The sequence below is a fragment of the Tachypleus tridentatus genome, chromosome 8 (genome assembly GCF_004210375.1).
Source record: "Tachypleus tridentatus isolate NWPU-2018 chromosome 8, ASM421037v1, whole genome shotgun sequence".
NCBI classification, from domain to species: domain Eukaryota; kingdom Metazoa; phylum Arthropoda; class Merostomata; order Xiphosura; family Limulidae; genus Tachypleus; species Tachypleus tridentatus.
This window is the reverse complement of record NC_134832.1, coordinates 86,726,879-87,015,236: the sequence shown is the minus strand read 5'-3', so window position 1 is coordinate 87,015,236 and position 288,358 is coordinate 86,726,879. Positions and strand designations below refer to the sequence as shown.

The 288,358-nt window shown below is 33.5% G+C and overlaps 5 protein-coding genes and 1 long non-coding RNA gene across 20 annotated transcripts in view; 2 read left to right on the top strand and 4 right to left on the bottom strand.

The window, feature by feature from the left end:
• The window catches only part of Coq6 (ubiquinone biosynthesis protein COQ6, mitochondrial), a 58,311-nt gene extending 46,537 nt beyond the window's left edge, over positions 1-11,774 (top strand). For all 7 annotated transcript variants that reach the window (XM_076449955.1, XM_076449953.1, XM_076449957.1 and 4 more), the window contains exons 9-13: positions 153-231; positions 419-542; positions 5,496-5,611; positions 6,427-6,593; positions 10,846-11,774. In XM_076449955.1, coding sequence (XP_076306070.1) covers positions 153-231; positions 419-542; positions 5,496-5,611; positions 6,427-6,593; positions 10,846-10,875 — 516 coding nt within the window. In that variant the 3' untranslated portion in view covers positions 10,876-11,774. The remainder of the gene's footprint in view (positions 1-152; positions 232-418; positions 543-5,495; positions 5,612-6,426; positions 6,594-10,845) is intronic.
• A 606-nt stretch (positions 11,775-12,380) lies between these two features.
• Positions 12,381-48,768, bottom strand: LOC143222857 (uncharacterized). Of its 4 annotated transcripts, none has more exons than XM_076449949.1 (10): positions 48,057-48,768; positions 36,462-36,594; positions 35,641-35,788; positions 26,608-26,822; positions 25,887-26,057; positions 24,933-25,031; positions 24,424-24,686; positions 18,415-18,709; positions 15,293-18,216; positions 12,381-15,013 (listed from the first exon to the last, which is right to left on the bottom strand). In XM_076449949.1, the coding sequence occupies exons 1-10, from the start codon at positions 48,062-48,064 to the stop codon at positions 14,932-14,934; spliced, it is 4,338 nt and encodes a 1,445-aa protein (XP_076306064.1). In that variant the 5' UTR covers positions 48,065-48,768; the 3' UTR covers positions 12,381-14,931. The 4 variants fall into 4 exon arrangements, with proteins under 4 accessions (XP_076306064.1, XP_076306066.1, XP_076306065.1 ...); XM_076449951.1 differs by having other exon boundaries at positions 15,297-18,216; positions 48,057-48,764; XM_076449950.1 differs by lacking the exon at positions 48,057-48,768 and adding an exon at positions 45,738-45,996.
• Positions 48,769-67,604: 18,836 nt separating this feature from the next.
• On the bottom strand, positions 67,605-94,402 carry LOC143222856 (protein FAM98A). Of its 2 annotated transcripts, XM_076449948.1 has the most exons (12): positions 94,154-94,371; positions 91,659-91,714; positions 89,713-89,861; positions 87,030-87,086; positions 86,475-86,552; positions 83,937-84,019; positions 76,946-77,056; positions 73,358-73,555; positions 70,729-70,828; positions 70,285-70,367; positions 69,730-69,823; positions 67,605-68,206 (listed from the first exon to the last, which is right to left on the bottom strand). In XM_076449948.1, the coding sequence occupies exons 4-12, from the start codon at positions 87,061-87,063 to the stop codon at positions 67,893-67,895; spliced, it is 1,095 nt and encodes a 364-aa protein (XP_076306063.1). In that variant the 5' UTR covers positions 87,064-87,086; positions 89,713-89,861; positions 91,659-91,714; positions 94,154-94,371; the 3' UTR covers positions 67,605-67,892. The 2 variants fall into 2 exon arrangements, with proteins under 2 accessions (XP_076306063.1, XP_076306062.1); XM_076449947.1 differs by lacking the exon at positions 91,659-91,714 and having other exon boundaries at positions 94,154-94,402.
• Positions 94,403-102,185: 7,783 nt separating this feature from the next.
• On the bottom strand, positions 102,186-200,353 carry LOC143222853 (inactive tyrosine-protein kinase 7-like). 4 transcript variants are annotated; one of them, XM_076449944.1, is made up of 14 exons: positions 199,864-200,253; positions 196,546-196,609; positions 190,585-190,899; positions 142,855-143,142; positions 142,028-142,175; positions 134,441-134,577; positions 130,608-130,904; positions 121,700-121,987; positions 118,806-119,075; positions 117,852-118,124; positions 117,361-117,546; positions 115,519-115,737; positions 107,033-107,265; positions 102,186-105,594 (listed from the first exon to the last, which is right to left on the bottom strand). In XM_076449944.1, the coding sequence occupies exons 4-14, from the start codon at positions 143,129-143,131 to the stop codon at positions 105,022-105,024; spliced, it is 2,901 nt and encodes a 966-aa protein (XP_076306059.1). In that variant the 5' UTR covers positions 143,132-143,142; positions 190,585-190,899; positions 196,546-196,609; positions 199,864-200,253; the 3' UTR covers positions 102,186-105,021. The 4 variants fall into 4 exon arrangements, with proteins under 4 accessions (XP_076306059.1, XP_076306055.1, XP_076306056.1 ...); XM_076449940.1 differs by lacking the exon at positions 196,546-196,609 and having other exon boundaries at positions 199,864-200,353; XM_076449941.1 differs by lacking the exons at positions 196,546-196,609; positions 199,864-200,253 and adding an exon at positions 195,736-196,038.
• On the top strand, positions 170,766-220,298 carry LOC143222855 (uncharacterized). Of its 2 annotated transcripts, none has more exons than XR_013012540.1 (2): positions 170,766-171,216; positions 219,908-220,298. It is a non-coding gene; the product is annotated as an uncharacterized LOC143222855 (long non-coding RNA). The 2 variants fall into 2 exon arrangements; XR_013012541.1 differs by lacking the exon at positions 170,766-171,216 and adding an exon at positions 213,269-213,938.
• On the bottom strand, positions 218,557-278,917 carry LOC143222854 (E3 ubiquitin-protein ligase TRIM9-like). The gene is made up of 8 exons (XM_076449945.1): positions 278,080-278,917; positions 229,014-229,109; positions 228,260-228,493; positions 227,891-228,047; positions 227,167-227,306; positions 222,360-222,498; positions 220,925-221,152; positions 218,557-220,186 (listed from the first exon to the last, which is right to left on the bottom strand). The coding sequence occupies exons 1-8, from the start codon at positions 278,839-278,841 to the stop codon at positions 219,873-219,875; spliced, it is 2,070 nt and encodes a 689-aa protein (XP_076306060.1). The 5' UTR covers positions 278,842-278,917; the 3' UTR covers positions 218,557-219,872.
• Between the last annotated feature and the right edge of the window lie 9,441 nt (positions 278,918-288,358).

The following is a 288,358-nucleotide window of genomic DNA, read 5'->3' as shown; positions in this document are numbered from 1 at the left end:
TAAATTCGTTATTTTTGTTTGCATTTTCTGGTTTTTCATATTGTATATATAAATATCTTATATTGAAAACCTCATTGATCTATTGGAAATAGGTTTGACTAAAACATTATCCATTTAACTTGCATACTATAATCCTGGTTTATGCATTTCAGTGGGATGAAAGCAAGAAAAACCCAATTGTTGAAAAGGCTTTAGGAACACTGAATGGCTTTCTGAACACATTGTGGCCAGGTGAGTTACACTTCTATATTTGCTAATAACTCTGATAGTAAAAGACATTTCATAAGTGTCTCAATGCCAGATTTTGCAGCACACAGAACTTTTAATACTGAGTACAAGTTTCGGTATGTGTTTGCAAATGAAGGAGTAAATAACTTATTCTTTGTTTTTCGATTGAGACTATTTGTTTTAATCTTAGGAGAAGGAAATGTTCAACAACTGCCTCCTAATATTATGTCCATTGATGAAGGAAGTAGAGCATATTTTCCTTTAGGACTTGGTCACGCTGCTCATTATGTGGCTCCAAGAGTTGCCTTGGTTGGGTAAGTTTAAGTTTTGTTAATGTGTTTTCCTAAAATTCTGTGTATCTAAGTGAAGTACAAAAATAATTTTTGAACTAATTATCAAAGTGCAATCATCCACATTTGAAAAAATAAATAAATAAATTATTAATCATAATCAGGTTGACAATTATTAAAATTGTGGTCAGAGGAAAATTTATAAAACAAAATATTCTTTCAGTTGTGAAAATAGAGCACTCAGTGTTTTTGAGGATTCTGTTCAGCTCTTGTTGGATTATTCAGATTTTATCTCAAGTATGTGATGTTTTTTATCTATAGCTGCTATTTCTTATAACCTAAGTTCTTCCATTTTAAATGATTCTGCCTCCCAACCTCGTTTAAATTTTCCCTCATCTCTTGGTAATCAGTTTTACATTGAGGGTTTTACCTCCCAGTTTGGTGACAGCATTAATGTGCCCCATCCCCACAAGCTTTGGGCCAATCTGCTCTCTTATCAGGACAAACAATTGTTGGGTTAGGTTTTCCTGTTTGGTTGGGGGCAGGCCCCAAATCTCCCATTCATGTAACAGATGCCCATTATTCCTGTCTTTGTCTGATTATGATGACTGTGTTGCAGTATTTTACCTCAATCTCTCTCCTGTTTGAGGCTCTTCACAGGAACCCTGAGAGGTTTTCTGGGACATATGTTCACTTTCACATTTTCCCATCTGTCTCTAGCCTTGCAAATGTTGTTTCTTAGTTGTTGAGACATTTTGGGTCATGATGCCATGTTATTGGGAACTTGTCTTTCAGCTTCTTATCTGTAGGACTTTTATATAGCCTCATTTTTCAAACATTATGTGTTTGACACGATGCCAGCATCAAGGGCCGCTTTAGTCCAACAACAATCTACCCTTTTTCATCTCGTGGCCTGTTTGTCCCAGTCAGAATTGAGTATGGCACTGATTTCTGTTTACCAAATATTTCCTTCCCAGCTGTTGCCTGTATTTTCTTTCTGCAGTGTTACAATTTGTTGTTTTTTTGTGATGACACATGATGACTATACGGTGGGTTTGGGTTCTGTGGGAACTTGTCTGGTGGTCTTTATTCAGTGGTGGAGCTCTTATGTATCCATTGTTTGGGTTACTGAGTACTGTCAGAAGGTTTTGTCCCATTTCTTACTCCTCCTCTTTAGGAACTCTTGTTGTGATAGAGTCTATCTGGGGTGGTACAAGACCTCCTCACACAATAGGCTATCAAACCTGTTTCACACAGTTTGGGAAGATTTTACTTCTGCTTGTTTATGGTCCCCAAAATGACTGGTCCTTGATATGTCCCATCTCAATCAATATGTTCATGCCCCACGATTCATCATGGAACCCTATCTTATTTTTCATTGAGGTTTTTTTACTGGGTCTCTTTAGATGACCAAGATGGATTTCTCCAATTCTTATCTGTTTATTGCCACCTTGGAGCTTTTTGTTCTTATATGTGGTTTGTTTATTGTGGGGCAGTGTATCAATATCGCACTCTACTCTTTGTGCTAGCTTTGGCCTGGGGTTGTGTTTTTACTTCTGTGTAGGTAACTGGCCTCTTCTCACTCATTCCAAATGGAAGTTGGCCTGTCATACTCATCAGCTCCTTTGTAAAGCTGCTCGAGTGGTTTGGTTGAATATAAAGTGGAGAAGTCCTCCCTGCATCATATCCAGTAACTCATTCATTTGGATTTTTTCTTCAACACTCATCTCATTTGGACCCAGCCTGTATGGCTTTGTTCTATGGAATGCCCTGTCTGCTCTGTCACTTTCTGCTCATACATCTCAGTTGGGCTCATGTTCAGTCCTTCAACAAGTTCTCCACGACCCATAGGATACTATGGGCTCACCCAGCACCATTTTTCCCTACATTATGGACAATTTCCAAAAATGGTTGGACGAGGCTTATACTTTAGTGTGTGTCCTGCTTTCTTCTCTGTGGGCAAATTAATATCTGTTCACAGATACATCCCTTTAGAGCTGGGGAGCATGGGTCATCCTAGTCATTCCCTAGCATTTCTCTTTCTCTTGGGATTTTTTCCCATTTATCCTTACTAATTGGGTTCATAGGTTAATCAAGTTGGCTTACTCTTCTTTCTCTCCTTCCTAACATACAATATTCCATGTTACCTCCCATCAAGTTCATCACATCATTTTTTCCCTTACTCCTCATCTTGGTCAGCCTTTGGAGGAAATTCTGAAGTTGGATATCTTTCATTATATCCATCATGTCACAGTTTCTGTATCCTTGGGGTATCTCCTACCACTTGTGGCTGTACTTCAGACTTCATTGTGGCTCTGACACTAGGTAAGTATTTATTAATGATTTCCTGGCAGCTCTTGCTTCAAATTTCTTTATTGGATCCCACTCTGTGCTGAATAGCACCTGGCCAGGTATTCTTCCTACAAATCTGTGCTATACACCGTGTTGATTCATATGCTTTTTTCATGGTTCTACCTGCTTACCTTTCACAAGATCACTAGAGGACCAAAAACCTTGTGATATATGCTTCATAAATAGGCCCATACCAGACTGTACCACCTACGTACAGCATTGGTAAAGCAGAATAAGACAGTTGCCCATCCCTGCCTTACCTTATTTGAAAAATTAGTTTGGTCTGCTTTTCAAAATAAGGTATTGTGCTCATCTATTGCAATGTCTTGGGTGTATCAGTCCCCTTAGACTTTCTGATGCTCGTATTTTCCACCATTCTTCCAGTATAGTATGGGAAATCTTCACAAGTTAACTTACAATTTCGAAGCCACTAGGGTGGTTGACAGTAGAGGCATCCTACTGGATGGATTCCAAAGAGATGGCTATAACCATTCACTTTAAAATAGAGCAGTGGTGTTCTGTCAGTGTAGTAGGTGTACCATTTTGTGACTTTAATAACACATTAAAGAGAGTGAGATGTCTCAATGCAGTTCACCTCTTTAAATGGGCACCTCATCCTACTTTCATACATATATCAGTACCATCTGGGCTGGTTTTGGATATTTAATGAATTAATCAACATAAGTCCTCATACAGGTTTGAGGTTGTCCATTTTCCTTCCTTGATTTTTCCCTCTATGTCATGGATCATGTTTCTATCTCTGTCCTGGGAATTTCCTCATTTTCTCTTGCAACAGTGATATTATTGACCTTTGGACATTTCAGACCATTCTTACAGCAGCAGGGGTTGATTGCAAGTGATGGTCTTCTCTCAGATACTTGATAAATCCTTGGCTTAATCCCACTCCTGCCCTGTGTCATGCCCTGGAGTTGGTCATTTTCTCACATTTCCAATTTTAGGGCTTCAGGTAAAGACAGGATGATCTTCACCCTACCCTATCAGATGTCATTAACCAGCAAGGAGGTTTAGATGTTGGTCTACCATGCCCTAGCCATTTTATACCATGGATGCATCCTCATTTTTTCACTTTCTGTGAAATTGAGTGATTTATTCATCTGATTGGGATCACTTTCCTCTCCAACTCAGATGTGCTTCTTTCTTTTCTGCCATGTGTATTAATTTCTGTTTATGGCAAAGAGATACCTGGTTCAGAAGAGGTGTGATAACCCTCCTCAGATTATCTGATCTGTTTCTCTCATCGATGGAGATATTCTTCATAAGTTTTCAAGGAGTGTGTCTGTTGTTTGCTTGCATCGATCTCTCCTTTTTTCAGTAACGGGTTTTAGCTAATCTTGTGAGTGGAGGAAGATACCATATTGGAAGTTATAATTTTCCTATACTGAAAATATATTTACAGTTGATACTCCTCTCTCACACTTTTCATCCTTCTTCCCACAATTTTCTGGTGCTTGTGTCTTCTGCCAAACTTTGAAATGATGGTTTGGTGCATAGAGGGAGTCATGTGACAATGGTGCTCTCCTATCAGTGGAGAGATGATGCATGTTAATTTGCTTGTTGGAATCTTGCAGAAAGCTTGTGGTATGTGCTATACAAATGTTTATGTCTAGATGGCAGCAAAAATAAAGCTAATCTTGTGAGTGGAGGGAAGTACCATTCAGAAGTACAGTTTTAGTATTGAAAAATTGTGACCTTATTACTTATATCTTGCACACTTGTTTTTTTTAGTTATTTGTTTTGCTGTCAGCCTGCCAATGAAACTTAAGCCTACTTTTTTTTGTAGTAATGGCACTAGTACACTAAATAATTTTTATTGATTCAAATATATATTTAAGATTATCAAATTATAGCAAGAATAAATCCGATAATTACTTAGCTGCTCTTTCTGAATTTGGAGATAACATTTTGTAATCTGTAGACAAAGCAAAAAATCTCAACTGAAAACAATGTAGCATTATATATCATTTGTTAAATTAGAACTTTATCTTTCTGAGAGAAATATGAGCAGTTTGTGATATGACAAGTGGGCATGGGAAGTGGGTCTGACTTTTCAGTTCATTTTTCCATAAACAAAAATAGAAGACTATAAAAGCTAGACTTTACCTTAGTAATATATATATATGTGTAATTTATGTTAAATTCAGGACATCAGAGTGGGGTGGTGAAAAAAATATTGGTTGGGCAAATCAAAGTGAATAAATATCATGATTCACATGCAATTGAGAATTTATTTAAACGTTTTCTTTTAAAATTAAAACTCATAATATCAAATGTTGATTTATTAACTACACTTTGATGTTAAGTGTATTAAAATATTTATTTTGTAGTTTAAAATTTTGAATGTATCTCTAAGACGTTCTTACATGTACACTTTGACCTATGGCAAGATGTTTAATCTTAAAATTACATGCATCATCAGAAAAAGGCAAACTTGAAGAAATTTGGTAAGAATTTTTTTATATGGTTAGTTTTTCTCATGTTACAAATAATAGTACCTGTATCATTATTAATTGTGGAGAAATTTTTCCTCCCTGCACTATTATTTGGAACATTGGAGTAATGTTAGGCTTCTTATCATCCAATAGTATGTGTTTCCTTTCTTTATAGTGATGCAGCACATAGGATTCACCCACTTGCAGGACAGGGTGTAAATCTTGGCTTTGGTGATGTTCAGACTCTTACTAGACTTCTAGGCAATTCTGTATATAATGGAAATGATATTGGTAAGTATATTAAGTGTTTCATCTCAAGGTGTTATCAGAGAGTTGCAAATCATAGTTGCCTTTATTGAAACTGGATATAAAGTTAGGTTGATATAAAGATGCACGATTAAAATGTATTGTTGTTGTTTTATGTAGGTATTAAGCATGTAGTGTGATTAAAGTTATTGGATATAGAACATAATTTAATACATGAGACTAGATTAGTTTTTTGCTGTTAAGTTGAGCTAATGGTCTCTATACCAGGTAATTAAACATGGCTTATTTTAACCACCAGTGTCTCAGTGTTGTCAAATAAACTTGTAACAAAAATGAAAAGAACTACAAAATGTTTAACAAATTCCATGATTATGACTGAAGCATGTTCTTCTTAATTACTTTGAGATTGATTTTCATGTTATATTAGAACAAATTTTACTCAACCAAGATTTTTTATAGAGAGAGTAAAATAGATTACAAACAGCAGTGAGGTGATCTGTTTTAGTAAAGTTAGAAGACTGTTCTTTAGAAATGGGTTCTATGCTTTTTCCAAGTTATTAGTTTTAAAGTACACTGTAGAAATAATAAAACTAAAGTTCTGATAATATATAAATTTATAAAATAAACTGTTTATAGTAAAGAATTATTTGTAAATATTATTATTATTTTTCCTGTCTTTTTTTCTGAAGAAAATAGGAATAACGACATCTAACAAGGTATTGAAAACTATATTCTGTCTATTGGTAAATAATGAATACAAGAAAAACTAAACCAACAAATTGAGAAAAGTGGTTAGTTTTAAGGTAAGTATGTTGAGAAATGTTCTTATTTTTTGCTAGGGACACTGGAACCACTTTTGGAATATGAAACTGAACGACAACGTCATGTTGTGCCAACCATGTGTGTTATAGATGGTCTAAATCGACTGTACAGCACAGACTTGTTACCAGTTGTTCTTCTTCGTAGCCTAGGCCTACATCTGACAGATACATTTAGGCCTATTAAGGTAAAGACCTATTTTCCATTATTACTAGCAGTTTTAGTTTGAAATTAAAAACAAATTTCATTCTGTAGTCTTTTAGCAGATTACTCTTAAAACTTAATCTAAACAGAGAATAATTAATACTTTTCTCAAGTATTTAATCCTTTTTAACCCAGTGGCATTATACTGGCTACTCATACATTAGCATTAATAAAAAGCAATAACTCATAAACAACAAAATATCTGAAATGTACACATCAGACATATGGTGTGATAACCATGAGACATTGTAAAATATATATTTTATTGGTTTGGGCAATTTATAACTTGTAATGAAATAAGAATCATTAACCCTATCATGATGGTTCACGTATGAAAGGCCATGTTATTGTGTTTGTTGACTGGCATTTCAAATTTCATTGAACTACTATTTTATGCACTTACCTTCTTAAGTTTGGTATCAAACTGTAGGTTATAATTCATATTTTCTTGTTATACATGATTTAATTTCTTAATTTAACAGTAAATATTAAACAAGCACACCTAATATGAATTTTTGTTTCATGTGGCACTGGTTCACATTTGGTGTTTGTGATGTCATAATTGGAAGTCTATAGTTCTGTATGATTTAAGAACTCATGTTACCAACATTGACAGGCCAGAATGTAAAGTAAAACCCTTTTTATGTTAATGTTTGTTGAGCTTTCAATATATTTGGTGAATCAAAGATAGTGGCACCTGCTCTCCTCTTTCCAATTTTGGAAATAATCCTTTATATACACTTACTTTTATATATGATATGTGAATAGCCTTTAGAAGCTCAGAATGTACCCTTAGTGATTTTCTCAGTCATTTTCAAATATAATAGCATTCTCTTGTTTTTGAGATAAACCTTTGTGTTGGTAAGTTGAGTCTTTAGCCTTTTCAAAATCTCATATTTTTTTAGATACAAATACAGTTTAGTTATTAAACTTTAAGTTATAATGGAATCCTATGATATTGATGAAGTAATTTATAATTATTCATTATTTTTTTTCACATTGTCCATGTGCAAAATGTCTTGAGACTTAGTTGCTGCTTGTCGTAGCTTGCTGAGTACAAAGGTCATAATTAGAAAAGATAAGTGTTTGCTTTATCTTCTTATTTTTCGAGAATGACTTCAAATTATAATACAAAACCACAAACAGCTAAAACCTCATTTATTTATGTTTATTATTTTTGTTATATTGACCTTTCACTATTTCATCAGTGTGTGGTTAACATTACAGAAGTTGCAATGACGTGACACACGTGCAGTCATCTTTCTGTACTCATGTTTTGGCTGTATTTTAGTGGACTAATATTTTGTAAAATACAGTCACATTTCAGTTATAATAAATTGTATATTTATATACATTGTTACTATTTAGAAATGAGTTCTTAAATTTATTTTTCTTAAATCATACAATAGTAAATAAAAGAAAAATAGCAAACAATTATTCTTCTAGTCATGAACTTTGTACTTGTTTGCTGCTTGCCATAAGTTGCTAAGTCTTATCAAATTTCACACATGTAAGATGTGAAATAATTTTTTTGTTTTATATGCACATTTTGAAATAACCGAAAATCATAAATTACTATATTAGTACAATAGAATTCCACTATAATTTGTCAAACTTAGAAACTAAGCTTTATTTTAGGGCTTACTAAAATCTTACCTTACTGCTTGGAATCTAGCATGAAAAGAAGGTGAGTTGGGCCCCTGTGTTTTATTCAGTATGTGATGAACATTAAAACAGAAAAAAGATATAAGGTTCTTATTTGATATTCTAGCTTACCAGTATTGGTAATTTGAGTTCCTAATTTGTAAAAAAAAAAACTATAGACTTAATGTTTGGACAGCACAAATATGTGATTTGAATCAGTGTTGCATTTAATGTCAATAACAAATGGATGATACTAAAATTTGAAGTATAATCTACAATTTGACACAAAACTTATTGACTTAAATTTATAAGATACTAGTTCAATAAAATTTTGAATGCAAGTCAACAAACGCAATGATATGGCCTTTGTTTGACCCATGACCTGTTGCAGAATGGCAAGATCAAGTTTATTTGTTTTAGTTTTTAACCTTAATTTAGCCTCATTACTCTATTTAGCTACCTTATTTGAGAGTTTAGTGACAAAAACCAACTTATGAAAATTTTCCAGGGATTTATTGGCAACTAAGATGAAGTTGCATTTGTATTGGTTTTTAATAGGCCTTTGTTTGAAATCCATATTCATGTTTTTGACATGAAAACTTTAAAGAAATAAAAAAAATTCCATGCTGAATGGAATGTAAGGATGTATCTAGTTATACATTCAAAGAAAAATCAAAACTGTCATTGTTATGTTATATTAAAATGTCGTCAACGTAGCTAGTATTCTGAAGCAGAGAATAAATATTTTAAAGCATTTGATAGTTATGTTTAGTTATGAAAAGATTAGATGAAACTGGTGCTAGTACTGTTTATAATTTAATTAAAGTTTTGTTTTTAAACTGAGCATTAGTATAAATGTTAGCATATTCAAAGAGTTATAACAATTTCTCTGATTTTGTGTGACACCAAAGGTTATCATCACATTAAACAATTAACAGTTGTACTTATTTCATGGCTGGCACCTCCTTAAATAGTAAAAAATGTCACAGATCATCTTGATCATGATGTAAAAAAGAAAAAACAGAACAAACTCATCAGGTATAAAAGGAACTAAAACGTTTAATTGAAAATTTCTTAGTTATAGTTACAACGTTCTTGGAAATACAAGTCTTAAACAGCATCTTCTTTATGAATTTTAGAGGAATGATGCAGGGTTCTTCAGAAAACTAATTTTAACTTTTAATTCAATACATATTTTTTCTTTTAATACGGATTTATTTGATGTTTCTATAAATATATATACATATACATACAAATATTTTGTTACACTGTTGTCTACCACTTTAATGTGATTTATAGAAAATTTAAAGTATCTGTTATAGTCATGTTTACTCAAAAGTAGTACATTTTCTTTATTTGCTTTAACCAATTTGCCACTGCAACACTTTTGGTCCATGTGCCAAGTCACATTCATTACTGTAGAAGTATCAAAACTAACAGTAGTTCAAAACAACCATGTGGTTTAGCAGTATTGACAAGCATAGTAGCCAGCTCTGGATCATTTGACCAGTAATCCTTTGTCTGTGGTTTCTATATGATGTCCATGACAAAGAGAATACCAAGAAAATTCCTTCTTTGAGATGCATCAGTTTCAAAATACTGATACATTCTGCTTTTAGGCTTAAGGTGGTTTCACTTCCAAGAAGGTTCAACAAACCTGTTTGCTTCAGCAACAATCATGTTCACATCTTCCATCAGAAAGAGTTTGAAAATTTCAACTGAAATGTTTTCAGATGGCAAACTTTCAAGCATTTGATGTTGTATAGTAAAATAAGTATTAGTTGAACTAACATGTATAGCCTGGAGAGTCTACCATCTATTGAGTAATGCCAGTGTTTCAGTGTCATCATTTGTGTTTGGATAAGCAGTGTCAGCTATGAATAAGTCAACTTGAACATTCACCTGCTCAGTAAATTACAGTTCTCTCATCATCAGGTTCAGAACCACTGGGCTAATAATTACTATCTTCATCTGCACCATCCTCCTTAAGTAATCCTGGATTATCTTATTGTAAAATATCAGTAGTTTCATTCAGAATAAAATGTTTGCACAATTCTGTCATCTTGTAGCTATATGGGTAACTGAAACATACCACTGCAGAAATCTTGAGTTAAGTGGCATGAGATTTAAGTGAAAGAAATATTTCCATTATTCACAAGAGAGCAAGGACATCTAATCATTGTACAACACTGTTTACATGCAGTTATAGACCCTTTGCTGATTGATGTGTCAACAGCACCTGAATAATAGAAGTGATCAATACATTAACATGTCATTAGTAGTGAATCCATAAGTAAGAACCACTTCCTTTATAATTATGTATTATTGATTTAACACTAATTTGAAAAGAACTTTAAGCATGCTACACTAAAGTGATGAAAGTTGATGTGAAAAACCTACTTTCCTGTTGTGAAATCATTAAATTGTAAATATTTTGAAGTAGCTGATTTTAAATGTGTTTGTAATCAAGTTAATGTTTAACTTAATAGATTGTTAATAATGCATAATAATAATAATAAACAGTTTGATAATATTTGATTCTTTTTAACTCTGGAGTATAATATTATACATCATTTATTCTTTCTTTTCAGGAAAGAATTATATCACATGCATCATCATGAACAGCATCTTTTACAGTTTGTAATAGTTTTTAATATTAACATCTACTTTTATTGTCCAGTAGATGTAACATACCTACCTATAATTTTAAGTTATGATAGTAGATTATGTTTTTGAAAAAATTGAAAACCAAAGACATTTTTATGAGGCTTTTGTACTTAACTCGTTTTAAGGTGCCTTATGCTCTAGGATGAAGTTCATCAAACTAAGTTAAAATTTTGTAAATTGTTTTTTGAAATAAGTAGTTCAGAAAAAGTAACTAGATTTCTTTTATTTTAATGTTTTTGAAATTAGTGATGAGTAAATACAGAAGTTGTTAGATCATAAATTTCAGACATTGATTCATATAATATACCATATGCTACTAGCTAACCTTTTATATAATACAGAATTATATTGTTAGAACTACGTCTATTAAAATAATGTCCTGGATTTCAGAGTAGATATTATTTTGTTTGATTTTGATACAAAACAAACTAATAAACTTGTGAAATTAATTGTGTAGCTACAGTTACCACAGTTATTGAGAGCCAAAAACAAATACACTAATAAATACTACATAAAAAGGTTTATTGTACATATTTGAATAATTCCCTACAACAGATAGTAATTTTCATATAGTAAGAGATGACTTTTTCAAATATTGGTCTTTTTGGTGTCAAAAAATTAAAAGAAAGAAAAAGAAACCCTTACTAACACTGGCATTTGAAATGCAATTGCTTATACATTTTTTTCAGCTGGCTGTTAGTGGATACTACTATATTTGATACCTGTCATATTTGTTCAGAAATGTACTGTAGCTCATTTGACTGTTTATTTCATTTATTTGACAAAAAAGTTTTGTTGGTTAGCTTGAGTATTTGTAATTATGTTGAGTACTATAAAAATGTTTTTAAGACAACAGGCGAATTTCTTTGTGATTATTATGCGATTACATTTAAGACAACAGGTGTATTTCTTTGTGATTATTATGTGATGTACATTATAAACATTATGTTACAAAAACAAATTAAATCACAGCAGAGACTTAGAAATATTTAATTTGCTGTATTACTTAAAGCTTAAACAAAAAATGTGGGCATGTTTTTTAATGGTATTTTCTGTATAAAATGAGAAAAAAATGTGTACATGAATTGTTTTTATTTCATAGGTGTATATTTGGTCTGACTAGTAGTGATAAAAAATTAAATTTAGGGGATAAAACAAATGATCTGGAGTGACCGACTTTTCTCTGATTTTTTAAAAAAAAATATTTCAAAAATAATACATTTTGGAAGTTAATGTTTAAAAAAAGATAAAAGCATGGAGATGATATGACCTCCTGACAAGACATGAATTTCAAATTATGTTTCAATAATGTGTAATAGTAAATAACAATGAGCATAGCATGAATGTTAAACAACTTTTTGTTGTGAGTTTAATAACAAGAATTTTTCAGTTTCAGTTCACAAGTATTATCATCTTGTCTGTGAGATGAGAGAATGTAACAAAATTTCCTTCACACATATACAGACACACAACTTTTAATTGTCAATCAAATGTACAAAATAATCCCTTTTCCATTGGCCTAGAATAACTCTGAATGTTCTTATACAATTACAGACATGATACATTCACTTTCCAACTTTGCTGACTGTGTACATAGTCAGCAGAAGAAAAATCTCTAAATATTTGGACTAAAACATTTTTAAAATTAAGTTTAGCAACAAAAGACATACTATTATAAGAGTTAACACACGACTTTTAACTCTATCAAGCTTGATCATAAATTCCATAAATGACCTCAAAGTATCAATAAATTTTATTCTAGGAAACAATTTGTGATATTACTTATGTTTCCCCTCCTGAAGAACTGTTGTCATTGGTGAATATTGAGTAATTATTGCATTTTGTGACTTATCAGAATCAAATAGGTTCACTAGGCCTGGAGCAAAACATTTTATACAGAATTAATATTTCTGTTATACTAGATCTTCACTGTATTTTTAATGACTATAGTGTTGATAGAAAATCATTTGAAAACTGGTGGGTAACATTTGTATTCCATAAACCCAAAAGGTTGAGTAAACTTGTGAGCACTGTCATCTGTAAAGTTATATATCTATCTATAACAGAGTGAATAAGCTTTCTATTTAGCAGATTTTACAACAAAGTTCAAAATGTTTATATACTAACACACCCATAAGGAAAAATGACATCACTGGGTCAGTAGTGTTATGTTAAATCTCTCTGTAAACCAGCATCCAACAACTTGTGTAAGAAGTCTGCTTCAGAGTTTATTATATTTTCTATATGCTAAACTTGGGGTTTCTTAAAACTTGTATTCCTGTTCAATACCAAAGATTATAAGGAGAGAAGTAAATGATACCATTTCCTGTGAAACAAACTACTACCTGTCATATATAATACATATTCTCCACTTTTATGTTTAAAGGCACATAGTTTTATTATTTTCTTGGATCCTGTTTGTGATAAATGGTTCTAAATTTTTACAGAATTCCTAAGACTTCGAGCTTGTTGTGTGTGTGTATGTATGTATATCTCCCTGTCGCCCACCATCACAATCCTCAGTTACCTTGGGATGAATCAAACAAAGAAACATTATTAACAATACATGGAAATGTGTTAGCCTTTCATACTTGGTAAGATTATCTGTAAAACAAGGAATCTTGACTATTAAATAAGTAATATACAAAACACTAGTATTAACTTGACTTTACAGCAAAAGTGGTTACCAACTATTTTTGGAAAAAAAGCAGCCACGGAGTAAGTAAGTTTCACATCATCATTTACAAGAATTTCCTTTGTATGACATTAATTACAATACAACATAAGGTAAATAGAAACTATGTAAATGAAAAATAGTAAGTACCTAATGTTAAAGATAACCCATAACATGTACTTCAGCCATTCCTTAACTTTGTGAGTTAAACATAAATAAATATGAACAATTATTACAACAACAAAATATTGCTGTAATGGAAAAAGTTGCCACAAGTGTTTTTCTTATAGCACAGCCGTGTCAGACTATCTGCTGTGTCCACCAAGGGGACCTGAATGCCTGATTTTAGTGTTGTAACTCTGAAAACTTACTGCTGTCCCAGTGGAGGACAGTTGCCACAAATATGGACCCTAAAAAAAATAATTATGAACTACATAAATAAGTAATATGCCTGATATTCACTGTATTCAGTATTCCAGGTGTTTAAAATTAGGAAAACTATCCAAAACTTGTACATCATTCATTTCACACTAATATTGACACTAAAACATGCTCTTCTAAATATATGTTCTTCCTTAATTTATTTCTCAATATTTAGGTATTTTATTCTCCAACACTCTTGCATGGACAATTAATTCATATATCTGGGACTAAATTTTCACTCTTAACGACACAGTACTATTGAGAACTGGTTCTTTTAAAATAAGACGTAAAAGTTATATTACATGTTTCTTTAGACATCACATAATAGTTGGTAGTTAAGAATAAATTACAGACATCTCCAAGTGTGACCATAGCTCTTGCAACCAACTAGGATTTTTAATTTCCCAGAAAATTGGGGTGCAAATGCTTTAAAGGAGGAACTAAAGTACACAAATCTTAATGTGCAGAGGCCATAATTTTGGGTTATTTACCAGTAGTCCCCATTAGGCAGTATTAGTGCTACTGCTAATGTTTTGCAGGAATTAAAATTAAGATATGCTACTTTGAAATCCAATAATGCACTAAACTTCATATGTGACTGAACAATAAGTTCACATTTCTGTCAAATCAATTCCAAATAAAGTTATAATTTAACAATCAAAACAAAAAACTAGAGGCTTACATACAAATATGTTTCTTGAAACATGCTTTTGTTCCTGAGAAACCTTATGACTAGATGTGCTTATTTTAAAATAGTGTAATTTAAAAAATGTATAACACCACTCTTCTTCTGTAGACCTCATGTTTATATCCTTATTTAACATTTTCTAAAGAAAGTATCAATAGCAATGTTTGTGTCACCAGTCCTGCTGGTTTTGAACTTTATTCTCTCCACAAAAAATGATGTGCATTCTCAGTCAGGAGACTTTCCTTGGGAAGAATTGTTCCCAGTTATTGTCGGGTCACTTGGTGAAAACAGCTGATATCCACATCGCCTGTCAGTAATAAACCAAACAACACTAAAATAAGGTTGTAGTTGAGAAAGTTTGATGTAATATAAAATAATGTAGCATCATCTAAAGCTTTCCATCAAAAATGTATGTTTACAGGAATGTTATTAAAACACAAAAAGTTACCATACAGTTTGTTGATTAATTATGAAACTTTTACTGAAATAACAAAATATCCTTAAATTTCTTGCCAAATTTTAATTTTCAAATTAAAAATCATACTAATAGTACAAAAAGAGAAAATTGCTTGCAACTTTCTACTACCAACCTTGGTGGAATGCAGTTATTTTGGGAGGATCTCCTGGTAGTGGTGTAGTCCCTCTAGTAACAGCATTTTGGACATCTGGAGTTTTAGATAACTGCTCCATCTTATCTACATGACTTTGCAGAAGTTTGTTTGAGGATTGGTGACTATCTGATGAACTCTTTTCATAAAGTTGCCTGTTGGATTCTGAAACTGACTGTTGCCCTCTTTGTACTGGAATGCAAGATTCTTCACATATTGTGGCAGGACGATGGCGCCGATGGCGTTGGAAGTTCAAATTCAATTCTGTTTCATTTTTAACATACTTGTCGTCAGAGGTCTCTCTGCGGCGTCTTACCACAGGACCTTTTTCATCTATATCTTGTTGTTCAGAACTCTTGTATTTGTCACCAACTTCACAATTTTGTACATGTCTTATTTCTTCTCTTGTTGTCTCTTGTTTGTAAGGCTGGGAACTCCTGTTTTTTTGTCCTGTTTTTGAGGCTCCATTATATGCTAGACTGGTGTTAGTTATGTCTGCTGGACTTTCAGATAAATGTTTTGAAGAGAAGTAGTTGTTAAATTCATCATATACATATTTGCAAGTCTGATTGTTGTACTTCTCACTTCCATCTCTAACATTACTCTCAGTCGTTGACTTTGGACGTCTCTGTTCTCTGACAGTCAATTGAGGTTTTTGATAAACTTGAAAGGGTGTTTGAGAACTTTCAAATGTTGAATAAATATTGTTATCCTTCTGTGACTCAAGCAGACAAACAGGAATATGAGAAAGTTGGTTTACTTGGGAACTCCCCAATGAACGTTTTTGAGTTATAAATTCCTGGTTACTTGATTTAATAATGTTTTCTTTGCCAGAAGACACTTGGTCACACAAATAATGAAATCCATTTTCCTTATTTTCAAATAAAGATATTTTATGTCCTGAGCAGTGTGGCTGTAAATCTTTCATCACTTTTTGTTGTCCCAGTTCATAACTGTGTGCTTCTAAAACACTACACTGCTTGAAGCCAAGTATTTTTTCAGGTTCATTTTTAGCATCAGGAAGAGAAGTGTGTCTGTTTATATCAACAGGAGTATTTACAACATCAGAATGTTTTACTCCCAATAAGTGGAATGCTTCTGGAAGTTCACTCAGATTTATCACTGAAATCTTTTTCTGTGGTACAGAATTAAGTGGGATTTGATTTTCTTTTGCTAGTGTGCCAAATGTCTCCTTAGCAATTTCTTTTGTCTCTTCCCTTGATGGAGTGTTAACTGCTTTTCCTCTAGAGCTCTTGTTTGATTTTTCCTTTGTTATAACTTTTTTTCTATTAATTTGCTGCATTTGAAAGGATTCTTCATCAAAGTAAACAGGAGACTTTACTGCTTGCCCTTTTTCTTGATCATTCCCTTGAATATCTCTTTTGTGGCAAGTTTGTGAGTCTAGCTCCAAGTTTCTGAAGTTTTGAACATTTTCCTCTCTACAGCTATCTCGAGAAATAGATCTTTCTAGGCCAGGTTTCTTAAGAATTCCCTTGGAAGGAAGAATGTTTAATTTCTGAACAACTTTATCTTTTTTATTTTTGGAACCATCAAGATTTTGCCCATTATTAGTTTTCTGTGTATGCTTTTTAAATTCTTCACTTTGGTTTTTCACATTTTCATCTGATTCTGAAGACATATCTTTTCCTTTCATTCCTTTTGCTCTCCATCCTTTTTCTTCTTCACAAGAATTTAGATGAATAAATGGCAGTGAAGCTCTTCTGTCTCCCTTGTTTTCATGACCACTTTCATCAGGTGACTGTTTAGCAACTACATTTCTCATAACATCTACTTCATAAACATTTTCATCAAATGATGCTTGTTGCTTCAGAGGAGGCTGAAGATTAGAACGTATATGGAAACAAAATGAAGGGCAACTCCAAACTCGTGGCAGACCAAGAGGAATTGGTCCAGAAAAGGGAAGGCCTCCTAAACTTACATACTGATACGTACCTTCAACAGAAATGTCTGAAGGAAACCTACTAGGGTGTGAATGAGAACGCTGTATTGGTCTTCTTCGTGCTAGTGACTTACAAGTACCAGAATCTTGTTGTGACTGGTCTGTTGGTTGGTATGATAATTGTCTTTCTACAGGTCTCTTTCTTTCTCTTGGTTTACAGGCTTCAGATTTCTGTTTTAGTTGATCTGTTTGTATAATTGAAACTTTATTTTCTAAAGCTTTCACCATGTCTTTTTCTTTTGTTTTAAGTTTGCTGGATTCTAACTGATTGCCAGTGTTTCTTTCCTCAGTAGAGGAACTTTTATTATGTGATCTTCCATTTTCAATACAGGCTGAGAATACTTTCTTCTGAAGTGAGGTACCTGAAGAATCTCGTTTAATAGACCTAAGTTCTGGTGAAGTTACTTGAACATTATCTTCCATTTCATTATCTGTTTCTTCACTGTCATCAAAAGACACCTGCCACTTTGACACCAGAGTCATAGCAGCTGTTGCACCTTTTGTGACCTGTTGCAGAGCTGATACATTGTCATCTTCTGCTACAGCAAACTGAGTGAAGGAAGAATCTCTACATCGAGATCTGCTACCTGAATGGTATTGTTGGTCTTGCAGACCCTCTTCTTTAGTCTTTTGTGTTATTTGGATGTTGACTGTTGGAGTGTATTTGTTCATTTCATTCTGTGTTGTTACAACTCGAATATTATGGGCTCCATCATCTTGCTGATTGATCTCACCATAGTGTGCATGGATGCTGTCCCTCTGCAGTTCTGGTTGCTCACTGATGAATTCATGTTGCTGAATAGGACCAATCTGCAGCTTGGGGAGGTCTTTTCGTGATCGTGAGCTCCTAGAGCTAGGCCTTTCCTCTATCTTCTCTTCACTGACTGTATGAGCATCTCTTGATTTAATGTTTTGTACCTCCTTCATTTCACCATCCATTCTCTGTTAAGAAATAAATAAAAACTTATTAAAGTTTTAAGTAGTTGAATTATTTCCACATTTCAAAAGAAAGTTAATTTGCTTTTTCATTTTTTGAAATGTTAATTTTTATATTACATTCATACTTATATTGAATATTTTTACCATTTAGATAACAATATTTCTATTTATTTTTGAAAAAAAAAACTGCTGCTAACTTACTTCTATTAATGGTTTATCCCTGTTCACATTAGCTCCAATTTGTTTATCATTAATGTTGTTGTTTTCAGTTGATGATGTAGGTTGTACAATTGCCACATGACAAATGTTGTCAGGAACAACACTTTTATTGTTTGGAGAAGGAGATACAAAAACATGAACCTTTTGATTTTCTAACATATTTCTGACTCTGCTGGTACCATTATAACCATCTTGTCTGTAGTTCTCAGCATGATCTTCATAATTGATGTTGTCTACCAATACATGATCTGTTTTAACACTTCCAGGTGAGGCATTTCTATACAAAAGAAACAATAGTTTTTGGTATGCAGATATTTAACAGATGACCAGTTCAAGAGTATACTTCAAAATTGTTTTTACTTTTTTAAGACAAAACTTCATCATAAGTCCATATTAAATTGAATGTGTGTTACATATTATACAAAATATGTAAAGAAGGTTCTTTACAGAAAATGCTGTGTAACTACAATAAATATTCTGGTGTCACAACTCCTGTAACAGAAGTTCATTCTGTAACATGTTTCAGTACTGAACATTTAATTAAAAACCCAACACAGAATATTTTAGCAAATGAGATAATGTCTACAGAAAACTAATTATTAAATATTTATATTGTTCTCTGTAAAGTTCTCTTAACAGGTATTTAAACTAACTTCTGTAGAATATTTCTAAGAAAATAATGAGACCAACTTGTTACTAGAAATACCACAGAAATAAATGGATGGCCCTTTGCATGCTCATCTCTTACATGTTAAACAACTTCTACAAATATTTTTGAGGTATGATCAAAATCTCAAAATAAGAAACATTAGAAGCAATTAATAATGTCCTGTACAATAGAAATTATACACAAAACATATGACTTACTCTAACTGCATAAAAGTGTTTCAAGTTGAGAAGTTTCGTATAAATTATGCATGCCCCTTCTATGTCTGTGACTAAGCTTTTAGCTTTTTGTTTTATTGTACGCATTTCTTTAAGGTATACATAATTATTTTCTAAACTGAAAATACACTACATGGCCAAGAGTATGTGGACACCCCTTCTAATTAGTGGGTTCAGCTATTTCTGCCACACCCATTGCTAACAGGTGCATAAAATCAAGCATAGATCCATGCAATCTCCATAGACAAACAATGGCAGGAGAATGGGTCATACTGAAGAGCTCAGCGACTTTCAATGTGGAGCTGTCATAGGATGCCACCTTTCCAACAAGTCAGTTCATCAAATTTCTGCCCTGCTATAGCTGCCCCGGTCAACTGTAAGTGGAAATGTCTAGGAGCAACAATAGCTCAGCCATAAAGCAGTAGGCCACATAAGCTCACAGAATGGGACTGCTGAGTGCTGAAGCTGTGGAGGCTGTTGTAGCAGCAATGGGGGACCAAGTCCATATTAGAAGTTGGTTTTACAATGAGATGTTCAACAAGCACATATGAGCATGATAGTTGGGTGTCCTCATATGTTTGGCCATGTAGTGTATATTTCCAATAGGTGCTTATCCTATTTCATGTAATAGCTTTTCTTGTTCAATACTGCTCTCTATAGGCAAAATTTTTTCAAGTATATAAAAGCCTCGAATCTTCCACCTAACCCTTTATCAACATGGTTTACTGTGTTTTTCTATATAAATTACCATGCGACAACTCTGCAACAATAGGAGTGTGACACATCCTCCTCACGCGTTACTCCCTCTTTTCAATTCCACCCAACCATCACTTCAAGATTTGACAGAAATTAAACACCAGCAGTGAGAAAGAAGGGTAGAAGAGGTAATTACCATTAAGAAATGTATTTTCAGTGTACAAATGTAATAACCTCCTATAAAGTACCTTCCATCTAGTTACATAGTAGCTAGTCCTACACTAGAAATGTGGAGGGATCAAATAAATATTCAAAGAACATCTATGAAATGTGAACCCTTGTCAAGAAGAAAACACAAGAGATTGTACCATTTCAGTACTGGATTTACTCAGTATGGTAGTAAAGCAGAAATTGTTAGGAGCACATCAAAAAAAAATGAGATAAAAATTTGGAATGGTCCAACTCCACATCTTATTGAAATCTCCAGAATCACAGTACAAGAGAAGAAGGAATGTAGGGTCCCCAGCCAGGGATAGATGGTGTGAAAGCTGAAAAGAATATGCTTCTAGGTGTAGAATGACTAGTATGCAAGAGACAGTACAAGGTAGGTCAACTTCAGTCCAAAACTAGGTGGCACTGAACATGCATCTTCCAACCTGTGGTAGAAAGAGGATCTATACCATCTTCAGCTCTGAATTTAGTAGAAAATTCTGTACCAGTTGACAGAACAGGGCACTTGTACAAATACATAACCAACACCAGCCATATGGGAACATGAGATTACAACAACAGTTGAAAGGAATGTGCCATTGTGGCAGTTCACTTCAAACCTAAAACTAACCATAGCAGTTCCATTTTACAAAAAATTAGCTTCTTGGAGTAAACCTGAGTTTGTGTCAGATGAACTGCATACGTCCTGTGCAACATCATCTTCCAGACGGTACCACACAGAAGCTGGAGCACATGGATGACTGGCTGACTTCCTGAGGAACCATATACCTGGGGCAAATGAAGCTAGATCCATGCAACATCAGTCTCCAGGATGCACCACATGGAGATGAAGCACATGAGAAAAATTCCCATGACTGAGGAAGAATAAGAAATCATAATCAACACGTGAAGAATTATGTTGGTTGGTTCTGCTTGAATCCAAAACCATTCACTGTGAATCAATGTCCAGTTAATGGTATAATGAGGGATCCCAACCAGAGAGATGAACTGCAGTTTGGCAGATCTATTCTGTCTCTCTTATTATTCAACAGTGATTTACATGAAGAATCAATGCCACATATATCTCCAGAATACCACTGCCCTATTCTCTGCTGAATAGGAATTTAGTACAATCATGGAGTTGCCTCCATGGTCCACCACTCCAACAGCTAGGAACTGGTAAGTGGTACAGACTCCCATACTCCATTAGAAGGGGGAAAATGTGACAGTGGAGGCAGTGGAATGGGTGACCTCAAAATCCCTCTTTTGAAAAGCAAGATGCCCCTGATTTATTCAGTCAAAGAGATCATAGGAATGGGCAGCAATCCCCATTCACTTTACCATGAAAGTCCAGTCTGGAACAGGCATTTTGTTGAAGTAAAATATTGTGAGAAAAATCTATCAGCAGCCTTGTAGAACATCCCACTTCAATAGTGTGAATTATTGGCATTGGTTACACACACCAAGATTGGTTGTATCATCCTCTACTTGAAGACAGGTTTGATGTGATGTCTCATACAGCCCTTGTGATACTGCCCTGTACAACATTATACTCTCAGGCTCAAAAATTTGTGAATTTCCCCTAGTGTGAGAAAGGTGACAAATTTTCTGTAGGCATCCCATCTTCCCTATTTTATTCACCACCTCCTCCAATAAGTCTTTATAGCCTTCAGTCTGGTTTGGTTACAGTCATTAAGTAAAAAATCAGACCCCTCTTGTCTCACCCACCTGTTACATCCTCTCTTTCAGGATATGTTAATACTTCTTACATACATTCAATTCTGTATTATGTATAATCAATAGAAAGCCAAAGACTTCATCTATCAAATGACACATCATATTACATTTTTTTCTGAACAGAGAATTGTTAATTTATCTGTTAGTATAAGCTTTGTTGCCAAGAGAAACATAATTACTGGCTTGGATGAATTTGTAATGCCTCTTGTCACATAGTTAGAAATCCAGAATAACTGTGATAGTTAAGGAAACTGTCTGCTTTTTGTATGTTATTATTCTATGTTCTTTGGTGGATTATTTAATTCATTACTACCATTGGTGTATTAAAGTAGTGTTAAGTGTCATCAACATGAAAAAAAAAAAACTGGGTAAGTACTTTATTTCTTGTTTTTCATATTTATTATAAAAGTAAATGAAATGTAAAAATAGGGATCTCTTTGGGTTAACTTAGGTAAAATAATATAATAAAAATGTTTAACAAGGCACACATGTGAGCCTCTCATAGTAATGTAACTGAATAGCATAGCATGAGCTTCCCATTCCTCAAGAGATTTACAACTTATAATGGAACAAACAGTATCAGATATGGTTCAAAGGATAATAAAATGTAAGTATAAATATACAAATATTGTGACAAATTTAAAGCTATGCAGGATAAAAGAATGTAGTTTCATGTTACAATTAGAAGTCATTCTTAAAAAAATAAGTTAACTTATTTCAATACTTTTTTGGTGATCGTGAGGACACTCAAACTTACCACTCTTGTATTGAACTGAGGTAGAAAAAATAACAGTGAAAATATATTTTACTGAAAACAAGCATTTAAAATATATTTAGGTTTCAACAACTATGCAAATAGACTTTCATATTTCTGATATGAACAAAAGTATTTTTAATCTTAAAAAAATGAAATTAAATTGGCACATGGACTAGTCAAAACAAATACTTAATATATTCTTGGAAACATCTTTTTGTAGTTTATTAAAAATACTTCACTAAAAATATGTTTTTTCATAAGTGAAAGACTTATAATGTTTACTGAAAGTTTGTTAAATTTTGCAAAGATATACATACTATATTGAAAGATAGCAGTGTAAAAACTATAGAGACTTAAACAAGTACAAGTACAAATTGATCGAGCCCATATTCAGAGAATTAAGCTAATATTCCATAAATACTCTTTAATTATGAGAATTTCATAAAAGCTGGCAATGATAATAACCATTCAACTGTGTAATTCTTTTGGAAACTAGAGATAGAAACTGGTTTTCTAATTTTCTTGGCTTAACCAATACCTATGTATCTGCACGTGCTTACACCCTATAGTTTTGCTACTATAAATCAACAGTGTTTAATCTAAATGACTGAAAAATTAAAAACTGTCAACATTTACTCTTCGGTGAAACTGTAGAATAAATTTCAGACAAATAGCTCATATATAAAAATATATTTTTTCTTAAGTGTGTGCAAAAACATTTTAGTCAAAATTGAGTTTTGTTGAATAACTTTGCAGATGTGATTTATATTTAGACCAAATTTGATACCTAACTGTAAGTAGGTTGTAAAAAGCTATCAGTGTAAAAATGTGAAAAAAAATCCTCTTATATATGTTTTTCCATCAAATATAGTTTCTGTACTTTCAGTGCAAGAAAAAAAAACAGAAAGTTGGAGGTCTTATATCTTGTGTATTTCTTAATGGATTGCTTTGAAATTTTGTACATGAAGTAAGTGTCCAATAGAGCACATCTACAGAAAATATGTGATAGTCTGGGTTGCCACAATCCAAGCTATAGAAAGTGGAAAATTATTAAACTACCACTCCTATTAGTAACATTTGGTGTGACATGCAGATTGTTTTGGCTGCACAACACACTACAGTGTGTCACAATGAAGATACTACAGTAAAGTCACCAGACACTGTGTTTATAGATTTCTTACAATTTTGGATGTTGAAACATACTCAGGTAGACTATCAACCTTGTATACTACATGAAGTACACAAAATCATGCAGGGAAAAATTTGTGTTGTTTTACAATAAAATGATACTACAGTACTATTTTCAAGATGCAATATACATCAGATAGAAAATGATGACATGGACTTAACAATGCAGTGAGGATTCAAAATCGTTTTTATATAACATATTCAACTTCTATAGAAGATAATCAGTAATTGTAGTCTCATGAAAATTACCTTAACTGAAATGCAAAATACAATGTGGATTTGTACAATATCTGCAAACTTTTTTACTGCCAGTTGTACAAATAGCCTAAAAGGCAATATGCTTTCTTCATAGTAAACAGAATTTCAAACTTAAAGGCAGTACTCTAAAGGAGTACATATATGTATTCATGGCAATGACTTGAAGTTAATCAAATAGGAATATTGTCTTTATATTAGAAAACTACCACATATTAAAGTATGTGTAATCTTCTTATTATACAATTTTTATCATAACTTACTCTGGAAGAGTTGGTTTGGATATAATATCAGGAGATGTGGTGGTCGTCATGGAGCTGTCTGTATAGTTTTTCTCCCAGTCAAACGGATCACTGTTTCTCACACCTCTACGTTTCATGGATCTTTCAAAAAGTCCAGCCAGCATGGTATAATCTGGACATTGGTAGTAGTCTAGGTTCACTATGTGGTCCAAAAACTGAGAAAAATCTGATGGCAGTTGTTTTAAAAGTAACTGATGATCATATTTTTCTTTCATCACACCAACCTGAGAGAGAGTACAAGCTGAGGATGAAAGATTTTGTAATTCTTTTAAAATACTGTTATAAAAGAGAATATATATAAGCATAGTTCTATCACTTATCCCACCTTAATTACCAGTGATTCATAATTACAATACATATTGTTCAGTATTTACTACGCAGAAGTCTAGAGTGAAGTCATATACATTTATGATCTCAATGTGAATTATTCTAGTTACATTATATACCTATTATAAAGTTTTCTGACTTACCTGCTCCTTATCTTTAATTTTTCTCCAAGGTAGTTGTCCATTCACAAATTCCACTATCATATAAAATAATGACCACAAATCATCATGACGACCCATCTCCTGCCAAAGGAAAGAACTAACAGTATTAATAGAAGAAAAAAGAAAATACAACAAAAATAATTTAAAATTCGAACATCTAAAACCAAATACAGTTTTAAAGTATTTAAAAGACTCAGGTATTCTCAACCACAGGTTGTAATTTCAAATGAGTTAAAATAACACAAATACATCATCAACCCTTGTGTGTAATATTTTAACATGCAGTCATGTGTAGTGCTATTTGTTACTCTTGAAGCATGTTGGAATAGATTTGTTGAAATAAAAGTCTGAAGATTACCCATATGTTACTTAACTATATATGTAAATATCTCACATCATTAACCTGATTCAAACTGTTATTTAAAACTAGATGGAATACCCATCCTTAGGATGGGAGTTATATAAATTCATGATTAATGAAAGATTATCATAGAACATTGAAAGTTGCTTCCCTTATATGTAACTACTAAAAATACAAAAATGCCTATAAAAACTGCCAAACTCAAAATGTGAAACTTTGTGTTTGCATATATTGCTGCATGGACTCAACCAACCTTCATGCCAGATTTGGTGAAGATCCATCCACACTCTGTGAAGTAGTTATATGGATATAAAACAAACAATATTATATTTATAGAGATATTACATGAAAGAAAACGGAAAAACACAAAAGTATTATAAAAACCTTTACAAATTTCAGAAAACAAAATTTACTTATAAGAGAGAAGTAAAATGTATATAAAATAAGAAAAAAACCGTGAAGTAAAAAAAGTCTATTTATAAAATCATGGAAATGCAATATAAAAGGAAAAATCAATTTATATATGTAAATCACAAACAAATACATTTTACAAATAGAAGACTTCAATTTCTTACTTTGTTTTTATGTGCATTGATGGAAGCATATCGAACAGTTCCTCTGAAACCAGCTGCCACTCGAGGAGAACGCACCTCCCCAGATGCTGTTACGTATTGTCTAGCCAATCCAAAATCTAGCATGTATACTTTTCGACATGTCTGAGATTGATGTCCCATTGCAAAGTTAGACTGTTGAATTGAACATACTTTAAATATATGACTTACTTAAAACTACATAAAAACACAAAGAAAAAAGTAAAATTTGCTGACTTTCGAATGTTAATAAAATTTTTGACCCAAGTTATGAAAAGATTTGACAATGAAAGTTGAATTTTTAGTTCAGTGCTTGTTACTATCAAAAGTAATACAGAGAAATATCACTTATTATTAAACAATTTCTGGAATAAATATTTCACATTTCATAAATTTATAATAATAAGGGAAAATTACTACTTGAACTAATTTCAAGCAACTTATAAAGATAATTTCTTTAAATCATATTGCAGTATAAATACTAATGATCACTACATGAGATACAACATTTCAGAAACTATAGAAAATCTGTGTTTGTACATATATAAAAATGCCATTGTTGTCTAAAAACTTAAATTTTAAGAATTTTATAATTAGAAACAATAACGTCCACATTACACCCTAATTTCTACATATATAATAGCAATCCAAAATGAATCTCATAAAAAAATAGTAGTATCGATGCCAAAACACCAGAAGCACATACAGGCTTAATATCTCTGTGAAGAAATCCAAGTTCATGTATAGTTTCCATGGCTCTTAAAATCTGCATACCCAAACGAAGGGTGGTACTCAAACTGAAAGCTCCACGGGGCTGGCTCCGTCTAAGTTCTGCCAGGTTTCTTCCTTGAAGCTGCATCACTACATAGTTGAAGCGATCATTGCGTCCACAGCCAATGAATCTGCATACGTGATCTTTGCCTGTTATTTAAACCAACAATTAATTATTTGATATAACTTGAAATCTAAACAAAGATACGTCTACATTGATTCAAAATGTGCATTCCTAATAACCTTATTTACTAATATCCAAAGGGGATCAGTTCCTTCCATTCCTCAACTACAATCACCATTTGCAATAGTTTTGGTAAAATAGTTGGTAGTAATGAAGCTGGAGAGAAATAAAATTAAAATTATTAATAAATAGAAGTAGTTGTAAAATATAAATAGGTTATTTATATGAGATAATGTTTTTTCTGGCCTGTTTGTTTCATGTGTTGCCTGTCTATGCATACACTCTCTCTTAAACAAGGTTAAAACTAATTTCAATATTTGAACTATTGTAAAATTTAACCTTAATGCAAATAACTAACACACACATCCTTTGAAGTTAATTTTCTTTTGCACAATACAGTGGTACAAAATAAATAATGTTTAGACTTTTTCAACTTGATTACTCAACACTACATCTTGTTGTTATACACCTTTCTATATATGAAATCTACATTAAAATATTGGTAATTCTGATGTAAGTTTAGTATGTACAAAGATTCAGAGAAAGTAATTTATTTTTAGCCCAGCAGCACTGAAATAGCAACTTATATTTGGCCTAGCTAATTCAAAAGTAATTTTCACAAGGGAAGTGGGTCAAACACTATTTTAATCAGAACAAATAGAATACACATCAAACCTTTGAAGAATAGCCTACATGTAATGCTAGGCATTTAAGGCCCTTAAAATCCTCAGGGTCAAAAACTTCCCATTTTAGATAGTGAAATAGGTCAAGGCAAATGAATAAAATGTATAAGCAATTTGAATGCCAAAATATTCTCATGATATGGCTATTCTTTCCGAGTTAAAGCTTAATTAGTCTTCAAACACTCCAGAGTTAGGCTTCTTTTACCTACATATTTGTTTTTAAATTTTTATAGAAGCCATGTGTTTCTTTGTCTCAGGATATTGGACCTAAGCCAAAATACATCAGTATACTAGTAGAAACTTAATCTAACCTCTTACTTTAAAAGTTTTGTTCAAAACTGTCTCTTAATAATCTAAACTTCCTGGTTTACAAAGAAGTAAAATATTCTATACATTATACAGTGAACATTTCAAGCAGTTAAGGCATTTACAGTTTAACTTTCATAAAAATCACAGATTTGTTCTTCCAATATTTTTAATGAAAATATTGATTTCTTCAATTACAATAAAATATTAAATGGACATAATATTTGATGGAACTTACAAAACTCTTATCATTCTTAAAGCACTTTACTGCACATCTTTTTACATAAAGTAATTTCTGAACACTTTCTAACTGCATGTTTTTAAGATGACTGTGTATTTTCGTTTTGAGTTTTATTTATTTGCAAAATACTGGGTCACCAAGTAAACTTATTTAAAAAAAAATACATAGATAAAGAATTTCACAGTATGTAGATAAAGAGGGTGAATTGTTACAAAATGGAAAACACTTTCCATTTTGATGTGGAACTAAAGATGGTTATACAGAACTTCTTAAAAGGAGAATGGGACCAATAAGTCAATTCCTCAGCAAATGGAGGCTTGCTTAAGCAAAAAATGTAATAAATCCATGCTTTGGACAAACATAAATGCAAGGAAATAACATTAAAAAAGACAGTTATGGAAAATTTAATTTCAGAAAATCCTTAAATGGAAGGCTTAGTTAGAGAGCAATAATGTGAGTTAGATAAGCATTATTTTGGAGAAGACTAAAAATAGAACAAAGAATAGGGATCTGCAAAGTGACTGACTATTCATGCTTCTGTTGCCTAGAAACAGAAAACATTATAGTGATCTTACTTTGTGCAAGGTGTGAACATTAAATCATCCAATGAACTCCAGAGATAAAACAACAAGCACTTCTTCAATGTTAATAAATAATATAAAACTATGTATTTCTTAACAACAGTTTCATATGCTTTATCATATCACCTTATTGATATTTAAGTTATATGCTAAAATGAATGTCTTTAATAATACTTGAAACTTATATTAATATAATTATTTGACATAAGCTGAAGTCAAAATAAGTTACAAATAAGAATATATCACTTTCAATAGACCAATCATTTTATTTTCTTTATTGAACAGATATTTTGTATCAAATGATTCTTGTATAATTCTACACAAAATATTTAGTGTACTTTGATGAGTGTTCATTTATTTAACAAATTCCAGCAGTTCGGAGTCAATACAATGAAGTTACTTACATGTAACCAGGATACACTCAACTAAGAAATATCAATATGACTGGAATTATAGTACATTAATTTCTATATACACCATACAGCTTTAAATACTTTTTAAAATGTTCATGAATGAGTAATATTGTTAATATTTTACAACAGTCAGTTGAACTATGCTTTGCCTATGTTTTAGTTTCTTAATTTTAATCTGTTTCAGCTTATTAGAATTTAACCTATAATGACACTTTCAAATTTCAGAGGTGAAAACAGTTGTTTTCTTTCTATTGCTGGTGGTAAATCATTTGTAACAAGATAGAATTTGAGGCAACTAAATATAAGAAATACATATTAAAACCTCATTGCAGTTTAAATTTCATGAAGTTCAAAAAGTGCCTTATAACAGATCATATGCCTACGAAATACTGGCACGTTAGAAATTTTGTATTAATAGTAAAAAAAATTACGAACTGTGTTCCTTAAAAAAAACATATTATGTTCCCTTATTGAAACTATACAATTAATTTGGTTCATCCTTTAGCTCCTATAGTACAGGGAAAATATCTTACAAAAAATCTCTCTGTCTCATTGTACAATACAGGCAAACACAAAGCAAGAACCTAAACTCTTAGCTTACACTTGAAAAGCTGCCTTTGTGCCAAGACAAGAAGTACTACAGAAACTCTGGTTTCTTTATCTGGCAGTATCTCAACAGCCTTGAGGCTGACCTACAGCATGAACAGTTACACTGATGTGGGCTGAGAAGGGCTACATAAATACATCAAAGCTGTTTACCACACTTACAATTTTAGTAAAGTACATGTATGGATAACAGACACTAAAATATACTGATATTATAAACTACAGAGTTGGATTTTAGCCAAGTTATAATGGTTAGATGGTCATAAGAGAGAGATCAAGTGCATGTATAAAAAAATCATAAAGCAGACAGGAAATAAAAAACTTTATTTTTAGAAAATCATCAGTGAAAGTAATTAAACATTAAAAAAGATTACCAATAAACTTGTCATGAAATAACAAAATATCCCCAGAAGCTACAAGAACATGTGGTTTACTAAAATATATATGGTAATAACTTTTGCAGCTTAAGCAACTCTTATCAATCAAGGACTGTTTCTCTGCATATGTATTATTCACTTTGTAATTGAAACTAAGACATAATTTTAAAAAATTACAGTATATATGTACATAAGATAGTAAATTTATATCTTTATACACACACACACACACTTGTATATATACACACGTAATACTTAAGCAGCATTAGCTTTGACTTAAAAAATGGGGAGGCATTTCCTTTTACTTATAATTCACTTATATTGTGAAAGTTTTAAACAGTGAGCAAATTCTTTAATTAATCATCATAACAATTCCCCTTTCTGTTCATAATGCTTTCTGAAAAAAAATAACCAAAAGGTGTAAACTATTGTTACTTGCTAATTGGAGTACTACTAAAAAACTTATATGTTAATAAGTATATATTGTATGATGATAATAATGCTGCTAGTTTATCCAGTAACCATAATCAAGCTTGTTATTAATACTACAAAATCATGTGAAAAATTGATTCTATACCACCTAGGACATTACACATGTCATCAACCTCATTGCTGTTTATGATATTAAACAAGCAATAATTCTATTTCACCTTTTTATATCTCATGAACTGAGTTAGTTTATAACACTGAAACAAAATGACAGAACTGCACTTCACTTTGCATGTTTTGTGAGCTAGATACATGAAGAGCTTTTACATGGGTTATATATTAGTTTGCATAATTTATTCATACTTATATATAGATTCAAATATCAATTTATTTTTACAGTAATGTTTACTTTAAATAAGGATCAACTTTAAAAGTTGTTTCAGTATACAAACAAATCAAGGTATAATACCAAATGTTCAGGAACACTGTTAAAAAACACTAGAACTAAAATATAGAAATGTACAAAGGAAATATAATCACAATTTAAAAATAACTCTCAAGAGTTCTCTAGAATTTTACAGAAATTATGGGATTGTATCAATGATGTTCTAATAAGAACAACAGATTACTATAATATTTATTTTTCAAAGTGTAGGTATGCATCATTTTGAAAACACAGAAAGTTCAATGTGTTCTCTTTTTATTTATTTTTTGTTAAGTTTTAATGTGGGAGAGTGTATTCATGTAGAGAAAGTTATATTTAGCCTTGTTACAATGAACCCAGTGCTGAACAGACCAAGGCTATGCTAGCAGGAAACGTTGGCAGTAGGCCAAACAAATTTAATTCCAAATGGTGTCTTTAAGTTCAAGAGTGGGTTCTTTGACCAATATTATAACAACTATATCCTTACTACTGAAATAACACATTAAGTCACAGGTTGTACTGGGTTAAGTTCAACTGAATATTTTTAAACTCAAGAGATTCCATATTGCTCATTAACAGCATGAAAAATCTTTTCCTTGAAACAAAGAAAAAAAAAACAAATAAACAAAGAGTAAACTTAAATGCTTAACATCAAGTTTGAACTATTATTAATCCTAAATTGAGAATTTTATCTAAGCTGAATCAAGCAGAATATGACAAGCCCTCACATACTAAAAATTAATTTTTCTAAATAAATGGAAAAGTGAAATTGGTTCTTTAAAAGTGGAATATACAATAAAGTTAATAAATCATCAGGGAAAAGGTTAAGAAGGATTAGCCATTTAACCAGACAGAGAATCAGTCATCACAATGTTGAAAAACATCCAATACATTTGTAATGAATGTCACATCATAAATTCAATTTTAAAATGGAGAAATACACATATGTATAATAAGTGCAACTATGTTTGTCATTCAAACCCAAATTTCAGGAAGCAGCCTTATTTCAACCTTAAAGGGACAGTGACATCTCAACAATTGTATACTCTCAAAAATCACTGATCAGGATAAGATCAAGTGCCAAAACTAAGCCCACTCACGTGCACCTATTATGCATAGTTAACTAACTACTACTGTAAAATCATAACATACAGTACTGGCAACATTATCTGTGTATGTTAAGAAATGTAAGAAAACTAAATTTTGTTCCTTCCACCTGACTGTCAAATACTGTTCTTTTCATTAAATTTCTTTTTAAAATGAAACAGATTGGAATACATTTTCAACCCAACAGACTTGGAAAGTGATAATCCTACTAAGTAGAAATTAGGCAACACAGAACATTAAGTTTTGTTTCTATGCTTTGTTGCTTTTAACCAACACCCAATACTACTTCAAAATTAACAATTGCATATACATTTTGTTTTCTCTCTATACTTTTAAAATAAATATTTAAAACTGTTCTTCTAAAGAGGCATTAAACAGACATGTGAGTTAAGTTTACAAACAGCTAGCCTAAAAAGTAGGCAAAACAGCATAATGTTAAACTAACTTTACAATCAACAATCAAGTTTTTAAATTTCAATGAATCAGTGAGTTTACACTTCATTGTTTGTTAGATTTTTGTTGCTTGTCATTTTACAATTAAGTTCAATGTTGTCAACAAACCTTGCTTTATTAACATAATGAATTAATATAATACAATGTTAGTTTACTTCTAAACTGAGTAATGGGTGAGTGTGGTAAAAGGAGATTTGGTTTAAGAAAATTACTAAGATCTTATAAGAAAAATAATATTGTAAACTAATATGTCAAATATTGGTATAAAACTACCATATAAATACAGACAGACATCTTGTATGTTTTAAACATTATGGTTCTGCAAAATAAAAGTATTTCCATGTTGTTTTGTTGATGTTTTTCTGTTTTTCAGATAACTTGAAGAGATAATTTTATGCTTAATGGGTCCATTTATTTTTTCAATCTTGGATGTTTTCAGTTTTTAATCAACTAATTTATTGCAACTGTGACAATATAATTGTCATTAGCTTGTCTCCACTGTGATATCTTTAGAAGCTAGCGGCACTTTGGGATTTTTTTTTTTAAGCTCTACACAAATCAATCCTTACACTGGAGTTATGCCAGTTTTTAACAGATAGAGTTACCCAGGGTGCTGGGATAACCTCTAAAGGGCTCTGGTGACAATCAAGTATTGTATTTTTAGATGTAAAAGCATCCACTCTGAAATCCAATGATAGATACACTTAATTTCAAATTTGGTATGGCAAGTTCCATAGTATCGACCATAAAGAATCTCATGACTTTGTGACTTCATTAATTACAATAACTTCTTCACGAATATTTGCTTTTACATCTTACATTTTATAAAGCTACATTTCTGGTTCAATGCCAACTGGATGGATGAAGGTAAATCTTTTCTCATTTAAAATACCACTGCTTGAGGCAAAGTTACATTACAGCAGTTTACTTGTGGTTCAAAAAGTACTTCACTTTGAGAAGTCTTTGGTGCTTTCTGATACACTGAATATATGGACATCAATGACAGAAACAACAATCCAACAAAGATTAAAAAACACAGAAGCACATTAATCACGGTTAGCAAACTGAACCAGATGAAGAGAAACAAAAGTAAGAAATTTACAATTTACTTATAACAATATTTAACTTAGTAAACTAAGAAAAAAGCCAACAGAAACTAATGACTTCAACATTACCCGGCAGGAATAAGATACTTAAAGAAGTCCAACAAAGACTAATAACTAAAAATTACATAACAAGTAAATTAATGTGAAAACTAACAGAAACTAGTAATTAAAAGCAATTACTTAACAAGAATTAGCAACATGAAAACCAACAAATTAGTAACTAAAAATTATGTAACAAAAGACACCAACATTTAATTATTATGTCCAAAGTAGCACATCATTCATCTTGTGTGTATTTATCTAGTAAACTTCTCAGTACAAGAAAAAAACAACTAATACTCCAAAAAGAAGTTCTGTAAATGTATTAGAGCAATAAGGTTTGCTATATTTTTCTGTACAATTTTCTGAGAAAGTAATTTACTTCCATGAAAATTTATTGAAATAATGAAAATTTTATTAACTCCATAAACACATATGTAGTAATTTAGGTAGAGTTACAAGCACAATAATCTTTAGTTTTACAGCCAATACTGTGAAATAGTCATAGTTAATACTCAGATATTTTAAAGATGATTTTAAATGACAATTTTTATAGCCACCATTTTGTTTTATCACAATCCATACATTAATTACTACTGTACTTAATAATATATACTCTAGATTTTCCAGTTAAGTTGTTTTTGTGCAATGCAGTAACTTTTGGCAATGCAGGACAAAAGCAGCTTGATTCTTGCATTTAAAATAAAGAATCAGAGATGTCATCAACGAGTATTATATAAATGTTCTGAGATGTTATCAACGAGTATTATATAAATGTTCTGAGAAGAGTAATTTGCTTTCCTTGATAATTTATAGAGAATAATTTATAGCTCCTGTAGTATTTATTAAAATGGAGCACTGCAATATGAAGGCCATTAGACTAGTAACTACAAACTTACTTAACAAGAATAAGGAAGATGAAGAACTTATGAGATCTATTAACTTAATTCATACCAGAAAGAACTGGCAATATGAGAAAACTGAAACAAAATTAATAACCTAAACAACATTAATAAAAATTAGACAAAAATAATAAGTTACATCTTTGGAAAGATTACAGACAATTCATCAAACATTCTAATTAAACAACAGTTATTGAAGCTAAAAGTTTGTGAATAATCACCTAATTATAACTAATTTAATAACTACATATAACTATTTGTCATATGCCCTTATTACCATATCATTATATGGTAACCTGCATATTAATTCTTATTTTTAAAGCAACATAAATGTTTTCAGAAACAGAATGCATGTATCTAAAATTAATTTATACTTTACTAATTATACACTCAGTTCTATTGGAGAATATTAGTTACTTTATCTCCCTAAATATTCCATTTCAGGAAATATTTAGTAAATTAATTAGAAAGAATTAGCAATATGAGAAACTAACAAACATTTTCTATTTTTCCACATTTTCATACTAGAGTTGAAACTAAAAATATTAATTTATAATAGTTGTAAAAATAAATAATTCTCTAATGTTTTCACAAGCATTATTATTACATTATTGGATATTTAATTACTTTAAAGGAGCTATTAACTTGGTATTAAGCATAAACAAAACAATAAATATATTTTTATTTAGGCTGAGGAAAGTATATAAGCACTAAGTCTGAAATGCCTGGGCTTCAAGTTGAGTTTGCATGTGAAACTAAGTCTTAGAAGCACAGAAGGAAGACAACCTATAATGTTTAAAAATGCACATATTATTGTCCAAAGAAGTGCTTATTTTTCTCTTGTGATTCTATAAAATAACTATTTGCTTTGTAGAATCTTTAGTTCAGCACTTGGTAGTGGCATCACGAATATAAATCTTTCAATACAACTATCATCTTAGATTTTACTTAATTACTATGTATTTACATGTTCCAATTAAACTAATATTGTTCTTCAATATTTATAATCCAGTTTCTAGTTGAAATATCACTAATACCAATCCTCTAGTACACACAGTGAACACTTTGAAAATATTTAATATATCACTCGACACCTTAGTTTTCCTCTTGAATTTACCTTGGAGTTTTTTCAGTACAGCCACCTCCATTTTTAACACCTGTTTTGCTTGCTTTGCTGACTCTAGTTTTAGTGCTACTAATTCTTTATTAACCAGATCAAGACCTTCATAGATCTCTCCAAAACCACCTCCTCCAATCTTCTTCACCTTGAAAACAAATGAAGAATAGTATGAGTACAATAACACTACACATCCAATACTTACTTAAAAAATTGATTATTTTGCATTAGCTTTAATGGTTATCAACAGATTCTTCTTAGTTTAATGTTAATTCTCTTGAAACAGTTGAGTATACTATAAATGTAAAATGACTTTTAGATGTACTACACTCACTACACCTGAACAACATTGATATTGTGATGTGTCTTTGAGCTTAAAAATTTCAAGATGGTGTTCAAGCTCAAACCTGAACAACCTCAGTATAGCTCTATGACTATAAATGAAATGTAATATTTAACAAATAAAATAGTTCAGTTACATTAATCATAAAAAAGAATAACACCTATGAATATGGCATTTAAGTGCATTGTCCTGTGACCTCAGTACATAAACTCTGACCACAATATTATATGTATCAACCAGGAAAGTTAGAATTTTAAAAGCAATAATTACTGATACAAATGCATTTCTCAGTTACCTTTGTTAGTCTTGTTAAAATGTAACATGTAAAAGCTAGTAGATATAAATTAAAATATAATGAAACACTGCCTTGTATGTTGAAGCTCAAAATGAAGAGCAAAAATATAAGATAGCCTATTATACTTTTAATAGGTACACACTCTGACAAACAGTTTAATAGCAAAGACCAACATTTACGTACCACTTTCCATCTTTCTTTTACTACATGACCTGGTTGTAGCAAGTCTTCACTCGTCATAGTGATGGGACTGCTTGAGCAGTTCTCATCCTTCTCATCTTCATCATAAGCAGAGCCATCATCATAACAAATGTATCTAAGAACAAATAGCAATTCATTAGGCTTTACTCTGCTGAAAACATGATTGCCCTCTGAATACATATCATTACTCATCCTTGAAGTAAGCACAAGACACAGTTGTGTAACACACAGCTTAGAATTAATATTTTCATAAGTTAATCTTCTTCAGAAATACAGTTAATATTTCTTCCACTTGGAAGATTAGACTAGAAACAAAACCATTTCTTCTTTTCCTTTCAAACTTTTTATCTTGACTTGGTAAGACAATTATTTTTATTTAAAATACAAAAAAGATGCTTAATATTACATGTATGCCAACAAACCTTTTAAAAACATGTTTATATAATGTCCATAATCCCTCATGAAAATGCTTAATACTATGTTCACAAATCTGACCACATTGCTGTTTGTGTTACTGTCCATGAAGAAACTGGTTATTGTTTGTTTAAATATTTTAAAACAGTAGGTTAATGTGTAACAATGTTCAAAACATTCATAAAATTTTGTCTTCCAGTTTCCAGAAAAAAAAAAAAAAACTTCTGACTAATACAGAAGTGTATTACAATACAATTGTAATACAATCCAAACACAGAATTTTCAGTTCTCATATAGTTCATCATCATTGTTATTGCAATAGCTTTAACTTCTACACAGTATCCAGGGTTTTAACATTCAACAAATAAATATGGTTGTAAGGGTTGGCAAGATAATCCATCTGCATTACTGTGTTGCTTCATTGAACAACGTTATATAATGAAGTTGTACTCTTATAACATTTTTTGTCCAAAATGTAATCATGCCTTCTGAATTTTTAAAATTAATTAGCCATTTCAATGATACATGTTCTACACAAATAGTAAACTCCCAATAAGCAGTGACAAAATGGTTGACAAACATCACAACACAGAATGCACTCAGCATATGGCTTTGAACATGATCATGTACTCCATACCATCTAGTAATTAACACAATCATAACAATTCCACTACCATTGACATTTGTACCTATGATGAATGGACAGTCTTCAAGAGGATAAGCTAGTACTGATACTACAACCAAGGTGAAATTCAAGGGTTGGAATATCCAGACAATGCATACTCCAACCTTAGTTAATGTAAACAGTGCTGAAACTATTTTGAAGAAATTAGCCACATACTATCAATGAAAAATTTGACAGGTACAGATTTATCATTTATTATATGGTAAAGATCAGTTATTAATTACTGCAATATTTGCATGATCAGTGAATGATGCACGTGTATCAACTTTGTGACTGAGAAAATGCACTTCAAATTACTAGTGTGTACTTTCTAGGTTTCAATTTCATGTCTGCATCCTTGATATGCTAGAATGGCACTCTTATGTTTTAAGCTATAATTTGACACTTGTGACTAAAGACAAGAATGTTACATACACATATGAGACATTTTCACACTGCAGTGTAACCTCCATAAACCTTTTGGAAATGTAAAGTACATTAAGCATTCCAAATGATAAGATTTTGTACAGTTATTCAAAAATATAGAAGGAGATTTTGGATATACTTTTACCATTCAGTTCAAATTTGCCAGAAACCAAAAGATAATCTAGTGTACTGAACCAACAGACACTTTCACTGTGCATGGTAAAGTAGAATCTTTGTTACTTGAAACTGTATTCACCCATCTGAAGTTCACATCAAACCTTTACATTCTTCCTCTCTTTCTGACCATTACCACTGGAGACAACACATACACTCTTTGAAGGTTGTACAGTCTTGTCCTGAAATATTAGTTTAGTTTCAACAACTAGTTTGGTTGTTTTATTGAATGCACATCAGTTATGTGATGATGTGCAAGTTTTGTCTGACTCAATTAACCATCATATTGTGCAAAGACATCAGAAACATCCCTTAATAAATTACTGTTTTAGGTTCAAAATGTTTGCATAGTTCTCAACTAGAAATTCCATATGCTTTAGAAGTTGAGCATTCATTCTTGGACATGGTACAGAAACTGCAACACCAGCTACTTAGTTTTTGTCACTTCTGCTTCTATTACAATACCAATAACAATTCCAAATGAAAGTTGAATAGTCAAATTCCTATAGTTGTAGGTTTGTAATGGTACAACATCCATGTTCAGACAGATTACTGATCAAACAAGTGCAGCCTACTTTCCAGAGAGAAAAAAATTATCTGAACTAGCCACCATGACAATGAGTAGAAGCTGACTGTTGCACTCATTCAAGATAGCAGATGGACCTAATCCAAGCTCCATTAGCTTAAGAGGAAGTAGCTGCAATTATAGCTTGTGGTTTGATGTGACAATTGAAAATGGCTCCAAGAAAGATCAAATGTCCCTCACACTCAAATGGTGCATCATGGTATTATTCTGCTCTTCAAAACTGCACATAAATAATGTCACAAAAATAATTAATTAATCAAAAATTAGTGTTTTCAATTATTACTTTTTGATTATTCTAGTTATTGAAGTAACTGAAATGTTGTTATATTTGCTTGCTGTTAAACACAAAATTACACAATAGACTATCTAAGCTCTGCCTACCACAGGTATTGAAACCCAGTTTTAACATTATAAGTTTTTCAATCCACTCATGCAAGTATAATTGATATATTTGCACTTTTTTATAAATCCCATGAAAACAATCAATTTGTGAAAAGTGATTAATGAGCTTGATGATTTATTGATTAACAAACTTCACTAATTACCTACCTTTACTTAAAACTGTTTTCATTTAAAAAGAAAATTTTACACCCTTTGCATTTATTCCAAATATATACAAACATACACACACATTCATGTTCATATATACACATATATTTATATTTTTAACTGGCTCATATTTTAAATTGTTATTTAGATTAGAAGTTAATATCCTTACTTAAACACAATAGTGTACAGTAAAGTACAAAAGTTTATTATTCCTACACAGCACTCCAATAAAACTGTCAATAGAGAGTAAGTTTATTATTTAAATATAACACTCCAAGACATTGCATGTGTTACTTTAATTTTTAATTTTTTCACACAGCACTAACAGTGTACATGCTAATCTACAGTAACCTTCTTTTTGCTCTCTAGTGTTCAAACATAGGGAATCATAACCTTGTTACATGACCTTTTGAGAAGTGTAACAGATACAGAGGGAAACCAAGTTCATACCAGTGTGTCATCAGTTTTTAAAAAACAAGATCTAATTGTTATAACACCAATACACTGAAAGCTTAAACTCATGATACCCAGAAAAATACTTGAAAAAAAAAAAAAAAAACAGCCAGCATAAACAGTTTTGCCCCTTGGGAAAGATTAAGCATTTCAAAATAGACACTACCACAAAAGGGTTTCAGACAGTAAATCATCTGGTGTAAAAATTTACTTAGAATATGTTTCAACTTTTCCACCACTCTTAACAAGGAACACTGCCAACAAAGTATTTTTAAAACACACACCTTTTGTGATTTGTATATTCAATATATTTCACAGAGGTTTTCTTAATTGTTTTAATTAGTCTAGAAAATAAAAAATTATTTCAGTCTCAAACAAAGATACTGATGGAAGTGAATATAAAGAGGAATGAAATGTGCCATAAACCTTTAATGAAACAGATTAACCTGATAGCTACAGGGATTAGCTCAATGAAAGAAAGTAAAGCAAAATGCAGCCAGGAAAACAGCAAAATGAGAAATACAGACAACATATATATTATGTATATTAATGCATGTGTGCTGGAAATAAAAAAATAATGCAACAAGAAGTACACACACAAGCACACAGGTTTAATAAACACTCTATCATAAATACTTTTTCTTCCAAAGTAACAGAGTACATTAGTACAAAGGAATGTTTTCTTATTCAGTAAAAAAAAAAAAATGAATACAGTAAAAACATTATTGAAGTGAACATAAGAATACTTGCATTAATAACCTTGTACAATGACTGTCTGCATTACTGCACATTAGATGAAAAACATTGTACAGCTTTAACAATGCAACAAAACCTTATGGAATAAATTAATTATTCTTTTTATGTGTATAATTTTTATCCATCACTTCCAAATAGCATGCACATTGAAATCTGTACTTCTATAGCAAAAACAAAACAAAGCTTATTCAATTAAAAGTCAATGATTTTCAACAAAATTAATGCCAAAATAAATAAATTTGTTGCATGTAGCATACAGGTATAATCACAAATGGATTCAAGCTGGGTGTGGTTTTAACATGCTTCATTTAAAACTAGGCCTATGTGGACTGATAAGTATTAACACTCCTACGAAAAGACGTTTCTAGTCCTGATTTCTCCAAGCCCGTTCCCCTGGCTGTGGTTTTGCTAGATAGTAGATAGGGACAGTGGGAATCTCGTTAATCCATTCATTAATGGATTTAAATGGCAATTTCATTTAAATACAAAATTATTATCCTAATATTAATAACCTTTCAAGTTGCTCTGGGGCCTATTAGGCCCCACTTTTCGTAGGAGTGTTAATAATAAAGTAACTGTACTGCTTGTAACTGAAAAAATTACTTATTTTTTGTCTAATGAAACAGGCAGTTCACAAAAATGTTCTAATAAGCTGATAAACATTTGTGATAAATCTTAACAAAAGAAAAAAATAAATGCATGAAATGAACTTCAAGCATTAAAAAACTGTTACAATATGCACATGTTTATACTATTACATGTATCATTATCATGTTTGTATTGTTCTTTTTTTGTTCTTCCATAAATATTCAATTAAAGATTAATCAGTTTGGGTAAAACATTCTTTCAAGTCTAAATTAAGATCTGGTTTTTATAAATCAAGGTTTCTGTTATTCCTGTATTCAACAGCACACCATGTTCAATATTTTTAGTATCTCTATTTATGATTTCTTCCTGTTAAATATACAACAGAGTAGTTTTTTTTATGATTCACTTTTAAGATAAAGCCTTTCACTTCGGATAAGAACAGAAACCAACTTATTCATTATTTTGCCTAGGGTGCATTTTAAATATTAGTTTCTTCCAGTGCTAAACCTTGTTGAAAATTACTAAACAGCAAAAAAAAAGTATTTCTTATTTACAAGTTGTTAATACAGGTGGCAACTCTTAACTAACATATCACATTTAGGAACTTTTTCCAACACAAGAAGAATATCTAAATTAAGTTTTAATATTATAATTATTTTTTATTATTGACATTATCTTTCTTTCATTTACATTTTGAACAGCTGGTTTTTAAACCTGTTTATGAGATGATTGGTATAATTCCAATTTGAAATCTTTTCACTATTTCATCAAACAAAAATAAGTTTTTAGGTGTCTTTCCTTTTCTCTATATATATTTTACCCACTAAAATTTGTCCTAAACATACAATTTACTTGTTAATGTACTCCTTATAATAGTTTCAATCAAAGTTCTCAAAACTTCCTTCAAGAAATTAGTTTAAATGACATGCAACTGCCTTCCATATATTTTTATTTCATGACTGTCTTCCAACTGATAGTCTTTGAAAGTACAGAGAGCCTTGTTCAATAACTATAAAAGTAGTTTTGATTAACTGATGAAAAAGAGTGTGTATTCTTCTTGAATATCATTTAATTATAATCTATACAACTTAAACTAGAAATGAAAAAAATGGAATATTCACAAACAGATCTTTTAAACTAGTGAATATAAGAATAAAAGTCATGATATATAATACCAAACAAATAATTAACTTCAAGAACAAGAAAAAAATAAATGATACAAAAATGAAGTGAAACTAACAGTGCAGAATGACAAATGAAGCAGAGCTGAGTAAACACAACTTTCAACAAAATGGATTTTGTGCCCCTTCTGCAAATATTTAGAGATCACACACATACACATTACATTCACACAGTTTATCAAACTGACTGTGAAATGAGAGATCTACAACTGTTCTCAGGTGCTTACACAAGGATTTTGGGCAATTTACCAAGCACATTCAAGGCCTCATTGTATTTTTCTTCATGGAGAGCCATGTGGACCAATTAATGTCAATGAGATTATTTTATAAATAAAAATAATGCTAAAACTGAGTAATTTATGTTTATACAGTCAAGAAATATTTGGTGTTAAAAGCCTAAACTAGACAGTTCTCTGTTTATTGATATTCTTTAACACAATTTAAATTGTTTTAACCTTCGCTACAGCGATACACATAAGCTTATAAAACATCTCCTCCATGTTTCATGATAAAATAAAATCTGCAAAAAAAATCATGTTTTATAACATGTGACTCATGAGTTTTATATACATATATAGCAGCCATCAAACATTCAACATTTGAAATTATTATAAGATGCTTTAATGCATCTACACAGCATTTTATGTCGCAATATAATAGGACAAGTGCATCACAAGGTATATATAACAGAGAATATTTAACTGAATAAATTATTTTTCCTCTGTTTTGATTGCCACTGTAAAACAAACAACTTTCATCTTGTTTGTTTGAAGCTTTTTTTATACTATAATTACAACAACATTCCTAAATGTTTCTCTTTCCTTTTTTTAAAATATATGAAGCAAATAAACCTTTCTGGAATTTAGCCAACAACAAAAAAATAGGTTAGCACTGTGGGTTAATTGTCTAATTTAATTTTTGTTTTAATTAAAAGAAAGGAGGATTTTGTATTATAACACTTACAATGTCATAGTAACACATTAAGTACTAGATACCCAAGTCAATCATAAAACCTAACTCTGTGGGTTTATATTTATACAAAACAGAAATTCCTGAATAATGACTAAAGTGCTGCATATAAGATTTAATTTAGCTTTCTTTAACTTAACTATTAGTATGTATACATGCAAGTGCTATGGGATGATAATTACACTATAAAAAGTTATAATTAAATTCTCTCAAATCCAACTTCTTTAAATATGTGCTATATGAAAGTCTCCAGCAATCAAACCAATATAAATTCAAATATTTTACAAAAGTTTTATATTTGTTATGAAGAACTAAAAAATTTGCGCTTTCCTGTATGCTATATATGTATTATAGAGTATTTAAACAGTGATTTACAGAATGACAAATTGACATAGTTGTCTTTTCCTTTATCAGATAATAAGGTTTAACCACCTGGCAGACATCAACAGGCCAGTACAATAGCTTCAATCAGAAAGGTTCAAAGTAAAATGTTAATTTAAAGTCTGTGAATTTTAACAAATTTATAAAACTGTTGAACTTGTTTAAGCCCCACATCTCTCTTGGTGAATATGTAAGAAAATGTGGCATTAAAAATGCCATTTCTAGTGAATTTGCAATGAGATAATGAATAGTGATATGGTCTGGCAATGGACAAATGTTATTTCTTAGGTTAGAATCTCCTAACAGAATCTCAGTTTTGGGTTTTATACAGGGTGTTTGGAAAGTCACTGTGCACTTATATATTTATTAACATACAAAACTGCACAGTGACTTTCCAAACACCCTGTACAACTTCCATCATTGTTGTTATGCGACACTAATGTCATTGCTTATATAGAATTAATAAATTATAAGTTATTGTATAAGAGCTACTTACAATATGTATTTACGTACAGTAAGTCTTTATAATTTGTTCCAGTTGGATGCTCATAAACCATTTAAGATAAATTATATTTACAATATTTATAGGTTCCAGTTATCTTAAATATTTTCTTAATACTTATTTCATACAAAAAGAATCCAATTTATTAAACCTAAACCTACTGACCAAAATATGTTTTGTGTATATATATACACACACACACACACACATATGTACCCATCACACATGAGCAAATATCCTTGAATAGTTGAAGAGTACTCCAAACAAAGTTTATTTTTCAAACACATTTCACCTATACATCATTACCCTCAATTCCCTAACAAGCTAGTTCTTTCTCCAAAAAGACCTAAAATCTGACTAAACCAGGTCAGCTCCAGGTATACAGTACTATTGCTGGAGATGAAAATACACTGTATTATAGGTACAGTTTGGCAATCCTATGCTGACAGAAAGGTGTCAGGTGGAAAGAAAAATTAATTGAGGCCAAGAAACTAAGTGATAAAAGAAAGACTGGAAAAGTGGGTCATACTATGATATATCCGTATATCAAACAAATATGCATTCAAATTAACTAGCAAGCAATGTTTTAAACAACTTCTATGGAAATTGGTGAAAATCTTATATACAATGTATTATTCAGTTTATAACAGTTAAATGATGTACTACAAAGGTACAAATAACTAAAATGTTTTTATTTATTAAGTTATCAAGTTTCAGAAATGATTATTTAATAATTCATATCTTTTGAATGTGCCTTCACAATTCATTTTAGTTAATTAATGAATTTCACAACCATGTTGTTTATTATATAAATGTACTATTTTACACAGTTCAATAAACACATTATGACTATTTCCAAATTGACATTAAAAATAAAAATAAAATTTCGTCAATATAATTTCTGTCCATCAACCTCAGAGTTAACTTGTTTGTGATGCACACTATAAATTATGATTTGGTCAGTAAATTATTCAAGCTATGATTCAATGTGGAATAGAAATATGTATTATGTAACCAGTTATTTTGAAAAACTACTAACAACAATGCTATACCATAAATTTCGAAATAAAATGTAGAATTTTTACCCATAACGACTTATCCCGAAGTCTTATGATTAACTTTTGTAACTGCAGTTTGACCTGGCCTGGCATGGCCTAGCGCGTAAGGCGTGCGACTCGTAATCCGAGGGTCGCGGGTTCGCGCCCGCGTCGCGCTAAACATGCTCGCCCTCCCAGCCGTGGGGGCGTATAATGTGACGGTCAATCCCACTATTCGTTGGTAAAAGAGAAGCCTAAGAGTTGGCGGTGAGTGGTGATGACTAGCTGCCTTCCCTCTAGTCTTACACTGCTAAATTAGGGACAGCTAGCACAGATAGCCCTCGAGTAGCTTTGTGCGAAATTCAAAACAAACAAAGCAGTTTGACCAGCGTTATATAGTCAGGGCTTTGCCTCTAAGTGTAACTTGTAAAGTAATTTATGCTTAAAGTAAACTATAAAATGTCAATGAATGACAGACTTTGTCTATAAGAGAACGGTAAAAACTAAATTATTATAATGTTTATTAAAATAAACTTATAAGCAGATTAATAATAACAACTACAGTTTAAACTCACAACCTCATAAGCCTGGCAAGGCCATGGAGCTCGGATTACGGGTTTAATCCCTGTCAAACCAAACATGTTCGCCCTTTCAGCTTTGGGGCGTTGATAAAAGAGCAGCCCAAGAGTTGGCGGTGGGTGGTGATGACTAGCTGCCTTCCATCTAGTCTTACACTGCTTAATTAGGGACGGCTAGCACAGATAGCCCTCGTGTAGCTTTGCGCGAAATTCAAAAACAAACATATTCTCATAAAACGTTGTTCTACGCATTTTGTCCGTTTCACATATTCTCATAAAAAACGTTGTTCTACGCATTTTGTCCAGATAGCCCTCGAGTAGCTTTGTGCGAAATTCCAAAACAAACAAACAAACAAACAAACCGTTTCATAATATTAAAAATAAAACTTAAGACCCGAGATACAACTTCACGCACACATGACAATACTGTAAGTGCGCCATCTATGGACTGATTTTTATCTGTAAAATATTTTAGCTGAAGTCAAGAGGACATTAAAAAAGAGTGTGCTAAAAAGGTTGTTTTATTTTTAATATTATTCTAAAGCTACACAATGGTTATCTCCACTAGTTGTTACTGATTTATAATTGATAAACTAGAGGCCCATGTTTTAAGCTTTTCTAACCGAATTGTGGAATTTGATAACGCTGCCACAGCTTAAGCGTGGAGCAATATTTTTTTAACGGCAACAGGATGCGCTAATCATGGTTTGTTTGTTTTTTATTTTTGCGCAAAGCTACACGAGGGATATCTTCGCTAGCCTTCCCTAATTTGGCAGTCTAAAACTAGAGGGAAAGCAGCTAGTCATCACCACCCACCGCCAACTCTTGGGCTACTCTTTTACTAAAGAATAGTGGAACTTACCGTAACATTTTATGCCTCCATTGCTGAAAGGGTGATCATGTTTGGTGCGACCGGAATTCGAACCCGCGACCCTCGGATTAATAAGATTTACAATTTCTATGCACAGTATAGCTCTTTGTCATTTTTAAACATATCTTTCAGGTTACTAGTTAAACACAAAGCTACACAATGGGATCATCGCGAGTGTCGAAACCTTCTTTTAGTATATAAGACCGCAGACTCGCCGCTGAGCCACTGTGAGCATCTTATATTGAAATATTTAAAATAAAGATATATATATGCAGTAAATATCCTTGCCTTGAAAAACATCATCTTGAGTTATTGATTTTCACTCTTCTCATAACAAGTTTGTTTTGGAATTTCGCACAAAGCTACTCGAGGGCTATCTGTGCTAGCCGTCCCTAATTTAGCAGTGTAAGACTAGAGGGAAGGCAGCTAGTCATCACCACCCACCGCCAACTCTTGGGCTACTCTTTTACCAATGAATAGTGGGATTGACCATCACATTATAACGCCCCCACGGCTGGGAGGGCGAGCATGTTTGGCGCGACTCGGGTGCGAACCCGCGACCCTCAGATTACGAAGTGCACGCCTTAACGCGCTAGGCCATGCCGGGCCCTCATAACAAATATAGATATATTTCAAAATTCATGTTATTATTAAAGCAGAATAGTTTAAAAGAGACTAGTTTTATCTCTTCATTAGGAGTGTAGCACTTTCGTCAGTTTGTTTTGTTTGTAATTAAGCACAAAGCTACATCACGGATTATCTATGCTCTTTTCACCACCATTATCGAAACCCCCTTTTTTAGCGTGTAAGTCCGCAGGCATGTTGCTGAGTCATAAGGGGGCAACATTTAGACTTACAAAGTTAGTATTACAAATGTGTTTTTTTAAACACCAAAGCCCCCTCTCCAGTACAGCGGTAAGTCTACGGATTTATAATGCTAAAATCAGGGATTTGATTTCCCTCAGTGGGCTCAGCAGATAGCCGAATGTGGCTTTGCTATAAGAAACACCACACACACATTTAAACACCAAAAGATAATTTTTAAGCTTAAAAAAAATTGGACTACCCGTCTCCTGAACCGAAGTTATGTAAATTCATGATTAATTAAAGGTTTTATAAGACATAAAAAATTGTCTCCCTTATATATAATTGTAAATAACGCAAAAATGCCCATAAAACTGCAAAACACAAAATGTGAAAACGCAAATTTGCTTGTAACTCCGCACTAACCCAACAAACATTCAAGTCAAATCTGGTGAAGATTCATCAACAGGGAGCAAAGTAATGGTAAAAAACTCAAAAATAGCAAAACGCAAACATGAATTTTTGTTTGTATCTCACCTGTGATCCAATGAATCTCTATACCAATTTTGGTAAAGATTAATCCATACCATGCAATGTAGTTACATGGACATGCAACATGCAGTACTATTATTAGAGATACTTACAGTTTCATGTTTGTAAATCTTTCGATGAAGCGTTAAAGAAAACTTTCTGGATGATTTTCTTTACTTTATCTTCAGTACCTTAGAACTTTTTCCCTCACTCTTCAGAGTACTGTTTCAGCAACGATCAATTGTTAAAAAAACCACAATTAACTTTGAAGAAAGTTAGTGCAATGTATTGATTTCTTTCACAAACAGAGAAGGCGAATTATAAGTTAGATGATTTGAGTAAAAGTTCAGTTTGTTTCGTTGACGCAAAGATATATTGTATGAAACTGAAAATCAAAAGGAAATCACGATGATAAATTTCTCATTTCATTTAGTTTTGTTATACGTACAACATTTGGTTTTTTAGGTAGTCATCTTGCATCTTATTCATAGATGAACATGAAATGAGGAGCCAGTATTTATGAAGTTTCAAAGCACAGTCATTACGTCACTAACACATTTCCCGCCTTCTGGGCAATCCACCAGACAAATCTGGGAACATGTACTGTTTATAGAAAGAGAATATAGTTTAAACCCTCTTTAACAGCGCTCGCTATACCGCTTTTCACTAGCGACGAGCGAATTTTACGACAAACCGAACCACGTGGTTTCTTTGCCCACGAAGATGTTGTTTAGATGACGAATGGGCCTCTCATCAGTCAAAGCAAAAACATAAGGTTTCCAGATTTTTGTAAGAAACTTCGACAGTAAACTGGTTTATGTAAGATAGAATATATGAGGTCATAAATGCGTTTTTGTGTTGTCTTTTTTTCAAACTATTCTCAGTATAAGCTCGTTCTTCCCGGTAAGTTAAAGGAAAATAGAGAGAGTGACGCAATTAACGGCTAAGTGTTTTGCAACTGTCGATACGTTAAACATTCTTGACATCAGTTCATGGAATGTTATTGGCATATATTCATAAGGGAATGACTGTTCTAAGGAAAAAGATTAAAATGGTTTTCTGCATGTTATGTAACAAAAGTATGATACTACCTACATCAGTATAACTTATTGCATACCTACCTAATCAGGCAGTTTAAAAGATAACATTTTAATGAAACCATCGCAACACGCCGCACTAATCTCGAACAATGATTCAGCACTGTTCAAATAATATATCCATACGTAATAATTTATTTATTTACTGTCAGTAAAATGAACAGCACTTCCACATTAAAACGTTAGATCTCACCACTATCATTCATATATTATTGCAGGATTTTTCATTTTTAATGCCTTTATAATGTAATTAGCATTTCCTGAGTATTTAATGATAAAAAGAAACATATATCTCTTATAACTAAAACTAACGTGCTATACTCGTCTGATTTTTTTTTCTTCTTAACCTGTAAATTTTAAGGGTTTTTCGAGGAAATTGTTTTGCACACGCACACATGCATAATATATATATATATGGGTTTATGTCATTAAACTTTGGTTTTACACAATAGAAACAAATTTTGATAATTTGGAATATCAGATACTTAATATGTTTGAAATAAGAACGCGGGGTTTTAAAACAAATTTTAGACGATCCTCGTAGTTCTGTTTGTTTGGTGACACTCATCTTGTCAGTTGTGTCCTGCTTTCTCTAGTTTATTCTAGCTGGCTAAGTGACAGAAACTTCTCACCTTTATAAAGATTCACTTTAACAAGCCTTTTGAAAGTTAAGCTCCACGGATTCCTATACACAGCTTAAAGTGATGTGCCCTAAATATTTAGTTTTTACTTCACAAACTCCTCTCCTAAATTGCTTAAACTTATTACACTAAAGAGGATATCGAATTCCTCTTTTTTTTCTGTACTTTCGAATATTCCGTGAATCTGTTCGTTTTATGATTCTGTTTTGTCAGCAGCTGTTGTGTTTTCTTATAGCAAAGCCACATCAAGCTATCTGCTGAGTCCACCGACGGGAACCGAACCCCTGATTTTAGTGTTGTAAATCTGTAGGCTTGCCACCGTTGTACTAGCAGGGGACTAGCAGCTGTTAAGATACAGCTCTTCAAAATACATAAGGCACACTCATTCAGAAGCTGTATACACACGTCAATAAATTTTTGATATAATATTTTAAATGACTATAGTCTTAACCAAATAAAAAAAATAAATCACTATATATTTATGTACACCTTTCATTATGAAAACACAAATTTGAAGTACCTAAATATACTCGATCACATAAGCGAGTAGTTGGATTAACTGGTAGTTTTAAAACGAACAGATAGTCCGTGATTTTAGATCATTTGGTTTATGTGTGTTGTTAAACCTAATTAATTAGCTATATATGAGCTCAACAAGTCACGCGGTAATGATAGCATGTTACTCGATTTGACGGAATATCGAGTTTGACTATTTGTTTCTCTGAAGTCAAACACAAAGTTACCCGAGAGCTATCTGCGCTAGCCGTCCCTAACTTTGCAGTGTGAAAATAGAGGGAAGGTACCTAGTCATCACCACCCACCGCCAACTCTTGGGCTACTCTTTTACCAACAAATAGTGCGATTGACTGTTATATTATAACGCCTCCACGGCTGAAAGGGCAAGTATGTTTGATGTGTCGAGAATTCGAACCCGGCACCCTCAGATTACGAGTCGAGTGTCTTAACCCACCCGGCCGATAAATTAAGAAAAGACAGTAAATTTTAATACAACCTACCTAAGTTTGTTGACAAAGTCGTGCATCCATTAATATGAATAATAAATTAAGACTAAGAGGGATAATTTTGCATAGTTTTAGTGAAAGCACATTAATCACTTTATTTATTTCTCATAAAATACATTTGTCGTTCAAAACGTTGGTTAGTGTTTGTGGGATTAATTTTAATTTGATGAAGAACTTTATTTTTATTGCCCTGGTGGGAAAGAGGAATATTGGTGGGCTGATAATGGTTTTATTTGACATGGATTTTGCGCAAAACTATTCGAGGGCTGTCTGCACTAGCCGTTCTTAATTTGACAGTGATAGACTAAAAAGGATACAACCACTCAACACCACTCACCGCCAACCCTGTGGGCCCGGCATGGCCAAGCGTGTTAAGGCGTGCGACTTGTAATCTGAGGGTCGCGGGTTCGCATCCCGGTCGCGCCAAACATGCTCGCCCTTTCAGCCGTGGGGGCGTTATAATGTGACGGTCAATCCAACTATTCGTTGGTAAAAGAGTAGCCCAAGAGTTGGCGGTGGGTGGTGATGACTAGCTGCCTTCCCTCTAGTCTTACACTGCTAAATTAGAGACGGCTAGCACAGATAGCCCTCGAGTAGCTTTGTGCGAAATTCCAAAACAAACAAACAAACAAAACCAATCCTGTGGCTCCTCTTTTACCCATGAAAAATGAGATTGACCATCACATTATAATGACTCATGGCGGAAAGGGCAATCATCTTCGGTAATGGGAAGTCGAATCCTTGCATACTGCATATCAAGCGCCCTAACAAACAGGCCATGCCGGATAGGCTGACAATGGAAATTTCAGCTATGTGTGAGAAACAATTTTCACCAGAAGGGTGTGACAGGTTAACTGATGACATTATTTTCTGGATCAACAAGTAAAATCCTAAAGAAATCATTGAAGTTGAACTTACAAAGAGAGAGAGAGAGAATGAAACCATTACTCATTGTATAATTTACTTGCCCGGCATGGCTGGGTAGGTTAAGGCGTTCGACTGTTGTAAATTAATCTGAGGGTCGAGGGTTCGAATCCCCCGTCACGCCAAACATGCTCTCCCTTTCAGCCGTGGGGGCGTTATAGTGTGACGGTCAATCCCACTCTTCGTTGGTAAAAGAATATCACAAGAATTGGCGGTGGGTGATGATGGCTAGCTGCCTTCCCTCTAGTCTTACACTTCTAAATTAGGGACGGCTAACGCATATAGTCCTCGTGTAGCTTTACGCGAAATTAAACCCTTTAATACGACTTACATTACTGCAGTACCAATTTGCAATTATTTCCTGTACAATCCACATGATATTTCGTAATAATTGGTAGAATCCTCGCTATTATCTGTTTTTATCACAAAAAAATTAAAAAATGAAGCTCATACAAAGAATATATATTATAAATAAATAACAAGCTTTCACTTTTCTCTAATTAATATTATTATCTCCACTAAAAAGAAGCCCAGTAGCACAGCGCTATAAACCAGGTTTCGATGCCTGTGGTGAGTGGGCAGAGTGCGTGTGTTCTCTTATAACAAAGCCACGTCGGGCTACCTGTTCACCGAAGTAGAACCCTTGATTTTAGTATTGTAAATTCCAAGACTTTCAGCTGTCTCACCGGGTGATTAATGGGCAAAGCATAGATAGCCCATTGTGTAGCTTTGCGGGTGGGTAACTGCAAACAAATAAAGGACTGAAAGTTTAAAGTACTAAAAGGCAGTGGAACGCCGACTATTGTGTGTAATGCATGTATTGCATGCTATAGAGTTGACACACACACACAAAATAGCATTTTTAAAAATCGAAAATATATATTGTTCTACATATAATCATTTTACTAACGTCAGCTGTTTATCTGCACATCTAATGCTCCAGGTTGCATTATGTTGCCTAGGCAATATTAAACGGCGTATAGCTGGCCTTCCAACCAATCGAGGATTGGAAAATACAACTTGTCATCAAAGGCAGCAAATAGATCAACTTGTTTGCAGCTGATTAGTTGCATACCATACGTTACGTAACCACATCAACCAAAACAATTCTCTTTTACTCATGGTACAAAACTTTTCAGGAATTACATTCTTAATAGCAGGGTGTTAGCTATTCATATATTTAAACATTTTATAAAAATATTACTTTCTTCATAAAATAAAATATTAAGAAAAAGAAAAACGTTTAAGGAATTGTACAGGTATATATATGAAAAAGTTCGTTTATAATAAATTTAGTAACGTACTTCGACAAAAGCAAAATCGTCAAACTATAATAGTATCATCGATCCAACCATTATTAAGCTTGGAAGTTCTTATTTGAATCGTGTCCATATTGTTGTAAATTATGTTTCAGTTAAGTCGATAATAATACAGATATCCCTTTTTTCAGTAGTGGTAAAGTTAAAAATGTAATATATGTTGTATTTAGAAGCCTAATATATTCTTTGATTCGTTATACTCTCTGCCGTGGAATGCAGTTTCTTTGACGACTTGCTTGAGCACGAAACAAATAAATACAATAATCCTCTTGTAGTGGTGGTATGTATATAATACTTAAAGATTTTTAAAGTACTATTAGCTTACCATTTAGTTACCCAAATTACTTTAATTTAAGCATATGAATATTACTCTGTTGTTCGATCAAATTGATTATTTCGTTGTATACAGTGGGCCAACTGTTTGATAATGATATCATAGTTTGTTTGTTTTTTCAAGGTGATAACTAAAAATACATTAGATCTTCCGTCACAGTTTATATTTTCAATTTTACTTTTAGTAAATATAAATGTGCATCATCAAACAATTTGTTTGTTTAATATTTACAGGATTTTAAGCCTTTTTAAATTTACCATATAGTAACCTAAGTTAACTTTTGTGTATGTGTGAATAATATTATGATATTTGCCAAATTAATTATTCGATATTATACAGTCCAGTGACTGACTGTTTAGAAATTATATATGTGTTAAAGATTTCTTTCTCACTAAAAGTAAACTTTCAAAAGAGAATCTGTGATATTAATCACATACACAAATTGATTTAGGTCACCGTATGGTTAACTAAAAAGGACTTGAAACCTCATAAATATTGTATACACTTTACTGTTATAAAAGACCTAACCCTATTTCATTGGTTTATTTATCCAAGCTACGCTAGTGAGCCGTAAACAGCGAAACTGCAGTTCATAACAAATAATACGGCCAATCAAGGAATATCTTACGCCTTTGTATCACAGTTTCTCTTTTCAGTTTTATGATGAAAAAGAAAAGAAACCTTCAGCACATATATATATAAACAGTTTATGTGTTTGTTGTGAAATACAAAGCTACACAATGTACAATCAGCACTGTACCAACCACAAGTGTTGAAAACTGATTTTTAGTGATTTTAGTTACTTTAAATTTAACGCTGCGAAACTGGGGACTTTTCAAATAGTTGGACTACTATATACGAATGATAAATTTGATGCACTGCCACAATATTGGTGAAGTAATAATCTAGAAATTTCGTGGAATTTGGAAAAACGAGAGAACATTCTAAAAATTATCAGGGAGAAAGTATTCAATGAAAATTCTACGGAGTATTTTGAGAATAATTCAATTCACTGTTTATAGTGAGAGTTGTCGCGTATATCAAGGTAATCGATCCATTAGCAAAGAATTTTTGTTACTGTAGGTAAGTTTATTTGTAAGTTTGATACAGTATTATTAGTCAGAAATTTCTTTTGAACGTTGTATGCAAACGTAGGCCTTCAATTTATGTCAAAGTAAACATAATCTGCAAAAACATTATAGTTTAGTTTGTTTTGAATTTCGCGCAAAGTTTCACGAGGGCTATCTGCGCTAGCCGTTTCTAAGTCTGGAGTGTAAGACTAGAGGGAAGGCAACTAGTCATCACCACCCACCGCCAACGCTTGGGCAAGTCTTTTACCAACGAATATATTGGGATTGACCGTCACTTATAACGCCCTCACGGCTGAAAAGGCGACCATGTTTGGAGTTATGGGGATTCGAACCCGCGAGTCTCAGATTACGAGTCGAGTGCCTTAACCACCTAGCCATGCCGGTCCTAAATGTTATAGAAGAAATAAACTAATTAATTCTCGTCACGTGAACTAAACTTACCACTATTTTTGCTAAGTTATTTAAATGTTTGTTTGCAATTAAGCATAAAGCAACACAAAGGGCCATCTGTGCTGTTCCCATCACAAGTATCGAAACCTAGTTTGTATCCTTGTAAGTCCGCAAACATGTCACTGTGCCACTGGGATCTTATCAAAAAGAGTCAGTCCTCGTGTAAAACACATTACAATAATATGTATAGATATAAGTAGACTACACAGTTTTTAACTGCCATTGAAAAAGTTGTTGCATGCCTAGCTAAAAAGTCAGGAGATGTAACTACTAAAAGGTAATAAATTACGAAATGAAATATTTCTATCGCGGGGGGAAAAAGGAAATTTATACAATATTTTTTTTATAATGGGATTTTATCTTCAACTATATTTCCAAATGTATTTTGTTTTATGGTAGTTGACATTTTCTAGGTTTCATTTTTATAAGTAGAACATTATTTTTGTTCGAGTATAATTAGGAATGTGTTTCAAAATATTTTTATGCAGGTGTTCTGCATTTGTATTTAAATAATCGTACTCTTCCTTTGATTTTTGCCACCGATTTATACTCGTTTGGCCAAGCAGCCGTTGTATCTTTTCTCCTCTGAGTGTATAGGTCATATCCAACTTAACACATGGTACAGAGGTGTGTACAGGTTAATATTAACTGGGAGTTAATTTCCTTTTCAATATGTATAATGAGAATGGTTATTAACATTGATAATCTTAAATTGTAGAATACCACACTGGAGCTTCAGTCTGACTTACACGTGTATTATATTTCTGTAGCGTAAAGACACAGTAATCTTTCTTTTGTAGAGTGAAGACTTGTTTTCTCTTTCTTCCTCAACAGCTAAAACAGTAACAGACAGCATTGAAGCCAGTCAGCTACAAGAATAATAATAAACTTTGTTTTTAAAAAAATCTACACTTGTGTTTGATACTTTCTTCTGGTGTCCTTTTCAAATTATTTTCTTTAAGCGAATGTTTTTAACTTTATATGTTGTAAACTTAATCTATTGGCATGTGTTTTATTTGAGAACATTATAACTTTTACATTATTTATGGTCCATAATCGTCTAATACGTAGGGCAGAATAGGCACATGCCCGCCACTTTATCAGTTAGTGTACACATACTGTTATTTACAACTATGTTAGGTTGACTTAGCTTTTCCCACTCCCACTTTCCAACAAAGTCAGGAAGTCGTAGTCCTGTAACCTGATTACTACTGCTAGCCGGAAAGTAGTTACTATTTACAAACGATTTTACGCTTGTGAACTGCACAAGAAAAGTTACACTCTTAAGTAAATTTATACTTCACAGACAAATTACTTGTTGACAATCTGTGACAAAATGTGTTATTTCTATTCATTTATACGTGGTTGCGATTATATCATTTCTAGTGAATAGCTGTTTAGCATTATATGATTATTTTTGTTTGTCTGATTTCAAAAGGCAATGTTATTATGTACATTTGAATCCGCAAGCACAGTAAGCAAAGTGATTTTAAACAATTTATTGCTTTTCAAAATAAATGCCTAAATTTATTCATTATTTCAATTGTATATAAAAATAACTATTGATAAAAAAACTGCGAAAACAGTAGCATTCTGTAACATGGAACGTGTTTAAAATAAGTGGCTATAGCTTCATTGAAATATTGTCACTACTGCTAGAAAATTCAACTCAGTTTTGGCAGCACATTTGTATTGATCGTGTGGGTTCTAATGTAGAACATGAAAATGAAAAAAAAAATCATGGAAGTCTGGACAGAACCAGATTTCACAACCTAATTATTGTTGTTGAGATACGTTTGTTTGGTGGCTTAAAAATGTAATAGAGATTTTCTCCTAAAGCTTTCCAACTTCATGGGATTTAACAAACTGCTGTTATTTCTCTTTCTTACGTATAGTCTCAATATGGTATGTAAACCTACGACGAAAGGCTATTCTGGGACGTTCAGCCCCAGTTACTGCGGTCCGCTTTCCAACATTACAATTGGTGGCCCACATAAGTAAAGTAAGGTGTCGAGCATGTGAAAGCACATGTTTTATCGCCAATAGTGTTATATCGTAGTTCTTTACAGTTTTCCGACAGCTTGCTTTACTGCTGGCTCTAAAGAACAACCCATTGTTTAGATTGAATAGAATTCATGGAACCTGGCCTACTGTGATAGATCAAAAAGTATTTGGGGATTCTAAAATATTTTTCACTAATTAACGAAAAACAACTTTTGGTGTTAATATGAGGCGGTTTTTACCGTAGCTTCAAGTTGTCAGGTAATAAAAGTGACATAAAGGCTGTTAATCGCTGCCATATCAGTTTTAGGTCTTTTTTATTTTAAAAGCACTATATCTGTAATTATAATATTTTAAGGAAAAGTTAGGGATTAACTTTGCCCTGAATCTGTTTCTAAGCACGCTTGAAGTTGTTAAATTTAGGTCAGGAAGAGCTAATTTCTTATGTTGAGTTTTACGTAAGTATAATCATACCTTTCAGTTAAGTCTAATGTGACCTAGTTTCACGATCTACTCCTAATGATGTGTAACATAAAATTAGTGCAGGATAAATAAATAGAAATATATTTTTATAGGCTTATAATCCAGGTATCAGAAACAGTAGATGTCAGTTTCGAGAAAATGTCTTTCATTGAATAATTACGTGAGGTAAACAATATGAATTTGGCGTGATATCAGAAATAACTTGTCCGTTGAATGATGCAAGTACCATCATGTTTGTCATTTGAAATTCGTGTATTTTCTATAGTAAACCGTTTTGTTTTGTATGTAATAAATCTTAACACCAATTAATTGTAATATACATTTATTTATCATAATAAGTTCAAGGTCATAAGGCATAATTTTATTTAGTTGTCACTATTAGTTATACAACTTTGGAAAATTGCTCACAATATACATAATTTTAACTTTCTCGTTCTCTTTCTCAGGAGTTTTTATAATGATTCTTATCGACGTCTGTTGCCAATTTTTTATTATTTTAGTACAAATCAAATATTTGTTTTTGAGATTTTATTTTGTACTACCAGAGGGCTATAGCATAGCAAAATAGAGAAAAGAGTGTCACTATTATAACTGTGGAAAAATATCTATGAATCTGGACAGATCCAGATCTGTTCTGAGAACAAATATCGTTGAAAGGATATTTATTAACTACTCACTATAGGTAATAAAGACAAAAAAAATCGTTAATTTCCGACACAACGCACTTCGTCAAAGCAGTTGGGCGGCTTCAATAAACCATATTAAAAAAACAACTAGTCTCACAAGCCGCTCGAAAATATCAGTAACACTAAACCGAAACATAAAAATAACTCTCAAATAGCAATTATTTCTTCAATATTCCGTCAGGATTTGTAGTTTAGAAAATGTGATATTCAATGTTAAGTTTAAAACGTTCTGTAGATATGGTGTTGTTATTTTTTTCTGCATAGACTACATTTTTTTGATGTACAATTACTGCTGACAAACTTTTCAGAGAATTGGGCTGCTACTACGTAAGGGTTGAAAAACATTTACATGAATAGTTTAAACATTGAACAAATGGAGGCCTTAAATAAATTATTACAAAAACTGTGTGAACCAAACAACTATTGTATCTCAAAATTAGTTTATTACTGTTATTATTATTCATTTGTGAAAACAGTGTAAACTACATGAAACAAACATAAAATTTACATACATTGATTTATTATGCTGCATACAGAGAATTTATTGCAAATCGACAATTCTGGATTAGTGTAAACCATTTAAATTATAACTGATATACACATACAAAAGCTAAATCTCTTTTATATATACGCAAGTTTACATGTATTAAATGGGTGTCTACAGAATTTTTTTTTGGTCCAAACATGTATGTTAAAAATAAGCTTTTGCGGTGTGAACACAAATTCACAGTTTTAATAAAAATTACTAAAAATATTTCGTTGAACATGGTATGTACGTAAAAACGGCTCGTTTGGGTTGAGAAATTTTTTTACGTAGAGGAGCGAACAACAGGTTCACGAAGAAAGGAGGAGGTAACTGACCGGAAGCTGACCACATGTTTGAAAGAGGTTGTGTAGAGGGCGTGCTTAGATGTTTGAATATATAATTTTATATTATTTATTTTATTATTATTATCTATTATATTATTTTTAATTTTGGTATAAAGGTGTTCCTTTGTATTGGTTTATTTTGGGCTTGAGTTGTTGTATAAGTAAGCCGTTTTTACATATATATTTTTCTCTAAAAGTGGGTTCTCTCGACATCACTTTAACATGATGTTAAGTTTATGTCATAATACGAACAATTTTCGTGAAATTTAAGAGGGGCATTTGCTCCCTCTTGCAGACACTTATGTATATTAACACTGTACTTACTATGTTCGAAAGCAAGCTTTAAAGTCTAGACTCGTATTAATGTAAACCTAAAATAGAGTCAATATTTGATTATTGTTTATATATATATTCCTGATCTGTTGTTCTCAATTGTAATTCCTAAAAAATATGTACTTTTACCAAATTCGTGTTTTAATCTATGTGCTGGTACTGTCGTGGCGTTTTGTATATATACTCTTCAAAAAAAGAAACGCAAAAGGGAGATTTTTGTTATTTTAAAGAGAAATATATGTGATAACGTTACAAGCTCAGAGTTTGTGATGTTACACGTGTTAAGGCACTGATTGTCAGACCAAAATGACAATAAAAGTTGTGCACTTTGAAAACGGAGGAAAACATCGGATTTTTCGCCCAAACGCATTCGTGTCCAATAAATTTGTTTGAGAGATCTGCATGTTCTGCAAGTGCAACATGTGCAAAATCCCTATAAAAGTGACGGGTTCTCGGTTTCCATAGCTCAGTGTTAAGCCACCGACACGCAATACAGTTACGCCAAGACTGACTGAAGCACAACGCAACAACGCCATTGGTCGAGGGAAGCAGACAAATCTCGATCAGATGTTGCCAGAGCTGTGAATGTCCATCCAAGCACCATCACAAGGATATGGAATCGTCACCAACAACATGGATCAACTTGTGACCGTCCACGATCTGGCAGACCTTGTGTGACCACGCCCGCACAAGATCGCTACATCCGGTTACGTCACCTTCGGGATAGGACCACCACTGCGACGTCTACTGCCTCAACCATACCAGGGCTGCGTAGGATTTCCGATCAGACCGTACGCAACCGTCGACGAGATTCTTAGGCCCCATGTGCAACCCATCATGGTGAACGTCAACGACGTTTTTCAACATGACAACGCCCGTCCTCACACAGCCCGACTCACCACTGTCTTCTTGAGACACCACAACATCAACGTTCTTCTCTGGCCCTCCAGATCACCAGATTTAAACCCCATCGAACATCTTTGGGACGAGTTGGACCGACGTCTGCGACGGCGACAACATCAACTGCAGACTCTACCTCAGTTTGCAGCAGCTTTGCAGACTGAGTGGACAGCCATTCCACAGGATGTGATTCGTCATCTCATCGCTTCCATGGGCAGGAGATGCCAAGTAGTTATTGATGCTCACGGGGGGCATACTCGTTATTGACGTTGACGTTAAACTTCAACTAGTGTGCGTTGACTTCGCCTTTGCAGACTTTGGATGTTCAGCAGTGAATGTGCAAAGTTTCACACATGTCATACAGAACTACCCGGAATAAACTTGTTAACAATATGTCTCAAATTTTGCCTTTTGCGTTTCGTTTTTTGAAGAGTATATAAATAGTATATAAAGTAATGTTTGTTTTAGTGTAAATCCACACAATGAGTTATCTGTCATCTGTTCACCATAATGAATCGAACCTAGGATTTTAATGTTTTAGGTTATTGAACTTACCACTGATTAACTGGGGTAAAACATATAAATTAATATTGTCTGGAATTGCGATGGAAGTAACAAAACTGCAAAGCGTTACGGAAATACTTAACATGAATAAATTTCTAGAGAGTTATGCTCTTTGGGCTAAAGGCTGGTTAGATATAGTTCTGTTTACTATAGGAAAGTAAATGTTAGGCATTAGTTACGAAAAACAAGTTTCATATGAAATTTAAACATGCAACAAAACACAATGTATATGACAGAGAAAACAATATTACTTAGAATAAAGGGTTTGCAGTTCGTGAGATTTTAGTAATTTTATTTGGTATAGTTAAATGTGAAAGAGTTTGGGACAAAAATATCTGAAAACATTACCAATTAATGGCACAGTGCAAATCGCACATAACAGTTATGTTTAATATTATAACCCTTGTAAATGTCAGAGGTGATACAAATAGTTTCCATTAGGCAACACTTACTTTGTAGATACAGAAATAGTTCGATAATAAAAAATAGAATAATAGATGTCAGAATAGAAAGTTAGGCACACATCAAATGGTCAAAACGAAACGTGGAAAAAAGAATATGGTGGAAATACGAGATTTGCAAAAACAAAATAATTCAATCCTGTTTGGAAGATACTTATTCCTAAAGTATGTAATGTATACACCCTTAAAATATCACTTGTTACCCTATAACTTCATATCGTTTGAAACGTTTGTTATAACCTTTTTCTCCCAAAGTCTGTTGAGTTAAAAAAAAAAAAACACTTTCCAAGAATACTGCAAAACTTACTTTTGTGGTTCAGTTAAGAAAACCCGAAGAGTTTACTGAAACTTTTTTATTTCTTCGAAATCAAAATAATGTTTTTTCTTTCAATTGATATAATCAATATTCAACTGATTTTATCTGTTTTTGCTATTAAAATTTGTCATTGTCATTTAAAGAAATTTTAATTTTTTATTTGTGTCAATAGATAACGCAATATAATTTGTTGCTGTTGAAATGTTATTGGAATACACATTTTAGACCGATATTTAATGCATTAAAATAGCAATTACCCAGTACTGAATTTTTCATGTCCGATTTCTAGCTTCTTAGTTATAAGTAACGATGACTTGTGCAGGTTATCTTGTATTGTCTATTGTAGAAATTAAATAATTTCCACGTAATATTTAGTTGTAAAACCTCAAGCCCTTTGTACCACAACGGTATGTTTGCGGACTTACAACGCTAAAACCGAGTTTTGGTACCTGTGATTGGACAGAGCACAAACAGCTCGTAGTGTAGCTTTGTTCTTTACTACACACAGGCAAAATAATGTTTCTTAGTACTGGATTGCGCTTGTTTTGTAGTTGAAATTTAGAAAGGGTTTATTTGTTTTCCCAATTTCTAAACGAGTGTTACCGAATACGTTCCAGCTAAATATTTAATCCCATACATATTGCATAAATTTATGCTTGGATGTTCTATTTTTACCGTGTTTAAATATATATATTTCGGCAAAAAGTGTATATATCTAACTCAGCGTTTCTCAAGCGGATTTGCCAGATGACCCCCGCATCCGGGATTTGGTCGTCGCGACCCCTATTACCCTTACAAGAATGAAAAACACTGCAATTTTATTTATTTAAATAAAATTTTGACCCAATGTTTGAAAAACACTGATGCCACTCATATACTTGTCACAATTATATCTAAGATAAGACATTGATATTTGGCCTATTACACTTTAAAGCGATATATTATTAATCTAGTCGCTAATGTAATAGGCTTAATACTAATATCTTAGGGCAAATATAATTGTAATCGTTATTTACCGATTTGTAAACGACGTGCAGACCATAACAATTGCCATCTATTGATCCATGTGTAAAACTTCTTGGCAGCCAGAAGTCAATAATTTCTTAAAGTTAAAAGTTGAATTTATTTTTGATTACTTCCCGCCTTACCTCAGAGCTACAACACGAATGCGTATATTCCAGCATTTTCAACTTGTAAGACGCGACACCCTAGGGATCACGTACTTGTGACTGAGGAAGATTTTGGCGGGAGAGCCTAAAAATAACGACGAAAAAAACAAAAACAGAGGAGTTAAGGATGACATTAACCTAATAAAACTATCATTTTTCTTTTAAAGATTTTTGTTTTTTTTGCTTTTGCATTTACTTACTTCTTAGAAGCATTTTTTTATTTCAAAAATTATTAAAAACGGATAAAGAAAAGTAGGTTTCGCTGTTATCACTTGTGAAAATTATTTGAACGTGAAGAATATTTTATTGACTTAGGAAGTTCCACTAGTATTTTCTGATACTACATCGCTGTTCAGTTGAATTTTTAGTATAAATTACATAAAAAAGGGAGACGGACTGAAGCAGGATTTCAAATATAAACCAATAACACTCAAATTACTAGTTAATATTTAAAATAGAATATGCATTCTTGAGACCTGCATTTGTACCAGCCTCTCTTTGGAAATACTCACCCCCTAGCGCTGTCATTATTTGTAACATAGAAACCAAATCCTTATATTTAATCATCTTCAGTTTTAAATAATTTTTGTTATATTATCTGTTGTTCTCTACCATGTTGATAAGTGATTTTGATTGTAAATCAACATCAATAACTTCATTTATAACAAAGAATTTATCATTTATCATGACAGAAGTACGAAGTAAAAGTTTATTAGATGAGTAGTTGAAAATTAGGAACAGCAGCGAACTTTGTTAGAAATACAAATTACAATATAAACATTTTATATATAATGCTGAAAGGGTGTTCCAATTTGGACAGTAAATCATAATAAATACAGAACTAATCTTAAAACCTAGAACATAAAATAAGTTTTATAAAATTAATATTTTAGCCATTCTCTGCGCCCAATTTAAACATTTAATGTAACTATACAGTTAATGTAGTATGCAGTGTTTCTAAAGATTGGATCAACGGGTTCCATGTTTTCAATGCTAATATTTGTGTTTTTTTTATCCAGTTATGGACAGAGTGCGGGTAGCCTATTATGTAGCTTTGCGTTAAACAACCAGCAGCAATATATAAGAGTGTGGATTAGTTAACACATGACGATTAATAAAAATGCATGTTGTTGTAAAAAAAGCAAACAACCTGGGAGATTCTCTTATTTGTCCCTCGCTAGCACAGTGGTATGTCTGCGGACTTATACCTTTAGAAACTGGGTTTTGATATTTGTGATGAACAGAACACAGATTGCCCTTTGTGCCTAATAAGAAACAAACAATTCTCTCATTTTTCCAACAGCTGCTTGTTACACGCTTTAGCAAGACTTTTCAATACAACATACTACATTTGTGTCCCAGAATGTAGTGACAAATTAGTGACGAAATAAGGAAGCATTGTTCTTTGTTCTCTTACTAGCTACATATTCAAGTTTTAGGTTTATGACTTGTGCAACCGATCTATGTTGACTAAGTATAGCTCTCAAGGCTCATTCACACTCTTGTCGCATCACTCTGTAAGCTGTATCTTAGGGAGCTGAAATATATTTATAGCTTTTAGCATCACACTGCACTGTTACCGTCCGGCGTGTTATACCGTCCCGTACCGTTATTCTGTACCATTATTTATATATAAAGTTTTACCTATGGGAGGGTCAGGTATACTTCGAACCTGTTCCTTCCTCCTTTATTTCCCTTTTTCCTCTTACGGACTGCCTTTTAGGTAACTGTATTTTTTATAGATTAGCTCATTGGTTTCGATAAACATGTATTCAGCAACAGTACTCAAGAAATTACATGTCCTCACCTTTTTCTGTCGTGTTCATGTATTGGGTACAATTATCGCGTCCCTTCACACAAAGTTTCGTACTGTTTTTTGCATATAGAATTCTTTACACAGTCTCGTTTACAATTTTCTACATTACAGATAAATTTATATTTACACATAAATACCATTTATGTACAACCAAATGTGTGTCTAAATGTTAGCAAAACACTAAGTGGCTTGTATAGGTTATTTAGAAGTTAATATTTACCTAAATTATTCTTGAAATATGTCCTTGAGCTAGTAAGGAGTCTGTCTCACAATAACGAAATGTGGAGTATTTATGTAGAAATGTAATTTTTTTGTTCATGACACTGTATACTTTTATCAGAAAGTAGTTTCGTGTTTTATATAATTACTAGACGTATTTTAGAGACTTTTAGAAGTATATTCAACACATATTTTGATATGTGTTTTCATTATTTCTAGTTAGATCCTTTATTTGACCACCTCTTTGTTACGCTTTTATTATAATACACTCAAAATATTCATACCGGGTAATTTGAAATCCTGTGTTAGTCTTAATAATTTGGCTGATGTCGTTACCTGGAGTAGGATTCTGTCTAAATATGGTTTAGATTTGATTCTGGTTGTTTTCACTGATTTTGTAAAGCGTGTTTCTTTTGTTTTAGAACATTTATTTTACTTCTCTATTTGTTACAAAATTCTTCTCTTTTGTCTAATGATGTGTGAAGGTTACATGCTGCTGTTATCGTATTTAAAGAACTCTTTCACACTGAAACATAATTGTGAACAATGAGTAGCAGCTTGAATTTGGATCTTTAAGAGACGTACATGATAAAATAAGGTTAACTACCCATCCTTGAGGAACGTTTGCTTTAGGAGTAAAGTACACATTTTTGGTGCACTTATAGAATTTTTGTTTTCTTTAAAATATTAGACATTTATTTTCAAGTATTTACTGGATCTTGAAGCCATTATAGTACTACTAAAAATATCTGAAACTTGTATTACACAAGTTAATATTAATTGGTAGGATACACAATGAGTTATCTGTGCTCTGCCAACTATTGGTATGAAACCCGGATTTTAGCAGTGCAAGTCCACAGACATACCACTGTGCCGGAATAGAGATATGAACTGTAGTCAATACTGAAAGTATAACATGCATTTCAAATTACAGTTACAATAAACCTATCAAGAGTATGCTGTTTTAACTGGATTTGTTATGCTTGGTCACGTGCATATGTGTGAATGAGCCTTTAAATCAGAAATATACTGTACAGAAAATGCTGGATTTTTGCATCTCTAACTTCAGGGAGAAGAAATAGTTTCATGAAATGCAAATGAATGCACACACTGATTTATCAGTGAAACAAAGAGTTGCTAGAAAATCAACAGCTTCTTTTCATTCATATTAGACATATAAATTTGGGTCAAAATATATGGAGCTGACCACCATGTTGTCATTATTACACACTATCTGTCAGCAAAGAAAAAATATTTTGTGAATAAATATAATGATATAATCATTAAGATCTTGATTTCACAAACTGAGTCAAGAACAATATATTAAGTAAGGAAGTAAAATTCAGTTTAATACTTAAGTTTCCACAATTTTCTTAATGATTGAGACTTCATGATTTTACCACATATTATACAGATTTAGAATTTGTTCTAATCCAAATGTTCTGTGTGCTCTTCATGTATATTTACCTAATACAATACAGATGTTATACAAATATATTGTAATTACTGAAGAATATTTTGTTGTTTCAAATCTATCCAAAATACTTCCTTTTGAATATGAAGCTTTCACAAAATACGTGAAGTGACTAGTCTGTGTTATAGGTCTGTATAAACATTACCAAATTCCTTCAATTCAAAAACAGTTGCAACAACATATGCCTTGCACCTTCAAATCTTCTCAAATTTTAACAGTTTAGTAAGGAAGATTTCAGGAACATACTGTTTGGAAGTGGGGCATTGTGGGGTTCCTGGATGCTGTGTCATTTGTTAGTTAGTGAAATAATACAACTACAATTTCTACTACTTAGCAATAGAACGAGGCTAAGTTGTAAGGGTGCTCAACTCTCAGCCTGCAAGTAAATTGTATTTGTTATTTTTGACTAGAAACAACAGGCCTTGTTTGTCACTGTTGGGAAGAGGGCAAGCAATTGGTTCCAAACACACAAGGAAGTAGTGCATTATTTTAATTCTTCATATTACGTTTTAATCATAGTAACATGGATAGGTTATAAACAACCTGTTTCATATATTAAGTTTATAGAGAGAAACAGTTTGATGTTACGATTTCTCTTTTGATAGGTTTCATACAGCTATTGTAAAAATACTCCTCATATTGACACAAGTAAAAAGGATATTTTGTACAAAAGGCAGTGATGAAATGAAAGTTTTAGTTTATTAACAGTATATCTGAATTGAAAAACAGCTTGATTTTCTATGTAGAACTACAGGAGGTTTTCAGGAAAGTTTAAAGTATGTTAATTTTGTACGAGAAAAGTTTGCTGTTCTGTTCACTAGTTAATACACTGACTTGCTAAACAGAATAAAAATTCAAATCTGGATTATAGTTCATATTTTGTTATTTTTTTATTGCATGTATAGATGTACTTTTATTTGAAAGTATGCAAAACGCTTGCATAAAAATATTCACTTCATTTACTGGTTACTTAAAACTATTCTGTACAGTAGTGAAAAAAAAGTACAATACTGATAATGTGGCAGAATTAAGATTATTTTAGAAAAAAGAGAAATGAATAACAGGCATACAGATATTGTTTTGGTAGAAAATGTATTTGAAAACATAACTGGAATCAAATAAGGTTTGCTCAAAAATGTCTGTACACACAGAAAACACTTAAAAATGGTATGGGTTGACCTACCAAATCTATCATATCAACTAATTTCAGAGAATAATTTACTTCCAAGACCTGTTTTGCAGATTGAAACAGAGCAGGTGACTAATGTAGTTGGCTGTAAGTTAAGTTCCTTCAGTTGTACCTTGTTCTGAAATGTAATATTTTGTACATGCTTTGTGAATCAACTTGTTTAAAATAGTCTGAGAAAAGTAATGCACAACAATAATTTTAATTCACACATGCATTTTTCTAACAATGTTTTATGAAATAAAACTTTAAGCAAGGTGTTAATGCATATATGTATGCAAGAAAAGAAAAAGGTTACAACATTATTTCTTTATGAAAAAACTTCATTTCAAAGTTTTCTTTGACAAATAAATGGCCCTTACAGTTAACATTCAAACATAAAAATCAAATGGGAAATTAGAAGTTTACGAAAGTAATCTTAATTCTTTAATAATTATGCAAGCACTGTTAGTCATCAGCTACTAATGCATGACAATACATCCAGCTGGAAATGACCTCACTGCATTGGTGAATAGTACGTGATTTTATTCTTGCTGTATCTTTACCACTAACACTTGCTGGTTGTTTCTCAGTTGATATTGAAACTACATACATTAGTAGAAATATGGTTGTTGTTGATAGCCACCAAACTGGCCATATCCCCCAAAATGACCACTGTTAGGTGTTTGCTGTCTGAACTGTGGGGGTTCCCCAATTCCTGCTGAATAGCCACCTCTATTACCACCTCTATTTCCATAGTTTCCACGAAATCCACCATCTCTTTGACCACGACCTCTGTTGTCAGACCAGCCTCCCTGAACTCTGTTATCTACCCAGCCACTCTGACCTTTATCTGACCAGCCTCCTTGTACTCGACCACCTCTGTCACTACCTCCTCCTCCACGACCACCTCTTCCACCAGAAAAGCCTAGAATGAATAAACATCAAAACATTTACTTCTGTCTGTAGTTTACATTTCATAATAACAGAAAAAAAAGGCACATTTTTAGTTACTGCATAACAAAAATTAGGTCAATGGATTAAGATATCAATGTTGTTTGAAGAAATCCAGTATGTAGCCATTCTTCAGTGAATGCATATTTATATGAAATTCATAAAACAGATGATTATTTTTGGAGAAAGTTTTAATACTGAGTTTAATCCAAATTTATACAATACATGAGAACCATACATTTACAAGTTAAACATAGCTGCCACCAATATGGAAAAGTGGTGAAAATAATTGTCCTGTATAAACTTACATTATGTTATTAGTTTTAATTTCATACTTTTCTCATCATATATTGAAGCATCACTCTTTACCTAATTAACATGAATTTTTCTATTTTATGCTATGTATGCTTTTATGCCAACAAAAGTGTAACTTGTTTTCACTGTCGATTCAAATGTCTGGTCATTTGATAATGACTGAACAGCTGATATTCAAGCTTCCCGATAACCCTTCTTGGTTGTCTCAGGGTTAAGATTTGATAACTGGGTTGACTACTCTCAGAAAACAATTTTTCTTTAAAACTGGACATAGGTTGCAGTTTCTGGGAAGTGAAACCCTAATTAAAGAATTCTTTGGCCTCTTTACTACAAAACTCTGCCATGGCCTCTTGGATGAGTTCAGATATCTGAATAAGTAATTTAACACAAATGCTCTTCACAGACAGTTCTAACATCCAAATAACACCACAACCACAAAGTTTTGCAGTTAGCACAACAGAATCACAGTCAAACTGGTTACCAACCTATCATAAAGCTCATTTTCAGTTAATAATTCAAAACTAGATGAAGCAACTCTCATCAAGGTTTCAGTGCTAATGTTCCATAATATGTACTCTCATAAGATGTAGTGATGTTAGTATAAATAGCTTGCAAATAAATATTTTCAGTAATTTCCACAATCTCAACAAGTAGACATTATGGTTCAATGATACTTTCAGCAAACTATATTGCTTTACCATACATTTTTACCACATAAAATCTTTTACACTTAAAAATAAACTATTTGTATTAAAAAACAAACAAAGTTTCTATAATTCAGCTTATTGCACAGCAGTGTACCAAGATGAAAAGTAGTATGCACCTTTGAGGATATTTTTGGGTATCAATCAATAAAAATATTTACAGTACTTTCCCACACCTTAAAGCTGTGTTTACCACAGATTAACTACTACAATGAAAATCCAATGTCTTAGAAACTAAATTAACCATAGAATTCAAAAGGTCCAACTGACAAACAAAAGTAAAGGAAAATAATAATTATTCATAATTTTCACCCACAAGATGTACACTGTACAATTATAATTATCTCATAATGCTGTTATATTTAAACTTTACTAAAGCATAACACAAAAAATAAAAAGTATCAAACCATCTCATAGTTGCCAAATGTCTAGTATGAAGTTAACATTGTGCTTATACCCAATACTATAATATACCCACTTCCACCATGGCCACTGTCACTTCTTTTCTGCCAGCTTGGCATTTCTGGAGGTGGTGGCTGCTGTTCTTCTGGTCTTCCTCCACGATCTGGTACCTGGTGAAGTAAGATGATTGATGAAGAGTTACTTTTCACAGCTGAATGTCTACTTGAATTAATTACCCAAACATTTTCCACCCTTCATCAATTTGAAATCTTGTTCCTTCGTAACATAATACTTGGACACTTTTTTTCTAAGATCAACTATATTTAATGAAATACACCAAATTTTTATAATGTCTCCACATTCTTCAGTTTTAAATGAATTTCATTTTTAATATGAAATTACATGGCTACAAAGATATACCTTCCTATTTTTTTTATGCCCACACATATGTGTATCAATCTATTTTCTCACCTTTAGTTCTTATCAAGTCAGCAGTAAGAATTTGGTTTTAAAATTGTGAAATTCAAGAGTTGATTCCTTAGGTTGAAAAGACTCTAGATACAATGTATAGCTTTATGCAAAAACATAATGAACTTAAAATATATATAATTAATAATTTGTTTCTACTTACAGCTCCAATAAGAACTTTGTTGATTGCTGTCTGGGTGTTCTTTCGGACAGAAGCAGAACTTGTTTTTTCAATTATGGCCAAATCTACAAATAAAATCAAATATTTCCAACTCACTTGTTTACTGCCAAAAACTCAAGAATTCATATATTATATAGTGTGCTGTTTTGTTTGTTTTTATAAGCTGATAGTTTAAATTGCAGTGTATCAAAAATTATGTTAGATGGAATTAACGTGTGTTTTAACTTGTTACAAAAACTAGTGACCATAAATTGAGTAGACATTTTCTATTAAACCATTCACTTGTTCCACCACATGATGAACATGAGCTAGTTCTGCATTAATTAGATCTAATTAAAAATAACATTGATTTCCAATTTGTTTCTGACATTTACTCAAGACATGAAAAAGCATGAAATATGAATTTGATGAAAATGATGGGTTTACCTTCCCTAGCTGCCAAGAGATCTGACAAATCAACAGCAGGCTCAATTTTCATCAACTGCCTTCGAGGTTGATAAGTTCTTGAGATAAGGTCCTCCTTGCTCTTTAAATACAAAACTTTAGTGTTGTCACATTCAAGTAATTGGTAATGTGTTAAAATCAAATAAAATACATTTTTATTTAAACTGAACATGCTTGATACAGGAAGTAATGTATTCCACATACATAGATGAAACACAAACAGGAAAGATATTAAACATATGTAACTCATTATGCTTATTCCAATCTTGAGACACTCAAACACAAAATAGTTTGAGGTTCAAAATGCCAATCAACAATTGAAGGAATATGTTACTTGTGTAGGGAGACATTACACTAATACAGTAGTAAAGACACTATTTATAAGCACAATGATTTTATTGTTAAAAACAAACATGTACAAAGGCAAAGGTTCTGTCAAAACATGCAACTTTTATACAATAAATATCATTGTGTAACAATTTTCCAAAAAATATGTCAAACATTTCATATTAATCCTTCTCAGTGTGCAGGAAGGGATGTCACTCAACATCCCCTTTTTCTCCTTCTCACAGTAGAAATATTTAACCAAATTACATGAAACTTAGAAAACTTATTATACAGTATGTGATTTAAGTTACAAAATTCATATAATTTTTTATTTTATAAAATTCCCAGAATTATGTTACATTTCTAAAAAACTATAAATATATAGGCAACTATAAGGCCTAATATCAGTCAAGCAGTGCATTAGGTCTCTACCTCACAGATTCTCCTTCCAATTTCACCTCTGGTGGAAAAGAAATATTCAACATATAAATTAATATACACATATACACAACTGTTAAACAGTTGGTCTGCTGCAAATCCAATAATAAATCCGACAGAATGTCATAACATTATTCACATAACTAAATTAATCTTGGTCACTATATGGTAAAGTCAAATGGACTCAAAACCACATAGATAAAACCTTGTTTCACTTTAAAAATTGTTTTTTTTTTAATGTCACCCATAATGTTTCATTTTACATGTCCACCCAGTTTCAACTCGAATGATGTTAACATTTATTTTGATACTTTATTTTACAGACTGCACTATTTTCAGCTATAAATTGTGAAAAACACAAACTGATAAAAATACATTACTGACCGACAAATGTTACCTGTCAGGATGGCATCAGGTCAGACTAAGTAACAAGATATTTGCTAACAATATTGATAATCAAGACAAGTTTACATATAAAAATATACATCTTCTTTTCAACAATTTATAGATTATTTACACAGATTGTTCTGTATTTAATAAAATAAGAATTCAAGTCAGGTTTGTATCAGTGGAATAATTTGACTTTCATTCTCTAAACCTAACAAGTCTTGCATGTTTTGTCACAGGAAACTTTGAAAAAAATATACTTTAACATTAAAACATTTTCAGGAACAGAAAATATATATAAAAAAAAGACAACCTACTGCATTTTGTTATTATTAGTATTTTCTCACTTATCTACAAAGTCATAACACATTATTCATTCTACAACTGACTTTATTAGTTTATCATGTCCTCTACTATACAGTATTTAGTTTTGACTTAACTATTTTAAAAGCACAACTACATTAGAAGTTGTTCTCATCATATTCTCTAAGGTTATAAAAAAACAGTAGGAATGACAGGCTGTCCTAATGAAATCAAGTTAGAGTATGAAAAGGGCAATAACGTGAGAAAAAACTTGAGAATTACTTTCTAAAGGAAGAATATTTTTACCAAACAGAAACCTATGCTTTGAGATAAGCAGAAGAATTCTAACAAAAATTAATAAATGTATCACAACCAGGAAAAGCTCCTCGGATGCTGTATAAAAATAAATTTGAAATTGTTTCAATTTTTCTTGGCACATTACACTAAATAAATGTTGCAAATTAACTATATCAATAATAAAATAGTTGTGAGCACACAAATTGTTTTAAGAGTTCGAATATTTTATTGATATTTTAAAATTTAATAAGCAGGTATCATCAGGTTCAGAAAAGGTTAAATTTACATTTGTTACAAAAAATAGATTTTAAACACCACATATGTTGTTTTTTTCAAGTATATTTTCACTTGTTACAAGATGATGTCTATTATTTCAAGGATAATTCTTATAAAAGATACAAACTACATTTAAGTTAATCCTCAGATGACTAAATACACTTTTGTGATCTTACATGTAACTGGAGCAGATATTTCAAGAAATATTCAAGTGTTCATGATTGCAAAGAAATATTCCCTAAAGGTTTTTTAACACACCAGGAAAAAATATGGTGTCTACGATTTTCATTACAATAGTTTTCAGTTTCTTTTTATTGTATTTTTAGAAGATAAGAATGTCTTAATGATTATCACCAATATCAAAATATGATTTTCATCTTTCTCATGAAATTAGGTATTCATTAAAGTTAAGGAATACCAAGAAAGAAAAGCTAAATGGTATTACAAGAAAAAGTTAATTCTTAAAGGCTTTTAAAAAAATGTTTTTGTTCTATGTTTGCTTATCTACATGTAAAAGCAAAAGAGCAAATAGTTTTGATTTTTGCTAATACTCAAAACAAAATTAAAATTTCATTTATACTACCTTTAATCTGTCTGCCCATTTGAAAGACTGAATGGTTACATCCAACCTTTTTAGAAGCACTTCTCTCCGCATCATATACTCTTCATACATTTGTTTTTGAAGTTCTTCTAGAGACAACCATTGTTTATCTGTCAAAACGCCCATAAACAAAGGTTTTCCAACTTGATCAGGTGAATACTTGTTTAGTACTTCTTTGATCTAAAGTATGGTGAGAAGACAGATTTCTAAACAACTGTAACTTTGTTTTATGTAAGTTTACAAGTAACTTTAAATTTCTGTTGCTTTTACTGAATACTAACATATTCTAAGCCAATTTTCAAAGGGCACAATACATTTTCATAAATTACTGAAACTTTGATTTTCTTAAACACAAAGGGCTATCTATGATTTTCTCACTCCAGGTATTGAAACCAAATTTTAGCATTATAAGATCTTAGACTTACTGTTGAGCAACAAAGGTGAGGCATTAGTGAAACACTTATGAGACACAGAACCTGTACACTCTGGTTAACATTATGTAGATGTGCCTTAACCCCTTAGCTATGTTCAAATAGACCAGGTTTATTTTACATTTCTGTATGCAAGTTATTAAATATTGAATGAAGTAAAGATGTTCAGTGTACATCCTAAAAATTATTACTGTACATTAGGAAAAGTAAACAATATTTCATATTTAAGTTTCTCTTGACAACTTCATGCTGTTTAAAATATTTACATACTGCTTAAGTACTGTAACTGAAACAATTTAACTTCATATGAACTTTTAGTTTGAGTTCACTAGCATGTTTGTATTTCAATGATATTCATGTGTGTGTGTGTTATTTTTGGGAAGGTTGTGTCAGTATAAATGTGTCAAAAATTGTTAATAATTTCCATTAATGTCTGATAAGAAAAGTTTCACAAAGTAATTTACACTGAACATAGCTTCACTAAGAGGAAATCCTATCTTTGTAATTTTTTGACATTCATTAAAGAAGTCACTGCTTATATAGGTGAGGGTAAGAGAGTTAATTTGATGTGAATTTTAACAAAACATATGAAAAAGTGCTACAAAAAGACTTGTTAAAAACACAAAAAATATACATGTGGGAGAATACGTTTGGTTATCAGACAAAAAATAGCACTGGTGTAAGAGAGCGTAGGATTGTTACAAGTAGAGTTCAGTCACACTGGATTAATATCACGGATCACAGATGGGGTTCCTCAGGTCTGAGTTGTTTGTTTTCATGAAGATGTTGATGTTTTACAAATAATTTAAATTATTTGGTAAGGTAGACTAACAACTGGCAGATGGATTTTAATTATAATAAATGTAAGGTAATAAATTACGATAATTCCTATGCAAGTTACAAGTGTATCTTGATAGGAATAACCCAAACAGTGTTATGAAAGAAAACGATATTGGAGTTCTGGATGACCAGTCTCTTAAGCCATCCAAGCAGGGTCCTGTTGCTAACGGTAAAACAAAAAGGATTTGAGGTTGAATTTACAGAAGTTCTAAATACAAGCCTAAAGAGGCTACATTTACATTTTAGAGGTCACTGGTTAGGCCTCATTTGGATTACTGTAGTCAGTCTTGAGCTTCTTACCTTATGAAATACACTGAAATGTTAAAGAGTTCAAAGGAAGGATACAGAATGATACTTTGGAAGGAAAGGTTGTTATGAAGACAGGTTTAGGACTTTGATAGTTTTCTATTGAAAAAAGAAACTAGAAAGAATCCACTTGAACTGGTTGAGATTAAAAGAATTGATAATGTTGATGGATAATTTATAATTTTTTTGTATGTAATAGCAAGGTAGGAGTCATCTTTATCTAAAACAGTTTTATTTTTATAACATAGTGGTTGGTCTTTGCCTTCGGATGTGGTGGATGTATAAAATGTAAGAGAGGACATTAAGTAGTTTTGACTTTTAGCTTTTTTTTTTGTTTTCTTGAAAGATTTTCCTGGATATGGCAGCATTAATGGATCAACAGTCTCCTTGGTATCCTTAAGTGTTATATGTGCTATTAGTGGGACTTTTCATTACTTTATGCATATATCTTTGTTGAGGGTTAAAATAAGTGCATATATACTACTATTAAGAATTTCCACTGTTATGCATTTCTACTTACATATTATTGTTTGGCATTTCCACTATTGTGTACATACACTTATGTACTACAAATTATAATTTCCACCAGTATGTGTTTTAATATTGTTAAGCTACAGGTAGAGTACCATGATAAATCAAATACATTACAAAGAAAACATACATTTTTACCAATCTGAAATTGTTATCCTTAAATGTAAACACACTGACAATTTAATTAGTATTAATCATGCAGTATTAAGTAATAACATAGGTAACATTTTTCCTTCAGTTCTGTTGATTAAGAACAATTTTATATCCTGTAATAAACTACATTATTAAGATTTAGATATTAAGATAATCAATAATTATTGTAATCTTAATATTTGATAAAAGAAATATTTAAAATATATGGACTTCCTCTCCAAATAGTAATGCACCAACAAAAACCACAAAGTATTATATAAACATTCAAAGGCTTCTTAAATATTGTAAAATTTTAGCACTTTTTGATATATAATAAACACATTAGGTACAAAACTGATCTTTAATGGTTTTGATGAAAAAATTTTAAATTATTTTATAATACACAAAAGTATTTGCATGGGTTTGAAAATTACAACAAACTACAGTATACACAATAAACAGTAATTTATAAAATTTACTGAGGGGGAGGAAATAATCATGATTACTTATATGGACAATTTTATATATTACATAGGATGATTATGTAGTTATATCACATAATCATGATTACTTATATGGACAATTTTATATATTACATAGGATGATTATGTAGTTATATCACATAATCATGATTACTTATATGGACAATTTTATATATTACATTGGATGATTATGTAGTTATATCACATAATCATGATTACTTATATGGACAATTTTATATATTACATAGGATGATTATGTAGTTATATCACATAATCATGATTACTTATATGGACAATTTTATATATTACATAGGATGATTATGTAGTTATATCACATTCCCTACAGATGACTTGTTTAAAAGAGAGTGACTGATAAAAACAGAGAAAACAAGATTCATAAAGAAAATATATTAAGTGTCACACAAGGGGAAATTCAAGATTTGTTTTATAATGCCTTGTGCAATTAGGAACTTAAAACTTGTAAACTATTACAATATGGATTATTAGCTATGATTTTATGTTATACTAACTGATGTAACAAACAAAAAATAAAGTAATAAAATTTTGAATGCAAGAAAAACTTTGTTATGCATAGTAAAGGATACTTGGGTGATAGGGTTAAAGAGTAAACTATTATTAAGGCTTTAGCCTTCAACAGTGAAATTGTATTCAGAATTAAAGGCTACATGACATAACTTCCGAAGTATTGTTTTATCTTGAAGAATGGTACAGTTCAAGCCAAACTTATTCATGAAAAATATCAACAAAAAGTTATTACAACAATGTTTATACAAGTAAAATGGAATTAAAAAGTAAAAACTCTCCTTAAATTAAAGATATTTAGTTACCTTTGCTTCTGCTTTGCTGAACAACATGGCAGGTGTGATATTAACAGGAGGCTTTCCAAACCCTAGAGCTATCAGCATGCTTTTCATGTCTTTAGCAGTAGAACTTTCTTGCTGTAAAAATCAAGAATGGTTTTAACTTCTACTGTATGATACTTTTTGGCATGTGTTAAGATATTAATTTCATTATAACAAAAATTCATACTTATGGAGTACTAAATATGATATTAAAACCACCAGCATATCAATCAGTATATCGTTTTCCTTTGTGATGCCAGATTCACCTGACGAATCATTGTATTATTCAGTACAGCCCATAGTTACCTTAATTTTATCCATTCATTTGTTTTCAGAAATAAGCTCCAAATGTAGTTATAAAGTACAATGATAATTTTTTTATGTGGACAGCCATCTTCATGTATAGACGTGGATGTCTGAGTTTAGAACCATCACATGTCTAGATGGTAAATACAAGATATTAAAATAATAATAGTAACAGCTGCATAATACACTAACCCCTTTGTAACCTATCACATATGGACTGTGATAATAATGGAACAATACATGCAATATGCTTACTGTATCTTCATAAAAATTGGGGAAATGTTAATGATTACACATATTTTGTACATTAAGTATTTCTACTAAAAATTTCTTTTTGTAAGTATTTGAACTCAGATTCCAAACAGTTTGAGTGCAAGATGATTTTCACATTAAATATAAAAATATTTTTTTCATCTTATGCAAATGAAATCTATAACCAAGAACTTAAATATTTTTCAAGGTAAATTTTTAAAATTCATTTTCTCTACCACATTACTAGCTGTAGCTATTATGCACATTAAGTGCAATAAAATATTTAAAATTAAAGAAATAGAAATATGCACATGCCTTTTAATTTTGCATTGAATAACCTTAAATTATTTTCTTTTGACTGTATTGTAATCTTACATTTTCATTGTTTATTTTTAATGTTTTGTCTTTCTTTCCAGTCCTTTCCCATTTATTATTCATCTCACACAGGAAATATTACAGTATTATTAGCATATTCTTTAGCCTTTGGCAAAATGTTCTTACATTCATGTACTATTCCAGCCCCCCATGAACCAAAGAGAAGTTTGAGTTATATAAAACAAATGATTAAACCTTCCAAATATGCATTTTAAAACAAATACTATATTATCAATTAAAAATCAAAACTTGAATACAAATAAACTGTATCTAACTAATAGGTACTGAGGTAAGAAACAACTGAAGGTACTACTGAGAACAAAGCAGCAAATAATCCTATCAGTAGTTTAATAGGTCAAACATCAACTCTAAGAGGAGAGCATGTTTTATAAATATCCATGATCATTGCAACTCTACCATGAGACTTAGGGACTGATTCCAGATGTAGGAGGAGAGCACACCTCTTGTGTATTAAGAATTAGCACTGAGTGTGGTATTCTCAACTCTACTGAACACAGTGGCTTGCAGGAGGACTCCTGATATATAGATATTTATTGCTTTTGTACAGCATGCTCATTTCTACTCAAATAAACAGATTCTATGGAACAGACTATTTGCAGGAGGAGGGCACAATATCACGTTGCATTAGTCCAAACGTAATGCTTTTAACTAGATAGGTTCTAGTTATACGAGAGGGCAGATTTGTGTACTGTGTTCTTAGATCAACTACAGTAAAATGGTTGTAGCTGCAGGTGGCCAAGTGATGTATCTAAGTGTCTCATCTCACTTCTCACCATATTTATACTCCTTGTTTTAAACACAGAAGTTGAGTTTCAATTTGTGATCATTCTCCATAATCCACCACCCCAGCAGCTTGGAGCAGGTTGAATGGTAAGGGTCTTCTCAACTCCACTCAACAAGATTGGGGAAGGAAAGGGATTTCTGAGAAGGTTTCTGAATTATCATCATTCCTCCTGTCCTGAAAGGTCCTTTTACTGGGAGCAGTAAAACGGGTGACTGTAAAAAACTGTTAAAATTGAGTATGTACAATCCAGAGTAGTGAGCAGAATAGTCTGCTAATGGTAACTATTCCATGAGAGTTTATGGAATAGGTGTAGTTTGAATTAGACAACAGATTAAATATAGACATACAGCAACTCATACCAAGAGATTATCTCAAATGGCCTTGCACAACATCCCATTTCACAGTAGGCACAAGTACAGTTACAGTAGATGGTAAGAGTGTTTTCCATTAATCTAATTGATACAGGTTTTGGATAAGTATAATCTGGGAGGTATCACCAATCATCTTCTATGGCCCTTGAGAATAAAAGAGGGTCAGAAAAATAGTATGTATTCCTCTGAAAGATGGTGATTGAAGAATGACAATCTGTGAAACATAAAACTTTCAGGAAAGAAAACAACCAAAAGGTAAAGAAAAGGAGATAACAGTGGCAAAAAGGATTAAAGAAGAGCATGTCCAACCAAGAGTAAACTCTGCCACTCAACTGATATAGTGTGGGCTAGCCAAAGAAAGCAGCCTGTCACCCAGATTGAAGCTTCCAACAAATATACACAGTCTCAAGGGTATAATTATTGCCAAGAAAACAAAAAGCCTTCAGACAGAAGCTTCAAAAACAGTTCAACCAAAGAAAAATGTGGAATAAACTAAGTGGAACATAATCAAGTGAGCCACAAGTAGGGGTAGAAAAGAGAACATGCCTGATGAAGAGAGAGATGGTCAATAGCATCGACTCGGAGTAAGCCCTTGCTCAGCATTCAAGTGTTGGGAATCCTACCCTCACTGAGAAAAGTACCTCAATAAAATAAAAGATAAGCATCAAAGATTAGAGAAATATAATGTGATAGGAACTAAGGAAATGCAGGAAGAAAGACAGTTACAGTCCAGGCATCATGACTAGTCCTAAGAGAGGCTCACAAAAGAGGATAAAGGACCACAATAAAGCAAAATCATAAAACTTTGATAAAGTAATTTTTGTGCCCTTCAACTTCAATCATAAACTTGGAAATCAAACCCCTCTTGTCATTTAATACTATACTGTTTATAGTCAATAAAAAGCAAAGGTTTTAATCTATCAAATGAAGTATTAAGTTACATTATTTTCCATAGAGAATTATCTATTTCACTTCCAGATCACATTTTATTCCTATGGAAAACACATCAATAAGCATAACAAAATTTTTAATAACTTTTGTTACACAATTAGAAAGTCAGAAAAATTGTGACAGCTACAGGACATTGCTTTCTGAACATGATTATGCTGCATTATTTAATTAAATCAAAACTATTATGTACAGTATTATCATTGGTATAAAAAGTAAGGTTAAACTGTATCAACAGTCAACAGCAAAATATAACTATAAAAGAAGACCCAAGTAAGCAATGTATTCTTTATTAATTACAAACATTTTAGGTCAAATGAGTTAAAATAGTAATAAACATTTTTTTAAAAAGGTATGCTGTTGAGTAACTTGCAAGCAGCCAAAGGTGTTATGTTGTTCAATGTGGTAATGTAATGTCAGCAGTATGTTCTTGTGATTTACAACTTGCATGGTGAGAGTGTTAGTTTCAGACAATTCAAAAACCAGTAAAATAATACAATTTAAGTATAACCAGATTATATCTATTATAAAACTATTTAGGATAAACAAATGTAGTTCCACATTAAAATTTAGTCATTTTAAAAAGAAAAATTTAGATTTTTTTTTAGTGGTTACAAGGTCAAATTGACCAACCTTTGAGTTATGGTAAAACATTGAGAGATACAAAAGTTTTATTGAAAAAACACATCTGAAATTTACTTAGAAAATTTTATATATCATGCAAATGAAATTTTTCAGATGAATATTTTTAACCTTAACAAGAAAGTCACCTTTGTACTGAGAGCAGTCAACACTTTGGTTCCATTTGTTTGGAGAAATTTTAAGTGAAAATATTTCATTAAAAATTCTGATTTTTTTGTCTATAAAAATCTTAATTACTGAAAGCTTGTAAACATTTTTGAAGATATGTAAAACATACTAGAAGTTATATTATGGAACTATAAAGATTAATTTGGAGTCACAAACTCAGACAATGTGGCTCAGCCCATAGAGAGTGTTAAATACATTTTTATTTTAAAGAAAAATGTACCTGTACCTTTGAATATGTTTATGTCTTAATGTCTAACCCTATTACAACAAGAAAGGGTTCAAAGGCCATGTCATGGCATTTGTTGACTTGCATTCAAACTTTTATAGAGCTCCTATTTTATGAATTGACATCAATAAGTTTAGAATCAAATTGTAGATTATAATTCAAACTTTAATAGGAGTTAATTTCTCAATTTAAAAGTAAACATTAAAAACACATGTAAATACAGATTTTGAGTCACATAGTTTGTGATGTCAATATACCAAGCCTATAATTTTGTAAAAATTAGAAAAAAATATTGATATTGACAAACTAAACAATAAAATAAACCTTTTTATTTTGCTGATATATGGTGTATATACTGAATTAAACACAGTGAACCTATTCAACTCTTTCCATGTTTTTTGAAACAGTCCCTCATATACTCTTACTACAGTATATGACATGTGAATAACTAATCAACAGCTTTGGAATGTCCCCAGAGTGGTTTTCTCAGCCATTATAATTTTTGAAAAAGTTACTGTGTTCTTTTGATCCAAGTTAAGAAGGCTGGTTGTGTCTTTAGTCTGCTCAAAGTTTCATGTTTAAAATTTAAATAAAATATCAGTTATTAAGCTTAATAACTTAGTGGAATTCTATGGTATCAGTGAAGTTATTATTTTGGGTTCATTGAACTGTATATACAAAACCTAAAAAAAATCTGACATCCTCCAAGTGCAAAATGTTAAAAGGCTTAGCAAGCTATGTCCAGCAACAATGAAGTGTAAAATTCATAGCAAGAAGAGATAATTTTTTGCTTCCTGATTTGTTTTATAGTTTAAGAAAAATAAGTTTATAGTAATTTATTTATAAATAGTAATAATCTATATACTATAATGTATGCTAATTGAAATGTGACTGTATATTACAAAATATTAGTCCAATAAAACAATTTAAGCTACCTTTTGTTTATGTTATACCAATTCATATAGCATAAGTCTGTAGCTAATAATCCACATTTTAATAATATTTAAGTTTTAAGTTCTTAATTTTATTAAGCAATATTAAAAGAAATTTTGAAATTCTCCTAGTGTAAGAAATGTGACATTTTTCTCTAGGCATTTCCTCTTCTTTAATTTATTCATCACCTCTCCACCAAGTAAAAAACTGAACTTCAATTACTTATTACAAAATCATCATTGCTCAGACAAACCACGATTTTTATAATATCTTTCAATCTTGTTATAGAACCATCAAATCGAGTATCAGACCTTTCTTTCTACATCCACCTGTCACACCCGCTTTTTCAGGATTTGCTAATAGTTATTATAGATTTAATATTACATTATTTATATCAAACATCAAATGACATATCATATTAAAGTGATTTCTGAACAGAGAATTGTCAACATCTCTATTAGTATAAGCTTCATTCTCACAGAAAACACATTTACTAACTTAGATAAATTTGTAATGACTCTTTTGTATAGTTAAAAAGTCACAACAATTGTTACAGTTACATGAGATTGTCTGTTGTTTGCATGTTATTTTCTTTTCTTTGGTGCATTAGTTAATTAAATAAAAAATTAATGCACTACTACTATTAGTATAAAAAGGAAGGTTTAAATGTCATCAACAACTGACAACAACAAAAGGGTCCAAGTGAGTTACTTTATTTCATTGTTTTTTTTTAAACAAGTGTTCATTATTATATAAAAATAACTAAAATGTAAGAATAAGATTTTTTTTAGGTTAGTTGAGGTTAGATTACAGAAAATAAATAAATTTTCACGAGGCACACAGGCAAGCAGCTTGTGATTAATGTGATTTGATAGCATAATATAAGCCCCACAATTCCCCAAATGATTTACAACTTATGACAGTATTAATAGTAGTTAGCCACAGTTCAAGGGCCAATAAAACAATAAAATTTAAGTATAAATTGATGTATACTGTTACCAGTTTTATGTTATTAAGGATAAATGATTGCAATTTCCTGCTACAATTTGAAGTCATTCTAGATAGAAAACAAGGGGTAATTTAGATTTAGATTTTTTGGTCTTCAAAAAGTAGTTCAAACTGATCAACCTTGTATAAAGTTGGGGATAGATGAAACAAATAAAACAGTTTTAAAATTTATTAAAGAGGTTTTACAGATTATGCAAAAGAAATCCGAGATTTGGGGGAGGAGGAATAGTATTTTTAATCATGACATAAAAATCGCTTTGCACTCAGACTAGTAACAAAACAGATTAGATAGTTGCAAACAAATCATTAGTGGAAAAATACTCCATTAAAAGACTGGGTTTTTGTCTACAAAAGTCTTGTAATCTTTCCAAAATTCTATCAAATTTTGTGAAGATACAACATACCGTACTATTGGGTTGAGGAATAATTCGTGAGCGTTTTTTCAAGTTAAAAAAATATATTCATAAATGAAATGCTTTCGCAAAATATTTCATGTCATTTGGTAGATAATTCTTTGCTCTATTAGATGGTGTGTTTGATTTTCATATGTCTTTAATTTTTGCTTTCATTTTCAGCTCATTAAATGGAATGTCAAGTGGACAAAATCGAGCGTTTTCGACACCATCTGCTTTTCGCATTTAATATCTTGCAATTTCGTTTACAACAATGCATACTATATACCTAGGTATTACATGAAATAAAGTATCATAAATGTTTTGGGTGTAATGTGTTCATGCATTGAAGTATTGTATAGTCTTGCATGTAATGCTTGAATGAAATTATTTTAAAACGCTCACGAATGATTCCTCAACCTAATAAAATTTATAGTATAAATATTTAACAAGTGCAAACGTGTATGTGGTTTTGGTATATTATAGTGAACACACTGCAAAAGGGTAAATATTTTATAAAATGCAAAACGATGTATTTTCTTTTACTTACCATTTTTACCTGCATACCACTGTTCTTTCCCCCACTTTGCACATATATCATTCGAGCTGCTTGGACTTCAGAACAAAGAAAATCTAAAGGAAAACATTCCATTTAAGTAAATAAACATTTTTTGGTTTACACTGTGAATTAAGGAAACAAGGTAATAGAACAAATATGGAGTAAAACTGCTCACAAACTAAAACTTCATGACCTGAAAACAAAATTTTTGATACTACCTTTTGTAAACTTATTAGAGTTTAAAAATTACATTTACTTCCAATTATCAATACGTGCATAAGTAATACCAAACATCTAAATACACTGCTGGCCAAAATCTTAAGGACAATGAACATAAAGAAAAAATATTCATTTTGCATCGTTAGACTCAACCACTTATGAGTAGAGCTTCAAAAGATGAAAATAAGAAAAGGGAAAATAAAAATAAACCTTTTAGCATTTAATAGGGAAAATGTGAACACTATAAAATTAGCCTAACTAAATACTAGCCAGTCAAAAGTTTAAGACCATACCAAAAAGAAGTCCTAAACAGGGTAGGAAATACCCAACAAGAGGTCTCAGTAGTGAGTTGCACAGCCGTCATTGTGAATAACTGCAAACATTCACTTTGGCATGGTTGATATAAGCATATGCAGAAAGCTGAATGGAGTGTTATTCCAAGTGGTGAAGATGGCTTCACGAAGATCATGCACTGTTTGGAATTTACATCCATTTCTATAGAGTTTCCTTACCATCCACCCCCAAACATTTTCAATGGGGTTCAGTTCAGGCAAACATGCTGGATGGTCCAAAAGAATCATGTTATTCGCCATGAAAAAGTCCTTTGTCCTGCAGGCATTGTGGATTGCAGTGTTGTCCTGCTGAAATATCCAGTCATTTCCACATAAGTGAGGGCCTTCAGTCAATAAGGATGCTCTCTCCAACATGCCAATGTAGCCAGCTGCTGTTTGACACCCCTGAATAACCTGAAGCTCCATTGTTCCATGGTAGGAGAAAGCACCCCAGATCATGATGGAACCTCCTCCACTGTGTCGTGTAGAAAATGTCTGCGATGGAATATCCTTATCGTACCAGTAACGTTGGAAGCCATCTGAACCATCCAGGTTAATTTTTTTCTCATCAGAGAACAAAACCTTCGTCCACTTTTCTACGTCCCATGTTTGGTGCTTCTCAGCAAAGTTTAACCGAGCTGTTTCGTGGTGTGGAAGGAGGCGTGGCCTTTGAAGACGTTTATGGTTTTTAAAGCCTTTCTCTTGTAGATGCCACCTTATTGTTCTTGAGCTGCATTCTGCATCCGTAAGGGCCTTAATCTGTTCGACAATCGGCTGGTGTCTTGCTGGACAACCCATCAAATCCTCCTGCTTAATGCCAGTGAAATTTTCTTAGGTAGACCAAGTGGAATTCTCACTTCAGGGTCTTTTAAGACATTTGCAACAGCAGTTTTACTATGCCCAATCTAACCAGTGATGACACATTGAGAGAGACCTTGCTTTTGCAGTTCGACAATTCTGTCACGTTCAAACTCTGTCAACCATTTTAGCCTTTGCCATGTTTTTACCTAATGTAACACAGGAGATGTCAGTAGGAGATGTTGACAATGCTAATGCTTGAACACAAATGACTAAATTTCGTTACATGTTTACCGATTAACGCTTCGTTTCTGTATGGTCTTCAACTTTTGACCAGCTAGTATTTAGGCTAATTTCATAGTGTTCACATTTTCCCTATAAATGCTAAAAAAAATTTTTATTTTTGTTTCCCCTTTTCTTATTTTCATCTTTTGAAGCTCTACTCAAATCAGTGGATGAGTCTAACAATGCAAAATGCATATTTTTTCTTTATGTTAATGGCCTTAAGATTTTGGCCAACAGTGTATCTTTATTGTTAAAAATATCCATACAAATACATATTTTGAATGTACAAGTATTGCTATTTTTAATGTGCCAGCATAACCCACAGGCAATTAAAGTAATTACTGTGACTAGTTGCCATTTTCTTAACAAATTTAGGCTCAAAACATGTAGCTAAATACAAAAAGGATACAGAAATCATTTTTCACAATTACAGTTATATAATGTTGGGTGATGCAACTGAGTAACTTTAGGCTCATTGTCAAATGGCTGCTAGTTCAAGGATGACCTGTGTCATGTGCTTGTGCCAAATCAGGAATTTAACTTAATAGCTGTATTTATGTAACCTTTTAAAACTTGGATGTTTAAATAAAGATATAAAGTGAATTGAAATAGTTATTTGTAACTTTCTGTTTGTAACAAAATATTCTATAATATTTGTGTACTAGATCAAAGTAAATGTATATTCAACAAGAAGATAGCCTGGAAAATAAGGGTGTGTCTTGTACAGTCAAACTAGTAAAACTGATAAATTACTGGTTATAAATTACAGTATTTTTTGGTGTGTAAGACATGCTTTTTTTTAATTGAAAAAAAAATATGGTATTTTATTACAATACTAGAATCATATCCATAAAGTACATTTACTACATTGTAGATGAAAGTAATTAAGTCTTACCTAAAAGAGTAAGTCTACTCTCTTTTGTTAGAATCCTTTGACTAATAGGTCCTTCCACCATTGACTGGTATGGACAACCTATTTGGGTGAAAAGGAAAAAATTGAAAAAAGCACTTTTTAAGTGATACAAACAGACAATACATCTATGCTGGTGGTATGTAAGATTTTCATAGCACTTCCTGTCCCATCTAAACATGCAGTTTGTTGCACCTCTCAACTCAGTATAACCTATGTGTTAATTATTCTTAGAATACTACTTAATTAACATTTTTAAAGTTTTGAAACTTTAGTTTTAAATCTGTACTTTCAGATATAATTTATATGTTCCTATAGTCATATAAAATCTCTTATCTGTTACTGAATAATTTTGTGAAGAAAAAATCTTTTTTATTAAAACCTGCACATTTATATCTTACATTAATAAACAGTCTAAATAACAACAGTAACTATTCTATCCTAACATAATTAAAAATAATAAATGGGGTCTAATTTTATATACAGAAGAAAAATTAATAATAAAAGCTAGTTAAAAGTGCAAATACTTTTGAAACTTACCAATTTCTTTCAAGAGTGCACTCAATTCCAACATGAAAGAACTGGCATCTTCTGGATCTGTTAATACAGTTTTCCAGGATAAAGAACTATACCATTAAATATACAGTAAGCCTATTATACATAAAATTTTTTGATGTCACACATTGTTTCTGTGCTTACTGAACTGTTTTTACAATTACTTTTATCCCAAATTATCAACTTCATCTAACTCCAAATTTAGGTCATTTCAAAATTTTACCATAAACCCAAAGAAAAATGAAGTTAGATGTTTCTTCTTTCAATTTAAATGTTTGAATATTTCAGAGTAAAAATATATAAGAATGCTCTATACTGCTACATTTACCTGCATCTAATCTACTTAACATAAATAATACAAATGTTTGGTATTTAATAAAATCAAAACTAACTTTTTTTTTAGCAACAATTAATTTGTTATGTGAAAGATAGTCACAAAATGTCAGGTGTTTTAAGACTTTCAGTTATCAAGTTTAACAAGTTTTTCTGATATTCTGTAGAGAAAACACCATCTTATGCTCATAATTTCTTTGAAACAAAACAGTTACTAGAATAATTTATACTGAAAGATGTTTACAACTTTTTAATAACCTGTTGTAAGCAAAACTAACATTTTCTTCACATACAATATAATATAGTATGTTCACTGCAATTACTACATCCTGTAAAGTTAAAAACAATGACTGGTCCAGGTGATTGCTGTATTATTAGCAATCAGAATGATTTTGAATAAATATTTTTTATTTCTAAATCACCAGTTATTTTATTATTAAGCCTCAGAAAGAATACATAATTTAATACCTTGATACAAGAAAACATTCAGTCAAAAACAATGGAAGTACACACACAGTCCACATGATGAATTTATCATCTAAAAATATGCTGCCCATTATCTGTTTCTTTCATGAAACAAGTGTCCCTGATTAGTATAATGTGCAAAAAAACACAAGCCAGAAGGTAATATATGATCACCACCAGAACTTAAAACCAAAACAAACATAAATGAAATAAAGTAAAACAAATAACTTCTACTTCAAAATCTAAGTTTTATAGATTCTAGAAAATCCACTTAATTAAGAACACCCAAGACAGCAACAGGTATGTTCTTACAATAGGTGATGCTGTAAAGACAAGATAAACATTCATTGTTATAAGAACTGCATGAACCATAAAATACATTTTATATATGCTGCAAAACTCAATTATTAAACAGAGGATTGATTCTTTTGGATGTAACTCAAGTGAAAGGAGCAATAAGATAACACAGACTAGTATATTTTCAAGCATGTCTATGATATTAAACAAATAAGGCTACCAATTGAAATTAAAAAAAATATATCGTCTGCAGTCACAACAGTAACAAAACAAAATTAAACAGAGCAAAATGTGAAATATTAAAGAAAATTGGTAGGAAAAATGAACAAATTGAAAATATTTGAAGTATCATTATTAACAGTCAATATTTCAAATGTTTGTTGCACCAAAGCCTGATGGATAAATTGAAATACAGAGAATAGTGTGCAGAATAATATGGTTTTGGTAATAATGTTTCTAAATACTGCAGCTCCAAAGGTTACTGGGACAAGTTGCAGTAAAACCATAATAAAAGTTTAATCTGGATTTGGACTGACTTGTTCTCTTCAACATTTTATTAATACAGGTATAAAAAGATGGAACAAGTATGCAAAAAATGAAGCTCTGGTGCAAAGACAAAATACAAGTGGAAAACCTTTAAAAGAAAGACTTAAATCTAATCAGGTTTTATTTGAACCACTCTGTGTGAAGTTTTTTGAAACACATTTACATAATTGCTAAGTTGAACTACAGTACTGTCAGCTTACCAAAACACATCTTTACAAAATGCAGAACAACAAAAACAATTGAAATTGCAAACTGTATTACAATTTTCTTAAATACAAAAGCTGGCTCAAGTTATATCCTAATGTTTTCATTTAAAAGACAAGACTTTCCTTGTCTTTCAATCTTAAGCACATAAAATTAATTATGGTGACACCTACAACAGATGATTTGATATTTCTAAAGAAACAATTATTTCTGCCTCCAGATTATATACCAATTCCAACTTCCGTTACATCATACTGGCTTTCTATGTGATTGAATCTAAAGTGAAGATGGAAAATTTGAATATGAATCAATAACACTGAAAAAAAGATCCTTCATTGAAGGTAAACATGCATGACAAAGAGCTTAAAGGTGAGAGTTTTTTCAAGTGTGGTATAAGTGCAATTTTAATTCATTCAATATAAAAAATACTATCATTTTTAAGCCTGTTGTAACATGACAGAAGCCTAACACGTTTTATCAGTAATAAAACAATTATTCCTTACAGCTGTTAATTACAAAAGTCTTGTATACACTATTTTCAATGGTAAATTAGTGATTGAGAATAGTATCAGGACTTTTTCAGGTATTCTTTCATCAAAATTATGTAGAATCCTGAAATTAGGTAAATAAATTAATTTTTATAAAATCCTTTGATTAGAAATATAAAATTGATAGCCATAGTGAAAGGCCTAAAGTAAGGTATCCTGCAGTGGTTGTTTATTCTGGGCAACATTCTGAGGGCAGATGAACTCGGTTTCCTGCGTTGCTAAATATTTCTTTAGAAAGACCTGTTTACTCTTGCAAAACAAACAAAAAAACTTACCTGTTATAGCATTCACATGTTCTTCCAACCTTGAGAGAATGTTTAACTCATTTGACAACCATGCTACAACCTGGGTAAACTCAATAGACTTTGGACCTCCTTCTATAGCTTTCTGTAGATTATCACTCTCTAGCAATGGTCCAGAATACCTGTTCAGGTAATTTTTAAAATATGCAAGATACTATGGTACTAGTATTTCTAAATTGGACTATAACAAAAACCATTTCAAACAAATACAAAAGTATCCAAATAATAAAAAAAAGGAAAGTTAATTATTCACTTCACATACAAATTACTCTGATAATTAAAAAGTAAAAATCACTATCACAATGGTGAATGTAACAAGGCTTTCAAATATAAATATCAGGTTTTTAAATTAAATATTACAAGTTTTTGTCAATTTCTTTCAGGATATTGACTGTCCAACACACAAAGTAATTTTAATATTAAAAAACCTTCATGCATCAAAACATTTTCAAAATTCAGATGCAAAATATTTATAACCTACAGTTAATTATCAATTTTTTTTAGAAAAACTATATTTGTTATTTTCACTTCTGTATCTCTGTAAGGATTGGTTCAATTTGACCTACTTGTATAATCTCCATACAAAATTAGGAAATAAATATATTTTGCAGATTATAAGATACTCCAATGCAAAAGACACACTGAAATGTTAGAAGGTAATATTCAGAAAAAAGTTTGAAGTGGAATACTACAATATTTATGCCAACAAAACCTAACCTTTTCTGTAACTTTTTTGCCCAAATGATAATATTCACTGAAAAAATAACACAAAGAAACAAGTTTTAAATATACAACAAATCTGCTAATAGATTTAATTCTCTACCCATCTTCAAACCTGGAAAAGTAACCAGTTTTGTCATCTATCTAACAATCACTATTACAGTCACTGATACCATCAAAATCATCAATGCTATTGCTCCACTTGTAAAGAAGGTCATCTTCTGTACTGTCCATTGCATTACCAATAGCACATTTCTTGAAGGACTTGATTGTATTTGCCTTTACTACTTTTCCATGCAATTTTAAAGATGTGACACACCTTTGCAAGTTTTATTTCACACAACCAGTGGATGTAAATCCATGTGGAACCTTTACCTATTGACCCCATTTGTCCTTCATAAAAGCTTTGAAGAGCTTATTAATCAATACATCCAGTGGTTGTAGTTGGTATGTCAGACCTCCTGGAATGACAGCAATTTGTATTTCTTGTTACTGTACTTTTCTCTTCATTACCTCAGTTTTACAAGACCTAAACTGGCCCCACACAACAGAGCTGGTTTCCTAAGCTAACCACATGATCTTCTTTCCCAAACTTTAAGCCAAAGTTTGACTCTATCTTCAACACTCACCCTTTCCAGTGAATGTGAACAAAGATTCTCACTGGAATTTTATCCTTTGGCAGTTTTTTTGTTTAAAAATCAGAAGTTGTGAGAGTTAAGTTCTATCAACACAGCATTAAAGAATGGTAGAAAGTCCTATACAATTGCTTACCAATTAAGTGAGAAAAATTAAAAGAAAGTGATCTCAGTATCATGTTAATCAAAATAGGTTTAGGGTAGACCTAGGCTTAGCATAAGCTGAACACCGACCTTTGCTATTTAAGACACATGGAAATTTTGTATTTTTTAAAAATTAAGTGTGTCTTACAAGCCATAAAATATATTGATTTTTACCTTTCTAAAATAACTATAAATTTAACACAAAATTGAAAATGTTTAGCATAAATAGCTTAAATGTCATAAAATAATGGAGGGCATGAAACAATATTTCTTTAGGTTTTGTGTTTTTTATATGTTTGAAATAACCAAAAAAATAATAAATTACTATATCAATTCCATTATAATCTAAAAGCTGAGTAAATAAGCTGCATTTAGGTCTAAAAAATATGAAATTTTGACTGGACTAAAAATGCAACTTACCAGTTTGGAAGATTGTATTGTAAGAACTAATATGACATCACAATACTTGAAAACATCTGAAAAAGCCACAAGTGTGAGATTCAATTAGTTATTCAAATGTCTTAGGCTGAAGTGTATCTAAATGGAAAGAGGTGAGTAGGGCTTTTCAGGTGATGCACGTATTTCACACTTGAAGTTAAGTATATTTAAGACCATAACAAAAAGGCTGGATCAGTATGGTTTTGTTAGTGAATACACGAGTAAAATCTTTTAACTGGAATTACATAAGACCTGATCAGTTTAATGAGAAGATCTGTAATGATTCAAGAGTGCAGCAGATAAAATTTTAATCATATCTTAATTTTAGACATTTACATTTGGACACTTTAGTGTCAAACAGTGAGGGTGATAGATTTTAGGAAACTGTTCAAGACTGTTTTCTTCATCAAATGGTTTGAGAATTGACTTGAAAGAATGCAATATTAAATTTATTACTGACCTACAATGTGGATATGGTCAAGGGGATAAAGTGGGAGAAACTGAGTACAAGTTGTCACGAGGGTGGTATTGCATATTGAGATAAGAATAATGGTAGTTTTGTCCCAATTTGAGAGGATGAGACTGGGTTAATTGGAAATGCTTCCAAGATGTGGGATGTTTTTGAAAACAAGTTGTTCCATATTTAAAATAAGCATGTTTCACAGAGTTATAAAAAGAAAAGGGGGTTATTGCAAATTACAGACCAGAGTGACTCATTGGAAGTATTATGAAACAAATTAAATATACTAATCACAAATTTAAAAAGTTTTAGTTAACAAGTAAGATAGAAGACTTGAAATATTATAGAAAATCAAGATAGCTGGTTAAAAGTCTACTACAAAATAATTAAAAAAAAGACATTAAAAAATTAGCTGAAAATATTAAAACAATGAAGATTTCTTTGAATACAGTAAAGGTAAAAATATTATTAGAATGGTAGTTTAAGAGATTCTGAAAGAAAGGTTATTACAGCAGATAACAGGATGATTGAGTTCCTAAATTTATTTTTCAGTTTTCACTAGAGAGAAAGAGAACAGCATTCCAAATCTTTAGAAATTAATTGTGGGAAATATAACATATGTATAAACTGTATATCCGTTTCAAAACTGTCAGAGTTTAAAATATGACAAGGCTCTCCAACTAGATAAAAGTTTTCCATGGATATTAAAAGAGGTTTAAGACTGCATTAATAACATCCTTACCAAATGTTTTGAGACCTTGAGTAGTTAATAGGCAGATACTGGAAGACTGGAAGTTAGCTAATGTTACATCTGTTTCCAGGGGAGAAAGGGGAACAATTCAAATAATGTAAGGTAAATTAGTCTTACTTCTGTGTTGGTTAAAAGTTTTGGACAGACACATACTAAATCTTAACTCATAAATCTTGAACTTTTTCAAGGTCACTACTTAGGTTGATAATCATAAAACTGTAAATTTGTTGTAGCTGAATTTCAGAAAGCTTTCACATAAAATAACTGAGTGTAAGTGATAAGTCAGCTTAAAGAATAGAGTTTGTTAAAGAAAAAGAGTTATAATAACTGGAACTTAGTTACACTGTATTGGATTTGCAAGGGGTATCTTGGAGTTTATATTAACAATAATGATTAAAGGGTGGTCAACAAACAAGAAGTTTCTTGGTATTATAACTGTGTTAGTAATTAACATTGAGGAAAATACTACTGATTTACAAAGTACTTTAAATCAATATAAATAAATACTATAATATAAATTTATGCTAAGTATCAATTAAATTGGTAGTGCATATAGGCTACCTTAATTTAAACAATAATTATCACCCTGATGGAAATGAACTATTGAAGAAAAAGTTCTTGATATTTTGGTTGATCAGTCTCACATATTCCAGACATTATGCTAGTGCCAGTAGAAAGGTAAATTAGTTTTTGTTGTAATCTAAAAAAACAGATATCTCTGATTTGGCCTAATTTATGTTCAATCAGTTTTGGTTGATCAGTCTCTCATATTCCAGGCATTATGCTAGTGCCAGTAGAAAAGTAAATTAGATTTTGGGTGGTAATCTAAAAAACAGATATCTCTAACTAGGCCTAATTTATGTTCAATCAGAAACCTTCCTGTAAGAGTGATGTCAGATTGTTAGAAAGCAATGAATTACAGGAGAGTTCTCAGATGTTTACTGGGATAAGGCAGGATAGATTTTTTTTATAAAAGGTAACGAAATGAAATGATTCATCATCTTTTTTCATGTTTAATGGAAAAAAGAGGTGAGACTATGAGGCATATATTTAAAGCTTGGCAGGATTAGAAGTAGTTGGCAAATAATGTAGTTTTACTTTTCAAAAAGGTAGTTAGCTTTTGGAATATACGACCTTTAGACATAGAAGATGCAACAAGATTAAGAAAAGACTTCATGAGTATTTAAAAATCAGGGCTGGATATAATCAGATTCATAGTATTATTTGATTGATGACTTAGGCCTAAACTAATTAGCTAGCACTCACCCAAGATCGTTTAAAGACCCCAGAACATCATCAAAAACTGAGACTGTATCCATTATATTATTATGCTTTCTATTTAGAAATGAGATAAATTTATATTATGTTAAAAATGCAATCTCTGTGCTTTAAATTTTACACCAATCTATTTCACAAAATTCATATATAAACCCCATCTCTACCTATTACTAAACATCCAGTGCCAATGCTACACGGATGACACTGATCTTTTCTAGAAAAACTCCCCCACACGTATACATACGAAAATAACGTAATAAGATATATAATATTAACAAAAACATATGCTGTCTGAAAAGTTAACACGTATAAGTGGGACAGATTTACTGTTTTATCAAAATGGTGAAAAAATGAAGTTATTAAATTTGGTTATCAGATTATGTGGCAAACATAAATGTTGGCACAATGGTTTGTTCAAACTTCTTGCCCCAAGAGTTAATTATTATTTCTCTCAATTTCCGAAAACATATTATCATAAGATAAACTACGTTTTATTTTTCCCAATAATTAATTTCTATTTTAGTGCTTCATTCTTTCGTTGTTTAAGATATCATTGTTTAATTGAAGTTTTAATCAACTTCTAACTCATTTAATTTCATGGTCCTTTTTTTTTTGTCTACTCAATTACCGCTAAAAATCGAGTTTCGACATTCGCCTTTGGCACAGCACAAATAAGTCATTTAGTTTTGCGCTCGACAGGAAACAGTCTATTTAATTATTTTTGTCTTACAAAGCCATATTTGATAAAGCTCCTCTAATTGTTAAAGATATATTTTTCGTGAATTGTTGTAGGTTTCTAAATTGCATCGATAATATTTATCAACACTTCTGATTTCGATTTTAGCTCAGCTTTCCTCATATATTTTTAACTACTATTTTTTTTATCACTAACGTTATAATGCACATTGTAAATGACTCCAGTTCCGCATGGTCAGGCAGATCACTTTTCATTAGATCTAACAAATAGGCTAAAGAATAACCTTTTACCTCCAGATTAGATTTTTCATCAAATAGAAATTAGAGATTTACAGAAAGCTAGATTAGATGTTTTACAAATGAACAGTGAGTACCTTTCATCGTGTACGAATATAATTTCAAACAAACCTTTTTCTATCAAAATGAGCTGATAAGTTCTGGTGTGGAGCAAAGTATCTCTTGGAATATAACTTATGACAGAAAAAGAAATATTTGAACACTCTGGGCTAGATCTAGTGGGTTATTGATAGAAAATCTAAGAATGGTACAGCAATGCTGCTAGAAATGCTTTATGCTTCCAAATATGGGGAGTGTAAAGTAACATTCAGTATAAGCATTCAATTCAAAAACCAGAAACAGACTATGTAATGGCAGGTGACATTGCTTACCATCTGGACAATTGCTTAGAATAAAGGGCTGCTATACTGAACTAACTGAGGCTATGGATCTCTGACTTGGCCATTTAGTTCAAGTGCCAATAAGGTACTTTTTATGTTGGAAATCGTAGTTCAAATTTCTTTAAACATTTTGATCTGATAATAGACTAATTTTGCCCTAGCACGCTGTAAGATTCGAACTAAAGTTTCTGAAAGGATATATACAGTAGTATTATTAGGTTGATGTATTCTAGATCTTCATGTTATTGGTAGTTATAGATGCCTCTATGTGCCACATTATCTATGTAAAAGCCAGTGTGTGTCACGTCGTATCACGCTTGATTTTAAACTTAAATCGTTTCTGAGGTAAGATATTTTCTGTTATATCACCAACGTCTTTAATAAAAAGAAACTTCTTTGATCAACGGAATATCTAAATTAAGTTTGTTTTGGATTTCACGCAAAATTACTCGAGGGCTATGTGCGCTAGCCGTCCTTAATTTAGCAGTATAAAACTAGAGAAAAAGCAGCTACTCATCACAACCCACCACCAACTCTTGGGCAACTCTTTTACCATCAAATAGTGGGATTGACCGTCATATTATAATGCCCCCACGGCTAAAAGAACAAGCACGATTGGTGTGACGGGGATTCAAACCCACGTCCCTCTTGTTACTAGTCGAGTGCCTTAACCATCTGGCCATGCCGCACTTTATAAATTAAGAAATCAACAATCGTTTTCAGTTTTACAATTTTTACATTTCATTTTATACTTTCAGTCTATAGAATGACAACAGTATTAAGTTATTCTTTTTTAGCTATGCAACAGGACATAAAAACTATTTTTGGAACGCATTTTTACTAAAACACACTTTTTTCTATGTATATTAGATGTTGTTATATCAGAAACTATCTCTTTTCAATGTGGTTTTTCGCTGACTTGCCTCATTATAAAGATGTGCATGCAATAGGATAAGATAAGTAATACCCAGGTACGTACCCTCAGGGCACACTTAGTATGGATGGAAAATTTTAGGTTTCTAGGTTCTTTTCTCTTGGATCTATGATGGACATACTTCTTTTCTGTGTGTTTTCTAAAGTAAGCCTAGTTTTGAACTTCAACAGTTTTTTTTTACACTCCTCGTCGATCAGTAACAGAATGGCTGGCTTTATAATGAACCACTTTGCCCGGCTAGATCTCAGTGACGTACTGTTGTTTTCTTCAGTTTACTGTAGTTGTTTATTCGCATAAATAAAATACTTTTGTTCAGTTGAAATATGTCTCATCCTTTCTTATTCATTTTTGTTATGTTGATCATGCTTACAAACTTGCTTAAAACCTAAAACCTGATTTAATTATAAAGTAAATGTGCATTAATATTTTGACTTAAGATATTGCAGTATTACAAAATCACATGTGACTTTTTGCTACACATTGTTTATTTGTGTTTTAATCAATTAATCAAGTTTCTAATGTGGTATTTAAGCATAAATAATGTGCGACAGGTAAACAAATAAAACAAATTCTTTACTTACAGTAATGTACTCGTCTGATACTAATACCAAAGTCATCGATTACTCCAAATAACATATACAAAAGAGCGAATCCCTAACTCAGAGTAACAGAGGTGGACTTAACCAACCACTGAGGGTAGACATAGCCACAGGGCCAATCTGATACAAGTTTCTATATGTTTGCAATTGTAATACGAAATCTTTAGATAATCATATTGATAGTTGCGCGTATATACGCTTTGTACAACTAATTTAGAACAGAACACTGCATGGAAAATTAGGGATATAATTTGAATATGTCGAGATAAAGGTTTATTCTATAGTAGTTATGAAAGGGTGAAACTAGCACCTGTTCTTTTTCTCAAGGTTTTCCGAGATATAAACTTTAAAATGAAGCATTTTAAAGCAAAATTAAAAGATTAACTAACGAGTCATAATGTACAGTAATCCTTCTCCTCAAGTGATACAGAAGACACATGATATCTCAATTAAGACAGTAAAGGGGTACATTAAAATTAGGGTCCAATGAACAATTGAAGTGAAATAGCTAAGACTAAAAGTTAAGAATAAAAATAAAATCAGGAGCAATATAATATAAAACCAAAGTTACAATACCAAATTATAGGATAATGGAATATAGTAATTATAATGACCATTAACATATTACATTGCATATTAAAAATATAAACTATATTTTGTAAAAAACTACAAATCAAAACTTTAAAGTGTGAATTAGAAAATAACAATAATAATGAAAATATAGAATACATTAAATTTAAGAATACATATTTATGTATACAATTCTGCAGTTTCTGCTGCTGATATGAACCTTTCTATTGTATGGATGCAAATCCAGGATTTAATGGATCTTCAGCATTTTTCAACATCGAACTAGATTTTTTCATTTTTTATATCATCCTTGACATTTGCAAAATATGCCTCCAGTAGTTTATAAGGCTAGTACTGGATGATGTTCCACTGGTAACTGACTACAATGTTGTTTTTGTGTTGTTGATACAATCATGATACATTGACTGGTCTTCAAGTACATGTTATGGTTCACAGTAGTCCTCTCACGAATGTCATAGACTGTCAGACAGTTCGTGAGACACATGGTTTTATTTACAGTTGTAAAATTGTGGTTGAATATCAGGTATCAGAAATGCATTTTGATGTCGTTTAATATTCTTTAACCAGTGAAAATTGATTGGTCTTGTGTTTGTCACGTGACTTGCTTGTTTGCCTATTCAAAACCATTTTAATATACCTCACTAAACTCTGTGTATAACATTTTTTTGGTATGAGTTGTATTATTTCACCAGTTCAGGCATGCACTGTGCATCACAAGAACCAGCTTCTGCACTTTGGTGCAAGGGCAGCCTAAGAATAGTTGCAAAGAAGACTGACAATTTTTACATATTTTCCAATAATAGGGATACAAGTTGGTAAATACCATGCCTAGTATATTTTATTATTTTATGTCATTAGTTTTCACAACTCAATACACCTTCATGACGAGTCTTGAAAGACTGAATTCATTTTTAGGATGTTTGTTATACCTCTTTAGCAGAATGAACAGTATCTGGATTTTCACGCAGTTGTTCGATAATTTCTGCAGGCCTGTCCTACTGGACTTTTCTACTCCAGCAATCTTGCAAAGGTGCACAAATATTAAAATTCTCTTTCTCTTTTTTTGTCAGTAAGAGATATTAAATGACTTGGATGACATCGCACTTTGAATTAACTGTATCTGAGATTGAGCAATACAATAAGTAAGTTTGGTTTTCTCAAGATGGTCATTGTAGTTTATCTTGTGTAAATATCTTTATTCAATACTCAGAACGTGTGGCTGTTGTAGTAATTAAAAGCTGAGTGGGTTCTTAATTTAAAAGGTGTACTTGATATCTACTGTAGAGATTTATTTGCATTTTACTACAGTGTATTTGTTTCTCTTTGAAGCTTTCAAAATTTGATTCAGTCAATTCAGATTTGATAATGTTATACTTTCTTAAAATCTCTTCTCAGAGCAGCTTTATTTCATTTTACCTGTCGTATTCAGTGTCTTTGAAAATATCATGTGATCTTCTAGCATGTAAAACAAAAAGGTTTGAAATTGAAGCCAGAGAAACGTTACTTCGTACATGCTTAATTCCTATAGTCACAGTTAGTAAGTACGAAAGATGTACAGAGTTGGCTGAAACTGACTTGAATGCTGCTATGAATAAATAAAGAAGACAACATTTCTGTGCTGTACATCATACTAGAAATATTTAGTGGCCATTTTCTGTATAATTATTGTGTTGCTTCTTGATTAACTGAGATTTATTTCAATTTTTGGTAGACAAAAACCTGTACTGTCACTGTCGTACGAAGCAATAAGACCAGTTAGGCCACCTCCTGAGCAGTTTTCAAGGCATGTATAGCTACAACTTATGTTATTAAAACTTGCTTCTTTTAATTCAGTACATTGCGTTGTGTGTATGCGATTTTGTAGTTAAAGTGGCCCAAAGTTAAACTCATAGTATTAAACTTTAAAACATTATCTGGAGAAGAGGACATACCTCCAGACCACATTAGAAATGACAATGTGGCAATGGCCTGACTACATTGAAGTAACTAAAATGTGCCTTGTTTGATGCGCCATTGTCAACTTATCTGAAGTTAAATATTCTACTCATAGTTAGTAAAAATGACCAGAGGCGTTTTAACATTGGTGCAATGCACTAACGAGTCCCTCTTATCACGGGCCTGTAATATCACAAATAACAGAATACCAGACAGGAAGATGTTTCCTTATATATATATATGAACAAATTGGGATGCAGCTTTTACAATCCACGACAAGTGCAGTTCCTGACCTATAACACAATAAGCTTTCAAAAATATCTGACAAATGAAATTCTTTAAACTCACAGAATGTGATAATTGGGAGTATCTCACACTCCAGCAAACCCCAGACTTTTTCTGGTTGCCTCCTTTAGAGATGAATAGCAAAGGGATAAACACCATACTGTATTATTACTATGTTCATCTCAGGAAGAAACAACAACATGCACTTTAGATTTAAATTGTAGAGAATACATTTAGAGCTGAACTGTATGCTGTAGTTAGTATACCTGCCAGACAATTAATTATGAATTACAAGAACACTACACAACTTTCCTTGAAGAACCAAAGGAGCTACATTACTGATAAAGTAATACATTTAAACTCTCTACAGTTTGCAGAGTTGTTTAAGTTATTGGGTGTTGTGAACCATCATATTTCACCTTATCTTTCTTACCTGATGGCTTATTTGAGTAGAATATCCAAATTGTGACGTGTAATACTATCTAAGCTTGTGATCTTTGATTGAAGTGACTGGGATGATCACCTGCCACAAATAAAGGTAACAACCCGAACAAGGGTAAGCTACTTATTCTTCACACATATTAATTTACAAAAAGGTTGCATCTTCATACATTTCTTGTTACAACTGAACTTCTATGAGAGAGTCTGTAAACGTCCTCATAGTGTTATGTGTATTAATTAGAAAGTCAATTAACAGATGGAAAGTTAGTAGAAGGATAAAACATGAGTCATCTTTAACATTCTTTAAAATCATTTGGATTGTTACTTTAACAAATGCTAATGACACTCTTAAAGTAAGGAAAAAGTATTGAGATTTACTAGTCTTTAACGAATTTAGTATAGAAAGCATTTTATATAATTTCATATCATATCGATATGATTTTGTTTCTAATTTCAATGTTGTAGTCTTATTTCTCAATTTTACTTTAGATATATTAGAATAATCTAGGAATTAAGTAGAAACAGACATTGAAATTAAAAGTAATTAAACATTTACAGTTGTTATCTTTGTTATAAGATCAATAAAGAATTAATGAGCAAAGTTTATTTTTTTACCAGCTGGAGTATTCGTCTCCTGAACGTAAGCTATGAAAATTCGTGATTAATGAAAGGTTTTCTTATGACATGAAAAGACATATGTAACTATATGTAATTGTAAAATGCACAAAAACAGCCACAAAAACTGCAAAACACAAAATGTGAAATCGAACATTTGCATCTATCTTCACATGGAACGAATAAATCTTCATGAAGAATTTGAATATCTATCAACAGGAGGCAAAATAGTAGTAAAAAACGTAAAATTGAAAATTTGTATATATCTCCCCATAAATTCAATGAATATTTATGCCATATTTGGTGTAAATTCATCAAAATGGGTCGAAGTAATGGTGAGAAACACCAATAGAAACCGCAAAACGTAAAATTTGGATCTCCATATCAATTTCAATGAAAATGAATCTAGAGAAGACCACGTGAAGTAGTTACATCGACATATAACAGACAGTACTATTATAGTTATATTGATTTACCAGGCTTGAGATACTCAAAAATAATGGTACATAGTCTTTTGAACTGTATTAAGCATTACTGAGATCATTTCTCACTTTGATTTAGTTATCTATAAAAAATGTTAATTGATAGTACGGCTTGGAGTCATGCTGATGATTATATGTTAAATTGTTTCCAAGGCATGCTGAAACACATTCACTTGGGTTTCAGTTTGCTTTATTTAAAATCAAAACATAACATTTATTGAAAGTGTCATATCGGAGTCATCAGTTATCAATTATGTTTTGATTTGAACAATCGACACTGAAATAATACAGTTTCCTTATATAATAAGTGAAAAATTAATGAGTTTTATTGTACAATGAATAGTGGGATTGACCCTCTCAGTATAACATCCCATTGCTGAAAGGGCAAGCTTGTTTGGTGTAAATGGGAACCCTTTATTTTCATATTACGAGTTGGACACTTTAACCGACTGGCCATGCCAGGCCTAGCATAAAAAGAACCTGAGACACTGTCAACATGTTTCATTTTCAGTGAAAACTACAAAAAAACTTTTTCAAGGCATGGATCAACAACTCATAGTAGACTTCGCTAACATTCTTCTTTTTCCTTCAAAAATCACCCTAACCCTCTTTAGATTGACTATTGAACTGTTAAATATGTGGGAATACACATTTTCTACAATTAATTTTTATTGTTTATAGAATTGTGATATGTTCTTGAAAATCAGAATGAGATACTGATGAAGAAGTGTATTATAAAACTTACACATCAAAACAGTGTGTAAATTAATGTTTGTATATAAAATTTATTGTGTACATCAAATGTAAAAAACAAAACAAAACACTAAGACATACATGTGATATTTAATAACACTATTCAGAAACGCTTTAAGGTAAAAGATTTTTTTTGCCAAAGAAAAACGAATCTAATCTGTTTTTGTAGAGATAGAGAACAAAACTGTTATATTTGTTAATGAAAGAAATTAATAAATATTTGTTGGGTTTTTTTTTTCACCTCAAAAATCTCTTAAATGTTTATATACAAATCACCATTTGGTTTAATTATATTTCATGAAACAGTTCAACAGATTTGTCATTAGTGCACAAGGTTTCTTAACATAAACTTTATAAACAAATGATTATTATTAAAGATGTCTACAAGCTGATATGTTTTATGACATGGATGATTTAATATATCTTTTTTATTCAGTTACTGTACTTGCAAGAAACTGGTTAATACCCAAACAATTTAAAGAACAAAAAATTACATTCTGAAACTTAATAACTTCACAGCTGCATCGCTCCACTGTTCAAAGCTTTGAGAAACTTAAATATCAAAAACCTTACACTGCTCAAAATTTCACATTTTCTGAAGCACACGAATAGTAGGTTTATTTAATTTTTTATACATAGAGTAAATCACTGCATATCTAAGGTAAACACTGGCTAACTCTTTTTATCAGATTCATGTAGCTAGTGGATAAACATTCTGGGAGGTTTAACTTGATAAAGTTTTCCATTCTAAAAATTATCCAAAATGACTGAATATTGCACAAAAACTGTTCTTGCTCAGAGTAACAGTATCATGTGTAAATTTTACACAGCCTGGACTTTGAATTTTAAGCAAATATTAAATCATAGCAGTTCACCATCACATATCATAGAAGCTCATGGAAGTTCAAATAAATCTTTGTTCAGATACTGTAACAGTTTACACACATTATCCTATTACAGTTTTGCAGTTCCTATAATGCAATCCATATCCACACATTAATTGCCCCCCCACTTCAGTAGCAGTAATTTTAAGATTCAGCACATCACACAACATGATTAAACCATCTCATCATAATTCAGATTGCTTTACTGCTTCTTTTATTATTTCTTAACACTTTTCAGTTTAAACATGCATTAATATAAGATTTGTTTGAGAAGTAAATTAATTTCAGGTACAAATGTACCCATTAATTAAACGTTGATATTAGAAACCTTATCAATTTATACTGTATGATAAACAGATGTTGTTCCTCATATCAGGTCTTGACAAATAGAAGAAAAACCAATGATGCATTTAAACAGAGCTTTATAAACGTATGTTTACTTTGGTTTTGTTTTGGTATTTTTATTATGAGTTAGAAGTGAAGTAGAAGATATTATAAAAATGAACCAAATATTTCAATTTGAAGAAAAAGTGGAATATTGAAGTATGTTTTTTTAATGTTACTAAATTTTTGCTGAATGATATCTCTCTACAATAATGGCAATAAGTCTGAATGAGGTTAATTTTATAATACATAAAGTGAAATGATTTTTGGGACATTGAAATGTATATTACAGAATGTTTTTTAACTTGAGTATTAACTGTCTGGCTTTTCTGTAAGATGTACATGAATAATGTAATTTGCTATTGTTTGCTCACTAAAAAGAAGCTTTACTTTGGTGTTATCTTGATTATTAAGTCTACTATGAAGAGTGTGTTAACCTAATTTGTACCTTTACTATAAATAGTGTGTTGTTCTGAATAGTACCTCCACTGTAAAAAGTGCATTGTCCTGATTAGTATCTCTATTTATGCGTAGAGCTATCCTGATTACTGCCTCTGCTAAGAATAATTTATTATCATGATTAGTATCTTTACTATAAACAGATCAATATGGGAAGTACCTCTGCTATGAATAGCGTTATCACAATTAGTACCTTCGTTATAAATAGTTTGTTAAAATTAGTACCTCTACTATGATCAGTGTTATCATGATTAATACTTCTACTATGAATATTGTGCTACCATGATTATTACCTCTACTGTGAATAGTATTTATCCTAATTAGTACCTCAATTATGAACAGTATTGTTATACTCTTTCATAATTTAGTATGAATGATGTTTCCAGGATTAATGCCTCTACTATGAAAAGTATGTTATCATTATTAATACCTCTACTATGAATAGTGTGTTATCCTGATGAGTACCTCTGCTACGAGTAGTGTGTTATCATGATTTATATTTTTAATATGAATAATGTGTTATTTTGATTTGTACCCTTACTATGAAGAGTTCAATGAAAATAATAATCTTCCTTCAGATTGAAGCTCAACATACTATGACAACACTGTTCATACACACACACACACAAAGCATGAAAACAAGTAACAAGCTTGCCAATTTAATGGTAACTAAGACACAAACTGAATGTTTGATAAACCATGGTAACAAATGCCTCTTAATAAATATGCAAGTTCTAAATACTCATGTATAAGAGTTCATGAGATGGATCAGCACTGCTGGCAGTGAAAATGAATTATAAACTTTCCCACATAATTTAGATAGACATTAAGAACAAAAAACAACAACAACAAATATTTCTTCAGATCTATTATTTTGTTGAGTGTAGTTAATTCTTTTTATTAAATACCTCTTTCTGACATAATAAATTCTTGACTAACGTTTGATATAAGAATTTTTGTTTTCTGTATGCCTAAACATAACTTATAATACATAAGACTGAAGTCTGCTCAAGGTAAGGCCATCCAGCCAGCAGAGGCCAGAATTCCAAAGGAGCATTCACACCCAAGAAGATTTAACAACAGGGAACTCAGTCTCATATTCTGCCACTTTATGGAAGTATTTAGTCATCTATTTTTATTTCTGCAATTTTAACAGCAATTTCACTGAAAGTTGGCCTGTCTTTTGGACTTTTGTTCCAGCAGGAAAGAAGTAAGTTTGATAACTGTTGAGGAGCTCCATCTGGTGGGTTCCACTGCAATTCATGGTTTTTCAGAAATTGCAATACCTCTTCATCTCCCTTGTTACTAAAAGGAAGCTCTGCCTGCATGAAAACTTCCCAAGTGAAAACAGCAAAAGACCAAACGTCACTCTTGGTTGACCACTCATCTTCCAGGACTGCTTCTGCTGGAGCCCATCGTAAAGGAATATTTTTGAACTGGAAATAGCTGTATTCCTGAGCATAGGTGTCCTTTGAAAGACTTGGGCTACTTATCTTTACACCCAATTTGGAAGTGATCAGACAGTTTCTTGCAGCCAAATCTTTGTGGACAAACCTGTGGTTTGCTAAGTTTTCCATTCCGAGTGCCACCTGGTGGCAAATACTTATATTTTGACAAGTAGTCAATGGTGGAGGTTTAGGACTTTTACGAGTTGTATCCTTTCGAGTTGCTAACAAGAACTGCTTCAAATCACCCTATGAAATTTAAACAAGAGTTTAAAATCCAGTTATTCTACAAATGAAATACTTTAGTATGCTCCTTATCAGTGATGAATTATCAAATTATCTACAAGTATAATTTTTTTCTTATGCAATTACAAACAAATGCCTTTCATTAAAAATCCACTTGTTTCATATCTAATAGTAAAAAGATTATTTCAGTTTATGTTTCAGGAAATAATTTTCAGTTTTGGGCTTCAAAAATGGCATTTACCTACATTGAATATCTCTGTGTATGTAAAAGTACAAAAAAAATTATCAGAAATTAATTATTTAAAAATTTTGTATAAACTAATTATTTTTAAGAGTAATTAAATCTCAAGGTTAAAAAAGGCATTTGTATCTTTTGGAAATAATACATGGCTGAAATGAACTTGCTATTAAATATACTTTAAATTTTTATAATCAAAACAAATATTATAAAATAGATTAAGTGTCCCTGAGAACTCTTTCAATACCTTCAAGAGTCTACTGAAATTAAAAACAAAATGTTTTTGTGCATTTCAAGTGCAGAATTAAATATCTTGTTAACCTTTCACACAACTTTCATATAAAACTCACTCATTAATGATGCTTTTAAGAGACTTGTACAGATACTTTCTTGGCAATATTGTAGCATTTGAACACACCATGAATTTAATTTCTTGTAGCATTTTCATATTTCATTCTGAATTCATTCTTTGTTTTGAATATGTGGAAATTTCACATAACACATGGTCAAAGAAAGCATTAATTTGATCTTGTGTAAAGTTACTTTTGTTGTTCTAAAGTAATTTTACCACCACCAAGGGAACACATTGATTGATGGAACAATAATAATTGCCAATAAGTGTCTTTCAAAGGTTGTTCAGATGATATCTAGAGGTTAGAGCCACGCCTATGTTGTAATGAGAATGATTAGTCACAGGGACAGCATTTACCATGGGTGAATGAGAGGTTTCTTTCAAACTGAGAAACCTTGGAGTTAGTGAGTCTGGAATGTTTTTGTCAAACAAAATCAATATAGTCTAAAAATTGATATTCATTTATAAAGACTGATACAAGGTCTCATTGTGATAGATTGATAAAAGAATCAATAGTTCAATGCATTTAAAACATCCAATCAGATAATCACATTGTGTTTGCTTTTCATGAGAGAATAAATATTGTATATTTTATTTTGTGTTCAGTCTTTTTATTTCATTTAAAACAGAGTCATTAGTAAGAGTATTATTATTACTCCATAATTGATATATTGACCAAATCTTCAACTATCAAGTGGGTCTATCAGGTGTAACTCTAGGATTTAATTCAGTTTTTCCTAGATAAACCAAAACATACAAAAATATGAGGTTTTAACACTCGTTTATTAGAGATAAACTTCTTAAAAACTTTGTATTACTAACTTCTTATGGATTTTTTTAATGTAACTCACCCAGTCACTATATTCCACAATCACGAGAAACGGTTCCACATCTCGACATAATCCTAGCAGTTTCACCACATTCTGGTGATTTAACTTGTGAAAAATATCCATTTCTCTCTTGAATTCAAAGTGATTATTTTCATCTCTAGTGTGAAGTGACTTCACCATCACCAGGGTTTCAACTTCATTTTCTTTTATTCCACGAGCCTTTGCAATAAATACATCTCCAAATTCTCCTCGTCCTAGTGAAAATAAGAATTGGTTCAGAAGATATTAGGTATTTACTCTATAATTATTGTGGAAGACAAAAATATTTTAAAAGTTTCAAAGCATCTTTATATGTGTAAGCCAATAACTTTTAAGAAATACATTTCAAGTTACAAACCAAAGCAAGCTTAATTAATGCCTCAACTCCATGACCAATGGTTGAGAGAAGGCTCTATTGACAAAAACAGTGATTGTTTCTTTGAGCATAGATGGACTTTCAACAACGCAGATTTGTAGAAGAAATAATTTTCACCAGTCCACCATTACAATTGACAATTATGTTCTGAAAAGCATAAATATGCATAAATGTTGACTGCAGTGGCGGCGCCAAATGAACCAAGCCCCCAATATTGTTATCTACATATATTCATAAAATATGGAAAACACAATCGTCGTTGTTACTTAACAATTAACATCAAAGAGACATAGATCTGTAGAACTCAAAGTCTTCATTAAGACGGAAGTATATGTCATGCGTCCCACAGCAACGTACTGAATGCACTGAAACTTATGCGCTGTATTGCCGCTCTCTGTGTAATGCCATTCTATCTTAAGCTTTGACGAAGATTAGCCAACCACGTTGATTTCAAGTTACAACAGATCATCAGGGATTTTACTTGATAAATCAAAGGTTTCACAGGTATTTACCCATTAATTTAATTTATCTTTTGTTGAAAAGTAAAACATAGCATGCATGTATAAGTGTATTGCATATAGGTCAAAACTATGAAGTATTTAGCCGTGTTGTGTCCTTTGTCAGATCATTTTGCATTGTGTATCAGCCATCCAAAATTGTATTGATGATTGTGGCATACACTTAAAATTGTGACTTACAATCCAATTAATGTTAAACTTATGATTAAATAATAACCTTACATGTTAACTGACCAAATAATATTTCTAAACAATTCTAGAATGAATTTTGAAATTGTCATTGGGCTATTTAGAAGCGCCTAATTTAATGTAATGTAGTAGTTACATTATTATAACAGGTGCTTGTCACACTTATGATAATAAGAACAATATCACAACCACAGTTTGACCTGTATGAATAATGTGAACTTATAAAGAAACCAGCCTTTCTGTGAAGGTCAACTGCAACTTAAACATTTTGTTTTGGTGTCACTATGACCATTCAATATCCAGGCCGCAGGTTTGCATTGTTCAATGCACCATTCCTGCCTCAAACGCCTTAAGCGTATGATCACCGAGTTGCTGATCATGGTGTACGTGCTGCATATGGCTAACGATCGGCTAACTCGATCGAGATCCAGATGCCAGCCGTACGCCACACACTCCTTCCCGCTCACTCCCATTAGCTGCCCAAAGTTTTACAACATGCCCTATCAAAGCTGTGTTTGTGTTCCCTAATTAGCCCAGTAATTTTACATTACCACTATCCTCTAATTAAGTACTTGTGCTATATGGTTAAAGATAAACACTTTCTCGAACAGTATTTCACGGATATGTTCTGGAATTTCATGTGCTATTAATATAATTTGGTAATCTCAATGCTGCAGAGCAGTTGTTCGTAATCTTGAACTATGTTTAGCTGTTATTTATTCCTTATTCATGAAATGACCCAATAGTATGTATGTTATATCTTTATCCTTAGATTTCGATGTTTAAGTTGAATATCCTTTGTAAGCCCTAATGCCAATATAAAAAGAGAAATTCCCATTCGTTTCATATAAACTAACACAACTTGGAAGCAAGAAGTGGTACTAGCAGTCAGCCGGCTCGGGGGTCACTTTGACGTTCGTGCGCTCTGTATAAAAGGGAGTTATGTTTGTTTACGTGGCTCTCGCTCTCTCTGGTACTCAGCCTCACACTGGAACACACTCAGTTTGGATTAATAAAAAGAACTCAAAATCAGTGACTCAAACAAGAACACCAACACACAAGACAAGAGTCAGACATCACCCACCAAAACATAAACCAGTCATACTACACATAGGGTTGAATACGCAACACTACCTGCTACTCAAGAAGAGGCAACGAGTAGATGGTCCTACAAGCACATGTGGTGCAAGTGAGGACAGTGGTGATCGTGATGGTGAGAATGCAGACACGACTAGTGCTGAACCCCAGCCGCAGGATGGCACCACTCAGGAAGGCAGGAAAAACTATCACCAGGACCCAAGGATCTGAGCCAGCTTCCAGATAGTGGTTCTACCTGTCCAGACTTGATGAGATACCCGGCCACAGAATACAACGGCCAGTCAAGGTCATTCAACAAGAACTGGCGTGATCAGCACTCGTGGTTGGAGTACTCTGTGACCCAAGATGCTGCATTCTGCTTCGCATGTCGTCTTTTAGTCACACACACTTCAATAAAACTGAGAAGTCCTTCACCAATAAAGGCTTCTGGAACTGGAAGAAGGCGACCACATCACTGAAGTCCCATGATAACTTTGCAGGACACAAGTTTGCCATGCAAGCTTGGGCAGAGTTTAAATTGCAGAAAAGAAAGGGTGCAAGGATCCAACATGCTCTCGATGCAAGCCATGCTAAAACTGTGGAGGAAAACCGACATTACATCAGAGCCGTAATAGATGCACTGCTCTACACAACCTGCCAGAATGAAGCCCAGAGAGGTCACAGGGAAGGTAGTTAGTCAGATAACAGGGGAAATATCCTGAAACTTCTTGACATGATTTCTAGGTATGATGAAATTGTGAAGAAGAAGCTGAGTGATCCTGGCAATGCCAAGTACACGCACCATGATATCCAAAACGAACTGCTTGACATCATAGCTGGAATGATCAGGAAGGATATCAGCAAAGAGTCATGGAAGCTGAGTATTTTACTCTAATGGTGGATGAAACAAAGGATATGAGCAAACAAGAACAGCTGTCCATTATGGTGAGGTACCTCCACCAACAGAGCCTTCACGAGTTCCTGAACTTCACAGCTTCTGAGGGTCTGGATGCAGATTCATTGTTCAAGAAAATCATGGAGACTCTGGCTAAACGTGGTATTGACCATAATGCCTGCATTGGCCAGTGCTATGACGGAGCTGCAGTATGTCAGGGCACATCAGTGGCGTACAGGAGAGGTTCAGGAGAGAGGTGTCTCAGGCTGTGCATGTCCACTGCTATACACACAGGCTCAGCCTTGTGCTAGTTGATTGTGTGCACAACGTCCAGGCCGCAGCAGAGTTCTTTGTGACAATTCAGAAGCTGTACAAATTCTTCTCTACATCGGTTGTGCATGAAGAATTTTTGAAGGTGCATCAGGAAAATTTATGTGCTCAGATGTCTAAAAGTGATGAATTGAAAAAATTCATAGACATTTCGGTAAAATTGCGAATTATATTAGAAGTGGAAGCTCTCTCATACATCGACAGTTTGTTGAGTTTTTGGAGAAAAGCAGTGACTGTACTTTTGATGATCCTACTGATTTTGATGGTTAAATTGAGGAAAAGTCTTGGAACGATTTACTTCCTTATTTCTTCAAATAAGAGTACCTTCTTGAAAAAGTAAGATTGAAAATTTCCCTGAAATTAAAACTTTGTCATGACAGTGTGATTTGCACTTTCTGTGCGACATGATAACTCATTTGAATATGAAGCTTCTGGGAAGAAGTAAAATAATAAGCGAACAATCACAGTATATTCATGAATTTCAATTAAAGCTGAACCTTCTTGTGGAACAATTACAAAATGATTTGACAAATTTTGCAAAGATGAATAGTTTTCTGGTAAATAATAATGATTTCTCTGATGCTAATGATGATCTCTGGATCAAAACTCTACCTCATAAAGTTTAATCATGTTTCTCCGAATTTAAAAATTTGAAATTGATATTTGAATTTTTGCATGATCCATTTTAATTTGACTTGGGATACTTCAGTAAGGAAATTACATCTTTTTTGTCTTTGGATAAGTGTGGATTTGAAGACGAGATGCTTACCCTGCAAAGTGTAGAACACACAAAAGGTAAACAAAAATGTTCTATCAGAGAGGTGTGTCACACTATTATGATAAATGAGAGTCTTCCAAATTTAAAGATAGCAATTTCAAAATGATTTTCCATGTTCGGATCCACATGGGTGTGTGAATAAACACTTTCTACGCTAGATTTTCTCAAGTTTAGATACAGATCTCGGCTTACTGACATAAATTTTGAGGCAGAGCTAAGACGTTTATTAAGCATAGATATTAAGCCAAATTCCACGAAACTTGTTGATGAAAATCTCCAATAATTTTCACATAGAAGATTAATTGAAATGCAATTATTTTGATTAAATTAACATCTTTCAATTTTTTTTTAATAGTGTAGCCAACGTTGTTTTCATTAGCCACAGTTGTGGCCGCTATGAAAAATAAGTTGCCCACCCCTGTTGTAGGAGATCTTTCATATAGCCACATTATAAGCAATTTTGGAATAGAAGCATTAGTTTGGATCTAATAGAGGAACCTTAATCATGTACATGATGAATAGTGGGGTGCTAACTATCCCTCCGTGTGGGACAACTGCCTCTGTAGTATAATAATCCGAGAATGTGCTAGTTTTTCTGTCATCTGGAAAGCTGGAAAGTCATCGAATAATACCTTGCGGTAATTTCGCTTGAGAGATTTGGAATTTTAACCCACTTTACCATACACTGTCAAAGGCTCTCTCAACATTGAGAAAGCCAGCGAAAGTGCATTCATTTCGATTAAAGTCATTTGTTACGGTTTCTGCGAGTTGTACTAAGTGGTCTTTTGCTTATTGTATGAAAACAAATTTTGAATTTCTTGTAATTTTCCTGTCAGTTCAAAGTACTGGTATTGAGCGTGTGTCTAATCTGCGTTCGGTAGTGTTGTTCACGATCTAGAATGGTCAGGTATTATCTGAATCTCTTCCTTCTTCCTTTACGGTTTCTATTTTCACTGGTAAATGCTATATGATCACTTCACGAAATCAAGATTCAAACACTAAGTAAAATAAAATAATTCTATTACCATCTTCATGGCCATGTTCATGATTGTTAAACTTTTAGCATTTAGTACCTCTTTGTCCCTTCGTTTGATTGTGTAATAACACTTTACAAACAGTTCATTGGTTAATTATCTTTTTTTTTCACTAGATCAATTTATAAGACGCATATTCCATGCAAATGTCCCTTATGTACATTTTTGATATAATCTAAGTGATATTGTAAGATTTATTTGTAAATGACTTATCTATAATGCTTTAAAATAATAATATTCACCTCCCCGCAAAGTTCCACATTTTTTTGCCGTCTGAATTTGAAACAATGAAATTTACAAATGGAAAGTTATATTTAAAGCCTATAAAATCAACTCCACACTGAGAAAGCTAAAAACCAAACGCAGATATTATTTAAGTTAAATTTCCAAAGAAACTTAGAATATTTTCAATTCCATAAGTACTCAACCCCTTTGCTACGGCAACCTTAAATCAGTCCAGTTGCAAAAGCTTAGTTTGAAAGGTTACCAAATTAGTGTAATGATCTCTTGCTTGTGTGTAATCATAGTGGTTTTACTTAACTAGAGTGCATCTTTTCAAGTTACAACTCACATAGTAATATGATAAACCAACCCTGAAGACCAGGGAGCTTTCCAAATAAGACAGGTATAAAGTAGTAGAGAAGCACAAATCAAGATAAATTATAAGAAACTTTTAAAATAGCTGATTATCACTTTGAGTATGAAGAAGTGGGATGCGTTTCATAGTACCCAGTAACTACCCAGATCAGGCGACCCTTCCAGACTAAGCAACTGGGCAAGCAGGAAACTGAATAAAAGGATACCACTGTGAAACCAACAGTGACTTTGAAAGATATGCAAAGTTCCATGTCTACAATGGGAGTCAGTATTCATACATTGACAATATCTCAGTCCTTATATAAAGCTGTTCTGTGTGGGCGAGTGGCAAGAAAGGAGTCATCACTGAAAAAGAATCATTTTGAATCTCACACAGAGTTTACGACAAAGCATGTTAATGATACTACAGACATGTAGCAGAAGGTTTCGTTGTCAGATGAGACAAAAATAGATCTTTTTTGGTCTAAAGCGTCACATCTGGCACAAGTCTAACACAGCACATCACCTTGTCAACATCATCCTAATTATCAAACATGGTGTTGGCAGCATCATGTTATGAGAATACTTCTCATAACCACGGACTGGGAAGCTTCTCAGGATTGAAGGGAAGATGAAAAGTACAAATTACAAACCAAACATAGAGATAAACCTGCTTGAGTCAGCCATGAATCTAAAACTGGGTAGAAAATTCACATTTCAGCAGTACAATGACCCAAAGGACAAGGGCAAAGCCAGACTTGAGTTGTTTCAAAGTAATTTTTCAGGAAGAATGAACAAACATTACACCATCATATTGTGCTAAGCTAGTAGAGACCTATCCAAAAAGAGAGACAGTAGTAGCTGCCACCAAAGGCCCTTCCACCAAGTTCTGACTTAGTGGGCTGAATACTTATGCAATTAGCAAATTTCAATTTGTATATTTTCTCTGCAGGTTTTGCTAACATTCAACCACCTTCATACATAACAGTGTGAAGTTTGATCATTAGGGTTTTGAACAAAAATAAGTTCATTAAACAAATGTTTTCATTATTGGTAATTCATCAAGATGTGACATTATTGATAGGGATGAATATTTTCCCAGGGCACTGTATATGAACTATGTAAGGAATTATACGGGTAAGATGTTTCTTAGCTATTTCAATGAACAAAGTAATGTTGTATTACTGATTTTCAGGGGTTTAATATTCTTTGATGACATCCATAAGCCCCCCATTGGCTTAGTGAGAAATCTGCAGACTCACACCAATAGAAACTAGGTTTCGATACTTGTAGTATAGCACAGATAACCAATTGTGTAACTTTGTACTTAATTTCAGACAAACAAATAGACATCGATAAATATGAATTTGGCTACTTCTATTATAGAGCTGTTTTCTGTATTTGTAACAATGTTTCTGATATGTCTGAGTGCTGGATATTGATCGAACATTCATTTCATTTTTAATCATATTACAGTACTATTCAGTGGTACTTTTCAATTGTGTCGGTGTTTGTTTATTTGGATGCGATTTTTGTTAATTGCATTTGTGAGCGTGCAGCTACTACGAGTACCTAAAACTGTCGACTTTGTTACTGGTATCAACAGCACTGTGGTTGATTTTTATGCGTGATATATTTGTATATTTGTTTCTGTGGTTCTGATGTTATTGTGTATTTTGTAAATTCTTGTTTTGATATCCTTGGACATTCTTTGCATTTTGTGGCGTTTTGCTACTCACAATACAGAGGATTTTCATGTTCTTTAGGACAAAATATTCTGGTGGCCTCCACCACAGCCTACACATCGCGGGAAACACTTACAGGCTTCTGCATCGCGCTTGTGAAATAAGGTTTTGTCATGGTTGGTGTTCGATCATGTTGTACACGACCTGGAAGGGTCAGGAAATTTAGAACCCTTCATCCCTAGGCATGGGATCTGACTGGATGGCAAACATTGGAGCTGAGGCTTTGAAGAGCTGGGGAGTCAGGTTCTAGTTGACCTCTTCCCCCTGACATGGGGTCTGAATTGCCTTAGAACTACTGATTAGATCGCGCGCCACAGAAGTTGCTTTATTTTATAAATGCCTAAACAGCTTTTCTCATACGATTTTAATTGTTGAAATATAGATGATTGTACACAATACATGAACATATATAAATAACTGTATTGAAAAAAAAACTGACACGAGACTCTGGGGCGCAGCAGTATGTCTGCGGACTTATACCTCTAGAAACCGGGTTTCGATATCCGTGGTGGGCAGAGCACAGATAGCCCATTGTGAAGCCTTGTGCTTAATTACAAATTAACCGACTGTTTTGCGCTTATTAATTTCCTCGTGAAATTGTTTTGAAATTTAAAATATTATGACAGATTAATTACAGACCCTATAATAAGCATTCAGTTTGTAATGTGAGGATTTGTTAAGCATTCTACTAGCTAACGTGCGTGTAAATTGATTATCTATAACAAAGTATTGATGATCTAATAATATTGCAACTATAATACAATACAGAGGTAGAAATATAACTTTAAGCCCTATTAATGCTTATGAGATTTGACAAATAACGGCATATGTTTGCCACTGATAGTCACAAGTAAAATTACCAGACGTTACCAATCCGTTAATCGAATTATATCAATTGTAAAATAGCAAAAACTCAAATATTAAAACATTACTACAACTAGTCTTCTCACCTAAAACCATGATAGTCTGAAGGTCATGGCGAGGAAACAGTAGTCTGTCATACGAAGTCCTACTACGCTTGGAATGGTGTGAATGAGAACTGGAACTGTACGAATGGCCCTCTACATCACTTTTAGTTGACCTATCATGTTTACGATCTCTCTTAATAGATCCATTTTTCTCTTTCAGGTCTGAGTTTTGTACAACTATCCCATTTTCAGATTTGATCACTATAAAAAGAAAAAGAAGAGAAAAACCATTACGCTCCAGTAATTTGAGCAACAACATTTTTATTTGTGTAATATTTTAACAGTTAAATGTGTATTAACAATTAACCACATTTGCACTTGTTTAAGTGTTTATTAGAAGCACTGATTTATAGCAATTGGATATGACAGTTCTTTGTTTGTTTTTCTGAATTTCACGCAAAGCTGTACGAAGGCTATCTGCGCTAGCCGTCCCTAATTTAGCAGTGTAAGATTAAGCTACTCATCACCACCTGCCGAAAACTCTTAAGTTACTCTTTTACCAACGAATAGTGGGATTTACCGTCACATTATAACGACTCCACGGCTGAAAGGGTGAGCATATTTGGTATGATGGTACAGCTCTTTTATGAAAATTCACCTTTGATGACATTATATACAATTTTACATCTGAACACAAGTTTTTAATGGCTATCAGTCCAATATAATTTTATAACAAACAGAGGCATAGCCAAAGGGGCCCTAGTTCCTTGAAAAATCTTGGAATATTGATAACATATTTTTCAGCTTTTATATGCAATAAACACTTTTTGTATTATTTAGTAAAAAATAAAACTTGTGTAAACTGTTACATTTGGTTTTTAGTAATGACTATTTTATTAACAATTAAGATCAATTTCAGATTTTTTAATTTACTGGCGCTCCCTTAAAATTTTATGCGTATGGAAAGCCTGGTTACGTCACTGGTTGGCCTGGCATGGTCAAGCATGTTAAGGCGTGCGACTCGTAATCTGAGAGTCGCGGGTTCGCATCCCCGTCGCGTCAAACATGCTCGCCATCCCAGCCGTGGGGGCGTTATAATGTGACGGTCAATCCCATTATTCGTTGGTAAAAGAGTAGCCCAAGAGTTGGCGGTGGGTGGTGATGACTAGCTGCCTTCCCTCTAGTTTTACACTGCTAAATTAGGGACGGCTAGCACAGATAGCCCTCGAGTAGCTTTGTGCGAAATTCAAAAAACAAACAAACAAATACGTCACTGATAACAAAGGAATTTTCAGTTTGAGTTGAAAGTTAAAACTAATTCAGTTAGAACTTTTCATGTTATTTTAAACTATATTTTTCATATTTTAATCTAGACATCTGTTTCTTAGAGGGAGTTCATTATGGTGACGATATACTATATCCAAAAAATTAAGGCCTCCGTAGAATCGAGTAACTTTCGGCAATAGGTAGAAACAATGGAACCACGTAAACACGAGACTCAGGGAAGCAATGAGTTACTGAGTGTTCAATGAGTGAAGTTCGGTTCAGCGTTAATCGTGGGAGTTATCGTTTCTATTAGGAAAGATATTCTGTAAGTTAAAGTTTATTTATGGGTTAGGCGTAGATACCATCAGTCACACAATTTGTAATGGAACGTTGTTTGTGAACTTAGGTCAACAACCTGTGTCAAAATGAACGTGGTTATACAAGCTGCTTATTAAAAAAAAAATTTGTGTGAACATCAATTTTCTTAGCTGCTTATGTATTTTTAATGCAATTTTTAGTTTACTGAAATAACATGAGAAGCACATTATACACCTATCAATTTAAGTACGATTATTCAGTCTATTAAACTGCTTTTCTCTAACAAAAATATAATTATACCTTCGTTTTTTGTCTGAGCAAGAAGTAAAGCCTTTTGTTTTGCACGTCTCAATCGACACCAGATCATTAAGCCCATAACAAGCACCATATAGATTGCTGCAGCACCAAGAGTTATAGTAACTGTTTTGGTCATAGTGTTCTCATTCAATCCTGCACCAATCTGGTTAGGGTTGTAATTTTCTCCATCTAAAGAAAGAAGGCATTTAACTAAATCAAATATCATTATCATTTTATTAATTCTGAAATGTGTACACACATAAAAACAATCATTCAAGCTTATAAGGAATACAGACCATTCACTGATTTGTTGCATAATACAATGATAACTTGCTCATCTTGAAATTATAGTTTACCTAAATGGACTATAGTACGTTTAATTTTTGGATTTTTATAATGACAGTAAGTGGACTTTACAACAAAAAACAATGATACTTTAATCAGTCTAACATATAATATACATACAGTTATATCCATAGTTATTGAAAACTTACTTTCAACAAACAGTTTCACTTCTGTTCTGCGGAAGCCCCCACTATTTCCAGCAGTACACCCATATTTCCCTATATCATCCATGTGAGCTTCACTGATATAGAGAGTTCCATTGGGCAGAACTTGAAACCGTTTTTTGTCAAAGCCATTAAGTACATTGTCCTTGTCCCACTGGATGCTAGGTTGCGGATCACCTGTGGCTTTACAGTGAAGCATGATGGGATATCCTTCATAAGCAATGGTTTCTGCTGGCCTTACGGTAAAAGTTGGCAGAACTAAAGATACAGTAAGAGAAATAAAAATCTAACAAAAACAGTGATATACTTGTGCTGAAAAGTGTTTAAAACAACAGGAATGTATTTTTCATTAGTTGCAATTCATCTTTAAAATCTTTAAGATGTGTCATCGTATTTGAGATGTATTGTTTTTCATACTATAGTCACAATTTTCACGAATACAGTTTTTACTTCAACAATATAACATTCTACAATAATACAGCCTACTGTTTGAAGAGAAGCACCTAAAGTATTGTTCAAAAAGGTTTCCTAATGAGAAAAACAAAAACTTGAGAATTAGCGAAAGAAATATTACAGCATTGTCGAGTGGAATAGAAATACTATATATATTTTTTCATTTAATAAATGTCGCAACTTCACTGTTATAGGTCATACAGTGCGTTCTGAGGTATGTGATCATAAACATGTCCACCTCTGTTTAACATAGGTGCTAAATAGCATATCAAACATGTTTAGATGGGCATCAGTACATCTAAATATACTGACAATGTGAGCTTAAAACTCAAGAAAACGGTTATTTTACTGTTTATACATATAGATATACATTTCTTTAAATCAGTTTAGTGATAACATAAATCAATCTATTTCAAGCCTTGCTCAAACAAATTATGTTTTCTAATTTTCAGTTTAAAAATGTTATTCAGTATAATTACCACTTACCGATAACTTCAACATGTATAGTGGTATTAATGAAGGCCTGAGTGCTGGATGCAAAACAAGTGTAGTTTCCTGCATCAGTCTGTTGAACACCATTAAAATACAGGGTTCCGTTTTCATCTTTAATATGTGGTGGCCACTCAAAATATTTGCTCCCCTCCTTTGTCCACTTTACTGTGGGTGGAACAGCTCCTCGTGCTTTACAGTATATCTTGGCATTAGACCCAAGTTCTAAGTTTCTACTGACTGGAGGAGGTGCAAACTTCAGCTTTTCTAGATGTGGAATTAAAACCGATGATATTTATTTTAAGTTAGCTGTTACCTTTTTAGTGCAACAATAATTGCTATTCTTCATTTGGTTTCAACACTAATAAAGATATTAAACTTGACGTGATAGCATTTTCATGAACATAACTGCATCATTAGATTTATGTTAACTGTTAAGGATGACTTATTATATTATCCATACATGGTAAGGATTTAAAGAGAGAAAAAAGTTTGGTTTGTTTGTTTTAAATTTCGCGCAAAGTTACACAAGGACTATTTGCGCTAACCGTTCCTAATTTAGCAGTGTAAGACCAGAGGGAAGGCAGCTAGTCATCACTACCAACCGCCAACTCATGGGCTACTTTTTACCAACGAATAGTGGGATTGACCGTAAATTATAACGCCCCCACGGCTGAAAGGGTGAGCATGTTTGGTGTAAAAGGGATTCAAACCCGCGACCCTCAGATTACGAGTCGAGTGCCTTAACCACCTGGCCATGCCAGGCCTGAGAAGGAGGGAAAAAAAAAGATAGGTTAGTGTGCTGCACATGTCTTATATGCTTTCAAAGTAAAACTGAACAAATAAATAGAAAAATAATTAATATTTTAATGGAAAGCAGGGACCATTGGTTATTTGTAGAATTGTATAAGAAGTATTATCCGAAACAAAATAATGCAATAGAAAATACACATGCAAGCAATGCAATACTAGTTGGATGGATGTTTTAAACGATTTTTACACTCTGCTTTGGTTGACATTATGATTCATATAGCAAAATGAAGCAGTCTAAATTAAGTAGGGTTTGAAAGTCGTTTTAAAAATATATCCAACTAGTATTACTTTGCTTGCTTGTGTGTTTTTTATTGCAAGATTTATTTTGTTTTGAATACTTTTTACAGCAATGCTACGAGTAAGCAACGAGATCCCTCTTTTCCATTATTTTTTTTCTATTTATATAAATAAACAAACTGGTTGTCATTTAGGTAATATGATTATCTTCTAAAATCAGAAGCCTGTCACGTGAAACGGGTTAGCAAGTCCGGTTGTCAGTCTTACGTCTAAATAAAATTAAATATTAAATGACATCACGAAAATGATACCTTAAGAAAAGTATAATTTTAGCCGCTAGGTATTATTCCAGTGATATATTGCTTTTATATACTCCAACTAAATGTATCTTAACATTTAGCTCCCCCTGCTGTAAAACTGGAGACTTACACCGCTAGAAACCGGGTTTCTATACCCGTGGTGGGCAGAGCACAGGTAGCCCATTGTGTAGCTTTGTGTTTAGTTACAAATAATCAATCAATCAAAACTCTTAACATTGATCTTTTCTAAGAGTCCTCTTTGAATATACTCGAAACGTAATGAATTTTAATTTGTGTACAAAGCAGCGATACAAAGAAGCGATATTGAATTTAATATAGTCGATTAGTCTTGTATACGATACCTTCTGAGACTTATTTAGTATCAGATGTTTGTTTTTATTTACATAAAGGGAGCGACAGTTATTAGAACGGTCTATATTAATACTATTAATATACGTCTAAGTTCCTTCCCTCGTAATGATAAGAAGTGTCATAACATTTTACTATTGCCTGTCTATCAAATAACTGTAGTCAGCCGTATTCAGGTAGTCCTTATAAATTTTTGTACAACATGATACTGGATCTCTTTTTAATACTTGTGGCTGTCAAGTATAGACGTGTTTTGATCCTGTTTTCTACCCCTGCTGTCAGCTGCAGACTTAAAGTTGCTGTGCAGGTAACATTTACCATTATTTTTTATATTATAAATACACTTTTATTCTTTGATATTCTTCTGCTGTTTCTGTACGAAAATATTTTCTATGTAGCTTTTCTAAATACTTCATTGGCTACCGTGCTTTCGTTGTGAAACCAAGTGTTCATGATTGGCTTTCTGTTACAAAAAAAAATAGAAAATAATGAAATCCACATTTTAGAGTAGCGGATGCATTATAAAAGTGATACACAAATCTCATTGTTTGATGAGACAAAATAACTTGAATATGTGGTGAGTATTCTAACTTAATGCATTCCTTCTAGTCAATTAGTTCAAAATTTGAGACAGCTATATGTTCATATAGCCCTAAAACACGTTTCAAAGGCCAAAACATATATTGTGACAAATACAGAAAAAACACTTCCTACACAAATAGCAAAACATTTTCCATTAAATCTGCCGAAAATTATAGAGGAAGATCCTAATATATTAACATAGTTTAAACAATGTTTCCTCTTGTGTTTCTTTATACAAACTCCTTTAACCATTACTTTTCTGCCTAGCACCTTTTTGAATATCAATTGTCGTCTGTACTCTTGCCTCACATGTGGACATGGTATTGGTCGAATTGTAGGCCTACATTTGCCAAATGAAATTATTACCAACTGAATAATTTGTGAGCGGCTTGTTGTTTTCGATGCACAGTATCAACTAGATTGCTGCGCATACGCGCAGTTTTGAGAAACATTGGACTCTTATACATCCTACAATAAAGCTAGATAAAGAGACAGATAAAAAAATAAACAACGATCAATATGTAACACATTCTATCTTAACCCACTTTACCCAATCAGCAACAACTGTATTTCCAAGTAAATTAATCATACCTTTGACAATAAACGGGGCATTTGAGGACCGAATGGAAGGAAATCCTTTAGTTTTTACTTCACACTGGTACATTCCGGAGTCACCAGGCTGAATACCGTGGATGAACAAAGTTCCATTGTCCGGATGAACAACAAAGCGAGAACGGGACGTCTCTACCCTTTTGCCGTCCTTGAGCCAGTGGACAGAAGTGATGGGGAATGGACTCCCGAGGTATTCACAGAACAGCTTCGCTGTTTTGCCTTCATCTGCCTGGACTCTTTTGGGGTGAGACTGGATTATGGGTTGAACTGTATAAATCAAATGAAAAATATGCATCTGATCATCAACTACGTTAATCGTGCTTTAATTCTAGTGATGCATACAATATAATCTTTGTATTGCTATACTATGATGAGAAACCCAGTTTTGGACTGTAAAAAGTTTGGAAATGGATTAAATGGATAACGAAAAACTTTATTATACAGTAACAAATGTACAATGTGTATACAAGGTTTTGTCATCATCTTTTTAGGAAGTTAGCTAGAAACTAGGATATGTATATATACATCCACATATTCGTACGAAGCAAAGAAGTGATATGGCTGAAGATTGCTTAATAGCTTAGCAAAGGCATATTTGTTCCTTCAGATGTTTTGACGAGTTAGTGGTTATTATTATTATTATTTGGTTTTTGACCTGTAGATAATAATATTGGCACGATATAGTTAATTTTTATCCTTTTTAACAGTGAATATATTGTTTAATAAAATTTGTAAAGACATAAACGTTTAAAAATATTATGTTCTTTAAACAATTTTAACTATCGAATTGATGTTTGAAGTACATATTTGTGTATGTGATACGCAATTGTACATATATATCGTATTAAATTCAGAATATATATATATATTATTAAGTTCAGTGTGTATATATAGTTAAAAGTTGCGTTTCAGAATTTATTATATATTATGGACAACAGTCTTTATATTACGAGAAACTGAGCCCCCCGCTAGTACAGCGGTATGTCTACGGATTTACAACGCTAAAATCAGGGGTTCGATTCCCCTCGGTGGGATCAGCAGATAGCCCGACGTGGCTTTGCTATAAGAAGAACATACACTAGCAACTGACGTGAGCTTTGTTTTTGTTTTGTAGACTGTCCTTGGATGTATCCAAACACTGCATGTACAAGTTACACATTGTTGTATAACATTTGTTATTGTGGGGTCACAGAAAAGCTATATAACAAAATAATGTAAACATTTAATTATATAGTTATGTTAAATAGTTTGAATACGAAACCTTTTAAGACAAGACTGTAAATATAGGAATTGTGTTGTGTCAGGTGCTCGCAAAAGTATTCCTATGTCTTAGAGATAAGAATTCGATAAAAAATACCAAGCGGTTATCGGAACATCGAAGAAAAGAGAGGAGTACTTGATTTAAAAATAGTTAAAAATAACGTTTTGAAAGCTATCAAAACAAAACTAAAACCCCAACAAATCATCGACGACTGGGAATGAACGTGAATAACCCGAAAGTTAACACACGTGTAACGATCCTGATTTCTTTGTTGGCGATAACATTGGATCTGTGATACAACTTTATCTTGTCAATGTGACTCTGACACGTAGAAAATTATGTCAGAAAAGTATCCCTGCAACAGATAAAGTGAATTTACCTGTAATTATCCTTGCATATATATATATATTCCCCTATTCCTTTCTCTTTGTTAACATGTAATTAACAGACAAGGAATTTCCTTGTTCCTATCCTCAATAATAGATAATTACAGGGAAGAAGGATATTGGATTTTTCTGTTCATAATGAATATCCGAAGAATGAAATAATTATCATAGAACCAAATAACCCATTTCCGGAACAAGACCAATAGTAAATAAAGTGTTATCATGAACTTGTATACATCATCACAACCAAGTCAGGACTAACACTATCAATCATTGAACTGTTCATACTGGAGTCGTGCGACTTTTCGCTATCAGAGGTAAATTCTGCATAACAGAAAAAAAACTTGATGCAAAAGGCACAAGATAATGAGGGTTCTAGAATGCATACTGTCGTGTATAAACAACGAAGGTAGCAGGAAACAGTTGTCAATGGGCTAGAGCACGAATAAACTTTCTGAGGCAAATTAATAAAGAACTGGTGAAATTAATTTTTATTTTGGTTAGAAATGCCACGAACACAACACAAAACTGTTCGAAGGTTAAATAACTGATGTTCAAATCACTGTATACCAAAATGATAGTCCTAAGGAAGTTTGGTTTGTTTTGAATTTCGCGCAAAGCTACACGAGGGCTATCTGCGCTAGCCGTTCCCCATTTAGCAGTATAAGACTAGAGGGAAGGCAGCTAGTCATCACCACCTACCGACGACTCTTGGGCTACTCTTTTACCAATTAATAGTGGGTTTAACCATTATATTATAACGCCCCACGGCTGAAAGGGCGAGCATGTTTGGTGCGACAGAGATTCGAACCCGCGACCCTCTGATTACAGGTCGAGTGTTTTAATCACCTGGCTATGCCGAGCCCTTAAGGAAGTAAAAACAGTCGAGAACTTTCTTTATTTTTATAAAATCAACTTCCAGAACGCTACTAACATTAAAACTGAAGTTTTAAAGCTTAATAATAATAATAATGAACACTTTTCTTCATGGCAAATGATATGTTGCGACCCTGAGCAAAACATTATTTTGTACTGAAAAGCATTGAATATAAGGAGCCATCTTGAATATTGTATACAATGACAGGCATGCCAATGATATTTAAGAAAAAAAGAGGAAAAGGTATATAGCCTGGCGCCAGAGGCGCCACAGCGCGGCGCAGCCGCGCCTGACTAGGGGTCCGGGGGCATGCCGCCCCGGGAAATTTTAAAAAAATGGATGCTATTTGGTGTGATTTGGTGCAATCTGGAACATAATTTCTTAATGTTTTTTGACATTGCAATGTTGGAAAAGTACACAATATATATCATATAAAATAACAAAAGGAAATTAAAAGACTAAATCAAACTAATAAAAACTATAACTTTCATTTACAGTTTTTAGCAGATTGATTTATTCTTTTAATTTGCATTCATTTTTTAGAAGATATATCAAAATATCTAAAATTAACAAATAAAATAAAAGTAAATAAATGAAATTTAAGATTGTTTATTTGCTATTTATTCAGTTTAATTTTTCTAAATCAAAATATATTAGTAATATGAGTTAATAAAGCCAAAATAACTCAGTAAATATTTAAAATACAAATCATTTCATTATTATCCTTTTTGTCATCAATAACATCATCATCATCAACTACTGGTATGCTGCCAATTAAATGTTTTACAGTCATTGCCAATAACTACTTCTCTGCTGCATATATTCCATACAATTTTCAAATCCCATAAAATTACTCTTTTGACTAATCATGACTACCTACAGTTCAAATTGTTCATCTATGCAATATTGTCATTACACTACTGGTACCTTAATGTCAGTGAATTTTCCATTCTTTCACAAATTGACAATACAAACTAAACAGCATATGAAGGAAAGCTATGACATTGCTTAAAAATTCAACTACAGATATGGTTCAATATTAAACTACTGATATCAGTGATATGCCTCAGAACTTAAATTTTGTACAGTCACTGACATCAACAACTACTGCTCTGCTGCATGTATTCCATTAAAATTTCAAATTACTTAAAATTACTCTACATGACTACCTACAGTAAAACTTGTTCATCTATACAATCTTGTCAGTAAATTACTGGTGCCTCAATATCAGTATATTTTTCATTCTTTCACAATACAAACTGAAACAGCAAATCAAGGAAAGCTTTGACATTGCTTCAAAATAAAATTAATGATATGCTTTAAAATAAACCACTGGCACTGTATGCTGCAGATAATAATAAAATGTTTTCAGTCACTGATATCAACTTCTGCTCTGCTGCATAAATTACAGTCAAATTTCAAATCACTTAATTTCCTTTAATCAATCTTGGTTACTTTCCTCTTTTTCGAGACAAGGGTTTCCAGTGCTCTCTTCCGAGCTTTTTTCTCTCCTTCTCTGAATGAGCAGCTCTCTGTGCCTCTGCGCCTTTCTGGACTTTTTCTTTAGCCAAGGTGGCTGGGCCAGATTTCACAGAACCATAGGCCTCAAGCCTTTCTGCCCTTTTCTTCTGATTCTCCCTCAGCTTTGAGGTATACTTTGAAGCTGCTGATCTAATGTCCTTACACATTCTCTTGTCTACAGGATCAAAATGAACATCTTTCCTTTTAAACATTTCAATCGCTGTTGTTTCTTTGGAGCGTAGAGAATATTTTATCGTATGGTATGCACACGATACCAGACCACGAGACCTGCAACGAGACGAAACAAGACTGCCTCCAAGATGGCGGTCAGATTTTTTTTTTCTGCAATAAACATTGAAAAAATACGATTTCTCCTGAAAACCACCTACCCGGCCCCCAAATCGCTCATATTTTCTCCTCGAATTTATACGAATCTCGTGGGTGATCGTTGGCCGTTTGAAAACCGCGGAAATTCGCGTTTCAGCGGAAAAATGGCACGCATGCAATGAGGTGTTACGTAAATTAATGCTACTTCGTTTTACGTTGGTTTCGGAAATTGGCACATTTTTAGTTAAAACATTAACTAGGGTATGTTGTCATTATCTAGGTGTAAACCAGAAGCTGAATTTTATAGGTTGAATTAACTAATTTCCTGATCGATGTGAAATCATGCTATGTGGACATCGTGAAAGTCTGTACTAAAATCATTCCGACAAGTAAGAAGAATGAATAAGTAGAAACAACTAGTTAATTGAAAAAGCTGGAAAAAAAATTCGTTGTTTGTGATGTTAGTCGTTGTTTTGATAAAGTCCTTGATGCAACGATGTGGTTTCTAAACCTTTGCAGTGCAAAGATGTAAACCTCATGAGAATCACACAGACATCCTCTTCAAAATGCATCAGAGATGTTATGTTTTAAAACCAGCTTAATGGAGATGTCGTTCTCACTAAAATATGGGAATATTTAACTCAGAATCATTGAAGTTATGTATCTACACCAGTTTAACGAAGCTGCCAGTCTCACCCATATATGGGGACAATAAGCCCAAGTTTGAAGGGGAACGTATAGTTTTAATACAATTTCAATAAATTAGAAAAAAAAACCCGCGTGGCCAGGTGGTTAAGGCATTCTACTTGTAATCTGCGGGTCGCGGGTTCGCATCCCTGTCGCGCCAAAGATGCTCGCCCTTTTAGCCGTGGGGCATTATAATGTTTCGGTGAATATCACTATTCGTTGGTAAAATAGTAGCCCAAGAGTTGGTGGTGGGTGACGATAACCAGCTGCCTTCCCTCTAGTCATACACTGCTAATTTAGGTACGGCTAGCGCAGATAGCTCTCGTGTAGCTTTGCGCGAAATTCAAAACTAACCAGCGATTACTAAAAGTATACAATCTACAGCATAAGTCTGTAAATAAAACTAATGCAGAAATACTTAAATTTTGTCATGTATTTTTGTTTATCTTATAGTACCGCTATTACAAGTATTCGAAAATCTGTTATAAGACTTTTATTATTTTCACAACGAAATTTAACAAATTAGCATTATTAGAAAGCAGCGTTACGAGTTCTAATTACCATGTGAGACGACGAAGGAATTATTCGTACTGTTAGGCACTTCTACATTAAGATTAGCCGCATGGGATTAATAAACTTAATCCATAATTTGATATTGCTATTTTTAACACACTTCTTAGGCTTACTAAATTTACCACATTATTTGAAACTGCAAAATGTACCCAATTAATTGAGCCCTCGTGTAGTTTTGTGCGTGATTCCAAAAACAAACAAAGAAAAAAGAAACAAACTCGACCCCAGTGATTAGAAAAGTTGAAGTTTGTCTATTCATTTAAATTATGTCAAGGGCTTTAACAAGGTTAATTGTACTGCACTCTCGGTTTCACTTAGAGCAGTGGTTTCCAACCTTTTTTATGCCCCGCACCCATAAAACTTTTTAATATGTTCTCGCACCCCTTACAGTAATTATTTATTTGAGAATAAAGGTGAAGGTGGCCAAAACAAATGCTATCTCGCACCCCTGGTTTGGAACTACTGACTTAGAGCCAAAACTCTAAGCTACTTGTGCCGCCAACCGCGAAAAGTAATTGTTGAACATTTCAGTAACATGAAGAGCCGCTCAACAATGACATACGGTTAATATACATTTTTATTCTTTAAATTACGTTACGTTCAGAAATGTCAATAAAAGCGTAATTAATTCATAAACATTTAGCATAAAAAATCATGCTTACGAAATAAAAGCTGGCATCAACATATTTCACACATGTTCTCCTGTCATTTCCAATGTTAATGTTGAGCTCTGTTTACGTAAACAACGTTAAGAGTAAAGCGGCTGCCATAAATGAGAGACGGATTAACTCTCGATTAGACACCAAGTTTCACAATATATATGAGGAATCAAAATTGTGGGGACCGAAAAATCGGTTCAGAGTAATCGTGTTTAGTGTTACTGTAGACGATGTGACTGTGTAACTATCCACAAATTCGTTGTTCTTAAACCAGTCAATTTAGGCAGCGTGAAGACAAAGTACTGCAGTACTAATGTTTATCTTATTACCAACTAAACCAGTCAACTTTGGCAGTGTGAAGACAAAGTACTGCAGTACTAATGTTTATCTTATTACCAACTGTTCTCTGTTATTATTATTATTACCAACCAGTCTCTTTCTGACTATCTTTACAGCTAAATGATTTTATTTGTTTATTTATTATCAGTTGAGTGCAGAGCCACGTGTTGAAATTATACTGATGAGTACACTGTCTAGTTGCTACTTCCAATGCTACAAGCGATATTAGCAAGAGATTCATTTGCAATGAAAATGATTACTGGGAATTCAATAATTGAGTTAAAGACTCAAAGATTGCTGTATATTGATTCTACACGTGCTAAGAAGATGAATATGCTGTAGTTACTCTACTGGTACTTACATGCTCTGAAATAATAAATAAATAAAAGCACAGACTAGAACGTTGATGATATTCAGCTTTCAAGACATAGGAAGATGTATCCGTAAATCCGTCGTTATCAACGGATGCGAATTATTTTTGGCAAGACAATGATAAACAATATTTTACACGTGTTCACCAAGTTCCGTCAAAATCCGATAAATTTCAACTAAGTTATAGAAGAAGAATTGTCTGAAAAAAATTGGTTCCATATTAACATGTAGGGATATTTTGGATATTTCGTAATCTCGCTGTGACTTTGACCCACCAAAACTAATCATTTCTCAGTTTTGCCATAGCTTAAATGTATACCAACGTTTCTCTAAATAAATTCAGTCGTTTTCTAAAAATCTGGCTGACAAACAAAAACACACACACACACACAGGGGCGGAAAATACATAAGTTCTGTCCATCTTCGGTGGCGAAGGTAACAAATATCTATTTGTATGAACCTTTCATACAAAAAATTCAAAAAATAAAAATCTCCGACTTCTCATTCTCTACTGACTTACTGGCACACTCTAACTAACTGCTTATTCATATTTATAGTAAACGTAAACATCTCGATTTTAATCAAATTTACTTGATCTTAACCTCACGCGCCCTCTTGCAAACAATTAAATTAAATCATTGAAAATATAGTTTACAACAATATATATATATATATATATATATATATAGACAGACACATGTGCACACAGTTGTTTTTCATACCAAAATGGAAATCTGTAAGTACTAATAAGTATAAGTTGGCTAAGCAGCATCAGCTCAGCGTATGAAACATTAGAGAAAAGTGGAAAATAAAATTATGAGTGGGGGTGTTATTTTTACGTTTACTACAGTAGTTTTAACACTAAGTCATAATTTTCTGTCCTGTTGTTATTGATCTATTTTAAAATCTTACATAGAAATATAAAGTTTAACTGCGCTATGTATAATCTAACATAAAATAAAATACAAAACAAATCATTGTTTTATAGACTTAAATATATCTGACAAAATACTTAAACTAGATTCGGACAAGGAATATTAAACTAGATTCGGACAAGGAATATTAAACTGGATTCGGACAAGGAATATTAAACTAGATTCGGACAAGGAATATTAAACTAGATTCGGACAAGGAATATTAAACTGGATTACAACAAAAACTACTTGAACACTCAACAACTAAGCTCCAACAAACAGTATTTGAACTAGAGTACACCAACGAGTACTTAAACTAATCTACAACAGTGAACACTTAAATTGGATGAATAAACGAATATTTAAACTAGATTACAACAACAAGAACTAGAAGAATAAATGAATATTGAAACTAGATTACAACACTCAACACTTGAACTGAAGAATAAATGAATATTTAAACTAGATTACAACAAGTACCAGAAGAATAAATGAATATTTAAACCAGATTACAACACTTAACACTTAAACTGGATGAATAAATAAACATTGAAACTAGATTACAACACTCAACATTTAAACCAGAAGAATAAATGAATATTGAAACTAGATTACAACACTCAACACTTAAACTGGATGAATAAATGAACATTTAAACTAGATTACAACACTCAACACTTAAACTGGATGAATAAATGAACATTTAAACTAGATTACAACACTCAACACTTAAACCAGAAGAATAAATGAATATTGAAACTAGATTACAACACTCAACACTTAAACTGGATGAATAAATAAACATTTAAACAAGATTACAACACTCAAACTTAAACTGGATGAATAAATAAACATTTAAACTAGATTACAACACTCAACAGTTAAACCAGAAGAATAAATGAATATTGAAACTAAATTACAACAACGAATACTTAAATTAGATCCTAATAAAGTGCATTTAATGAATTTACCTGAAACATACAGGTCAACACTGTATCGCTTTTGGCCTGCTATATTCTCTGCCGTACAAGTGTAAAATCCTGAGTCAGACACGGCAACAGCATGAATTATTAACCTAGTTCCATCCACTCTGACATGCCCTGCATCACTAATTACCTTTCCATCTGGGCCTTCCCACCAGATTCGGGGCTTTGGATGACCAGCTGGATGTTTACATGCGATTTCAAACATCCCATTTTGAGGAACCACGTTCTTCTCACCTGATTTCACAGGTGGTTCAAAGGAATCCTCTTTGATGTCATGTAGGACTAAAATAAAGTTATCATATTAGTTAACTTATAACGACAAAAAAGTATGAATTAAACTTTGTTGCTTCCATAAAAAGCCAAGTTTTAATCGCGCACAGTGTCTCATAGAATAACTCTGAAATTTTCAAGTACACATATATAATTCATAGCTCCATCATCTCTTGACCGTTTAAAATGTCATTACACTTTTGGATTCAGAAAGTCAAACCTCTTCGAATGATATGTTTGATCACGCTCAAACTCTCATAGATTAATTTCCTCTATTCGTATCTAAATTAATTTCAATTTGAGGTCAGGATGGTAGAGATCTCGATGAAAAATAAAAGTGAACCGGATATTCGTGATACCTACACTTGATATTTCTGGTGCACAAAAACGTGGATAATAAATAAAGGGGGGGGGAGAAGGTCTCACGGACTATTCACTTTAATCATTCTTAACAGAATTTCAATTGCCCGTAGAAACGTTTAGCTCATAGCTCCATCTCTTGACTGATTTGAGATTCAATTACAATTCTGGACTCAAGAGTTCAAACCATTTCTATTTATTATTTTACTGCGCCCAAAGTCTCAGAGATTAATTTACTCTAATATTGCCTAAACGAACTTAAATTTGAGGGTAGACTTGTAGAGATCCTGATGAGTAATAAAACTGAATTGGTATACGCACAACCTACGCTTGGTATTACTGGCGCACAAACACATAGCTGATAAAAAGGAAAAATGGTCTCATAGTTTAATCTACTCTAATTCTGCTTAAAATAATTTCAAGTATCGTGGTTCTTGAAGATTCCCTCTTGTTTTAAATTTATTATAAATTTAACGACTTATCGCTTCACTCATAAGCCAGCAGCTTTTACTTAAACTAATATTCTAAGTTTACAAATGGACTGATCTTGTTACTACATGAAAAATTGAGTCTTAATAAACACAAAATAGTTCACCTAATATCAGGCCACATACTCCTCCATAAATTCTTTGAACTCTGTTTGAGAATTTGAATTTTTTTTTTTTATGTATCCAGTATCTTATTGTTTTTACAGTGAATGAACTTTTGTGCAGTCAAGTTTAAACGCCGCTCAAATTGACTCCAATAACGTAGTTACAATGTACGCTTTAAGAGCCATTATTTTAATCATGGGAACAAATGTAACTACACAAACTTTGAGACTAGCTCCACAATACGTTTATTTAATGACTCTTTGTTATGAAGGAGGCAATTTCAATGTCGCTCTCTTTTTTTTGTTATAATAAATCGTTTGTAGGGAAAATGGACAAGTTATTAAATTTATAAGACGCGCTATTTGTTGTTTGTTTTCCGTTTGGACATTTAATGTTAATTTTCAAATTATACCTCGCCTGTAAAACAGCTCACAAGCCCATGTTATATAAATAAATTAAACTAACAATAAAGTATATTTTGTAAAGTTGTTCCTGGTCAGAAGAAAAAAAACTGCTGATTTTAATACCATAATAACACTATAGGTGACTTCGTAAGTGACATTTAAAAAGGTAAAATACAATTTCAACTCCTAGACACAACACCTTAATGTAGTAAACAAAACCAACTTTCTTTGTTAGATATGTCAGTGAAAATGGGGAAGTAGTTAAATATTTACTAGATATGGTAATGTGCTCTGATACAAAGGCAGCAGGCACGTTAAACCTATTGCAGGATCTTTTTGAAAAGCATAATTTTCCATTTGACAATTTATATGTTAAAAGATATGGTGGCTGTTTTGCTTTACCTGGTCTTTACATAGAACTAAAGGCACATGTGAAAATTTTAGTTCCAAAGGTATATTTATTGCTTTGCACACTGTCTGGATTTAGTGGTTGTGAATACATGTACGAATAACAAAACTACAATAAGTTTCTTTAAAGCAATACAGGAACTATATTCTTTTGTTAAATGCAGCAAAAAGCTACATGATCATCGAACAACTTCTGCAACCTAAAGGAACTAGTACTTTACAGCCACTGAGCACAACATTTTTCCTAAACTAAGCTGCAAGTAGTACCTTCCTTGTCAGCGCAATAACCGTTATGAAGTTTACCTTAGGATCTATTGTGGCCAATGGTAATTGACTGTAAAACTACTGATAATACGTGAACTATCTTGAGAGTTTTAGACTTTGAATTCTGGCTCTGTCTGATCACTATGAGTTAATTTTTAAAATTATGTGATGTGACTTTCAAGTATCTGCAAGATGAGAATATGGAAATTGCTATAGTAACATCTCAAGTGCAAGTGATGGTTTCAAAAGCACGAGCATTGAGGAAACGTTTGAATAACGTATAGCAATCCTTGAAGGAACAGCACACAAAATTAACTTTTACTTTCTCGGAATGCACCCTCCCGCTGACACAGTGGTGTGTCTGCGAATTCACACCGCTAGAAACCGGGTTTCGATACCCTAGTGGGCAGAGCACATATAGCCATTGTCTTTAATACAAACAAACAAACTTACTTGGAACCTTGGATTAGAAAGGTTTCCTATTCACTGGATCTACATTTTAAAATTGAAGTCATATTAACTATAAAAGATCGTTACCGAGTCACACTGTTTTATGAAATATCATATTTGGGTGTTTATTTGTTTGTTTTTGAAATTGCGCAAAGCTACACGAGGGCTATTTTCGCTAGCTGTTCCTAATTTAATTAGAACTAGTGAAGTCGATGTTATTCATGTAGCACCGTCTCAGTTACTTGATGGTGCTGTAGGTTGAGTTAGAACTAGTGAAGTCAATGTTATTTTGTTTATTGAATGAATCTGCTGTTGATTGTTGATGGAGAGAGTATTTCACATGTCATTTACATAATGTTTTCACTGCACATATTGGATGCCTCTGTCACCTGGTATGTCTTGATGGTTAGAAAACTTGACTCGCAATCTGCAGGTCATGGGATCGAAATCCAGCGTCAAAAATATTTACTCTTTCATTTGAGCGGGTGTTATAATATATAATGCATATATTGTATATACTATATACTGTATTATAATATATCGGCAAATCGAACTATTCGTTTGTTAGAACACAGTCCAAGAGGTGACTGAAGCTGCTTCCTACTGCTTATCTTACCTCTGGTCAACAGCTCAAAATTATCCACAGCTTTAGTATATTCAATGTTAACAAACAAAGTATCTTGTACGTACCATTCTTGTACATGTTGTTTTGTGTATTACACATGCATATAAATACAGATATGGAGTGATGATATTTTAGACTGCACTATATACATGACGCCTGTGCAACAGACGCTACGTGCAAAAAATGTAACTGTTAGACGTGGATAGTTGTATTTAAACTAAAAAATGTATGCACAAGTAACTGATATATCAACATTACAACAATACACATTATTAAGTATTTTGGGACACTTATCTCCAATGACTTGGGTGCTTGATGGTCGTGCTTAAAATAACAGTTACACGCAATATATTAATTAAAGTGAGGATACGTTTACTATTATATGATTGGAGACACAGTTAATAATTAATCTATTAGCACAACATCATTTTAATTGTTACATACATGCCACTTTAAGGTGAGCCACATAGGTCTGTTGAGGGACATCTTTAGAAATGCTAGTTCCAACACAGCGGTAAATTCCTTCATCAGCATCTCTCACTCTAGATACCACCAGGGACCCATTGGGGTATACAATAAACCTGTAACAAAGTAATCAACAGTTACCAACAATCAACTTGCACTAAATATTGTCGATAAGACACATAACGTAGCTAAAACTAATATATAGAATTACACACGGGCTGTTTGTTCTATAAGTTCTTTTTGTTCCATACGTTCTTTTTTGTTCTTTTGTGTGCGAGCTTTCGGCTCTCTTACTTTCATCAGGCAATAATGCGCAGAACAAAATAGAGTACAATGTGTGGATAATTCTACAAATGCGCTAAATATTGTTAGTTTTAGCTTTAAAAGTGGTACACTGTTCAACCGTTCCGTCTGTAAAAGTGATTTTGTCTTGAGAACATAGATATTAAGAAATAAACCAATATTTAATATTTTCTATAATACTTCTATTTGCTGAGATAACTCGTTATATTCCATCCATTAAATTAATCTCTTACTGCACAGTGTTAAGAGATTAGAATATATGCATTTATTTCCATGAGTATGCTGTGAATGAGTTTTGATTCTTATTGTAAGTTAAGAAATAAACATTGAGTTGTATTCATAGTTTAGTTTTAGTTCAAGCAACTCTACCAGAGCAACAATTTATATGACATTAACCTAACAATTAAGATCTATCTGCATTGTGAAATAAATTCAACTGGTTAAAGTTGACAAAAGAAATTGTATAAATTCTAATGGTGATATATATATCTATATATAGTACATTGTTCACAACTGTATTTGAGTCATTTTACTTCGATAAATAGATACAAATATGTAAATAATGTTATGGCATTTCGTCGAATTCATTATTCTATATCATATAGCACACCAGCTATTAAATTATTATATATTAAGGATTTTTTTTTTTTAACACACATATATTACTGATCATGTGACGTTGTTAATGAAATAATTTTTTTTTGTTCATCGAATATTAACTGATAATTTGATCACTCAAGCAACTAAACTATTTCTCTATACTTGCTCATTTCTGGCTGATCTAAATGTATTTATACTTTTTGTCAATACTGTTTTTAGGAGACCAGTATCACAGATGTGTGAGATTATATATGCAACTGATATATAAGCACCCGTCGAAAACGAATTAAACGAGATATTAATTTGTCATATTTAATGGTCAGGACATTCTGTAAACAGACAAAACGGTAGGTGGAATGATATAATGATCTAACATTAAAGCATTAAGGCGGTCGTGACGTAGCCGGTACTTATTAAATAAAAAATATAGACATCTGCGCTGCAAGTATATAACTTTAACATTTTCATTGTTTTATTTTTCATGAAAAACTTTTCAAAAGTTAGTACATAATTTATATTTAGAAGAGCAAAGCGCTTTGCTCGTACACTGCCAACTAACTATCACAACAAGATTAGTCTAAACATGTCATCATTAAAGGTTACAAGTATGAAACATAACATCTAATATTTACGAGAACAGCTGTGCCCTCTGAACGGGTCATGACTATTCTATACATTACATTACTCAGTTAATGAATAAATTATGACGTATTAGTAGTTTTTTTTCTACTTTTCTTTATGTAATTACGAAAAACGAATGAGACTTTGCAGGGTTTATTATACCGAAGAGCTTATAGGTACTAAAACCTAGGCAACAGTTTTATAATCTAATGAAATAATTATCTCCTTAGTGCCAAATGTGGAAAGTGTAATTTTTGTAAACAATAATATGCTGAGATGAGAGAAACGCGCAATAAATTGATTCCAGAAACCATAATAAAAAGTACTTGTCTCTTATAACACCCTTATCCTCCAATGGCACAGCGAAATATCTGCTGACTTAAAAGTTAGAAACAGGGTTTCGATACCCGTGGGGGGAAGGTGGAAAGCACAGATAGCCCACAAGCTTAATTACTAACAATCAACTTATGAAGACCTCTAGTGGCATTTCTGTAATGTTGATTTTCGTTGAAAAAAAATTTTTTTTAAAGGCTATTTAAGATTTTCTTACCGTTTAATTTAATTTCAGGTTAAAACAGAGAATGAAGCACAGTAACACAAGATATTACTTTTTAAATACGAATCAATGAGCAGATATAAATGGTAACAGTTAATTCCACTATTCAATTACAAGAATCCAGCAGTTAGTGGTTGGTGATACATTAATTACTTTCCTTATAGTATATTACCTCTAAATCAGGAACAGATAGGACATATCGCCCTCGAATAGCTTTCTACAAATCCAAGAAACAAACAAATAGACTCCCTGTGGTGTTATATATATAATTGTTTTGTTGTGTTTGTTTTTGAATTTCGCGCAGAGCTACTCGAGGGCTATCTGCGCTAGCCGTTCCTAATTTAGCAGTGTAAGACTAGAGGGAAGGCAACTAGTCATTACCACCCACCGCCAACTCTTGGGCTACTCTTTTACCAACGAATAGTGGGATTGACCGTCACATTATAACGCCCCCACGGCTGGGAGGGCGAGCATGTTTGACGCGACGGGGATTCGAACATGCAACTCTCAGATTACGAGTGGAACGCCTTAACTCACCTGGCCATGCCGGGACTATATATAATTAAAGAGATTATGATTGATTGCTTTTTTGTCTTTTATTAAGCAACATGCAACAAAACGATATTCTTATTCAAGATGTATTTCCTACATTTTAAGTATCATCCTTTTACGTTATTAATATCGGAATATGAAAACACAAAAACGGTTGAAACGAGATAGGGAGAAAAAATTAACATTTTGCAAAACTGCAGTCAGCGATTCGTTTGGCCTAAATGTTGTCTTTTTAAATTATTCTTGAATAACTTTTGGTAATGTTTGTATTTTTATGTGTTAACATGCTATAATTGCATTCGTTATTTTCATCTTCAGAATGATAATAAATTATAGTCTTCCTTAAAACGTAAAAAGAATTATATCCTAATTGGTTATTTTTAGTGAACGAGACGCGAAAATACTTGCCAGAATTTCCATATTTTTAACAGCAATATTACAGTGTTTTGTCGTTGTTTTTTCTTATTGGGCCTGCGACATCTTTCGGTTCATGTTTGCAACTATTCTGCCAATCTAAAAAAAGGGGAATAGCCTTCAAATTTCAATGGCGCCGATGTAAGAGAAGTGTTCTGGGAGGCGCAGGCTTCTTGGTTATCTCAGTGCCCACTATACTATCACCGCTTCAAAAAACAAGCAGACTATGAATTAGCTCGCACCCGAATCGTCGTTTCAGGAACTTAACTGTGAAAGGAAAGTAGCTCACGAGAGTCTACAGACGGCATTCAAATTACGAAGGGGATCGCATCCATCATAATTAATTTTTTGTTTGTTTGTAATGAAACTCATAGAAGATGCCGCGCCACTGTCTATAAATACCACTACTTTAGCTTCTTCACGTCTCCGGTTTATTCATAGCTTGGATGGTATCCCACAATAACAGTTTCTAAACTAAAGGTTATTAAACTTTTTGACTTACATAACCCAAAACTGCCTTTTATCCACCAGAGTACGTAATCTCTGTACTAAGCCTAACAAGATGGGTATTGTCACTTGTGTTTTCACTCACACTTTCACCTCTGACGTTTTATTTATAATGAACCGACCCTTCACTAAGCTTATTTTTCATATAGCAAACATGACAGTTAAAATTTATCACACTATAAACAAGTAGTTTGTAATTGCAACAAACATCTAGCATCTCAAACAATGTTTGAAGAATCAACCAATTACAGAGGTTCGTATTGTAGCCATTTTAGATCATTTATTTTATCAATAGCGCATTTTGTATCCCCCTGTGATTATTGGAGTACCCCGCATATTGCTTTCCAAAATAAATATTCTAATTTATGAAGTTTTTCTGGCAAGTATTGATGCATACGTAACATACGTCGGTATTTTTGAAACAAAAGCTTCTCAAACAAATTTCACGAGATGCACTTGTAACCACAAACGTTAGGAAATCACAAAGCGTTTTAATTATTTACTTCAAGAATGACTTAAGTTATACTAAAGTATATAACCAATGATTCGTCGGTTTTCAGCCTTTAAACCGGCATTTTTATATTATTATCATGCTACTTACATGTAAATAGTGTTTTATAAAATTTTAATCCCAGCACACCTATCGAGTTATGGTATTTAATGAAAGGCATGCTGACAATGACTTGTTGGAGACACTAAATAGATCTGAACTGTTATTTTTTACGTCCGTCGCCGAAGATGAACAAAGGTTATGTTTTCGCCTCTGTGTGTGTGTTTGTCAAAAAGATTTATCGAAAATCGTTGAATGAATTTTGACGAAAGTTGGTATAAATTTAAAAGTGATATGTTTTGGAGGGTCACGGAAAGGTCATGAAATAAAAAAATCCTTATCTGTTAATATGGGAACCAATTTTACATACTATTTTTGCTTTATTGCTTACTCAAAAATGATTTAATATTGATGAAACTTGGTTGACATATACAGAATATTATTCTTCATTGTTCTACCAAATATACATATATTTATTTCATATATTTTGAGAGCGTAATATATTTAAGGCTGGGTGGCCGTGGTTTGCGCTCTAAATAGTTCTCCTTTAGTTATACACTTGTGATTTAGAACACGAAATGTTCAAACCGAGATGAATACGAAAGAAAGAACATATGAGGTATACGAGATTTTATATCATAAGATTGGTACAAATTTATTCATCTTTTATTATTGATTACTGTTATCAGCTTAGTTAGTGTGTTTCTTTTTAATTTCGCGCAAAGTTATACGAGGGCTATTGCGCTAGCCGTCTCTAATTTAGCAGTGTAAGACTATAGAAAAGGTAGCTAGTCATCATCACCCACCACCAACTCTTGAGCTACTCTTTTACCAACGAATAGTGGAATTGACCATCACATTATAACGCCCAAACGGCTGAAAGGGCATGTTTGGTGTGACGGGGATTCGAACTCGCGACCCTCAGTGAACGAGTCGGACGCCTTAACCCACCTGGCCATGCCGGGCCATTATCAGCTAAGAAGACACTAACAATTGATAAATATTTTAGCCAGTAAAGCGTCAGAATAAGATAGATTGCCAATAATTTTAATGATAATGCGACTTACACTTTGTTAGTTTTTAAGAAACGATGGTAGCAGCGTCTCGTTAAAATTTAAAACACGTTGTTCGTTTAAGCATAAAAACTACACAATGGGCTATTTGTGCTGTGCCCACCACAGATAATAAACTCCAATTTGTAGCCTATTAAGTTCTCAGATTTAACGCAGAGCTACTAAGGGGGCGTTTTAAACTCAGTTGTTATATTTAATTAAACGTCTATTAATGAGAAAAAAAACACAAGAAATTACTATAAATATTTACCCAATAATATTTCTAAATTTGATTAAAGTCAGGAAATACTTAATAAGTATTATCTTATTTCCTTTATGTCTACACCTTTATTAATATGGTTACATTCCCTTTAAGGTGAATTTTGAAATAATTAGGGGTATGGTAATGCTGGAATATACGAACACCGTTCCGGAAGATGAATTTAGAGCTTATTCCTGACACTTCAAAATCTTAAAAATATGTATATGAAAATACATACAAGTCATTAAATGTATACCTAAACTTAAGTGTCTTTCATAACAAAATTATCAAAGAGTCAAAGAATATTCTGACTGTTTGTTACCCCTCCTCCCATATCTCTATGATATAGCTTTTTAACAATGTGAAGCACATACACATTATCACTATCCCTGAGGAACGGGCGATAGGCCCCTTGCGACAGCTCCTGCTCAAGAGCAATTGTCAGAGCATTAAGATGGCGCATGTTTAAAATACTTTACGTGATTATTAACATCCACGAATGTGTTACTAAACTCTTAATAAAAATACAGTTTTACAGTTGTATCGTGTATTACGCACACGATTTTAAATTATTTACTTAATATATAAAAAAGTTTAAGTTTTCATGCTAACATGACAGGAGCTGTGCAGAGCATTATAAAATTGAATTGGTTTGTTTTGAATTTCGTCCAAAGCTACACGAGGACTAGCTGCGCTAGCCGTCCCTAATTTAGCAGTGTAAGACTAGAGGGAAGGCAACTAGCTAATCATTATCATTCACGCCAACTCTTGGGCTACTCTTTTACCAACAAATAGTAACATTGACTGTCACATTATAACGCCCCCATAGCTGAAAGGGCGAGCATGTTTGGTGTGACGAGGGTTCGAACCTGCAACCATCGGAGTCGAGTGCCCTTATCACCTGGCTATACCGGGCCTTAGTAATTATTGGTGGACAAGATGTTTGAGAAATGTTATTTATTGCTTGTAAAAGTAAAGTCAAATATCTTTGACTTCCTTTGAGTTTTTAATAAAAAATTTATATTGTAAATACCCACAAATATATGTTTTTGTGTTATCAGCCTATTGGTGATAAATTTATTAATATATATTAATGTGCTTAGTAAGTGCTGTCTATATGTTACAATGTCTGATTTACAAGAAATGTTTCATTGGTATAATTTTCAGAGTGCTTTGTACTTAGTTAAAGATAATTCTGAACGTTATTAATTTCCCTTCTCCATCATTAAATCTTGGGTATTAGTAAGACACTAGTTAGTAGTTTATTTTGTTTCTGAATACTGGGCATTGCATGCCCAGAAGCAATATATTACAAAAATTCCCCTTGCACCGCTTGATGGCGCCTAAATGAACTTCAGCAGACCTTACATTACTATATCTAATATATTAGGCTAGATATTTCGTTTCTATGGTAACTACGATATTATGCAAATAGTATACTTACAGCATATAATAATGAAGTGAAGTTAAATCGCACTTAAAATTTTGAACAGCTGAGTCACCACCTGTATGGATTACTTCGCAGTTTTGATTTGGTGTTTCAAATCGTCTTTTAACATTCCTCACCAAAACGTATGGGTTTTGACTGTATCGGTATTTGGTTTGGTTTGATTTGAATTTCGTGAAAAACTACTCGAAAGCTATCTGCGCCAGCCGTCCCTAATTTAGCAGTGTAAGACTAGAGGAAAGGCAGCTAGTCATCACCACCCACCGACGACTCTTGGGCTACTCTTTTACCAACGAATAATAGGATTGACCGTCACATTATAACGCCCCCATGACTGGAAGGGCAAGCATGTTTGGTGCAACAGAGATTCGAACCTGTGACCCTCAGGTTACAGGTCGAGTGCCTTAATCACTAAATTAGAAGCAATTATGCCTGATTCTTGAGGTTCTCTGGCCTGGCAGTTTAGTCTTTGTCTTAGAAAGTATACAAGCTTTAAGTGTAAAATTTAAAAAAAATCACTATGTAAATGAACATAAAATTTTGGTTTCTCTTGTTTCTGTAAGTTAAAATGGTGTTTCTTTGTATCCAAAACTATTTTACTTTATACACTGTTAAATACGTTTCTAATAATAAAGAAACCTTAACATCCAAAATATCTGATCAGAAAAAAAGTAAAACAAAAACATACTCTGTGGTACCTACCTGGAACTGTTGTGGAGAATGACTTCCTTGTTATGATAGTACCACTCTACAGACACAGCATTTTCATAGACACAGTTAAACACTGCAGTGTCATCCTTTCTGACAGTAACGTCTTGCGGAAGCTTCAGAATACGTGGCACCTGTTTACCTGGAAATCATTTTGATCAATGTTAGTTTACTTTAAATATTTAGCACTAGATAATACAGTGTCAGATTTATATCTTTTGCGCTAGGTGAATTCCTTTATTTACTGACTGCCACTAGTTATTGTGTTTTAATTATCACTTTAAGGTCTATGTATATAACGAGAATCACTGTGTGCATAAGTTCTTATTGGACATGTGAAACTGAACGTGAATAGTTTACTGACAACTTATAATGATTTATTTTACTTCATTTAATTTACACATGTAAAGTATGTACAAATTAAATATGTCTCTATTACAAAGAAATTTATATATACTTGAGTTAATAAGTATGATAGACCTAAGACAAAATTTGAATCGCTATGTGTTTTCAAGTAATATTTGTAGAATTCTATGAACTAAAAGCTGGATCATCGATCAATGTTATAATTAGGGACAATGAGTTTCTATTTGATTGTTTCTTGCTGAGATAAAATAACTAACACTACAGCACTACATTCTGTTTATATAAAAAGTTCTTTTTGAATATTCGGCAGGACAGTGATTGGCGTTAGACCATTTTGTTACGTTAAGCAAAAAATTAAATTATTATATATGTAGATATAGGAATGTAATTTGATACTTGTTTCAAAATTCTTTTACACCTCTCTTCAATAACAAAAATAAAAGTGTACGACCCACTTTTTAAACGAAGGGCAAAGTTTTTGGTGCTTTCCAAAACGCCAGCTTCATTAACTCCACGACAGGAGTAAATGCCGTTATCTTCAAAGGTCAGTTTGTGAATGTGGAGCCGTCTGTGGCGGATTGATACCTTGTTACTTCTGGAGATCTTGTTACCATTGTGGAACCACTCGTAGCTGATATTAGAGCTTCCGTCAGCTTTACATCGAAGTACCAGCTCCTTGCCGGGAACCAAGTCTCTTTCTCGAGATGGACTGTGAAGCTGGACTTCGGCCATGTCACTGATCCCTGTACAGAGAGAGAAAAAATTTTACTTGGATTCTGCGCGAGACAATAGCCATGTATACACACCCACATATGTATAGAAAATTAATACTCAACAGTCAAGTAAAATCAAAAGAAAGGGCTGCATTAAAAATAACAAACCTCTGACTAATGATATTTTCTAATAAACAAAAACAAGCCTATACAGAAATCATAAACGCTGCACAAATCGAAAGGATCTCCAGAGTGCCTCTGACTAATGATATTTTCTAATAAACAAAAACAAGCCTAAACAGAAATCATAAACGCTGCACTAATCGAAAGGATCTCCAGAGTACAGGACATAACGTGGAATATAAAATGTACCCTAGAAAATATTTTGGAGGTGACTGGGGAAGCAAGACTCGCATTGCAGTGGAGATATACCGTCTGTCAATCCTAACCTCTGTTTGCCAGTCTCACATGAATAAATTTATAAATAATAATAAAATAATCATAAGAAATATAAATTAGGAGTGCAAGCCCACAACGTCCCACATTTGTATCACCCTTCACTGTCTGCAGACACTTGTGGGAAGGTGACCGCTTTCCAAAGAAATTAGCAATTTGCCCCTGAAGAAGAAAGGTCCACTCTTCGAAAGCGTTCGGTTTTAATTAATTTCTATCAAGACTTATTGAACCTACGTACTTTTCTAACATTAAGAAATTATCCATTATTCAGTTTCTAAATCTAAGTGTGTGCCTCTATGTTAGGAAATGAAGTATTTTCAACTTCTAATTCTACTATATAAATAGTGTTAATAACATTATTTATCTCAGGATTATATATACTAATTCAGGGGTTCCCAACCAAAGCCTTGGCAGGGGTCGCGAAGCCTTGACAGGGGAGTCATGTTCTCAGTTGCTTGTCTTCGTGAGATACATTAATTCAGGTGACATCAAAGACGAATTCTTATTCTGCAGTGCACTTGAAACCACAACAAAAGCTGATGATGTCATGGAAAAAGTTTCAACTTTTTTTCAAGACGAAGATCTTCAATGGGAAAACGTGTGTGGGGTTTGTACGGATGGGGCACTGACTATGCTGGGATCGAAATCAGGATTCCAGTCGAGAGTGAAGAAGCTAGCACCTCAAGCAAAGGGCATCCACTGCATGATTCACCGATATGCTCTCGCCAGTAAGACTCTCCCTGCCTCTTTGCAGGAAGTGCTTGAATCTGTAATCAAAATTATAAATTATGTGAAGACTCAAGCGCTCAACACTCGCCTATTCAAAGAACTATGAAAAGACATGAATGCTGACCACGAAGTCCTTCTCTTCTACACAGCAGTACGTTGGTTGTCGAAAGGAAACGTTATCGTGTCTTTGAAATGAAAGATGAAATAAAGCTATTCCTGGAGACTCAAGAAAGGAAAGATCTTGTAGCTCACTTCGAAGATGCAGCATGGAATAAAAGGGTTGCGTACCTAGCCGACATTTTTGACCAGCTGAACAAGCTCAATTTGAAGCTTCAAGGAAGGGAAACACATGTTCTCCTTTTTCAAGATAGTCTTCGGGCCTTTGTTTCTAAACTGCAGAACTGGCGTCGGAAAACCAATCTTGGAAACATCGCTATGTTTGAAAAACTTTGTGGAGTGACGGATGAGTCTCATATCCAACTGGATCAGTTCCTCAAGGATGAGATTACCGAACATCTTCAGTCTCTATAAAAGGAAGTCGAGCGTTACTTCCCTGAGCTATCACAGGAACAGGAGGCCCTGGTAAGGAAACCATTTTGTACTGAACTTGATGTATCCAGCATCCCAGATGATATTCAAGATGAATTTCTGGATCTAAGGAACGACTCTTCAGCTCGTGATCTCTTCAAGGTGAAATTCGTGACTCAGTTCTGGTGCTCTATGTATCAGTCATACTCCAAAGTCAGCATGATAGCTTTACGTGTCCTTGTTCCATTTGCTTCTACCTACTTGAGTGAGGCAGGATTTTCCACTCTTGTCAATATAAAAACAAAGAATAGGAACAGATTGGATGTTGGAGATGACATGAGACTGGCTCTAACAAACGCTCAGCCACGAATTTCAAAGCTTGCTGCTGAAATGCAACATCAGGCATCTCACTAGCTGGGTTGGATAGCTGTTCAAACCTATGTTAATATTATTTTATGAAATATATGTTCTTTTTGTGAATTCAGGTTGGACTAATGTGATTTAATTTGCTAATAAATAATTACAGAATTTTTAAATATTTTTTAGATGTTTCTTTCCCTCTCCTTCACAGAAAATAAAAGAAAAATTAAGCTGCTGATAGTAAGCCCTAAGTAGGGGGTCACATGGGTTTCAAACTTTTAGGTAAGGGGTCGCGAGTGCCAAAAGGTTGGGAACCCCTGTACTAATTGAATCATCTATACATCTGTAAGTTAAAGCAAAAATGTCTATTCTAAACCTATTTTAAAAAAATAAAGATAAAAATTCGCATAACAACAATAATAGTTAGCTTCAAATGGAACCCCTATTACTTATTTAAACACCTTGTTATTGAAAAATATATAATTATTATAATTGCAGAAACATAATATATCTTTTTATGTTCCTGGAGTTAAATTTTCTTTCTTCCAGTACTATGAAAGGATAACAGAACTTTTTTTATTAATGAATTCATAACAAAGATTAAACATTTTAATGGAATTGTGGTGTACAGTGTGGTAAGATCAATTGTTTCGATAATTTTTACTTGTTTACAGTTTCTTAGATATTTTAAAATGGGTTGGGTATATTTTATTTACCAAAACACGTGTTTTATTATTAAAACTTATATTTTTAATTTTATCACATAAAATATTGAGTAATCTATTTGACAAAATAGCCGGTTGTTTAATCATTTTTCTTAATGAACTAGAAAGAAATATAAATTTAATCGGAAATTTATGCAGTTTAGGAATAGCATACAGAAAAGGTAAATGTATAGAAAAATTTGGTTTAGGATAAAGTTTTTAATAAGCTTAAATGAAATTATTAATTACTGTATCTTTAGAATGGTTAGTAAGTTTAAATGTTTGTATACTATTGATTTTTTATTATAATTAATGCATAAAGCTTTTTACAAATAAAACCAAAATTACAGTTAGCTTTATCAATGAGAGCTATAGCATTTTTTTTGGAATTTTTAATGTTATTTTTTAACAGATCAAACAATAAATCTATATGGTATTTTTTAAAATTTTATACGGAATAATCTAAATTTTATTTTATTAAGTACATAAAACTTCCGTTCCAAAAACTATTTAGATGGATAAGATTTAATAAAGTTAAGTTTCAAAATTTTTTCATCAATGTTGTTTTCAATAAATTTTAGAATCATTTGCTTATTACGTTTTGTGATAATTCTGTATTTAGAACATTTTTAAAACATAACAGTTTACCTCTTATGATTTCCAAGTTACCAGTAATAATATATTTATGAAAAGTATCAATAAATAAACTATTTTCTTACCACAAGGTAAGTTATTAAGTTCACATACATTTAAATTAATTATTTTTTTTATAATTGTATAATAGTGTACCGATTGCAACTTCGTATTTATAACTAACACTAGGTTTAAGTTTTCACAAAGAAATAATATACTCTTCAAAAAAAGAAACGCAAAAGGCAATATATGACACAAATTGTTAACAAGTTTATTCCGGGTAGTTCTGTATGACATATGTGAAACTTTGCACATTCACTGCTGAACATCCAAAGTCTGCAAAGGCGAAGTCCACGCTCACTAGGTGAAGTTTAACGTCACTCAACGTCAATAACGAGTATGCCCCCCCGTGAGCATCAATAACTGCTTGGCATCTCCTGCCCATGGAAGCGATGAGATGACGAATCACATCTTGTAAAATGGCTGTCCACTCAGCCTGCAAAGCTGCTGCTAACTGAGGTAGAATCTGCAGTTGAGATTGTCGCCGTCGCAGACGTCGGTCCAACTCGTCCCAAAGATGTTCGATGGGGTTTAAATCTGGTGATCTGGAGGGCCAGAGAAGAACGTTGATGTTGTGGTGTCTCAAGAAGACAGTGGTAAGTCGGGCTGTGTGAGGACGGGCGTTGTCATGTTGAAAAACGTCGTTGACGTTCACCATGATGGGTTGCACATGCGGCCTAAGAATCTCGTCGACGGTTGCGTACGGTCTGATCGGAAATCCTACGCAGCCCTGGTATGGTTGAGGCAGTAGATGTTACAGTGGTGGTCCTATCCCGAAGGTGACGTAACCGGATGTTGGGATCTTGTGCGGGCGTGGTCATACGAGGTCTGCCAGATCGTGGACGGTCACGAGTTGATCCATGTTGTTGGTAACGATTCCATAGCCTTGTGATGGTGCTTGGGTGGACATTCACAGCTCTGGCAACATCTGATCGAGATTCGCCTGCTTCCAATCGACCAATGGCGTTGTTGCGTTGTGCTTCAGTCAGTCTTGGCGTAACTGTATTGCGTGTCGGTGGCATAACACTGAGCTATGGAAACCGAGAACCCGTCACTTTTATAGGGATTTTGCACATGTTGCACTTGCAGAACATGCAGATCTCTCAAACAGATTTAGTGGACACGCATGCGTTTTGGCGAAAAATCCGATGTTTTCCTCCGTTTTCAAAGTGCACAACTTTTATTGTCATTTTGGTCTGACAATCAGTGCCTTAACACGTGTAACATCACATACTTTGAGCTTGTAACGTTATTACATATATTTCTCTTTAAAATAACAAAAATATCCCTTTTGCGTTTCTTGTTTTGAAGAGTATATTACTGTTTATAGATTAATCAATAATACTAGAAATCTGCAAGTTATTGAATACTTTAGGTTTAAAGTAATTATAAAGTATAAAGTTTTAATTTGAAATTTCTCTTTTAAAAGCTTGATAAATCATTTACTTTTCATCAATATCTTATAACATCTAAAAGTAAGTGCTTCATTGTTTTATTATTATTATTATTTATGACTTTCCTTATGTGAGACTGGCGAACAGATGTTAAGACTGGTAGACGGTTTTTCCCCACCTGTGTGTTCTACTTCTTCAGTTACCTCCAAAACCTATAATACTCTTATATCCCACATTATAACCTGTACCTTGGCATCTTTTAGATTTGTGCAGCTTTTTTATGTTTGTTTATACACACATTATACACACAGAGGTAGACAGAAACAATATAAGTTGCAATAATACTTGCAATGAGATAATTTCTATGGACTGTTGATTTTTCAGATAAAAACTTCATAACAGCACTCAGCATGAACAATACTAACTTTATACAGAGTACCTTGTCTGTATATGTGATCCTTTGTTTTATTTCATCTAATCTGATGAAAAGATAAATATAGCTAGAGATTAATCGTTTAAGCTAAATAATAGAAATGTCAAACTCATAAAAACTTTATTATTATTATTAAGGCTAATAATACATAAATTAGGGGATTAATCCCTGTGGTAAGGCATTTAAAGAGAACATTTCAACGCGTTGCCCGAGTGAAAACGTTTTGGTACACAAGTATTACTGTGCACGACCACTTAGGTAGTGACAAGCGAGAACCCGATTTCATGTACCTTGACATCAACAAACATCCAGCAGTACTTTGAATAAAGATGGAAAAATAATAAACAGGCAACATCTATGAATGTCATAGATTGATGCAATTTATATATATACTGTATCAAGTTCATACAATCTTCTCATAGAGCGAAACACGAAAGTTACAAAACAGACCTTTTAGAATATTAGTCACTTGTTCTGTTTCATCAGACTAGTTTGTTGTTCCCTCTGCTCGTGATTTACCATCGCACAATTTATTAGCCTTAAGTTTTTTGTTTTTTTTTTTGCTCAAAAATATATATCTTGTTTATCTTATCTGGTATTCCTGGAATTAAAAAGAGACGACTAGCACATCTGGAGAATATGTTCTCCTGGTGGTTTCAGTCACAACTACGATAATAAGATTGTTGTGTATTTACAACCTGCTCGTGTAAATAACGAAAAATGATACTATATTAATAAAAACAAAGCGAAATGTATTAAACTCACAAACGTTCTTTAATATCTTTCAGTGTATATTAGTATATACTGAAATTTGCAGACAACTGTAAAAAAACTTTAATATTTAATTTCAATTTTGTAACTGCTTTTTAATACAATATTCAATGCTTGAGAAAAATAACTGTGGGCCACACACTTCAAAAAGCGCGTGCAGTCACTCTCATGAGGATACTCGCCCCAGCGACGTGGACACCGATCTGTGGGTTGGGGTTGTTCTAGAGAAGGTATTTGTTTTATTAATGCTGTGGTTGATAATCGAATAAAACAACATCGACTTTAAAGATCAAACCAAACGTTCATCTACTCAACTCATTGAAGGTTACAGATAAGAAATCCTAGAAATAGTTCACATAAGTCAGTTACAGATGATGAAGAACAACAGAGTTCATCTAATTGCCAGAGTTCATTAAAAATTAAATAACCACAACGAAGAAGGCAGAAAAAAACAATGCTTTTTCATGTAAGGTGAATATGAGGAAAACTCAGAATTTAAAACTATATTATCTGAAAATCAAATTTTATCAGAGGTACACTGATATTCAGCAGATTTGTTCAAGAAAGTTTGAACACGATAAATGCGTTTCAAAACCTGTCACAGAAAGTGTTCATCATGCTTTCCGTCATTCTTAATCAACGTATCCTGCATATCTCTGAATCAAGTTAATGTAATTATCGTCTGTTCTGGACAGTGTTCATTCATTCTCGCAATATTTCGTACACTGTTACACTTTTTTTTTTTTCAAACTAACATTCTCATATTGCAGATAGAGAGAAAGAGAAGAAAAATAAAAGAAATGCTACTTTGAGGGAACAAAAAGAAGAAAAGAGATTTAAGTAAGCAATTCTGTATAGTTTTTAAACAACCTGTACTAGGACTAAATTATCCTAAATAAAACTTATCGTTTTTAATGTACCTCTGAATAAATTTGACTCAAATAAACAGTTTTGATTGCGCGATGATTTATAGATGTTGAGTTTTCTTTACAGTCACATTACTCAGATGTTGAGTTTTCTTTACAGTCACATTACTCAGATGTTGAGTTTTCTTTACAGTCACATTACTCAGATGTGGAGTTTTCTTTACAGTCACATTACTCAGATGTGGAGTTTTCTTTACAGTCACATTACTCAGATGTGGAGTTTTCTTTACAGTCACATTACTCAGATGTGGAGTTTTCTTTACAGTCACATTACTCAGATGTTGAGTTTTCTTTACAGTCACATTACTCAGATGTTGAGTTTTCTTTACAGTCACATTACTCAGATGTTGAGTTTTCTTTACAGTCACATTACTCAGATGTTGAGTTTTCTTTACAGTCACATTACTCAGATGTGGAGTTTTCTTTACAGTCACATTACTCAGATGTGGAGTTTTCTTTACAGTCACATTACTCAGATGTGGAGTTTTCTTTACAGTCACATTACTCAGATGTGGAGTTTTCTTTACAGTCACATTACTCAGATGTTGAGTTTTCTTTACAGTCACATTACTCAGATGTGGAGTTTTCTTTACAGTCACATTACTCAGATGTGGAGTTTTCTTTACAGTCACATTACTCAGATGTGGAGTTTTCTTTACAGTCACATTACTCAGATGTGGAGTTTTCTTTACAGTCACATTACTCAGATGTGGAGTTTTCTTTACAGTCACATTACTCAGATGTGGAGTTTTCTTTACAGTCACATTACTCAGATGTTGAGTTTTCTTTACAGTCACATTACTCAGATGTGGAGTTTTCTTTACAGTCACATTACTCAGATGTTGAGTTTTCTTTACAGTCACATTACTCAGATGTTGAGTTTTCTTTACAGTCACATTACTCAGATGTTGAGTTTTCTTTACAGTCACATTACTCAGATGTTGAGTTTTCTTTACAGTCACATTACTCAGATGTGGAGTTTTCTTTACAGTCACATTACTCAGATGTGGAGTTTTCTTTACAGTCACATTACTCAGATGTGGAGTTTTCTTTACAGTCACATTACTCAGATGTTGAGTTTTCTTTACAGTCACATTACTCAGATGTTGAGTTTTCTTTACAGTCACATTACTCAGATGTTGAGTTTTCTTTACAGTCACATTACTCAGATGTGGAGTTTTCTTTACAGTCACATTACTCAGATGTTGAGTTTTCTTTACAGTCACATTACTCAGATGTTGAGTTTTCTTTACAGTCACATTACTCAGATGTTGACTTTACAGTCACATTACTCAGATGTGAGTTTTCTTTACAGTCACATTACTCAGATGTGGAGTTTTCTTTACAGTCACATTACTCAGATGTGGAGTTTTCTTTACAGTCACATTACTCAGATGGAGTTTTCTTTACAGTCACATTACTCAGATGTGGAGTTTTCTTTACAGTCACATTACTCAGATGTGGAGTTTTCTTTACAGTCACATTACTCAGATGTTGAGTTTTCTTTACAGTCACATTACTCAGATGTGGAGTTTTCTTTACAGTCACATTACTCAGATGTGGAGTTTTCTTTACAGTCACATTACTCAGATGTGGAGTTTTCTTTACAGTCACATTACTCAGATGTGGAGTTTTTTTTTACAGTCACATTACTCTCGTACGCCTCGAAAAGTTGGCAAAATAACCAATCAGTAAATTCCAGTATTAAACATGTGCATCATATGTTAGGAAACCGTATTTTATATAAGGTTTTGTTAAGGTTTACCTGTTGTTGTTTTTTATTATTTCTACTTGTTAGTGTTTCTAAATGATAAGCAAATTATTAAAAATCACATATTTTCAAAACATAATTATCAGGTTTATTTAAAATGAATTATTTATCTATGTAGAGATGATCCCTTCTACTAAGTACTTCATGCGACAAGGTAATAATATGAGATTCCAAAGGTTTGATAAATAAAGGTTACTTCTTGAAAAACAAAATATCCAATGAAAATCACCATGATGAACCTTGTCGCTGATATTACTAACATTACTGAAGAGTCTTAACTTCACAAGGTGCTCCGCCAACATTAAATTTATTAAGCCATATGTTAAACATCACCAGACATCATTGTTTGAAACTATAGTTATTGTTGTGAAGACAGATACGTGATGATTTTTTTGTTCTGCCTATACCTATCTTTTCAGATAGCTGTATAATATTTCGTATCATACCCACCTGTTCTCTCTCTCGTTTACTAGATATCTATTTGTTTTCATCTTTACAGTTTGTAAATTAAAAGAAAAAACAACATTCCGGTCTGAATCAATCAGTTTGATGTGTGACCTGCCTACCACAGTTATTCTTGCATGTTTATAAGACTTGCCGAAATGTGTTGATCTGAGTTTGTTTATAAATCAGCTTTTCAACATCTCTGAAATACTGTCTAACACGTTATGTTTTAATGTAGACATGATCTTGCGGTTTAGGAAGTGAGCGAGATTTTGTCTAATACTTTTATAGCATTGCATTATGATGTATCAACAGTTAACTAACATTATTCAGACACACAAGTGTTTTGTTAAAGTTAGGTGAAAGAGCTTTTTGTCCAAACATTTCCGATTTAAGATAAGTATAATTTAAAACTGTTATACCTAAGAATTTCTCAGCCACTGCACAGAGACTAACAAGTTACAAGATCAGTTTTAAAGATACATAAGGATACATGTAAACTAACCTACAAATTTCGTAACTGTTTTACATAATTACGTAGACATTTATGTCTCCTATGATCTCTGTCCCTAGTGCAAAACAATGAATGTTACAGAGGTATTTGTATGGGAAATAGAAACGGGTCCTACGGCATGATTATAATCTATGTATATGCCACATTCGTATTTTACCACTATCGACCATGAAGTTTCGTTGAAACAGTGCTGAACCAGGACATTTAATGATAACACAAGTCCCACTTTCTGAATCATAACATTATTATTTTACGATATTATCCTTTATCTGTAGTATGAATATTTGTAGAAAAGATACTGAACATTTGAAACCAAAATATGTTGTTGTCTTTTTTTTTAAAAACTAAAAGTAATAAAGTAAAAGGATGTCATTTCCAGCGGAAAGTAATTTTTCACTTTACCAGGAAGCATACAAGAAGAATGGATGTAATGACATTACAGACTATAAGTCATCACAACAAATTGCAGGTCTGTGTTTTTGACAAGTGAAAAATTTGTTTCTTTCAAGTGCTTCCTAGGAAAGGAACGAAATCAATTTTCTTTATTTTCTGGAAGCTCAAGTCATTATTTCCCGTCATTCTCTCTATGAATAATGCCTTAGAAACTGCTTTTATTTGATTAATAATTTTTACTGATTACTTATAATTAGACTCTATAAGTCGCATATACGACCTTTTACCTGTTAAATTCAATGACGTCAGAAAACAGTCGAGCTTATTCGTGCATGTATACTTCTTCCAACGCACATTTCAATTATTCAAGTTATATGCTAATCAACTAAGCGATTGTTTCAGCATTTTCACATACAATTAGACATAGGCCATCTACTAATTTAACAGTGATATGCTAGAGTGGAGGCAGTTAGTCAATAACACCCACCCTAACTTTTGGGATACTTTAGTCTCATTACATTATAGGGTTTTACCGTCACTCCTGGCCCAGCATGGCCAGGTGGTTAAGGTACTCGAATCGTAATCTGAGGGTCGCGGGTTCGAATACCCGTCGCACCAAATATGCTCACCCTTTCAGCCATGGGGGGCGTTATAATGTGACGGTCAATCCCACTATTTGTTAGTAAAACAGTAGCCCAAGATTTGGCGGTGATGACTAGCTGCCTTCCCTCTAGTCTTAGACTACTAAATTATGGACGGCCAGCGCAGGTAGTCCTCGTGTAGTTTTACGCGAAATTAAAAAATAAACAAAACAAACTGTCACTCTTATGAGACACATAAAATCCCAAAACGTGGAGCACGTTTTTGCAGTGTCACGAACAAAAAACCTTCAGATTCACAATCAGGGCACATTAATCACTTAGCCACGCTTGGCATACTGAGTGACAGAAGTCTGATTTATACTTTATTACTAATTAATTGCAAAATCTAAACAACTTTAAGTGTATTTAGTGGTAAAGAGTAATAACAACAACAAATATTTCTATCTCCTAAACATACACACACACTAGAAGTATTCAGCATGTCACTCACTGGTTGCACGTAATTTTCAATAAAATATTTTCTCAGACGTCTAGGCTTATTGGCGTTATTTATTGAGAAAGGTGAGAGGGAAGCCGAAACGTGAGAAAGAAATATCGTGTAAATAATAAAATGGAAAATACTTGAAAGAGTTCAATGTGATAAAAATACATATAACAATAACAGAAGTACAGTTTCTAAAAATAATACAACACTCTTAAATTTCAACATATAGTCGTGTAGCACTAAAGTCTTTGGAATACTAGAGAAAAGATAAATAAATCTCCCTTTTAAAAAAAAATGGTGGTAAAATACAAAATCGTTTGAGCATTTGTAATATGGATTGTTGTCAGTTTCATTGCCTCTGATGGCTGACATGGGTAACATGTTTTCAAAAGATCACTGCTGGTTCAATATATAACACTTAAATTAATTAACAAAAGTAAAGCCATGTTTTAGCTTTTACTGAAATATTGAAAACCCCAAAAGGTCACTCAGGCCATTCACAGGATATTGTGCTCGGGACCAATGATGGATAATGGCTGCTCAGGATTTCCTCAGTGCTGTCAAATAGATATTCTGAGATGACTCTCATAAAACATTAACTGAAAATGATGGAGCACGTTTTATATAGAAACACAACTTAGTGGATGCCATTACCTGTTACGTTTCAACGTAGACTTTTGATAACTCAAAGTTTTCCAAAACACTTGTTCCTCTGTTTGTCTGTAGTAATTGTATTAATTCATAAACAGTTGTTGGCACATAAAACGATGGAAGTACTCGGCATAAGTTTAAAGTCCATTGCTCAAAGACTTAATCCATTTGAGTTTATGCGTGTAACTGAAATACGAGTTTTCCTTAATTAGAAGCTTATCAAAATGTCATTCCTTTATCCATTGCGGCTACAAGTATACTTGCACCATAACGCGTGTAGCTAGAGCAGAATGATTATATAATTTTAAGGAAAGAGAGGCGGCAAACTTTATGGAAGCAAATGTACACAGATAATATTCGTACGTGCATGTGCCATTCAAGAGACGTGACGGAGCACGTAGATTAAAATTCACTTCCTTTCCGGGTACATTAAGCGCTGTGTGACAAGGGTAATGTTGTGTGTTTATTCACTGTCTCTGTAGCGTAGGAAACTGAATTGTTGGACACGGACGATTTCTGGTGTGAACATTATATCGTCGAAAAGAAACGCTTACTATTTACGGTAGCTGTGTTTTATCACATTATTACTACTATAGATAGTATTTTTCTTATTTCATAACAGTAGTTTTGTGTATTGTACTAAAGCATTAACGTTATATACTCAGTTTTTCTTAATACAGGCCCGGCATGGCCAGGTGGGTTAAGGCGTTCGACTTGTAATCTGAGTGTCGCGGGTTCGAATCCCCGTCGCACCAAACATGCTCGCCCTTTCAGCCGTGGAGGCGTTATAATGTTACGGTCAATCCCACTATTCGTAGGTAAAAGAGTAGCCTAAGAGTTGGCGGTGGGTGGTGATGACTAGATGCTTTCCCTGTAGTCTTACAATGCTAAATTAGGGACGGCTAGCGCAGATAGCCCTCGCGTAGCTTTGCGCGAAATAAAAAAAAACACAACCAAACAGATTTTCTTATTGCAAAACAGTAGTTTTGTGAGGTGTATTACATCATTACAACTGTGGGCAGATTTTAGTGTCACTTTAGTGTAAACAATAGCTTTAGGTAGCATGTTCATCTCATCATCCAACACTAGAAATATGTTCTTACATACAACAGTTTTATTAATTTATTTTCTTTAAAAAGTCTGGTGACGATGACTAGTTGCCTTCCCTCTAGTTTTACTCTGCTAAATTAGGGACGGCTAGCGCAGATAGTCCTCGTGTAGCTTTGCGCGAAATTCAAAAACAAACATACAAACAAACAAAACATCATTAAAAAGTCTGACATTGTTGTACACTAGAACAACAGTTTGGTGAAGTTCTAACAAACGAATTATATCTTTGTTTCTTACCCATTATTTGTACGTAAAAACAGACGCCAGAGAGCCTGCGACAACAACTTCGTTCTGTTGGTCTCATGTATACAGCATGTTGCGTATTTACCTAGAGCGTCATCAGCGGTGATTTATTGGTATCACCACGGTGCACGTGATGTGATAAACAGAGATATGTTTAACAGCTGTTTGCTTTCCACTGCAGTTATAAAGAGTGAGAGGATATATATCAATCAGCTCAGCCTTATAACATCGGGTCTCTTGATGTCTACCGTGTCTGTTTGCAGACCAAGCACACCAGGGACGGTGAAAAATCAATATTTTCGACATTACGGTAATCTTGAAACTGGGAGACACAGATTCAAATAGATAAAAAAAAGCTTTAAGGCTAGATGAACAAATATATGTGTATATAAGTGGAAAGTGTCATGACTGAAAATGAAAGAAATATGAAAAAAAGGATAGATGGAAAAACACCTTTAAAGAACAATCCATAAATAAAATTGAGATTGGTCAAATGATATAACGTACCATACCATATGCTAGCCCCCCAATGGCACAGCGGTATGTCTACGGACTTACAACGCTATGAGCAGAGCAAAGATAGCCCAATGTGTAGGTTTGTGGTTAACTTAAAAAAACAACAACAAACAAATAATAACATGTACTAAATGACAAGGTTCTTTCAGAAGGAACTCAGGTCACTATATAGATAGTTATCTATTTCAACAACTAAAAGCGCCTACATCCAAACATTTTGAATCGCTAGATGAGGATTTGAGAAGACGTAAACTTTTAAAATAAAGTATGAGTACTTGTGAATTTCTGAACAAGTATTTCTAAAATAAAAATAAAGACTTTTTAGTGTACCTATTATCACCTCCTGGTGAGGATATAATAGTAATTTTAAAACAATTAGAGCATACTCGGGGGGGGGAGATTATTAAAGAAGATTGAAAAACGCGTTTTTATTGAATAAAAAAGCTGTTGTTGAGATTGTACTTTGCAAAACTGATAAATTTTGTATAATACAAATAAGAAAATGTAAATAAAAAAATAATATTGAAATGTACGTAACTAAAGAGAAATCATTCAAATAATTTGTCTACTTGTTGTCCCTCGCTAGTAGAGCGGTAAGTCTACAGATTTACAACGCTAAAATCAGCGGTTTGATTCCCCTCGATGGACTACGCAGATAGCCCGATGTGGCTTTGCTATAAGAAAACACACTTGTCCACTTGTCATACATTGCAGAAAACTAACATAGAAGTGTCTGTAAACCAAATTAAATGTTCTTATTCTTCTGAATCAAGTTTGCGTCTTTATGTTTAATCCATTTCCTACAGAAAGACCGCAAAACAGATATGATTAATGGACTCTGTGATTATGTTTCCAGTTAGAATGGTTGCTTTTAAACAAAAGAACTTAAGCATGGTTGCTGTAATCTTTACTTAAGTAAGCTAGGGAAATATTAAAAAGAAAGGCTGAAGTGGAAAACAAAAGGGGGTTATTTTTATTTGTCTGTGGAATTGCGCCAAAAACTGCTCGAGGGCTATCTGTGCTAGCCGTCCCTAACTTAGAAGTAATGCACTGGAGAGAAGGCCTCTATTCACCATCACTAAATTGTGCCGCCAACTCTTAGGTTGCTATTTAACCAACAATAAAGCTAGATTGACCGTCACTTTATATCGCTTCTACGACTGCAAGAGTGAGCATGTTCGATGACAAGATTCGAGGCTACATCCCTCAGGTTGCGAGTCGAGCGTCCTTAACCATTGGGCCATGACAGGCCCAGTGAAGATGGGAGAACCTGCTCTACTGTTAATTTATAACAGTCATTGTTTGTTTGTTTACTGTTAAGCGCAATGGGCTACCTGTGTTCTGTCTACTGCGAGTGTTGAAATCTTATTGTTAGCGATACACATATTTTACCGTCAATTGGGTCCTGCATCGGATGTACATTTTTCTTTTAATTTAATACTCGTTTCCTGTGTCCGATCAATGTTGAGCTAAATAATTATACGCACTTGAGCTACAAAATACCTTCGTGAAGTACCAGCACGTTTCTGTTCACAAAGAGACTTAATATAAAACACACTTAATTTTGTTTATGATTTGCGTTCTGACAGGAAAGGCAGAAGAATCTGCGCCGCCTAGAGGAGATTAACAGAGGAAATCCTTGCCCTGAAAACACAAATCCTTGTTCTACTTTCAAATAGAATATATATATATTACTTAAATGTACTAGAAGTACTGTAAACTCTCGAATTTTTAATTTTTAATTGAATTTTCTGTTCATAACCGCTAGTTTAAAGACAAAAAAATATTAAGTTCGGTTGTATAAGCCTATATTCATATTTTTATACCATCAGTCGACTGTAAGAAAACAAACATAAATACTTAAGTCTAGATTCAGGCACGACCTTCCTTATTTGGCACTAATAGATAACAATTACCAGTTGTACTTACACAGGGTCCCCGAAAATGTTCTGTTTAAAACCAAAAGTAAGAGTAAAAAATATTTTTTCTTGCTTTTGAAGTTTGATATTGTGTTGTAGCCTACAGAGTACATAATTACTCTCGTGATTAATGGCATGTGAAGGTTATATTGACGTCGCGACAGTTCAAATTTCAACATTAAGCATATCTTACGTGACGTCATTTTAGTTTCTACTGATCGACTGCGCGTGTGGGTAAAACAGATGACCCCTCAAGGATATTAATTTAAAAGCTATGTATAAGTTTTTAAAAACTATTCTGACAGTTAGAACAGTCAATAATTATAATTTTTAAAAGTAGTGGACACTCCCAGTTCTGTACACAAGAAATCTAAAACTGCTTGGAAACCATAATACTTTAAATGTTAAATTTGTTTTATTTTATTATTACATCACAGGAAGAGTGAGAATATAATTTAAAAATAGATGCCAGTTTATATTTTCAGAGCAAAGTCACATTGGTACATCTGTTGCGTTTACCGTCGGGAATTGAATCCCGGATTTTAAAGCTGTAAGTCCGTAAACTTATAGCTATCCCATAAGGACGCGTTAGTTCATCTCATATGTAGAACGAATAAAGAATTTAAAAGTAGATGTTATTTATTTTGGCTAACGGACTTTCTTTATGATACAGTTTGTACGTAAAAGTTTTCCTGTAATTCATTTCACATATTATTTCACATTGATTCTTTCAGTGCTTTCATATACCTAAAATTGATAATAATTACAAGTCACGTGCTTAAACTGATTAACGCTTTAACAGTTGTCGTTCATAAAAACTAAGGCTATATATATATATATATATATACACACACACATATCACCTAGACCGCCATTATGTCTGTGGTATCCTATCCAAGCCGGCTTGTTGAATCCACTTATTAGGTGAAATATCTAGTCTGCACTGCTTATATCAGTTGTAGTGTGTTGACATATCATATAACATATTCTACTTTGCTTTCACTCATGTGTTCTTGGAATTATTAATATTACTTTGTTACAAAACCGAAAGGTCAATATATAACATCCAAGTTGTCAATAAGCTAAAAAAATAAAAACAATTCCTAACAATTTAATAATTTGTTTTATATAAATTTCAGGTAAATATGAGACGGACTAACTAACAGCTATATACTATTATTCTGTGATAAATGATTATAGCCTGGACAGGTATACACTGAGTTTCATTTATTACATGGTCTTTATATCACATATCCAAGAAGACGGGAATAAAATAATAATCAAAATACCGGAACATATTTTCTACAATGCAGCCATCTGACTCCCACAAGTGGCTTTTAGTTGGTTGCCAGTGATGACAGAGGGATAAAACTACAATCAATCATCATATGTCATGGACATCTGGCCAAGATTCCTTCCGTTCCGACCAAATAAATGAAGACTACTTCTTTTAGTCAGTTAGGAAATAAATTTCCAACTAAAACCCGCGCCATACTGTTCAACCGGTAACGCTTGATATGGCGGGGAAAATTTTCAAATTCTTTAAATTTCAAAGCAATTAACTTGTTATTAAAACTGTACGAGTCAGTTAGCACTTAAAAGTTGCAAAGATGTACTCAACTAACATCCACGTAAATGGGGCACACAGCCAAGAATGGTGGTCCGTCATACAAAAATTAGTTGCGAAGGTAAGCTAAATAAAAGGTGCATAGCCATACTTAATGCTGGTCTGGCACAGAAAACTGAACTTCAAATAGGAATGTATGTCACTTCACTTTCCAGATTTCAAATAAGAAATCTTGTCTTGAACATGGTCCTCATCCTATCACTTAAAGAACGTATCCTTCGTTTTGTATTTAAATTTATACCACACGTATCATGTGTCATACTTCATACATGATAAAAATAACTTTTAATAAAAATAAGTTTTAAGGTTAAGTTTAAATTTCGCGGAAAGCTACACGTGGGTCGTCTGCGAAAGACGTCCCTAATTTAGCAGTGTAAGACTAGAGGGAAGGCAGCTAGTCATCACCATCCATCGCCAACTTTTGGGCTACTATTTTACTAACGAATAGTGGGAATGACCGTCACATTATAATGCTCTTTTGGCTAAAAGGTGCAACGGGGATTCGAACACGCGACCCTCAGCTTTGGGGGCAAACGCTCTAATTCACGTGGCAATGCCGGACCATCCAATCAAAGTAGGCTATACGTTTAATTAATACGAAACTAAAAAGCAACCTTGCAATTAGGTTAATTAAATGTACCTTTCTTGCGTTTCTACTGATAAAAATTGAAATACGTTGTTCTCGTTGTTACGGATATAGAATATAATACTTAAAAACACCAGTTTCTTTTTTATTACTTAAATGTTACTAAAGACATTCTAACAATTCTTTAGTTTAATATTAAAACGATGAAACTGATTATCAGGCCTTAAATATTTCATAGGATATATCACACATAAAACCGCCAACATTTTTGTTTATTTTATTTTCTTACTGCTTGAAAAAAGGTTTCTTTGATTGTGGCAACACTAAGACCGCTAGCCAGTCAGTAGTGAGTTCCTTAATGGTACGAAGGATGTATGTTCATGTCACCAGTGACATCGTGAGGAACAATCTCATTATGAGAGAAGTGGGTTGATATAAAACCTCAAAGAAGCAGCAAGATTGTGGTTACAAGTTTGTAAGTATTATCGACAAAATTTACCTCACCAAGTACGACTGTCTTTGGTGCCTACTGTAGAAGCTGTATATCTTGTACTAAATGTTGATTTTCGAGAAGTCGCTCTTATTATGCTTAATCCAGAGCATGAAACACTGAACCATTTCAGCTAATAGCTCACTTTGCCACACAGGCGCACTCTTTCTAAGAGGATGCCATAACACCTATTACACTAATTACGTGGCCTCTTGTTTTATTGTTCTTTATTATGAAAGTTGGAGGTTGGGGGGGAGGGTTTATTTGTTCAATCACCAGCTGTATCCTGTTCTAGCGAATAAAAACGTGTTTTCTTTGAAGCAAATGATCTGTTAACAGCAACACAAGTTTCATATATGTCTCCGAAATAAATACCATTATTAGTTCGTTTAATTACGATGATCAGATGTCTAAAGGCTTGACGAAGGACACGCCAAAATAAAGAGAAACACAAAACTACAAGATGTATATGACATACAAATTTCTACACTAAAAGGGTGGGACTAATATTATTAATATTCATATCTTCCCTTCTTGTATCGAAAGGATTTTTTTTTCATAGCTTCATATGGTTGCTTAGTATTCCATCGAAAGTTTCAAAGGGCGAAATACTATAATTAATTTTAAGACTGTTTTGGTTTCATTGTGAATCGATATTTGGCTTATCTTATCAATATACACTCACTCTAGTACTTACTCTTTATCTCTCTCTGAGTTTTGCCTTCATATCACTTACTTTAATTACTGTAACATTTTATCTTTTCGTTTAAAGCATCGTTGGTGCATGATGGGTCAAATATGCTTGAGAGCGTTGTGATGTTTCGATCAATCCCACTATTTGTTAGTAAAAAAAGTATCCTAAGAGTTGGCGGGGGGTTTTGATAACTAGCTGCCTTTCCTCTAGTCTTACACTGCTACATTAAGAACAGTTAGCGCAGATAGCCCTCGTGTAGCTTTGGATGAAATTTCAAAACAAAGTTCGAAAGGTGCGTTTGGTTACACAAGTACATCAAAAGTTCTTTTTCGCCCGTTAGTACAGCGGTAAGTCTATGGATTTACAAGGCTAAAATCAGGGGTTCGATTCCCCTCGGTGGGCTCAGCAGATAGCTTGATGTGGCTTTGCTACAAGAAAACACACTCAAATGTTCTTAAAGAAACTATGTATAAACATTCCATAGCTGACGTCAGAGTCTACCACTTATTTTTACTATATCCAATCATGTGTTGGTATAAAAAAAAACGACAAAAAAGTCAACAACAACCATTTTATGTTGAACGGATTGTTTCAGTTTAAAGAAGACATGGTTTTGACCTTTCCTAATGGTAGCACTAAACAGGCTGTTAATATTACTACCAGAGAATTTAACTCATGGACAAGTGGTTTACGCACTCGACTCGTAATCTGAGGATCGGAGGTTCGAATCCCGGTCGCACCTAACATGCCCGCTCTTTCAGCCATGGGGGCGTTATAATGTGATAGTCAATCCTACTACTCGTTGGTAACAAAAGTATCCCAAGAGTTGGCTGTGGGCTAGTCTTACACTGCTAAATTAGAGGTGGCTAGCGTAGATAACCCTCGTGTAGCTTTGCGCGAAATTCAAACCCCAATAATAGACCGTCTTTATAATAAGATGCCAGAGAGAAGTGGAGAACGTTTGAGAAGGATAATTTGTTTATTATCATGCAAAGACATTCGAGGGCTATGTCTCCAATTTAGAAGTATTAGACTATTAATAGCTATTCAGTACCACCCACCGTCAACTCTTGGGCTCCTCTAATCGTGAAGTGGAATTAACCCTCACATTATGATACCTTCAGGGCTAAAAAAACGAGCATGTTTGATGAAGGGATTCCAATACATGATCCGCATATTACGAGTCAAGCGCCCTAATCATAAGGACATACCAAACTGCCCCCTAGTGGGACAGCGGTATGTCTGCAGACTCACACCGCTAGAAATCGTAGTGGGCAGAGCACAGATAGCCCATTGCGTAGCTTTGTGCTTAATTCCAAACAAACAAACAAACCATACCAAGTACATAGACAATTGGAGAAAACAGTTTCACTTTTTTTGTGATTCGATGCTTCAGTAAACACAGAAACAAAACTTATTTTCTCTAAATACCTTTTAATCATCTTGTGGCAACACATTATACAGAACCACCTCAATTCTTGTTGGGACGAATGGTGCGGGAAAACATTGGCTCAAACTGTTTGAGTTTAGATGCACAATCCATTAAGCAAAAACTCTTGTTACGATTCACAATATAAAATGTAAACATACCTTCAGCAGTTGTTATTATTTTAAGTTCAGAGCAAAGCCACGCGGGCTATCTGCTGTGCTCACCTCAGAGAATCAGGCTCCTGTCTTATCGTTTTAAATCCAAAGACTTGCTGCTGTCCCACCGGGAGACTTCGTCAACAGCAGCTAATGCTGTTCTTTATTACCAATATTTGCTTTCCGAAAGCATTAGAAGATTACTAGCAGCTGATGCAGACAAGTCAGTCTTTGTTTATCAGAGTTCATGTCCCTTGACGCAAGTTCTTCAAAAACACAATTTTTGAAAATTGTGAACCTACATTTGTTACAAAACTCGTCGCAAGCAGTTGTTGATTGGTTAGTAGTTTTGAATTTCGCGCAAAGCTACACGAGAGCTATCTCCAAGCTTGGTACTAAGGTATAGGACTTACAACGCTAAAATAGAGGGACACAGCACAGATAGCCCTTTCTGTGTATTTGCGCTTAACAAAACTACAACAAATCAGCAAATAGCGTACGTTTTACGCAAGAAGAAACGGATAAATCAGTAATAAGCATATGATAAACTCCTTTTCAATTGTTTGTTTGTTTGGAATTTCGCGCAAACCTAGTCAAGAGCTATCTGCGCTAGCTATCCCTAATTTAGCAACGTAAGGTTAGAGTGAAAGCAGGTAGTTGTCACTACCCACCGCCAACTCTAGGGCTACTCTTTCAACAAAGAATAGCGGGATTAACCGTGACATTATAACACTTCCATAGCTGAAAGGGTAAGAATGTTTGGTGTAAGGGGTATTCGAACACGCGCCCTTCAGATTGCAACTCAAGCGCTCCAACCATTTGGTCATGTCAGGACGCAAACAATTGTTTACATATAAAAGCGGATACTTTTACTACCATCGAAAGTGCGCCGCTTCTTTGGCTTTTGTTTATAATTATTGGCTGGAAAAGACAAGACGAAGGCCTACACTTCTGTGATTTAAAGCTATTGGTGGGCACAAAGTGCAATGTGTGTAAATTAATACTCAAAATTTAAGATAATGAAAATGTTTTTGCCTTATCTAGTTTTTACTGAAATAGAATTGTTTGTTTCTATGCACAAAATTGCACGATGGTTATCTATGGTGTGTTTAGGGAGGGGATCAAGTCTAGAATTCTAATGTTATAAGCCCTCAAGCTTATTGCTGCGTTGCCAGGAGGTATAATAATATTTGAAAAGCGGCTCTGTTTCATCTAGAACTGGACATACAGATAATTCAATATTTACAAGAAATATAGAAAAAAAGAATGACATGCAGTTAATTAATTACGTTATTCAGTATGTAATTATTATGATGCCAAATTTACAATAGAGTTGTAATGTTCGGTCGATTCCCCTGTGTGTTAGTAAAAATGTAGCCCAAGAGTTAGCGGTGGATGGTGATGACTAGCTGTTTTTCCTCTTGTCTCACACTGCTAAATTAGGGACGGCTAGCGAAGATAACCCTCTGTAGCTTTGTGCGAAATTAAAAAGAAACCAAAAACTAGTTCTCAAAGTATTTGTTATGTTGCGCCACCAATGAACAATTTAATGTGAAGTTTATCATTTACCTCAACGAAATCAGTGTATCTAGCAGAAACTTGTTCAAAGCAGTGCATATGCGTGTTACTTCGGAACTAACACGAATATATTTATAATACGTTCGAAAATGTTCTGAAAGTTACATAACCTCAGATTTATCACCAATCTAACAGTGGTTAAGTCGCAAACTTAAGGTTCAAAACGGTATTTCCTGAACAAAGCTTGCGTAATAACTGTGAACAACCATATCTTTCTCAGAATGACTGAGTTTGTTCTCCAGAACAATTTAAGCTTGCCTTACTCACATAGTGTGCCGTTAATGTATTTATTTCAAAACGAAGCACTCTTCCACAACGATTATAAATGCATCTGATGAAATCAGATACAGAAATTATTGATTAAACTTTAAACAAAACACGATGGTATTGGTCAGTCCTGAAAACCAATATGTACATATAATTATATAAGATCCATAAAATGCAAAACTCCTTCAGTGGCTTGTCTTTGAAATACTTTCTCATGTTTAGATCCGGTCAGATGTTAATATCCACATTCTAGGACTAAATTATAGTGAGCAAATCTATTAACAGCCTTTTGGCTAATTGCTAGGATCACCATTATATAACAAAATTCTTGGGAGGATTGTCATCATCATGCTATGGATATATGTAAGAAGTGTCATCATAATGTCATGAATAACTTTTGTAGAAATAACATATTTAGCCTTCATTTTTTCTCCTGATATTTTTGTGTTCCAGAATAGACAATGAACCACCTAATGATTACGTCAGAGGTTGCACAAACTTTTGTTATAGCTATCACAATACCGGTATAACTGGCTAAGTACTTACATTTTGTAAATCACCTCTCAAAAATGAAATATATATATACAGTCACGTGAAAAAGTTAGGACACCCTATGAAAGCCTGTGTATTTTTTTAACATTTTTAAGCATATAAATATTTAATCTCAATTTCAACAATACTGAGAGATTATAGGAATATAACTAAACAATTAAAACTGAAGAAAAAACTTATCATGATCTTCTGTAAATGTAGTTCTACAAAAATGCATATTCTAACTGAGGAAAAAGTTAAAACACCCTACCCCCTAGTAGCTAGTGTTACCCACTTTGGCTGAAATAACTGCAGGGAGAAGCTTCTTGTAGCCACCTACCAGTCTCTGACATCGGTCTGAAGAAGGTTTTCCCCACTGCTCAATGCAGAATTCTTTCAGCTGTGAGATGTTTGAGGGGTTTCTTGCAAGTACAGCCCGTTTCAAGTCACCCCTCAGCATCTCAATGAGATTAAGATCTGGGCTTTGACTGGGCCATTCCAGGACTCTCCATTTCTTAGTTTTCAGACAGTCCTTGGTGGATTTACTGGTATGTTTTGGGTCATTGTCGTGTTGCATGGTTCAGTTCCGCTTCAGCTTTAATTTTCTTACAGATGGTCTCACATGATCCTCAAGCACCCTCTAATACACAGTAGAATTCATGGTGGATTCTATAATTGTGAGCTGTCCAGGTCCTGCTGCAGCAAAGCAGCCCCAAACCATGACACTTCCACCTCCATGCTTTACAGTTGGTATGAGGTTCATTTCCTGGAATGCTGTATTTGGTTTACGCCAAACATGTCTTCTGTTCTGGTGTCCAAATAATTCAATTTTGGACTAATCTATCCAAAGAACATTATTCCAGAGGTTCTGGACTTTGTCTACATTCTCTCTGGCAAACTTCAGTGTGGCCTTGATGTTTCTCTTAGAGAACAAAGGTTTCCTCCTTGCACACCTCCCAAGCAAGTTAAACTTGTACAGTCTCTTCCTGATTGTAGAGGCATCATGCACTTTCACATCAACAGTAGCCAGAGCCTGCTGTAGGTCCCGTGATGACATGTTAGGGTGTTTGGAGACCTCTTTTAGCATCTTGCGGTCTGCTCTCGGGGTGAACTTGCTTGGACGACCAAATCTGGGTATGTTGGCAGTTGTTTTGAAAGCTCTCCACTTGTTGACTATTTCCGGACAGTGGAATGGCTGATTTCAGAATCTTTTGGGATCTTTTAAATCCCTTACCAGACTCATAAGCTGCTACAATTTTCTTTCTGAAGGCCTCAGACAGCTCTTCTGCTCTCACCATGGTGCTCACTCTCACTTCAACAGTCAGGAGCACACCAAACTAAATGCCTGTGGTTTAAATAGGGCAAGCCTCATTAAAAATGCTGAGTAACGACCTTCTAATCATGTGTACCTGGTGTGATACACCTGTGTGTGAGTTGAGCCATTTTAAGTGGGAATAAATGTGGAGGTGTCCTAACTTTTCCTCAGTTAGAATATGCATTTTTGTAGAATTACATTTAGAGAAGATCTTGAAAAGTCTTTTCTTCAGTTTTAATTGTTTAGTTATATTCCTGTAATCTCCCAGTATTGTTAAAATTGAAATTAAATATCTATATATCCAAAAAATGTTGCAAAAATACACAGGCTGTCATAGGGTGTCCTAACTTTTTCACATGACTGTATATATATATATAATAATAAAAAGCTGGATACCCGATCTGCTATATCTCTATATCACATTAATTCTGGTTGGGAACTGTAGTGAAGTACGTAACCATGAAAAGAAAATAAGAAGACGTTACTATAAATACATTAATTGATTATGTCCAAAACACAAGTTTTCTTCTCCCAACTACCCCTACTTATTCTCCTTCCTCCAACTAAAATTATGCAGCTACTACATTATATACATTACTTCATCAGAAAGTTCCTTTACTTTTTGGTCAGTGAGGTCAGATTTTCTTATTCTGCCTACTACGTTTTACGATTATTAATCTGCCTTTTTCAGTTTTAGAAGAGTTTAATTTTGTAGCTTCGTGAGCATTTTATTTTACTGGAAAACTTATAAAAGAATGATCCGCGGTCCTTCCATAATCTTACCCATAGAAGATTCGTTATTGACATACTATTACTAAAAAATGCGTTTCATTCTTTCATAATTTCCCTTACAGAAGATTTTTTATTGACATACTGTTGCGAAAAGAATAAACCTCGTTTATCCACAGTCATTCTTATAGAAGCATCTTTACTATAACTACGAAATCAAATCCTCCTTCCATCTTCCTATGGTCTATACCGTTATACTTCAAAAGCTGTCAAAGTAAAAGGTCGAATTTAAGGTGCAGATAACAATCAAAGCCCCAGAAAGCAAGTGATCTAATTATAAAAGGAATAAACTCTACACCTATTTACCTTTCTTTCGACAGACATGATTTAATATTTAGAGACATCGAGTACTTCAGAAGAAAATTTTTTTTACATGTTTTACACGATTAACTCTGTATGTTTATGCATGTGTACCTATCTATAACAAAAACTGTATTTCATTACATGCTCTCGAATAGTGCTACATTAATAAATAGTATTAAATGGTATTTTGTTTTTCTTGCCCAAGGTGACTGCGTATGTTAATTTTAAAACGTGTAACTAATGAATATCCATCAGACGAAGAAGAGTTTAGTTAGTCAACACGACAATATTTTTCAGTTTACGTAACCCTTGTAGCAATTTTCAAGCCGATTAACTGATCACACATTAACTTATGTAATCTGTAAAGTAATGGTCCTTAAGGGCTGAAGAACATTTATGGCCGCATACTAACCGTTAAATCATGCATCAAATTATGATTGTTAGTTTTTGTTGTTTTTCAGACGCGACATATCGGTTTACAGAATGGCTCTCAGTTTTCAGCTACGGCATAGCGGCTCATAGAATGAGTGAGTTTTCCAAGCAAAAGTATTTAGCTCAAAGCTCCGTCATCTCTTAACCGATTTATTATCTGTTTGTTTTGAATTTCGCGCAAAGCTATCAAGGGCTATCTGCGCTAGCCGTCCCTAATTTAGGAGTGTAAGACTAGAGGGAAGGCAGCTAGTCATCAGCACACATCGCCGAATCGTGGGCTACTCTTTAACCAACGATAGAGGGATTGACTGTAACATTATTACGCCCCCACGGCTGAAAGAGCGAGCACGTTTGGTGCGACGGGTATTCGAATCTGCGATTCTCAGATTACGAATCGAGTGCTTTAACCAACTGGCCACGGCAGGCCTCGAGCGAGAACCTTACATATTAATTTACTCTAACCTTGTCTAAAAGAATTTCAATTTCAGGATGGGTTGGTAGAGATTCTGGTGAGCAATAAAATGAAATCGGATGCTCGCACTCTCCATGCTTAGTACTGCTGTTGCATAAATATATATCTAATTAAAATGGGGAAAAACTCATAGATTAATTTACTTTCATACTACCTAAAATAATTTAAAGTATACCTATTATTGAGGATTCCCTCTTGTTTTTCAAGTACAAACTTTCAGTTCATAGCTCCACCTCTTCCCTGATTTGAAATCTAATTACAGCCGCGGTTATTGAGGATTCTCTCTTGTATTAATTTTTGTTATTGATTTCTACTCTCTATGAATTAGTACCCTTTCTTTACTTTATTACTTACCCATACAACATAGCCATAAATATTACTGCCATTGAAGCATCATAGAGCATGACGTGTAGTAACACAGGTAAAGTGACATGAAGACATGTGGAGCAAATGCTCGAGGGTGCTCTTACTATTGATATTTGAAACTTTGAACATTGTGATTGAAAGTAAAAGACTGCAAATAAAACGGTAAAGGATCAAACTGGAAGAATAGCAGCTAATGTTTTGTTCCAGGACTCGTTGATAGATACTGACACTACGTATATATAAGACAAAATGAAAGTCAGATGATATACAGTTCTGAAGAATTTACTACTGAGGATTAGAGCTGAATTTTTACCTTCAATACAGATTAGAAAGCACTGTAGCCCTCACCACCATTATTTTACTACCATCGAAGTTTATACTCGACTGGAAAGCGCCATACTTATTTTCAATTTCGAAGATTTACACAGTATGTATAACCCTGTTTCTAATTTTTTGTTTCTATTTTTCTAATCCAAAGTGTGCGCATACCTATATTTTAGTCGACAATTTACACCGAAGTCATTGATTCGTAATGTACATTTCAGACAGGAAACTGCTTTATGTAATCATAATTTTCATTTGATAATAATAAGAAACGATAAAGTACAACGATATTTAGGCAATAAGCTAGCTGTATTGAAGTTTAAAAAACGGATTTGTAAAATTGAAATTTACACACAGGGAACCATTTTATTTCGTTTCTTCCTCTGTAAACGTAAAATAAAAATTCTGAACCAGTAGCAACCATTATTACCTTACATTCTACTGAATCATTTGTTAGTGATTGTTCACAGGAAACAAGTAGTTTGTCTCTTCGTGATGGCGACGTAAAGTCTTTACCGATTAACTTCTATGATGACAATCTCTTTAACGCTGAGAACTGTAAAAAAAAGAAAAAACTTTCCTCACAAGCACACACGACTCAGGAAGATATGACAGAAAAACATCAAGGACTATAAAACGGTCCTAAAAGCCACGAGCCGATAGAACTTTCAGGTGCAATATGTGAGAAACTCGTGCCTTGCATTGAAAAGAATGAAAATGGTTAGGCACACTCGAGTGGGCACTTTGGTTGACCAAAGAGTGAATTAGAGCGTCGATGAGAGACTAGTCAGAATTCTTTGAAAAGAAATGATGAAACCATAATGGGTTTTCTTCGCCTTGAGTTTGTGAGACAACTGAAATCATTCTGTTAATGTCCTCGGGGATGGTTAGCTATTCCTTAGCAAAGTAGAGCAAGTTTATCATAATTTAATTGTAACATTAGTGGTGCAGGTACTTGTAGTGCGAGCTCGAAAAAACTTACATGAGAAAAACAGTTCAGATAATTACCGGACGAAAGGAAGCTCATGGAAAGTTTGGTGTTCAAAAGTGTACAAAGAAACATTTACGTGAAAAATAAGATTGGTGATTTCGACTTCAATAAAAAGTGAGTATGTTCATGTGTAACAGTGATATAATACAACACTGTTTTCTTAGCCGAATTAACGTGTAATACTTATACAGCATGAAACTGTTGAACCATGCAAATCGACATTAAGAAAGAGCTTGCCATTATACTCAGTTTGATTTGTATCTGTTTTGAAAAATTCCGATTCACAAGGAAAACTTGTTTTTTTTTAGCTTGCGCAAGGCTACACGAGAGCTACCTGCGTTAGCCGTCCCTAATTTAGCAGTGTGCAACTAGAGGGAATACAAGTAATCATCACCACACACGACCATCTCTTGGGCTACTCTTTTAACAACGAACAGTGGGATTGGCCATTACATTATAACAGTCCAACTGGTGAAAGGGCGGGCATGTTTGTTGTGTCGGGTATTCGAACCCACGACCCCAAGATGTTGAGTCGAGCGCCATTATCACCTTTTTATTATTTATATTTCGAGATAGATAAACTAATACCGGTTATGTTTCCACTTTTGGTGTTTACATGTTATCTAATTTTCTTCCTAAAAATATTGAACCAAGAAACAAATTTATATGTGTATGTTTTCTTATAGCAAAGCCACATAGGGCTATCTGTTATGCCCACCGAGGGGATCGATCCCATGATTTTAGTGTTGTAAATCCGAAGACTTGCTGCTGTCACAGCGGAAAACACCGACTCTGCACTTACTGTTTCGTAACTTTTTTCATCAATATAGCATTAAAATATCAATACATTAAAGTAATGGTTCACAATCATCGGCCTGTATAACAACGCCACAAGATGTCGCTTTCTCTAACAAATGATATTTTGTCATCGATAGAGTTGACACGAATGGTAATAAACAATCACGATATATTAAAAACATGCAAGTAGTAGATACAAGTGGACGTATCTTACACATAATAAGGGCCTGGCAATGCCAAGCGCGTAAGGCGTGCGACTCGTAATCCGAGGGTCGCGGGTTCGCGCCCGCGTCGCGCTAAACATGCTCGCCCTCCCAGCCGTGAGGGCATATAATGTGACGGTCAATCCCCCTATTCGTTGGTAAAAGAGTAGCCCAATATATTTCATTTTCACATTTGATAACATTCTCCCGCTGGTACAGCGATAAGTCTACGAATTTCAACGCTAAAATAAGGGGTTCGATTCCCCTCGGTGGACTCAGCAAATAGCCCGATGTGGCTTTGCTATAAGAAAGCACAGAAAAAAAACATTTGATAACTATGAGAGAAGGGAAAGAGGAATCAACATTTGTTATTACATGCGATCGTAACGAAAAGGTAATCCGAGGGTCGCAGGTTCGAATCCCAGTCACACCAAACATGCTCGCCCTTTCAGCCATGGGGGTGTTATAATATTACGGACAATACCACTATTCGTTGGTAAAAGAGTAGCCCAAGAGTTGGCGGTGGGTGGTGATGACTAGCTGCCTTCCCTCTAGCCTTACACTGCTAAATTAGGGACGGCTAGCACAGATAGCCCTCCAGTAGCTTTGTGCGAAATTAAAAAACAAACAAAAACAAAACAAACTTACACATAATAACTTGTAGATGGCGTCGCTTTTTTATAGTAATATGTTATATGCGTATAATTGCAGATTACGTATCTTTCGTATAGGTACAGTGTAAAAAATAGTAAAATTATGTACAATTAACTGTTATTTTCCAATGTAAAAAAAACATATTTTAAAGTACGGTTAAAACATTAACGCGAAAAGTACAAGAAAAGTGAATGTATTTTGTAATTTTACTGTTATTATCTGTAATTTTTACTGATAGTCTATAACCAGTTAGAATAGCCGTCATATACATATTTACAAAGTATAATTTGACGGCTATAAGACGGCATTATTTAAATTAATGGCAAATTACGATAATTAATCATTTATTTTTATGCACAGTTGGCGCCCCCGCTAGTACAGCGGTATGTCTCCGGATTTACAACGCTAAAATCAGGGGTTCGATTCCCCTCCGTGGGCTGAGCAGATAGCCTTTGTGGCTTTGCTAAAAGAAAACACACACATGCACAGTTGGATTTTTCCTTCTAAGGGTGAGCGCTCCAGCTGGTCGAAATATATATATATCTATATTTAAAAGGAGAACTTATTTTATGTTGATAGACCATTTAAAGTGTTTCTGTGTGGAACTATAAAGACAAGAACAACAAACCTTGAAATACGTAATAAAACTGTTGTTGTATGTGGATTAAATGGTTACGTCTAAAACATTTTTTACAGATTGACTGTTAAAAATGCTAGAAATACATGCATACAGTTTTATTTTATGTATATCAAATATTAATTAAAACGTGCTTATTTGTGGAATGACACCGAAAAACATTTATTTTATGAGGGATGTTCATCAATGTAGGAGTATTACCTCTAGAATAACAGTGATAAACGTTCAAAATACAGACTAAAACAGTTATTTTAGGGTAAATTTCAGTAAAATGTAACGACAAATTGCTGTGAATTTAAAAGACACTATGGATTAATATAAAGTTCCGAATTTATTTTTACGTAAAAGGTGTGACAACTCGGCTGAAGTCTTTCTACCACAAGTGAACCGTAAAACTTTTTACTGTGTATGTTATATACGTATATCTGTAAATGACATATCTGATGTACAACAGTTTATTATATATATATATATATACCTGTAGATTATGTATGCTACGTGTAACAGTGTTTGTACGTATGAAGTATCTTGTTTAAAAAATGGGAACATTTCTATAGTACAAGATTAGTTTTAAATTAACTGACTTTAGAACAAGTAATCCCTTCAGGGTTCTTATGATGAAGGTGTAAGGCCGGTATGAGCTTAGGCTGATAACAGTTAAATATAGTAATAACCTAATGAAAGAGAAAAATGCTGCAAAACATAGTTTACATGAGATTAATGAATATTGTGTGACCAGTCAGTTGAATTCTCAAGAAAGATTAGAAAAACAATATATTTCATTTTCACATTTGATAACATTCTCCCGCTGGTACAGCGATAAGTCTACGAATTTCAACGCTAAAATGAGGGGTTCGATTCCCCTCGGTGGACTCATCAAATAGCCCGATGTGGCTTTGCTATAAGAAAGCACAGAAAAAAAAACATTTGATAACTATGAGAGAAGGGAAAGAGGAATCAACATTTGTTATTACATGCGATCTTAACGAAAAGGTAATCCGAGGGTCGCAGGTTCGAATCCCGTTCACACCAAACATGCTCGCCCTTTCAGCCATGGGGTTGCTATAATATGACGGACAATCCTACTATTCGTTGGTAAAAGAGTAGTCCAAGAGTTGACGGTGGGTGGTAATAACTAACTACCTTCCCTCTAGTCTTACACTGCTAAATTAGGGACGACTAGCGCAGATAGCCCTCGAGCAGCTTTGCGCGAAATTCAAAAGAAACAAACAAACGTAACGGAAAAGTATAAAAAAAATACAAGTATACGCATAAATGATAAATGAAACAAGATATGATAACTACATTACTTGTTACTGTTTAAAAGATGCTGGAATAAAAACTAAACAATGAAAAAGGTATAACAACTATCCAAAAATGTAATAGAGACTCTTCTTTTGTAACTGGTAAATAAATATTTGATGATATAGTGAGACATCCATCCACATTTTTAAAAGTTTTCATCACCGTTTCATCAGTATAAAAGCTTCATGTCCGTATATTTCATTTTCACGACCATAAACTATTGACTGTCTATTTTTTTATATTTGTCAAATGACGCTTTCAAGACAAACTATTTCGGTGTATGTTTTTTGTTTGTGTGTGTGATAACACGGTCTCTCTTTCTATCTTAAGCACGCTTTCTCTCTCTCTTTCTCTTTCGTTATTCCCATTGAAAACCCTATTTTTTGGCTGAGAATATGAGATGAGATCGTCTTTGTGTGTCCTTTTCAGAAATCTTTGTTTATATTTTTTGTTTCTTCGAAAATCCTTTTCTCGCTCTTATCACATACATCTGTGTGTGTGTTCTACTCGACTTTTCTCTCATTATCATCCTTTCATGAAGAAAATATTAAATTACAGTACCACACACTCCAAGCATTACGAGCTTGAAGGTATATATTTAATTACATTCTCAACAAAGCTCTCTTTGCTGCTCGGTTCTTATTTGTCTTTCCGAAGTTCTGGCACAGAAAACAACAGAAAATCGAACGACCGAGATAATAAAGAGACCATTATTAGGCAAGACTGTTCTGAAATAGTCCAGTCGAGTATGTGAAACTGACACTATTGGGCACCTTTTCGTGAAGCCTGATGAGATACAAGCCTAATTTAACTTATCACATGACGTAGGGCACAATAAAATCTAGTGAAAGAAAGTATTCACTAGCCTTGGTTATGTCATTTTCTTTCCTTTTTATATTTTTTTTAGTGGTACGTGAATCGTGTGTAGGAGAAATTGTAATCCAAGCCAGGTTCTTGAAATCGTATCGTGGTACTTGAAAAGTAAAATGTACAGTGTCTGAATGTTAAAGAATGGACCTTTATTGGCAACAATCAGGCCATTTGTAAGAAAATTAAACCATATAAGTACTTGTAAAGCTAAGAGGCATCAATACTGGGAACCCATTTTCTAAAGCAAGTACGTATTAACCTATTCACAGTCAGGCCTTTCTCTACAGCCTTACACTCTTACATTGGGGAATCTGTGCTAACGAAACAAAGTACAAAATAAGTCTTTCACTGATGCTGGGCCAGTGATAAAGAGATTTTATTCCGCCATGAAACCAATAACTACTCATATGAAAAATGTATTTAAAAGCACTACCTGCTGCTTCAGAATCTGTGGATTTTATCATTTTTAAAAACAGTATATGTTATACTTTAGATTAATTAAGACTTATACCCTCATTTTAGACAAAATTACACTGAAAATGTTGTGCTGTTATAAACTATTCATATTGTTATAACACTTTAGCTTTAAAAGTTAAACATTAAAGTTCCGTATTGACTGATTTTTACTGATTATCTGGAATTAAGCAAGAAGTTACACAACGGGCTAACTATACTCTGCCCACCACGTGTATTGAAACCTGGTTTATAGCAATGTTAGGCCACAGACATACCGCTGTGCCACTGGAGGGCAAAGTTGCTTATACCAACCATTACCTTACTGTTCGGTGTGATGGTATATACACTTTGTGATATCTAGTTCATCACGACTATAGGAAAAATAATTTACCGAGACAGTTTGCTGACACAATATTCCGCGACTATCACTCGAGTTATTTTAAACCACGACATATGTATTGCTTACTCAGTGATAAACATGTCTATTTTAACAAGTTTAATAATTTTAATTTGTGTATTTGACATGGAAGGTTTCAGTCTTCTGCAGCACTTAAAGAAGGCAAACCAAACCGCATAGTTTGTTTATTTGTTTTGACAAATTGTTTTGAAAGCTATCTCTGCTAGCCGTTCTCAATTTTGAAATAACTGAGTAGAAAGAAGGTAGCTATTCAAAACCACATACAGTCAACTCTTGGCTACTCTCGTTAGTTCAAACAATGGGAGATGTCTTTCTCACTTATTATGCATTCAAGGCCCTAAAGTGAGGAATGCAAATTTTTCTCAGTTAACGTCAGATCCACAGTACTGCACAAGGACCACTGGGGCTAGTTCTGCCGAACAGGACGGTATCAACTCGCTTAGTTAAAATAAAGTTTAATAACCCCACGGTGATCATAGGAAAAATAAAGGCATACTTTATTACACAACAATTACACCAGATTTATGGTAATATGTAACGTTAACATTGCGTCTCAAATTCATAATTATACCACTAATCGTTTGTCACTACAGCGATAATATCTATGACTTTAAATTTTGACCTTTTATTCCCCAAGTTCTCTAGTTTTCTAAAAATTTTATAGAAAATCCACGTGCCAAGTGGTAGTGTGTTCTTATCTTTGTTAATCTCTAGTTTTCACGCCGACATTCGTTACGAACGTTTTACTTCATGGATACCAAGCACGCTATAGAGTTGAGCCAGTCAACTGGTTAAGTGAGCTTCCAGTGAAACAATAAACCATCAACAAATTAGAGGGTGGTTAAGGCACTCGACTTGTAAACGGAGGGTCGTGGGTTCGAATCCCCGTCACACCAAACATGTTCGACCTTTCAGCCATGGGGGCGTTATAATGTTACGGTCAATCCCACTATTCGTTGGTAAAAGAGTAGCCTAAGAGTTGACGGTGGGTGGTGATGACCAGCTGCTTTCCTTCTAGTCTTACACTGCTAAATTAGGGACGGTTAGCGCAGATACCCCTCCTGTAACTTTGCACGAAATTCAAAGCAAACCAAACCATACATAGCATTACCCATCAAGTTGTGAAACTAGAGGTTTAAAGAAATGGTTGGTTGGAGTTTAATGGCAGAAAGTAACGCAGCTGTCTGCGTCAAACAACTGCTAAAAAGACAAAACAGTAAAACTTTATAAAAAATGAAAATAAAATAACCTAAAAACTAAAGAAACAAGTAAAAATGAAATAAAATGAAAAAGACCAATAGTCGGCAAAAATTTAAAAACACAATCAAGTTGTACAGCGTCACCATCATCAATAACACCATTCAACGTCAGGACTAAATCCTTAGAAAATTGTTTGTTTTTTGAAATTCGCACACAGCTACTCGAGGGCTATCTGTGCTAGCCGTCCCTAATTTAGCAGTGTAAGACTAGAGGGAAGACAGCTAACCATCACCACCCACCGCCAACACCACCCGCGACCCTCAGATTACGAGTCGCACGCCTTAACACGCTTGACCATGCCGGGCCCCCTTAGAAAATACATGCCTAATTGTATTACCCCTCACATTCGTAACGACAGCACAAAAGTAAAGAATGGACAATTGTGACTCGAGTGTGAAAAAGACCACACGTTGAGGGATCAAACTCTAAAGATAACAATATATAAAAAAACTGAGACGTCTCGAACGAGCGACCGATATTTATCTGAAACGATCCCCATATAATTCTATTTCCATTAAGAAGATTTTAATTATTTCTCTGAATTTTCAGATTTTATCACGCTGCAGCTGCGTATGTTTGTTATTCGAGCTTGAGAAGTTGAAAAGAGTTCGTAAATATATCAACGGGAGATAAAATAATGATAACCGCACACGTGAAACTTGAGATACGCAAACTGACGTCAGACCATGCTCGGAGAATAACAAAAACAATTATGACAGCAACGCTGTAGAGTATGCACTTTCTACATCTGTTATATCGACAATTAATAAATATCAACTGTGTCTAAGAGTAAACTTTGACATCCTGCTGAAGCTTGATCTAATACACATTGTTCTAATATACGTTTTAATGTTGTAATTTAGATGTTAGATAGAGGGCGAATCATGTTAAGGTAATGTTAGTCCTAGAATATTTGGGAATACTAATGAGCGAGATACTTTGTGAAATATTTAGAACAAGGATTAGATTATAAATAGAGTTGAGCCAGTCAACTGGCTAAGTAAGCTTGCAGTGAAACAATATATCATCAATATATTAGAGGGTTGTGTTGTAGTGAATCAGTCAGTGCGTTTACATTGTTGAATCTGTTCTAGCTATCGCGTTTATTGAGTAACTTTGTACAAGTTGATTTTTACCACATTGTAGCGCAAATGGTAAGACTGTAAACGTAAGCTTACAACAATCTTGTAAAGAAACGTTAACGATGAAATAAAGCTCCTTTGTTGTTAATACTGTTATTGTTGAATTTTATTTCAAATTATGTAAGAGAATACGCCAAAAAAGGTACTGTTATAAATATTTATATCGTCCATCTTGGATATAGACCAAACACGAATATAACAATGTGTAATGTAGGAAGAAAGACGTCTATACATTGAAATACACGAAACTTTTGTCGTATGATCCTCTTAATACGGCAAGTCTTCATCAAATATAACAGAAGTTTATAAATATATCAGAAACACAGAGCTAAGTCCATCTCTTTTAACATGTTCTGAAAGTTTTCTTTACCGTACTGCAGTTTTCAGTAAAAAAAATAATTTGTACCATGAATTGTATCATGACTTATTTTTTTTTATTGTGACCAGTTTTATTTTGACATTCGCCTGCATTCTTTTGTTTATGCCTCCGGTGGCTTAGCGGTAAATCTGTGGGATTATAACGCTAAAAATCTGTTTCCGATAGCTGTGTTGGACAGCGTATAGATATTCCATTGTGTATATTTGTATTTTACAACAAATAAATCAATAATTTATTCACTACAATTAATTGCTTTTTACCTTTCATGTGAGTTCTTCACATTATATAGCCCAACAAGATCAGATGTAATAAATAAACTTAGTATTCCGAAAATTGTTTAATTTCAAAGTGTAAGTTCAAGAAAAGTCCAGTTCCATCCACTAATTCATGAACGTGTGTTATCAAGTTATACTAGTTACGGAGAATTCCACTTCTTATCAGTAATCCTATATAATATGAAGAATTGAATAATGGCTAACGAAAATATTTCTTCACTTCATCTATCCAGTGTAAAGGTTTCTCTCGTACTGACTACAAAGCACATTCATACCAACAATATGTTGGATACGTTTCACTGTGACATAGATCCAGCTTATCTATCTTTGGTTGTGTTCAAGGTTACTGATGAGAAGTGGAATTCTCCAAAACTAGTATAACCTTTATTTATTTTAATATATTTTAAAAGTATATTACAAAACTTATAAGATAGTAAAAGGATTTATATGTTTTTAGTTTCTACGAATTTATCTTTATTTTTCGACTCACACTATTTGATTATTCACTCAATACATGTTTTAAATGAATTATCTTAAGGGTAGAGAGTTAGAATAAAAAAAATATGATAAATGTGTGGCTCTGTGATGTTTTTTTTAGTTTCATAAAAAAATTGATTAATTAATTGTGTTATAAGAATTTTCAGGCGGTTTCTACCATTTTCCACCCATTGTTTGTCAACATAATTTATATATAAATAATGTTATATAAAGACAAGCTTTGAGATTCTAACCACTTGAGGCCTAAGTAAAGACGACACACCAGTTTTTGTTTCTTCGTTTACAAAGACCAGTGTTAAAGTGCTAACCAGTTGAGGTCTACTGTTAAGGAATACAACACTGGTGTTCGTGGCTATATCCTATATACATCATCACCTATAAACAATCAACTTACATTTCTTCCTTTGCTACTCGTTCCCTAGTTGAGATAAGATCATTTGTTTTCTCATCAAACTAAAGTGTCCTTCTCAGCAATTTAAGAACAATTTTCAAAGAAGTCTTTCAACTATGACGAATGTGGGCGTTCCGTCATGAAGGCCCAGAGTGTCTAGAGTATACGTGCCGGAAACAGCGGCAAAAAGCCATTCTCCACCACATTTTAAACAGAGAATATTGTCCCAGCTACTTTTAATAACCTCAACTGTAGTAATGTATAATAATTAGAACTGACGGTTCTAATATGGAACGGAACTATAATTTTATTTACTGTATATTATTTGTTGAATATTTATTATTGTTGTTGTTTATTGTCCTTGAAGCATAAAGCTACACAAAGGGCTCTCTGTGCTCTGCCCAACACAGGCATCGGAACCCGGTTTCTAGAGTCAGTAGACATGCCACTGTGCTACTGGGGGCTATTAGATGAATTTAAATTATCTAAAACCAGCGTCAAGGGAAGGGAAACACCACATCAGTAATAACAGGTGTTTATATTCTCGTGATAGAATAAAGTAAAAGTTTTAATTAATGTCTCCCCGATGGAACAGAGATAAGTTTACAGACTTACAACACTAAAATCCTGAATTCGATTCCCCGCGGTTGACATAACAGGTACCTTAACGAGACTTTGATTTAGAAAAAACAAACTTATTTATTACAATAAATATTATCAATTTTATTTAACTTATAACCTTTCTGTGCATCATACATGCGGTATTGAACCAAATAAAACATAATTAAAGCACCCATTCTCAAATATGACTGCCCTTTCTGTGTCCAAGAGTGTGTTACTTTGTTGTTGTTGTTTTAAACTAATATTTATTAGCTACTCAACAACCAAATTTTACATCAGTTTCTCATGTAAAAAATGTATATAATTTAGAAATTCTATATAATAGCAAACCTTCTAGGCAACCAGGCTAAAAAGAAAACGACTCGCACATTAATTAAAAAAGACAAATAAAATCAGGGTATATAGGACAAATTAGCAAGGGTAAAATGTATTTTATCACGTGTTTGTATTTTCAACCTATACAACACTAAAAACAACCAGGTTAGAGATTCGAAACTTCAGAGGAATAGGAGTAAGCAGCACCCACCATCTATGAGTTCACACCGAATAGGCAGCTTAACTGTCACTTTCATAAAACTGAAAGTGCAGCGTGTTTTCAGTAATATGTAGTCATATAACCTACGTATCAAGAGTATCGAAACTCAATGTTTAATATTTTAAGTCTGAAGACATACGATCAGCCATGCGAGGAGGGCATAAAAAACGTAGATGCAAGGAAAGCAAATAACAATAATAAAAAAGGGTTAGACTATCTGAAGTTGACATTACAGTCTCTATAATTGCCACATACAGGAACGATATAATGAAACCTAAGATACTTAGGTCAAGGAATAGCATTACAAAAACTAAAATTTAACCTCCAAACTACACAACTATTAAAGAAAGTAGTAGACATCCTACGTCATTGCTGATTAACATGTTATTGAAGTGGAACCTCAACTGTATGAATGAACTTAAATATGCGCGTATTATTTTTGTTGTCTTGGCATAAGTTGAGCATGGTGTAACTGAAATAAGTATTCTTAAAAAAATATTACACTAATTATTGACAGTTGCCTAAAAACATCCCTAATATTGCATAAAAGTATACTTTCTGTTTGAGTAATGTTATAAAATATTTACTATTAAATAAAAAAAACATAATAATAATATCACTATGTAACAAATTTTTTACTTTTTCTTGTTCCTGGGCAGAAAGTGTTTTTTCTCAATTGCTTATTCCTAAAGTAAATGTAAAAGACCTATTTTTCTCTTCAAACTTTGCTTTTGTGACCTAAGTAATAAAAGTTTCAAATTTACCCATTTTCCAGAATATTCCAGGTAGATTCAGTGCTGAGTAGCTGATAGAGAAATTGTTCGAACTTACAAGAAATTTCAAGAATTTTCTAAAATGTTGTAGAACTTACGAGAATTTTCTAGAACTTTCCATAGTAATATATATACAGGGGCTCACCACTCACCATTTCAGTTTATTTCTAACTGCCTAAGTGAACACACAGACCTATCTGATTCTATGAGAGATGGCATCAAGAAGCTGCAAGCATTCTCCAGGCGCTTTGTGCTATGTATGTGGTCAATTTATCAAGACAAGAGCGAAAACGTACCATGTGACAGCTTCTGCTAAAATGTGTGAAGCCTACAAGGCATATTTTAGCATGCCTGCTTTTGCTACAATGTATCTGGTCTGTGCGAGGCAATTGGAATTGCCTATAACCCGAGCGAGTAACGCCTCTTCATTAATAGCTCATGCAGAAGCCTCAAAGCTGTGCTGTTCCATAATGGGAATAAGTATCCGTCTCTTCTCCTGGCTCTTTCGGTGCACCTCAAAGAAGAATACAACAGCGTCAAGACCTTGCTAGAAGCCTTGAAGTATAATGAGTATGGCTGGGAGGTTATCGGAAACTTCAAAATGGTGGCATTCCTGATGGGTCTCCAAGGAGACTTTACCAAGTTTCCCTGTTATCTTTACCTTTGTGACAGCAGGGACACCGCAGCGCACTACAACAGGAAGCACTGGCCACAACGGACCGAGTTCTCTGTGGGGAGCCACAATGTCAAGTGTGAGCCACTAGTGGACCTCCAGAAGGTGCTGTTCTTACCATTGCACATAAAATTGGGTCTTATGAAACAATTTGTTACATCTCTTGATAAGGAGTCTGCAGCCTTCAAGTACTTTCGAGACTTCTTCCCTATGCTGTCTGAAGCAAAGGTCAAAGCTTGTGTCTTCGTTGGGCCACAAATATAGAAGATCCTGGAGAACACAGAATTGCCCAAGAAGCTCAGTAGGAAGGAAAAAAAGCTTGGAGCAGCTTTGTCGCAGTGGTTCGGGGCTTCTTTGGCAATCACAAGGCCGAAAATTACGTGGAACTGGTTGAGTGTGTTTCTTTTAGCAAAGCCACATTTGTTTATCTGCTGAGACCACCGAGGGGAATCGAACCCCTGATTTTAGCGTCATAAATCCGTAGACTTACCGCTGTTCTAGCAGGGGCGAACTAGTTGAGGCTCTGGTAAAGAACTACGGCAATATGGACTGCAAGATGTCCCTGAAAGTCCATATCCTTGACGCTCATCTTGATAAATTCAAGGAGAACATAGGAGAATACTCAGAGGAGCAAGGCGAGCGCTTACACTAAGATATATTGTACTTTGAACGCCGCTACCAAGGAGCGTATAACGTAAACATGATGGGAGACTATATTTGGGGGCTGATACGTGAAAGTGATTTTCATTACAGTCGCAAATCACGAAAAACTACTCACTTCTAAGCAATTGTGTTCATTTTTGTATAACTTTAGTATAAATACATGTAAATCTTGATTCATATGTTGTTTTATTCAGACCTTACGTAAATAAAAATGTGCAAATTTGCCCGTTTTTACATAGTAAATAGGTTAATTTCTAAATTTCATTATTCAGGTCACAAAAGCAAAGTTTGAAGGGAATAATGATCATTTTCTGTACTTTCACAACATAAGCAATTAAGAAATAACACATACTATCCAGGAACAAAATTTGTGTTTTATAGTGTAATTAATATAAAAATTCGTCGAAAATGACAGGAAATTATTATTGAATAACGAACGAAAATAATAACATTTAACTAAAACCAATTTGTCTGTATCTCCAAAATACACCAACTGTTCACTTATTTCACCAGTTTCGAAATAATTCTTTAATCGTCGCATTTTTAGTAAAATTTACGCAGAAAAATGTATTGTTGTCGTGAATAAAGTACACGAACACTCTGAAAGAGGCTTAAATAGTAAGCACTCTTAAGTCTTTTCATTGTATTTTAGGTCAGAAAGTAGAAAACACAGTGCAGACATTCCGACAAGTTTTCGACTCTTTCGACTGCACAATGAACAGAAGTTATTTGGTTGTAAAAATTTTTCATATTTCTTTATGTTTTAAGGTCAAGTAGATAATATATGCGTTAAAATATCAAAATAATATTTCTAATCAACATTCATTAATGTTAACATTTTTTAAACACCGATACAAGTTTTCAACTCTTTCGACTGCAGAATGGATAGAAGTTATTTGGTTGTAAAATTTGTTTATATTTCTTTATGTTTTAAGGTCAAGTAGATTATATATGTGTTAAAACACCAAAATAATGTTTTTAATTAACACTTTTTAAACACCGATACAAGTTTTAAATTCTTTCGACTGTACAATGAATAGAAGTTATTTGGCAGCAATAAACGTTTATTTTTCATTGTGTTTGAAAGACAAATAGGAAATATACGTGTGTATATATATAATATATATATATATATATTAAATACTGTTTGTTTGTTTTTTGAATTTCGCACAAAGCTACTCGAAAGCTATCTGCGCCAGCCGTCCCTAATTTAGCAGTGTAAGACTAGAGGAAAGGCACCTAGTCATCACCACCCACTGCCGACTCTTGGGCTACTCTTTTACCAACGAATAATAGGATTGACCGTCACATTATAACGCCCCCATGGCTGAAAGGGCGAGCATGTTTGGCGCGACCGGGATGCGAACCCGCGACCCTCAGATTACGAGTCGCACGCCTTAACACGCTTGGCCATGCCGGGCCGGTACTTAACAGCGTAACAAATGGAATAAACCTTTTATAATTAGTGGCACATCATGTTTAAGTCGTATAATTAAAAAGTTTAATACAGTTGCCTGTTTTTAAAGATTATGCAAAACTATTCTAACATCTAGGGGAAGAAGGATTAACACTACATAATCCTATGGAGTTGGAAGATGTTGTACGAAACTTTTCAGACCAGTAGGTCAAAAATAATTACCTGCATATGAAATGTATTTAATATTGAAAAACAAATAAAAAAATAAGCAATTATTATAACATAGAAAAACACTTTCATGGATTTTATCTTTAGAAACCTCTGGTGAAATGTGAAATAAAATATGAGGGAAAGATTTAATTCAATTATTTTTACGGATCACGCTGTCACTTGTTTCACTTCTTATAAAAGATGACAAGTTTGACACATGGACTGAACTTTATTTTACCGCCGCCTCCTTGGCTAAACAAGAGATGACATCTGACAGTTGGTATGACATTTCATATACTGATGGGCACTTTCAAGTCCTTAAGTGTTTTTTTTTTTTTAAATATCGGCATTGGGTGAAGCAATTTCATATTTTCAATATGTAATTTATGAAGGCACTTTGATTTAATAAGTGTAACCTCTAGTTGGATTCACTGATACTAAAATATATTGTAATAACTATACTTTGTGTTCTCCGTTTCTGTTGCTAAACTGTACTAGTTAAAAGTATAGTTGAAGTTTTCATTGTTATGTAAATATATATAGAAAGGAATAACTTAACTCTTGGGGTATTTTTGCCTGGCCGAAAGTGGATTTAACCGTCCCCTCACGACGTACCTACGATCCCAGGTTGCAGAATATGAGTTTGTTTTAGGCAATAAAAATACACGAATTTGAGACCCGCAGATCCATAGTCCAGTATGATAGGCACTGGACTACCTATGCTCAGCCTTTGGAAGTACACACACTATTTCATAAACATTACAACCGTAAACTCCTATTGACTAGAGCTAACGATAGTGTAAGAAACGAAAATAGAGTGACAGTTTATATGAAAATAAACACTTCAGCTAATAGACCTTCAATATTCATGGTCCTTCAGGAAATACAGCCTTCAATATTTTTGGTATTTCAGCAGATACAGCCTTCAGTGTTCATGGTATACCATAACATGAACTACATTGGTACACACAATCTAACGCATCTGATTCTTGTTTTCGAACAAAAAACGATACATTCATTCCATTTTCCACTCTAAATCTTTATATTTTTTAATGTAGATTTAATTGTATTGGCCTTTATATTTCACTGCATATCATCAGATTAATACACTAATAATCAAGAGTCTTAGAAGAAACACTGTACTCTAAAGATGACCAAGTAGTATACAAAACTGTAGTCTTTGTTCTTAAAGTCAGTATTTAGCTTTCATCCTTCTTTCATTTATTTTTTCACCTTCTATAAAAAACGTTCAAAGTCGCACTACTATCATACATTCTTATTAACATCAACACTCTTTCCACGCAAGTCTCTTTCAGGAATCTAAACTTCTACAACTGACTATATACTTTCTAATAACTGAAAATAACATATAATTTTAGACGATTTCGTAAAACTCACTAATCACCTCTCCGATTTCTTTTAAATATCTTTATTTATAGATGGTTGGTCTGCTGAATATCTTTATTTACAGATGGTTGGTATGCTGAATATTTTTATATATAGATGGTTGGTGTGCTGAATGTCTTTATCTATAGATGGTTGGTCTGCTGAATATCTTCATATATAGATGGTTGGTCTGCTGAATGTCTTTATTTATAGATGGTTGATCTGTTGAATATCTTTATATATAGATGGTTGGTCTGCTGAATGTCTTTATCTATAGATGGTTCGTCTGCTGAATATCTTTATATATAGATGGTTGGTCTGCTGAATGTCTTTATCTATAGATGGTTGGTCTTTGAATATCTTTATATATAGATGGTTGGTCTGCTGAATGTCTTTATTTATAGATGGTTGGTCTGCTGAATATCTTTATACTTATTACCTACAAACTAGTTTTTACATTGCAAGACAATAGGTCCTTACAGAAGCCCTTTATTAATATATATATCCTTTATTAATATCCCCTTGTCGTTAAACTAAGTATTTATAATTACTGTCGTTCTTATTTTTTTACAATAGTTAAAACATTATTTTTTCCATATCCAGTTTCAAACAACAAGTTTAACAATAAATTCTATATGAAACTATCAGAGGGATGAAGTTTAGTCATGCTTCATTTGGATTACGTGATTTTTTTACTTTAGTCAACGGTAAATCTATTTATTCAGTTATGAAATACACAAGAGACCTACAATTGTTTTAATAACTATTCCTGATTTTTCTTTATTATTTTTCACATAAAATAAATGTATCAGGACAGAGAGAATTAGTGTGCAGAAATATGAAATGAAACTCCACGGTTTGCGTCCCGTTACTGCAAAAGTAAAAACAAATCGTGCAGTCCTTTTAAAGTTAGCTCTTAGTAGCCTACGAATTTGTGATATGTGGTATTGACTGGTTGCCTTCTCTCCAGTTGCTCACTTAAAAGTTGAGGATGACTAACGCAGATAACACTCGTCTGACTTTGTGCAAAATTTAAAAAGGAAAGAAAAAACAGAAGCCTATTTTGTTTTAGAATTTAAATTATATTTTACAACTCAGTTTTTACCATCAAACCAAAATAAAGTAAACAACATTTACCTAATCAGTCTTGTTTCTAAATACCGTAACGAACATCAAACCGCACCTCTTGTACCTAAAAATAGCTTTGAAACAAAATGAATGAGAAAAAAAGAAAGAAACTCTTACAAAAGACAAGAACACCACCTGACCATACACAAAAACACCACCTGACCATACACAAGAACACCATCTGGCCATACACAAGAACACCACCTGGCCATACACAAGAACACCATCTAACCATACACAAGAACACCATCTGACCATATACAAGAATACCACATGACCATACACAAGAACACCATCTGACCATACACAAGAACACCACCTGACCATACACAAAAACACCACCTAACCATACACAAGAACACCACCTGACCATACACAAGAACACCATCTGACCATATACAAGAACACCATCTGACCATACATAAGAACACCACCTGACCATACGCAAGAACTGTTCAACTGTGGACAGGTTTGATTAAGTTATTGATGGTAATCCCTGTTTCAGATCAGTCAAAGTTAAAAAAAATAAAAAATAAACATTACTAAATAAGTCATATGTTGACGATTGAATCTATTTAGTTTTATTTCTCTCCAAATGTCCCTGTCACAAATATAAAATCTATTCCAGTAGAGTGAAGCCATGATTTTATGGGACTTAACGTATATTTATGGTCGGTGACTTATCCAAGCTGACATTATAGCATGAGATCACAAACTGATCGATTGAAACTCTACCTACATAAACCATTAGAAAAGATCCGGCTTGTCCACAATTGTGGACACAACCTCGTGTCGTAAACTACTTAACCATCAACTAGAACTCGCAAATCCTATAGTTCCAACCTGAATGTAATTTACAAGTGTATAACTACAGCCAATGGGAGTCTGATAGATCAAACAATAATAAAGTACAAATTAGAGAAGTTTTCAAGTAAGAGTAAAATAACATCATACTTTAAGTCACGTGTTTCTTACCTCCAGTCTGGGAAATAACTCACAATACCCAGGTGACTCTTACCTCTGATCTGTACAATATCTCACATTACCCTCAAACCATAACCAAGTGGCTCTTAGTTTTAACCTGTAAAGTAATTCATGTTATCATCACCAGGTGATTTTTACCTCTGATACGTGAAATAACTCAGAGTATCTTCAACTAGGTGACTCTTACCTCTAATATGTAAAATTACTCAAAGGATCCTCAACCAAGTGTCTCTAACGTCTAGTCTTGTGTACGCTTGCTTCGATACAATGAGTCTGAATAAAACTGCATTACATTCATTTTAATGCCTGATGCACAACATATGGACCAAAAATTTCTCTCTTATGTTTTTATATGCATACAACCTTGTTTCTATTATTAAACTTTCGCAGCAGAAACTGAGAAACTTAAGTATTACAGCAGACTTCCTTGCATGAAAAACAGTAAGGAAGAAAAAACACGTGGTGATTTAAAGTGGTTCTCTCTGAAGGCAGCATACATGCTGTCCAGCTTAAACCTTTCTTTATACCCAGAAGGCACGTCACCAAGCTCCACAGAATCAATTTCCGTACAAACAATAAGGTGCACGAGATTTAGACGCTAAAGTTAACAATATATTTAATTAAAAGAGAAATGTCGTAAATAACTCTCTTTTCATCTCGTTAAGCGCGTGTGCGAAGTGTTCATGAATGAACACAAAACTTAGTTTTTTTGAAATTTAGCTATTTCATTCATTTTTGGTTCTAGTATTCCATAAAATATTGTCATGTTTAATATTATCTTTGTGAATTAATTTCATTTGGAAAAGTTAAATAATAATTATTGTTATATCATTCTGGGTTTATTGCTTCTCATTCCTATGGTGATAAATTATCGAACTGTCGTACTAACGTGCCTTCTAAACACTGCACATGCCAAATGTTTCGAAAATGTTCGAGATAAAAATATAAAGAAAATATTTGTTTGTTTGTTTTTGAATTTCGCGCAAAGCAACTCGAGGGCTATCTGCGCTTGACGTCCCTAATTTTGCAGTGTAAAACTAGAGGAAAGGTAGCTAGTCATTACCACCCACCGCCAACTCTTGGGCTACTCTTTTACCAACGAATGGTGGAATTTACCGCCACAATATAACGCCTCCATGACTGAAAGGGCAAGCATGTTTGATGGGACCGGGATTCGCACCCACGACCCGCGGATTCCGAGTCGAACGCCTTAACCCACCTGGCCATGCCGGGCCTATAAAGAACATAAAAAAATAATGGTTTAAAGGTAAGAACTCTATTAATCCAGTATAAATATATGTAGAATGCTAGAGACACGAGGTCGGGCTGTGAATTCAACAATTCATAGCTCGCGTCCCTTTGACCGTACTCGGAAGTCGTAGATGTGTTATACGAGTAACAGTTAAATATCGCTATTCGGTTATTAATATAATATAACCTTATTTTTCATTCATCATCCTGAGTGAGCCAACAAAGCTTTAGGCTACTTAATTTTTTTTTTTTGTGAACCTGACGATGACCGAAGAAGGTCGAAACGTTGTTCGCTCTTCTATGTAAAAGTGTTTTCTCAGCCCAAACGAGCCGTTTTTGCATATAAATTTCTCAACAAGTGGGTTTCTCGTCATCACTGATTATTTAGGCTACTTAATTCTGTTTTTCACTGAATAAAACCAGTTTGGACAGATATATATCACAAATCTTAACAATTAATATTTTATCACTTAGATACATATAGACGGATATACACATACTTACTGAATGTATAAAAGTCGTTTTAATATAAATATATAAGAAATTAAAACATACACTGGATATCCAGTTGGGCTCCTTGACTGGCCAGTGAAATACCAGAGGTGACGTTCGTAGCTATACATTTAAACTCGCCGCTGTCCTTACGGCGATCGACACGGGTGATAAACAAGTTTGATCCTTCCTGAAACCTTCTTGTCCCGTTTAGCACTGGGTGACTGTCAAGTGTCCAATAGAAAACTATGTGATTTGTGTTGGAAACGTTACATCGAAGGATCACGGACTGACCATTGATAACAGTCTGTCCCTTTGGATGAGGGTTGAAGTAAAAGCTGTCTTGACCTTGAGTTCTATTGGCCAACCAAATTATCACTGTAAATATATAAAATACACATAAGAAAAAGTGTTGATAGACCTAGAGTTCTACCGGCCAACCAAATTATCACTGTAAATATATAAAATACACATAAGATAAACTGTTGATAGACCTAGAGTTCTACCGGCCAACCACACTATCATTGTAAATATATAAAATACACATAAGATAAACTGTTGATAGACCTAGAGTTCTACCGGCCAACCATACTATCATTGTAAATATATAAAATACACATAAGATAAACCGTTGATAGACCTAGAGTTCTACCGGCCAACCACACTATCATTGTAAATATATAAAATACACATAAGATAAACTGTTGATAGACCTAGAGTTCTACCGGCCAACCACACTATCATTGTAAATATATAAAATACACATAAGATAAACTGTTGATAGACCTAGAGTTCTACCGGCCAACCACACTATCATTGTAAATATATAAAATACACATAAGATATACTGTTGATTGACCTCTAGTTCCTCCAACCAGCTGCCAGTTCAGGCACTTCCCAAGTAAATTAGCCTGGGAAGTAAAAGTGGGCTTTCTCGGGGTTCTCCCGTTTCCCTCACATCAAAAGTTTGGCATCGGATTTATAGATCCACGTCTCCCTGAACGACCCAAGTCATATATCGGCCGTTGATTTTGTGATATTCAAGCAGATAGGGTGCACGTGGTCGGTTTTTCGCTTATATTGGCTTGCTTACTATTACGATGTTATTATCATTTGTATCGACACAAATTCTTTTTTTTCTCTATTTTTTCGGTTATTTTAAATTTGTTTTCTATTTATTTAATTTTTTTAAATTATCATTTTCCCTCTTTCTTTTATATGTATATATTATTTTTTCATCTTTTTTTTTTTTTTTCGGGTCGCTCGATCTAATTCTCAAATCAAGAGTGGGGCGAAGAGAAAGAATATGAGCACCCCCGGTTATCCGCAGTTCCTCAGGGAGCTGGAAATGTTAAACCGAAACAGCTGTCAGTTTTTTGTTTGTTTGTTTATTTTGTTAATTGACCTAGAGTTCTACCGGCCAACCAAATTATTACTGTTAATATATAAAATACACAGGAGATAAACTGTTGAAACAGTGATCAGTTTTTATCCATATGTTGCTTATTTGAAAGTTATAAAATTTCTCAACAGAACATTGTCTATATGACGGCAACAGACAGCTCTGTATGAAAACTCTTCCACTGGAGTTGACAAAAAAAACAACACCTTTGTTATTTAGTATATCGTTATCCCTATCTTACAGAATTTTGTGTAATAATTACATGTGTAATGTCACATAACAATTTCTTGACATTCTTTTAGTTATATATATATATGTGTGTGATCACTATTTTATTTAAAGTATGTTACGTAATTCTTTTAATTACAAACACACACACACACGTATACATATATATATACAACTTTCTGCTGATATTCGATTTGTTGTATTAATAATATCACACCTTATAAATACCTTTGATGAAAGGTCAAAAGGTTATATTGTTCGTATGAAATTTCTGGGATTTGCTCAGAAATGTGTGTCTGTAACATTTAAACAAAACTTTAAAGTTTGGGATTACGGCCGAAAATATTGATAACAATGAGGGTACCCAACTCAGTGCTTGAATTGAGGAGGTGGCGGGAACACAATTCCCATTGTTAAGATAAATATCAATTGCTCTTCCCTTATTAACAAAACTAATACTTTGCGTATGGAGGAACGTTTTCAAGTGTGCGGTTTCACGTACTGACTTTTGCCTCGTACCATACTAAATACTGTCTCCATGAGCCAGCGATAAAGATGATTTTTAGTTTGTTCTCAATGTTTGTTTCACGTAAAGCTATTGTTAAATCTTAGTGTGATTTGATTAGTGAATGATTAGTTAGAAAATTAAACTCACGTTATATTTATAAATATGAGTGTGTACATATACTCAGCCTTCTTATATTAATTGATTTCCTCTCGATAAGTTATTATTTACATTACATTACATTACTGATTAACCACGACATTCTAATCATCACAGTCTTTGTTTTTATCAGATTACACACAGCTCGTTACACAGGCATATCAAATTATCTATACTATTTACTACGTTAATTTCCAGTTGTAATCTCTGTAGGTAACTTGCTTAGGTCACATATTAAAGACAATGTTTTCTGATCGCTAACATAGGTTTTTATAGATAACATAATCCGTGCTAAAAGTCAGTGAAATACTTTCCAGAATGGAACTCTACAATCAGTATGCCACTCCTCCTACAAATGTTACACTTTTAATTCGATATTAGGATTTAAAACAACAACTCATGTCCGACCTAATACGGGAAGAAACCAACATCAATGTGTTATGATCTGAAGATAAAAGTAAAGCCAGATACGAGAAAGAACGCTTAACAATAATTTATGAAACGTAAAACGTTTTAATGGTATTCTTTTAACTATCCGCTACTTGCTTTTAACACTCTTTTCTCTATTTCTCTGTCTGTGTTAGCTATATCCTGTTTGTATATAGAACATTGCACGTGTGACAAAACTCGGGTGTGACAGCTTTACTTTAACAGATAAAGTTTTTCCCACGTTATTTTATAAACTTTATCAATACCTAGAGGTATTAAAAGTCAAGAAGATATATTACAGAAAAGCGCATTTTGTTTGTTTGCCATCAAAGTATGGATGAGTTACAAGTTTATTAACTCTTTTGCATGAATTGTTATAAAACGTAGAAACAAAATGATCATGCACAGTTATGGAACCAGTTTTCAACCAACCCATTATTTAGTTCTTCATTCAGTTATTCGTACATTTTCTTCTTATACTAAATTAATCAGATGTGAGACTAGTATGGAGCCAGTTGTATATTATTTACATCACCGCTGACCCAATACTATAATATAAGGCCAGCTCTGTGTTATTAACATTGTTGTACATGGTAGCAGTTTTAGGCCAAATCTTTGTTGTTCATAACACTTTCATATCAATACTCTATTATCAGGCCAGATCTGTGTTGTATATATTTTCCCTATCAGAATTATAGCATTAGGTCAGTTCTGCTTTGTTCATATAATCTCCGTATTAACATTGTACAATCAAACCAGCTCGGTGTGATCTATATAATCTCTGTACTAGTATTATAACAATAGATCAGATCTACTGTTTTGGTACTAAAATATTAGACCTACTCTGTATTATTCATATAATTTCCTTGTCGGTACTATAACATTAGGCCAGCTCTGTATTATTGATATTATCACTACACAGGTAGTTAACTATTAGACTAGTTGTGCATTATCCATACCATCGCTCTATCAGTAGTAAAGTATCAGGCTAACTTTGTGTTATTCATATTAGTATTGTATTGGTACTATAACATTTGATAAACTACATATTATTAACATCAACTGCTGTAATCAAAACTGATACACTATATATAGATGTTTCTTATTATAATTAAATTCAGAGTAGATTATTCATAAATTGCGGATATATTTTGTAAATATCGTTTCTCAAGTGCACCTAGAGAGTATCTTGGAGTTTTGCTCGATTTCAACAATTTCCAAAATTTGGAACAGTTTAAAGAAAACACATTTTCTTACTCAAACAACCGAAATGCTCTGTGCATAAAGGTGCAGAAAACCTGTTTAATAACATTACTTTTAACAAGAGGGAATCATCACTAGTTGTGGCTGTAATTAGATCTCAAATCAGTCAAGAGATGGGGCTATGAGCTAGAAGTTTGTACTTGAGAAAACTTGGAGCCATTCGATGAGCCACTATGCCGCCATTTAAAACTGCACGGGCCACTCAGTGGCACAGCGTCATGTCTTATGATTCACATCGCTTGAAATCGGGGTTTCGATACCTATGATATTCAGAGCACAGATAGCCCATTTTGTAGCTTTGTGCTTAATTATAAAGAAAGAAACAAAAACTGCACGGAGTAACCTAAGGTATAATTCTACTCTTTAGCACCTCACAAAATCTATGCATGAGAGGGTTAGTGTAGGCTTAAAAAACATGGAAATACAAGACAAAATTATTATTAGGATTTCCTGTAGATATATGAGATATCATTTGGTATTTTCTTTGAATGAATAATGTTAAATAAAGGATCTAAACTATCTTCATATAATTATTTTTGTCTCGTTCCTGAAATTTTAGAGTGATAAATGTACTCGTTCGAGTACAAAAATCTGCTTCTTCATTTTGTATATTAAACTCATGAAACTAACCTCTAAGTTATCTTCAGATATTGCTTCATTTAGATATGGAATGGATATGCGTTCGTCATATATCAAGTGAACCAAGAAACCATCGCACCATGCATTATCTTACATTTTAAAATGCATGGAACTCGCTGCACAGTCAAATTACCTAGTGTCATTCCAAGAAGACCTAAGAAAATACAGAAGGTTCACAATACTTTTTATGATAAAATGCAACTAAAATCATGAAAAGTTCAGGTAGTTACAAAAGCCAGTGTTAAAATTAAGCTTTGAGATCATACCTGAACAGATCTCGTCGAGTGCGTTCTAAAAACGTATAGTTTTACATATTTTTTTGTTGTCTAATAAAAGATATAAGAAATAACAGCATTTTATATGGACCACTTTATTTGTCCACCCCATATTTGTCCAAGAGTGTTAAACATATATACAACAAATTATTTCCATTATAGATAGTTATAGACACATCATAAACACTATATAGTTCTCTTCTTTTTGTGAAAAGTCTACTTAGGCTATTAAATTGCCTTGAAATTTCACTTGAGAAGCCAAATTGTGTTTTCTCTATTACTATCGACAAACTATTCGAGTATAGTTCACTTACTTTATTGTCGAGTTATCACAGTTGCGTCCTATACTTCTAAAACTCGCTAATCCTTTTTTCTCTCTATGTATTTCACACAATCATGTGTTCTTTTGTCAATGTCCACTGAATCTATATTAATCACTTTAGAACTCTCTTTGACGAAACAAATTATTATTCTTATCTGTTTGAAAACCACGCCATTAGTCTCACTCTAATATATCAACCATTAGGTCTATATTAATCATAAGGCTTTCCATTCTTGCGATGATTAACTTGTATTTAGCCGAACTCCTACTGGTAACTTTACTTCTCGTCTGCAATGCCTTTGTCTCTCTGTATACTTTTCCGCTTATCTCACACTAGTTATGTGTTTATTTCTTTATCGTTTGCTTTGCTTACTATATCCTCGACATAAATAAATTTCACGCAAAGTTCGATAATCTCGACACCAATGCATTACAAACACAACGTGCGACTCTTATCGATTTACGTTACTAAACTTGTCATAAAATATACTTTAAAATACTTGCTTCTAGCTCTCTTGTTGTGAACAAAACTAAACAATCATAAAATTTATACTCACAAATTAAATAAATTAATAATATCTGCACTAAACAGTCTTTTATATCATGACACAGATAGACATGCTTTTTCTCTCGTTTCCTGCACATATTCACTAGCTGATTTTTTGTTATTACTGTACGTTGTTCTTGTCAAGAAAATAGTGTTTTTCGTTTGCTCCGAAATTTTCTGTTCAGCTGTTCGTTTCAATTTCGTTTGGCTAGGTAACTATAATATATTTTCTGCTGAATCTTTCGTTATACTTACCAGTCGGAAACAAGGATACCTGAGGACATCACAGGGTACGTGCTTGTGGTGGACTTGCAGTTTGCTGCAGGAAATTTTACATGTTAACTCTGTGAAGTTTCTTTTTTAATCATCTGAATATTGAGACACAACATTTAATTTTATAACAGGTATTTTATAGTCGCAGTGAGACAGAATCACCATATAGTGATTGTCTTGGTCATGTGTCAGCAGATATGTACGATTGTTTCAAAGTAATTCCATTTTTCATAACTACAGTTTAAAATACTTTAACAAATTTGTGATAAATTACTATGGTTGGCCTGCTTACTTTCGTTCGATAACTGTGCACATGAATGAAACATCCGAATGCATTAAGTGAAGAGCAGTCATGGTTCATAAACAATCCGGAGTAGTTTATGTTCTGTGTTTCGTTACAAAATGACTTTCGAGACAAGAATGTATGAGACCTATATACACATTGTAGGCTGTAATTAACCATTACCTAACATTTATGATTATGCGACTGACAATCATGTGTCTGATTAGTGTAATAAGGAACATATGAAGTAATTGACATTGTCACATCTATAATAATATAAGTTCCAATTATCATTTAATTGTTTTGAGCAATACGAAACAAGTATAAAAATGATATTTTAAAGTGCAATAAACCTACATGCACTTTTGATATCAAGAATATAATCTGACAGGTATAAGAAGCGGTTCCGATCGTACACGTGGTACTTTTATCTTTACCAACATTTTCCTTCCAATATTAAAAATAAATTACCCTAATTTTATTTGATAACTAACACTATCAATGGACTAACTACAACAAGATTTATTTTCTGAGTTTGATTTGACGTAAAGCCCCGCACATAATATACTTCCAAAACGTACTACCATTTACGTTAAAAAAGAACTACAATAGAAACTTTACGGGTTTTTTTCTTTATACTATAATATGAAAAGACTAACCAGAACACTTGTTAACAATAATATTCAAAACCCAACATTCAATCTAAAAGATCTAGTTCAGGCCCTCATGTGAGCCACGAGCTAAATGTTTGCACTTGAAAAAAACCTAGATCTAAAAACTAAAAACTACACGGGCCTCTCAATGGCCAGGCTGCATGTCTGCGGACTTAGAACACTAGAAATCGGGTTTCGATACCCGTGGTTGACAGAGTACATATATCTCATTGTCTTGCTTTATACTTAACTTCAAACAAACTTCAGTTCATAACTATGATATGAGCTCCAAAGTTACAAAATAAATCATTTTAGATGGTATGAGATATTAAATTATCATCCTGTAAACACTACGCTCCTTCAGGAAGCAGCCAAACGATAGATGGTTAGTAATTATATGCTAATGAATATCACTGAGAAAACCGGTTTTTAAAAACCTCGTGCAATTTATCATATTTACATCATGCGTTTTGTTTTCTACTTGCAAGAGGAAAGTAGTGGAGACCGAGGTCTTCCAAAGATGAAAGGAAATATCTTAACAAAAGTATTTTTCATGTTTTCGCGGCTACGTGTTTTTGCAAACTTGAATTACATGTAGTAAAACGATTAAATAATGCGTATAGAAAAATCGTATCACGAAACAGCTTACTGACATGAACGATGTTCGTCAGGCTTCCCAAACTGATTATATATTCTGTAAATGCAGTTCTGGAATCAGGGATATATTTCAAAGGATTTTTGCGAATGAAATTTCAGATATTCGTGGATCTGAGCGGTGTAAAAACAATATCTAGAGTGACCGCAAATTTCGTCATGCTGACGTTAACACGTAACAGCCTACAGTTGAATAAGATGAAGACACGCAGAAATGAAAGCGTCAAGAAACAAGATTTTGTAAGCCTAATGAAAGCCTAACATCACACACACTGCTTAAGTTTCCACCACCGTGTTAAAAATCGTGTTTATTATAAAATATTGATTTTTTTTGGTTTTATTGCAATATGAAATATTTCTTTTAAAGTTCTGGTTCTTTACCGAAGTATGATACATGTATTACCTACACTTTACAGGTGTCCAACTTTTATTCATTTGGTTTATGTAGGTAATAAGAAAATAAACGTGATACGAAGTAAAAACCCTTACCATAGAAAAACTGAAAGCACCTAATATATAATCAGGTCGTGTGGTTGAACGTATTTCACTGATTTTATATAGTTTCGTGCACATCCATATATACATACAAATGAAAACAGACAAGTACGTATACTTACAGACAGACATATAGATGTTAATAAAAATGGTTCGCCATCAACCTAGAACATCTACTTAATAACTAAATAACCCCATATAGAAGTTTAATACGGAAATATTATGAGCATTATATATATGTGTCACTTGTTTAAAATATTAAATAGTTGAATTGATACTCTAAGAAGTAAGGTTACAGTTGTTCTAGGGTTTAACTAAACGACGATGAATATTAACTTTAAATGTCAAAGTCTTTAACCTGCTGACATATATAATAACAAATATACACTGTAATAACTAGACATGTCTGGTGATTCTATATTTATGATTGATTTGAGTTGAAGCCTGCACTTATGCATTCTCAAAATGTGTTCTAAGCTGAAGCCTAAACCAAAGAATTCCCATACAATATTAAAGAAACCAACAAGGTTGTGTGGTAATTCACGATCGCGCGTGTAACATGGACCAACTCATAAAAATGAGGAACACGATGACAATACATTTAGTCAGTTAGTGGTAATTAACAGAACAAAATGTTCAAATTAGAAACATTACGTTGAACCTACGATACAGAAAAATATGAAACTAGAATAGCATACAAAAGCTGTAAATAAAAAAAAAGAGATACTTGTAAATATTTACATATACGGCAAAAATTCGTAGAATATATTAGAAGCTGAGTTTTTGCTAAGCTGCTGTCCATGAAACTGCACATTTTTTGGAATAACTGTATTTTGGAATGATTTAATCCACACTGCATGATTCTCTGATTTTGAATAGTTAGAAGGCAGTAACGGGAAACATGGTTATAGTATAATGACAGTACGTTTTATATAATTTACTAATTACAAAAATCAAGTTTTAACAAATTAATTTTCATTTAATCATCAGTAATAAATTTAACTTTAAATAAGAGAAAAAAGTTCAAATGTTTCATCTAGAATAACACTTGTTCAGAAAACTTAGTGTATTTCATATTAACGAAGGTCTACGCTCTTTATCTAATATCTACGTCCTAAAGCATGTTGCACAATAACAGTTTCGTATTGATAACAGTTACGAATAAAATACCTTACATTTATTCCAAAATTGTTATTTTAGAATACGTTTACTTACCCAACGCCTGGTGAAAACCAACGAAAAATGAACGGTGAATTTTTCCCATATTGTTACCAGAGGCAGTTCCAAGCGAAGGCCTTTTTAGTCAATACTTTTATTTATATTGACTTACGAATGAACATATCAAAGACGAAGCGTTACTGTCGCTAAACTAGCGACGAAGGAGTTACTTATTCAGCTTTATCTCGGATTTCGCGCACGTCGTGTACATCAAAGGCCCGCACATAGACGCCAAGGCGGTATATTCTTACGCAGAGAAACCAAGTTTCAACTACTTTGCATTTCAGTATTAATATCAACACTTAGAATAAGATTATAAGAGATCCATTTAGTTAGAAATTAAACAATTAATTTTTCTTTTGTTGATAGAATACGACAGAGTTAGAAAAGTACAATTATAGGAGCACCGCAAGTATATATTAATCCGCCCTTTCTCAATACAGTCGCCAATGCTAAATTGTCAACTAACCACGTGAGAAGCAGACGACGTTTAAAGGCTTTCGGTAAGAGCGTTCTAAGCTCTCAAGTTTTTAATTTGCAGGAGTAAACAAGCGGTCTAGGTTGATAACATTGGTATTTTATTCCTTTAAGTGAATTTTTGTAATTATAAACGGATTACAAGACCTAAAATTTAGTACACTTAAACAAGAGGGAAGAACAAACAAGTTGAACATTCTTTTAGAGTTGGAAATTCTTGTAATTGTCTTTTTTTTGTTATTCTTATATATACTGTTTTTATATTGTTGTGTTATTTCAAATTATTTGATAAACGTAATTCAAAGTCAAAGCAACGATAACAAATTAGTTTATTTCATCTTTAATGTTTCTTTCTGTTTGCTTGGACACTTTGCAATTTGCATGCCTAAACGGCTTTACAAATAACGTTCGAACGACAAAACTTGGTTGGTTGGTTAGTTAGTTTGCAATTAAGCTCAAAGCTACGTAATGTGCTTTCTGTGCTCTGCCCACCATGGCTGTCGAAACTCGGTTTATAGCGTGGTAGTTCCACAGACAGTGGGGGGAGGGGCAAAATACTTGGACTAACGTAAAAAAAAATAAACTAACTTGTATAACTTCATGACTAATCTATCAAGAAACTGAAATCATAACACTGAAAAAAACACAAACGATCTCGCTGATTAACTCTGTCTATGCGTCATGTTCCACTCTACAAGCTCAGTTAGCCAATCGACCGGTTCAGCCGTATTTATAATCTAATTCTTGAACATTTTTAGGTTTCACAAGACCTCTGATTCATTATTATTCCAAAATATTCTAGGTCAAACGTGTTCCGTTCTCTAGGTAACGTTTAAGTTATATCATTAAAAATATAACTCAAAGCATATTTAAATCGTGCATTTTCCCCCCATAATAAACTCTCTAGCCACGAAATTTTTTAAACTATTGAAACCTCATATTCGAATTGTGCAAATCGTAACTGGGAAGAAGTTATTGTCCTATTGTATTAATTTGTATCTTTCTTCTTTGTTTGTCGTTGAGCATAAAGTTACACTACACAGTGGGTTATCTGTACTGTACACAACGGCTATCCCAACCCGATTTAAAGTATTGTTTGCTATTGTTACCATTTTGAAATAACGTTATTACTTTTTATATATTTATTTTTGAAGAATGATGTGAACGAATGTTGGAAGAAAACTGAATAAATGCTGTTGTCAGCGCTTCGAACAATAAAATAAACAAACATTATAGTTTCAGTATTGCTATTCTCAATTGATATGTGAAAAAAAAATGTCCTAAGGTTTATCTCTATAAGTTACAATCAACAAATAATGTTTCCAACAGTGGTCAAGCCTCCCTTACAAGTTAGATAACTGGATTATTTCAGAATGTCCGATTTATAAGGTTACTTTGTTTTTTTTTCTTTTGTGCATAATATTTTGCTTCACTAGCAACCAATACAGCATATTAAAGTATAATGATTACTGCTCTATTTCCAGAATGCTATTCAATAGGACTATATATCACTGAGTCCCCGAATCATGCTACCAGATTGTTTAATCATACATTGAGTTACACTGCTCCGAATCATCTGGAACAATGAGTTATACATTTTTAAGTCATTTTACAACATAGATGTGTGTGTGTGTGTGTATGTGCTTTTATTTCACACCCATAATGTAATATCATTTTTATATTTAGTGGAATAAAGAGGTTTGAAACATCAAACAGGTTTCTAAAATTCAGTTTTTAAATACGTAATGTTTAGTTGTTTTAACTTAAGAAAAATAAAGCAGTGTTTAGACAAGCAATAAGTAAAACGGTACAAGTTTTGTTCCTCTCTATTATTCACCCAGTACAAGGTCCAGGTAGTCCTGTTGTTTCATATGATTACACTCTAAATCGAGGAACACAGATGGTCAGGAAATTTCAAATAATTTACTCAAGATAAAGTCCTGATAGTTCTGTTGTTTCACTTTATTCCCACATATAAAAACCGCCCGACATGGTCAGGTGGTTATGGTGTTCAACTCGTAATCTGAGGGTTACGGGTTCGAATACCCGTTGCACCAAATATTCTCGTTCTTTTAGCCATGGGAGCGTTATAATGTGACGGTCAATCTCACTGTTCGTTGGTAAAGGAGTAGCCCAAGAATTGGTGATGGATCGTGATGACTAGCTGCCTTCCCTCTAGTATTACACTGCTAAACTAGGGATGGCTAACGCAGATAGCCCTCGTGTAGCTTTGCGCGAAATTATCAAAAACATCGTGTAAAAACTAGTGAGTATTATTTTGTTACGACTACTGATAAACATTCTGAGCTGACCACATGTTTAGAAATGCTGCGACGTTGTACTTGTGGCCTTTGTAATTTTATATCACATTGTGAAATGCAGAAATAGTTGGTCCTTGTTAGTCTGGAGATTTTATATTACTTTGCTCTGATTCACTTAGAACAATGAGTTACACTGTCATCCGACAACACAAACTAGAATATACACTATACAGCTATGTTATAATACATTCAGGTCGTATTTGTGGGTTTGTTGGTTCTATGTCAGTCTGTGAAGTACAGTAATGTAGCTGTGTTATAATACAGCTAGATCGTACTTGAGGGTCTTCTAGTTCTATGTTTATCTGTGAAGTAAAGCAATGGAACTGTATTGCAATAGAGCAAGGTCTTGGTTACTGGTCTGGTGGTTCTATAATAGTCTATTTAGTGCAGTATTTCAGATGTGTTGCATTAGAGTGAAGGGCAGAAAGAGAGCTTTGTTATAATACAGCGAGTCGTACTTATTGAAATGATAGTTCTATACTGGTCTGGGAATTGAATTAATGGAGCTGTGTTGGTGAGGTGGTACATATTGGTCTGATTATTTTATATTGCTGTATCAAGGGTAATAATGGAGCTGTGTTATAACGGATCAAGACCGTACCAGTGGGTGTTGTAGTTCTATATAAATCTTTGAAGTGCAATAAAGACGGTGTTGTAATAGAACGAGGTCGTACTTGTGGTCTTGTAGTATTATATTAATCTGTAAAGTATAGAAATGGAACTGCGTTTTAATAGAGGAAGGTTTATACTTGTGGGTTTGATGGTTCTATACAATTCTGTGAAGAACAGTAGCGGAGTTGTGTTATACTTTAGCGAGATCGTACTTGTTGGTCTGGAAGTTCTATAACATTTTGTGAAGTGCAGTAATGTAGCTGTGATATAATACAGCGAAGTCATTCTTTTCGGACTGATCGAGTTGATTGAGTTGTGTTATAATTGAAAGGAGTTGTCTTTGTGGGCTTGTTGGTTCCATATGGGTTTGTCAAGTGAGGTAATGAAGCTATCTTGTAATTCAGTATGATGGTTCTATATTAGTCCGTGAAGAACAATAATGGAGCTTCGTTATACAGCGAAGTCATAATTGTGGGTCTATATTAGTCTGTGAAGTGTAGTAATGAAGCTGTGTTATAATACAGCAAAGTCGTACTTATTGTTCTGATGGTTCTATATTAGTCTGTGAAATATATTAATGGAGATGTCTTATAATACAACGAGGTATTGCTTTTTGGACAGGTGATTCTATACAATTTTATGAAATGCAATAACGGAGCAGTTTTATAATAGAACGAAGTCGTACTTGTTGGCCTGGTAGTTTCATGTTAGTCTGTGAAATTCAGTAATGGAACTGTGTTATAATAGATCGAGGTCGTACTTGTTGGCCTGATGGTTTCATGTTAGTCTGTGAAATTCAGTAATGGAACTGTGGTATAATAGAGCGAGGTTGTACTTTTTAGATTGATGGATCTATATTACCCTGCAAAGTGCAATTATAGAGCTCTTCTGTAACATAGCAGAAGAAATTTATATGGGCTACATCTAAATATTTACAGAATGTGTATCACTGCGCTAAATTTCTTTCCATATAACTCAGGGTTGTTTCATTTCTTGGCCACAGTACTATCAGGAAAACATAGCAAACATAGGTAACAAAAAATGTTATTTTTGCCTGTTACTTTTAATTATGTTACACTGTTTTTAGTGCGTTTACTTTCGTGACATCGCTTCAGTTTTTTCACTCAAAATATAGTACTAGTACGCCAGTTTAGGTCGAATTTATTCCTTAATATGTAACTTTCAAATAAGTATTTCTGTATGCTAATTCATGTGTCTAACATTTAACACAAATCTGATTATGTTCACTTGCGAATAGAAACTTAAAATTCACAAGAGTACAATTTTAGTTAAACACTTAAAGATTTTCGTGATGATGAGAAACCCACTTTGTTAACCTGAAGATGACCAAAGAAGGTCGAAACGTTGTTCTGTACTTTATTTCAATTAAAGTGCTAATGTCCATACCATCTGCCATGAAAATACAAGTAAAGATTTTGGTTTAAATTATAAAACGTTCATAAGTGTGGTAAAGACTGCGGTCATTAGCTTAGACCACAATACAACAAAAAGGCTATTTATTTTGTGTTTATTTGATATTGGTAGGTAATACTCTTGTTTTGTTCTTCACTGAGAAAATACTGTTGTTTACTAGGATATACTACACTAAACCAAAGGTTAAACATGGTGTACCTGATGGTTTCTTTTTGTTATTGGTGAAGATGTCTTGTAATATTCGTGGATTTGTTTCTTGAAGACATGAAATCGCCATTACTTGATATTTTGGAAATAAAACAAAAAACTTTTATTTATTTTTTGTTGTAGGTTTAATATATAAATGATTTTTACTTGTATAACTGAACTATTTTCGAACTTTGTGGGTATCACTAACTGTCTTATATATATAATATATATATATTATTTCTCAAGAAGGTAGGTGTTGTATAAGAATGTATTGTTTGTTACATTTGTTGTAGTATTTTAATCACATAAACATAACTCTGGATTTTATAGTGAAACTAAGCAACATACTTACTTGTTTTTGGAGTTATACTGAACTTTCTCAGAACCTGACAAAAGGCGAGTTGATATTGTGAAAAAGGAGTCATTAGTCACACCTTGTGACGTAGATAAATAATTTCGGTAACTGATGAAAAGATCCACTTTTCCTTTTTAGTTTGAACTGCATCTCTGCTTTAATAACTAGATTACGGTGGAAGAAACTCATGGTGAGTAGGTAGTTGCGGTTCTTATCAGGTACACGATGCAGTGAAGTGTTTGGCTAACATCGTTACATTGTTTTCTCTCGTAGAAGTAGTGGATTAGATTTCCATAGGTTTTTGGGACACTGCATTATTAGTATATGGGAGAGGTTATTCGCCGTTTCAACTGTAAGGAGCAGCCCAAGCACTACAGGTGGATTAAAAAAATTTCTTAGAAAAGAAATCGTGTCAGGGTCCGATTGTCTGTGGCATTTTGATGTTATTTTTTGCTAACTGAACCTTTGACCTATAAGAGGTTGAGTTGCCTTAAAGTTTTTGTTGTTTTTTTCTAACTTTTACTACAAAAAGCTCTGAGTTTTGAAAACTGGCTATAGTGTTAATCCAACCTTATCAGTGTGCCAGTATTTTTCTACTTTATTATAAAGACCTAGTCTTGGTTTCAGTAACTTCAAGAAAGTTATAACAACTTAGTCACTTATTTTAGAGAGTCAATCTAAGCCTTTGTTGTGCGTGCTCAGGATACTGATTCAAGAATATATCCTAGAGAGATGACCAAACCACCGTTACCTAGTTCACCTTATCCCCAGTCTGAAGCCAGTGTTATCATACCTTAACACAGATGACTAGGAGAAGAGGTTCTAAAAAGTAGGTACTTTTACGCCTCAGAATGTTAAGATGATATCTGTAGTGACGAGACTATCAACCGATCTTTCGACTACGATCCGATATTTCACAAAAAGATTGTCAGTGTTCCGGGTTTACTGATTCCGGCTTCGGAGTGGATGCAATGATTGAGCTTTGGCTTCAAAGCAGAATAATCCTATAGCTAAATGGTATTGTACAATCTGTGGTTTTGTTACGGTGTTATTTAGAATTAAAACAGTCCGTAGGGTTAAATGTATTTTCAGTAAATTGCACGAGGCAGATGAAACCTGATTTTATATATCTATTTTTACCAACTTTTCACCGACTGTTTCCAACATTAACATGAATATATTAATAGTTATTTATCAATAGATTATCTAGAAAGAAAACGGCGAGATCATAAATCAATGAAATATAATAAACCGTTTTATTTTAAAACTACTTTAAGATTAAGTGCGTAAAAACACATTAAAAACACAATTAACTCAACAAACTAATGAAACATTTATTTACAGTATTTAGCGTAATCCACTATTTCTACATTTCTGTCTCTCCAAATTTCAATACAATCAATCAAGAATATCCCTATAGTTCAAGTTTTCATTTGAGTTGAGCTTTCAGTTTATGATTGAGTCATTGAGTGAAACAATTAGCTTATTAAACATTTTAAATTGTTTTTATGTTCCAAGAAGTAAGAGAGTACTTATAACCTTTTAAAAGTAACTTCTGTTTTTTGAGTAAATTAGAGCTGAAAATAATCAAAAGGTGCTATACGTTTTTTTCTTTTTTTTTTTAAATTCCGAGAGAGAGAAGAGAGAAGTAGTATAGAAAAATTTAAGAGTTGGATGTAGATCAGAGGTTCCCAACTTGTGGTCCGCGCCCCCTGGCAGTTTGTGATAATACTTAATATAAGAGTCGTTGTTGTTTTGAATTAAGCATAAAGCTACACAATGGGCTATCTGTGCTCTGCCCACCACGGGTATCGAAACCCGGTTTTTAGCGTTGTAAGTCCGCAGGCATACCGCTGAGCCACTGGGGGAAGGGTTAATGGAAGAGTCCATAGTAATATGTCAGATTTATTAAATTAGAATCTACTAGCAAAGTAACGAATAAAATAAAATGCTAAGACATTATAGTAATATATATAAATGTCAAATTAATAATTACAATTAACATAAATTGAATTATGTAGATTCGTTATGCGTCTAGCACTGTTGCCTGCCGATCGCAAAAATCGAGACAGTTGATTTCCAGTTGGAATGACGCATACAGAAATAAGATAAATGTGGAGCGAGCATCTTCGTTTGAAACTGTCACACAGTGACCCAGAAATTCATAAGATTGTTTCAGCAAAGCAATATCATACTTCACATTAAAGTAAGTTATGAGATTTTTGGAACATTTCTCATATTTAAATGTATTTTCATTGTTCTTCTCTTAAAGCTAGAATCAAGCTGTAAAGATGATAAAATAAGTATACGATACACATGATAAAAGCTATATTTAACAGAAGGTGGTCCACTAATACGGTAAAGAAGTTGAAGGGGGTTCGTGACTGGGCAAAGTGTAGGAACCCTAACCATAGATAGTAAAATATAACATAATATAATAACATATTGCCATTTAAAATATTCCACTTCAAAACAAATATATAAATTGTTTAAAACACTGAGTTTATTTGTGTTACTAGTTAGTGTGGAGCTTGTTGCCAGAGAAAGCAGAATATCATATTCAAAACTGGAAAGCATGAATTCCTAAGATAGTGATTTAACTAGTACAACTTATTTATGCAAAATTCCTTAGTTTACTAGAACCACGACTTAAGAAGAGCTGTGTAGTATTCTTTTATCAATCAAATAATATAAATAAACAGCTTTTTTAAATAGGTGAACTATCATTTACTTTTGTTGCATACACTGTATAAGTAGTAAACGTCCTTTAAATAATCCTGAAACCACATTTAAGGAGCTTAATAAACTGTTTGCATACTTCCTTATTTCTTTCTCTTCTTACTTCAAGTTATCCAAAATATATCCCTAACGTTAACTAAGAGAGTACAAAAGAGTGGAGCGGTTCCAGAACTTCAGTTCTGACTGTAGATTCTGGAGCACTATCAGTTCTTTCCTGATTTTACTGTTCAAACACTTGGTTCCATTAGTTTCAGCTCAGCTCCAGAGCACAGCTCAAAAATTGGCCAGGTTCATTCAGACTTCAGGTTCCAGAACTATAATATGACCAGTTCAACTCCAAAGCACCTAACCGAAGAAGACATCAAGTAATGTTTTTTTATGGGTAGTGGCCGTGCTGTTTTTGTTCTTTTTTGTAAGAATAAATCGTCATTGAAAATCTAACAACATGAACCAAAAACGGGATTCTAGAAAGCTAAAGATATATTCCATAAGATTCAGTCGAACAGTCGAAGCTCATCTCTGTCGTCTTCTGACATTTTACTGGGGGATTGATTCTCTTCTTTAATTACAAATATATTCAAAAATTTTCAAGTGTTTTAGTTTGATTTGAATACATTTAAACTCTAAATATATTTTAGTTCTATATTTTCACTGTTATTTTATACTAAGATAGACATTGTTTTATTTTACTTTAACTTCAAGTTTAACTACGTTATCTCTGAGTTTATTTGTATTAAGTTTTATATCCACTCTTTCTTTTTATTTGTACAGTACTATCTCTATTTTTAATCAGTGACATATTTGAAGTTTTAATTTATTTCTCTGTCACTCTAGTGTTTTAAATTTTAGTTCCACAATGTTCATTTATAAGGGTGACAGTGATTAGTAACTCTTGTTTAAGTACCAAGTCTAAGCGTTTTTCTTTTGTTTGTTTTTAGTTAGTGGCCAGTTTCATTATGTACAATTTATTTTTTTCTGTTTTATTTTATATCTGCATAAAATTCACAACTTATCATCGTTTATTCAATTTAACATATTATATCAAGTTTACTTTATAAAAGATTCAGTTCATTTTGAATTCATCATGCAAAGCTGCTTAAGGGTTACCTGTGCAAATCGTTTTTAACTTTGAACTTTGTAAATTAGAAGGAAGACATTAATCATCAACACTCAGTGCTTGTTCAAATAGCAGAATTTAACTGTCACTTTTATAACACATCCACAGCCGAAAACGTGTAGCAGGATTTGGTGGTAATGGTACACGTACCGTAAATATCTAAAAATTTAAATATTTTCACATTTTCTCCTAGTTTTAAATTTTGTGAATTTTTATTACTCAGTATGACTCACATTATACCTTATTTAAGATTGAAGATTGTATTTTAGTTTCGCCTATTTTATTTTTACATTAATAAAGGAATTTTCAGTTTTATGTTTAATTTTATGAAATTTTGAGTTTAGTATATATTTTGATTTGAACTCGAATTATAATGTTGTTCAATTAATTGTTGTTTATTGCTATTGCTGTTGTATATTATTAAGCACAAAACTACACAAAGGCTATCTGTGCTCTGCCCACCACGGGTATCAAAACCCGGTTTTTGGCAGTATAAATATACTATACCTATCTCCAGTTTTATTTTTGCTATAATTTGATTTATGATTAGTTACAATTCTTAACACCATCGTGCTAATATTTTGGTAAATGTTATTTATTTTCAGTTCATTATTTTGTGTTTTATTTTCAGTTTTGTAATTGTTTTTATTTATTTTACTGGCTGTTAGAGCCTTTGTGTTTGAAATACGTTTTCCCTATTTATCCATAGTGAATGTTGTGATGCTAAGGCTAATTCAATTAATACTTTATTTTGGCTATTTAAATTAAATTTTTAAAACTTGAGTGTCATAAGGACCTAAAATAAGAAAAGGAGGATATTCTGTTTAACTAGAAGCCAATACATTTTTATTCATGTATTTTAAATTTTATTAAAATATTTCGTATTGATATTCTATACTTTCTTCACGCCATAAACTTTCTTAGTTACACCTCATTCTAAGGTTTACTTGCCATAGTAGCCATTGAAAGCTGCAGCTGTCAGCTGCTTAACCATAAATGAAATGGACGTTTTGCTTGAAGACGAGAGGAAAATTTGGAAAATGTTGGTTCTAAAAACTGTGATAACGATGTAAGAAAAGTTCTTTACCCAACAGTGAACTATTATAATCATATTTACTTTAATTAAATGTTAACCTCTACTCATTTAGACACATATTAAACGTACCAAGTTTGACATGTTTCAACAGGGCGGGATTTCAAACTTCTTGGTTGATTTTTAATTGAAATAATATAGTATTATGATGCTTTGCAAATTAATAAAAATATTTCTTGGGCCTAATATAAGGTAAATTATGTTTGAGTGCAAGTAAAGTATTGAATACTGATTACGTAAGTGCCTCCATCTACTGGTGTTTTTAGCAGCTAGAAAAGTTGTACGGTTCATTTACCAATTTCGTTTACAAGAGCATATCACCCATGCCCAATCACAAATAAAACAGTCAAATAATAATAAAAAGGTTGGTTTGTTTTTTGAATTTTGTGCAAAGATACGCGAGAGCTATCTGCGCTAGCCGTTCCTAGTTTAATAAAGTAAGACTAGAGGAAAGTCAACTAGTCAACAGCACTCACCGCCAACTCTTTTATCAACGAATAGTAGGTTTGACCGTAACATTATAACGTCCACACGGCTGAAAGGGCAAACATGTTGGTCGGATGGGGTTTCGAACCCGCAACCCTCAGATTACGAGTAAGCGTCCTAACCACCTGGCCACTAATAAAAGGAGGTTTAGGAAATAAATTTATAGAAATAATTACGTTTTGTTTGTTAAAAGTAGGACATGAATAAGAATTGATCAACGCAGGGAGTCGAACACCGCATTTTAACGTTCTAACTCAGTTAGCTTACTGCTGGCCCACTAAGTGATTATACAGTTCCTTTTTTGAAATTGAACATTGCCAAAATTTTCAAGAAAATTTAGCATAGGTTGTTGCCTACATATATATTCATAAAACAAATACATTTTCCTTGGTTTTAATTGCAAATGTATTTCAAGAATAAAGTCATGACTAACACAACACATTTTCGTCCCCCTTTATTTATCAGACTTTAAAACATACTAATTTAAGTTATTGTGCAGTATTGGTTAGTAACCACGGTTACGTTTTTCTGTAATAATCTGCTGAACATTTGTTAAATATTTTAACATATTCTGCCTGTTTATTGAGAATACTTTAGAATGGGATAATGGCCAAAATATTTTTGTTTAGTATTAATTTTAATTTACTGGATAATAAAGAAAAGTGTTAACTTTTATATAGAAACCAATGATTACGTGAAAATGTTTTCGAACTTTTATAACATTGGTTAGAACATGTCATAGTATCCACGAATTATACATGCGCAGTAGTGCCAAAAATGATACGACGAATTTTCAGGTATAGTTTCATAACAAAAACCAAGCTTAGTATTCACAACTTATATGTGTGCAGTAGGTCCATCTAGTGGTACACTGAATTTTTAGGTATATATTTCACCAAAAACTGGAGTTGGAGCCTGTAGAACATTACCTCGAATTTCTAACTGGTTTGCTATAAGCTATATTTACATCATGTGACAATGCTATCTCGTGTATGTGAAAGCATGTATTAAATTTACTAATTTATCGAATTTTAACTGTATCATCGAAAATTTTATTTTATTTTTGTCTCATGAACTGAGAAAACAGTCGTGTTTTATAAGAATGAGGTTCTGGAGTCCTGTGCTGCTTTTAAAATATTTATTCCATTGGCAATCAAATTCAATCTGTCTTAACTTATACTATTGTTATGCGTTACAATTTCCACTATAAGAGACTTCTGCAAAGAACTGCGATATACTTCACAATGACAAGAAATACACTTGGAGTAAAAATGTTTTCTCAAAACGCCTGGTATGGGTATTAAAATTTTAATTGAAATAAAGTACAGAACAACATTTCGATCTCTTTAGGTCATCTTCAGGACGGACGAGATTGCAAAAGGGGACAGGTTTTAGGGAGCGTTGCAGCTAGATGTTAGGTTTTAGTTAGTATAGGTATAAAGGTGTTACTTTATATTGGTTTAAGTTCAGTTTGATTTGTTATATAAGTAGGCCTTCTTTGATTTTACATTTGTTTCCCTACTTAGTATCTGGGTATTTTCTGTGGTTATGTTTATTTGATTTGCAGTGTTCAGAAACGTGTTTTTTTGTTCCTTGAATCTGGTTTCCATTATTTTGCTTGTTTTTCTTATATAGGAGTCGTAGCAGCTGCTGTATTGTATTTTATAAATAATGTTGGTGTTGTACTTGTCAATGAAGTTTTTACATAGTATGAACTTTAGTTTTGTAGCTGGTTTCTGAATATATTTGGTATTTACTGGAACGTTGTGTTTTATTATAAGTTGTTTTTTTCCAAATGTTGGTTATTTATTCTCTTATATCGGGAATGTATGGTATGCAGCAGTATAAGGATTTGTAATCTGTTGTACATGTATATTTGGATTTATTATTGTTTGTTTGTTGTCGATTGTGTTGATCTAGGTGTGTGTGTGTGTAGTTTTTCAACGGTTTTTGGAGAAAATTTGTTGATGTTGATGAAGTGTTGTTTTATTTTGTTGATTTCATCATTAATTTTATCAAGTGAGCATAGTTTTGTGGCTGTGTTTATTTGGGTTCCTAATATGTTGAGTTTTTGTTTTGTTTCATAAGGAATGTATAGTCCAGTATGGGTTATTTTTATGTAGATTTCTGTTTTGAATTATGTATCGGTTCTTGTGAACTTGAGAAATACCATTCGGTTAGTTTTTCGTGTTCACAGGTGAACTTATTGTTGGGGTGTATAGAGTTAACGTGGTTGAAAAAAACTAAGTGTGTTTTCTGTGAAGTTGAATCCAGTAATTGTATCGTCAACATATCTGTACCAGTATAGTGGCGGGCGTAAAGCTGAGTTGATCGCTTTTTAACAACGTTTCACAGACTCTCCACTATCAGTAGACATCATATTCCCATTAAACAGTTTACATTGCTATGAAATTTGAGAAACGTGTTGATGCTCGTGATTACCTCTCTACGTTCTATTCATAAAGTGTATGCATTTCATCTTGTATACTGTGTGTCAATATATCTTTCAATAGCCAAACGAACTCACGATATTCTTTGTATTACGTTAAAAAGTCCATATAATCTCGTCGTCAGTAACATATTGCCTTATTTAAAGTTACAGCAAACTTCCATCCCTTCGGTGCAAGTTTTTTTTTTCAGTTTTCTCTCAAAAAGTGTTTAAATTCATCTATTTTTTATTATGTACAAGGGCAACTACTTTCTGAATTATCTTGTGCAACCAATTTCTGGCAGACTAGCTTGTAGTTTTGTGCGTGGTGTAATTTTTCTTTCGAGTACGTATTTCACCTGTCGTGTTATTCGCCGTGTTTTGTATAATATTTGTATACGATAAGTGCTTTACGAGTTGAAAACGGCCGTTACATCTGCTTTCCGTAAGACTATCCTTAACGCCAATCAGAAATTAGTTGACAATGAAATAAATATTGGGGTCTCAAATATCCATCCTCACCTGTGGTGACACATCACTTATCAATATAAATAGTCCGTTCTCGTGAAGAATAGTTGAAAGATTGGAAATTGTGTTTCTACATTGTAAATTTTGTGCACGGTTTTTAAATTTGACCGAAGCTTTAAGAAGGATCATATTTATAAGAATACAAAAATATATTCCTTTTTACTCATATTTAAAATTCATACCTTCTTATCTATATTGTTTTAAGTATCATGTTTGTGCAAACGTTACGGTTATCTGTGTTTAAAAAATTTGATCTTCCTCTGGTGGAAACTCTTACGGGATGGATATTAAAGGTAGGAAAACAATTGTAAAATGTCTAATATTTGTTATGTGAATATCGTATAAAGGTGCCTGGTATTAAAAACGAACTTCCTCAAGACACTAATACCACCTACAACCTATAGCTATATACAAGTTTGTTTTCTTTTCTTTAAAATAAAAAGCAAAACGTTCAGTTTGAGATACCATAGAAAATCCAGAAACTCAGTGCACGTGATATTAAATAAATAATATTTGATTGAGTGTAGCATAGGGTGGATATTCGCAAGGTAATAATTTTCAAAACATTTCAACACGAATACTGTAAAACAACGGTGCTTGTTTACAAAAGTATCCTTTATACAATTGTAACTTCAAAATTCCAAAAGGGATGATAGAGCTGGGCAGACGGATGATTTAATTTAAAAAAAAAAGTTTCCAAAATTTATGGCTGTAAAATCACTATCAGTGATACATCTGAAGCCAAGTACATATAATAATAAATTCACAACCTGCTCAACACAGTTAAAAATATATTGTGACACTGTATTTGATAAAAACCTCAACTAGATAAAAACTGGATCTTGCTAAACACAGTGACAAAACCCACAGACTGTTAAATGCAGTGATGAAAACTGCAGATGGTTAAACAAAGTGATAAAACCTCAACAAACTAAACTGATAAAAATCACAGATAACTGAACAATGATAAGACCTCAAACAATATAAATCACAAAACATTGTAATACAACCACAGCTGCTAAAACACAGTGATAAATACCACAGGTGGCTAAACCTAGTTATAAACCATAACTAGCTAAGCACAGTAATAAAATTTGAACAAGCTCAGCAGTGATAAAAAATGCAGGTTGCTAAACATTTTAATGAGACCACAGCTAGATAAACACAAATGATAAAAACTTCAGCTAGATGACAGTGATAAGACCTGCAGACAGTTAAACAGTGATAAATTCACAGCAAGCTAAACATAATGATAAAACAAAAGCAAGATTAACAGTGAGAAAAATATAGTTAAGGAGAGTGGTAAAAAAAAAAAAGAGACAGTTTAACTTCACAATCAACTAACAACATGGTAGTGCAAAAACTCTGTATGCCATGCACAATCAATATTTTTGAGTCTAGTCCAAAAACTGTTCCATTTCCTGAGTGCTATGTTAGCACATTTTACACTCTCCCAGTCAACTGGCTACAATTATGCAAGAACTTCATCATTTTGTTTCATGTAACTGGCTGAGGTAGTGTTTTACTAATAGGAAAGTTTCTTATCATTCAGTGTTTTTTCCTAACATAGTTATTCAGCAAGCAACAGGTTTAAACTACAATGTATTGAGGAATTTAGATTTTATGATTAATTTCTTGTGTGTATATGTGTTTTCTTATAGCAAAGCCAGATTCAGCTATCTGCTGAGTACACTGAGGGGAATCAAACCCCCAATTTTAGCAGTGTAAATTCATAGACTTACCACCGTACCAGCAGGGGACTATTAATATTTTGTTGTATTTTATCATGTATAAGTACTTAAAATTATACATTCATGATAATATATTTGATTTTTGTCACAATCATATTCTATTTATCAGTGTTAATCAGTAATTCATATTGTCTAGCTTTACAATTGAAACAAACATAAATTCAGTTCACAATTTTCAGAGAGGTATTTTTTTTTAAGATTTTGAGATTTACTCTTTTTTATCTACAAGTTTTTATTTGTTTTGCTTTGGCCTATATAATTTTTCTGAACTCAGAAGCATATCGGGGTAAAAATATGAGCTTCAACTGAACAAGTCTTAAATCAAGAAGACCTAATTTTCATTTTAAAATACATTAAAACCATTCAAGTTATAGTAACCTATGGTTATTTTCCCCCTTCATAGTTGCAGCTAATCTTCTGGTTCACCATCACCCTACATCCCTGCAGCTAACTAAACATTTAGTTAAAACTGACTGATAAAATAGCAGTTAGTATAACATCATTAGAAACACTACTATATTAGTAGTGTCAAAATATCCACTAATCAAGCAATTCAAATAATACTTTAAACTAAATAAATATAGTGATAAAACCACAGGTAACCAAGTACAGTGCTAAATCCACAGCATAATAAAGGCAATGTAATTATCACAATATCTAATGTGACAAAGAAAAGGTTATCAGTATTTGTAATTATTGTGGAACAGTATTTATTCTGACAGAATATTTTATGGTATATGTTGTATGCACCTATTTTAACAAAACGGGTTATTCATATTTGTAATTAATAAAATCAGTGTATAAGTAAATTAATAATGTAACATCTGTTATCAATTACTGATATTTCTAATAAGTTTAGTATCTACTTTGACACAATATGTTATTGGTACTTGTAAAACTATAGTAACTACTATACTGCTAATAATACTGAGATGTTATTATAACAATAACTAACAACACCAGACCAAAGTTTTTAAATGTTTTTGATCATGTTTTACTAGCTTTGAACAACTTTACTAACAACTAAATTATTACTAACAACTTTACATGTAAAGACTTTCTGCAGTCAGTACTGTCACATGATGCTGGTACAATGTTAACATGGTTAGTCTAGTAAGAAAGAAAGAATTCAGAGCAAATTTCATAAACGATAGGAAAACAAACAACACTTCATGTGAAAACTAGAACTTGTTTATCAAACTATTTTGATTTAGTGCATGTTTATTATAACAGTTCTTCAGTAATTTGATCTCAAATAGCCTTAAATTTTTATATGAAATATTTTGAAATGAAAATATTAAAACTCTGTGATTCTGTGATTACACTTATAAAAATTTTGGATTGCACCTAAAAGCACATGTGCTCTCAATTTTTCAAATCATGTGTAGACTGCATTTTTTAATGTGCCATACAGCTTAGAAGGAACACCACCCAAGTGAGTTTTCACAATGGAAAGGTTTGTCCAAATTGATCTTTAAAAACAGTGCTTTTAATTTTGTAGATATATGCATGATCTAATTAAAAACTCCTTAAATGTGAAAAAAGATACAATCAAAAAAGAATTGAGTGTGCAATTTAAAGGAATGAAGTAAAAACTGGTGGCCAAACTGGTAACTACAATTATAGCATCGATAAGAACTTTACAGCAAATAATCATTGGTCAGTCAATGCATGTTTTATCAATCCGGGATATGATGGTGGGCAAAACGATAGTACTCTGCCCAGGTTAACTAACAAATGATTACTTGCTGTAAAGTTCTTCTCAAAGCAGTAAGTGTAGCTATCAGTTTAGGCATCAATTTTGATTTCATTCCTTTAATACACATGATCAATTATATTTTGGCTGCACCTTTTTTCACACTTAAGGTGTTTTTTGATTAGATATTATGACTTTTTGTCAATACACAAAACTACAGCAAATGAAAAAAGTGTATAGGCTTACAACCCTATTATTCAGAACAGGCCTATACTTTACAGAACCAACCACATTCTTTCAAAATATATGGTGGTAGTTTTTCCTCTCTGACACAGTGTTAATAACTTTCTTTACAATAATGCCATGAAAACTAAAAACTTAACAGTTTCTTGTTATCACCTGTAAGCACTCAATACAGCTGTTTCAAGCATTGCTAGTTACTCTAACTGCTTAAGCTAATATAATGTGATGGTATGTGCTCTTTAGATAGGAGAATGCCATAAAATTTAGCAAATTTATGTTTCAAAGTTTACAATGCATAATAACTGTCAACCTGAATGATTCTTTAGAAAATTTTAGCTAGAAACTGCTTAGTTTTCTTGGCCTAACCAATATTTATGTATCAGTACATACTTTCACCCTGTAATTTTGGTGCTTTATATTAGCAGTCTTTCATCTGAATTACAAAAACTATAAAAAGTCATTTTGGCTCTTATGCAAAGCTGTAGTAAAAATTTCAAACTAGTAGCTCGCACAAATTTTTGTGTGTGTGCAAAAAGTTATTAAATCTGAGTTGTTTTTGTTGAGTAACTTTGCATATGTGGCTTATATTTACACCAAATGAGACACCTAGATGTACAGGGTGGCCCGTCAGTCCCTACTCATCCATATATCTTATGTATCCAGTGTATCTGTGTGCTGTCCCTCATTCTCGCTGCACAATATTATGCGACACCATGTTCTGCGAGACTTTTTCAAGTGTAAATGGGCTTAAATCGGCCATATTTTTCTGAAAAAAAAATTATAATATATGCACAATTGAATATAACATAATAACATATGGATGGGTAGGGACTTAAGGGCCACCCTGTAGATTGTAATGATCTATCAGTTACCAAAATATATGAAAGTTAAGTATGTTTTTCTATCAAATAAAGCTTCTATAGTTGTGTGAAAAAAAGGAAAAAATTCAATCAGAATAGGAAATGTTATATTTCTTGTGTTTTTTAATGATTGCCTTGAAATTTAGTATGTCAATTAAGAATCTTGTGGAGCACATCCACTGAATATGTGATATTTTGAATTACTACAGGCTGAGCTGCAGATTGTGGAAATCTGCTAAACTATCATTCCTGTTAATAACACACATTGTGCCCTACAGGCTGTTTTATTTGCACAACACACTAATGTGTGTCTCGATAACAGAGTAACGAAATGTGTTAATCAATAGAAAGAAAAAAGATATTTTGTTCCAAGACATTTATTTAGAATGACATTTCAATCTGATGACAATAAAGAAAATAGTGCAAAAATGTAGATAATAATAAAAGAGGACAAACTACAATTTGCTATATGCACTATGATAGATCAACCAACAAAAAGTATTTCACTTTATACTAACTTCAGTCCAAGGAAAGCTGGGCTCAGTATGCCTTCATCAAAGTTTAATGGCTTAGGTACTGATTCACTTAAATTTAGAAGATTCAAAGAATGTTTGTTAAAATGCTGTTTCTCAATGAAGTTGCTTTACACTAATGCAGCACTTTAAAAATGATATAAAAAAGGAAGAGAATAATGGTGTAAAATTAGAAAAAAAAGTCCAAAAATGTGTGTATACTAACAAGCAACACCTTGTCAGAATTCAAATGTGATACAAAACTACTCATCTACTTTGAACAGGTTTTTTTTTTTTTTATCTGCAAGTCACAATTTAAATATATATATTCACAATAACATGAAAATATCACATAAACACAAAAATCTGTAAAACCATCCAGATTCCAGCTGGATATAAACTAAAATTCTGTACTGAAATCAACTTACTGCTATGTCTCAAAGATTAACTAAACATAGTACACTCACTAATAGTCAAAGCTTCTATTGAAACATTCTTCAGATCTATTAAGATACAAAAATTAGATATCAAGATTTTCATCAACTTAGTTTACAAGTTATATCTTACTTAGGATGCAGATAATCTGATAAGCACAACTTTCACCAAGTAAGACTGTATGTATATTGCATTTACTTGACCTAAATGTATTGATAGTAAACTGTTTTAATTTATTTTTACTGATATTACACCAGCAGTTGTTGCAATAATAAGTACTACCAATGATACAAAACATATAAGTACACCACATACTAACTATGCTAACAAAACCCTTAATCCAGCTTTCATGATCTCAGCTTTACCCTGAAGTCTGAAATATCCTCATAAAGGATTACTGTAAACTTGAAAAATATGGTTAATGGTTAATTTTCTAATCATTGGTTGCTTCCAAGAAAGAAACCAGTTTTACAAATTTGCCAATAAAATCCACCTCATTACAAGTCTTCAGGATTATTTGACAAACAAGGTGGATATTGTTGTAAATTAATCATTTCAACTTTGACAGTCTCTCCAAATGTTTAAACTATCCTGGCAGTGATGGCTTATTAATACCAACTAACTAATATTCATTTTAAAATACAGTTAGTTGGTTAATATTCAAAAACGTTTTTAAGTTTCTCAGCCAAATTTCATACAAAGTGTCCATATCTTGTTGGAGACACAAACTCTATGTTTGTAACTTAGTATTGTCATATGGTTTAGTTTCTGTGGGAAGGTCCAAAGCTGTGTGGATAGTAACTTGCACGTTTCTGTTGATGCTGACTGCAGGAAAGAAAACACCATGAAGACCAGATAAAGCCACAGAACCTCGACGGACATCATCTACGTAGAAACTCAGCTGGTGCTTGTCTAAGTCCAGAAGAACACCTACCACAGATCCAGTACTTACTCCTCCTTCAGTCCTGTTGTCATGGTGATCAGCATGAAGAAACCATGACCTCTGGTGGTCAATGTACATACTCCAACCCTTATCATCTTTACCTAAGAAAGAAATTGTAGCATAATGCATAGAGAATCAACATAAATTTGAAGACTTTAGAGTTAAAAAGTTTGTTATAAGAATGTAAACACAAAATAAATGTAACTTCACTGATTTTGTGATCCTTAATCTTTACTTATGTTATCCCTTTCTTAAATTAAGATTTTCTACAACATGAAATTATTGCCTATTCTACATTTCAACAGCAACTCTTTGACTTCATACAATATGAAGAATAATTTATAAATATGAACAATTAAAAAATACATGTATAGTTAGTGAAAAATTAAAACTATATTTGAAAAATAATATTCATTATCAAATTAATTTTTTGTATGTAACTATACAGTGCATGTTTAATGAATTCATAAATACATCTCTCCTCTACAGTTTCTCTGCTTAAAAAATGTGTTGTGTGTATGACACCAAATTTTTTTTTTAAATATTCAATTTCAGTTTTAGCTACCTTAATGTATAATTCACAAAATATTAGAAATAATTATCTAAAACTGCAGGGCTAACTTCTCTTTATCAGGTTTCAAAAACGTTAAATTGAAATAATTTTAGGTGAATGAGAAGAAAAAGGTATAGAGAGTCTAGTCTCAATGATGAACTGCCTAGTGTGATAAGTAAATGTTTTCTTATATTCAAACAATTAGGTTTAATTCAATTTTGTAATATATGTATGCGATGTATAGAATAGAAAATGAAATACGTGCATCTCAGCTATTTTAGCTTACCTAGCATCAAATCTTTAGCCACGTCAAATCGAGCTATACCAAAAGCAGGATCAGTATTATTTCCAAGTCTATCTATGGTGAACTCCCAGTAGTGAACACCACGAGAGAACCCAGTATTTCCTAGAACCACCCTGTGTTCGTAGCTATCACATGTTACTGTTTGGTTTTCATTAGTCAATAATACAACGTCTGGATGAGATGATATGGGGTCAAGAGTAAACCAGGCAACTGTGAACAAAGGTTTTAATAACAGTAAATATTTCAACTTTTACAAAGAACTGAAGCTTACTTTACAAAGCTCTTTATTCACTATTCACAACTACTTACACCACAATAAAACGTATGCCAAACTTGGATTATTAGAGCTCTTTTATGCACCACCAAACACACACACACACACATATATATATAATACTTAAAATATTTTATTTTCATATCAAAATAAAACAAAACCAATTGACTAGAGGAAACCTTTAATTTTAAAATTCTACATATTTAATATTCAGGAAATTTTCTGCTTTTTAAAAAATAAAAGTACTTTCAAGGTGAAACCATTCCCTACTTCAAATGTATTTGTGGATTTTAAGTAGAAAAATAAAAACACAAATTCCAGCAATTTTCAATCTCCATGATCACAAATTAAAATGTTATTGCCATATGAAAGTTATAATATACACAGATATATTCCAGTGGTGTAACATAAGTTATCACTTTTAACAAGATTTAAATTAAAGAGTTAGGTTTATATTACGTAAAACTCTATGACGGCGCAACATCTTGTCTCTATTCGTTCGCTAAATTATGTTGTAACTTGTTCAAATATATCACAGTGTTAGTTATAACTTATTTTCCATTCTTTATACATATTAATAACATGTAAAAGTAGAAATGATCGATTGTTGAGCTTAATTATTTAACCTTTTTTTTGTAATAATACAGGTTTTCTACTAGAAAAATCTTTCGACTGATTTGGAGTTTTAAGAGGATAAATAAAACACACAAAATCTTTTTTTGATTAAAATTGCTTTTACGCATTAAAAACGCAAATTTATAATTACTATAGTTATATGGCCCGGCATGGCCTAGCGCGTAAGGCGTGCGACTCGTAATCCGAGGGTCGCGGGTTCGCGCCCCCGTCGCGCTAAACATGCTCGCCCTCCCAGCCGACGGTCAATCCCACTATTCGTTGTAAAAGAGTAGCCCAAGAGTTGGCGGTGGGTGGTGATGACTAGCTGCCTTCCCTCTAGTCTTACACTGCTAAATTAGGGACGGCTAGCACAGATAGCCCTCGAGTAGCTTTGTGCGAAATTCCAAAACAAACAAACAAACAAACAAACTATAGTTATGTCAACTTAAAGTAAACAACAAACTAACGTTGTTATCCGCGAAATACGACTAAACTTTGTATAAATAAGATGAAAGCCAAATATGGTACCTTCTGCAGTCGTTAAGGAGACCAGGTCACTGAAAAGGCTCTCTCCTGTACTGTTGACAGCTTTCACCCTGGCCCTGTACACACTATTGAAATGTAGGCCATCTACTGTACATATGGTTTCTTGGCCACAATACACATCCTATGAATAAAATAAACATTTATAAACAACACAGACAGGCAAATTCTTGAAAGTTTTCTTTAGATACTTAAAGTAGCTTTTACACCATATCTCAAATACTAAAAAAATCGTACCATAAGCAATAAAAATATTATTTAATTTATAAATTAATAAATAGATAGCGCTAATTAACCTTGCTAAATATATACTGTTTACCAACAAATATTATTAAAATGAAACGTTAATTATAAAAGAGCACATAAATACACCATGTTATATCATCATTATCCATAAACAACATTTAGAAACACGTACAAACATATAATAGGTCTTCGTTACTTTCACCAAGCATTAAAACCAAGTCTGCTTTCATAATTTCACTGATTATTTATGCTTAAAACAAATTACTGCACCAGATAGCCAATCAGAAAAGCTGACAATTATTTGTTAAATTTTCAAATATTTTTCGAAGTTCCTATTAAAAAAATCTGTTATGTAAATATAATTGAAATTTTAAAGTGCAAATTTTGACAAAATAATTTGCAAATTGTCAACTCCAGTAGTAATATTAAACAGATGTAATATTCAACAGTTACGTAAAAGAATAATACACTTTTGACACAAACAATATTATACGAAAAAGATCTGCATGAAGATTTCGCAGTTTGTGTCCTCTTAAGCCCCACGTTGCGTGCTGACGATTAATCAATAGAGCTTAAGTAATACGAGATCTCTGCTTTCTCCCGAGGACACAGGAGGCCACTTTAAAATAATCTCCGTAGATTTTAAAACATGGTCAGAACTTAACAAATTAACTTTTAAAAATTTTTATTTTTAATGTAATTTTTGTTTTATATTTTATTTTTGTCACTTACCTCAGTTTGGTGATTTAAATTCCTCTTACACAGGAAATGGCAGTTTCATTTAACAATATATGACTGAAGATAATTTGTTTGTTGTTCAGTACAAAGCTTACAAGGGGTAAGACGTGCTCCACAGAAATCAGAATTTTAGCGTTGCAGACACTTAGATCTAGTCTCCCGCTGGTACAGAGGTAAGTCTATGGATTTTCAACGCTAAAATCAGGGGTTCGAATTTATGTGGCTTTGTTATAAATAAATAATATCTAAATATAAAGTATGTCCAGTAAAGCTTCTCAAAGTTACAGGCCTTTATTACGTTTAAAAATTCGATATTTGTTGATGCTTTGGTTTGTTTTGAATTTCGCGCAAAGCTACACGAGGGCTATCTGCGCTAGCCGTCCCTAATTTAGCAATGTAAGACTGGAGGTAGGGCAGCTAGATCATCACCACCCACCGTCAACTCTTGGGTTACTCTTGTACCAAACGAATAGTGGAATTGATTGCACATTATAATGCCCCCACTGCTGAAAGAGCGAGCATGTTTGGTGTGACGGGGATTCGAACCCGCGACTCTTCGATTACGAGTCGAGTGTCTTAACCATCTGGCCATGCCGGGCCGATACTTCTTAAATCATAATTTCACTGCAAGCGAAACTAATTTTGTATTGCTTCAAAATATTTTTTTTTTCTAAATGCGAATTCTTATTATAGAACTTTCTTGTAACATTCTGGCATGAACTATTTTCCAGACTGAATGTCTATACATGTAGATTGCCTTATAGAAAGGTTTCGGCATCACCAAACTTTGTTGTCAGTACGATCCATTACCAGTAATAATGTAAAGCAAACTAACCCTTACTAGTCATTATCTACGAATTCCACGACAGATCCCTTATGACACATATTATAGGGTACGTACGTGAGCTGATGAGATGCTATCTACGTCATAATGTTTATATATATATTATTTTTCTAACTACCGAAAATTATAGGCATTTGGGTACCAGGCTTCGTTCATGTCGAAAATCTGGTGTCTGACTCATCTTCTAGAACAAGACTGTTGAATTATGAGCATCTTTGTAAACACCTGTGTTTTCAACAATAAGGTGCCCCCCTCTCGGATTTTATATAAATACAAATATTAACTGATTTCTGAAAGTTGGTTTATAACAGTATTTAATATTTTTAGCCTATCAGATATAATAATCATTGGTGGGCTAAACTTTCACTCACTGAGTGCTTTACAGATAAAAAGTGTCAAACCAGACTTATTTCACTATTTAAAATTAACGAAAACGTACTTCTATAAATACAGGCACGAACACAATACATAAAAATCGTTTAAAGCAGTTTCATGTGTGTAAAACAAGACAATACTCATAGTTCAAATACAAAGAGATAAAGTACAAACTGTAGTCTAGCTTTACAGTTTATAATTAGTTGTTTGTAACTATTGATATGTGGTGGTCTAGTTTCATGGTCCTTAGGTGGATGTATGTAACATTCATGATACAAAAGACTGTTTAATGTAGATATTATTAATTTATTTTGTGAGTGAACACTTTTTTTTTATGAATGTTTAGTTTTGTTCATAACAAGAGAGTTAAAATTAAATATTTTGAAGTAAGTTTTACGACACGTTTATTTACACAACTCGGTAAGAGTGGTTCGGTTATGTTTATAATCAACTGATGTCAATACTGCAAAACGTCGCGTGAAATTTACTGATGACGAGGATATATGGAGAGGAGATGATTTAATAATAAACAAATAAACAGTATGAGATGAACAGGATATTAACATTCAGACAAAGACAGAGTGGACAAGAAACTAAGTAAAGGCAGATAAAAGAGATGTTTTGGACAGAGAAGGAAGGCCTATGGATTAAAACAGGACCAAAGGTTGACAGATATATTAGAGTGTGACTAATTGTGTTGAAAGAGATAAGAAGAATAGTTTATTTCATCAGAGAGTGTTAAAATGTAATTGGACCTTCCAGTGTAGACTTTGACAAAAAGTAGACGTTTATGGAAGTAAGACTAACTATGAAAAAAGGAGCAGGCGATTTCAGAAGTAGAGAACATGAATGTGGTGATTTGACGTTGCATAAATGAACTATACTTGGATAGTTTGGCGATAGTAATAGAGAAAAAAATAGTTTGGCTTGTAAACGGAGATTGTAAAACAATTGAATAGGTCAAAGTGGACTTTTGACAAGGTTTTTATTTTGGTTTGTCTTGAATTTTGCGACAAACTACATGAAGGTTATCTGCGCTAGTGTTCCCTAATTTAGCAGTGTAAGACTAGAGGTTTGGTTTTTGTATTTCACGCGAAGCTACATCAGGACTATCTGCGCTAGCCGTTCCTAATTTAGCAGCGTAAGACAAGAGGAAAGGCAGCTAGTCATTACCACCCACCGCCAACTCGTGGGCTACTGTTTTTACCAACGAATAGTGGGATTGACCGTACGTTATAATGCACCTACGGCTGAAAGGGCGAGTATGTTTGGTGGAACGGGGATTCAAGCTCGAAACTCTCAGTTTCTTAATCATACAAATAATACATTTTATAGTGGTCTACTGCTTTTTAAATTTTCAGTGGGGCCAAACATGTCAGTTATATATGTATGTGGAGTATCATACTTCCGAGCGTTATTTCTGTACCATATTCTCCCTATTAATTGGTCCCCAAGTGGCACAGCAGTATGTCTACGGACTCACACCGTTAAAAACAGAATTTTAATACTCGTGGTGGGCAGAGCACCGATAGTCCATTGTGTTGCTTTGTGTTTAATTCCAAACAAGAACAACAACAAAATTAATTGACATGGCTAATAGTATGTGATGGGGTTGATTGTATCCACATACAGTGAGTTTGGGGTGAAGTTAAAACAATACAGTAAGATAAAGGTAACTCTAGATTCCACCAGCAAGTATAGAAACCAATTGTTCCAAATGGAATTTCTGCACTGTATGGCCATTATGTACTAACTAGCGTTAAAACGCTACACCAGATTCCTGTAGCGTTATCTACAAACCAAGCATAACGAAATTAGTTTTCATGTTGCTTTTTCCTCCAACTTACTTGTGAACTATACGACGACAGTCTGTGGTAAATTCAACAAAATGTGTGGTCCAAGATTAACCTGAATGACCTTGGAAGAGCTTGTTACAATGGAAATAGTAGTGTCAAACAATAGCACGTGACTGTGGCGATTATATAAAGTATAAAAACGATAGATAAAGTAGCTAACACACTTTTCTAAGAATGAAGTAAGCTTTCACGCATAACAAATTTTGGATTTAAATAAGTTGTTACACATTGTTTTTTAGCAGCTGGTAACTTCTTACTTACTCTGGGATATATATGATATACATTTTTATAATCTCACTTCTAAAATACTTTGTTTTTAACGTTTATATCGAATGGTCGAAACGATACATGAAGAATGCGTTTCAATGCTGAGCTGTAGACATGTGTACAAGAATCAAATATACAAATTTTTATTTTTAATTTATTTATTTTAACTTATTTCTCCCGAGCAGTAATTCTTTATCGTTAGCATGTGCTCACAGAGTTTTGTGGCGTGTCATCAAAGGTGAAACATCTCAAAATCGGCCGGTTTAAACAGTAACACATCGATAGCGTTTTTAATGGTACCACAAGAACCATTTAAGATCCACATTTTATTCGTTGAATGTTTGCAAGTAGTAACCACTTAATACGTGCGATTAGTGAACGAATCACACGAATGTGTGGTAACTAAAATATTATGTAGTTTCATCTTCAATCTTACAAAATTCTGCATCTGTATAAATCTACTTACTCGAAATTCCCCGTTGTTTCCATCGTCCAGTTGCAATATATAGCCTTCCACAAAACTAGCCGGCTGTGGCTGCCATGCTATAGTAATACAGTTATTTTCTACTATACATTCCTCTGGTATTAGCACTGGCCGAACTGGAGCTACAGAAAATTATTTAAATAGTTACGCAACAGAAGTAGTGAGTGTTTTTACTTCTCTGACATTTCACACTCACCAAAAATAGTTATCTAGAGATATTTCTATGTTCTAAGTATCTAATTTAACTTTACAGATACTAAGGCTAACTAGTCTTACTTGTTAAATAATTGTTTTCAACTAAGATTTCCATAAGAAATGTTCGCATATTTTTCTGAACGGAACATTGGTAGTTTAAAAAAAAAACAAAGACAAGAAATTTATCGTTGTTAGCGACAAACACCTTTTGACTTCTAAACTTCAATACTTTACCATTAAACTGCATATAATGTATTGTTCGTTCTTTGGTAATCAAACCAAAAGATCATGAAACAAATGACAAAAAGATAAATGAAATATTAGGCAGATAATTTAAATCGCACAAAGCTCGAGGAAGACGTAACACTGAACAGAACGCAGGCTGAATGTACAAGAACTAAATTAAGAATTAATACGTACGTAAAAAAAAAAAAAAGGCAAAAGTTCTAGCAGCAACGTCTTTTTTATACTAGAATACGGTTTATCACGTCTTCAATCGAGGATTACTTACGTTTCATTTGGGTAAAAGTCATTTGCTGGACAGACTCTAAGACAGAGTGGTAATCAAGAGTTAGGTCGAACTGGTGAGAAACCCATGGAATATTGGCAACTTCTTTGTGCCACTTCATGTCTTCATACGACACTCGGTTTGTTAATGAATTTCCAATCTACGTACGACAAAAACCAAAAATCACTTGTAATTAATGTTTTTATAAGGAATAGCATTTGTTACGAATAGTTTTTACGAAATTTATGCATAAAGTGAAGGTGTCAGAAATAAAAAAAAAATTAAGTAATTTTTGTATGTCTAGAAAAAATAATTTGGTCAGAAATAACTTTTACGGATAAGAGAGTTTTGAAGTCGAAAACGCGTTTCTACCTGAAGGAAAGACGTTGGGTCTGTCTCCTTTAAAGCTTCTATACAGAACTGGAGAAGTCCTGTTGTCTGCTGAAGTTTGGTAGTACAAGAAGTTATCTGGTCACGGAGTGTCTTGATCTTGTGTTCTCGTTCCTGTCTGGCGAACTCCAATAACTGTTCTTTCCTGGCGTGAACCGCTTTGATCAATAGATCGCATTGCGAGCTTAATGTGGCTTCAAACTCAATACAGTTGTTCTGGAAACGTTAGAAAACCCTTTGAATGTTCCGATATTAAATGTTGAAGAAGTTTATTGAAACATTACGATTTATTGGTAACGTTTTACATCATAATCCTTGTAGTTATAACAAATTTATATATTTAAAAATATTTAACAGAATATGTCTTATCTGCCATAGGAAGCCTTCAATCCAATACCAGACATGGATAGCAACCGTTAAAGTCCATAACAAATACAATATGTGTACAATACAAAAAACGTCATTGTACTAACATATATTACAACTCATGAAGAAGGGAGTAATATAGCTGAGAGTCAGAACTCGCAAACATTTCATTTTAGTTGAATATTACAGAACAGTCGTTGCGTTACGACTTCAATCTAAACTACTAAAACTGTTAACTACTTCACAAACGTATGTGAGAATAGACACTAAACTACATAAAACCAATGATTAAAATAATGTATTAAAAATAATTATGTGAAATATGGAATAAATATTTTAAAAATACACTAACATAACGAGTCGTACTTACCGGTACTTTATCGACCATGCTTTTCAGATTATGGATAAACTCTGTAGTTCCCTTAGCCTTTTCAGACAGTGCTTGAAGGTTATGAGATAGCTCAGTCTGGAGGAGAAAATACGAAAGGTTAAGTTTAAAGTCAGTAGCAAAAATTACGTCAAATACGTAAAGCCTATAACGAGGTGTACATAATATGAGGATATGTGGTAATAGTGGACTATATTATTTATAACATATAAACATTTTCGTAGAAAATATATTTTACAGACAGCATATAAAAATTCTCCTCAGTGTTAGAACTGGGAAGTCAACAACTTACATATGCCGAAGTGTAGCCTAAATAGCAGCACGCATATCTCTTCAACAGCACAAAACGATATTTCGTACACCGCGACTACAGACTTAATATCAATTATTTAAACAAAAGTAATAAAAAAAGTTGTCTGATGTTGTCACTAATAAATCCTCAAAAGTCCCACCAACCTAACACTGAAAATGGGTGCTATACTAAAAATACGCTCATGTAAATCGGAAGTAATCAGAAAAAAACACAGAACACCACTCAACCACCAGTATTTATTATACGAGAAAATAATGTATCAGTAATGATCATATTCTGTGCACTAAATAAATACACGCACCAAAGAATCTAAAATAAGTGCGTCTTATCTCCAAATCTACACTAACTTTCTTATTATCCGTCAGTTGCAAAAACTCGAAATAAAGTGAAATTTAATGTTTACTGAGAAACCATATGAACCAATAAATACGTAATTCCAGGATACAATAACATGTTTTACAGTAGACAAACTCAGATTATTAAGGTAACTCTTACCTGATGATAACTTGACAATACAAATCGAGTTATTGTTATTATTGAAACCACAACTTTTCCACTGTATGAGTCGCCGTTATTTTATTTCTGAATTAAAACGAATAAATTTATTTAATGGTTACATACACACATACATATATATATTAAAGATTCCTATGCGTGTCGGGCCCGGCATGGCCAAGTGTGTTAAAGCGTTCGATTCCTAATCCGAGGGTTGCGGGTTCGAATCCCAGTCGCCCCAACTTGCTCGCCCTTCCAGCCGTTTGGGCGTTATAACGTGACGATCAATCCACTATTCGTTGGTAAAAGAGTAGCCCAAGAGTTGGCGGTAGGTGGTGGTGATGACTAACTACCTTCCCTCTAGTCTTACACTGCTAAATTAGGGACGGCTAAGGCAGATAGACCTCGAGTAACTTTGCCCGAAATTCAAAAACAACCACACAAACCTTTACGTGTTCACAAAAGGTAAAATTAAAAACCGTATCTGTGACGTAAAGGCCTAATGCATAATACCTTTTTTAAGAATGGAAAGAAATTTGTAGTATATAAATATATATATTAATGACTTAGGTTGCTTTATTGGTGACCGAAAACACCATCAAGGAACGAGTGTTTATTGAAACAAAACTTAAAATAGTACATTAACAATAACCACCATGCACCAATATCATTTTGTATCCCTTATACGTTAACACCAATAAGTTGCAAGTGAAAGTAATGTAACTTACCTGCTAAACTGGATTAGATGCATCTGAAGCAGCAGCAGACAAAGAAGCAGGTATTTCCCATTTTACCTAAGGTCAGAGTTATAGTACAATTGCTTAACTTTGTTAGTTTTTCTACCTTGAAGCTACATTGGTCTACCTATCTGCTGTTGTCCATCGTAGAGAATTAAGCTCCAGATTTTAGCGTTTTAACTCCGTACTCTTGCCGTTGTTTCACCAATAAATATTTAACTGATATTAACAATAGAAAATATGGAAAGGTTCTTATAGTTCAGATTATTCTCTCAAATATACATAAATAACACTGCACAACAAAGTTTTTGCTTCTTGAACACTGTTCGGTGTTCCTTTTAGATTTTTGGCTGCTGATCACGAAAATCACATCCAAATTTGCCCATCACGTACCGTTTCATCGAAATATTCAGTTTTACCAGGACATTGTTGCAGGACATTAGAAAAACGATATCAGGGCAACTGGAATCCGTCAATGCTTGCTGCCTACTGTTGGACACTGCAACGTGATGCACCGGACATTGAATACAAACGAAAATCAGGGCAAAACACTTTTAATTATGTTGAACTTAATAGCGTATTAGAAACATAAACGCAATTAAATACGTTATTGCCGGTAAACAGTTAACAGTCTATTTCTCAGAGTTCCTACGTGATGAAGCAAAACCAAAACTATATTTGTGCATAACTACCAGGTACCTGTCACAATCAGCAAAAACTTTTCAAAAAATTGTTGTGCAGTGTAATCTTTCATACAAGCACGTGAATATCAATTCCCATTTGTATTTAAACATTCTGCAAAGTAATATGTAATAAAAGAGATACAGATTTACTATACGACGCAAACATTTTTGCCACGTGAAGTAAACGTTAAGACTAAAAAAGAAAACATAAATTGTAAAAGCTAAATGTAAAGTAACATTGTATGTTACGACTTACGGTAACGTTTGGTAATAAAAGTAATGCACATTATAAGAATCCATGTCTATATATTTAATTTCACTCAAACACGTACTCCACGTATTATTATAATATTTAATTAATAATTAATTCTAGACGGCCATAACAATAACACAATACATTGCATATTCACTTCTGTATATAACACACAAACATTTTCAAGTGATAGAATAGTTTATTTGTTTTGGGATTTTGATGCTAAGTTACATGAGGGCTATTTGCGATATTCTTCCCTGATTTAGGAGTGCCATACTAGAGAGAAGGAAGTTGGTTAACACCACCCACCGCCAACTTTTGGGTTATTCTTTACCAATGAATAGTGGAATTTACTGACGCGTTATAACGCTCCACGGCTGAAAGGACAAACATGTTCGGCGAAGAGATTAGAACTCGCAGACTACGAGTCGAGTGTCCATCCGTTCATGTTAGGAACGATAGAATGAAGCGGTGAAGTATTCACTGACTTTCTAAAGGTAAGCTACAAATAGTTCACAGTACGTAACGAATATACACTACATGGTCAAAAGTATGTGGACACCCATTCTAATTAGTGGGTTCGGCTATTTTAGCACACCCATTTCTAACAGGTGCATAAAATCAAGCATATATCCATGCAATCTCTAGACAAACATTGGCAGTAGAATGGGTCGTACTGAAGAGCTCAGTGATTTTCAAGGTGGCACTGTCATAGAATATCACCTTTCCAACAGGTCAGTTTGTCACATTTCTGCCTTGCTAGAGCTGCGCCGGCTAGCTGTAAGTGCTGTTATTGTGAAGTGGAAACGTCTAGGAGCAACAACAGTTCAGCCACGAAGCAGTAGGACACACAAGCTCAGAGAACAGGATCGCCGTGTGCTGAGCGCGTAAAAATCGTCTATCCACAGTTGAAACACTCACTACCCAGTTCCAAACTGTCTCTGAAAGCAAAGCACAAGAACTGTTTGTTGGGAGCTTCATGAAAGCCTAAGGTCACCATGCGCAATGCCAAGCGTCGGATGGAGTGGTGTAAAGCACACTGCTATTGGACTCTGGAGCAGAGGAAACGCATTCTCTGGAGTGATCAACTCACTTCACTGTCTGGTACTCTGATGGACGAATGTGGATTTGGCAGATGCCAGGAGTACACTACCTGCCTGAATGCATAGTGCCAACTGTAAACTTTTGTGGAAGAGGAATAATGGTTTGGGGCTGTTTTTCATAGTTTGGGCTAGGTTCTTTATTTCCAGTGAAGGGAAAGCTTAATGTTATAGCATACAATGACATTGTAGATAATTATGTGTTTCCAACCTTGTGGCAACAGTTTGGAGAAGGCCCTTTTTTGTTTCAGCATGACAATGCTCCTGTGCAGAAAGTGAGGTCCATAAAGACATGGCTTGCCGAGGTTGGTGCAGAAGAACTTGACTGGCCTGCACAGAGCTCTGACCTCAACCCCATCGAACACCTTTGGGATGCATTGGAATGGCGACTGCGAGCCAGACCTTCTCGCCCGAGATCAATACCCGACCTCACTAATGCTCTTGTGGTTGAATAGGAGCGAATCACAGCAGCCATGTTCCAAAATCTAGTGAAAAGCCTTCCCAGAAGAGTGGAGGCTGTTACAGCAGCAAAGGGAGAACCAATTCCGTATTAATGCTCATAGTTTTGGAATGAAATGTTCAACAAGCACGTGTGGGTGTGATGGTCGGGTGTCCACGTACTTTTGGCGTATATATGTATTTGCAAAAAAAAAAAACTAACTAAATTTAGCAGTGAAATAAAAGACTGGAGTACATGTGTAAAAGAAAAGAATAACTAAGACGCTAATTCACTCAACAAAAAAATTACTAGGTGACTTTAAAATTCAATGTACGACGTTTTTGGTTGCTGTAGCTTAGATAAAAAAAAAAAAAAAAGACAACAAATACTGAGCTAGAATAATGGAATTCTACAGAGAAGTATGAACGAAAGTCTCTGGTGTACATAATAATCATTTTTATTATTCGTTAAAGGGAAATAATTCCCCAGCTCATATTGACTTGTACATAAAGCTGTGCCACCTCTTGAGTACGGCCTCCATTCTAGGAGAGCATGATAAAGAAACAGTCAAATAAATATTAGCAATTTACAGTAAGACCATTGTGGTACGTAACCTTTATCTAAGATAGAACGATTAGAGCAAGTTTATAGCTTTTCACATCCAGTTTAGGAGAACTTCAAGCATGCGGAACATCTGGATGAAAATGTTTAAATATGTACCTGTATAAAGACATCATTTTCTAGTTTTGGAAAGGTGAAATATAGAAATTCTTTCAACTGTAACAGCGGGATTCCTATGAACAGTATGCAGTCTGTACTTTAGCGATATGACAGTTACAGTCTATAGTTTAAACATATGACAGTCAATGCTAGGAAAGCATAAAAGAACAAAAAAAAAACGTTTATTGTGAAATGCAAGCTAACTGGAAAATGTTATGAAATTATTACAATGTTTTGGTAATAAAAAAATGCAAACTTTACTGTATAATTAATTTCAAGATATCCTTATACCTGCATATCTTAGATACACTTGAATTATTACACGCTAACAGCTGGTAACCAGGTGCACACTTGAACGTGAAGCGATGAAATAGAGTGTGTGGCGTTTAATGCAGGAAGTCAACACTGAATGGAAGTTTCCCGCCACTATGCTCATCCTGTATTAGCAAGCATCTTTCCTCTTTTTACTTATATACAGTTAATACATAACAAAAAATATCGATGTTCTATAGCAGCATAATTCAGTGACGATACTGTCCTCTAGTGGGCGGACATGGACTTCCTAAACACTGGCAACAAACAAAACTTCGCTATCCTTGAAAGTTGTCAGGCCGGGAAGGCGAACTTTCGTGAACGGCAACATTTCCAGTGTATAGAGAACGTTTGTCTAACAGACACCTGGTTTTTTTACGTCCAATTTAATATTCATGTAAATAACAGTCTGATACAAGGTGAATAATGAGTTTATACGAGATCATAAAGTATAACACTTACAGTATTCATATAAAGTAAAATACTAAAAATAAATTTGAAGCACGAAGATTTTAATTCATATAATCTACATTTATATGTAATATTGTAATATTTAACACGAGTTATTTTGTTAAAAAACTTTATTTATTCATCAGGTTAATTTCCATCTACTTTGTTCAGTGACGGAAATGTGGTCTTTGTTGAAGTAGTAAAAGACATTAAGTCTGTTATGTTTCCAATGGCTCAAGAACGAATCCTAAGCTCAGAGTTACTCAACTTTTTGAATCTGATATTGTTTTTTTTTTTCAGAATTATTGACTAAGAATTCATCAGCTGAGTCATGAGGGGGAGTCAGGTAAAAGATAAAACGAAACTGATCATTGGATACAAATTAAAACATATGCTAATGATAATAAAGAGACTTACTAACTGATGAAAACCTCTGTCCTATAAAGCTTTATGACGTCAACCGATACTTACAACCATTTTTGTAACCGTTACAACGTTGGCAATGTAGTTAAAAAAATAAATAAAAGAAAAACGTATTACAATAAGCAGTATCAAGTTAACCACACTGAGGCGGATCGGCTTGTAACAAGCAGTTTTTCTACTTAGATGTTAATGCTTTGCTACACTTGTGTTTATGGCGCCAAGTTGTTTACAAATCGTTTAACCACTGACAGAGATGTTCCATTATTTTACTTCCTCGAATTTCACCACTTTAGGATGGTTGATCTAGAATCACAACATGAGGGCCAGGTGGTTAAGAAATCGACTCCTAATATGAGGGTCGCGGGTTCGAATTCCCGTCACACCAAAATATTCGCCCTTTCAGCCGTGAGGGCGTTATAATGTGACGGTCAATCCCACTATTACGATATCAAATAGCTGAAACCGACTTAACTTGTAATTCAAATTTAGAAGTTAATTAAATGTAGAGATGTATCATGTTTATGATGTTTGCCAACAAGAATGATACACAATTTTCTTTCTTAACGCAAATATATTTTAATATAGAAACAATAAAACAATTTACAATAACGGTTATTACAAATAATGATTTATATGCAAAACTTTTATGGTGGAGATTTACCATTAAAGAAGTAAAAATAACAAAGTTGGTTTGTTTGTTGAAATTTGCGCAAAGCTCTACGAAGGTTAACAAACTTACAAATAATATTGTATTCTATCTGGTCTGGAACTGAATATTTTATCGACGGTTAACGATGAGCGAATTAGTTTCGAGTTTATATTGGTACAGCTCACTTAATGTGCAGTTAGCAAACTCTCTATTCTTGACTGGTCTCATGCCGTTTGCAAGCTGACTTTTTACCGACAAAGATGTCTCGAGTCCTTGTAGAAATACCAACATCCGAAGTTAAACGGTTTATAAAGTTCGAAACCTATAAATGTAGTTTCCCGACTAATAAGCGTTTATCACAATTATAGCATCTGTAGTTTATAGTATACTAACTATAGCAAACCAGTGATATAAAACTGCCTCTCTCGCGTGTTGCAATGGCTAACTTTTATAATCGTTAGGCAAATTTTTCGAAATTTCAGTTGGCAATAATACGTTAGTACTTTCGTAAAACATGTATTGTTGATTCTTACACTTGAGAATCTTCTCCACATTTAGAGAATAGGTGGGACTTGCGCAATACACAGTATAAGTAACACACATTTCTAAATACACATTTAACTAAAACAAACATCGATATTAATATATATATATATTAATAAACTAATTATATCACACTTTGTTTTAACCACCTTAAAGCATTTAGTTAACATTCAGCAGGATCTATTTATCTACGTCGCTATTCGAAGAAACGTGATGTACTCCACCCTTTTTTATTAATTGTAATGATATCCTCACAAACCGTTTTCCAAACCGATATTAATTTCTTAGCACAGTTGTTCTTTTTTTGTTTTTTAGTATTACAAATACGTTATATCATACACAAACAAAGAGAAGTGCTAATTTATTATTAGCATAATAAACCTTTTGCAAAGTAATCTTAAAATTTAAAACAAAATGAAAACTATCAAAACATGCAACGAGTTTTAAAGTTTCGAACAAAATGAAATAAGGGGCAATGATGGCAAAGATCTATTAACGTTTTTGGGCAAAACTTTAATCCGTTAAAACATTCTCTGGAGATGGAGGCAGGCTGTTCAGCCTAAAACAAATTGTTCTATATAAATACGCAACGCTATATGATACAACGACATAACACTCAATGTATTTAATACGATATATGAACCTACCTGAGGTTACTGTGAGTTTCAACACTGAACAAAGGTATGATAATTATTCGTTACATGTTACTCTTCTACGACTGTAAAGCCTTTCGTATTTTAAACAGTGAACAAGTGTCATGTTGAGACAGCTTTAGCATGATTTCATGAAGATACTGTGTAAACACCAGAGGTTTCACCAAGAATCTAACTGTCGATAAGTTGTCCTTATTATTAATACTGCCAATGAGATTGAGAAATAGGTTCCTCATTTACCCGAAAGGAGGCGAAGGTCGCCTGGAGGGATCACCTGTTTTAACCAGTGGTACTATTATACAGTAGTGTCTTGTCCGTGGACACTAAAATAACCTCACGTAAACAAAACTAAACGCTGCTATTTTTTACGTTTGTGACGTCAGTAAAATGTGCGCATGCTATGAATCACGAGAAAAATTACGCACTCTAGGGACTGCAACACGGCACTACATAGGAACTTTAGAAGTAAGAAATAAAAATATTCGATTTTATAATGTTGGTTTTATTTACTCTTGGAAATAGAATACCATGGATGATCCTGCGGAAGTACATTTATTTTCAATATTTTAAAAGAGCAGGAAAATATAGCCCTATACACTAAAACAAAAAAACAAAAAAAAAAGAAACGATAACAACAAGTGAATCAAAAATGAAGTTGGAATTTTTAAGACTAGAAAAAACATAACGATGAACAGAGAAAAGCTGAAATTAAAATGTTATAAATAGAAGCGCAAAAACAAAATGAGCTAAAACGTCTGAAGTAATTTTTATAGTCGCATAACATATAGGCCATTCCTAGAGGAGCGGATGGAGGACTTTAGACCAAAATATTAGCTGAATACCTTAGTCTATAGTTGTAACGACACATGCAACTCCTTATTAATACCTAATTAAGAAAGTAGCTATATCATTATGGTTTCACAAGTGGTGGTATTAATAACAATTGTAATTGATTTTATGTATTTAAAATTCATTACACATTTTATGGCGTCGCAAACTGAGTATTAGAATATACGTTTTTCTCTCTCTCTTTGCTCTGGAGAAAAGGAGAGGATTCTGACCCCTCGTATTATATCCTCTCTTGACTACAGACAACTCAACGAACACGGTGATGCCAACCAAATGTTGACAACTAAATGGTCCAAGGCCCTGTAGCCTGGTCACTTGTTCCTTTGATTTCAGCTGAATCTTTGGTGACACTTAACAGACTTTTGAAGAGTTTAGTAGGTCATAGTCTACAATAAGATCTAGCTTACTAGGAATTTAAGAGTTCACGCCGTAAGTTACACAAATGAGTGGTACGTGCATTGAAAGATGGGGTTGAAATAGCACAGTTGAAATAAATTCTGAAGGTGGTACCACTCTCTTGCAATATCATACATAAAGATGACATACTGAGGTTTTGTGAGGAGGTACATCGGTTATCATACAATTACATTTTGGTCATACAGTTAAAAGGTATTTATCTAATTAACACATCTTGATACAAAACCCATTTAAACTAAATGTCAGGAATCTAAAGTATATCAGAGCTAAGCAATATGTTAACCAATGGGCAGTTGCTAGTACAACTGTAATAAGAATTATGTGTCACACTGACATGCCTATTATCTAATTCTGTTTCTTTAGAACTAGAAAGTGTAGCTCAATATTACTCTTGTTAGGCTTAAACTTACAAGACAGCAGTGTTACCCTTTCAGGGTTGTAGAGGTTAAAACCAATAGGTAATTAACTATTTTGCATCACAACGACAATTAGAAAACATGATATGATGACCTTACCATGTAAAGCCTATGTACACAATGTCAGGCTTAAACTTGCAAAACGGCAGTTCGGAACCAGTTCTTTACAAGAGTGACTATTATAAAAAAAAACAAATTTGTTGATTTGGCGGCGTTAAACTTAATATAAACAATGCCAGTCTTAAGTTTACAAACGATAGTGAAAAGTGTGAGGTTATGCTTGCTAAGGTTATATTATAATGTTCAGCATTTATGACTTAAACAGTGAAACAAATAACAAGTCTTGCTAGTTAACTTAGAGTAGTGGCCCACAAGCGGGCTATGATAAAGAAAGAGGATGAATTTACAGAAATGATAGGAAACAAGCTGCACACAGAGCAACAGGAATATACAACACACCTACAAGTGAAACATGTCAGACGTTTCTAACACTTAACTAAAGTTATTTTTCACGGTTTACTTCTCCAGTAATATAAAACATTTTATCTGTAGTAGGTATCAATACACGCTTCTTTTAAATTATATTTAAATATATTAATATGTTTGATACTAATATTGAATATGCACTTAAAATTCGTATTACGAGAATGCAAAATATCAGCAATTTTAGTAAGTTACACTATGAAACAGGACTTACTCTTTTTTGTACGAGCAAGCCACGTGCTTGCCGCGTGTCAACAAAGGCCATGTAGCTACCATAAAAAAAAGAATGTTGCGCCATTAAGCTTCACCATCTGTCTCATTCATCTTTCCCTCCCGCATAAACCACCTATTTTCTCCTCATTTTTTTGTCCACCATGGCCTTTTTACCATCCAACCGATATATTTAATAAAAAAAAATGTCTTTGTCGGAACGCGTACGGCAGAAGTCCAAGACATTTTAAGTTGAAGATGACATAGTGCAGGTACTTCCCACTAAGAAAAACAGTTGCCACTTGAGATAGCTCCGAAGCATCGTGCAGTTAAAAAAAGTATTAAAATGAACCCCTTTCTAAAAGATGAAGCTTCCCAAAATAAGGCTGAATCTGACGTTTTTATCTAACGACATGTTTTTTATGTTCTTTGAAGTACGATTTATAAAAACAATTAAAAAGTAAGATATCAGTGTTTAAAGTGGGTCTAACACTCAACTTACCCACTAAAGGTATCAGCTACAATAATAACTTATCGTAGAAACAAGTGTGGTTCATTTAGCGACAGTGGTGGTTAAGTGGACGTTAATCACGTGACTTAATCGTTAATTAAATATATTGTTACTGAGGTCTTCTATAAAATATGAAAACAATTATATTAAAAATACAGTTGATTGTAAACACAACATGTAATACAAATAATATTCAGAGTATTACAGTTGCTCTTTGTTTGTTTAGAATTAAACACAAAGCTACACAATGGGCTATCTGTGCTCTGCCCACCACGGGAATCGAAATCCGGTTTTTAGTGTGTAAGTCCACTGGGGGGCACAGCTGCTATTAGTTGGCGTTTTTCTGATACGAAGAACTTCTTTTTCACTTAATTAAGAAGAAACAGCGTTTTACTTAAGAAATAGAGAAACATATCTAATGTTGTCAAACTGTTAAAATAAGGAGCAAACATATTCAACCAGATCAGCTACTCTTCTGTTCCTCTGACAACATTAGAAACTGGGTTTCGATACTTTTGATGGGCAAAGCGCAGATAGCCCATTGTGTAGCTTTGTGCTTAACTTAAACAAACTGTTCTTCCTACAGCTGACGAGGTGAGTAAATTTAGTACAAAGTTGCACGGTAGGCTATCAGTGCTGTATCATCCGTAGGAATCGACCCCCTCCCTCCACACACACACAAACACCAATTTTAGCATTATAATTCTTCAAGCTCTACATTAATTCAACCCGGTGGGCCATTAAGTATTAAAAATAATGTCCAGCAGGTGTACATCGCAAACTGCCTCAAGGATGACACCTCCCATTGCAGAGTTCAAAGTTTCACGCGTAAAGCCATTAATTTCTGTATTTATGTTATCTTTACAATCCTTAGTTTTGTTTGTTATTTATGTTGGTTAACAAAAGATCAGCTGCTGACAAATCTGGAGATCATGGAGGTCAGTTTATGTCTCCATAAGAAGAAATGACTTTGTTTGAACACAGTTCATGCACTACTGCGGTTGTTGCTGATGCCGTATGACAAGTGGCTCCACCTTGTTGAAATTACAATTCCTATTCATGACATAATCAGAAAGAGCAACATTAATACCAAGTTCTCAACAGTATGGTCTTTGAGCAGCAATAGCGAAACATTCATTTTTGAAATAAAGCGTCACAATAAGAGAATGCTGTTGGATTTTCCAACTGTTCATCTGTACAATTCGAACCTTTTTTAATCTTCATTCTGAACAAAACAGACAATATTTCATTATTAATACTTTGGAAAGTCAAGCTATACTTCTCTTGGCTGACCTTGTACGTTTTGGATAAAATACTTGGGAAAGTAACAAAGACAAGCGTCATAGATAACATGTAATTATTAGATTTAATGCACAATATAAAATGTCTAAGTTCACACTTTTGTATGTGTATTCGGTTTTAATCTCATTGTAGTTCACATTAATTAATATAGAGTAAACTACTATTATTATTTTTATATTATTAGAACCACCACTGTAGTCTATACTTACATTTTACACACAAAATGATAATAACCAATATAATTTATTTTCATTGAAGTTTATTTTAATATCAAACCGCTATGGACAAAATTGTTACTACTTCATGATGAGAAACCCACTTGAAATAAAAATGTATCTCAGAACGGTTGCTAGAGGTATTAACACTTTTATTGATAAGGATAGAATTCTCTCTTTCTTAACCTGAAGATGACCTAGGAAGGTCAAAACGTTGTTCTCTCCTTATCAATAAAAGTGTTAATACCCATAACAGCCGTTTTGAGATAAAATTGTTACTAGATCGCCCAATGTTTCCCATCGAAGTACAAACTTTGTAATGCTACTGAAGGAAGCCGTAAATATACTTCTGTTTAAAACTAGTGTGACTAAAATAAAGTATAGTCCAATCTAAGTTTTGCTGTATCTGTCAAGTGTTGTGTGGTGGTGTCTTCGCCCAGTGTTTAGCGAGGCAGTCTTATTCTTCAGTCAAGTGTTACATCCAGCGCGCTGACTGCAGATACAAAACATCCACTGTTGAATTATGAAAACAAAGTAATGTATAAACTTCGACATCTGTGTCGATTTCTTTGACAAAAACCAACCCTTCTAAGACTATTCCCTCACACCAACCATTTCACGATCTCCTAGTTTTATACATGGGAGTTTTGTAACAACAGACCTTGAATTTATTTATTTGAATCCTGGTCCGAAACACATTTCAGGTGACAAAGACATCACATGAAAGGCGTTTTTGATACTAAATAAACACGGGTGTTCGGTCCTTTTTAAGTCGCACGTGAGAACGCTGTGATCAATCATGATTACGTAAAACGGCCCAGCCCGCGTCCTAAGAAACATTTCGTATCCGTTTATAGTTAGTTCCCTTATAGGGATGAGCCCCAAGGGTGACCTCGTTTTCTCTTTAAGTGCATATACAATGCGGGCTATATTAAAGAGTTTGGTTTGTTTTGAATTTTGCCCAAAGCTACACGAGGGCTATCTGCGCTAGCAATCTCTAGTTTAGTAGTGCAAGACCACAGGGAAGGCAGGTAGTCATCACCACCCACCGCCAACTCTTGAGCTACTTGTTTACTAACGAATAGTGGAATTGACCGTAACATTATAACGCCCCCATGGCTAAAAGGGTGAGCATGTTTGGTGCAACGGGGATTTGAACCCACGACCGTCCGATTACGAATCGAGTGCCTTAACCACTTGACCATGCCGGGCCGTATCGAACGCACTGACCGGATATATGCCACTCGTCCAGAGCTGACAACGAATATTGAAGAGAAAAACAAAATATACACAAGCACCATAGAAGTTACAAGGTCCTCCGTAGCTTTTACTTGCTACAGTCCTCACATAAGTTGACTCACTCACAGGTAAATCACTAAAAGGAAAAGATCTGCTGTAAAGCGTTGTTAATTCCATCCTGGAAATTCTCAGAACACAAAGTTATACAACTTGAAGTAATTAATTCGTTCAATCTTATGGTTATTTTCTGATTCAACTAACCATGACTTTTCTCTTTAATTCATATAAAGCATAGTAACAGTCCTAGTCACACATCATCAAATATTGTAGGATGCACAGTCTTAAAGTTAATTATCCGTGTGTTTTATTCTTAAAATCCTTTTAATCAAACGCGTTATCTTATTACCATGTCTTTTGCTTTTCTCGATTCATTAAACGTGACTTGTTTTTCTTGCTTTCTACAAGCTAGAAATGCATGTGGCGCTTGAAAACGAAATAAAGAGATAAAGCCTGAATAGAGCTAATCTTTTCCACCAAAGAGAAATTTAATCTACTCGTTATTAAAGCATTGGTATGCTGTGAGCAATAAGTACTAATACCAATACATTTTGCAGCGTGCGTGTATGCATGGTCAGTTATGTATTAGAAATAAATAGGAACAATCCGTAAGCATCAAATGTTGCATTAAATATGCTGAAAATAGATAATATATGAAGAAAATCTACATATAAGGCCTACCATCTGTTTAATCTTTTGGAGCTGCTACCAATAGGTTAGCAATAGTTTCTGCACTAATCTGTTTTATATGTGTATATATATATATATACATATAAGTTACCTGTAATATAATAAGAAATCGTGAATGATTACATTCAAGCGGGTGGATCTGTGATTATATGGCAATCGTTAAATCCAAATTAACATGCAACATTCGATTTTTTCCACACTTTCTTTCGTTTTATTACCACAAGCTTGTGACTAGTTGTTGTTTTCTATTTTGTTACTGTTGTCTAACACTTTGTAGCATGCCCTTAGCAGTCTCTAGTTTCGGAAATTACGTATGAAAGAAAATTTGGACCATGAATACAAATTTCATTACTTCCATACTCTGTGGTCTAAATGATCTGCCATCTTGTGGAACTGTTGACGTTTAAGTTCAAAAAGCACATTCTGAATGATTCACAATGAAAAATTATTATTTTTTTTTTGGTTTGTAATCAAACACAACTCTGCACAATAGGCTACTTATTCTCTGCTCACCATGGGTATTGAAACCCGGTTTCTAGCATTGTAAGTCCACAGACATATCGTTGTGCCACCAGGGACTCCAACAATTAATGGTTCAAAAAACGAACAAGGTAATTATTGCACCCAGTGCTGTTTTTAAAGTCTGAATTTAACATTTTCTTTTCTACCAATAAAAATAAAATAAAAAAATTACACAAGCATTATTTAATCAATGTAAACATTGATAAAACCAAGTTATACCACGATCATTCATAACTGTTAATAATAACAATTTAAAACAAAAGTTCGCAATTTAAAAATTTCATTAATTTCTTGTACAAATTATGTAGCTTTACGCGGTTTAGTTATTACGAAGGAGGAAAAACATTGGCCTTACGTAGGTGACAATATAGAAAATCTCAAGAATGTATGTCAGTATGACCTGTGCATGCGTGCACAAACAAACATGATTTGTACGAATATATTACTTATGTGAGTCACAAAAATATATAACTTCCACAACCTCAGTGTTCAAACTTCACTATTTTTAGATGTTCGTTATGACTGACTATTTTTCTTCAAGTTGTACGCTGATAATAAAATATAGTTCTGTTCGTACATATTGGAATTGTATGAAAGCATATATAGTGTAACAGAAATTAATGTTTAATATATGTTCCAGTATTACAGAAGCACAAATTTAAGTCCCAACAGTATAGTAGTTGGGAAGCTATATTAAAATGATTTCGGATTCTCACTACGTCGTTATAGTCCATGTCATCACGTCCGTTCATGCTCTATTTGTCGACCATAAGACTTGACACAGCCCTTTAGCGTAATTTATATTGCAAAAAGGATCACACAGAAATCCACAGTATCTGTATCCGACGACTTGAACTGTATGTCTTCGTATATTTCAGCATGAATATTCGTTTCTTTCCCTATTATGTTGCTACTGTTGCACGAAGTATGCAGAAGGATTTAATCTCAAGATGTCACACTTTGCTAACCAAGGCGAGGATACGAGTTATAACAGGTCTCTTTCTGGGTAGTTCTGGTAAGAAAAGTTGATCTATATTCCTTTGTATTCCAAAGCCATTAAAGAGATTTTCCCATCTTGGAAAATCTAAAACTGATCTAATCAAATCTATATAATCTAAGTTTATGAATACTTTGCATCAGAAAGGGATATTACACACCATTCTTAAAAGCGATTATTTTTAGTGATATGATCACATTATGTTATTGAGCTCCAAACTATACCAACATGTAGTTCTGATACACCCCATTTCTCTCCAAACAATGCCAACGTGTAGTTCTGATACATACCGTTCCTCTTCAAATGATACCAACATGTACTTCTGACAGACGCCGTTCCTCTCCAAATGATACCAACATGTAGTTCTGATACACTCTTAGGTGTGTTATTTCAAAGGTGAATACTCAAATTTATATATATATATCCAACATGCTGAGACTGGAAAGAACACACTTTGTCTATTAAAATAATAGTACATGAATACTACACAGTATATGCGTCACAGAAGTGGATACAGTGGATCCTAACCGCGTAGTCACACCTAGCTAAGGCTTCTAATGTTCCATTTCAACCAAGAATACTGGAAAGGGGTATGCAGTTCATATAAACTTCCCCATTTTTGCGAGTCAGTGTCCATACGAGTTAGTGTATAATTACTGTATTACTTCGAATTTTAGACGCCCTCTAATTTAAGACGTAACCAACTTTTAAAAAGAGGTTTTCAGGAAAAAGAAATTTGGATGATTATTAGAAAGGAGTAAATATGTTTTGAAAGGTTTACTAACGAATCAAAAATGTTAATAATGTATTTAAAACGAAATATAATAAAAATATATGAAATATACAATAACTTTAAAATTTTCATTAGAGTAATGTTTCTTCCTGATTTCTTTATTTAATCAGAATGTTACTCTGATGTTTTCCTGATTCACTGTTATATTCTGAAGTTGAAGCATCTTCATCGCTTTATTCACTGTTGTCCAAATAATGTCATCTTGCGTTCCATCTTCCGCATCTTCAAAATCTGACGTCAGTTTTTGACTAATTGTTGTTCTTCGCCGTAATGATACACTTTCTCTTTTCATAAATTTCTCACACCAGCTGTGACTAGTCTTGAAATAAATACCATTATTTCCTGCACATATTTTGGCTTTCAACATTAAGAATTTTCTCGTTACATTTGCCTCATTCACTGTAAGGCTCGACATCTGAGGGTCGCGGGTTCACATCCCCGTCGCACAAACATGCTCGCCTTTTCAGCCGTGGGTGCGTTATAATGTGATGGTCAATCCCACTATTCGTTGGTAAAAGAGTAGCCCAAGAGTTGGCAGTGGGTGGTGATGACTAGCTACTTTCTCTCTAGTCTTACACTGCAAAGGTCCCCCGTTGGTACAGATGTAAGTCTACGGATTTACAACGCTAAAATCAAAGGTTCGATTCCCCTCGGCGGACTCAGCAGATAGCTAGGTGTGGCTTTGCTGTAAGAAAACACGTACACTACAAAATTAGGGACGGCTAGCGAAATTAAAAAACAAACAAACACTCACTGTATACTTTTTACCGGCTGCACGATTCCCAATCTGTTTGGCGCACAAAATAACTTTTGTTTTAAATTCGGCATCGTGCGTAAAACGCTTTTCCATGGGTCAAAAATGCAATAAAAAAAAACAACAATAAAATAGTGTCTGAACAACAGGAAAGTCAAACAAATATTGAAGAAGGTGATATCCAACTCCATCGCTAGAGGCGCTGACATCGGCAAATCTGACGTTTTGTACGGATATTTTAGTCTTTCTAAGCTCTTTTTAAAATAAAGTCTAATCTGTTTGTTAATGTAGGAATTTTTCGAAAATCTCTGTTTTACGAGGAATATGATGTTTTCGGAACTTTCGAAAGGTAAAAATAGTACCTCGAATTTAAGACGCAACCTAATTTTCAGTTCGAAAAAATGTGGAAAAAGGTGCATCTTAAATTTAAAGTAATACGGTACTTTTATGTTATATTGCATAACAAAGCTTGAATATAAATAGAAATATCTTAATACAGCTTATATCTTTTACAGTAAGTATTATTTGTATTTGTTAAAGCCGTAGTAACTGTTCTAAAATCAAATCTTACCGTTACAAGCTATAAATTGTAAGAAGATATCCTTAATCAGCAAGTAAAGTTAAAACGAAATAAATATACCTACGCTTAACACACGTTCTGTCGTAACTACTTCAGTAAGAGAAATTAGTGTGAAGAGAATATACGATTTATTAGTATACTAATCAGAGTGTTAAAAGCAAAACCTCCGAAAAGCACTGACTTAAGATATCTACGTACAACTGTAAAACAGCTAAAAATAAATACCGAAAGATAGAAGGCCTACACACAGCGAACATAACACCTTTTGATTTTGAAAAAAACAAACAAAACGTTGATACATAGAGAAGCAGAACACACAGAGCCACACTATAAACTAAATAATTCCGTACACACACATACACACATAAGGCTAATTCAAATGGGGTCGAGGTAAGTCAGGCAAAACATTAAAGCGTATGGTCCTTGAAGAACAGTAAAAGAAAGTCGTGCGGGCATAATTTACATATGATGTATAAAAACATATCTTCGTATATGTACCGCTTCATTTAGCGGAGTTGGGAGACTTAGAAAAGGACATTACCTGAAATGTATCAAATATATAGTCTGGATGGATAGATATGTAGTCATTGTGACAATATATGAGATGGTATTTAGTTTAAATTTCATATACTTGCTTTATTGACGAAATAATACGATCTACTTGGCACCACATATTTATTAAGACACGTGTTTATGTTTATCCTAATATGGTTCTCGAAGTACACAACAACTATAATATACACTGAACAAGTAATGCTCTATTCAAAAAACAAGAGAGGAACGACCTAGACAAAACGTAGAAAATAAATAGCCACGCGAGGCTAGGTGGTTCAAATATTGTCACGATGACCTGAAAAGTCGACGGGTAGGTAGGGGTTTTAAGGGGAAAACTTGCGTTGGTATTAATTGGGGCCAAGCTCCGAGTTCACGCTTCGAAACAGGTGAGGCACAAAATGTAGTTGTGGAATATTCTGTTGATAGATAAACAGAATTGCCATATCACGCAGAAACATGAATTTTCTTAACAAAATAGTAAATATGACGAATCCTCATGAGTTTAGATCCACATATGTTCGTCAAGAAAAAAATAATAAAAAACAGTACTAACACTGTAATTGCAAAAGTATCACACAAAAATTCATTTCGCAACATAAACTTTGTATTTTACAGAGAAAAATAAACACTTACACATGTAACACCACAATGCCTGTGCGTGCATGAGAGGTGATAAAAATAGCTACTACTCTCTTTTTATATCTTTTAGCATTTGTCTAGGCCCCTCCGTGGCACAGGGCATGTCTGCGGACTCAGATCTCTAGAAAGTGGGTTTCGATACCCGCGATGGGCAGAGCACAAATAGCCTATTGTGTAGCTTTGTGCTTTTGTGCTTAATTCCAAACAATCAATCAAGCATTTGTCCAATTTCACTTTTTTCCCGTGGCACATTCTAGCATGAAGACGCAGCGAGTACGTACGTACGAAAGAGGAAACGTTTCACTTATTCAAACTGTTACGAATGTCAGTGTCTTAATAATTCTTTGCAAGCGGTATTTTCGAAAAACATTTAGACTTAGTTTCTAGAGAAAATATTTGTTTGTTTGTTTTGAATTTTTTTGTTTTTTTGTATTTCTTTCTTATAGCAAAGCCACATTAGGCTATCTACTGAGTCCACCGAGGGGAATCGAACCCCGTTTTGAATTTCGCGCAAGGCTACAAGAAGGCTATTTACATTAGCCATCCCTAATTTAACAGTGCAAGACTAGAAGGAAGGAAGATAGTCATCACCATCCATCGCCTCTTGGGCTATTCTTTTACCAATACTGAATACTGGGATTGATCGTAGCTTTATTACTCTCCCATGGCTAAAAGGACGAGCATGTTTGGTGGGACCGGGATTCGAACTCGCAACCCTCAGATTACGAGTCGATCGCTCTAATCACCTAGTCATGCTGGGCCCCAAGAAAAGAAAGTAGCTTCAATCGTTTAAATGTAAAGGTCGCCTCATATACTGAAACACAGAATAGGTTGCTTTTATTTGTAATTTCTTTCAACCAACACAGAAGTGCAACACATTTTTATCTACCACGTCAACTGTTACAATAATGACAGCAACTATATACCTTTCCAAAAATGGATCCAAATAGCTTTCCAATGAAAGACGGCTTATCAGTCCGTGTTAAATGATGTAATGGTAATTATATTAAGATTTAACAAATAATGTGTACTCTTGATTTCAATGTGTTATTAAATAAATCCTCATGAATAATGCACAAACAAGTTTCTCTCTCACTGTACAACACTTGTTATCCAAGTTCCACAGATTTACAAATCGAGGAGTTGAGATACAGATGTGATTTATTTTAAACTAGCTGAGAAAAACAAACAAAAACTCGCTTCTAACAAAGAATAGGAAACTGTACTTCAATTTATTTTTCTAAAAAAAAAAAAAAAAAAGAAGTGCATTAAAATACATAAATGACCAATATTAATAAGAAATACAATGTTTTAAATATTTCTACTAATATGAAATGAGATAGGGGCTCAATCACCCCCTCACGTCATTCTGTATGACAATGTCAAGTTTGATGCTGGTTGATCAAAACATGTGGAGACGTATAATGCATGTTGACGTTTATTTATATAGATAATCGAGATAAAATTATAGCTCTATAAAATTGTGAGAAAAATGTCTTTAGTGGCGCGGTCGTCATCACTCCATCAGTTTTGAAACTGCCATTTCAAAATCAACAGTTATTTGAACGTTATAACTGAACGACATATATGATTTAGTTTTATACATTCCATGAAGTACATCTTGAATTTTTCCTGCATTTTCTAAATGAAGCTCAAGTTATGTAAAATGTTTTGATTGTAGTTTGAAAATACCATAAAAACGTCTTTTTTAAAGGAATCTATAACGATGACCACTTAAAGGGCAATCCATGATGCCCACAAAATACTGTTGCTTCAATGATGAAATGCAAATCGTTTTAATTTGATCTTCTTCCTTTAGTGTGGATACGTCAGGGTTAGAATAAATACAGCAGTATATCTGCGGACTCACACTGCTGGGAACTGGCTTTCGATACCCGTGGTGGGCAGAGCACAGATAGCCCATTGTGTTGCGTTGTGATTAATTCCAAACAAACAAAACAATCCTTGTGATTGACTAGAAAATAAATTTATTTTTCAAGTGCATACTTTCATGTATTATCAACTTATCATTCTTACCCTGAGCTTTAGGTATCTTTTGAAAAGGGGTTTGAATAAATGCACTCGCCTTTGGAATGTATTTCTTACGGTTTCCAAATATAGGATAGATCTGATACTAAGCACCACGTAACTCGCGACTGTACATTAACCACAGGTTTCTAAGAATCAAGTTTTGTTAAATGTGTATTCACCATTCAATTTCCTCCAAAGATGTAGAGAACGTCTTTCTTTATGATGTTTTCAACTGTTTAAACCTGTAAATGTTCGACTCAACATTCTTGTCGTATGGAAATAGAAATATTCAAGTTTGAAGTAGTTGTTGATTGTTCAAGGGAAAAAAGTTCCGGTTTAAGTGTTACTGTTTCAGTCGGTAAGCAGATTGAAGTTACTGACATTGTACTTTATCAAGTATTATTAGTGTCAAGTTATTGACACTACAGATACTACTAGCAAAGGTTCTGGCATTGGAAGTACTAACGTAGAATGTTCTGACATCGCAAGTACTAATGCTGAAGGTTTTGGCGTCAATGGCCCTAAAATCAAATGTTCTCGGTTGGGCATGGGTTTGACAACATAGCTTCTAACATTGAAGTCACTGACGCATGAACTGGTAAATTAAACAAAATAAGGCAACACTGTTCATACACAATACATCTCTTTTTAGTATTATGGCAAACTTCGCTTTTCTAGAGCTTGAACTAGAGTATTTATTTCGTTTCCTACCAGCCATTCTAAAGTTAAAATAAAACCACATTTAAAGAATATTGTCGAAACACAATAAAATCAGAAAATAAGGTTTATCAAAACATTATTCGAAGAAAGGCATACTGGAGAGGTTCATTATTAAAACAATAAAAATAAGCAGATCTTCAGAAATGATGTATTTAAATATAACTGAGGTACAACACAAATATATTAAAAATCTTTAAATTATTTCCACAGTATTTCATCATTATACTGAAAGCAGACCTCTCTCTGTTCGTGCTCAAGGCAATTTACTTGTCTCATTTTATTCAGTAATCAGATAATGTCGATTATAATATGGAAGTATAAAATCTGTTATATAAGTTAAAATAATAATACATAATTGGTTTGTATTGAATTTCACACAAAGCTACTCGAGGGCTATTTGCACTAGCCGTCCCTAATTTTGCAGTGTAAGACTAGAGGGAAGGCAGCTAGTCATCACCATCTACCGCGAACTCTCCGGCTACTCTTTTACCAACGAATAGTGTGATTGATCGTCACATTATAATGCCCCCACGGCATAAAGGGCGAGCATGTTTGGTGTGAAGGGGATTCGAACCCGCGACCCTCAGATTACGAGTCGAGTGCATTAACCACCTGGCCATGCCGGGCCGTATGACATATATTTTCTTTATTTCTACGGACTTGAATATATCACCAACTCATGCAGTCTATCTATAGCTATAATCCAAAATACCATGATCCGGTGCAATATTGTAAAAATTAAGTTGAAGTCTAACAGCTCCGTGAAAATATAAATACAAACAATGTATTTAATTCACACCTACGTAATATAAAATTGCCAATAAACGTAGAGAGAATAATGACGAAATAAAATAAGTGAAACACATTATAAATCGATAATAATTTTCATTGCATTGTATTGCGAAGACAGTTGTAGAAATAAATAATAGTGATTTTTAAGTCCAGCAATAGTGTAGACGGATTCATGTGCCTTACAGCCTGCCTTATATTGACGTCTGACGTGTTTGGATTTGCAAGGAAATCCGTTGCTAATATGTTTATACAACTTTCCGGCTGTTTATGCATTTTGGATTTTAGCCAGACACGAATTATTAAGTTTTGTTTTGATATTTTATGATTTATCTCAATATTTCATCTACAGCGGGTAGCATCTGGTGTTTTATACACAGAGCCGGTATTTCTATCTGAGGGGGTGCGCACCTCTGAATGTGCCACTAGATTACATAATTTGTGTTTTACCTGATATTACCAGGATTGGCTTCGCTTTTTATGTTGAAATAAAATTTCCTCTTTTTTAATAATAATAACAAAACGAGAAAAAAAAAAATTGATTGGAAATCTTTAGAGTTTACAAATACTTAAAGATTTAAAGATTAAACTGTACTTTTTCACGAGCAACAAGGCTTAACATTTGTTAGGCTATTTCAAATTGAGACTAGGCCTCTGTCTCTTCTAGAAGAAATACTGGACGTGGGTAGTGACTACTGAATCTTTATAACGAGTTCATACAGAGATAAAGAAGGAAAAGAGGGGGAGGAATAAAAGACAAATAAGAAAGCTAAGTATAAATCTTTATAAATCTGTTGTTCAACTTACTACATAATTAGCTATCAATTTAATTATGCAGTTATCAACTAGTAACTTGTACAAACAAGCACATGTCGTGTTTAATTTGGATATCAGTTACTAAGTGTGTAGACTTTTTACATGTCATCATATTTCATGTACAGATTTAGTTCGTATTTTGTTTTGTTACATAAAGAGTTACCATGAGTTAAGCAATTGGATTAAGTATAATAGTAATATGTGTTAGTTATAAATATAGTGTTTAACTTTAGTGCAACGTTAGGGTGGATTAATCTCTGGAATATTGGATCACCAGCCAACACAATGTAAATCTGTAACTTGAACTAGATAATACCACAGAAACAAGATACTCTGAAAGATTATCTATTGGGAACGACACCACACTGTTATTAGAGAGCGTAAACAAGACGAAGATGCCTGATGACCAGTTTTAAACAGGACTAATCAGCATAAGGTCCTCAGCCAGGAATACTTCTTGACGATATAAAGGCTTGCCTTGTTAGGATGGACAGGGCTAAGAACAGGAGTTATCGACAACTGTACTGTCTACAAGTGGTAGTACATTAAGAAAAAACACACAGATGTTTGCCAGACGGAGTGACGAAGATCACTCACTCAGCAGGGAACTCATCAGCGGTAAAAGGAGACAAATAGGGAAATCATGGCCTAAACATCCGCTACTTGCACATTACGATAACCTACTGTAATATCAGGGGGATCAGGAGATGCAAACTCTCTGAATCTTATGACATCATGGTCTTTCAATAGACTGAAATGCAGTAGCTTTAACTTCGTATCAGATGTTCTCGCAGTGGTTGGAATTGTCATTGCAATGTCACTACAGTGACATCTGTATAAACAAAATTATCACAGCCGAACAATCGCCATACGTGTAGCTTACCCTTAGTTACCTATACACATTCAAATCACCAATGCATGTATGAAAAATAACAGCATATCATACTGAAGACTGTGGATACTCGCTTGACCTGTGTGACAACATTCCTGTGGATCTAACAGTAGGAAACTTCCATACCAGACACCACATCTAGGCTTTAGGTAAAAATACCAATTACAAATATTACATTCTGCTTTCCACAGTATAGTCACTAACATTATACTTCTAAACTCGAGTGAATGATGAATCACCAAGAATCGCAGAGTGTCAAGGTGACAGAATCTCCTGTACAGAATACCTTTAGTATCTCCACTATAAGTGTCATCTCTACCTGGCACAAGGGAACATAATATAATCAGTGATTACCTCGCGTGTAAGGTGCATATTATGACAGAAAGACAAATTGGTATAAAATAATCTATGAACTCACACCAGAATATCAAGATACTTAGCAGCATTTGTATCTTAAAGTGAAGTCAGTTTCTGCAAAAGGAACAGTGATGATGATGATAAAGGCTTAAGGGCAGACAGTCAAATCTATAGAGTTTATGACGACAAGAAATGACCCAACCTAAGCAGGAGGCAAGGATTGCACGGAATCGAACCTATGATTTTTATAGATAAACAGCTTCCAAAACGAGAGACAGGATATGTAATGAACTGTGCAGCAAGACCAATATGGAAGAAATATTTTTTAGCATTTCAATATTTGTAGATGATAAATGAACCAAAAGCATACGATAAACTTCAGATGTTTGAGAGTCGCACGACATGAACAAATATTACACACGTTTTTATTGTTACATGCACATTATGTTACATAAATGTTTTATAAATATTAATAAATGCATGGACGTAATAATATTTATTAATGTATGTAGTTTTTAAACTGTTAATTTGTATTAGTTTCAATAATTACAATGTACACATATATATACCAAATATTTTCAAAATCGTGGCTGATTATTGTTTTAACTATATTGAGCGTATTTAATACGGTAATGAACTACGGAATCACCTGAGAAAAATATGCAAAGTTGTATATTGTTAACACAAAATGAGACTGTCAAAAATAAAAATAAAAGGGTAAAAACAAATATTTTAATGATATTTATTTGTCTTAGTAAATATCTGGTCAAAACAAGGAGGAAAATATGTAAAACAATAAACTTAGAGATATTTTAATCAGATACCACCTTATAAAATTTTATTCTTATAATATTTTTCTGACAGAAGCAAATATTGGTAGAATTATCAGGCTATTTATTGCTAGTAGAGGTCTTGTGAGTTTCCGTCTTGATTGTGAGTCGTTGAAATTCCGGCTGATATGTTGTCAAGGCTGTACGAATTAGCGCCATCAGGTGCTGATTTGTAAGGTTTGCACGATGCTTCGATTTCACAAACTTCATTACAGAGTACAGTGATTCACAGCAGTATGTTGTGCTGAAAATCGAGATGAGTCGCACATTGGCTTTCTCTAGTTCAAGATATTTTATTTCTATAAGTTGCTTCCAGAACTCAATTGTAGAATGGGATTTATGGATCATCGTTAGACCCAGATCCTCCTGTAGTTCTATTAGTTCCATTTTCACAGCAGATGATTCTGTAACCAGAGGTTCAAGAATTGAACAACCATCACTGATTACATCACCCATGAATGGAGTTACAAGAAAGGTGAAACAGTGTTTCAGCTTTTACAAGTCCTCAAACCTGTCAAGGAAATTTAGCAAGCAGTCCTTGTAATTTATCTTTGTACTCTTTCAGTTTGTGATTTTTTATTTCAATGTCAGGTAAAGTAACTGAAGTTTTTTGATAAAATGTCTCTTTGAAAAAAGTTCTATTTTATTCTGGCAACTGAAAATTGTCTGAGTAAGATCAGAAACAATCTTATCCTTCCCCTGGAGTGCCAGGTTGAGAGTTTGTAGATGATTTATTATATCAATAAGGAACATTAGATCTTGCATTCATTCATCATTTCCCATTTGAGGATAGAATCTTTTCTTTTCTTCAAGAAAAGTAATAATAGGCTCCAACAGATCCACAAACCTATTTAAGACATTATTGGTTGACAGCCACCCCCCACAATGCAATAGAAAGAGACATCACTGGGTTTATCTTTAAGCTCCAGTTCTTCAATAAATTTTTTAAATTATTGATGGGTATTCTCATTTAATCATAAGAAATTGACAATTTCAAGAACAAATTTCATAACATCATCATACTTGAAGTATCTGGCTGCCAGGTGTTCAAGATGAATAATTCAATGAGCAGGGAGAAACTCTGGAAAGCTAGGATCTCTTTTCGTAAGTGCAATTAATCCTGCATTTTTCCCCACCATCGCAGGTGTTCCACCTGTTGCAACACTGACAAGTTTATTGAGTGGAATATCAGCATTTGTTAAGGATCTGTCAAGCGCATTTTTAATGTCAATACCACAATTGTATCTTTTAGAGCTACTAAGTCTAACATCGCTTCTTTCACAGTTACATCAGAGGAAACAAAACAAACAAATACCACCAGTTATGGGTTGTCTTGTATGTATGTAGATTCGTCAAGGGCTAAGCTGAATGCAAGATAATTCTTTAAAGCATTTTGCATTTTCCTTGCAACATCAGCACTAATCTGATAGATACGTCTCTCTGTAGTGTGACGTGAAGCTGGTGTTTGTGTTATTAGTCACTGAAGTTTTGTGTTATTTGGATCTAGCACTGAAACAACTTCAACTATATTCTTCTTAACAAATTCACCATCAGAATATGAGCGTTTAGCACGAGCAATATTTCATGATATAACAAAACTAGCTTAAGTTATTGTATCAACTTCCTTACTGAACGTTGCCAACAGTGTCTGAAGACTATTTAGTAATGATTTTAACACAGTTAACTTATTTTTCCGTAATTCTGATTTAGGTGGATAATCAGACGAAAAGTTTTTGTGACTTGTTTCATAGTGGCGTTTCATGTTACTGGCTTTGTAATGACTGAGTAGCACATTGCAGATAAGACACAAAGGTTTACCTCCTTTAATGGTGGTTGTACAATCTTCCTCCCACTCTGGCGTAAAATTTATGTTTTCATCTTTATACTTTCGCTTCTTACAAGTTGATGACGCCGTCTTTCTTCACAAAATTTTCACAGACACTTCTGGAACATTAAAGTGAAAAGAAACAATAAGCTCCAACATGCGAAATGCAGCGAAACCCTACAGTGCCCAGTATCACACTGACACTCCACTAAATTCACTGCTCACAACACAGCCACACACGCCACAATCACGCCCAGTGAAACTAACATTTTCAGCACTGGCTTGTACGATTACTGATTCTCCAGCACAATTTCTCTGTAATCCTTGCTGATCCGAAATTTCTTCATTCCCTAACCAAAACCTAGTATTAAAATTGTGATTTAAATTCTTAAATATATTTACTCAACATGAACATTAAACTTACGTTTTAATCCAGTGGACTCAGTTTATATCCAGTAAATAATTATAAAGCTTGAAATTCTTTTATTTAACTTTTATATTAATTGTGATGCAAAAAGGAGCTCAGTTAACACATTTCCACGAGCCGCACATTACATGTCAAAGAGCCGCATGTGGCTCGCGACCCTCAGTTTGGCCACCATTGGACTACACTATGTAACAAAATTTTACTTTTTCTTGTTCCTGGGCAGAAAGTGTTATTTCCCAATTGCTTATGCTTAAATTAAATTGAAAAGACCTATTTTTCTTAAAACTTTGTTTTTGTGACCTGGGTAATGAAAATTTCAAATTTACCCGTTTTCCAGATCATTCCAGGTAGATTCAGTGCTGAGTAGCTGATAGAAAATTTTCTAGAACTTACAAGAAAAGAATTTTCGAGAATGTTGTAGAACATACGAGAATTTTCTAGAACTTTTCATAGTAATATATATACAGGGGTTCACCATTTACCAATTCAGTTTAGTTCTAGCTGCCTAAATGAACAGATAGACCTATCTGATTTTATCAGAGATGGCATGAAGAAGCTGCAAGCATTCTCCAGACGCATTTTGCTATATATGTGGCCGATTTATCAAGACAAGAGCAAAAACGTACTCTGTGACAGCATCTACTAAAATGTGTGAAGCCTACAAGGCATATTTCGGCATGCCTGTCGGGAATCAAGATAAACTCTGGGCACTTTATTTTACCTGCGAGCACTGCAAAAAACTCTAGAAGGTAAGACGGATAATTTTTGCTTGCTTGAATAGTAAGATTTTATATAATACAAATATTAGACCTTTTAAAACTTAAATGTCTTTTAATTTATTTTTTAATTTCAAATAGTATACAAAAATATCACATATAAACTATTTTGCATGAACCTCTTACACATTAATTGTGGATGAAATAAATATACTATTTATACTAACAATTTTATTTTGCTTTTCTGCTGGTACAGAGAGAAAAAGAGAGACATGAAATTTGCTATTTCAAGAATTTGGCGTGAACCCACTGACCATTCAAGCAATTGCTACTTCTGCATGGTGGACCCTTTCAAACGTCGGGCTGGTAAGAATGCATCTGCTATCATGTACCCAGACCTTCCATCATCCATCGCCCCAGTACTACATTGCCCTTAGCTCTCTTTACCCACTTCGTCAGAGAGAAAGCAGCCATCCTCAGAAGAGATCAGCCAATCAGAAGAGGAGGTAGACGTTGAACATCCAGATTACAATTTCAGAGGTGCAGCTGGTGAGAGAAATCCATACTACCCAACGAAAGAGACCTTAATGACTTGATCAGAGATCTTGGTCTAACAAAGTTGAATGCCAAGCTTTTGACATCTAGACTCAAGGAGTGGGATTTGTTAGATGAAAGTGTTCAAGTCGCAAGTCAGGGGCAGCGTCACCAACATTTTTCAAGCTCCTTTACTCATCAAGATGGGCTCTTCTTATGCCACAATGTATCTGGTCTGTGCAAGGAAATTTCAATTGCCTGTAACCCGAACGAATGGCGCCTCTTCATTGATAGCTCATCCAGAAACCTCAAAGCTGTGCTGCTCCATAACGGGAATAAGTATCCACCTCTTCCCTGGCTCATTTGGTGCACCTAAAAGAGCAAGGTGAGCGCTTCCATCAAGATATACTGGGCTTTGAACGCTGTTACCAAGGAGCTTATAACGAAAACATGATGGGAGATTATATCTGGGGGCTGATACGTGAAAGTGATTTATATTACAGTTGCAAATCTCGAAAAACTACTCACTTCTAAACATTTTTTGTATAACTTTAGTATAAATACATGAATATCTTGATTCATATGTTGTTTTATTTAGACCTTATGTAAATTAAAATGTGCAGATTTACTAGTTTTAACATAGAAAATAGGTTAATTTCTAAATTTCATTATCCAGGCCACAAAAGTAAAGTTTGAAGGGAATAATGGTCATTTTCTGTACTTTTACAACAATTAAGAAACAACATACTATCCAGGAACAAAATGTGTGTTACATAGTGTTATTATAATACTATTCCACTCTGTACAGATGAAAAAATGAGGCAAGGCATTCCTGTGCAAATACATTGTTCAGTGTAACCATGGTAACATGTAAAAGAGGCTCAAGGTATAGAAGCTACATCTATATGCAGGTATGGAAGCTCTCTTTAGCTTGGACAAGATACACAGAACCATAAATAAGTCTAAACATGGATATCTAATTCCAGATGGTATAAGAACTTGCATTGTTACGAAGCTTACAGAAGCCAAGCTGTTGAAGTTCGTGTCAGAATACCAACATATCTGTAAATCAGGTAGCAGCTCTAAGATATGGACTGATGTCTTTATCAAATCATTGCCAAAACCCTTGGGGGGTCATTTTCGTCTTAAACGTCATCTAATAATCACCTTACAAAACATCACTGACAAGATACCAGAAAAGGTTTGCCTATCAGAATGAGCTACTTCTACTATTATCATTACGTTATTTAATTTGTGTAGTGTATACTGGTGTAGAGAATATATTTTATAACTAGGAATAACTGATATTACACTAAATCGTTGTTTTTTCTTTAAATGAACACCTAAAGTTTCACTTTTCAACTTCTTCAGAAGCATTTTACTAAAACATAAGCCGTTACTGACAATACAAAGCTTCAAACGGTTTAAAAATATATTCTGTAAATTATGTTTTCCAATTTAGTGGAACACTGCTGAAGAAGCTGTAAAGCAAAACTTTTAGTGCCCAGTTAATGAGAAACAGTAATTTGATGTTACAAGGTTGTTTATTTAATACTAGAAATACTTTGTGTGTCTGCTGTAAATTCAGCAGTGTTGAACTAGGTTTTTCTTCCATTGTGATAAACCTAGTTCAACAATGCTGAATTTGCAGCAGACACACAGAGAAAGCTTTGAAAACAGTTAGAACACCTTAGCAGTAGCTTTAGATCTGAAAGATTCCTAAAATAGAGTCTAGCTACCTATTATTTCTAAAAAAAAAATATTGGTGTAAGCATCAGTGTAATATGTGTAAGATGGGTCATAACCATTCAATTATGAAATGATGCATCGTGAAATAAAGAAGTTGACAATCAGACTGGATTATCATAAATACCAGTTTGTTTCAAGGATTACCACTATCGTTTTTCTCGAACATTAACCAGATAGCTTGCGATATACTTTGACATTCTGATATACAGAAGAAGTTCTAACAAAGCTGAACTCGAAAACAAGGGGTAACCATCTCTTTGAAAGTGGTGAAATAAAACAGAAATTGTCATCAATCCTAACAAAGCCATAGCCATGCACTATACACGAAACAAAAAACATGCTGATGAGAATAAACAATCACCATCATTTGCAGTTACTACCAGCCGTCTGGAAGAAAAACTAAATTACCTGTGGGTAACCTTTGATATACAATTCTACTTCATCAGCTACATTAACATTATGATAACCAAGCTACCAAAGTTATCAATATACTAAAATTTGCAAGAGGAAATATACAGATCCGAAGAACATAACTTGCTTTTGCTCTATTAAAGTCTTATCCACTCTGTTCTGGATTATGTACAATTAATGACCGGCATAAGTGTTACACACTTAGATAAGATTAAAAGTGATACAAAATACCTGTTTAAGAATGTTCACAGAATGCACTTGAAATATAAATATCATCAACATTGCAGAGTACTAACAGCACTTGTAAACAGAATAATTCACTATTGCTTTACAGAGCAAAACCCATGAACTGCATCACAAAGCCAATGGCAGCTCCATATTAACCCATAATACAATAGCCATGAATTGGATTACCTAAGAGACACCCGGGAAGACAATGGTAGGTGGACAGGTGCTATATATAATAATGCAGCCACCACTCAAACAGTTGGTCACCACCCGATCTAAGGCATATCTGGTGCCACAGCAAGCTGTAGAGATCATTCTACACATCAAATGCAGAGAACTGGCAGGAGGTCAAACGAAAAAGCCTGCAACTCTTACTAAAAACCATGATGGATAGTCATCTGTCATCATATTAACAAACAGTTCCTGTACTACAGCAGTGAGAGTGCTTATCAGGCATTCATCACCTTATGGATCAACAATATTCTACACAAGAGCTCTCCTTCACATCGCTAAAAGCAATGAGCCACAAATTGAGAGTACCACCAACATAATATTGGGAACCAACTTACAGTCTGTACGGTGTAAACTTCAGAGTAGTTTAACCCAGATGGAGAGCATAATTCAAAGCAATGCTTGGTGAAACCAACACCTGGATGTATACACTAACCTATGTGAGATAAAGCTAAACAAGGAAGTTTAAAAGCCTGCAGGAGAGGACACTCTATCAAATCTTGTACAACTTTACTAAACGAATATTTACCTCCACTATACTAGAAACATGAGAACGGCAACTACAGAAGGTTTTGACAACATTCATAGAAGAAAAAACACTTCTGTATCTAACATGCATAAAAATAATCCTTGTAATGAACGATTACATACCGAAAGCGTTCGTGGCATATGAATCCTTGCAATGTATTTCTACCGATAACATAAAAATATAAGTCACTGCAACATATCTAGAAAAAACTTCAAAGTTTTTTACACAGGAAGCAAATTTAGAAGATCAAAGTCTCGTCATTGTAATAACAGCTTACCATGTTGCAGAAAATTTTCAGACTAGAGCTTCAATGTATATCTAATGTATTCTGAACACTAAGAAATATAATTTATTTACGTAGTACAAAATAAAATAACGTTTCCTGAACTGTACTAGGACGACTAATAGACGAGACGAAGATATAGTATATCAATAATGTTTAACTTTATAATAAGCAGAAATTATGTTAATCCCACTCATATAAAATATGTTCATTAACAATAATTAAACTTTAACATAGTTTCATTCTGGTTAAGCAATAAGAGTGAGTTAGAGATCTTAAGTATGAAGATCGAGAAAAAAAGGACCCTGATTAAGTACAATTATGGGAAGCTCTGAATATCATAATAAAACCACCTTTTTAAATTAATATCAGTCACCACAACTACCTCATAATTTTTATGTAAACCATGACTCTGATGACAAATCTCAATCTTACAAGCTGCAATCGAACTGGTTATTCAGAGTACACTAGTAAATTCACGATTGGTAGACGCAGATGTGACTATATATCTGCAGTTCAAATGAATAAACTTGGGAGGGGTGAAATAATAACAGGGTGTTCAGCTGTAATATTACAAATTTGATTATCTAGTAATTGTTTAGTGGAATGCCTTTTTTTTTTTATCAGCCAAATACACCTATACCACTTCACTTCGTTCACAAATACGAATACCTTTTAATGGTTTTAGTATTTAATTTATTTAAGCATAGTTCAGACAATATTGGTCTGGTTGGTTGGTTGGTTGGTTGATTTAGTGTTTTATGGTGCAAAGCAACTTGGCTATCTGCGCCATATTGATCTGTTCTCTTCAAAAAAGGCCTGGCATGGCCAGGTGGTTAAGGCACTCTACTCGCAGTCTAAGGGTTAGAGGTTCGAATCCCTGCCACATCAAATATGCTCATTTTTTCAGCCGTGGGGGCGTTATAATGTTACAGGCAATCCCACTATTCGTTGGCAAAAAGAGTAGCCCAAGAGCTAGCGTTGGGTAGTGATGACTAGCTGCCTTCCTTCTAGTCTTACACTACTAAATTTAGGATGGCTAGTGCAGATAGCCTTCGTGCAGCTTTGCGCGAAATTCAAAAACAAACAATCTCTCTAAAATGATAAAATCCGACAGTAAAGAAAGTTGTATTACAGCCAGTTACGTTCATTGCCTTAATAACAGCTGATACTCTTTATCTATAGACTTGATTGTTTGTTGTTCAGCACAACTATGTTGTTTTCGCCATAGAAATCGAATTCTGAGATTGAGGGTTTACCCATCAGCTTATCGCTCTTTCAAGGGGCGCATTAACTGTAAAGCAAAATATGGACAATTTGATGCCCTGTTGGTTGGAGAGTTGGCTAATGAACTATTCAATATTCATTCAGCATTTTACGTTATACAATATATATATATATATATGTATATATTTAATACACACGTAGTAAAGTTCCAGAAAAGTATTCACAAGTAACGCTGTAAACAACAAATTCTTTATTATATGAATTGATGTAACCAAAAACATATATAGAAAATTATTATAATTATCATTGTGTTGATCTACAAACTGTACGTTGAAGTCAGGATGACACAAACCACTGTGAGTAATGTAGTCACGAAGCACAATAGTAGTTCATAATAGGGATCGTCCATTTGTTTTCTTTACTATTATTTAACATTGTTCCGCCAGCCTACAGCAAAGATGACTGAGTATTTTAATAAACCCTGGGCAATATTGCTACATGTATCTTTGTGCATTCCATATGGTAGTTTTAAGTTTATTTGACTACCTAGCAAATAACAGTAGTTGTATAACTGTTGAAACTCAATCGTTTTAATATAATCTATGGTTTGTAGCAAAGCCTCTTAATTTGCTACATGCATGTGTATATAGATAGCTGCGTGCAGGCAATAAATGTAATTTAATGTTTATATGGTAGGCATGACACACGTTTCATAGCGACTGCTAACTTACTGTTGCAACTATACTGATGTCGAGTATCATTTATGTACAGATTTCCTGTCCTTTCAGACACGACGGTGCTGACAGGATTACAGTTATTTTTTTATTACTGCACGATCAATTTCGGCATGTTACACAAACGTTTAAACGTTATAAAAATGTCTAGGCTGTCTCTTACAACATACACCTTTAAACCGTGGTTTAAAAGGTACTATCAGTTTCGAGCATCGGATCGGCAATCATGTTGATGGCTGTTGATGCAAGTGTTAAATTATAGCCAACGCTGTGAGATTACGAATTTTGTAGATGTTGCAAATAGGGTAGTCATCCTTGAAGCTGACTATAAAGAGCGTCAAGAATGGTGTAAGCAGAAGATGTCAATTCTGAATGAAATTAAAACTGATACTTTGTAGCTATATATTTTATTTTTAAAATGTTTAGTTTTAGATAAGCACGCGGCAGCAACGGCTCACCAGAGTAAGTAAGGTTGTCACAATGTAAGAGACTCGAAGAAATGTCACGACCCAAATTTCATCACAAATGGAGGGAGGGGGCAGGACTAGTATATTAATATAATCAATGCATAATTGTTAATTAACACGTTTTATGGCTACCTAGAATGCACAAAATGTCACAAAAAGAGGATTATCTCGCCAACTGCAGCACATCTATGACTGGTCTTACTAGAGCTAACGGAGAGGGGAAATATAACAGCTATAAGAAATATTTGAAATGCTTAATTTAAACACATTTTATTATATTATGACACATTGTTTTATATTTACTTTGAATATATACTGTTTTACAACTTTAAAAACTATAAAGACAGAATTATGTATGACCATTTTATTAGGTATACTTGCTATTTAACGCAAATAGCCAAACAGTGAATCATATGGTTGCAACTCAATATATAAAGCATGCAGACGTGGTCAGGATGTTCAATTCTTGTTTGACCAAACATTAGAATGAGGAAGATATGCGATCTAAGCGACTTTGACCGTGGAATGGTTGTTGGTGCCAGACGTGGTGATTCCAGCATTTCAGAAACAGCTGACCTCCTGACATTTTTACGTACTACTGTCTCTAGAGTTTACAAAGAATGGTGAGAAAAGAAACAAAAAACATCCAGTGAGCGGCAGTTCTGTGAGGAAAATATCTTGTTAATGATAGAGGTCAGAGGAGAATGTCTAGACTCATTCAAGCTTACAGGAAGGCCACAAATGTTCAAATAACTACTTTCTGCGACAGTAGTGTGCAGAAGGGTATCTTTGAGCACATAATGCATAAAATTTTTAAGTGAATGGGCTACAGCAGCAGAAGACCATGCCGGGTTACACTTCTGTCAGCTACAAACAGGAATATGAGTTCACAGTGGGCACAGGATCATCAAAACGGGTTAACTGAAGATTGGAAAAACGTCGCCTGGTTTGACAAATCTTTATTTTTTCTGCAACATGCAGTTGGTAGGGTCAGAAGTTGGGGTAAATAATATGAATCCATGGATCCATCCTGCTTTATGTCAACAGTATGGACTAATGGTGGTGGTGTAATGGTGTGGGAATACTTTCTTGGCACACATTAGACCACTTAATACTAGTTTAGCATACTTGAGCATTGTTACTGACCATGTGCATCACTCTATGGCCACAGTCTACCCGTTTTCCAGCGACTACTTCCAACAAGATGATGCGCCATGTCACAAAGCACGCATCATCTGAAGCCTGTTCCATGAATATGACAGCGACTTCAGTGCACTCTAATGGTCCTAGGATGAAAAATATGGAACGGGAGGTTCACAGCACGAATGTATGGCCGACAAATATGCAGGAACTATGTGATGCTGTTGAGTCAACATGGTTCAAAATAACTAAGAAATGTTTCCATTACTTTGTTGAATCCACACTGCAAAGAATTCAGGCTGTTCTGGAGGGAAAATAGAGTCTTACCCGATACTTAATAAAGTGACCATTGAGTGTATATACAATTTGTTATGAATGAAAACAAGCCCAAACAAAAAGTAAAAACGCTGCACTAGTCGAAAAGATCTCCAGGGTATAGGCTATAATGTGGAATATAAAATGTACCCTAGGTTTTGGAGGTGAGTGCGGAAGTAGGACCGAAATTGCGATTGGGATACACCGTCTATTAGTCTTAACCTCCGTTTGCCAGTCTCACATAAAGAATAAATAATAAAATAATCAAACGAATAGAAAGAAATCAGTTATATAAAATAAACAGTATAACACCCAACCACCAACCACAAAGTACACTGTAACTACCAGTTTTCAGATTCTAAACAAGATTATATACATATAAGATAAGGTGTTTATCCTCATAATATAGTATTGAGTTTTTTAAATGTTCTTTTTAAACTCTAAAAATAGTTATCAGAAACTTTCAGTAAAATTTCCTTAACTTTTACTTCTTGATTTATTTATACATTCTTATATTTATCACAGAATATTTTAATAATTTTGTTTAAGAGTTTCTTTTATTAAATCCATTAAACATTAATTTTTGTGTCAATATTTAAACAATAATAATAAAATATTGTATTTTATTATAAATTTTAGAAAATCTGAATAATTGTGAAGCTGTAATGCTTATAACAGATGAGTATGGTCTATTAAAAAGAGAGTGAACCATATATTGGAAAAGCGAAATATTTTGCTTTATCAAAAGTATTTAGATTGATATCATTATCCGTTATTATAAGTTCTAAATCTAAATAATGTGCCTCTTCATTAGATATTGAAGTATTTTCAATTTCTAATTCTACTGAATAAATTGTGTTAATAAAATTTCTTTCAGGGTTATTTATACTAATTAAATCATGTATATATTTACAAGTTAAAGCAAAAATATCTGGGTTTATGTAGTTTTTCGACAAAACTTTTCTCATAAACACAAAGATATAAACTTGCAATACAAGTAGAGTAAGTTATCTCCCATTGAAACTCCTATTACTTGTTTAAAGAAATGGTTATTGGTCTTCCGCTGTTACAGAGGTAAGTCTATGGATTTACGACACCAAAATCAGGGGTTCGATTCCCCGCGGCAGCCACAGCAGACAGTCCATGTAGCTTTGCTATAAGAAAACACACACGTACAACCAATTATTGAAAAATATATAATTATTATAAATGGAGAAAGTTTTATATTTTTGCATTGGTTAGTTTGGTGTTTTATGGCGCAAAGCAACTAGGTTATCTGCGCCAAACTCCAGTATAAAGTTAAAATTAAAGTAAACTTATTAAGTTTTATAAAAGGAAAACAAAGTTTAATTTTTGAATTAACACATAAATAGTATTAAATCCAATTTTCGCATTTACTCTACAGCGGTAAGAGAAAAACTACAATAATGCAAGTTGTAAAGAACTTTCTGTAGCATAATTGTAATTATCATAACTTAACAGGAAGACTAACAGGTAAGTTTAAAAAGCACCGTTAGTCACCAAAAGTTGGCCTTTCCCAGTCCAAGTTATGAGTTATTTGGCATTATGGCCATTTTCAGAAAGTAAAGCAATAAAAGTTTTAAAAGACTTGTAGCAAAATTTTAATAATAACTTGCCAGGATGACTAACAGGTAGTCTAAACAACAGCATTAGTCACCTGAAGTTGACCTTTCCAGTCATGGTTGAGTTATTTGATATTATAGCCATTTTATAATTTCCAATCAAATTAGATGGATTCTGTTTCTTAAAAAAGGAATCACATTAAAAAATCTAATGTATGAATTACAAAACTTAAATAACATTAAAAAGATTAATGACCTTTAAAAAACAAAATATTTCCAAGGTAGACAATGCCATCATCGCAAATAACACTGTCTAATGTTACGGATAAACCTTGAGACAAAACATCTTTAAAATTGTATCGTCGTTGAGAGTCGTAACGATGGCAAGACAGAAAAATGTGGCTTATTGTGACATATGTGTTGCACAGACAACACATTGGTGCATCAGTCCCAGATAAAAGAAAACGACGAGTTAAAAAACTGTGACCAATTAGTAGTATAGTTAGAACAACTTCCTCTTTCCGATTCTAGCGGTAGCAAGACGGCACAAGTCCAATAGAAGGTTTTATTTGGAAAAGCTCCAAGTTCCTGTAGAAAATAACGAGAAAGTGTCGAACGCACAAGGACTTGGAACCGCCTGTCCATTGAAAATTGTTTTAATAAAAATGGGCAAATGGCCACGTAGCCCATATAAATGAAGGTCTCGCAAAATGCTTATATCCATGTATCGTAAGCTTTCTCAATGTCAAAGAATATTGATACAAGATGTTGTCATTTGAGAAAGGCTTCTCTGATTGACGTTTCAAGTCAAATCAGGTTGTCCATGGTGGAGTGCTGTCGTCGGAACCCACACTAGGTGGGCGAGAGGAGGCTATTTGATTCAATGAACCAAACAAGACGAGCATTAATCATCCTCTCTAAGGTCTTACAGAGACAGCTTGTCAAAGCAACTGGACGGTAGTTTGAAGGAATCTTGGGATCTTTCCCAGGCTTAAAGAAAGGTAGGACAATAGCCTGGTGACAGGCATCAGGGAAAACATTTTCCTGCCATATCTGTTTTAAAATAATCAGAAGGATAGCAAGAGAAACAAGAGATAGATGGCGCAGCATTTTGTAGTGTACATCATCATGTCTAACCAGTGAACTGCTAGACTGATGAAGAACCAGTTTGAGTTCAAACAGTGTAAAGGGACGATTATAGCCAGAGACAATCAGCTCGAAAGGAAAGAGGTGATTGCTCTGCCCGAGTATTGATGGCTAAGAAGGTGGAAGATGAAGCAAAAGTGCTAGATACCTGGCAAAAGCTTTCACCTAGAGTATCAGCTACTTTCTGGCCATGAGAGAGTAAGATTGAGAGAGGGATAGAATCTTATTACCCACTAACCTTTCGAATCTTGTCCCATATGACTTTGGAACTGGTGGTAGAAGATATGCTAATTGTGAATTTAATTAAAGAGTTCTGGTTTTGACATCTTTCCCACTGAACATGTGAATGGGCCTGCTGGAAAGTGATGTGGTTCAAGAGTGTGGGATACCTACGAAGAATATTCCGGGCCCGTTTTTGAGCCTACCGTGCCATGTGGCAGGCAGGATTCCACCACGAACGAGGATATTGTGAAAAACATGTCGAGATTTTAGTAATACATTAAGCAGCTGCCTGTACAATACAGTCAGTTACTGCTGTCACACAGTCGTCTATTGATGCCTTCAGATGATGGCAAGATCAAGTTCTGTGACAGCAATACAAGAGGGCCAGTTTGCTTGATCCAGCTTCTTCCGGGCTGGCATCGACCACTGCCAGTCTCTCTCAAAATGATAGGAAAATGATCACTGTCTCGTGGGTAATTGTCAACTCTCCATGAAAAGTGAGAGAATAGTGAAGGGGAGCAAATTAAGAGATCAGTAGCAGTAAAGGATTGACTAGGTGCATGATAAGTGTAAGAACCAGTATTGAACAGAGAGAAGTTGTGATCGGAGAACATGTTCAAGTATGTCCCCCAGAATTAAGAAGGGAGACAGCAACTGTTAAATGAGATCATCAATGGCTGATTGATCATAGGTCTCTCCAGGGGACAGGTAGAGAGAACAAACAGTGATGGTATGGCCCAAGGAAACACGGATGGCTATGACCTCCAAGGGTATGTTGAATGACGAAGACAGGGTGGGCACATGCTGATCAACCAACAGTGCCACCCCTCAGTGTTTTGATGCCATCCAGATTAGAAAGTAAACCTCGACAGTTCCATTTTATCAAGATAACCATTCTTATTTATGTGTAAGCGAATTGGGTGGAGAGCTCTTCTGTGTACGACGTCTTTTTTCTTTAGTCCTTATTTGATGGATCCTGCCCTGTGTCGATTGAGCAGATCTTTGTTGTTGGAAGAGGATTCCAGCGACTGAGAACGTGAACGAGTAATCGTTTTGCATCTTGGGGTGGGAGAAGAAGATGTATTCGAGGAAATGCCCGTATCCAGAATCAAAGGAAGTGGATCATGGTGTTTGCTGGAATTAATGTAAGGGACAGAAATGGGTGTTGATGTTTATTCATCAACTTTTTTAACCATAGAGGTCAAAAGACTTTTCATGTGGTTTGGGAATAATTCTTTCGGAGGCACAGAGAGATCCATTTGCACTCCCATTGTGGTAGTGGAAATAAGTGCAGCAGCATACGTCCGAGATGAAGTGCCTTGATGGTGGCAGATGGACGTGATGATATAAATGTCAGAACGAGGATAATGGTTGGCAATGTAATTCCATCTTTGCGAGTGGAGATACCATCAAGAATCTCTGACTTGGGGATGTTTTCAAATCCCTCTTAACAATAACTCCTCGTGACGAATTTAAAGTAGCATGAGGTGTAACCTCAATAGGTATATTTCCAATCGCCTTTGAGTGTAAAAGGAGTTCACTGTGTTGAGATGTGGATGTTTCCACACATTGTTGAAACTAAATTTTCTTTCTTTCAATGCTATGAAAGGATAATAGAACTGCTCTTTTAATGTGTTTATAACAAAAATTAAATATTTTAATGAAATTGTGTTGTACTGTGTGGTGAAATCAAATGTTTGAATATTCTTTACTTGTTTGCTGTTTATTAGATATTCTAAAACAGGTTGATTATTTTTTAGTATCCAAAATGTATGTTTATTATTATTAAAACTTATATTTCTAATATATTTCTATTTCTATGATTATTTTATTATTCAATTATTATTCATATGAGACTGGCTAATGGGGGTCAAGACTGATAGACAGTGTATCCCTACCACAATGTGGGTTCTATTTCTTCAGCCACCTCCAAAATATTGGGTAAATTTTATATCTCACATTATATCTCGTACACTGGGGATCTTTTTTATTAGTGCAGTCTTTGTTTTATATTTTTGTTTGGGCTTGTTTTTTTTTTTTATTACAAATTATCATTAGTCTGGTGTTTGGATTTGCTGTTTTTAACGCAGTCCTTCCTTTCAATTTTGTTTCATTTGATTTTACTTGATTGTTCGGTATTAATATTCTATATAGATAGATAGATATAGATATAAATACTAGTCAACAAGTATTGCACGTGCATACGTGCATGTATAAAACTCATATAGTTATTACAAAATTCAGTCTTTGCACGTGTTGTTAAATGAAATTACAAATCTGATATTAAATCCATCACCAAATTCTATTGATAGGTGTAAGCAGTTTTATATCTGCTGTATTTCAAAAATATACTGTAGCCCATAAATATTCATCATTCATATCCGAAAATGAAAGCAATGCTCTCATGATGTCTCGAACATTGAGATTGGGTTATAAATAATAGTTGAAAATCATCATGTGGTGCAATGAATTCTGTTAGTAGTTTCGTTATTTGCTTCATATAGAATAGACCTGATGACAACCTGCAAGATGTTTGGATACTATTTCTGTGTCCCAATCGTATAAACCTTTACAGTAGTAACAAGGTGCTGGTCTGTTTTTAATTAAGATAAAAAAGCTGTGATTAGATACCTTGTCGGATTACGATATTATGGACAATGTTGCATACCATTTACTGGCGAAACTCTCTGAGGAAAGGCAACACCTTTTTCTTCATTATATATTACCGCATGCCGTTTTGCAAGTGGTTTGAGACAAAATCAACACTATGTTAAAGTAATTAAATTCACACAGGTGGTGAATTAGAAATAAATTTTGAGTCACTTGGCGTTGTTCAGAAGAATAAGGAGATTTGCTTTTACTAGTATCACTCTTACAAGAAAAAAGTCGATACACAACATTAGTTTGTTTGTTTTTAAATTTTGCGCAAGGCTACACGAGGAGTATCTGCGCTAGCCGTCCCTAATTTAGCAGTGTAAAACTAGAGGGAAGGTAGCTAGTCATCACTACCCACCACCAACTCTTAGGCTACTCTTTTACCAACGAATAGTAAGATTGGCCGCAACATTATAACGTAAACGCCCCCACGGCTGAAAGGGCAAGAGTGTTTGGTGTGATGAGGATTCGAGCTTACGACCCTTAGATTACGAGTTGAGGGCTCTAACCATCTGGTCATGTCGGGCTACAACATTAGTATAATCTTCTGGACTCTGCGAGTTAAGTGTAGAAATGTTCTAAAAACTGTTGCTTGCTTGTATAGAAAACATAGCAGGTGATAACTGAAATACAGTGAAAAACTAAAGTAGTGCTGTTTCTGATAGAGGACCTACTTTATTCATAAAAATTCAGTTATCTAAGTAATCATATAAAATTGTCTTCCTTGTATAACAGTCTGTCAGTGACAGAAATGTATTACTTCTTTATGACGAAGGGTGGCGTAATTTTACATAATACACGGTTCTCTCAACCAAAACAAAACATTGTAATTGATAAAGAATGCTGTCAGTCTGCAGTAATAATAATAAAAAGTTTTAACAATTAACAATGCCTTCTTATGACGTTTGTTTTAGAACATCTCATACTTGTAGTTCAGGAGAAGCCAGTTTATTCACTTGATTGTGAAGTCAATCCCATTTAACCTTGACTCTCAAACAAATATAAATGCACACCTTAATGTGTCACTTTAAACCCAAAGTTTAAACAATCTATATAACAAGTAAAAATCAACTGGTACAAAGCCTTTCGGTTGTAAAATAAAGAGAAATATTTGTGTTTCTTAAACACATAATTTAATTTGAATATTATTCACTTGTATATATATTATACACGACCGCTAATATGTTATTTCAACTGTTAAAGGCCGTAGTACAAATTATTTGTAATAAAGCATCACGACTCATGCTTGATTTACATCATCATTGATTAGTCAAAGACTCGGGCATTGAAAGGAGGCCCAATTGATCAATGAAACGCTAATTAAGGCACCATTTACGGAATTATATAAAATCCATTTAAGTAATGTTAAAATGTTCTGAGACAATAAAAACAGCTGTTGAATTCTGAAACTTTCATATGTTGTAACTTTCAACTGATCAAGGAAAGCATGGGTTTTCTCGCTTACTGTGAGTTGTAAATTGCTACAGACTTGAAATGCTCCCCAAACATTGTCAAAAGCAAAACATTGAACTTAGGTGTTCGTTTATGCAGCCTTTGGGACAGAAGGAAGACTGCCAGTGATCTCAAGCATGAGATAAACGACCATGTACCAATTGACAAAAGTGTCCAGACGACAAGAAGACTCAACGATACATTGGTTGTGTATCAGTTAAACCTTTACTTCGGTCTCCAAATATTCTCAAGAGACTGAAATTATCTAAAGAGTACAAAAACTGGACTGTTGCTGATTGGAAAAGGGTGTTATGGACAGATATGTCTAAGTTTGAAATATTTGGTTTAAAGTGCAGGTGTACATCTGGAGGGAGAAAGGTGAAAGATACCTCAATGCATAACACCTACCATGAAGCATAGGGAAGGCGGTGTGATGGTTTGTGTGTGTTTTTCTGCTGAGAAGACAGGAGATATTTGCAAAATAGATGGAATAATGGACTAGCACATGTATCATCAGATACTGCTCCGTCATGGTAACCCAGTGATTTGCGTATTATTGATAAAGGATTCTACTGCCAAGAAGGTAATGACTCCAAATGCTCATTCAACCGATACATAAATCATTTAACTAAGAAAGAAGCTGCTGGGGGTCATTCAAGTGATTCAGTGGCCTCCACAGTGCCCAATTGAGCAGTTCTGGGATTTGATAGATCGAAAACTTGACAAATGAAAAGTTACTTCAAAATAAACTTTATGGGAGTGTATTAGAGACACTGAGAATAAAATCCCAAAGGGAACTTTGATTAACTACGTTGCAGCAATGCCTGAAAGGTTGTCTGCAGTTATTAAATCAAAAGAAAGACACACTAAAACATTAACCGTTTGATTTTCAACAAGTTTTAGTTGTACTAAATATGAAAAATGAATAAGATTTTTGATGTTTCACCTGTGATTTACCTTCCATTGTTCCTAGAATACAATTGATTTTTTCCTAATATTTTTGCACAGTACTATACATGGTAAGTAAATGCTCTTATAACCACAATGAAAATTTGCAAATAAAATTTTATTTAAGAAACAAATCAAACTTAATATTCCAAATTTTATAAAAGCGACAAGAACTGCATATGGTAAACTGTTAAATTTTTGCGGCCTGTTTAAATGTTCTTTCAACTGATTTTTTTCATTTCATGACAACTTTTGAAATTCTAACATTTTTCTAAAATTAAGAAATACTGCTGTATGGGAATATCAAATTTATTTGTTATACATTTGAGCCAGAAGAAGCAGTCTCTTTTAAAGAAATCGTTAGTGCATAATTTCAGCAAAAATCCAGAATATATCGCCTTCGGATACAGGAAACTATAAAGGAGCATCTACTTTAACAGGTAGTTTTGCTACTAGCAGAGAAACCATACAAGGAAAGCCAAGGTAAACTGTCTAGGGTTGCCTCATGGCCACCAACATTGTGTCCCCTCTCAAAACTTAAGTGTATTTATTGCCTCCGGTTCCAGTCTAGTATACTGGGAACGAGACCAGTACAAGAACAGGCTTGTATGACAATCATATAACAGATTTGTCGATCCGAAGGACTGGTTTGACTGGTTAAAATATTTATGAAGCATCACAAAACGCACAATATAATGCAAAGTATAGATTATTTCACTGAATATCAAATCAGTGAGAAAAATAGATATTAACGTTAAATAAAATATAAATACCTACTTTGGTTACACTTTTCGCACATTATGTAAGCAGAATAGTGTAATAACTTATTTACATCGTGTTGTTTTATCAAAGTTCAACATAAAATTGTTTCAACTACCTATCATCTATGTAGTAATCATATGTTTTTCACGTTTACTAAATTTTAATCGTCATACCTACGAAAATTAATGCAACATAAAAAAATTAATTTGAAATAGTGAAATGCAAACATGTTTCGTTCATGCTACAAATGCACAGAAATTAATATTTTAATTTCTTTAAATCGTAAAGCTTCCAGTAAATTATCCATACGATGTTCTATATTAATTCTAGTTTTGTGTAAATTTCTCACTTTGTTTGCAAACTCTTCCCAGTCGTGAAAGGGCTCCAGAAGTAAGAGTTCAAGGTCACTGAACCTTAACCTGACACAGGCTTTGTATTCCTGTCCCCCAAGTGGGATTCTGTGCTCATACCCCTCTCACAAGCTAGAATGTCTAAACTTGGCACGTGCTTAGGTACCCTTACAATAAGTGCAGAAGTAATTGAAGGTAATGGAATGTTTCATACGTAAACTGAAGCCCTTGTTAACCACGACAGGGACTTTGAATCTCGCAAAACAATGCGGCCATTCTATACTAGTGTAAACACTGCACTATAGCTCATATAATAATGTTTACACAAACAAATTACAAACATATACAGAGGTGGTATAAAAAAAAGAGAAAATATTGATATTCTCAAACTGAATGTTCCTCTTTTCACATTTTCTTTTCACATGTCACGTTAACGATTAGGACATACTTGACCACAAAACAAACTAGTTAAACTAGTAGTAATAATTTCAGAATTATCATATAAGCACAAGACGTCATTTTGACTGTTGGGTACTGTGACAGTGGTTGTGTGGATTTTCCAGTTTAGATTGGATTGTCACTCACTGCTTACATGAACGGAAACTTTACCAGGCAGTATTCCTGAAACTTCTGAACGGTTAGGATGAAAAACTGTTATGTCTCAATCTCAAACTGCAGAATGCCTGTTTTCAGCCAGTTTTCACAGTTGTCTTTAAACAAACCTTTCAATCTAACGGAAGTGAACAAGTCCCAACGTCGTTGAGGTCCAACTAGTTAACCTCACTTTAGCCTTATGGTCGAGAACTTGAAAATGTCCTATCTTTAATAATACGTTTAACTCTATATCTCTTTCTAGAAGTTTGGTGGTTACGGTAATAGACGTACAATAGCAGGTTCGTGGATTCGAATTCCGCCATTGAACATGCTCCCTCTTTTCAGCTGTGAGGGTGCTATAATTAAATAGCCAATCCTACTTTTCGTTGGTAAAGAGTAGCCCAAGAGTTGACGGTGAATGATTTTGACTCTCTATCTATCCTCTAGTCCGCCACTTCTAAATTATGGACAACTAGCGCAAATATCCCCCAAGTAGCTTTATATGAAGTGCAATAAAACAAATTATATTTTGGAATTCTGTATTCCCAATAGCATAACAATCATTTGAATGCAATTTCTAACAATTCATTTTACAGGTATTTGTAATTAAGGTGTTTATGAATAAATAATTTTCTTAAACAAACTGTTTGATATTTTAATTTTTGATCAATTTCTTTAAAATATCATTGTGTATTTGGTAAACTAAAACCATAACAAAATATTTTGTAAATTTTCTGGGTTTCAGCTGATATAACTGAGAAAGGTGACGTTTAATGTATACCTCCACCACGCAGCGTTGATCATATTAGGCTCTCAAAAAAATACAAAAATGTGTTCGTATGTCCGTCTTCATCAAGCATAGACCATTGCATTATTGTTTATATATTAAAATATATTTATGTCAAAAAAAAAAGAAAAGTGTGTATATCAATCTTGTTGGAAAATGTCAAATTTTTTACATATCTACATTTAATTAATTTCTAAATTAAAATTTCTGGCGATGTGAAATCATAATACGTAACGTACGTAGCGTAATATATCGGAGACTCGTCCGAGATAAATTATACACAACATAATAAACTGGGGTATCATCCGGAATAAATTATAATACGTAATTATAATCTATAAATCTTGTGGAATTTTGAAAGTTTAGTCACAGTAGTTTTCATAAAATTTTAATAATCAATATTTTATCCTTTTGGTCGCAAACTCAGATTTCACGTCTTTCTGTCGGAATGTTTTTGTGTGTGTGACAGCATATATTTTCTTTTTGTTGTTGTTGTTCATTAGGTAAAAATTATCAAAAAGGATAAACCTTATATACTTTCGAATAAAATAATTAGCATAAAGGACCTGGGCCCGAAATGGCCAGATGGTTAAAGCACTCGACTCGTAATCGGAGGGTCGCGGGTTCAAATCCTGGATCACACCAAACTTGCTCGTCCTTTCAGTCGTGGGGTCATTATAATGTACGGTCAATCCCACTATTCGTTGGTAAAAGAGGAACCCAAGAGTTGGCGGTGAGTGGTGATGACTAGCTGCCTTCCCTCTAGTCTTACACTGCTAAATTATGGACGGCTAGCGCAGTGAGCCCTCGTTTAGCTTTGTGCGAAATTTAAAACAAACCAAACCAATCAAGCACCTGCAAAATTTGGAGTGACGTGAGTTTATTCAGTACTTTACTTACTTTGAGTTTATATTTTTCAACTGATTTATGTTTTCCATGCCTTTTTTCAGACAAACTGTTTTTAAATACACTCGTTGTGTAGTTTTATATATCAGATAAAATATTATAAAATGTGCTAGGTATGTGCCAGAAAGGAATGTAATCACGTAGCAGGGGCACATTTTTATTTGTGTATCGTTTGCAATATGATGTAAAGTAGTACAAAAAAAGTGACAATTTTTACACGATGGTGGTTTCGGGATCATAACTTCCAACTTCCGCATCCGATTTTTACAAAATTAAAAACTGTTTATTTCTAGGCACCCTCTAGCGTGTGATGGAAATTTCAGCGCGATCGAAGTAGCCAATTTTTTTTCCAGACAAGCGCAAATATTTACGAGATTTTAGCTTAATTTTTGTCCATATTTCCGAGAATACTTGAGATACTGCATCCAAATTTGCTTTCAAACTAGAGGAACATGTATTCAGACATGTGTCAAATTCGAAAAACATTAACTGGAAGTCTGATTTATCACTAGTGCGAAAACAACAACAGAATTTCACGCTAACTTTAGCCTCATGTAAAACGGTAAAGGTTAAAGCGATTTTTTTTTAAATTTGGTACGTAATGTAAGGAGGTCTGATAGAGCTATCATACAAAAAAGGGAGGTTTTCGTTTGATATAGCGATTATACGAATGTTTAAATAAATCAAAGTTTCATCCTAGTGAATAACGCACTGTTGTTTAGTTTTGTTGTTGGTCGCACGACATCTTACCGTGTGTCTTGATTACCCGAAAAGGAAAATATATATGTATTTTCTTCGTGGCTATTCTTACAAAATATCACAATACGCATGTGTGGACCTTCTCAGCTTAAAAGAGATTCGTAGCATAAGAGAAACGTTTTTAGTGATTACCTATATATGTTAAAGATTTATTTTCAATTTTATCAAAGGTAAAATCAAAAGGAGAATCTGTGACGTAGAGGCCCAATGTTTACTTTGATTGGCCGTACCCCTCTGCTGTGGACCGCAGTTTCACCTATCGAAGGCTAATCGGCACAGCTTGGGTTAGCAACCTGAAGAAACATGTATTTATATGTGTCCATACTTATAAAAGTACACTGAAAAACATAATATAATGCTGTTATTTTGACTGGGGTTTAGTTTTTCGGTAATTAATTCTACCCCTGTCTTTTCACTCAGTGTTTAAAGAACCTTTTAAAACAAAGTTCTAAAATTACTTTTGTTTACTTATTCTCATTATTACTGAAGATGCCTACTTTGAACAATTACAGAGATAAAATTACTCAACATTTATCACTCAGTGTATGAATGTAAAATTAATCTAAAATATGTTATGAGGTAATAGATTTTGCTCAACGTTTTATTAATGTTTATTAAACTAGTGCAACTATACCTTCTGTGCTTTACACATGGCTCCCAAAGCTTGTACATCGTGGTTTGTGTGATTGCCTTCATCTAGACACTGAACACAGACTGGAACTTTACATAACATGCAGTACATACTTAAAGATTCCTCGGCGTGTTCTGAACAGTTCAGTTTTCTTTCTTTGTTTCTTGCTCTCAAAGTTAATTTTCCTTTCTGAAGACTAACTAACGAGTGTTTTATGAGTGGACCCCTAGCTGGGTGACAACCGTCCCGACAAACTTTACAGTAAAAAATTTCACATTGTTCACACATAACAACGGCTTCACTCGGGTCGCCTTCACATAGTTGACAGCAAACAGGTAAGTTTCTCGCTTCTTTGTATTTATCGACAATGTTTTGGAGAGTTCGGTTTTTAGGCAAGTTGTTGGCTCCATTGTCATCAAAGTAAATAATTTTCTGACACAATGGACAAACCAGAGACAAAGCACTACTATGTATAGGTGGGAACAAAATACCATGAAAATTTGGTGTACCTACGTAGCTGTTGGGTCGACTGTTGCATACCACTCCGCTATCGGTCTCGCTAACTAAACTAAGTTTATCAACATCTGAATAATCTGAAGTGACTTCATTTAAACTGTTTAAAGAATCGTCTGAATGCTGCTGACTTTGTTGTGCAGGTTGTTGACAGTGAAGAGCGCACTTCAAACAAATAGAATGATAACAAGGTAATAAAACTGGATTGTGAAAAAACTGCTTACAAATCGGACAACGTAGTTCCTCTTCCATTTTCTTTCATACTCGATTTAACTTAGGAACTGACAAACCTCGTACCATAACCAAATACATGCACCAAATGACGCTTTTTCTCTCACTCGGCGCATGCGTATCAAATAACCATCACATTTGTACTTAAACTGCCCTCTAGCGAAACGAATGTAACTTAGCATGAGTACGTGCTATTCGTATATCTTATGCGGGATATGAAATTTAATTATCAAATTACTTTTATTACTCCCAAAACAAGGTTAATGTTATTTATTTGTTTTAATTCTTACATTTGATGTTGGAATTATTTACTGAATCAATTAGTCTAAGTCTTATGTTTTGACACTTTGGAATTTCGCTGAGTTTAAGTTAATTACATTTATTTCTATAATATATTTTGGTTTGTTTGTTTTGTTTTTTGAATTTCGCGCAAAGCTACACGAGGGCTATTTGCGCTAACCGTTCCTAATTTAGCAGTGTAAGACTAGAAGAAAGGCAGCTAGTCATCACCACCCACCGCCAACTCTTGGGTTACTCTTTTACCAACGAATAGTGGGATTGACCGTTATATTATAACGCCCCCACGGCTGAAAGGGCGAGCATGTTTAACCCACCTGGCCATGCCGGGCCCATATATTTTGGTAATGTAACAGTGTTCATTGTTACGATGGTTGATTTGTCACTCCAATAGAAGATTAGTGAATAAAATACAATACAAAAGAGTCAGTAAACAGTCTTGGATCCATTTAGAAAAGTTTGTGAAATATTTTTTTCTTTTTTGTTGTTGTTGTTGTTTAGAGATAAACGAACTTATTTTGCTTGTTTGTCCTTGTTATGTTCTTTATTGTTTGTTTTTAAATATCACAGATTGATTGTTTGCTCTCAAGCACAAAGCTGGATAATGGGCTGATTATCTGTTATACGTTCTCTGGTAGGACGGTGGTAAGTCTTTGTAATTACAACATTAAAATTTAGGTTTCGATTCTCCTCGGTAGACACAGTAGATTGCCTGATGTGGCTTGCTATAATAAAACACACTCGTTCCTCCAGCAGGCAAAAATGTGACAAACAATTGGCGAACTTAACAAACCAAAAATAATGTTAACAGTGGCTTTAGTGGTCTAAGTCGTTTTGAGAAAGTTTTTTGATAGTTTTTAAATAACTATTTGTAGGTGTTTCTTATAATATTTTTCATTTGCATGTTGAAGTCGTGATAAAAATATAATCATTTGTCATGATATATACATACATATATATATATGTATAATTATACATTGTTTTTGCTTAAGGTTCGAATCCCCATTCCACCAAACATGCTTGTCCTTTCAGCTGTGGAGACGTCATAATGTAACGGTCAATCTCATTATTCCTTTGTAAAAGAACAGCCCAAAAGGTGCTAGTAGGTGGTCATAACTAGCTACCTTCTTTTCGTCTTTCACTACTAACTTAGAGACCGCTAGATAGCTTTGCGAGAGATTCGAACCATACTTTTCCTCTAAAGGCCTTTCGTAGTTTGTTGCTTTGTACGTGCGACTATTTGTTTTTATATTAATTATTTATAATTTCTTATTTTAGTTAATTGGTATTAACCAAAACTTTCATAAACACAAATGTAAAACAATATTTATTTTTATAAACTTTAGAAATTTGTTGTTAAATATGCTAAACATAGAATAATCCAAAAATCCAGTACGAAAATATCAGAGGCTAGTCCTATTCACATCTTTAACCCTAATAACAAGCAACAGAACAAATGCTCTGTTTGACAGTTCTTGACAAATTGCAGTTTCTGAAGTTTTTAAAATTTGCAATTTCGGAATGGAAAGGACTAGTAGCGTGCCGAAGCCGTTATAATGGCAGGAGTTAACTGAAAAAAATAAGGTATTATTTTTTGATATAATTTTTTTTTTTTTGCGGAATGAGGGGAGAGGCGTTTGAGAATACTTTGGACTGTGGATTGCCCCTGCCCACGTAAGGTAGAAATGATAAGCGGATCTTCGTTTAATCCTATTCAACCGTTCTTTCAAACACTTTTGAAGCCTAAGGCTAAGCAGTGAATTCTTACAAATCAACACTTAATAAAGTATCAGAATTATGTTTCCATTGTAAAGACTTGCAAGGGCTTGTGTGCCATTCATTTTAAAATTAAAACCTTTTCTCTCTGATTACTCACAGGAAGTAAGGTGTATAATCAGTCACGTGTTTTAGTAGTTGGGATTTTTTTTTATGACTGAGAAAAAGGTCACCTTGGGGGTATGAGAGAAGAAAGGCCTGATTTAATTTCTACCCCCACCCACGCTTCACCCCCTCTGTGTATGTCTCTGTAATGAACTGTGTTTAAGACATGTGACCCAAAAAAAAAAAAAAACTTATTTTCCATACAGTTGTAATGTCCTCGAATTATCATCTTTTCATATTCACAGTCTGCATGTAGCCCAACAGCATGTCTATGGACTTACAACACTAGAAACCTGGTTTCCATACCCTTGATGGGCAGAGCAGGGATAGCTAATTGTGTATTTTTGTGCTCACTACTTACAAACAAACAAATCCTACTTAAACGGATTGTTTATTCTGATAAAATCAGTCATAATGAAAAAAGAATAAAATACACTGACATTTGCAAAATAGAATTTAGTGATAATTTTTAATGTTTACTACAAACGAAAGTGTTCTTTATCAGAAGTAAATACATCTTTTTTTAGAATTATTCATTTTGGAGATGAATTTGAAAACCTACATCGCTGTTATTTTCGTGTTGTACAACGTCGATTTTTCCCATGGTTTGTATCGTATAAGTACATCAAACATCAAGTTCACTTTCGTCATTACTTAATCAAGTTTTCGTACAAACCGATACGATCAGCGTACATTTAATTTTTATGCGTCATTAGACCTTTTGATGATCAACCAGGATAATTAACTTGTACAGCGTTTTGTACGGAATAATGACTACTGATATGGAAAGTTAAAAACAACAACTTTTTATCTCAATAATCGCTAATCAAGATTCACGTAGTAACTGAATAACGAGAATATTTTTTATAGTTAACGACTCAGTCCTATTTTTTAGATGTCGTCCAAACATAAAAGTTCAATTGACTTCGTTTTACCATAGAGATTTTTATAGACAATTAAATGGTGGAGTAGCCTATTGCTAAATAGGTCTTTCGAATAAAACCCTATTAAAATTAATAAGTATAATAATATATGATTTGTTTTGAATCTCGCACAAAGCTACACGAGGGCCATCTGTGCTAGCCGTCCCTAATTTAGCAGTGTAAGACAAGAGGAAAGGCAGCTAGTCATCACCACCCACCACCAACTCTTGAGCTACTCTTTTACTAACGAATAGTGGGATTGATTGTACATTATAACGTCCCTACGGCTGAAAGGGCGAGCATGTTTGGTATGACGGGGATTATAATAATAATAGTCAATCAATTAATTAATAAGTTAAGTGAATTCCTTTTAGGTTAACGTACAGTAATCACTGAAAGTCGTAACAGTTTTTAATAGCTATCGGATATGACTATCTCGTTTTATTTTCTCTAATTTATTATGCTGGATTATTCAAAAACAATATCTAATACTTAATGCTATTATTTTATTATGTGTTTGATCTTACCTTATCATAAAAATGTGTTTAATATCAAATGAAGACTTTTTTTCTTGTTTCGTGTCATGCTCGGTGCTCTAATAGTAAGCATCCGGGATTGTGAATTGTTCCTGTCTCGTCTGTAAAAACGCGGTCAGCACTTTGGAGCTATGAGTTGTGGTCAAATACCACTATTTGGTCAGAAAAGAGTGTTACAAAGGTTAGTGATGAATGGTTATGTTACAAAAATTAGTGGTGAGTCACTAGCCTATCAGTTTTAAAGTAGGGACGACTGTACCCAAATCGCCAATATGTAGTTTTGTGCGAAATTTCTTAAACAAGCATTCTTTCATATACGTTTATGCAGTTTTGCTAACTATTGTAAAATGTAGTCCACAGTTAGTAAAATATTTATGGAAATTACGGTCGCGCAAAGTAATCTCAATATCTTACTAGTAGTTATTACTGTGTTAGAATGGATTTTTATTCCAATGTTATGCAAAAGATTCTAAGAAATTATATGACGGAAAATATAAAAGTATTTACAAATGTATTACAAGTACTAATTTTGAATGGATGTTAATTAAGTGTGTAACGTTGAATGGATGTTAATTGTGTAACGTATAAATATTAAAGCTACTAGAAATAGTTAATTTGTATTTTCTTCTACTGAGTAATTTATAATAGCAATCGTGAGTTGAGTTCAAGCTGAAATTGACAATACTTAAATGGTTAGGATTTATAACAGCAACGTTTATAGAAAAATGTGTTAATTAGCTTGTTTTAGCCTAACATATTATTTATTTGAAGTTAAGCACCAAGTTACACAAAGGGTTATTTGTGCTCTACTCACCACGGGTATCGAAACCCGGTTTGTAGTGTTGTAAGTTCACAAATACACCGTTGTGCTATTGGATGGCAGCCCAGTGTAACGCAGTGAAATATTTTAACTCTTTTCTTTGCGGGGAACTGAACCCCGCAAATTAGCGCTGTAATTCTGTAAACTTACCGTTGACCCACCAGGAGTCTTTAATATACATACTAGCTGGAGAAGCTGTTCCCTGGAGGGAAGTTATGTATATTTGTGTTTAATGAAAAACCTTTTATTATCTTATGACGTGAAAAGTTGCTTCCATTATATGTAATTGTAAAAAGCGCAAAAACACCCATAAAAACTGCAAAATACAAAATGTGAAACCACAAGTTTCCACGTATCTTTGCATGGACCAAACAAATCTTCGTACCAGATTTGGTGAAAGTTCATCAATATGGAGCGAAGTAGTGGTGAAAATAGTATAACGTCCATAAAAAACCAAAATGTAAAACTGAAGTTTTGTACGTACCCTCCCATGGACCCAGTAAACCTTCACACCAAATTTAGTGAAGATTCATCCATAGGAGAAGAGGTAGTGATAACATCGAAAACAATAGCCATAAAAACCGCAAAATGCAAAACTTAAAAGTTGTAGTACCCCTGCATGGACCTAATGAATCTCCATAGTAATTTAGGGTAAAGATCATCTACAATCTGCGAAGTAGTTACATGACTATATATTGAGGTGTGCACAAAGTACAAATAGTGATCTACCTCACGAACAAGCCGTTTTTCCAAACCTTGTACCCGTGTTCAAAGACAGAAGTATATTTTGCCCCTGTCGTAATAAAAATAGACAGAAAAGAATTGCAATGTGTTTGCATCAAGTTTTGTGTGAAAAATGGTAAAGGAGGAACAGAAATCCTCGAAATGTTAAGAACTGCCTTTGGTGATGACTGCTTAAGTGAGGCTATCGTTTATCAGTGGTTAAAACATTTCCAAGATGGCCGGGAATCGGTCAGAGATGACCCACGTTCTGCGCGATCGTCGACATCATATACTGACGAAACGGTCGCTAAGATGAAAAACATTAACCAGGACTTATATAAAGATGTCTTAATTTGCTCGAGGGAGAAAGTTAGGAAAAATCGACGCGAGCTGTGGGAAAATGGCCACCGGTTTCTTCACCATCACAACGCACGTTCACCCAATGCTGTGTCTGTTCAAGAATGTTTGGCGGAAAAAAAACATTCTTGTGATACCCTCCCCTCCAATACTCTCCCGATCTTCCCCCTGTGATTTTTTTCTGTTCCCAAAAAATCAAAATTAAGTTGAAAGAAAAGAGATTTGATAACATTCCAACCATCTGCAGTAATGTGAAAGGAGAACTTAGTCACATAACAGTTGAAGCTGGGGGTGATTACTTTGAATGGGATAACATATAATATTGACGTATGTGCATTATTCTTCGGTACAAAAGTGAAGTCTTAGAACTTTTTGATCATACCTCGTATATGGATATATACATATATATTGGCTGGAAAAACAGTCACTGTGGTGTTGGAAGAGGATTTAGTTTAGATTGTTTAATTTTCTTGTTTTGAAAACTAAATGTTTTGATAGAATTTATAATGTTATAAAATTAACTTTTTAAATAAATGTTCTTAAAATTAATTTAATCATGTTTTAAATACCTGTACTAAGTGATTTTGACACTTGTGCAAGAACGGGTAATTTAACTCGTATGTAAAATGAACAAAATTAGCACAACCTGCTTTTGACCCAATTGATTGTGTTTCTTTTATAAATACTTTAATTTTTGGTTGAATCATACGCAATCTCTCCATACTTCCATACAGATGCAAGTATTTAATTTTAAAGAAGGTCACAGGTCACAATAAAATTTCAAATATGGCAGTTTATACATTTATATACACATGATTATTCATGAGGGTTAGAGTTTCATAAAATAAATCAACCAATAGTGCGTATATCTTAGAAACTAGTCAGGACAAAAAAGCGTGGCGTTATAAACTATCCAGGAGCAGAAGATTTTGAGATTAGAAACCAGTAAGGTCAAGAAGACTGTGACATTATAACTAGTCAGGAAGAGAAGTATTACATTATAAATTAGTTAGGACTAGAGAATTATGACACTATAACTAGTCAGGACCAGGGAATTATGACATTATACACTAGTTAGGACCAGAAAATCATGACATTACATACTAGTCAAAACCAAAGAGTTATGACATTATAAACTAGCCAGGACCAGAGAATTATCACATTATAAACTTATCAGGACCAGAGAAATATCACATTATAAACTAGTCAGGACCAGAGAATTATGGCATTATAAACTAGTCAGGACCAGAGAATTGTGACATTTTAAGTAGTTAGGACGAGAAAAACAATATTATAAACTAGCCAGGATTAAAGAATTATGGCACTATAAACTAGTCAGGACCAGAAAATTATGACATTATAAACTAGTCAGGACCAGAGGATTATGACACTGTAACTAGTGAGGACGAGAAGCGTGACATTACAAACTAGTTAGGACCAGAGAAGTGTAACATTTACGAAGTTTACTGCACCTCTCATTAACATGATTTTATGATGCAATGGTTGAAAGAGATAAGAATTACATATAGATAAGTGGTTACGGTAGGGAGTGTCTCGGAATGGATTGTTTTATACAGCATAGTTAGAGGGGCTGCAAGAAATGTTTATTAATCACATGCCAACAAGAATCATGATTTTTGATAACTATAATTTCATACAGATGGATACATATTTATAGCGCTAAAAGATCGAAATACAGTATAATATTTAGTGTCAACGATAACATTAAAACTTTAAAATATCTTACAAAATAGTTGCTTTGTTACTGATATGAAAGCATTTATTCTAGTTTGTTCTATTAGCGATCAGTATACAGTGTGCTCCCCGCTAGTACAGTGGTAACTCTACGGATTTAAAAGGCTAAAATCAGGGGTCAGATTCCCCTCGGTGGGCTCAGAGATAGACTAATGTGGCTTTCCTATATGGAAAACACGTACACACAGGATACAGTGATGCCCTTAAAGATCTCGGTTTTTATAATTACTGTTTACTCAATAGATGGCAGTGTGAAAGCCACAGAATTTATAAGTTGAAAAATACTAGGTGATGTAAATAAATATCTTCCGTTTGTTGATAACATATATAAACAAATATGTATATGTAAAGAAATTATTCTGGTTATCTGAATAGAAACTATGTGCAATGGTATAACAACAAAAGATGGTCCTCTCCGCATTAAAATGAATTCGGCCTCCGACATTTCTTCCTCTTATAAATATTTCGTCAATTTGCCGGGAATTATTGTTCTTTTTGAATTAAGCATGAGCTACACAATGGGCTATTCATGCTCCGCCTACTACAGGTATCGAAACCCGGTTTTTAGCGTTGTAAATCCACAAACATACCATTGTGCCAGTGGGGGGCTTGTCGGGATCTCCCGACCTCCATTTGTCTCCTTCCGTAATTACATGGATCCTGGGAACATACTCCATTGACTAAATGCATAGCATAAACGGTTTAGGCTATTTCATTTTTAGAATATACGGGGTTGTTCAAAATTATTGTTTTTTCTGTTTTAAAATTTAATATTCAAATAAATAAGAAAATATAACCATACAGTTTTCAATATCTTAGGGTCTGACTCAAACAATTTTTATTGTAATGTGTTGTTGTTTTTCGCTTCAATGAGTAAGGTTACCCCATAAAATTGTAACCATGCAAGAAAAGGTTCAATGCGTCGTTTGCCTTATAAAGCCAAGTCAGTGAGGGTGATGAAGTGTAATTACTGACGCCAGTACAGGAAACAAATATGGGTAGATGTGAAGGATATCGTGTATCACACACCTATAGCAAATATCAGGGAGATATAAACCAGAATAAAGGATATCATCGCCACTGTAACTGTGGACATGTTGCAGCTAACGGGAACTGAAATAGAATATCGATTAGAAGATCTCAGAGCTGAAGTCTACTGACATGCCGATAAAAACTGTTTAAGGTAAGCTACAATACGTTGAGAACTGCATGGTTGTATCTCTTTGGTTATTTTAATTATTATATTTTAAAACAGGAAATATAATTTTAGAACACCCTGTATAATTCTAAACAACAAGTTATAACTATCGCTAAATGACACATTTTCTAACCTGAGTCAGACGTGTGTGTTGTTCCACTTTTCACGTTTGTGCATGCGCAGTTTCCTTCATTTCTTCTATATTTTCAAAGAACGTTATAAGAACATGTATGCTCAAGCTGACTGGTATGGGTATTAAAATAAGGTAGAGAATAATATTTCGACCTTCTTCGGTCATCTTCAAGTTAACGTCTTGAGAATACATTTTTACTTCAAGTGGGTTTCTCGTGCTATCTGCTGAGTCCACCGAGGGGAATCGAACTCCTGGTTTCAGCATTGTAAATCCGTAGATTTACCGCTTTACTAGCGAGGGACAAGGTTTCTTGTCATCACAAGTCATCAGAACATGCTCTGAAAAAATATCCCTTCTGAATTATCTGATTTAAATTATTTTCTTGACGTTTACTTAGAGGTAAAATTCTTCCTACCACAAATGTAAACACATCTGTCTGTATTTTGCCTCTTTTTATTTTTAGATACATTATATAATTTGTGTGGCATTCATGAATTTCATATTGCTATTTGTTTACATGTTTTTTCTTGTTTAAAAGTGCCACTGTAACTATTTTTCTTTCATTTGGTTTATATTTTTTTTTGTATCGCGCATATCCTTACGGAGCCTTTAAGTTAGTTTTGGTTTTGTGTTTAGAATGAAGCACAAGACTACACAATGGACTATCTGTGTTTTGCCCACCACGAGTATCGAAAACCGATTTTTAGCGGTGTAAGTCCGCAGACATACCGCTGTGCTTGTTTCTTTGTTTGTTTTTTGAATTTCACACAAAGCTACTCGAGGACTATCTGCGCTAGCCATCCCTAATTTAGCAGTGTAAGACTAGAGGGAAGGCAGCTAGTCATCACCACCCACCGCCAACTCTTGGGCTACTCTTTTACCAACGAATAGTGGGATTGACCGTCACATTATAAC

Bases quoted from the DNA above. Each gene is read 5' to 3' on its own strand.
- LOC143222853 (XM_076449940.1), bottom strand. From the start codon at position 199,912: ATGGGAAAAATTCACCGTTCATTTTTCGTTGGTTTTCACCAGGCGTTG. The intron at 143,143-190,584 runs GTATGTTTTAAT...CTCTCTGTACAG, and splicing joins AGCCCAACTGGATATCCAGT to GGATCAGTGACATGGCCGAA. The intron at 105,595-107,032 runs GTGAGTTACATT...TAAATTTCATAG, and splicing joins TTGTGGAATATAGTGACTGG to GGTGATTTGAAGCAGTTCTT.
- LOC143222856 (XM_076449947.1), bottom strand. From the start codon at position 94,206: ATGGATACAGTCTCAGTTTTTGATGATGTTCTGGGGTCTTTAAACGAT. The intron at 86,553-87,029 runs GTAAGTTTCAAA...TCACCCAAATAG, and splicing joins TGCACTCTTGAAAGAAATTG to GTTGTCCATACCAGTCAATG. The intron at 70,829-73,357 runs GTAGTATAAATG...TTGTATTTAAAG, and splicing joins AATGGGCAGACAGATTAAAG to AGCAAGGAGGACCTTATCTC.
- LOC143222857 (XM_076449949.1), bottom strand. The intron at 26,823-35,640 runs GTAAATTCAAGA...TTTAAATAACAG, and splicing joins TGTACTGAAAAAACTCCAAG to GCAAAGATCACGTATGCAGA. The intron at 25,032-25,886 runs GTAAGAAATTGA...TTCCTTTGGCAG, and splicing joins TCAATGCACATAAAAACAAA to GAGATGGGTCGTCATGATGA.
- LOC143222854 (XM_076449945.1), bottom strand. From the start codon at position 278,841: ATGGAAGAGGAACTACGTTGTCCGATTTGTAAGCAGTTTTTTCACAAT. The intron at 221,153-222,359 runs GTACCATATTTG...CTTTGTTCACAG, and splicing joins CTCCTTAACGACTGCAGAAG to TTGCCTGGTTTACTCTTGAC. The intron at 220,187-220,924 runs GTAAGCTAAAAT...TTTCTTTCTTAG, and splicing joins GGCTAAAGATTTGATGCTAG to GTAAAGATGATAAGGGTTGG.